The sequence below is a fragment of the Gymnogyps californianus genome, chromosome 9 (genome assembly GCF_018139145.2).
Source record: "Gymnogyps californianus isolate 813 chromosome 9, ASM1813914v2, whole genome shotgun sequence".
Taxonomy (NCBI): Eukaryota; Metazoa; Chordata; class Aves; order Accipitriformes; family Cathartidae; genus Gymnogyps; species Gymnogyps californianus.
The window spans coordinates 22,511,152-22,767,097 of NC_059479.1; the positions used below are offsets into that span (position 1 = coordinate 22,511,152).

The 255,946-nt window shown below is 40.1% G+C and overlaps 7 protein-coding genes and 1 long non-coding RNA gene across 12 annotated transcripts in view; 3 read left to right on the forward strand and 5 right to left on the reverse strand.

Annotated features, from left to right (window-relative positions):
* The window catches only part of LOC127019588 (ubiquitin carboxyl-terminal hydrolase 12-like), a 32,506-nt gene extending 8,535 nt beyond the window's left edge, over positions 1–23,971 (reverse strand). The window contains exons 1-7 of one of the 2 annotated variants that reach the window (XM_050901712.1): positions 23,914–23,971; positions 9,646–9,726; positions 5,177–5,390; positions 3,974–4,200; positions 2,677–2,753; positions 1,663–1,746; positions 811–1,008 (exon numbers count right to left, since the gene is read on the reverse strand). In XM_050901712.1, the coding sequence (XP_050757669.1) occupies positions 811–1,008; positions 1,663–1,746; positions 2,677–2,753; positions 3,974–4,200; positions 5,177–5,390; positions 9,646–9,726; positions 23,914–23,961 (929 nt within the window). In that variant the 5' untranslated portion in view covers positions 23,962–23,971. Of the gene's footprint in view, positions 1–810; positions 1,009–1,662; positions 1,747–2,676; positions 2,754–3,973; positions 4,201–5,176; positions 5,391–9,645; positions 9,727–22,263; positions 22,359–23,913 lie in introns of those variants that run through there. The other variant, XM_050901713.1, reaches the window with a different exon arrangement.
* Positions 23,972–30,185: 6,214 nt separating this feature from the next.
* Positions 30,186–41,095, forward strand: LOC127019591 (ras-like protein family member 11A-like). 2 transcript variants are annotated; one of them, XM_050901717.1, is made up of 5 exons: positions 30,186–30,440; positions 31,874–31,930; positions 34,335–34,405; positions 36,938–36,974; positions 38,416–41,095. In XM_050901717.1, exons 1-5 carry the CDS (start codon positions 30,296–30,298, stop codon positions 38,853–38,855), a joined length of 750 nt encoding a protein of 249 aa, XP_050757674.1. In that variant the 5' UTR covers positions 30,186–30,295; the 3' UTR covers positions 38,856–41,095. The 2 variants fall into 2 exon arrangements, with proteins under 2 accessions (XP_050757674.1, XP_050757673.1); XM_050901716.1 differs by lacking the exon at positions 36,938–36,974 and having other exon boundaries at positions 34,335–34,417; positions 38,388–41,095.
* A 36,338-nt stretch (positions 41,096–77,433) lies between these two features.
* LOC127019771 (ligand of Numb protein X 2-like) lies at positions 77,434–110,917 on the forward strand. Of its 2 annotated transcripts, none has more exons than XM_050901982.1 (10): positions 77,434–77,611; positions 90,492–90,957; positions 93,555–93,781; positions 95,210–95,406; positions 96,755–97,123; positions 99,454–99,630; positions 100,720–100,894; positions 101,065–101,275; positions 106,152–106,310; positions 107,521–110,917. In XM_050901982.1, the coding sequence occupies exons 2-10, from the start codon at positions 90,557–90,559 to the stop codon at positions 107,654–107,656; spliced, it is 2,052 nt and encodes a 683-aa protein (XP_050757939.1). In that variant the 5' UTR covers positions 77,434–77,611; positions 90,492–90,556; the 3' UTR covers positions 107,657–110,917. The 2 variants fall into 2 exon arrangements, with proteins under 2 accessions (XP_050757939.1, XP_050757940.1); XM_050901983.1 differs by lacking the exon at positions 77,434–77,611 and adding an exon at positions 78,026–78,176.
* Positions 110,918–112,971: 2,054 nt separating this feature from the next.
* LOC127019711 (pre-mRNA 3'-end-processing factor FIP1-like) lies at positions 112,972–141,316 on the reverse strand. Its single transcript, XM_050901888.1, has 16 exons — positions 141,223–141,316; positions 140,232–140,271; positions 137,305–137,389; positions 135,900–136,006; positions 134,761–134,819; positions 133,590–133,700; positions 130,826–130,956; positions 129,925–130,049; positions 127,717–127,822; positions 126,077–126,275; positions 124,074–124,100; positions 121,482–121,539; positions 120,856–120,911; positions 119,260–119,458; positions 117,101–117,259; positions 112,972–114,273 (listed from the first exon to the last, which is right to left on the reverse strand). Exons 1-16 carry the CDS (start codon positions 141,314–141,316, stop codon positions 114,141–114,143), a joined length of 1,689 nt encoding a protein of 562 aa, XP_050757845.1. The 3' UTR covers positions 112,972–114,140.
* Positions 141,317–149,482: 8,166 nt separating this feature from the next.
* On the reverse strand, positions 149,483–168,730 carry CHIC1 (cysteine rich hydrophobic domain 1). The gene is made up of 6 exons (XM_050901971.1): positions 168,561–168,730; positions 161,235–161,289; positions 154,249–154,404; positions 151,401–151,457; positions 151,109–151,168; positions 149,483–150,297 (listed from the first exon to the last, which is right to left on the reverse strand). Exons 1-6 carry the CDS (start codon positions 168,728–168,730, stop codon positions 150,247–150,249), a joined length of 549 nt encoding a protein of 182 aa, XP_050757928.1. The 3' UTR covers positions 149,483–150,246.
* Positions 168,731–170,015: 1,285 nt separating this feature from the next.
* Positions 170,016–209,663, forward strand: LOC127019656 (uncharacterized). 2 transcript variants are annotated; one of them, XR_007766958.1, is made up of 3 exons: positions 170,016–170,133; positions 197,430–197,520; positions 209,608–209,663. It is a non-coding gene; the product is annotated as an uncharacterized LOC127019656 (long non-coding RNA). The 2 variants fall into 2 exon arrangements; XR_007766957.1 differs by lacking the exon at positions 209,608–209,663 and adding an exon at positions 197,911–198,097.
* Positions 180,458–188,910, reverse strand: LOC127019655 (homeobox protein CDX-4-like). The gene is made up of 3 exons (XM_050901815.1): positions 188,481–188,910; positions 183,295–183,440; positions 180,458–180,664 (listed from the first exon to the last, which is right to left on the reverse strand). Exons 1-3 carry the CDS (start codon positions 188,908–188,910, stop codon positions 180,458–180,460), a joined length of 783 nt encoding a protein of 260 aa, XP_050757772.1.
* Positions 198,275–212,901, reverse strand: LOC127019654 (homeobox protein CDX-1-like). Its single transcript, XM_050901814.1, has 3 exons — positions 212,469–212,901; positions 202,319–202,464; positions 198,275–198,529 (listed from the first exon to the last, which is right to left on the reverse strand). The coding sequence occupies exons 1-3, from the start codon at positions 212,899–212,901 to the stop codon at positions 198,275–198,277; spliced, it is 834 nt and encodes a 277-aa protein (XP_050757771.1).
* Positions 212,902–255,946: the final 43,045 nt, after the last annotated feature.

Sequence of the window (255,946 nt, forward strand, 5' to 3'; positions counted from 1 at the left end):
AAATCACCTAGAATTATATGTAGTTTATTTGTACTAATTCTATGCAATATTAGTGTGTTGATTATATTGTCTTGCTCCTCAAAAAGATGTTTCAAAATATTTGTGTGCTGTAATAACTTACTACTTTAAAGCTCACACTTCCAGAAGGCAGTTACATTTTTTTTTTTGCCTTTCATGACTGCTTTTTTCCTAAAAGTGCTTAAAAACTTTTCCTCTTTGCTTTTAAAAACAGAATTAAAGCCACTACAACAACAACAAAAAAATTAATAAAGAGAATAAGGGTATTTTTAAAAATCAGCAGTACACAGTTTATTCCACATGGTGGCACTAGCTTCTAAAAAAACTTCAATGGTTTAGCAAGTAGCAACATGAGAACTGTAACTTAATTCTATTTTACTAAGTATTTTTCCAAGATTTGTTTTTACTTCATTTAGCTTTCCTGGAAAGTAGGGTTGAGGGTGGTGGGTTTTTGTTGTTTTTGGTTTTTTAAAGACTGCTCTTACTTTGCTACAGCTCAAAGAAACTACTTGTTTCAATTGCCACCATATTTGAAAGCTGATGAAAGAGCAAACGTTAGACTGTGTACTCAGAAAGCAAAATTTAAAACAGTAAAAAAGCAGTAAAAAAAGACTGAAACACTTTTAAAAAAACAAACAAACAAACAACTTTCAGACAACTAGCTCTGATGCCGCTTAGCAGGCTCCCATGTTCTCAGCCACTGTACTGTTATAAAACGGCATATGGATGACAAACTCCTTTTAAATTTCAAGGAAAGGCGTATAAGGTCCAGAAAGCACAAAACCAACATACCTGCCACAGTGAACAACTACAGCCACAAGGTCATACATTCTGTCAGGATTTGTAGCATCTCCTGAAGTGTTAAAGAGCCGAAGCTCCAAGGGAAAGACTACACGGTAGGAGAGTTTGGTGTATCGATGCAGCTGGTCCATGTATTTGAACCTTTTTAAGTGCAGAGCGAGAATCATGGGCAACTTTTTCACTCTCATTCTGAACCACAAAAATACGTTAAACAAAGAACAAGGTATTAGCAGATCACCTAAAACAAAGGTTTGTTCAAGAACAGTTTCAATGTGAAGCTTCTTAAAAGGCATCTAAAATGTTGATGAAGACTTTCAAAAGGCTGCTTTTCTCATGCATATTCCAGTGAGAATAGGCAATATTTATTCTGAAAGATTAACTACACAACTGACATTTGAACGCAGGACACCTGTCTGTTGAAAACATTAATTTTTCATCACATCAATGGGAAGAAAGAGATGGAATAAATCTGTCTTGCTGCTCTGGCTGTGACCAAGTATGAGGTGAGAAACAAGATTTTTGCATATAGTATTCATAGTGAAAGCAGATGGGATGGTTTTCAGTGGCTTTAAGCTGATTAATGCTAACAGGGGAAAATGCGAATGTCTGGAAGCACCAGATATAAGCTCTTCTGGGAGGAAATCAAAATTAATCTCTTCATTTCTCTCTGATAAGATTGCCACAAAGTCACTTGGTCTCTCCACTTTTCCTTACTCCCTTCCCCACCAAATACAGACCTAAACAGTCTTACGTTTTCTTTTTACTGAATTCACACGGTGTACTTTTCCAAGAGCTGCCCATTCTAAGAGAACATTTACATTAGCCTGAATATTTGAACCTTACCTCTTCTGTGCTTCCTGTTTACTGCGGCACTGCTCACAATAGTATTTATATTCACTGCATAGAGTTTCAGTATTACTAAATCCTCTGTGGAAATGAAAGAAAAGTCATAAGCAGGGATATTCAGTCAGGCCATCCAGTTAAAAGTTACTGCTAATAATGCTGAAAAAACCCAAAGTACACACAGAAGATGAAATTCCTCTTATTCATATCGCTTATACCTCCCAAACACATTGCAGGTGTACTTGTCCCAGTCTTGGGATGTAGTATCAATGTTCAGCTGGAAAAATGTGGAAATTACGCCCTTAAGTATTAACCACATACTTTCTGGGCAGGAGTCAAACGTGCTAAGTAATAAACAGCAATAAGGTGATTGTGTTTTGTTTCCAGAGGTAGCCACTCCATGTTTTCTTTGGTGGCAGACATTAAATGTTAAGACCTACAGCCATTAGCCATTGACTCGCCAAAGTCTGGATTATCTTTCAGCTCCTAGCAATTATACATCCATTATCAGCTATTAAAAAGCCAGATGCTATATTCAACTTGCAGTATCCTAGCAGCTGATAAGCCTTGGATCTAGCAGTCAAATACACAGAGCAAATTTCTATCAGCAAAAAAAAAAAAAAAAAAATCTGACCACAAACATCAGGTCCAGACAACTGAAATGCAGTAACAATATTAAAATAAACAAGAATTTATTATGAAACCAAACATACCGTGTTTAGTTTTGATAAAACCTAACTATACAATGTAACAAATTAAAAACCCCATAAAAGCAAGTGAAAATCAATCTTATGTACCACTAAGACATCATCGTACTCATTAACTACTAAAAAGCACTAAGAAACTAGCAGCTTCAAAAACCCACGATAAAGATAAAATGAACAGCACTCTGAACAAAACATATTTTACCATAAGTCAAAGCCTACAACTGTTGCACAACAGAGCAACTAATCTAGGCTCTTTCCTTCTGACCAAGGGCAGGTATTTTTTCCATTCCCAAATATTTTCATTTACCTTAGACAGTGTGTAATTGATGTATTTTGTTCCACATCAACCGATAGATCCAGAAAGTCCTCATCTTTGCTACTAACCTTGAAAAAAATAAGAAATATTTCATAACAGTTTAGAACTGGTAGATTTCTTTTAACCATTTCTGGAATGGTGCAATGTCCTCATTGCAAGTAGAGAGCTTCGTGATAAAAAAATAAATATACACACACACAGAGGCCCTTTCTTGAGGTAAACTAAAACTGAAGAAATAATCTGATGTGTTGTTAGAATCCAGAGAGGAATAACACCACAACAGCAAAAACCAAAACCCAGAAAAAAACCCACAAAAAAACCAAACCCAAAAACCTTTCTCGCAAAACATCTCTCCCCCTTAAGACTTCAAGACACATCTGCTTACTTCACTGGCAAAATCAAGTTTTTAACCACTCAGAGCTCTCAGAGCTGGAGAAGCTTTAACCGTATTCCTCTCTGCTTTGTAGACTGATACAGCTTTCTGCTGCATTTCAGAGTTTAACAGTAAACACTTATAGGAAACGCAGAAACAGGCAGATGGGTTTTCAATTAAATGGGTTAGCAGTTAGGAAAAACATCTTTCCATTTGTGGAACAGTCACATTTAATTTCAAAATTCTTGAGACAGAATCTTATTAATGTCATTTTTAGAGCTTCTATTCACCACATAGCCATAATTTTAGATTTAAAATGCCAAGAACAGTCATGTCAGTTGTAATCACTTCTCTTGTTTTCTCTCCCCATCTGGGTTTTCATTTTTTTTAGAAATATTAAATCAGACATAGCACATGACTAACTACAAATTCCTGGTCTGAAGGTGGTGTGGTTCTTCTAATTCTAGACTTTGTGACACTTCTTTTGCTCTCAAACAGTGGCTATGGACCAGGACCAAGAAGCACAGATTTCTAGTTCAAGATATTCAGTTAATCCCAGAGTTAAATAAAAAGTGAGCAACTCTCATGTAGAAACACAACATAAACTATCAATCACTGACACAGGAAATAACATGAAGACAAAAAGGCAGCTTATATCAGCCAGGTGCAGACTGCCTTGATGGAAACAGGGAGGAGAAACAGAAAAAACACTACGCTTTTTCTGAGAAACATACCTTAATGAGTATTGGTTTGAACATAGAGGTGATACAGTCATAAAATAGGCTATGCTCCATATTTTAATAGAGAGAGTGCAATTTCATCTATCCTAATAAATGAAAAAGCGTGCTTAGTATTAGGGAAAATGATCCAGAACCTGTGAAAAATCTAAGAGGTTTTGTTTTGTTTTAAACGTACAGCCTCACAGTTAAGACATCTGGTTTCATTGGTTAGTGTTCCTTGGAAGATTTCATGGACCCACGTCAGATCAGTCTTGTCTCCTTCTTCACTCTCAATGCTGCCGTTCTGGAGTTTGCCATTCTGCTTCTCCTGCTTTTTCTCTTCTTGTAGTAAGTCAGCAATAGTGTTAAGTAGGTAGTTTAGGAATTCATGTGCATCCTGCTGCATATAATTATCAAATAATTCTGGAAAGGAAGAGATCAGGGAGAATGAAAAAATACAGACACTTCATAATATCAAGTTACTATGTTTTCAGCAATTAGTGCGTGCCCTTCCCCCTTCACTACCCTATTATACAATTGTGGGTTACACTGTTAAGAGTCTTTGAAGAATTGTACTTTGTTGTTCTCACAACGGATGTTAGGTTACCCTCAACTATTCCTCAGGGTGCAAGAAACAGGCAGTTGAAAAATAACATAAAGGAAACTTAGTTTGGGCATTTCTTGGAACTGAAGAAAACCATGATTGGTTTTGGGGGGGTTTTTTGATGGTTTTTTTTTTTTGGGGAGGGAGAGAAATAAAGAAATTCAGATGTGTTGCCTTGGGCCATTAGTTCATTAAGTCCAGCATCAAGGGGGAAAAATCCCCTACTATAAGTTTGTTATATTTTCAAGTTCAAGTAGAGATGATAAATCAACATACAGAACTTTTCCTCACAAAGTAGCCCTGGGAAATAACCACTAGTTTTCACCATAAGGAATTTATCCTGCCGCAAATGTAAGAAAGTGGGCTAAGAGTGGTTAAGTCTCCTTAGAGAGTTCAACTTTGACCAACTCCATGAGGTCTGTTTAGCCCATGACAATTTCTAGCAACGACCCGAAGTGTGCTGACTTGCAGCAAACCTCTACAGAACATGATGCCAATGTGGAATAATAACTGGATTACTGAGACTTAGGCACATGCTCCGTACTTGGTCTAAGCAAGCACAGAACAAAGATATCTAGATAATCCTCTTACAACACAGCACAGTTCTGATATAATCTCTGTTCCTATGCTACAGCGGCGGTGAAATTCACACCACAAGCAGGAGTTCAAAAATCTTCCAGAAATCTGTTAAAACTTGACAATTTGGACTCACTTAAAAAGGAAGTTGCGTTTACGTTTTATATGCTTAAATCTCCAATGCTTAAATCTGCATAAAAATTTCATTTATTCATTTACCATTTTCTTTCCTCAATCGGGAAATAAATTTCTTGGGTGGGATGACTCCCACCTTCTTCTTTTGTGTAGCAATACTGTTGAAGAGATCAGAGAGGCATGTCAGGAGGCTTTCCTTCTTTCGAGGCTGCACTTTGTATGCCAAAACTTTTTCCCGAAATGGACGACAAAAATAAAGTGCCTGTAAGACTGAGTTGCAGTAGCAGGTATTGCCGAACTGGTTAAAACAGAACAAAAGGAAAACAAACGTTTTCATATTAGGTCTGTTAAAAAGTAATAACAAGAAGAGGTTGCTCATTAAGAATGTCACATACTGAAAACGGAAAAGTCGTCTGTCAGAGTTCATTTACTGGGGAAATACTAGTAGGCATGGTGTAAAAGACTCATCCTTGTATCATCACAGCTGGTAACAGCAAGAAAAGGAAGAGAAGACAACAGTCACAGTGATACTGGGCACCAAAAAAAAAGCAGGAAACCACTGACAAAAAAAAAATCCAATTGAAGGCTCATCACAAAATCAAAACTTCTGGAGACACAGCATGCTACTAATCCTGACAGGCGAGATCCTGCTGATACTGATGTGGAGGGGTGCCAATGATACAGCAGAACAGAGGGACAAGAGACAGCATCCATCAGCATCACTGTGTCTCAACTGTATTATAGTAACAAGAGCTTAATGCATGAACTCATATGTTAGATTTGCCTGTGTCACATACACAAAGTACTTTTTAGAGATAGTTAGCAAGGTACATGTTAAATATTTCCTGTTTATAATGAAATATTATGAGAAGCACATGATGCAGGCAAATTCAAAGAGCAGCTGTTTTACATCTCCATATCTGAAGGCAGTGTCATTTTAGAGAAAGGAGGACAGCAATAACAACTTCCAGAGGCAGTGTTCCACATTGCTTAACAAGAAGAAACACTCAGACCGCTGAGATATTACCATATCATCCACAAGAAGTACACCATGGTTGAGTTGTTTCTTCGCAATTTATTGTGCAACCCTATTGTACAATGTTGTTGCTTCAAAAAAGTGAAACAAATTCTGGGTTTGCCTGTCCCCAGACATTCTGGTAATGAGATTCTGCATCTCAAGAGCATTGAGAGCAAAATATTTTAAATAAGCAAAACGAGCATACAAATCTGACTACAGAACACAGATTATTTTATTATTACTATTTTATTATTATTTATTATTATTATTTATTTTCTTAAGTGGTACTCAGATAATATGGCCGCTACTGTTCACCAAAATTTGGTGTGATTACTGTAGCAGAATGGTTTCAAGTTAATTTTCTGTTTCAGTTGGCAAACTGATTATTAACAGTTTAATTCATACAGCTAAAAAGGTTACAGCAGTAGTTACACTGACATTAATTTATACCATATGCAAACAACACAGAACAACAGTTAAAACTTACTGACATGAGGAAAACAACTATGCAAGCTAAATACATGAATTAGGATAGAACCTAACTCATATGCTTGTTAGTGACCTAGGAAAACAAATAAGTATCATGCTAACTAAATTTGCATACAAGACAAAATAGGCAAGAGAACTACCAAAAGTCTGATTAAATATTATTGTTTTCAGATGAGTTATCTAATGTATTTGTCTAGAATAATCCCAGAAAATTGACAGAAGAAACTAGCAATTAACCATCTTTAAAAAAAAAAAAAAAAAAAAAAAAAAAAAGGAAGGTCATGGTGCATTTTAAGTCAAAAAAGTTTACAAAGCAAGTAGTTAATGAGATTTCAGGACTGTATTCATGGAGAAATCATGCCAAAAAGCATGAAGTCAACTGGTTATACACGTCCTGCTTTGATGCTACCCACACAGAGAGAAATTATTAGAACCAAACTAAATGGAAGAGTTAAAGGAGTTAAAGAATTAAAATTCCATCCAAATAGCTTTAAAAATTCCTGACAGTAAGATACAAGATGTTTTGCAGTAGTCAAAGTGATATGGTGAAAAATTCACTTTATGGCATGCTTTAGGTTTTAAAAATGTCCTTCTAAATAGTATTTCAACTGTCTTTGTTTGCTACTACCTTTACATAAAGTAACGTGGAAGAACTTTTATCCCTGAAATCAATATCTTGCATGTTAGCATTTTAGATATTTTACTGCATGCTAAGTACTTTATAAAAAGACCATGTGATGCATTTTATTTCAGCAATTCTGACTTTTTTTCACGTTAGAACCAAATCCTTCCTTGAGCAATTCAGGGCCTTGGGAAACTTCTGAATATCTCAATTATTGATCTACACTTCTCTGTATTACAGAGAGTTCTCCACAAATAAACGGTATTACATAGCAGTGTCACACTTTTAAACTGCAATCGGTTTGTGTTTAGAAGTACAAAGTAGTCAGATCTTTCCAATCATGACCTTAACTTTGCTAGAAATTCTGCCTGAGAAAAAAGAGGACTCTAACTATTTGTCTTCAACAGAACCCCAAAAACCAGGTTGGCAAGGCAGTTCTCAATGGGCTGATGAATATTTCCAAACCTGGAGCTACATGCACAGATCAAATACACAAATAGTGTATAAAGTCTAATGTGACCTAAAACACAAATGAAAAACAGGTACAAACGCGTAGGTTTTAAAATCTTTTTGTCATGGTTTCTCTGGTATAAATAAATATTTTAAATAGATGCCAAAACACAGGGTTTTTTGCTTAAAACTGACTGTACTTAGAGTCAACACTACCTAACTTCAAAAGAACTTGTAAAATTTTACACTTTCAACGTAAAAATAAAGTTTGCAGGCTTATTTTAAGATAGAAGCTTCTTAAAATGAAAACTGAGATTAAATTCTGGAATGAAAACATTGTTCCATCGCTCTTGCACTTCAGTTCAACATCACATGTAATCTATTCTAACAGGCTGTCAGAAGGAGCAGTCAGACCCTTCTCCCATATACTCTGCAGCAGCTTTAGCAATAGTTTGACCGCAGGCAAGCTGGTTCAGCTCACTGATCCAAAGAGAAAATAACTATTTAAAAAAAAAAAAAAATTAAAGCCTCCATTGTCCACAGGTTCAACACCTGATTCTATTTGCAGTGCAACCACACATTTACTAGTATTGATGCTGAAGCCATGAAACTGCCCTCTTTAAAGTGCTCCAATCAACTTCAAATCATGAAGGAACTAGAAATAACTTAGGAAAAAGCTCTGCAGAACAACAGCATGAAAACGATCATCCTAAAGAAATTGGTTGCAAGGAATAAAGCACAATATTAGTCATATTTTGTCCTTCAAAACAGAGAATGGATGTGGTTATAATAATTCTGGTTATTTTTAGAATGCTATTTTTCCTCTTCACACTATTCATCGCTCTGCTATTTATGTTACACTTGGAGATGCCTTCCGTTTTTCTCATTATGGTGCAAACCTCAGCAGCTTTGGAATGGCCATTAACACCATACTTAAGGAATATAACGCAATGTGTTTAGATAGTTTGGTGTCTGAGAACACAAACTGCTAGAAACCCACACAGAAGTCAATTAAATGAGTTTGTAACGAGCTGCAACAAATAACACTTTAGTAGCTATTTTAACCTTATTTGGCATGTCAAAAGATAGATCATCTTTCAGTTTTCAACGAAATGTACCTAGATGACCAGCAAACAGAAGTATATTTATGTTTCTAGTGGGTTTTGCCAAAATTGTATTTTCACATCTTAAATATGCCACAGAACCACTGTTTCTATTAACTAACTTCCTATATTTATTGGTAAAAGATGTCACAGGCGCAACAGCTGCCTTTCTCCTCCAGAAGCACTGGCAAGTTCAACGTCAATGCTCTGTTCTCTCCAGTTAATTTAGGTAGACAATTCTTATTGCCCAACAGATCCCAGTCAAGTCAGATCTATACAAACTGACAGATACAAAAAAGTACGTCTTTTTAGAAAGATTCACTGTTACACAAGGCTGTCAAAAAATAAAAAAGGAGTATTACTACATGTAAGAAAATTATCAACCAAGTCAATGTCATTCATCTCCTGGCTACTTCCTCGCATGGAAGAACCTCCACTAATCCCACAAGTATTATGTTTTTAGAAAAGTAACAAATTTTCATGTTAAAACCTCAAGGCTCCCATACACTGCAGCATCAGTCTAAAATCACATCTCTCTTTTTCTAAAAGAGCGTATCAACAATGTACACACTTTATTAGTTAATGTCCTTTCCAGCTAAATATAAAATCTTACAATTAGAAACATACCTGAGTAGGAAGGTTTCTCTCAAAGACTTTATAATAAATATACTTATTTTTCTGTATTTAAGATGAAATTTATATCTTGATTAATAACAAGGCATAGCGCCATATTGCAGGATGTGGTGTCTATGCAGAGTCCCACTTTAAGTTAGAAGTGCTCACAGATCAAGTTCTAACAGAGAATCCTGTTAAATTCAAAATTAGGATATGAATTAAAAAACAGCATTTCAACCATAGAAAATTCACTTACATTGACCAAGCCAAAATAATGCTCATTCACAGGGAACTGTTCAGGACCAATCTCTTTCTCCAAAGCAGAGGCATTGGCGCCCTACAAAGAAACAGTATGTTTATGTTAGAGAAAAAAAACACTTACTAAAAAAAAAAAAAAAATCCAACAGAATTCATACTACTCCTATAAAAACAAAGAAGCTAAGAAAATAAGTTACTTCCATTGAGAATTAGCATCTCGTGTTTCCTATGTTCTTCAAAATGAAATCAATATGATGCTTTATTATTATAAAAGGTACCATGGTTTAACTTAAAAACTCAACTTCATCAGCCAGAATTAGAGCTATCTGATCTAACAGAAGGTTTTTTTGCATTTGAATTTATTTGAAAGTTAACAACAAGAAATTTGTTCTCACTTAAGACTTCAGGTTAGTCACAGTGACCTAGAAACACCAATTTAAGTTTAGCCAAGAATGCATTGTAAAAATAAAGAAACTTATAACACACAGAGAACTTCTAAACCTAGAGGACAGAAACCATACAGGCTACAAATCCCATGAAAGAAAAAATGGTTTTTCGTGATGTGGACTGCACAAAAGGTTTGATGTGGCTGTTTATTACTTGCATCTCGTATAAAGAGTTCTTGGAAAAAAAAATCTTGCCTTCACTGACACTTTACATTAGAAATACTATCATTTTCTAACTTTATTTCTGTAAAGTACCATGGACAAGTGAAACATGATTGAAAAAAACAAAAAGAATGGAAAGAAGAATTTTATCAGACATTCCTCAAACTCAGATCACCTAAAAGTGCTTTGCCTTTGCTACCCTTAAGGACAATGTATTAAACTTACAGTGCATTTTGATACATCCTTGAGTCTCCAGCAATATAATGAGGATAGAACTTACTATTTTAGATACAACTGAAAAATATCACTACACATCCATATGGTCTTACTTGTCACATAAAACAAGAATTAAAGCATACCAACATTCTAGTTTCAATTTTAACTTTGTCCACTTCAAATTCCAAGTGGTTTATACATCTCTTTCCATTTTTTCCCCTTCTTTTAATCCACCAATACCTTATAGCTGAGCTCCCACTTATCATTTGGTACCTTCCTTCATACGACTCCATTTTGTTCTCTAGTGTTTCTTGCTGATCTTCCAACAGTCCTTAGTTGCATCTGTGCTGTTACCTAAGGAGTTATCATCATTCAATGCAGAATCCAAGCACTTTGGATTCTTTACTTCTGTTTTAAATATCCAAGTCACTCCACCTTCTGCAAACCATAAAGAGAAATCCTTCTGCACAGGTGAGCCATCTTAAAACACCTCAGAAAAGCACTAAACAAACAAAACTTACAGTCCAGCAAAATTCAATTCATTTATTTCCCTGAAGCTAGTAATGTTTTTTAATCGCTGAGCACCTATTTCAATCATTTCCCTTAGCATTCTGCTATTAATATAAACCACAGACAAGCAGAGACTGTATAGACAGTTCCATCTGGATTGTCTTTAACAAAGAAATAACTAAAAATTTTCTAAGAAACAGGAAAGAAACCAAGAAATAATCTAGTTTAACAGGAGGAATGGAAACTCTGTAGTTGGATCTCCCACATCAGATTTACAGTGAATTACATATATCAAAAAAGACAGAAAACGAGGAAGGCTCAAAATTGGGTACTATAAAAAAACACAAAAACATTCACTAGGTGCTGACAGATTTACAAGCAAGACTCTTCGCAAGCAGCAATTACACAGAAATTTTTTGAGGCATCAGTGCCAGTTCAAGCAGCTCCTCTCATTTGTTTCCCTACATCCATTCCCTGCTTCCAAGCACCTCTTTTCCCTCCACTATCTCTCCCCAAAAACCCCAAACCAAACCTAGACATAATAGCTATCTGCAAGGAAGAACTGCTAATATAGCTCTCTCCAAATGCTACTTCAGCTCTTCACTTACATTGTTCTGATCAACACTGACTTTGGGTAATAGCGTAATAGGAGATTATAACGCACATGCTATGTAAACGCACAAAAAGAGGTGATGCTGGTTTTGAAAAATTTTCGGTCTTGAAATCAGAACTGACTGCTAAGTGAGGTTCCTTTACTCTTACATTCTGCATGTTTCAAGATTAAGGAAGGGATACGTATAAAATCTGCAAGCTTGTGAAGTTCAGATAAGTTTCTCTGAACAGTCTTCTCACCTCCTCCACATCTCCACTATTGTGTTAGAGAAACACTGGAGAAACAGACAACATAAGCAGGTACCACAACTTACAGAACTAGTGAAACTAGACAACCCGAATACTCCAGTCTGTAAAGCAACATATGGAATAAATATCCAAACAAAGAAATAAAAGCATAAGAATTGTAACTTTTAATAAAACTATGCTATAAAGCATTTAATAACCTACCATAAACCAGTGTTGCAATTCAACTAAACCACCAACCTGTATTCCACATGTATCTACCCATTTAATCTAACAGGTTACATGCGCCTGTTTTTTCAAGTGCTTCCTTGTATCTGCTGCCCAAACTTTGTACATTTGGGTAAGTTAACTGCAGGGGCAGATGAAAAATTAAGGTTTCCTTAATAAATTAAATGCTAAAGTTAAAGTCAATCAGCCACAGAAGCTAAATTAACCTAACGTTTAGTTGCAATGTTTCTGAAGTTTCGTGTCAGAGAACATTTTAAATTAGCATACCAAAATCATAAAAACCAAAACAGGACTCAAAGTAATTGTGGGAGGAATCAAAATCACAAACTAGTCATAAATAGTTCTGAAGATGCAAACTTGCAAATTAACTAATACGTAACACACTGAAGCAACTCTAGCAAACGCACATGCCTAGAATACCACGATAAAATAACTACACTGCAAACAGCATAGAGTAATTTATCATGGGAGTCAACGTCCAGGAGAACAACACTACACAAGGCAACAAGTATGTAGGGAAAAAAAAGCACTTTATGGTGACAGCACAAATTGGCCTTGGTCATGTTTCAGGATGGAAATACATGACACATTTCTGAGTAAGGCTGCATAACTGGAGTCAAAGTTCAGCTACTCACAATCCGTGATCTTTGCAACTAAATTTGCAAATAGCAAATTAACCAACTGGAGATGAAATCTATTGCAGCATGAACCGTGTCTTGCTGTAATGAAGCCTAAAAAGCAGCTTTGTTTTCAGACTGATAGGCGTTATACACATTTTCCAAACCCCACTAAGAGATTTTTCCATCTGGATAAATACTTCTGCCTCAGATCACATAAATATTTGCTCTTAAGAAACAATACACACTTCATAATTTTGAAAACACAGAATTCACATTTCTCATCTAGAAATAAAATCTAACCAAAGTGGTAAGTGTCCCAAGTATGAAAAATGTATATTTGATTATTTGGGGAATCAAGAGAGATGCATCTCTTCTGGGGTGCCACAGACAAACTGTTCTGCATCTTACAGTACTTTACACATCTAAAAACATAAGAAAATCAATACTGTTTTGCTAAACTATGACACACATTTTCGAAGCAATAAAAAACTACAAGACAAAAATCACTAACACATACCAATTGAGTTTGCTTGGCATATAAAAGCTAAGTAAATAATGTACACTAAAGTACAGCTAAATATTAAGCTTAACGCATGAGATTAGAATTGTCTTCTCATTGCTAGTGCAAGACAAATAAATACATCTTATAAAAACCCCAGAAGTGCATCCTTGAGACTTCTAGGAGGCCCAAGAAAATGCCCTCAAGGAACTGCTCTGCTACTCTGGTTCAGGAAGAGATGATAGAACTTTCTGTACGCAGCTCTGTAAGCAGGAACAAAACACAAATTTATAGTCAACACATAATTACCCAATGAGGAAAACATCCCCCTAGTTTAACTGAAGTGGTAACACTGTTTTACTTATATAATTAGACTCTCAGAGAGATGCGAATTTAACACTTCCATATTGGTGGGGGAGGTGACAACTAAAGTTTCAGCAACTTGTAATCAGGATTTGTAATTTTCTAGAAATTACTGTGACTTAAAATGTTGTCTCAGAGGTTGGTCGCACTTTTCAAGAGCTCCCCTATTCTGTTCACACCCCCACTAGCAGAACTGACTTTGAATCTAGAGAGCGAGCAAGCTTAGCTCAGTGGGTTTCTGCAATTCCGGCACTATTAGCCAAACAGAAAAATGGAAAGCTGCCTGGCCCATCTGAACTATCACCATTTCAGCAGTTCAGAATAATAGATACAGCTAACAATGGCCAAGACAACCTCAACAGACCAACAATAAAATATTCTCTGTCATAGCTGCAGTAATTTTACTTTATGCATATTAGCTAATTAAAAAAGGGACCTATCCAAGAACATTTGTGCTCACTGATTTCCATCAGAAAAGACAAAGAACACCCTTAAAAAAAAAATCCCACATACTGAATTTTAAAGTGTCAAACAAAAGCACAGGGAATTGTTAATATTTAAGTTTTCCTCCATTTTTCATACCAACTCAGCGAGGGACATCACACCAACATTAGATATGTATGAGATATAAGGAAGACAGGATTGATTGAGTAAAACTAATATTTACCCAAAGAACACCAAAAGGTCTCTAAGGCAGGTTTTGTTGAGTTTGGTAAAGCAAAAAGGATGTGAAAAGACCTGTTTCAAAAACTCTTACCTGAGGTAGCTGTCTAACCAAGTCATCACAGATGAAGTGATCCCACAGTATGGCTGGAATTTTAACTGAATAACCCATCAAAACCAGAACAGAGATCTATCAAGTCTTCCAACTTGTAGGCTGTGAGTCCTTTTTGCTCAGTAAGAGAAGTCTTAAAGATTTATTTCCAGCTCAATACACCATGCAAGTGGAAAAAACAGTAGTAGACTTCTATTTCTTAGCCAGCTTACACTGCTAACTCATTGCATCACCAAAGCGAGGTAAGAAAGAAGTATGCTTAGGCATTACGGTCTCTTATAACCTCTACAAACAGTCTGCGACTATTCCCGCAAAGAAAATGCGTATTTTGCCCAGTCTAGATTGCATTGATTTCAGAAACTGGAAATGTATCAACAGTTTCCAGGGGCTTAAATACCTCTATGCCTTCAAACTTATTTGAATTTGTAATTATTCCTACAGACAAATGGCTTATAGATTGCATTCACTTATCTGACAAGAATCATAAGAAGAAATTATTGTTGGAAGATGAAGAAAAGTTATCACTTTTCTATTCACTATACATAAGTAGCTTTACGGTAGAAATTATAATAAGGCCCAGGGCTGAAGAGTTCTTCTGCAGCTATGGATGAACAGAAGAACAGCTGGGAGTGATTAATAACAGCTACATAGCTCAGAACATGAACTACGGTCAACTGATGAGAGAAATCCACATGTCCGGCATCCACACAGTTCTTGCTTCAAGTTATAACTTTTTCCCTTTTTGGTAATATGAATTTTTACTAAGTTCCAGTGAAATCCTAATCCTCCGCAAAACTTGGCTGAGAATAAGTGGACTATTATTACAGACTAACCAACGTTACCAGTCAAAATTTTTTATCCTGAACTAACACTTTCACACTTTGAAGGAATTCACACTTCCATTTATAAGTATCTACTTTTTGCTGCTATGAAGGTAATTGCAGACGTGGGAACGGTTATAAAAGCAATGTCGTACTATCTTGATCAGCATGCAAGCAGACCTTATAAGCATGAAGCAGCTGCTGCTATAGCTTCAGTAAGAAAAGGATCAAAATTAGCACAACATTGGGTCAGTATCCTTGCTGTTATTCAGAGCTCTTGTCCAAAAATAATCAGGTCAATGCTGTACTGCTGCTTGAGCAAACAGTGAGCAGAGAGGCACTGAAGCCACAAAATGAGGGGAAAAAAAAAAACCACAAAGCAGACGACGGGAAAGGGTTACGAGTGGGAAGATCCCACTGTCCTCTCTGCAACAGCCTTGAGATTTGGGATGGGGAAGCAGAGTAGTTTATGGCATTTACCGTTGCTAAGCTGCCGTTCTATCGAGGATTAAGACAGCACACGAGGAGGGCTCAGGCAGCCGTCCTGCGTGTTTTGGAGGGTGCTGGTTTCACAGCTGCTTTGACTGAATGGTGGAGTGTCTCACATTAGCACAATCCACTAGCTATTAGCAATTGGGTGTATTTTCTAAACTGTACAGGTGGATGTGTGACACATTTATGGGATAGGCTGGAACAGAGAAAGTAGTACAGTAAGAAAACAAGAAACTATGGCGAAAGAAGAGGGATAGTAAGTGAAGATACAAAAAAATAAGCATTAAAATAGTCATTAAAGGTGGCTACAGTGCAAGCAGCATTTCTGACATGCTCTAACTATACAGTGTTTTGAAATTACGAAGGAAAATCCATGCAACAGCAGATTGTCAATGGATTTATAACCATTCTATAACCATTCATTACTAGCTCAACATAATGAGACAAAATACTAAAGATTTGTCTGGTTTCTTAGAAGGATATGGAAATTTAGAGATACCTAAACAGACAGTACACTTGTCAAACAAATGCTACTAGAGTTTTTTAAATGCTAACAAGCATGACGCAGTTGCTTAAAGTACAAGAAAAGGAAGAAACTAGAACCATGAAGTTGTTCTCATCTTTCAAAAAACACAACCACAAACTTGCAGTTTGTTTCTTTTTTTAATACTAATGATCCTGACAAAAATCTACAAGAAGTCTGAGTAAGTCATTGCTGTGCTTATTTTGGGGTGCTCTGCCACTTTAGATGCTACATTTACAGTTCATTTGTAGACAGCAGGAGATTTTCAGAAGAGAACTCTTAAAATCTGTATATGTACTACTGCTCCCGAAGTTCCAGAAAAATTCCTATCTGTACATTGTATAATGTTTAAACTGTAGTTTCGTATGCTTGCCTATACACTTCAGCTGCTTTAGCCCTATCTAAAATACACACAAGACTAATCTCATCACCAGATTACTTTTAACGACCTAGAGAGAATCAGTTAATTTAGAACACTCTCCATACAGTCCATGGAAATCTGAAGACACAGCCTTTCTTCAAGGATAAATTACTATTTTTTTAGCTCAGTGCAAAGTATTAATTTCCACATTATATGCTTTTTACACAAGCCTTTTATCCTTCTCCCATCGCAATTAATATCATTCAGTTCAAATGAAGTAATTAAAGCATTGCAACTTCGGATATCTCTAAACTTTTATTACAGCTGCATGCACACTCAGAAGCTGTGTAGCATGGCTGGTATAAGAGCCTGTTGAAATAAAAATCCCTTATGATACACTAGCTTGGGCTCAACACCATACTAACTCAGCTTTTGGATTGGAACCAGCTTATTCCCACTGAGCACACTGCATGCACTTGCCTGCAAAAGACACTTCCCTTAAAGAAAGGCGAAAAAGATATCTAAGGAGATATTTCAGTGTCCAGAACATATCTGGTACACAAGTCTTGCTGAAGTCTCTAATTATTCATTTGACTCTTCCTTTTTAACAAATTAGAGTATAATAAGATTTAGCATTTGAAAAAAGCTGGGAAGCAGCTTTCAAGTTGTGTGGAAAGGCTCCAAGGGACACCATCATGCAGCCCTCAAGATTAGAAAAGCTGGTTAAATATACTGCATGACTGAAGAGTGATTTTTAAAGAGCGAACAAAGAAACCAAAACAAAAAAAAAAAGGGGGAAAAAAAGAACAAGTAGGCCAAACCAGAGCTACTTAAAACCTTTCAGGAAAGAAATCTGAATGAGATGATGCATTTCATAAAGTCTGCCTGCACTTACTTTGCTGTATTAGCTGTGATAATAGTTCCAGCTTCAGGACTATTAAAATTACCGTGTGGGGGAGTGCAGAAACGAGCAGAACTGGGGTTGTATTTCTGAAAGTTTACAGAACATACTGTCATGATTTTCTAAACACAGAATTAGATGTTGCTTCCACATCTTTTAGAACTCCTTGGTTGTGTAGCACTGAAGTCAGATAAAAAGAGTTGTCAGCCCAGCTATCACTCACTATGATTTAGGGTTTGAAATTATCCCTTTTCATGCACCTAGGAAGGCTGCTGTTCTAGGCATAACAAATTATGGTAAATTGAACTTTGGATTCCAGCACTTAGCGTGCTTATGCAGGCAAAACAAACTGATACTCTTGAAAGGAGCAGGTATAACAGTGTCACAGACTTTCCAAGACTCCACGCTTCCAAATACTGCACAATCTTCTTAATCTGCACAGTCGTTCAGTGCACACAGGAGAGGCTGGCTTTACCCACTCTTCAATAGGGATTAAAGCTTACACAGCACTCTGGCTAATGCCAATATCATGGAGACCACAGTGAAACTAGAAAATGCTGTATTTCAAAATAAGTTTACTACTGTGAAGTGTTTAAAACCTGAAGAGTGTTTTTAAATAAATTAATACAGAATGCTTTGTAAACTGTTTCACGTAAATGTTTATTCAATTAGGAGCTGGTCTTGCAAGGTCCACAGGATCTATGGCTCACAAAGGTAAAGCAAGTCATACACACTTGTGAAATTCTGTAATTTTATGCTCTTTAAAATTAGATAGTAAAGCTAGGCTCCAGTAAAAAGAACATATGGAAAGGATGCTGGATTAAGGGTAGGAAGTACAGAAACTACTGCTTAGAGTCTCAACCTTTGTAATGTGGTACTGTAAGCAACCTATTTCCCCCTTCTTAGCCACTGTCTCCGAGATTACCAAAGCGTTCACAGCTAGTTCATCCACCTGAGAAGATCTCCACAAGAATTCTCCTGACCTTGGGTTTCTCTCAAATTTCTCTCCAATTTGAGTCATTTGAGAGTGATGACTCTCACACACACATAAGAGCAGATGTCTTGCTAGTACACCTCTCAGATATTTTACAGCTTTTTTGGCCCTCTAAAAGAACACACGCAAACAGATCTACAGGTGTACTCAAGGCCCAGTGTTTACCAGTATTGTTCTTTTGTGAGTTGGCAATAAGATTTTATCATGACCTTCACACATCAAACAGTGGAGGAACAATACTGTAAAAATTGAGGAAGCGGATGCTGATGGAAGGCAAAACAAACACTACAGATTTATGAACAGGTTGTAACTCCAGACATTACACATGTACAGGTTAAACAGGCATAGAGGTATGGCAGTAAAATTCAGACACGGGGCCCATCAATGGATCTGAATGTGTATATATTGAGAACTCAATGCACAAGAGGTTAAGTGGATAAATCATAGAATCACAGAATGGTTTGGGTTGGAAGGGACCTTTAAAGGTCATCTAGTCCAACCCTCCTGCCACGAGCAGGGACAGCTTCAACTAGATCAGGTTGCTCAGAGCCACGTCCAACCTGACCTTGAAGGTTTCCAGGGATGGGGCATCTACCACCTCTCTGGGCAACCTGTGCCAGGGTTTCGCCACCCTCAGCGTAAAAAATTTCTTCCTTATATCTAGTCTAAATCTCCCCTCTTTTAGTTTAAAACCACTACCCCTTGCCCTGTCACAACAGGCCCTACTAAAAAGTTTGTCCCCATCTTTCTTATAAGCCCCCTTTAAGTATTCACTAGGAAAGGAGCTGAAAATATAAAATATGACATAAGAAACAAAACATAATGATCTACAGTGCAGCCCTTTATTTTGGCAACAAGTCTAGGAATCTCCCAAATTGACATTTGCAAGAGCAAACACTGAAAGCCATTTATTTTTTAATAGGAACAAGATACTAAGTGATGTGCATATAAACAGAGACTAATTCAATGTATTAAAAGCATTTGCTCTAAATCCTGATTAAAGAACAAAACAAGAAAGATTCAATAATATAGAGCACCTCTTGAACTATCTACACTCTGTTATTTTAACATCTTTGCCCAGGTATTCCTACCTCATTTTTAAATTGTAACAGCTCTGTAGTAGAGGTCCTCTAGTATAATCAATATCTAGTTTCAACTGATGAACCATATACTGCCCATAGTTTCCTCAGTACTCCATGGCACAACACAGTTAGGATCTCTCACTTTTCCCAGGGACAGTGAAGTCATGAAATCTTAAAGTTTATAGACAATCTCGGATCAAAACAGACACCAGAACAGCAGAAAAACTCATCCATGTGGTAGTTCAGGACTCCTGTAAAATCCTAAAAATCATTCAAAGGAAACCTGTGTACTATCCACCTGAGCTGGTTGTTAACTGCAGGCCGGCTGTCTGCTTTGCATAGGCTTACATCTCCAAACTGCTACAAGTCCAAAATCTGGAGAATGCATCAATAACCACGCAGCACACCCACACTATTAAACTGGAGCACAAACAGCACGCGGAAAAACCTTGCACGAAGTAACCTACTAACTGGTTTGCAAAGGGTTACCCGTGATTTTTTCCCCTAAAACAAAGCAGGTTATTCTCAAGCTGGGTTTTAAGTGCAACGATGAATATTTGTTTCCTTCAGCTTAACAAGTCAATCAAGAAGCAGAGCACTGCTGGAAACAGAAGTCTGCTTAGCTAGCTCTACTTTTATCCTCCCTTCTTTCCACTTCCCAGCTACAAATGCTATTTCTCTGATAAAGCTAAAACAAAGTTCTACAAATACAGGTGAAACAGCAGTAAGGCAAACATTATACATCAGTGACATGAAAGCCCTGCTTGAACTGAATAGTGTAAATTATTCAGGTGGCAAATGGAAATGTATTACTTACAAATGATTCAGTCATCTCTTCTCTAGCACTGAAGTTAATAATTATATCCACACTGTACTGATTCAGAGGAGTAGAATAAGACTACCACCAATTTGTATACTGGATTGGAGTTCTTCAGGCATGTCTTACTGGTTTAGCAAACAATTAGACATGAATCTAGAGGAAGTGTCCCTAATTAGCCTACCAAGAAACACCAATATTTCTGCTAACAGTTTACTACAGACTTTTCCCAAAATCAGCTGTCAGAGAGGAAAAGATTAGATCTATGCTTCACACCTTGCTCCATTCTAGTGTTCTGTTTTGCTTCTCCAAGCAAAAAAAAAAAAAAAAGTTATTGTCAATGGCAACAAAAAACCCCTGACTCCTGACTCAAAAACTCAGTTCTACAAGTGACTGACTCAGCCCCTCAGAGCGCAGCAGGAATACCCTGGATTAGATGATGCAGTCAGACCCGTGGAAATTCAGCCCTCCTCGCTCTCTCTGCTCAGTCAAGAGAGGATTCGCATCTGTCCATGACCATGCGTATGCCACAGAACTACAAAGATATCACTTTTAAGTATTTTTGAAACAGGAGCTATGCGGTTTTCATGAAGGGTAACAGAATGCTTCAATAGTGCTTTCTATTTCCCTCTCCCAGTTAATTTTGCAGTTGTTTGCAAAAAGAAAACAAAAACTCCTAGCATCCATGGTAAAGATAAGGGCTGGGAAACAAGATTAAGTCAAAGGGACACAGCAGAGAACCAGAGCTCTAGTTGGTAGCTCTTGGCTACGGATGTGTCTTGCCATATGGTGTCACCAGCCTTACCAAGCAATGAATCATATTCGAATGAGCAAGTATTTTCCTATGAGTTTCCAGTCTTCGCAATGCTATAGGTGCCACATGAATGTTATGCAATCGCTGAAAAAGGGACGGTGCTCACGTAAAGGAAATGCAATGATCATGAGGCACAGAAGAGATGATCCCCAGTACAAAACCCGGAAGTTATTTTAGGGAGGGGGATATGATTAAAGTTATAACTACACTACTGTCTAGTAATGAGATTGGGCATTGGATTTAATTTTTAAAGAGATATTGCAGAAGAGTGAATGTCTGAGACGGAGAGTCAGAAACACCAGTCCCTGTCATGCTGATGACTGAGGGGTCTGAGAATGTCATAAACCTGTGTTTCAGCTTTCCAGCCTGAAGCACAGATGATGACTAGAAGTGCTGGTAAAAACTGCATATTTTACTAAAAAGATGTAAAGTACTGTACAATCACTACATATTAGCATAATGTCGAAGAAAGTAGTTTCCCAAAGGGACTTTGTTAATGTAATTAAATGTTTCTATAAAGGCGGCTTAGGTTTTTCATGTTCGCATTAAGACAAAGCAAACAGTATTTTTACTTACTAGACATTAATTGAAGTAGATGTAAATAAACTGATGCAATTTTAAAATATAGCACCCAGACCTTAATTTTCCTGGGCTAGCTGAAGAAAAAAATAGTGACATCGACAGTAAGTTTAGCCAAGTTATATATGCACCTAAAACACTGATGCTGAAAAATTCCATAGCATTTGATTAAACAGCTATGTAAGACATTTGGAAGCAAGTTTCATACAATTATTTAGTGCTAGCAGCACTGCTCAACATTTTCTGCAGAGAAATGAAACAGTAAGTTCGCCACTTGAAACAAAAACAGTAAGGAGAACCTGCTTCCCCAAAGCTGCAATATTGTAAAGTCTCCTCTTGGAAAAAAAACACAGCACTTCAGAAGGGACATTAGTAGGCTACAAGTATCTGCTTAGCTTTCTTCTACCATCCCAACCAAAATCAAGGTAAGCCCAGGAGCAAAAATGAATCCAAGAGTGAGTATGTATAGCCAAAGTCTCTAAAAACAAATCACAAACACTGGAATGGCTGTACTCAGGTTTGGCTACATACTCATAGGAAAATGCATTGCCTTACATTTGCCCTCTTAATCTGAGGCTCAGTCAGCTGATCTCAGGAATGCATCCAAAATATTATATGGGATTGAGTCCATCACTTGCCTCTGGGGTGCAGAACTCCACAACGAAGTCATGATTCAGCCACCTCTCATGACCTTAATTTCACCTGTGTTTGTGATGGGCAATTAAAAATACAAATTATGTTGAGATTAGTGAAGCATGAAGTTCTGGGAAGTCTTCTGCAATACTTAAAACTTTAAGATCAGGTATCCATTGCCACAAATTTAAAAAAAAAAAAAAATTGATCTCTTTTGTTAAGAGCATTACTATGAAACTCCAAACACTCAGCTCTGTACAGCACCACTGTGTTTCGGTTCAACTGGATCTCAAATTAATCAAAACCGGTAGCCAGTACCTACATGGAAAAGAAACAGAAAAACCCTGCACCCTTTACACACATGTGAAATCAGTCTCAGCAAGTTGGTATGCAAGAGCCCCTTGACACTGCAGCCTACTCTCTGGTTTGCTACTGTGTCAAATGAGATCTAAAACTGAAGTTTGACCACTTGGAGCAATTATGATGAGGGACTATGAAAAATAAAATACTAAAATTGAATACCCTCAGCCTGATTCTAAGCTGGATTTTGGCAATTCAAACCCCTGTTATAGTTTATACGGATTAAACTCCTTACAGTAAGAATCTTTGTGAAATGTTTAGATGGCATATCATTGACAAGATGCAATATTTTATCATGAGTCAGCTGCGTTTTAGTGCTAGACAAACCACTTGCTGGCCTCTATTTACACAGCAATGTAACATCATTAAAAATTCTGCATAATCATGCAATTATCAGTCTCACTCTTCCTAGATTTTCATTGGCAATACGGATGATACCCTGTTACATGCATTCATGTGAAATGATTACAGAGCTTTTATAAACTAGTGTAACAACCTTTAAATTGAGCTTAGTTATCACAACAAATGACTGTGATCTGAGCCAGAAAAAGAATTAGTGTTCAATAATTCCCCTAGTTTCTCTCTCTCTGAAAGAAAGCATCCACCTGCCCTAAACGTATTTCTGCAAACAGGCCGGCAGCTGACACACCCACTAGCAGCGAGCGAGTTCTCATTTCTGCAAAGAGCTCTGTGCTCCCCCCGCCACCTTTCCCCACCCGGGATTAGGGCCTAAGAACTCCAAAACCGTCAAAACAGCAGCTCTGAGCAGCCAGGCTGGCACTCCCCGCTCAGCCTGGCTCCAGCTCCTACCACTTCGCTGGCCCCTTCCCTGGCACAGCCCCTCCCGCAGCGGGCCCCCCCCCCGGCGCCTCACCCGGCTCCCAGCGCCGCCGCGGCCCCCTCCGAGGCCGCCTCGCTCCCGGCTGCGGCCCGGCCGTGCCTTCCCGGAGGGGTGCGGGCAGCGGGGAGCCCCGCCACCTCCCACAGACACCCCCCACACACACACCCGGACAGGCGGCGGTGCCTCCCATAAAATCTGGGTTTTTTTAATTACTTTTACTAATTCTTATTGGGCGGGGCCCTCCTCAGCCCCTCAGCGCGGGGCCGGGGCCGCTCCCGCCGCCGGGGCCGCCAGCTGGGCCCCTCGCCGGCCGCCCCCGCCGCCCCCCCGGGGCCCCGGCACGGCGGCGCCCGGCTGGCCGCGGCTCTCACCATGGTACAGATGGAGGCGAGTCTCCGGACCGTCATCAGTATTTCCATCCGCCCGACGCGGCCCCGCGCCCCGCGGCCGCCCCCGCTGCCGCCGGCGCCATGTTGGGACGCAGCCGCCCAACTGACAGCGGCAGCCGGAGCCGCAGGTGGCGCAACCGCCAAATGGGGCCGGGCGCCGGCGGTGCGGCGCCCAAACGGCGCCGGCTGCGAGTCGCGCCGCGCCCCGAGGGGTTCCTCCGCCTTTCCGTCCCCCTCTTCGCAGCCCTCCTCCTTCCCCGCTCATCTCTCCTCGACCCCGGCTGGTCGGACCCTGCGAGGTCCCCTCGCTCCAGGGGCCGGGAGGGCGGTGTGTTGCAGGCCGACGTGGCGTCGTCCCGGCAAGGCCTCCCTCAGGGTCACCGCAGGGCTGGGCTGCGGCTTCCCCCTGTGCTGAAACGGGGCCGGGGAGGCCCTGGTCCGTGCAGCCGTGGGGATGGCGAGGGGGCGAAACGTGCTTCAGTTCCCGCGGCCCAGGGAGGTAGATGGAGGTCCCGGTGGGATGGGCGCTGCGTGTGTCACCGGCGAAACTGGCGGAAGGAAGGCGCCATCCCCACAGGGACGGAGCTGGGGAGCTGGGAGAGGTCGCCAAACCCCCAGCGAGGGAAACCACGGCCACCCCGGAGCACCGAAATGCACCGAAATGCCTCAAAGGTGCGTGCTGAAACTCCGCGTTTCCCGAGACTCCTTTCAGTGGTTGTGAGCACCCACAAACGGGTTTTTACGACGATGCCCGGTGCGATGATGGAGTTGGACAGTGGTTTTGCACCAAGTAATCCTTTGCTGTTCTGCACCACGTGTCCCTGTTTCAGCAAAATGACAAAAAGGGCTCTGTCAGAGCACAGTGCTACGAATGACAACAGCGTCTATTGTAAACCCAGGAGGAAAAGGAGTGAAAAATGTTGCTGAGTCGCCATATAGCACTTCACGCAGTGCATACCAAAAGCAAATACATATCAGAGGAAAACATCCCTCGTGAAGCCAGGGACGTGTAGAAATGTTTGTCATCTGGCTGATTAAGATCTGCAGAATTGTGTCAAACCTGGAAGGAGCCTGGCTCATATTTCATATGAACTATAAGTTGAGCGCTGTTGAAGAGTGCTGATGAAGGTGGCTGGAAGCCCTCTGTTCATGCTGTGCATGAAGCACAGCGTCAGCAGTGACAGGACTGTTTCCACACGCCGCTCCTTACTCCAGCCCTGACCTTGTGGGAATATCTGCGGGGAAGGGAGGACGGTTCAGTTTCCAAAGCACAAACTTTTTTATGAGGCCAAGATGTTTCCATTCTATTTGAGTTGCTCGCCTGCAGCGATGTTCTCTTACACACATTGTACTTTCCACGTCATCTACTACAGGGTCCCGAAGGAGAGTATTTGGCAACCTAAAAAAAAAAAAAATAAAATCCTTGTAAAATATGCTACAAGTGAAAAAGGACGCGTGCTCCTTACACAGTTTCCATGAACGGCAAGGCAACAAAATTAGGGACAGGAAATACAGAAATAGTGGAACCTGTACAGCGTTGAACCAAATTGAACTATATATTTAAATGATCGCCTCCCTTACATCCCAAAATAGAATCAAATATGATTTATCACAGCTGTCGCAATAGCGTCTGGGGACACTTCCTTCCCCTTTGGCCTCAGGATCAGAACAGCTTTGTGCTGGGTACAATTACGGTGCTAAAATGGCAGTCTTGTCCCCAGACAACATCTTCTGAGGTTACTGCTGAAGCACACGGCCGAATTTTTAACGCATTTTACCCATGATCAGGCTCCGCGCAAGGTGAAATCCCAAGCACAAAGAGAAAGGCTGGTTCCTCGCGCACATCACATTCAGTTCTGTTCCTTTCTTATCTCCTGCGAAGATGCTTTTTATTTGCCTTTCCCAACTATGAGGGTATTTAGTTACTGGGAGGAAAAAGGTGGTTAAAACACTACTTCTGTTTAGTGCAGTGTGAGAACCGGCCTTTGGGCCCCAAGTTTGCAACCGAGAACAAAGAGAGTCAGACAAAGCTGCAAAGATCAATCTGTTGTTGTTTGAAACACATTCAGGAGCGGGGGACGTGTACGCGAGCCGCCAGCTACAAGTTTTATCACAGCATCTGCCAAAGCAACCGGCATTTCCCCAGCACCACATTTAGCATTTCTGCTCAGAAATGAGCCGTGCTTCTCCAGCCATGTCGCCGTAACGTCAATATAATGTACAAAAACATCTGAGATATACTGGAGGCAAATGTAACCCTTACAAATAGACTTTTAGAAGAAAGATCATTTTTGCCAGGGCTAGGCAGAAGGGGAAAGAGTGACAACAGTCGCCATTTCCCCAGCATGCTGGGATCTTAGCAAGCTCGCTCTGGCTCCGCTCATCTGTTACTCCTTTTGTAAAATGTATGAGGAATAATTATATCCAGTTTTAAAAGCAATTTGACATCCTCATATGAAAAGCACTATGGTAATGGCAAATATTTTTATTTTTAGAATGCTTCATCTCTGAAGATGTGTAGGCGTGCCAACAACAATAAAAATAGAAAATCTTATAAAAACCATAGCCAAAAGCAACATAGACCAATAAATAAATCTGTAAAAAAATTGGTGTGGAAACAACATAATCTCTGTGCAACATGCAAAGGCACATACCTTTGCACAGAGCAACCCAAGGAGCGGTTAGTGAAATCTCCAGAATCATCCAAATGCTTTCAAAGTTGCTCTGAGTTTTGCAAACATTCTCCCTCTAATTTAAGCTATTGTTTTTCCAAGAGAATTTGAATTTAAAACATGGTTTTCTTAGCTAAATATAAGTCCATTGTGCACAAACAATGAAAATCTCTTTTAAAAACAATTCTTATTCTACATGCCAAGGGTTATACAATCTCAAATAATGTGAATCCTTCTGCATGGTTTCACTCAGTGAAAAGACTATTCTGACAATCTAGAAAATCAGATAAGGATCAGATTTGAAAACCTCTGGCTTTGACTCCATATCTTACTTGAATTCTTTCAGAATTAGAGCCTAAAAGTTATTATTTGGGGGGGGGGGGAGCTTGAGAATAGATTTAAAACTTTTGGAGAATATGCTGCTTTTTTATTATTACTAAAAACCATTATCTCTGGACAGAGAGTTCTGCACACAGTGGAAACAAGCTTTGGTTAGAAGTACAAGAAGCCTGGGCTAGTGCATAAGAAATTTAGATTGAACCATATTAGCAAAGGAACTAGAAATCGATTGGTCTGCTTCCAAGATGCAGTCTAAAACTGCTTTCACATTTGTTTTAAGCGACCAGAAGCCATCACAGCTGCCAAAAGAAGCAGTTCAACATTTCCTCCACCACTGGTCTTTCATTCCTGCCCCCACGCATCTCCTCTCTTGTGTCAGCACCAGCATCCGGACAAGCACATGGTAAACAGCTTTTCCAGTCTCTCCCCGTACAGCAGCTGCTCCGTGCCCATGGTCATTTTCGGTGCCCTGCTCTGTGCCTTCGCAGCCCCCACTATGTTTTTGAGATGCAGAGACCTGCATGCCGTACTGGCGATGGGGATGCTCCGAGGGTTTACGTAAGCAGCAAAATGCCACCCTATGTCTCCTTCTCCGTTCCCCTCCCGAGGACACCCGACATTTCGTTGGCTTTTTTTGCTGCTGTTGCACACTGAGCTGATGAATGTGAACTGCCAGTGATGACTCTAAGGTCTCTTTCCTAATTTATGAGTGCCACGTCCAAGTTCAGCATCATTTAAGCATAGTTTATATTCTTTTTCTCTAGATGCATTACCTTACATTTATCTAGACTAAAGCTCACCCGCCGACTTTATGTGCACTCACTCGCTTTTGTGAGATCCTTCTGGAGTTCCTCAGCACTGGCACAACATTTGGTTACCCAAAAGGATTTTAACTTTTGTTTCTGTTCATTGTGTTGCTTCTCTTTTGGAGCAAGCCAGCAGATCTGTATTCTTCTAGGAATGTCTTTGCTCATATAGAATATTCTCCATGATCTTGCTTAACTTATCTGGCTTTTTTTCCTGGGCTGAAACTCTTCTGGCCACCTAGAAGCTGATAGATATATTACTGTTTGTTTTTATAGGAGGACTATTGTGATGAATACTTTTATATTACTCACTAACATATGCTTTTAATAGCAAATGGTAACAAAGGTTCCAACATCCTACACTTAGAGAGGCAGACAGTTACATACTGCTGCTAGCTAATCCCCAAATTTATAATGTGTCCAGCTCAATAACACATTTCAAAGTGCCCCGTTAATTGACCACAAGATTTTGAGGATTTTCCTACTCCTCCTCTCATTTTGCCTGTTCTTACAAAATTTGTGTGAGATTAAAGCACCCTGGTAATGAAATTTCCTGGAAAAGATTTTTCAGTGTTTGGGTGTTTGCAAAAATCTGGAAGCAAATTTACACTGGAAGATTTGAAAACCATTCACATAGGAGCCATGTCCCAAAAGACACATGATCTGGCGGCTCCCTCGCAGTACCATGAGCTGGGTAGCCCTCCAGACGTTTTGTTCCACCTCTTCATCAGCTGACTGTCATGATGGTCAAAGTAATAACACTTGGTGCTTACACAGCAACTCTGCACAAATACTGCTTCAGAAATAGTTTTTAGAGGGGAAACAGAGCCTTAGAAAAGTGACACATCCATAAATCTTCTGAATCTCGTGCTTATTTCACTGGGCTGCTGTGCACCAAAGCTGGATTTTTCTAAAGCCAGTTCACACTCAGCACATCCTCTGTGATGCTGGCGTGGAAATTGAGATCATTTGACAACCTGGCCCCCAGTGCTTTGGAAAGGGGTAGTAATCTAGAGACTTGACCTGATTTCCCATCCTCTTGTGCTAGCTCGCAACCGTACCCCTGGCCTGTAAAACCTGCTGGGAAGAACTCATGTGTATGCTGTGATGGAAAGCAGTGGCGTGAAAGCAGCTGGGCAGAAAAAGTCTTTTTGGTGGCTGCAGCCCCTACATACTGAGCCATGCCTACCTTCTGCCTGCTAGGAGCGTACAGAAGACAGAAAAAATCTGCATCCTCAGGTCTCCATGATCTGTGGGTGGATTAGCTTGCGGTGCTGCTTTCTGTTAATATCCACGTCTCCCACAGAGCACACGTCTCAGAAGTATGCTGCCTGCACCAGGCTCGCCTCTTGCCACTGCTGCCTAAAGCTGCTTCTGCCCCTTGCAGACCTCTTTCGAGAAGTATTTCAAAGATGAATGCTCTAACTATATTTTCTGTAGTTTAATTTACATCTGGTTTATATTATTTGCAGTTTTGCTTTATCTGGGTCATTCCCTCCCCACTGTTCTTCCCTTTTTCTTCCCTCCCCATTATCCTTGATAACTGAGAGTTGATTGCAGCTAGTGTACGGTTACATGCTGTCATCCCAACAGACCTTGCAGCCGCCAGCTGTCTTAAAACTACACTGAGGTTTCCTATAGAAGTCATTCTTTCTTCATTCCCTCTGTCTGGCTCGCCCCACTGAAGGATACCGAGTCCTTCTTCAGCCTTCCCAAGTCTGTCGCCTGCCCTAAATTCACTTTTCCATGTTTGGAGAAACTGCAGTGTCCCAACCCAATGCTAACCCACATTCCAGCGGGCCATTAAGACTAACAACAAGTATAAACCAGCAGATCAAATGTATCCTGGAGGATACATATGTGAGCTAGTATTTCGGAATAACCCACAGCTGCCTGAAAACTGTGGGGGGGGAAAAAATGCGTTTGTTTTCTTGAAGAGGAGTGTCCCATCAGCTTCGGCACTCTCAGGGGGCCCAACTGCAGGACACAATAGGACAGGGAGAACAACAGAGCATGGCCTTGGAGCCAATTGAAAATGCAAAGAAACTAGACAGGCAGAACGGGATTATTCAAAGTGGAATTAGAGCAGAGCATGGGGGTGACTGTATCTCGCTGAAAACGCTACCGTGATGACTGTAAAACAGAAGAATCTCGTTTTAGCAAAGAGCCAAGGGATAGCACATAAAACAGGCAGTGGGGAGAGATAAAGCGGTGAGCGAGCGAGGGAGGGAGCATGGTTGATGGAGGCACAGCTCGGTGCCCGGCTGGAGGAATGTCATGGTTTCACTTGTGATTGGCTGGGGAATGGAGGAGTCAGTTTTCACGGGGGCTGATCAAAAAGTTCCTTTTTGCTTTCCAAAGTTGCTGTCTGAGCCGAGGCATCGGGAAGAGGAGGCCAGTCGCTCTAACATTCTCAGGAAAGCTACTTAAATGAAATGAGAAGGCTTCTCGATCCAAGGATATACAGCCAAGAACAGACGCCGAGAAGCTGTTTTCCTTCTTTTCTCCCCCAACTCCTACTGGAGTTGAACAGCTCTCATTTCTGGCATGCGTCTCATCTCTCAGGATACTATGTCACAGTATTCTACTAACTTTCTCTTGCTCCCCATACCAGAGTATCCTGTACTAGACTGCGTGCCCAACAAAATCATCAAGCTCGTGGTACTGGGTGGCAGTAGCGTTGGCAAGACAGGTAAGTCCACAGCTGTAGTTCCGTGCTTTTTCTTGCTGCTGTACTCATGAGCTCATTTTCAGCTCAGATAGACCCCAGGCTGTGAAAACTCTTAACTGTTGCAGCTTGAACATTTTAAGTTACTTTTTTTTTTTTTTTGAAAATGCAGTGAATAATTTGTGAGGCAGATTTGCTGTAGGTCTGTGTGAGCCGCCAACGTGAGGTGGCAGTTAAGAGGAGAGGGCACTGTGTTGGGAGCTCCGTACTCACAAATGATTCTACCTGGTCTTCTGCAAATTATTTAACCGTGTCTAAATTTCCACGCCCCAAAAATGGGACTAGTGGGTTTTATTCTCCTGTTGTAAATGTTTTATGCTCTGCAGACAAATAACAGCGTACAAGATGTGTCTTCCTGTATTATTCTCCAAAGGAGAGAAGAAAAGAGGGTAAAGCGAGCATTATTGCTTTTGAATATATGGTTCATAATTTCAGAAATTATTAAGGCCAGATCTGTTTTACTACATCTGAGGTTCCACAGGACTCAGTAAAATGTTTGATTGTTTTGGATTTGAAGCAGCCACATTTTCATATTATTTTTAAGTAGTTTGTCGAAGATAGCTGCGCAGACAATTTCATTTAAGGGTACTAAAGTGGTGACCCAGTATCCACTGTGAGAAAAATTATTGTTTTAAATGAAATCTATGATAGAGTTGTTTGCAGAATAAACCCTTTTATTTAGCTGTTAACTAAGTGGTTTTGCAAATGATTAGGAATCTGCTGAGATGAAAGCACTACAGGAATATAAGTTACTGTTGCCATGATGGGATTTTAAGTGTTTGAAAGTGATCAAGAAAAAGGAAAATGTTCTAACCCAACAGCGTAAGAAAGCACTGCAGGTTAAGGTGAATAAGGCAGCCCGGGGCGCTGCAGCATGACCCATGTGTGTGCAGAGCACATGCAGTTTGTTTGCTGGATGTGATTAGATATCACTAATGGGTTTAATGAGGAGGACTGAGGATTTTTGAGGCTGGGAAGAAGCGTTACATCCATCAGCCTCACTTCTTATATGACACAGAGGTCTTAAATGTGGTATTGGGATTAGTTTCAGTTTACTGGCTTGTTACTCTTTTTCTGAATTATTTCAAACCAAAGGTCAGATTGTTATACCTGCAATCACAACAAACCAACCTCCATATCCTACACTGAGTAGCCACACTGAATCTAAGGAGTAATTTCCAATACAAGTTGCGAAAAACTCTGCATTAGGTATCACAGCCTGGCCCCAGATCTTTTTCTGTGAGTGTTGAGAGAAGCATTTGCAGAATAATATGTAAGCAATTCAACGATTAACTTGGTTTCATGTTATACTAACTCTTCGAGTAAGATATTATATGTTTTCTGCAAAGATCGATTTTGGTTCACATTAAAGACTTATATTTTTTTCATTGTTTAAGCCCTGGTTGTGCGCTTTCTCACGAAGAGATTTATTGGAGACTATGAAGCCAATACTGGTGAGTCTGCTTTCTATTGCAGTACTGCAGATAGCTTGAAAAGAAATCTACTCTATTTTGTGACTGGTGCATATTACAGGAAAGCCAAGCAGTGTTAGATGTCCATAAGGTGCATATTTTCAGTTAATAGCCTCAAGCTATGAAAGCAATAAATCAAAGACTCGTTATTTATGATCCTTTTAGCTATTTTTCTTCCAACTTGATGGAAAAGGATCAGAGTAAAAGGTTTGCTTGGGGACATACCTATACTAAAATGCAGACTCAGGGAACAACTTGCATATCGACTAAACCGCAGAAACCCAATGCTGCTCTTTCTGCAACCCCAGAGAAGCCAGAGGAATTCCAAAGTGCGTAAAAGGCAGTTCAGAACTTTTTCTGTGTACTCCCTTTTTTCAGTGGCTTTTATGACAAGGGAGACTTCCAAATTTAAGTCTTCTTTCCATAAGATAAGCAAAGTGACCATGCAAACTGCTTCTGCTGCATTTCTTGTTTAATCCTGACACCTCAGAGGATGTGTTCATGTGAACTGTTTAATTCACAGCCTCTGTTCCAAGAAAGTGCCAACTGTATTGGCCAGTGTTGTAGAAAGGATCTACGTACACTGTGCTCATACCTGCTACGTAGGCCACACGTAGGCCATCTCACAGTTTTTGGGTGCAGGAGGACAGGATTCAAAGCAGTGATTGCTTCACTTTGGAGATGCATGCTGAATTTAGAATGATGAGTTAGGAAAGGAGATGGCAGTACAAGACACCTTTGATCTCTGCCTGTCTGATGAAATACAATCTGAAAGCTCCTCCTTACAGCTCCCTCTCACTGACCCTAAGTAACCTTGATGGTTGGCTGCACTATTTCTCTTTCTTTTCCTTCATCTCTTCTTTGGGAGACTGTGCATCAAGTTAGACTTCCGAGTTTTGCAATGGATTGCTGCCAGAGACATTGCTGAGAACCACATGCTTTTCTCATTAAGCTACCAGCCCAACAGCCATGCTGTAGAAGAAATAAATATGCCAGAAATAAGAAACAGGTGGCAGTGTATTTGTGATCATTCAACCATGCTTCTCCTTCAGTTGGGTATAAGGCAGAGCACAGTCAGTGTCTGGAAGTACCTGCTCTTTTTCCTGCAATGCATTACAGAGTAGGAATAATATGGTTTCTGGTCTTGGTTCAGGGCTGCAGTATCTTCCCATAAAACAGTACTATCTTTTCAGCTTAAAATCTGATCCGTTTAAAAAAAAAAAAAATCCCAGAAGGGCTAGATCACCTCACAGAGTCAGTATTAAAACATAATATGATAATGTTGGATTCAGATGCAGCAAACTTTGCCATACTAAATTTCCTTATATTATAAATGTTTCTATGAGCTCAGACTCTTTTCCTCTGGAATAAAACCACCTGTTTCCTTGAACCAAAGATGATTTTCAGAAGTGATGGCATTATTGTCACTAACTGACCTCCCTGTTAATCTGAATTCCTTACTCTCCAATAGATGGGATCTCTCTACGTTTGAGATGAAGTACATTGTTTTAGATGCAGCAGTGACAATTGTACTTGGACAAGACTGAAAGGCTGCACACAACAGCTGTGGATATAGCATTTCTTCGTATATCCATGTGACTTGTATTTAGTTCTAAAGAAAAATGATGATGGCATCAGTCTCTGAAGCTGTCCTTATCACAACCACGGATAGTTCGTAAGATCAAAACTTAAGTTTTTGTTGTCACTTAACCCGCACTCCAGTAACGAAATAAAGTTCAAGCCCAGAATAGTGATGGTTTTATTAGAGCCGGATCAGTCCCAGATGGTTTGAACTAGCACTTGGCCCTGAATATGTGTCATTCAGATTAACCAGATGTCAGATTCAGTTTCCAGTCTTTGGGGATTTCAACCAAACTCTGACTGCTAAGGTCATGCAAATCCCAAAGAGCATTTGGGTGATTTGTATACAGTCACTTACTCTGTGTCCAAAACTAGAATACTTTCCTTTTTAAAAAACTTTCAGAAAAATGCAATAGGAAACAGCTTGCTCCTTTTACAGACAACACCTGGATATCTTGGTTTGAGATTAAAAATATATGCAGTCCACATTTTAAAAAGTTAACAATATGGATTGAAAACCTGAATGGGATTTATGTGCCCACTGACTATTTGGTTCAATACAAAGTGCCACCTTTCCCAGATACCATCCTAGGTATACATTCAAAACATCCGACCACATAGCAAATACAAAACCACTTTACTTAAGTAAACAGCCACACGATGACTCTGGTGCCATTCACTTTTCTATAAGCAGCTACGTATCATAAGCCTCAAAGATCTGGATTTCAACAGTTCCATTTTGCGTTTATGTACTCTTTCTTCTTTGTTACAGTCACTGACTCCAATGATCTTACTTTTCTACCAGGTGCTTTGTATTCAAGAAAGTTCACCATAGATGGGGAACAGATCTCTCTACAGGTGCAGGATACTCCCTTTGTTTCATTGGAGGTAAAATATCTGCTCAGTGCATTGGTACTTTACAACACAGTTATTGTCTCGTGTTTGTTGCCAGCACTTCCATCTGTAAGTAACTCCACGTATCAGCAGAAAAATACCTGGGCTCAAACCCAAATGAAGACTAATGGGGGTACCTTAAGCCCCACCAAAATGAGCCCTTGAAGAGGTTAAATCAGGCTCCTTTAAGAGTAAGTCAAAATTAAAACAAATCTATTTCAAACACATTACTGCATCCCAAGCCTAAATAGCAGTAAAATCATAATCTGGCTCGCTCCTGCCAACCCCTTGATTGTTTTATTTCCTGTAAAGTGGTTTCTGTCCCTGCATGGCGGAAAACTCACCTGCCTAGAGGCCCAGCTGGCTCAGCTTAGACCTTTCTAGACACCCAGAATCTCTCTTCTCTGGAAAGGTGTTTCTTTCCAAGGGGAGAGGCCTCACAGCAGTTCTCATTTCCAACTAGGGTGCTTTTCAGTGGTTTCCTTACTTTTTTAAAATTTATTGTATTCATTCCTTATTTTTAAGGTGTTAGCATTTATCTACACCTCTCTTTCTCTCAGTGGTTTAGATATTCTAGATTAATATTTGACCTGGAACCTGTTTCTAGAAATATTTTTCCAAGCAGGGTTTAAGATTAAGATGTCTTTTTTGAAGATCTGCTTCACATGCAGAACAAGAGGATGAAAATAGTGTCAAAGCAGCAGGAAATGTAATGAAATTTGTTTTTATCTGAATGGTGGAAATCTCATGAGAGTAATAATTCCTATAGAATAGCTGAGATTTCATGATAAAATTAGGTATCCTCTTGTCACCATCAAACCTAAACTTCTAGGTTTGGCCTTATCCTCAGTCTAAGCTCAGACTTGGCCAAATATATGTCTGGATGGGAACACCACCTTCTCTCACCCTCTTTCAGGCTAGCCCTGGACAGCTTTATATAACTTGTTTTGTCTGCACGGACCCATGTGTGCATGGGTTCATTTCTGTGCTGTAGAACTGTTCCATCCTGAGTTTACAGAACAGGATAAGCAAAGCTCCCACAGCCTCAGCTTCCATTTCCATTTTCTCTGATGACTGGGAGTAGATTGAAGCGGAAAGCTTTGACAAAGTTCCACACTCTCTGCTGCTGCTGGGGGTGCGCAGAGCAGAGGAGAGGACCCCTCATTTACTCTGGACACTAAAAAGCAGACAAAAGCTGCTATGGAAGTCCTCCAAATATTCAAGTGGGACTTAATAGTACAAAGGCCTTCTGCCAGCTTGCTTAGAGAGGACCTGCAAAGAGAAGCTGTGGGTGGTGATTAGGCACAATTGGGACTGCCTGATAAACACTTAACAAAGGGAATCCCCTCTCTGTTCTATCCCATGGAGAAAGGAGGGAGTGAAAGAATTTAATTCCCTCTCTCACACCAGATATATGTTTATTTTCTGGTTTCCTTGTTTTAATTAAGACTGTGCCCTATAGTTCTGTGACTGTAGCCAGAGCTCCACAAAATTTAGTAATGCCAACAGCTGAGGTTTCTTAGTCAGAAATGATTTCAATTTAGCTAGGAAGGAGTTTCATTTTCTTTGACCCAGTCAAAGGTCTGCACTGTTTCAACAGTTCCCACAGACAAACTTATTTTAGCCTTTATCTCTGTTTGCATCCAATGATGTATCTGACATAATTTGAAGGGACTATTCCTGAACAGGACTTGTTAAGACTGAGAATAGGTTGGATTTTCTGTTAAAATCCTTAAGGAAGAGACTTTCTTGCACTCTGCAGGCTGAGTACAGTGTTTTGGGAGGAAGTCATGTGGAATCACTCAGGATTCTAGCCGCACCGGAAATGTTAATGTTTAAGAGAGAAACAGAAGCAAACAGATAACTGGTTTTGTTAGGTGATTCATTGCTGCTTGGTCTATACATGGCAAATGACTGTGTGTTTCAAAATTCATTCTGGAGCAGAGATTTCCATTTAAAAAGTAGCCCATTAGCCTTTGATTTTCCTGAATAAAGCATTCCATTGGGGATTATCCATCCATCTCACTACTGGGTGGGCCTAGCTGGAGTAACTGAGAATTTCTGCTCATTAGGGCTCTCTGAATGTACATCTTCTCCAAAAACATTTTCAAACGCTTGCCAGAGCAATTAGTTCTTTTTCCCCATGAAAGGAGTTTGCTGGTGAAAAGAGGCTAGCAGGACATGAAGGGTGGCTAATTATCTACAGACTGGCTACAACCCAGACACCAACAGTGCAAATTGCCCTTCTTCCCACAGTCTGCCCTGTCCTGGCTTGAGTTCACACTCATTAACCTTTTAAACAAGGCTGCTAGTGAGGATCCCTCTTCCTTCCATGTGCAGCTCTGTTGGGTTTTTGGGTTTGAGGATTTTGGGGAGAGAGAGGCATGATAAGAGCATCTGTTAAACAATTTCATTGCTAACAGGATTTAGCATTACTGTGAGCTGGCAAGGGCAAAGAACTACTAGGTATGATGAACCAGTGTCTCTATTGGCAATACTGAAATATTTACAAAGGGCAGTTCGTTAACGGAACTCCTGTTGAAAGTTGTAAGCCTAATTTATACTTTGAGCCTTCAGAAATTCTGCTTCCTTCTTCTCACAGAAGAGCCTTGTCGGTAGTCCTTTTTCTACTGTCTGATCTACCATAAAAGAACCGATCAGTTTTACTCATTCTTTTCTACTTGTGCTTCCTGAAGTTAGGCTTTATAATTCATATTTAAGTGTCTAAATAAAGATAATCTGTTTTGGGAGATTGCTGAGCACACGCAAATTCTGTTAAAATTAATGTGAATGGCAGATATATATTCTATAGGTAAATAGATAACAGAACATATGTTCTAATAGTCTTACTGAAGTTGATGAAGATTTCTTGAATAGAATTTAGCAATAATAATAAAAGTTTGGGGTCTGTATTCATGATGTTGAACTCCCCCTAAAATACACAAAAGCCTCTAATTCCTACCAACTTCATCAAGAGCGGAATACTGAATATGCTTAGTGCCTTGTTGGATATGAAAGAAACAACAAAGTTCCAGAAAGCCTGTAATATTGACAGGAATGTCAGTTCTTACAAACCAAGCATACTGGCAATAACTGCAGCAGTGATCTCCCTATCTGGTTGGGTTACACACCAGCACGGATAACAGGGTAGAGGATTAGCTGAAAATAGCTTCATCTTGAAAAGTGAGCTGATCTCTTTTCAAGCCCCACAGTGTTGTATTGTTTTATATTCCCAATGCTGGTGATTGTTATGGCTGTCTGAGTAGGAGTGGTGATGGACTGAACAAACGTGTGACCAGCAAAACTGTAATATAAACCCATTGCTGCTCTACAAATGAGCAATGAGATTTCACCTCATTTTCAGTTCCAGTAATTGGTTACTTGTAACAAATTGCTTTTTCGAAGTAACTTTGCCTTTGACTATCTGGAGACCTACATGGCAGAAAAACCTGTCAGGCTTCACCAAACAGAGTTAGTGAGAACCCCCATCCAGGGAGACATTGAATACAGAATTGGAAAAAGCCTTAAAAAAACACGTTGGGGGACAACCACTCACTTGCAGTAGTGTGACTAGCCTGCTGAATTTTATAATGCTCTTACCGTGCCCATCACAATTTTATCCACAATAAAAGCGCGGGTTTCTGTCACACTGGTTTAGTACAATAGAATACAGAACAAACTTTTCAAAATCAGTATTTTGGCTGTTCTCTTATTTTCAACCAATTTGCTCTGACCCGTCTCCACTCCACATTACTGCTTACCTGTAATATGTTACTGACACAGCGGATATTTCTCCTGTCCCTGGTACATTGCCCGGCAGTCAGAGAGGTTTCTGCCTATACATTGAGAAACAGCCACACATTAAAACAAAGCTCCGAGTAGCTAACAGTGCTGTATGACTGTTTGCTCTGTCTGCTCCCTATTCTCATTTTTCTAATCTCACACCTCTTGGTTTTGACGGCAGGATGACACTGACAGCATATGCTGCCAAGAGCAGATAAACCGTTCAATCTACTGGGCAGATGGCTTCGTTTTTGTTTACTCCATCACAGACTATGAGAGCTACCGAGTCATCCGTCCCCTGCACCAGCACATCCGTAAGATTCACCCGAATGCTAACATTCCCCTGCTTCTGATGGCGAACAAAGGAGACCTCCTGCGAGCCAGGCAGGTGTCCTCCAAAGAAGGACTCCAGCTGGCCAGTGAACTGGGAGGTACTTACTATGAAGTCTCAGCCCGGGAGAACTGTGAGGGAGTGCATGAAGCCTTCCAGCAGCTTTGCCAGGAGGTCAGCAGGATGATTGGGAGCTGCAACGGAGAGAAACGAAGAGGCCTCCACCTCGTCCGACCCAAGTCTCCAAATATGCAGGACTTAAAGAGACGCTTGAAACAGGCTCTGACTTCCAAAGGGAAATCTGCCACTACACTTTGATGTAGCTGACAGAAATTTTTTTCCACGGCCCTGAAAAAAAGGCAAGAAAATAAGCTGGTAATAAGGGGCATCGCTGAAATTCAGCAATCAGGTTGTGTGAGAGGCTCTTTCATTTTGTCTTTACATCTTCCTTAAAAATCCCATGCTCATTCAGCAACGGAACTTACAGAATTTGCTCTTTGGGGCAAGAATTTAGAAACTGTGATTTAAAAAATAGATTTTCCCAAATTATTTCCTTTTTGAAAGGGACACAGTCAAATAGTTTAGGCTTAAAATGTGTATTTTATTAATAAAAATAATTAAATCATACTTTTAAGAGAAGTGACTTCTCTTGGGAATGATTGTATTCCCAAACATAGGCAATAAGCTACAGCAAGACACGAGGAGAGTGATGTGAGCTATACTGAGCAAGCAAAATTTACCAGATTTGCTTAGTCACAAGACTGGAAAATAAAGGCAAAAAGTAAATGAAGAGCATAAATAGTGAAAAGTAGTAACTGAAAGCTTTTAAATTGCAGTTTAGAAAGTGTTCCTAGCAACTTGGGGAGAGATTTGTTCATATGCAAGCTTTAGCCTTACAGTGTCTTTTTAAAGGGAGATTTTTAAAAAATCACTATTTTTTCAGATTATTTTTCTTTAAACGCATATTGACTGTTTCTGAAAGTGATTATATGGGCAAAATACATACTTGTAGCAGCATTTTGTAGTCAGTTTCTCAATGGCATACTTCTCATTTTTCTGCAGGTTTCCTACATGGCAATGAGAGAGGGACAAATAGAGCAGTGTGGTTTAAAACTTGCAAAAAAATGGACTGTTTTAATCAAGAGCAAGGAGGTGACCTAAAACTATTTAACTTTTTTTTTCCCAAACTATTTAGATTTCAAGTTCAAGATGCTGTTTTAAAGAAACAAGGCCTTCACATTAAGTATATTTAATTCATTAGATCTTTTTTTTAAAGAAGAAAAGGTTTTATGATGCCTGAAATTTCTGGCTTTGGGAATTCATCATTCTGTTATTTGCCTTAAGACCAGACTTTACTCAATACCTCACAATGCATCCAAATCACCAGTCTATCAATACATATTTCACTGGCAGCATCTCACTGCATTGTGTCTCAGCATGTACAAAGGGATTTGAAGCTGTATCCTGTGAGCTGGCCTGTTTTATGGTAGCGTTAACAACAACATGAAGCATCCATCATTCTGTTCTCAACGAGAGTGGAAAGAAACTGGGTTGGACCATGTAAAAGTCATGATGCAACAATCTTTTCTTTAAACAAACCACATGAGCAATTCACAGGACCATGAAATGAAGTAAAGCTCAATGATTTACACTCAGGAACACAGAAGGGAAAACCCTAGTTTGATGGATATAGAAAAATACTCCCAGCTGCAGTTTCAGCTGGCAATACTGAGCTAAATCAACCTTTTACTCATTATGAGCAGCAAAAATGTAAATTGAGGCTGATGAGTATTTATATAGCTCAGGGCTTGAAAATGCATTTTATACTTTTCTTGTCCCTGTATTAGACAACTCTAGTCATGATTTTCCTTATCACCTGGATTTGCTCTACCTACAGCTCACTTTCTGCTTTATTTATTGTTTTCCACAGCTGGTCATATGAGAATGTCTTGTGTTCTGATTAATTTAAAATTCTTTTATTCACACAAAAGAACTGCACCTTTTTTTAAAACTAGTTTCAAGTGATAGTAGGAGGGGAAAAGGAAAGTTAGATCATCCAAACAGGGACTCAAACAACATCAGAGGATTTCTACTTTAGTTTATGGTTAATTAACAATTTGATGTTTGAGCAGTGTCATTATTCATTGCAGGCACTTTGGTATGGCATTTATTAGCACAAAATTTCAATATTTTAAATTACTAATAGCATAGCTCAAATATCGAATCTAAAGATTCAATAATATGAAATAGAGCAACCAGTTTGCGAGACACACAAACTGAAAATTGTTTACATTGGAAAAATGATCACCAATTTGGAATAGCAATTAAATATTTTACCATCCCAGTACTGTATAACAAGGGCTAAATTTGCTGAAGACAATTTGCTGACAACATTTGTTTTCATAAGAGCCTAAAAGAATTAGGTGCTCTAGCTTGTTAAATTTGTTTGTAACTTACTCTTTGAGCTCTAATCCTTTCTTATTTGGGAAGAAAGTTCAACAAATGTCAAATCTGTCAATGTTTTATTTTCAATAGTAATTAATAAAAACATGCAAGGTCTTTCCTGAGTAGCGTATAAAATGGTTCCTTTACGTCTCATGTCTTTAAATGTTCCTTGTTTATACTAGACTCAAAATATTTTTTTTCCCTTCTTATAACCTAATACTTCCTGCTTTGGAAGTATACACAAGTATTCCTACATTTGTACTCCTACATAAGTAAGTATTCCCACATTCCTGCAGCACTGGTGGGGAAAAAAATGTCTACATTTTAGCTAAGGCCAAAAAATATTGAAACATTTAAGTCTTCTCCTAAATACTAACATGTGGCAAACATTTATTCTGCTACAGAAACTTGAGTATAGTATTTCCTTTGTTCATTGACCAGCAATACAAATCCTGTAATAGCTTTGATACTGGTTTTAAGCCAGGACATACCATCTACGGAAGACAATAGAGCTCAGCATTTTTATTAGCAGTGCAGTACTTAAGCACCAGAACACAGCACCGTACCACTGAAGCTAAGCAAGGCTGAGGAAGGAGAATGGTAGCATGAAAAGCAGGGAGAAGAAAACGCTATAGAATTAAGTGCCTAAAAATAACCATGTAAAATATCAAAGATTAGTCATGTAGAACCTGATCCTGAATTAGAATCTTCAGGCTGCCAGGGAAAAACATGTATTCTACTGAAGGTTTAAAATTAAGCCTCTAGACAAAAGGTACTTGACATAAAGTCAAGAGAGGAAAGGAAAAAAAGATTTGAGAGTGGGGTGTTTTTTTGGATATCAAGGCAAATTCTCTTCTCAGTTATATTGGTTAAGTCCAGGTTAACTCCATTGGAAGCAATACCAACAGCTACAAGCTGTAGAATTAACTTTTTTTTTTTTTTTTTTTTCCCCCCATCCCTCTTCATTCTTCTGAGCAGTTTAAATCTTGTGCACCATCTGTTTTTCAAGATGGTTTACAGCTGGGTTTACTTGGGCACAAAGCAGTTGAGTGATTTGCCCCAAGGTTACACAGCTGAGCAAGTACTTGAGAGGAACTCAAAAACTGTATCCTTTGTAATTAATTCCCAAATCTTTACAACAACTACCAGACCATACCACCTCCCTCAAGGTATGCACAAAGCACAGCGAGTTGTATTACACAAGAATGTAATTAAAAGTTGGAAAAAGTTACTTAAATTACAAGCTATGTTAGGAACTGACTGAGCAAAGTATTACTGACATGCTGGCACCGTGCACAATTATAGCAGTACCAAGATTGGCTTATGAGTTATTGAAGATACTTGTAAATGGTTATTTTCTGCAGTATTTCTGTCAGTTGCATTTCTCACACATTTCCAGTGGTTCCCCATGGGAATACAGTGTGACTTGGGAGACGGGAAAATCAGGCTCCATTTTTAACTTTTCCTGTGACTTGATGATCTTGGCCAGATCTCTTAATCAAAGTTACTGTGTCCGTAAGTAAGAGGCACACATATTTGCCATGCACTTTAGCATCCACAGGAGAGAATCACCAACGAGAAATAAAGGAATTGCCCGCATTTGCAGTAGGGATGGCTTAAATCTTAACATCTGAATTCAGATCTTGATTCCAGATTCTTTAAACTCAGGGTTGTTTGGATCCCACATTTACACTTGAAACATAGGAATGAAAGGGAAAATTCAGATCTTGATTTCAAGGAACAGCTCAGACAAATATTTGTATCCAGGGTACCTGGCTACTCACAGGAGTTATGTCAGGTGTACAAATGAAGAGGAAAGAGTAACTTCCTGAGACATCGAAAGAAACTTAGTCTGTACCAGAAAACGGTTGTCTAATTGTTTTACAAGGCAAACTGGAAGGCTGCCAGCTTATTGGTACTGCTGGATTTCTTCTGCCCACTGGCAAGCTAGAAGACTTTGGGTCAAAATCACACTGACTCCGCTAGAGCTGCAGCTATGTTTGCAGAGCCAGCACATGACCCTGAAGCAGCAGAACATAATGACATATTTGCTAGTATTTAGTTGTTCATGTATTTTCAGAGTTCATAAGAGCTGTCCCTGTCTCCTTTGGAGCTAGCACAGGAAAGCCATGCAATTAAAAGTTTAAAAATATCTCCAGTTTCAGTCTAAAAATGTCAAAAGCAGGGACAATGGTGCTAGAAAAGATGATCCAATCTACTACCTCTGGAGACAAAGCAAGACTCTTCCTTCAATAATTTTTCACTGCTGTTCTCACTGGCTCTGCCCTTCCTTGTCCCTCTCCATTCATGCCTTTGTTCTTGTTTAATCTAGCAAGCAAAAAATTCTGCAATTGTTCTTCCTTAGGCTTAGAAATATATTTTTTGCTGTTTAGTTTAAAATTTATTTCCAAATATTTTAACTCCCAACATGGTTTATAGCAAAAGAAGAGGGTCTACTTAGCCTTTTGACCTTATTTACCTAAAGCATTTTAAAGCACATCTAAATGAAGTCAGTACAACTCTGTATTTAGACAAACCTTTGAATTCATGCCATTTCTCCCCAAGTGCTCTCACTGGCTTAGCCCAATATTTCCTTCCCTTATTTTGTGCTTACAGTGTTGAGCTCATTTGTGTTGCATAGTCATTGCTTACTTAAACCTGCTTCGTTCTTGTAAAGTTTTGCTGCTCTTCTCCGAAATCTCTTTGGTTTAATCAAGCAAGTTCTCTTCTCTAAGCAGCTGTGCAAGTGGTAGATGAGCTCAGAACAGCTGGTGATTTTCTGCTCTGTCAGATTTTTGCCCATTATTGAAGATTTTGGAATAAACAGGAGCATGGAGAGCGATGCAGCAAACCCAGTTCTAGTCTCCTTTCGTCTGTCAACCCCCTTTGGTGACAATAATTTTATCCATCACGAAGTGGACAAGTTTATCCTAAATGATAGTGTTTCAGCACGGGTTCCTACAGATGGAAAAAACACCAAATATGAAGCCGAGAGATGAGTTGATAGGCTCTGTAAACCCTAGGATCCAATTCATTCAGGAGCTGTCATACCAATCTTCTTTTCTTTAGAAGATACATTTTTTACATTTTCCTTTTTATCCAAATGGGTTTCAAGACACAGCCTCTGGATCTCGTCACACAGACACTTACTGTCTCCTCTGTGGCAGGTCAAGGGGAAGCTGTACATTTTCTAAATATGATGGGTGAAAGTATGCATGCCTTGTGCTGTTATTATGGATGATTGTGGAGACTGTTCCTAAGGATAATGTTTTTCTTCTTTCTGGGCAATAATGCAGAACACTAGCAATCAGTAACTGGTCATTTTGAAAAGTTATTAATTTTGTTTGCTGAATCTAGAGACACACTGTACCTTCTCTGCTGGTTAGAAAGCTCACCAGATAAGCAGGGGTTGGGCTTTTTCTGATGTAGGCTTTGAACTCTCACAAAGAGAGTTGAATTATGTCACTTTTTGACTGTGATCCAGGTTTCCAGATGCTTGCAGGAGCCACCACTCTTCACAGTGTTCTGCATTCTATTTCACTTCAAAACTCTCAATATTTTCCTGTGCCATGATGAAAAAGCGAAACAACTTTGGAATATCACGCTGAAGTGCAACAGCCTATTCTCTTGCCTCCCTATTTTTGATGAAGAGCATGGGTGTCTGAGCTGGTTTTACATTTGCTGGGGACTAGAACTCATACTCATGCTCTACAAGCAAAGGTGTTTATTATTTCAAATGAACAAGACTCTTCATTATTTAACTAGCAGAACAAGGTATACTGTCATACACCTCAGCAGTTCTGTGACTGTCAGTAAAGAGCAGTGGGATAGGGGAATGAAAGAGAGGCATCAAATCTTTAAATTATGCTCCTGTGTGCATTTGATTTTTGGTAAGAGAGACTGACTCTCCCTCAAGCACTGGGAGAGGTAATAGGCTGGTGGCAGTGCTGAATATAGAGAAAGCGGTGATGGCAATTCTGGCTCAACAGTCTGTGCTCCAATCCCTCCATTTGGCGATGGCGGGGGAGGTCAACATTTGTGAGAAGAACCTCTCAAGTGCACAAAAAGGGGTTACTGGGAAACCACGGGTTCTCTGAGGCAGAACCAAAATGATGTTTCTGTGAACTACACATGTGGAGGTGCTCTGCTGAAATGGAAAACCAGAATCCAGGCCTTGGAGAGCCATTAGCATTTCCCATCTACATCCTTTCAGAGCAGTGGTGAAAACCCCACGTCTTCATCACATTCCAGCCCACGTAGTTACATTACACCTATGTCAAAGTCACTTCTCCTAAAGGACTACAGTAGTATTGCTGGTCTCAGTGTAGATACTGGTACAGCTCCAGCAATGAACGGAGGGTTTGAGTTGCCATTCTTATCCACCCTTTTAACTGCCAAGACCACCTATGAAGTCCAGAGTCCAAGAGCTAGTACCAAATACCAAATATATCTGACTTGTGTTCATCAGTCTGTGCTGAAGAGCAGTAACTGGCTCTCAGGAGAGCCATAATCTGCCAAAAGAGCAGCTTTTAAAACCCAGAACACATATTTGTGTCAGGACTGTGAAATGATACATTTTGTATGTAAGTGCTATTCTGCTAGCATTATTTATTAGGCAGGTTTAAAGAAAGCAAGAAGTCTTGTTTCTAAATCCTGAGTGCTAATCATTGAGATTCCTCATTTTATCTATTTTTGTATTTTTAATTTTAGCCATTTGCACTTATGAACCTCGCACTGGGGAATGAAGCAAAACAAATGGAGCCAAAGGTTCATCTCTTTGTATGTTTGGCAATGCACATTTTCCCCACACTGCAAATATATCTCAACACTAAAAGAACCAAGAATCATGAATAAGGCTGAGAGAATACGTTCTGTTTGCAAAGACCAGACACCCCTCAATCCCTGTGCTGTGGCTACTGGTAAGAGCCACTGGTAAGACACAAATATATATCTAAAAATCATCAGTGCTCACCACCTATTTACACATGGTTTGCAAGGAGCTTTAAAACCAAGGCTTCACAGGATGAGGGGAGAAGGCTGTCAAAGGGTTAAATGTTTCCTGCCTTTAATCTAGAATCACGTAATTTGGAATGAATGTTTCAGCTCAAACTGTTTCCTCACTCTGACAGTTTCATGGTGTGAGGTCAAAGTGTGGGAGAGATGGGGAGAAAAGAGGGGGAGCAGGGAGTGGTGAGCTAGTAAACCCAGAGAACCACGCAGACACCCAGAGAAATAAAAAGGATGCTTTCTCAAGCAGCTTCAGCCCATCTGGAAGGGCTCTGGTGGAGCCATAGGCAAAGTGTGTATGACTTTAAGGACTTCCTGCTCCGGGCTGCCTCTGCTTCTCCCATGTGTGCGTGCTTCTGCTCTGGGCACAGTTCCCACGCTACATTGCAAAATGTGCCTTGAGTTTCTCACAGTATCTCTGCCCAGACACAAACTGCAGCTTCAGTCCTTCCTGCACCCTGCAAATTCAGGAGGTGGGACTCCTTTGGGGGTACTGCTTGCTAGATTTATTTTTCCTGCCTGTGTGGATCTTCTCCTGTGCTACCAGATCTGTTTCGTACACCAAAGGGCTCTACTCAATGTGGCAAACTTCAATTTAAAAACTGATCAGATTTCAAATTAATTTGATTTTTCAGACCAACCTGATCTCAGATCATTTCTTACACAAAGAGAGACTAGCCTGGTTTGATTTCATATGCAGGCCTTCCTACAAGGACAAAGTAATCACTCATTCATGACTATCACAATGTCAAAATATATTTCTGCAGATCAGTGCATCGCATATTTGCCTGTTTCCCTTGTAGTTTTGCCACGGGCAAAAGTTTCCCTGTGGGAATTTTTACTTATTTAATTTCTGGCCAATTAACATAAACTGCTAATCACTGATACTGGGATTGAGAAAAAAAGAAAACATAAACAATTACACAAACACTTAAGTAAACACATTTTGTTACCCCTCCCCCTTAAGCCAAACACAACAGTCTCGACCTCCCTGTTCTCACCCTGCCTTACACTCAGTCCACTCCAATTCCTTGCTTCTCTTTCTTAAACACATCTGAGCAAGGGCACCGCGTGCTCCTTTGACGGGCTGATGTTTTGACATGCAATGGGGTGTTGCGTGGGTGTCAGAGCTGCCCGTGACAGGCACATGGCACTTCATGGTCATCTCCCCCATGGGTCACCTCTGCAGCCCCTGGCGTGCACTAACGGGGTGCTTACACATCAATGCAGTAAACCCTACAATTTATGCCCAATACACTCCTCCCAGGTAGCAAAGATAAGGACACCCCCCTCCCCAAACGATGGCAGTAACACAAAGAGATTTGGTAGATCAGCCTATTGCTGAGAATAGTAAATTCTGCATCTTCCCACCAAATGATAACAAACGTCTGAAGGGAATCAGCTGACAAATCCTCTTGCTCAACAGCACTCGCCCCTAAGCTGCATGAAAAAAACAAACTCCTTTCATGGCAGGAAATCCTCAGGCCAGTTTGTCACCAGGATTCAGAAAGATTTAAATAACAGAGCTGCTAACAGTAGATTTTGACTGGTGAATGATACAGCCAGAAAAGCTGGTCAGCGAGCATTTCTGTGGGCTGACAGGTACAAATCCTATTTCAAGGCTATCAGGCAAACATGGGTTCTAATGCTTTCAGGATAAAGATGCAGGCTCCTCCAAGGAGGAGGACTCTAGAATTCTTTTTAAGAGTTCTACAAGAAAATAATTTCCTATGATTTAGGAAAAGGTCAAACTCCTGCCCACAGCTCCAAACATTTTATTTCTAAAATGGGCCACATGAAAATTCCCTAGGTCAGACCTACCAGTTTTCAGCATGCACTTTCAGCCTTCAAACTGAACTGAAAGATCCTAATTTAAGTTTCTTTTTAAATGCTACTATGTGTATTTTGGAACATCCTTTGTGGGACACTACCAGTTCCTCTGGTCCCATATCTTCACAGTCCCTGTCTCTTGGGCATGTTTTCCTGCTAGTGCAAAACATAATGTAATCTAAGGGACCAAGAACACTGCAGGGTGTTGCTCAGGTTGTCCCACCCCTAGGCTTCAGTTCCAATACAATTAAAATGATACTTCCTTCCTTTGTAAAGTGTTTTGAGATCTATTGATTAAAATTCCTGTGTGTAAACCAGGTGTCATACTGTTTTCAATATTCTATTGCTGCTCCCTTGTGTGGAGAAGAGCTGATGGTTTGCTATTAATAGAGCAGGAAGTGGGGATTAAACTTTGCTCTCTAATTACAAACAAAAGCTACAAGAGCTCTGTAGCTTCTGGGTAAACCTAGGAATGAACAACTGTTTCTTAGGAAAGTGAATCCCAGAAGTAGAAACCCAGATTGATGTCTCACAGGGACCTGAATTAAAACAAGGTCAGGCTTGGCAGCCTGCCTGCTCTTCACCTTGTGAATATTCTCCAAGGGACAGATCTGGAACATAACTGTTTTGACACAGGGTTTCCTGTTGCCAATGCTCTGTGCAGGCTCTACATCAAGCAGCTGGGATTTTTTTTTTGTATGTGCTTAAGCCACATTTTCAAGTGGTGTAAATTGCCATAGCACCATGAGAGTCTTGTGGATCAAAAGAAATCCAGCTGTCAGTTTTTATTAGCTGAGGATTCAACCCAGCCTAAAAATCACCCACAGCAAAAACCATTTCTGAGGCTCTAAGGTTGTTTCACATATGCAGACAAAGCAGGGCAGCCATCTTTTCAAAGCCCAGGTTACCTCTGCAATTGCAGAGAAAGCTTTGCAGAGGTAGCCTTTGTGTCTACTGGTTGTCTCCATTAAGTCACATGGAAAAAGTTTTGAGAGTTGTGTAAACAAAAGCTCTGCATGTTTAGTGGCCCTCTGATTTGCTTTAAAATCCTCAGGCATATTTTGCATTCACTTTCCAGGAATAGCCCAGTGAGAGTCATCCTGGCACAAGAGATCCTAGCGACTAGGATTGATATCTTTAGGATATCAGTTACCCTGTTGTGCAGCATCAGACTACTATGATGCATGTGGGAGTCCTGATCCACCTGTGGGCTACTGGACTATCATAAAACAAATATGATATTACAGCAACAACCAAATAGATTATTTATAGATGCACCAGTACCTTCTAGCACGGTATGGAAGGTCATGAGCTACCACTGGCCATGCCGGCACATCCAGATAGCACAGCAATTGCCTCCGCAGCCATGCCAGACCCCGACCTGAAAGCAGCATAGCTCTGTTAGCACAAAGCTGCATTCTAGCTAATAATCCCTGCTTAACTGCAAAAATGTAGCACTATGCTAACACAGCCCTGCTGCTTCCAGTTTTGGAGCTGGTTTGGTCGGCATTAACTGAGGACTCACTGCCCCACACTCTATTGTGTGATGTGGACATGCCCTTCGAGTTATACAGCTGGGTATTTGTTCTGGAAATGCTCGTACGCTCACCCACTCCGCACAGAAACAATGCAATGTGATTTTTTTCTAAGTGGTCATAATTAACAAAGCACAACGCATATAATCCTACAGCACTGCTCAACATCATTGGAGAAATACACAGAAAAATAATTACCTCCCCACTGCTTTTGAATAGCACAAAAAAGTAAATAATCTTACCACAAGAATTCAGTGAGCAAAACAAAGCCTAAATTCATCAGCAGTATCATCTCCCTGCCTTTAAAGTTCAGGCAATGTCTAATAAATGCTCTATGGTATGAGCAGCCTTTACAATTGCTGCACACTTGCTGTGCTGTGAATTGGAGATGTGACAGACACAGTGTTCTGTAAACATCTAAGCTCACCAAAGCATGTTCATTTATTATAACATCAGCGGTGGCAGTAGCTGTGCCACTGTGATGCATGCCCAGAAATCCAGGTCTAAGGAAGAGCTATCACATAAAAATAAACAGGACTCTCTTGTCCAGTTACTTAGGAGGGCATAAAAGTAATTAAAGAGATACTGAGGAAACCAGTCATGGAAAATTTAGGTCATACTATTTAAATTCAGTTTTATGGTTATGTTCCTTCTTTAGTGTGTTTCCCTCCCTATGCTTTACTGTTGTTTCTAATGATGATGGCAGCTACATAAGCATCAAGATCTTTGAGTGCTCTTCTGACTATCAATGCCCAATTTACCTTTCAATGTTCCAGTAAGTCCAGATGCCCCAATAAAGATATCATCATTACCTGTAAAGTAAGGAGCAGGAAATAAAATGAACTATAAGGAGCCACTCAGCCTAGGTCCATTATGTGAGTTTTATGAAGTCCAAAAATTTTAACAACAAAGCATAAATTTAGTACCAGCATATTTCGAGCAAATATAGAGCAAAAAAAGAGCCTTGCCACTGTAAACCTGTTTTTCTATTACTAGTACTTCTGTATGCATGAAATTTTTCATTTGATTTCAGTGGATCAGCTTGCTGAATAACTTTTTTGCCTTGAAATTCTAGCCTCTTTTAAGGAATATACTTTAACCTCAATTCTAAGAAGCAGGGAAAAGGAGCTTGAACATTGTCTAGCCCTATAGCTGTCGTTCCCAGATCACTGATGGTTTACGAGGCCATGATAAAAGACCTGCAGTTGCCCTGCGGAACCACATTGTCTTTTTCAAATTTTCAACTGAAAATGCCAGGCAGGTGCATGGCAATCTGCAGTCATTTCTTTATGGCTGACAGCGCTCTATAGCCCCACAAGTCTGGGAACTGGTAGTCTGGGCCAGATTAGGTTTTAAAGGAAGGATAACAGCAAGTTATTTTTGCATGCTACTAAGCCAGTTAATACATTATATAATAAATGATTATTCTCAGTTCTTCATTTGTACCTCATTTTTTTAGCATTCTCTCTACATACTCTATGGAGACAGTTATGTGTCATTGAAAATTCAGTTTTATATTGTACCACTTTTGAGTGACAGAAGGGCTGTGTGGAGGGGTATGCTTTATACCAGACTTCAGGGCCAACATTTTCCACTACCGAAGTCCCAAACTATGTGCTTTAGCTGCCCCCACTCAGGCATCTGAATAAGCATCTGGGGATTTAATGAAAGAGGATGGGTGTTCACCAGATGTCCACGGACATATAATTGATCTAGGCTATATGGACATCAGTGTAGAATTTGGCAAAATATCAGCTGGGAAATTAGTAGTTAAACCACAGAAAACAATCCTTGGTATAAGTATTTCGCTGTAGATAGAAAACTATTTAAAAGAGAAATGATAACAGAACGGACCGAAAAGGATTGGACTGGCATGGGCCAAATACAAGAATTTCTGAAGAATCAGACTTGCAACCAATCTTGTTAAATATTTTTATGAATGACCCTGGCACAAACTGTCAGAACATGAGAGTAAAGCTTGCTGATGATGTAACTGGGAGGCACCATCAATATACAGGAGGATCAGAGTGCCCTACAGGAAGAATGGCATTCCTCTTGGGAATTGAATCATAGTAATAGGATGCAAGAGCAAACATCTAGGGACCGAGAACAAGAATTTCTCCTCTAATCAGTCAGAAGAAACACAGGAAGAGAAAGGCTGAACTATGTTACAGTAGCATGTATGGATATCAATGTGTTGCAGCTATGAAACAGGAAATGTGATCTGAGGATGTGTCGGGCAAAATAATTACAGCAAAGGCTGGGCGTATGAGTGGCACTGTACACGGCTGCCTGAGACCTTCCCCTGAGTAGTGCACACAGCCCTGGTCACCCATATTCATTTTAGGACGGGTGCAGGCAGAGGAATTACTGAGGGTAGGAAATTTGTCTTATCAGAGGAGGCTGAAGCTGTGATTATATTTTAATCTCTCTGACCTCCAAAGATCCTGGAGCAGGCTACAAATGTGTTTTTATGTCCACTTGGCATAGCACATTGCACACGGAAATATTAGCTGAGATGCGATCGGATGTTTGGTGATAGGGCTACATACACAGTTCCTGTGCCTCTGCTGGAGCCTCCGTCTTCTTGTTCTTGCCCCCCAGGCTGGTTCTCTCCATCGTGCTGACACAAACATTCCTGCAGTCACCTGGGAACCGGGGAACAGAGTCAGAAAACTGATCCACCCAAAGAACAATGCGGCAACAATAAAAAGGTCATTTTTCAAAATCAAGTCTCTAGACAGTCAAATACATCTGGACTTCTTTGAAATCTGAGATTTGCTCAGCCAATGGTGACTTGGGCATCTTGGCAAAATTGCATTTTCGTTGTAGAGGCAGGCCTTCACAAAGGTGCCTTATTTGGGCTCGTGGAAAGTATACTGAGAAGAGACAAAGTTACTCACTACACACCCATTAGAGCGGTGAAGACAAATTTATTAGCTAAGGAACAACATTGAGCAGGAATTACTGAAGAAAGTGGCCATGAATTCCCAGTAGGCTGGGAATTAGAAGCTGGTTTCTATCCATGGGAGCAGGTGAAGTTCTGGAATAGCCTTCCAGTGGGGAACAAACACTTTAGCTAGTTTTAAGAGGAGGTTTGCCCCTTAGGGACTGTACAAGACAGCTTTGCAACAGTTGGAAGTGTCCAAGGAGGTCCCTTCCAGTGACCTGGCACATACCGAGCCAAAAGTTAAGTACCCTCCTTCAACAATCTTTGTCACAGAATACAGTAAAATGCGTGGCAAAGCATACCACATTTCTCTACACAAATAAAAAATCTTGGCCATTTCCCTCCACTTTGTACCTTTGCAATACAGTGCAAATTTCACCACTATTGTTTATCAGCACTTTTCGCTCAAATATCTCAAGACAGATCAACCACACAATGTGCAAGACAGGAGAACAAGGCTTGAGAGGCTTATTTTCTTCTTGGAAGGAACAAGTCCTAAAGTAAGTGGGAGAAGGGCACATCCTAATCTTTTATGCTGAACTGTTGCACCGCATTCATTCCCATAGCATTCTTCACTTTAATATTAAAGGTTTCCATCCTAGGCAGATTGACTGCAAGGGTTTTAAATACACAGAAAAGAGGAGCTGGCCACTATGGCTAAAAAGAAATGGTTGTAATAAGGATGACTGATCCTAAACAGAGAAAAATTCAACTCAAAATGATAGGTGAGGATTTTCTTCTGCACCACCCTGAAACTGCAGCATGAAGTTGGGATGATGCAGAGGTTTCCTTTAGTGCACGCCTATCCACGAAGCATGGCCATGGCCTGTGTGCATGCCACAAATGCTGGGGCCCCAATGAATTCCCACTGTCCGCAAACCTGCGATGACACCTACTGGTAACCAATCAAAGATGTTCCTGCTTACAAACTGAGCCTGCTTGCTTCCAAACTTGAAAGAGATTTTATTTTTATATCCCAGCTTTCCATCACCAAGGTTCACCATAGTGGTTTTGTACATCCTAGTGCAGGAAGCGGGGCTCTGTTTAGCCTGGCTTATTTGCAGACCACTTATTTACCATTTCTGTCTTCTGTTCTGAGCTGAATAACCCATGCTGGAATACGTCAGTGTGTGTGCCTAATGTGTGTGGGCATTGGGACCTCATTACTCCTCTCACCTCAGGCGAGGTGAATCAGCTGTGTATGGCATGGACTTTTCATGGACCACTCCTATACTTCCAAACTAACAGTTCTGTTATCCTACAGGACAGGAGTTGCCCTTAAACTGCAGTCCTCGGCACCCAGCACCTAATTAACTGCTCTCTGAAGGCCTTGGAAGGTGACCCTCTTTATCTGCAGTTGTCAGCAATAACATCTAGAAGATCACCCATGAACTGGTGAAATGAAGCAAGCATAACTTCAAATAGTCTCACTGCAGACATCAAGGGAAACCAACAGTATTTGATAAAAGTCTTGTTTTAGAACCAAACATTGGAAAGTTTCAGAGCCAGTGATAGTACATTTCCTTCAAAAACCTTTGTTTCCTCACCTTAAAATGAAGACTTTGACAAAATATATCCACCAAATCTGTGGAGGACTGATGGTACACTAAGCATTTCACAAACCAAAGGAAGGCAGGAGACGTGACCGAACTGTGAGAAGTCTCAATCCTCAGCGCAGAGTTAGCATTTGGCTTTCTAATTTTGAAGAAATAACATGGAAAGAAAGGGAGGAGTGGGGAGCGAGAAACTGCATATGTTCTGAAAGCTGGATGGGTTTTAATATGTATTCTGTCAGTCCGCTGGAACACCGTAGAATGATTAATGCTTGTACAGGGTGCCATAAATTACAGAAAAAATACAAGCAAAGTAATTAGACTCAGGAATCCCACATGAGATTTTCTTACTGAATTCCTCGGCTTTGTCCCAAATTTTAAATTGTCTCCTTTGTCTTTTTCTAACATATTTCTGGGTGCCACTACAGCCATGCATAAATAATGGAAGTTCCCTAAATTATTTCTAAGACTGTAAGAGTTGATTAAAATTATTCATTTGCATTAACGAAAATCCACAGTGAGAATGTTCTGTATTTGTAAATAGGTAAAGAGTTGGACAGACAGATTATCTGTTGGCATCCCTGAAGAGTACACAGCCTAGATGAATCTCATTAACTTTGGATATCTACAGAGTAGACATAAATATCCGAAGGTTAGTTTTCCAACTTCTCTCTACAACTAAGAGAAACGAGTACTTGAAGGGCACACTTTGTCTCATCCTAGACATCTGGAAATATCTCTGCCAGAGTGAGATGAATTGTGCCTCAGAGAAGAACCTATTTTTCCCTTATATGGAGACACCATATATATCAACCTTACACAATACATATAAAAACCTTGTATAAAAGATCCTATAAGGAGCGTCTGGACAACTACCTGGTGTGGCAAATACCTGGCAAATATCTAGTGTGGAGAGATGAACTCTCTCCCCTCATGTTAAGAGAGAGACGTTCTTCCAACAGCCTTTGCTGTACATAGCATGAACTTCTACTGTAAAGGCATAATGTGAGGCCTTGTTAATTCCTTTTATGAAGGGATTGCAATTTTTTTATTACATTTTCAACTGAAGTATGTATTGCATTTTGATATCTTATGATCACGTTAGCCCACATATTTTAAGGCTTACCTTTACCTCTTTGATTAACACAAATGGGACAAATAACACCCATAACAACGGATTGTCCAAGACTGGGCACCCAAAGCCCCCAGTGTCTCTTACAGTGGCACAAAACCGCTCAGCCAAGGGCGTACCAATGAGTTGCTGCAGTGGCAGCACCAGTGCCTGATGAGGGGTACAACTACTGGAGCCCATTTTGTTTACATCCTATTTGTCTTTTTTTTCCTATCAAATCACCCCGTGGTCAAGGGTCTCTTTTGTTTGAGACATCAGGAGCAAAGTCAGCTGCAGGTGTAACTTCCTACAGCCGTTCCTACAAGTTTTCCCTTGCATTAAGCATAGTGCTTCTGGGAGCTATACAACTACAGTCACTGAGGGGCAATTCCTACCCAGCGTAGAAAGCCATCACAGATTGCAGAACATCATTTGAGCCCTTCATTTGGGCATAAGTAGCATTTTGCTCATCCAAAACTTTCTATGGTAAAATAACATGTAGAACACGCTATCTTTTTATGTGTCTCCAGGAAACAATTTAGCTTCCAAATGGACTGGTTTGTCCATGGTTGTAGCAGGCAGAGAGCTAATATAGTATTTACTTAATTTGGCAAAATTTGAAATCTTCCTTTAATTAGAGCTAAATACAGTCAGTTCTTGAAATTCATTTATTTATACTACTCGGCGTCCCCCCTGATATAATCAAATGAGAACTCTGCCTGCAAATATGTTTTTCCTCCTGCATTTAGAGCTCATGGCATTCCACAACACTTTGAGGCCAAAGTCTGTGACTTAAGAGAACCAGTTCTTTGGCAGGAGTCACTTCTTGTGAAAATATTTTTGGCCCAGAATGACAAGGCTTATGTAGCTCCCCACAGTTCCCTATCGCTAAAATACCACAAGCTATTATGGAATGAAAAGGAGTCACAAGGCTAAGCCAATGTCCTCTGGATCACCGAAAATCCGAGAAGCTGATCCAATTTAAGTCTGTCCTAAGAAAAGATGGATTTCTTTTTTCCCCCAAATCACATTATCATTAAAACTTGTCTAGCCACATAAGATGACAGCATCTTGAAGGGTGAAAGAATAAAGCTACCTGTTACCTCACCTGCATGAATTGCCAGAATTCAAATGCTTGTTTTCACAGCAACAGTTAGCTTGAAAATGAGCAGCCACCATCAAAAAACACTCAAGATACACAGCGTGATTTGATTAGCTGTACACAAAGACTGGATTAGCAGCCGATGAGCTATTACAACTTGAGCTGCTGCATCCCCACTGTGTGTAGCACTTGAGCTTGAATCCCCCTCTCCAATAGCCTAGCTGGTGCAAGCTTAAAGGACCAACTAATTTGGACTACAGCTTAATATGGGGACAGGGCATGTGTTAGTATTACAGCCAGCTCAGGTACCTGCACAAAGCCACTACTGTCACTTCAGAGATCGCTGGATAAACGTGAATGAAAACAGAGTATGACAGGGAGCTAGCTGTGTCAGGGGGCTGAAAAGATAATGGGTTTAGTCCTAATGTCACTGCAATAAGAGCTGAAGATCTTGAAAAGTTTTTCCCAGAGATCTACTAGACGTGAATTTAGTGTTCTCAGGGTTTAGGAGACAAAATATCCTTCACACAAAACTCATCAGGACAAATGCTGTCAAAGAGTGAAAGCACCTGGGTGAGGGAAAAACTCAGTTCTTTATAAAACTACTGCAGAGGTATTTCTCTTTGGATCAGTTCCTGAAGCACATAAGTAGAGGGATGCCCAGTCACCATGCCTGCGCATGACTGGGATAAGCAGATGCTAATATCTCATGAATTTATGCATGGTACCAGCAGTCTCACACATACACAAAGGCTGCAGGGAAAATGAGTATATTTCTTATTGCATAATGCCCTGGAATGTGCAGACACCTCCAAAGAAACTCTATGAAAAGTCTTATTAGAGGCAATACAGCAAAGCATCCTGAGGCACACTACAAAAACAAACAAGGAAAGGCTGGGAGCTGATTCAGGAGAACCGGACATTACTTGGCAAAAGCCAGTACTTCACATAGCACAACACGTGTCTCCAACCCTTTTCAGGTATTTTTTCCCCTCGAGCCCCAAACCTGAGCATTATTCTTTTGCTTTGTTGTAGACAGAAGGATGGTGTCTCTGGATGCTGCCATATACAAAGATACGCAGTTTCTGGACTTTCTCAGTGTGCAAGACTTGACACAGAAAAACCTAACATGCAAAAGTTCCCTTTCCTCCACCTTTTATCATTATTTATACCTCTATAAAGGAAGGCAAAACAAATGAAATTCCACCAATACAGCATTGTGGCATTTTACAGCCTTTTAGCGATGTAAGTAGCAACAGAAAGTTTTGGAAAACAGAGAATCAAAGCTGCTGGATGCCAATATGCAATTAATCTGTTTTCATTTGCTACTTCAGGTTTTATTAATATAACAGAAGAAGAATCAGGGGACCAGAGCTGAATCAAACACTTCACACCAAGAAGATTCAGAATTTTTTTTTAATATCTTGTTATTTTCGAGCATACAATAGAAACCAAATGTCTCCATCAGGATTAGGCCATAAGCCACCCACAAAAAATAAGCATTGCCAAATATAAACTGTCCCAATTCTTTTTTTTCTGTCAGCAAACAAAACACCATCAGCTTGTTTACACAGAACAGTAACCAGCTTTGCAATTAAGTAAGGCAAAAATTCAACAACTGATTTGCATTATTTTCCATGCAAATGGAGCATTTATCAAGCCAGCAGAAAGGTAGGAACAGCCAATTCTCTCCAAGGAACAACGCACAGCAGGTTAAATTGCATTGCTTGTTGATATATAAAGAGGAACCACAATAAAAGAGCAACGCAGTATGAAGGGCCAACCATTTCCATTTTACTCTGAGAAGCTATTAGTATGAATTAGAAACTGTTAGTCACTGCAATGTGTGGGTGCAGGTCACAGAGAATAATCAAGATCACTTTCAGAGACAGCTTTTCTAAATCCATAAACAAATTTATTAAAAAGTTAGCTCCTTACCCAACGCTGGAACTACAGTGCAAAGAATAACCGCTTTGTATGTAATTGACCCTGATCCCACCCCTGGGCAAGGCACAGTGACTTCTTCTCTTTTTAAGCTGCTACCTGCTGAAGCCAGGGTTCGTCTTGATCCCTGCCTCAGAACGCATCAAGCACAGTGTTGGTGTTCAGATAATAGAGAATGATGGTTAAAATCCCAGAAAACTACTATAAATATGGGGGGAAACCATTTGGTGTCAGGACAACCGGGTACTCTGTCAAAGGTAGATCAGCCAATATGGGAAATGACAGCTCAGGGTCAAAGTCTCTTTACTTTTGAACATTTCCAAATGTGATGCATTAGGACTTAGCTTATTATGGAGAGATTTAAACTGCAGGCTAAGATCTAAGCACAGTTTTACATTTGGACCAAACTGTTGGATTAGAAGTGTTTCAATTATTTCTAGTCATCCTTTCATAAAGCCTCAGTTCTGTGGGTATTTGTTCTGCGTATTTTGATGTGGAATCATGACCAATTTAAGGTTATGACACATAGCTAGGCTTTGTGGATCTGCATATTAAGGGCATATTGCTACTGTTTGGAGAAATGCTTGTTCACCCAATTAAAAAAAATCCAACATTAAGTAAATCAACATGGTGTTAAGAAAATATCAGTTTCAAAAGATGAGATCATGTAACCTTAACTTTTCTGTCTGTTATTTACAGTGGGTAGGCAGAATTCTTGCAGTTGTGCTTTTCAACAACCTTCATATATTTAGTCAGAAATCTTTGTTTCTGGAATCTTTCTGTGTTGTCATGGAAATTATCACCATGTCCCTAAGACTAGGATAACAATTTTATGACAAATAACAGGAGATAGGGAAGGAGAATATTTTGGCATAGGACAATACTTACAAGGAAAAAAATTCACACAACATTTTTGCACCCTTAAAAGGCATCCAATTAAAGATTACTCTCTAATCTCTGCCCATTCTTTATAACTAGGCAAGTACAAAATCTAGCAATCTGCAGAAGGTATTTTTTTGCAGGGTTCAATATAGAGCAGCCCATGCAGTCCAGGGAAGATTGGCCAGGCCACCTCAGGCTGCTTCCAACCATTCGTCCTAAGCATCATACACCAAAGTCTAAGAACCAAGCATACCAGAACATAAAGATCTCATTAAGATTTTAATATCTGAATCTTGCAGACTATGTCTGTCATAGACACCCTGTGCAATCACCAGGTCTCTAAACCTTTATAAAATTGTTCCTACATGAAAATCATCTGAATGGTACCCAACATAGAGTTTTAACAACAGGGAAAACTCTTACTACATAAGGAAAGGGATGTGGAAACTGATTTTAGCAGAGGAGAGAAAGATGCTTTCCCCGCTATTGCTGTACTATAAACTTTGCAGAGGTGTCCAAGGCATCTGGCAAGCAAAGAAGAAAGATCTTCTAGACGGCAAAGACCTGTTGTTCCGGGCTGTATTCTAGGCCATATATGCTGCCCTGCTAGCTCTAAAGAGCCAAATGCAGCAGGATTCATTAAAGTGGCATTTTCTCAAGGAGGGTGATTCCCCTTCTATGAAGGAACCATGTTCACATGCAACTTCCAAAGCAGAGGGATTTGGCCAGGCATGAAAATTTTTGTCTTGCCACAGTAAGCTAGATAAATAGATCATTTGGGCTGAGAATAGCTTTCAGGGGATCATTTTGAATTGCCAAATCTACAGCAGGTTTCTGCTACTCCACAGATCAGGCAAGCTCCAGAAGTCAGAGCACAAAGAGAGCTGAAAGCTAGCTTTGCCTTTACCAGGCCTATCAGATATGAAAACCAAAACGTTGATCACGATAAGATTAAAGCCCAGATACTAAACAATCTATCTCTTTCTAAAACTTCAACCCTGCCACCTTACATGGTTACCTGGACTCACTGACTAGAATACTAAAGAATGCAAAATTTCTGCTATTTTCCATTTAGGGCATAACTGATTGATCTATAAAGAAAATTAGCAGTCCTGCAGCTGTCTAGAAAACAAAAATACCTAAGATGATTTATATAAACAGAATTGATATTTCTGATATTTTTAAAGTGAAAAACAAACAGGAAAAATGAAACTTAGAAAAATGTCCAGAATTTTTTTCTTCTTTTTTTTTTTTTTTTTGCTTCAGAGACATTGTTGATTATTTTGGTTTTCAGAGTATTTTTTAAAATCCTTTTAAACTTTTTTTTATTTTGCAGATAGCACAACACAGCAGTACATGGAATCAAGTAAAGGTATTTCAACCTTTTGCCGGTAGGATATAGCCAGAGCACAACTTTTTGTTATGTGCACTGGAACAGGCTGCCCGGGGAAGTGGTGGAGTCACCATCCCTGGAGGTATTTAAAAGACGTGCAGATGTGGCACTTAGGGACATGGTTTAGTGGTGGACTTGGCAGTGTCACGTTTATGGTTGGACTCGATGATCTTAAGGGTCTTTTCCAACCTAAATTATTCTATGATTGTATGTCTGAGTTGATTTTAGTCCAGTTCTTGGAAAACCTACAAACAGACTTGGTGAATGAGATCGTGGATAAAAAAAAGCTCTTAGTAATGAATTGAAAATATTTTATTGTTGTTTTTTCTAAGATTGATATTCAAAACTAACTACTTCAAGAATTTGGAGTTTCAAAATTTGATTTTCCTTGCTACTCTCTAATTAGCAAAAGCACTTCTTTCATGTATAAAAGGAAATATTTTTCACATTAAAAGAGATTTGGCAAAGTGAGATAGTCCTAAAATAAAACACAAACAATCCCAGGTGCTTTGAGTTTCTCCTTTCAACACGATTTAATGTGTTCGAGTGGCAATTTCAACCATTTACCAGTAGAGGGCAGACGCTGACAATAATTTGAGGATACAGCCCTAAAGCCACAGCAAGCTTTTGGTTAACTAAAGTGCTAAACCTGAGAAAAGGAGTAGGATGCATTTTAAAACCATCACTTACTAACGTGTAAGTATGATAACAGCTCTCCAAACGGCAATCATTGCAGCTGACATAAAAGAAGGAAGCTCACTGCTGAGGGACGAAACCTCCTACTTGAAAAACAAAACAAATCCCTTATTTTCTTCCTGTCGGATAGTAACTAATTTCAGTCCAATTATTTATTTCAAAAGAATAAAGAAACTTCCGTGTCTGAAAACCACACAGAAAAGTGGTTCAACACAAAACACCCTAGCCCTGGTAATGGTGCCAGCTCCAAAGAAGCTGCACCATTGGGGTTAGGGCGGCTTTGAAGATTCGAATGGCTGGTTAAAGGCCTGCACAGAAGGACCAGGGAAAGACAAACAAGCCTCAAAGGCACAGCACACCCCCCCAGACCTGATAGCATCCTTTAGCCACTTCAAAAGAGCTCAGGTCTGTTTGATATTCACTTTTGCTCCTTGAATTTGGAAACATGTAAACAGAGAGCTGGGCCAGCAGCCTTGAGCTGAATGCAGGATCCGCAGAGGGAAGTGGGAGGGGTCCGTGGCACAGCTGGCCTGGCCTGGCTGTTGTCAAACGGGAAGGCCTATCTGCTGCTGGCCCCTCTAGATCAAACAAAAGATACAGCCCCTTTGAGAATATAGGACTATATACATTTGGGAACTTCCTGGCCTGGCACAAGGTTACTGTATAGGATTTCATGCCAGACCTCCTTTGCTAGCTGTCGGGATTTTGTTGCAATTCTTGAGAGTTGTCCAGCTTCTCTTGAATGACCCCACTCCTGGAATTTGCTGTGCATGTATACAGTCCTCAGCCTTTGTAATAAGGAGTACACTTTAAAAAGCCGAAGAAGAAAAACCAAAAACTGTAACCCTAAAGGATGCAAATCCAGGAAGAAAGCAAAAATAACCCAGTGTTTATTGTTTTTAGGTTAGTGAGAATTTTATGAACCATCTCATAGCTGGGTGCCTGACTCATGATACTTAAAAGCTTGAGGATGTCAAACCCATAATTATTTACTACTGGAAAATCAAAAGAGAAATACCAATCTTCATAAACCTCAAGCTTCAGAACATAAGCCAATCTCTGCTTGCACCAAGAGCCTCTTTTTGAAGTAGGTTATTTTAGAAAGGCTCTTTATGGAAATTCCGCTGAAACACCCTGTCCTGACGTCTGCTGGAGATGGCAAACAAGAGTAAATGAGCCACCGGTCAGATGGGTTAGCAGTTCCTCGAGCAGTAAGGTGCCTGCCGACCAAAATACGTGGTCAGCAAAACATGTGAACAATTCCTCAACAGGCTCACTGAAGCCACCCGTGTCAATCCTGTGGTGTCACCACTTTTGGTGCTACTCTGTTAGAAAATAAGGGGGGAAAAAAGCTTTGCCTGAGCTTCTGTGAGTTGATATTTCTCCCCAGAGCCCTTCACCAAGAGAAATTTCTCATCATGCCACTGACTCTCTCGCCGCAGCCCTCACTCAGACTGCCAAGCCTGCCTTTAAAGTACCTTTTTACAGGTCCCACAGAACTTTTGCAACAGTTCGTGCTCTGCAAAACAAATTCCTGTTGCCCTCCCGCCTTTGCTCTGCTCTGCTCTCCAATCAGATCCCACCTCCTTCCTTCTCGCTTAAAATTGGGGTCACTTTGCCCATTTCCTGATACTGACATTGCAGAGCAGGGCTTGTAAATCCCATCACTGCTACCAAAAGGCTCCAGGGACGAAAAACCTAAGGAAAAAGCATCTTTGGTTAGTGAAGCTTTTCCCTTCCCCAAATTTTTGAAATTCAGGTGGGATGAGCTTCCAGGCTCATCTCTGAATGCAGTCACTTGTGCAAACAGGGCTCTACTGGAAAGCAAAGGAGAAGGACAGAAACAAGAGATCTAAAGGCTCCTGGTCTGTATGCTCTCAGGCTTCTTCCCTTTGGTTTACCAGAGTGCCTTACATTAAAAGGAATCTCGCAGTTTAAAGGTCGTGTCAGTCTGCAGCTGGCTATGAAAGGCTCGCCATGAAAATACTTCAACAGTGAGTGAGTGACTGGGTGGAGATGGCCTATGCACAGCCCCTCTGCAGCTATTGTTTGGCATTTTGTCTGAATAGGTTTGGAAGGCTCTTCCATGAAGAGCTGATCTTTTCTCCTCCTCAGCTACTTACTTCTCCCACTTTCATGTTTTGTACTTCAGAGCTGTGCTGCTTTGCTAGCCAGGGTCAGCACAAGGTCATGACTTGTGACATGAGGTTAATGTAGTTGTTAAGTAACAACATGAGTCTTTTCAATAGCATGAATATTCCACCCCACCCTCTCCCAGACACACACACACGCTTTCTGTCTCCCGGCTGAAGCCTCAGTTGAATACTTGTTTAATGTAAGGGCGATCATGCGAGTCTTTTGGACAATATGCAATGCAGTTATACATATTTCAATTACCACATACCCAGCAAAATAAGCTATTTAATATGTAGCATCGAAAGATTTCCAGTCACTTTAAAAAGTTGGGCAAATACTGTGACTGCCTTTTGATAGCTGGAAATGAACGATAAATGACTGTACTGTTGACACTACATTGTGAACAAGAACAGAAAAGTGCAGGTTGATCCAAATCTCTAAATTTGCTGAAAATCTGCAGTATTCATTTACTCTAAGGGGGGCTGCATATGCTTAGGGAACAGCTTCGGTGATCTGGATGAGACTTTTGGAGATGGAGATGTGAATATCATGGAACTGTATTTCAAGTTTGCAAATTTTTGCCGTCAAAGTACTTTGATGTGAGGGTTGTCTTTGGGAGGATGAGAAGGAAGAGGGAGATGAAATAAGGTTTTAGACAGTGTCAAGCCAAGATGCTCCAAATTTTTTTTCTACCCTCTTCTGACAAACCGCTAACAAATGCATTATTGGACCAATACCTTAACAGATATTTCCCATTTCTATTTTCTGTACTTCAGATGGACGTACTCCATGTAGTCTGTAATTGTCCAACATAAATGACAGCAGGATACTGGATCAGATATTAGCATCATAATATGGTACAAGGCCCCTGTTTGATAACCACATGCAAGTGTGAAAGGGCCAATAGTTAGGGCTGAAGAAGAGAAAGCCAACCAACTGTCTGCTTTGCTAATGACACAGCTTTGTCTGTGTCTCCGAATTCTGAAAGGGGTCTCAGAATAGCTATTTACCTACCTCCCTTAATCTGATGGGAACCTTTTGATCTCAGCTGGATTTGACCACTCAGTTTACAAAGTACAATTAAAGACAGATAAAGCCTCTTGAAAACAAATCATTCAAATCAGAAGACCCTAGAAAAGAAGCTCAATGATCTTAAGTCAAAAACCTGCAACTTTAATGACTAAGATTTTGAATCCAAGATCACCCCTGAAAGAAGAAAAGGACTGAGGCAAGCTATACTTGATATCTGGCTCTAAATATGAATCAGAGCAGCAAGGCAAAGCAAACGAAACAGTACAACTTCCCTCCAAGAAAGAGAAACGAAAATCCAAATCTATTAGTTTAACAGACTTCTCTATCTGCAATAATCACACAGCTGCAGACTTGCAAACTCTTACTACTGTGTCGGATTTGTAAACCACCAGGTACTTCACAGCTACATTTCACAGTTTGACAGAGCTATCAGGAAAAGAAAGCAGATCTCATTTCTCCAGAAAAGTAGATGTCAAAGCATTTTGAAATGGTTATTATTGCCAGAATTGGGAATGCAATGCAATTTTGGGCTGCAGCATAAGTTGCAAAGCTATGGCTTAGCGTTCATAGCCAATACTAACCAGTAGAAACACAGACATTCGGAACTGAATTCCTCTTTGATGCAAGTCCCTCTGGAGGGTGCTGTACTCAAGAACTGCTGTCTCATAAGGTGACACATCCAAGCAGGGCCATGCTAGTCATCAGAGATCCCCCAGGTGTCAAGGACAGGACAGGAAATCAAGCTGTGTTGTTTTTCCTCTTCAGTTCAGTTGTTACCCAATTGATGGGTGCAGTGATGAAGCTATGGAATGAACCCCAAAGGACCGGCACCTATCAAGCACTGCCTTGCTTTTGTTTCAGACCTCCAAAGCACTATTTAAGATAAACACAGAAAATAAATACATTAATTTACTATTTTGTGTACAGCCTAAAATGTTATTTCAGAATCTCTTCTGTGTTACTTGCTCAGTCATAGTTTTATTGTTCTAGATGGGTCTGATGTTTTACGGAAACCAGAGGTACCAGGTTTTGCTTCAGACAATTGTCACCAAAGTAGCTTTAAAAGCAACTGTCATGGTTTTATGTGGGTTTCCATGAACTTACAACAGCTGTCCAGTTATAAAGCAGCCTACAAAACATCTGTGAGAGGCCCCAGAGAAGGCAGTTGGTTCCTATATGCCACAGATGCCACAGACAGCAGGCGAGTTAAACACAGCAGGACAATTAGGGGCCCGAGGGAACTTGGGCTTTTCTTTCCTAAAGATGTAGTGAACTGTTTATGAGAGGGAATGGTCAGAACCAGATATGGGGCAAACTACAGTCAGCATAATCTCTGTCTCCTTCTCCCTTGTTCTGCAGGGGATTTCTAATCTTGACTTGCAGCTACCCCTTTCTTCCAGCTATGCTAACTTTCCTTTGTATTCAAAACTCACCAAAGGGCTCAGATCCCAGGGTCTCCTCTCTGGATTCCAGCTAAGAGTGACTAAACAGGGCCTGGATCCACCAGCCAAATATTACCTCTAGCCCATGACAATTTTTTCTTCCCAGTCTTTTCTCCAGAAGACCGATTCTTCTTTGCTATTTACTTTCTTGGTAGAAAATAAGACAATGCTCACCCTTCCCCCCCCCTTATATTTCTGTTGCCAGATTCTTCCTCAAGACTCTCACTGTTGATCTGTGATCCCTGCAAACTATCAACATTGCATGTAACATGCACGCTATCAAGTGTATCAATGATAATATGTTTTGTCCAAGTGCTGATTGTTGGGGAAAATATTTATGTCAAGGATCTAAACACCAAGCAGGGAAAGAAATTACTTACAATGACCTATCTGCAGCACACTATGATGAAAAAAAAATAAAATTTAGGTAGAACAGTAGAACTTACTAAAGTACAAAAATGCCTCCGAAGGGACATCTGTCCCTAACAGTGTTCTGTGTCTGAACACTGATGTTATTTTGAATGGCATGTTTCATAATGTAGTAAGACGTCACCAAACTTTTGCACTAATGCAATAAAATACTTTTTTTTATAATGAGGAGAAATTAAGAAAGAAAATAGCTTTTCATCGTGAATAATTTAAGTAAAGACAAAATATTGTTACTGAAATAAATTTCCAAAATTAATATATGGAGATAAGGATAACTGGGTAAGGTACTATGCATTAATACAACCAGACTAAAGAGCTATAGGACAGAGCCTAGTACAAAACCATGCCAGCAGAGGGTACTCATACTTTGAACATCCCGGCGCCGGTGTGCACTGTAATGCTCCTGAGGGCTGGAGGGACAGCACTGGATGACAGTCGGGGACCTTCAAGAATAAGCAAAGTACTGAAGTGAATGAAAGAATGCCTATAGCTGCTTACCACTCTCCTGTCACTGAAGAGCTTCATTAGGAGCAGCTGTGAGTAATGTAGCAAGAAAAAGAACGTAAATCAAACTTTGAAAATGTTGCCAAAGACAATGATTTATAGGTTGTTTCCAAAAAGCTGCTCTTTAACCCTCAGCCTTCTAGGACAAGCAGAAGGTCATAACTATTACAATACAGCTAGATTGATGAAACTATCATAAATGTATTTGTTACGCTTCTGTAGCTAAAATGTTACAGCTAAGGGAATACAAGTCCAAGTGTAAGTAATATAGTGTATACGTGCTCATACCAATACAGGATTGGAAAACAAACAACAGAATATAAGCATGCTTTACCTGTGTATGTTTGTCTGCATTAATTGATATGAAAAAAACCCACAAATCTCTTTGCTGAAGCAGTGACACCACTATGAAACCTGGGTTTTGAGCAGGGCTCATTCTCCACGAGACTCTAGCTTCCACCACAAGGGTATATGCTGAACTAGGAGCAGCCAGGATATTCAGCAAAAAGACAGCCCAAAAAGACAGCCATTCCTCAGGGAAACGGGGAATGAAGCACTGAGATTTTTTTATTATAAAGGCAGGTTGAGAGCAGAGAGCAATAAGAAAAGTTCATGCTTCAACTATCACATAATCTATACCTTTAAGACCAACTGGGACTTTAGCTGCCATATTTAGAGTAATCTCATCTTAATTTCTTGTAGTCTGGCCACACATGGTAAGAGTTTGAGGACTCTTTTTCTAACTTAGCTTGGTGTCATATAAGGACAGGTATCTAACCTGCTCCTTAACGTACTACCCAGACTTACTTGCAATGTTGTTTTAGTCAAGCAGAGAACATACCTGTTGCAGAGGTACCGCTGTATTGAACAATTTAGCAAATTCTAATTTAAAAGTAACAGAACTTTGTTGAACATCCAGTACTGGGAAGAAGAGCAGGGAAGTATATTAGTATCAGCATTTTTGTTTGTGCATCGGCAACTAACCATAATTAATACAGCTCTCCTTTTTTAAATTTTATTATTATCTTATTTGAACCAAAATACTACTTGGATTCCTCTTCCCCACCTTTGTTTTTACTTTGGATTGCAAAAACATGATAGATATAGACTGCTCTGTGCTAAGATACATGGAAGCAACATCTTGACACCAAGAATCCCCAGAAAAAGAAGTTTCCTTATAATGTATTTACAAGATAGCCTTTTAAGAAGTGAGATATCATAACCAATATCTAGTAATACAAAATTACTGAGTATGAAGTTGCCTTTTACCTTGTTTTGAACCCTAAGCACCAAATTAACTGCTACTGTCATGTCAGTACTGCAACTTAGAGGCATATCATAAATAAATATAGCATGCCTGTCTTTGACTTGGGGCCTTATCTGGTCAACTCTTCAAAAAATTCCACACATAAGCCTTCCTCTCCGCAGCAGCAAATTAAATGATTCAGGAAGCCTTCCTTTTTGTAGAAAGCAAGACGACTGCTGGACCAATTTTCACAATTATCAAAACAATAAAGAAATATACAAGCTGATGTAATTAAGAAAAAACAGCCCCTTGAGTTCTATTAAACACAGACTTTCTTTGTAGTGCTATAGTGACTAAACTTCTACATGCCTCAGTTTCTAAATCGGTAATATGAATTGTAAACTGGGAGACTGGCGGGAGGCAAATCTGCAAATCAATATCTGCAAACTGCTTTTTGATGATTAGGTGAAAAGAAATTAAGAAGGACCAAGTATTATGAGTAAAGAAGGCAAACTTGCTAGTGGACTCATCAGCAGAGGGGAACTTCCATGGAAGATGAGGAATGTAGTTAGACCAGAAATCAAAAGATGTCATGTGAGCTACAAAACCGAAAGAAAAGCATCTTCAACCACAGGAGAGAATTGCTGTATCCATGAGATGGAGCAGCCAGTTGAAAATTTTGTTTCTGGTAATTCATTTTTTGAGATATATTTCAGGCCTACAGTTGAAGAAATTCTTCTTAACTAGCTAAACCCTGGTATACAGATAAATAACTTGGATGTCCCTCACTCAAGCAGGGATGCAGCATTTATGGTTTGGGCTTTTTTTTTTTTTTTTTTTTAATATACAAGGATCATTACTTTGACCATTGAATCTTCTGAAAAATGTAAAAAGGAGAGTACTAGAAGTGAGTGCTGATTTCTGGTCTTGATAGTTGAATAGATGTAATATCAATTCCCTTCATGTCAGAAAACACACTAGGATATATACCAGACAATATTCTCAGAGCAGCTGGTTCTTAAATACATCTTCTCTGAGAAAGACCAACAGTGTAGCTATTGCATTTCTTACAAATTCAGAGCAGGGCTCCAGATTTCAAACAAAAATGAATGTTAAAGTGGGCTATGACCAAAAGAGCAGTTTTAATTTGAGTATAAGGTATGTACTTCAATTAATATTATATCATAGATCTGTGTTCCATTTCACCTGATGTCTCTTGAGTTTTTATTAAAATGATTATTAAAGGTATTTCTTGAGCACAGGCAGCAAGATTTGTCTTACTGTATGCACTAAGGAATCTAATTCAGGAGAGAAGGACTGATATCATCAGTTGGCATGGAGCAGCCTCCTTTCAGAGTTAGGTCCATTATAGGAACATGGTGGTCAAAACACAAATGAAAGCTCTTCCAGTGAAGGTCTTTTTAAAATATCTGACTGCAGTCACAGACATATTCTATTTCTTAAAGTAACTGCTTCATATCAAAGTCAGATTCCTTTATTTTTCTGGTAAAAATATTTTTACCTCTTTCAGTATTTTGAAGCTCATACAAGTATGGATAACTGAGCTGAAGGGAGTCATGCCTTACCCAAAACTCTTTTATTAAGTTCAGACTGTAGAGTCTTAACTTGAGCCAAGCAAATTATTCACAGTAAAAAAACCCTGACTTAGTAGCGCTTTTGCTAACATTCTATGGAAGATGTATTTTCTTATGTTAACTCACCACTGGAATGTATTTAACCAGGTCCTTCTTCCTAAGTCATGCATAGCTTAAATTCAAGGCAGGCTGCTAAAACTGGTCAGAACAGTCTCTCAGGGCTGCTTACATTGTTTGACAAGATGAGCCTATAAAATACCAGTCAATATTCTTGTGTACAGAAACACAAAAAAGTTGGTTTCCGCAGATGATGACTTGAGTGTTCAGGAAGAGAACTGGCTGGAAGAGAACTGGTATTGGAATATTCTGTGTCAAATGAAGGTATTTTTTTTTACTGAACTTACCACCATCTCCTGCATCAGAATTCAGCTTAATGGGGAAGCACAACAGAGGACTTTCATTGCTGCAAAGATTCATAATTCTGGTCAAGAAACTTGTGTACTACACCCATGAAAACTCTCAGAAAATCTGAGGTATCTGGTCCAGAAATTAAGGTGGCAACTCTGCAGAATTACATTTCTCCAGAAAAGAGCCTAAAGTTCATTTTACAGAAGCATGTAGGACTTAACAACTGGGTCTGCCAAAAACAAGCCTGGTAACAGTTCCAAGTTGTGGCAGAATTATTTTAAAAAATAAAGTATTCCTAGGAAAGGTTTATTCTATTTTCACAGCTGTATTATTGTTGTGACACTTTAGATTTCTATTCTAGAGTTCACCTAAAAAATAAGAAGTGATCTACAAGTACAAAGACTATGGAAAGCTCTATAGTCGGGGTTGTGGTGTCCTTTCCAAGCTAGCATCCGGGACACAACCACCGAAATTGTGTGTGCTGACCATAAGCTCTCCTTCTCACATTATCTCCAGTGGCACTGCAACAAGCAGAAGAAAACAGCTAGAGTTGCAGGTCCCCTGGGATGGTCTGCAGAGTTCCTAACTGTCAGCTAAAAAAATGTAACCTCATGATTTGGATATGGAGTAGCTTGGCCTAGGAATGTGAGAAATAACTCATACCAGATGCCACAATGGCATTTTCAGAAAAGCCCCATTAATGGTATAATTGTACTTTAAGCAGCTATATTGCTTATTTCTCTGATCTCTTTCTCAGTGCTGTGGCAGAATGAATTCTTGTGGATTAGCTTGTTAATAGGTAATCCTATTTAGTGGGTATCTTTGCTGCAAGGCAGTCTTGGCTTCCCACCCATTCAGTTAGGAATGTTTATATTTAGCTATTTTCTGGAAACAGAGCTCCAGCTGCAGCACATAGCAATTACTTTGGATGGATCTTGTTTTTCCTCAGGACATGTCTTTTTCTTGGTGTAGACTGAACAGTCTCACTAGAAATATGTCACTTTGCCTGAACAGAGTTTTGAAGAACAAGTATGTTTAACTAGTATGAGTCCAGATCTGTGTTAGATCTTGATGAGACTTGCAGCCATCCCACATTCTTCTTTTCATTCCTTTTGGGTGTATATTGCTGTTATTAAAAATTGATTGTTGTAAATACCAAAGGTATTCTAGGGCAATTTTAGTAACTAAAAGCTCCAGGGAGAAAAGAAATTCCAAGGTGTCTCAGTACATTTTGCCTAACATCCTGATGTTGAGATGCGTCTTCACTCTCTTGTAGGGTGGTGCTATATACTATTAAACAGATGGACACTGAGTCTCGTCTTCCATTCCAGAAGTGGGTGCAAATCAGGCAACAATGCAGTAACCCCTATGGAGATATTTTCTACATACGTATTTAAATTGCTTTGGCACCTGCTGTGCTGAACGGCTTGCAGCAAGCTGTTGGTAGAGAACTGATGAATGTAACCTGCCAGTTTTTATGAGTTTTAGGATCTTCATTTTTATTCTTTAACATTCTTTGCATAGCTGCAAAGTACATCAAAGTACACTGTCCCACTGATGATGGCTAGTTTGACATGTAGGACTTGATGCAGTAATTTCTTGAATCCAGGTGTAGGTTGCATCTGTACGGCTGGGTGAAATACAACCAAAAATAGACACTTTGAAAGATACTGCTCTTGAAAAATATTTGAAAGATGTTGTGGTGGCATGAACCAAGGGACCTCTGGTTTAGTTTTCCAAATGTAGATGTCTTCCTAGCAAAGAACATTGTATGGCCAAGCAGAATACAAACAGCCTTTGTCCTAGAAGTACCCTTGCTGAAGCAGACAGCATACCTCGTAAGACTGGAAGGGTGCTGGCCCTATGGTTATCCAAAGAATACCCACTAGCAGACAATTCAAAATGAAAGGTGATTAAAATCCCCAAATTCATACCTACCGAGTATTTTACACTTATACTGGAGAAATAAAGGTGCTCTGCCTATGACCTTGAAAAAATTAATGAACAAGACCTGAATGTACTCCAGAAATACCACACTATGCTCTACATTCCATAACCCAGACATACTCATTGCTGCTGCTACTAAATGCTTGTGGCAAGGAGTTTATGTACACTAGGAGTAGTGCTGCAGACTTCCTGTGACTCCTGCTTCTCCAGGAAGACTGCAGCAAGCTGCCACAGTCTCACTTGGGACTTTAAGGGGAAGAGTTTCCTGTTAGGGACAGGATAATACCCCTTGACATACGCAGCCTTTTCCTCTGACCCAGCTGTCCAAGAAGCAGTGTTCATAAACACAGACGGCAGAAAGTAAGCATTTGTTTTTAAACAGTTAACAGAACAAAAGTGGCTAGAGGTCAAATTCTAAACCCTGCAGAAACACATTATTTAGTTAATACTCTATATCAGAGAGCAGCAGTACCGCCCAGGCACAAAATTATACAGATAATATTCCTGAATTGGATCAAGTCTACTTAGTATCTGTTATCAGTTTTAACTAAGAGAACAGTGTTGCAATTACAGACTATAAAGTAAACTGAACATCATACTTGCTTTATAAAAATAATTGCTAGAAACTTTATGGTACCTTATCTCTTTTCTTCAAGAAGTTAATAAGGGAGGGGAGTCAAGGCGTTTGGACTCAGCATCACAAAAGATCAAATCCAATCCTGTAAAATAATAACGGAAAATTCAGTGGGACCTGAAATTGGCCTAATGAAATGTTATTTTATCTATTGCTACAATATCTTTCTTGATAGGTGTTATATTTCTGAAGTCTCATTTAAAGTACTGCAACAGAAGCATTGTGTTAAAAAGAAATCTGTGTTGGTTACAAAGCAGCTGCAATGTTTCAACAGTATCATTTAAAAATTATGAAATAGCCATCAATATTATTCGCAACAGCAAATCAGGAAAGTGATTTGCTTCATGTACCTTTTTTTTTCTTATATTATCATATCTGCTCCACTGTAAAAAGCCAGATGGATTATTCCCCTCCTAAGAAAAGCCAGATGCCCTCTTTATATCTCCCAACACACACTTTTCTATAAGCAGAGAATCAATCTGTTTACTTCTAATGAAAACATTCTACAGATCCATCAAATAAAGTACTCCAACATTGTTAATAACTGACCACTGTTAATAAAACACCACAAGGAAAGATAATGTAAATTAGTCCTAAGTCATTACTAACACATACAAGATTCTTACGCTATATTTCTCAGTATTCTGTTTGCTCCCATTTATAAATTTCAAACACTGGGACTCTGACTACTTCCTCTAAATATGCAGTATGCAATGCATATGTAGCAATAATCTGTAGCAAACATAACAAAATACTGCAAAAGGAACAAAAGTACTATAGAATCTGGCAGAATGAATCCAAACAATGTGCTTAGGGCCTTGGATTTACCAGAATCCACTGTGTCTTCATGCACGCGTACTTCCATTGCTCTGCTTTCCACAAAAGGGAGATTCCAGGCCATTTAATCATAAATTCCTGGGATGACTCTCTCTCCTTGTTTGTGGGATTTGTTTTTTAATTGTGTTTACATTCTTGTGTGTGGGTTGGGAATTTAGGTTTGTTTGTGATGAAACATCAAAGTTGAGTCCCAAATTAATACTGTGCAGTCATATATTCTTTGCACCTTCCCACAAGAGGACGATAGAAACACACACAGTTACCAAGTTTTATGCAACATTAATGGGATTAAACTAATCTGTAAACCTTTGTGTGATGTAATTTTGCTTCCCCATTCAATTTTCCTACTGTTATTTTCCCTACCATTTGCTTATTGATTTTTCTATTTTCTTTTTCAGATTTAAAAAAAAAGCTTTCTAAATCTGCATGTGAAATAAAAAATATTAATATTCTGCAAACATGCAAGTATATTTAGTTGATACATCTAATTCTGTTTGTCAGAAAGTGGCACTTTAATCCTGACATATGCATTGCACAGGTATGTGGCCCATAATCTTTCTCCACATTGCATCACAGCGGTTACTGTACCAATTACACCATCACACGCAGGAAATTATCAGCAGTTAGAACAGACAAAAGCTTGAACTGAGATTGCTCTCTTTTTTCATAGGGAGTCTTCTCGGTTATCAAAAGCTACACAACTAATTTAGCAGAACTGCTAGTAAATAAAAAAATCCTCGAGTTCTGCAGAAGAACTTGGTGTTTCAAAATCAATAGAGAGTGAACACCAACAGATTGTGGGGTTTGCAAGAGGTGCCAGTGAAAAGACAGCAGACTGAGATTCTCATCAACATAAGGTTAACCAAAGTTATAATTTGAGTGTTACCCGAGAAACTATTTCTCTCCCAAATGTTGCGATGTTTTTCAGGCAAAATGTTTACATCTGAAACTGCATGAGCTGCTGTTCAGATTTACACAACACATTAACTGCTAGCACAACAACGCAGTGGAGCAATCCATTTACACTTTGCAGACTGAATATTCAACTGTTGTTTGGGATCCTTCTTCACCAGGATCAATTTCATATTTAGCCACTTTGCTCTTCTAACTGCTTGCTTCTGTACTAGTAGGGAAGAATATCATCCATCCATAACCTCTGAATTACAAACTAGATTGCGGAATTGATCTATCTGGCTTAAAAAACCAATATGCATCTATTTTAAATATGGTTGGGTTTTTTTAAATAAAATACTTCTATAGAGATTTTCACCTGATTTATTTTTCAGACGGATCAGCATCCTGATCTGGTGCACAGTTCAGCCACACAGAGAGCTGCAGACACAGCTAAGGGTTGGTGTGCTGTGTTGCAAGGGCAGGAACAAGGAGCAGGTAGGAACCAGTAATACAGCAAAGGCTTCATGTCATCAAGCCACAGCCTTATTTACGATGTGGCTGCTTTTGCCTGGACTAGGAAAGAAATTAATTTCAGTTCCTTACATTTGTGTTAGCTCTGCGAAAGAGACCTGTATCCTCCGTGAGTCCATTTAGTAATCATGACTCAGTGTGATTCCTTTATTGCAAAGCCAAACCAAAATTCCAGCACACTTATACAATAAACTTTCACCATATCTTAATTATATATGGGCGCACTGTCCACTCAGAAAAACAGGTCATCGTACATGATAAAAATCTCCAGCGAGTGCTAACTAGACAGAATTCCTAATTTTAAAGATTTGCATCCATCTGAAATTTCCCTGGGGTTTGTCTTCCTAATACCCCAAGTTCACCCACACATTTCCTGTCCTCACCAACTGAGCTGCAGGCTGCACAAAGGATAGATTGGTTCTGTGCTAAGATCTAAACCTCTCCCCTCAAGAGTACTCCAGCTTTACAGAGCTTAGCTTAAGCCTCTGCCTGTTTTCACGCAAGCCAGTGTTCAATATAAATGAATTCTGGCTTAATGAGTACAGGCTCTGGCGTGAGGTTGGCTGACAGTGCAGACACAGCCTGATGTCTCTGCACCAGGCTCTAGCGCTCGTGTCTGAGCTGGCAATGCACTTCCAGCCGTTACACAGCTCCGGCCTGCCGCTGACTGCGGTGCCTTCCCCAAACAAGAGCTTAATTGCACAGTCTCAGACCAGTCAAACACTGTATTGCTAAAATACTTTTTTGTTCAGAACAGTCTGAAGATGTGATGCTGTCCATCCTTCTCAGCCGTCTCAGCCTTGGTGCTTCAGAGGAAATCCTATCAAACTATTAATTTAGTCTAACCAAAACCGATGGTTTTGCAAATCTAGATCACAGTTCTCAGCCAAGCCCTACAAAAATACTTTACACTTCATGTCCTGTGGTAACATGGATCTTGCTGAGCAAAGATGTGTTGCTGGCGTGCCTCGGTTGCATTAGATTTCCAACAATGATCTTAACATAAAGAAGAAAGGGCCTTGTTGCGTTTTTGGTATATGGTGCATCTCCTACGGTCTCACCTTTGCAACACAAAGATCTTCTCACACACTAACAAGCATAGCTCACAGCCCCCTCATTGAAAGACTTCAACAGACAAAAACAGGGAACAGAAGGATTTAGTGAGGTAGCAAAGAATCAAAAAGATTACATAGGAAATTTAACACAGGATGGGTAAATTGAGCCAAATCAGTCCATGTCTGAAATAAAAGATGATCTCTTCTCTCTGTACCAACATTTCTTGAATAGTCTTACTTGAATAACACAGGTCCCTAGCCCTACTAAAGCAGAAAAGGTGTTTTCAGGGCATTGAAAGCACTTACTCCTCTCTCCATTTGGGTCTACTTCAGCAACTATGGGACATGCCTAAATGATCAAATTTAGGTGTGTCCTAGTTCCACCTGCACTGCATATTACCTATGTTAATGTACAAAAGTTTCCTTCCTAATAGATCCTCCTCTAAAACCATGGTTTAATGTTCTACTTTTTTTCTTTATTGGCAGAAATGTCATCTTCTTTATTATTTCATGACCCTCTTGACTGCAGTATTTCCAAGGCTGTGTGATGAACTAGAGAAAGAAATTATAACCCAGAAAATACCATGGGTTGGAATTTTAGGAGTTGATTTCAGGGGGTTTTTTTGGCCTGAAACAGTTCTAGTTCACTGTGTGGACCCAAATGTGATCTGGCACAAAGAAAGGCACGATACACATCCAGGAAAGTCTCTTCCTTTGGGAGGAATTCTCAGCTTGGACATAGTGCTAACATAGCTTGACAACTTTTAGACCCCACCTGGTTTGGCATTTTGCTGGTTTGAAGTATGAGAGTTACAGGGAGCTGCCTAAATACGAACACTGGAAGCTGGCCCTATTTACAGTTTATAGTAACAGCACAGAAATTAGCACTCTGTTGTCTCCAGTGCCATCCCTTCCCTGGCTCTTACCAGCCACAAAGCAGCACGAAGCACCCCACGGCCCCACAGCACCAGGGCTTCCTCCCACGGCACGACAGCTGCTCAGCGGCTGGCAGCAGGCTCCCTAATTTCCTAGACTTTTACAATTTGCCTTGCCAACAAATTAAATGCAAGCGCAAGCCGAGTACTTCTGAATTGTCAGTATTTCTGTTTATCGCCCAGAAGAGCGGGCAGAATGTAAATGCAAAAAATAATTTCCCCTCAAAGTCTGTGGTTTTTTTCAGCCAGCTGAACTACAATTTGCTCCTTGCACTCAGAACAGCATCAGGTTTTGCTCTTTATTCTATTTTACAGGGGGTTTTTTTGGTAAGGCAGAGGCCTAAGGACACTGGTAGAAGAGGAAACAGCCCCAGGGGTGAGCAGAATCACCTCAGAAGCAGAGACGTCCCTAAACGAGAGGAGAGACCGTTCCCCACAGGGCCGAGGGACCCGCGACGAGCGGCCGAGGTCTTTCCCAGAGGTGAGCCCCCAGCACCTGTCCTCCGCTGCTCCTTCACCTGCACACCGCGACCCAGACGGCGGGGAAGAGCCGCCGCGGACACCCGCCATTCTGAGACTGACCCGGCGAGTGCTCCGCCAGCCTCGGGGGCGGGCAGAGCCTGAGGGGAGCGGGAGGCGCCGGCGCAGGCGCCCGAGGACAAGAACGTGCCCCGCGACGCCGCGGCGCCCTCTGGCGGGGCGGGAGCAGGGCTGCTGGGGGTGTGGGCGGCCCGGGCCGGCCCGAGAGGGAGGAGGGGAGCGCGGTGGTGATGAGGGGAGGGCAGGGCTGAGCCGAGCCGTGCCGGGCGAGCGACACCTGGGCGGCTGCGCTGCCTCCTCCTCCTCTCACGTAGGTTTCGACTTTCTTCCCCGCCCGGAAACTTGGTGGAGGAGCCGCGCTTGCCGCTGTCGCAGGCCGGGTTGGCGCTGGGCTTCCCTCGCCTCCTCCCTCCCCTTCCCGGGGGCGAGCGAGCTCCCTTTCCCGCTCCCGGCGCCTACAGGTGAGCGGTAAGGGGGGGGGGGGGGGGGGGGGGGGTGCGTGAGGGGCGCGGGGTTCCCGCCGTGGCTGTGGCGTCCGCCGCCGGGCTGAGGGGCGGGAGGCCGCGGGGGGTCGCGGATCAGCTGTGGAAGCGGCTGAGGGCGGCAGCTCCTGGCCCGGCGTCTAGTTCTCTCAGCTGAGGGTTTCTCAGTCATGCCCGAGCGAGGCGGGAGAGCAAATGTAGGTCTTTTGTCATTACACAGGGTAGTAAGTACGACTAGGGCTGGGCAGTGCAGGTGAAGGCTGACTGCCTGCCCCAAGGGCTTAACTCTTCAAAGGTCGGTCTTGCAGACAAGCAGTCCTCGGGCCTGTGCAGGACACCCCAAACTCAGTGTTTTGGCCGCTTGCGTGGGTCGGAGGGAGGCTGTAGGGCAAAATTTCTTTGCTAAGAGATGGAGAGGTACTAAGTTGGCAAGTTTCTGGTGCTGTGCTGGTAATTAATGCAGAAAAAGCCTATAAATAGAAGCTGAGATAACAGGCAAAGGAGAGCAATGTGACCATGTGGACATTTTGGAAATGCCTTAAAGGTAAGAAATACAGGTGATGTTAAATATAAGGTAATGCTCTGGAGAGGTTTGTAAGAGGCTTGGAAAGAAATGTTTAAGGAATACTATATAACTGGAATGCTTTTTATTTAATTTAGAAGTTTTTCATGAGGGGTTTAAAGCAGGGTGAGGCTGTGCGCTGCTAAAGGGACGATCCCACTCTGCTTCACTGCTTGGTTGTGTGCACTTGACATCTCTCTGCTTCTGACATTAGCCTTGTTATCTGATGGAAAACGAACAGAACAGGCAGCAGCCAGCTGATGCCAGCATAGGAGGTGGCAGGGACAGTGGGACTGCCCCTTTCGGTGGCAGTGCAGGCTTAGTTAGCTTTAAGCCATGCTTGAAACAGCACTTTCAATTCCTTGAGTGATTTTTTTGGTCCTACTTTATCTTGGTAAAGTAAGGAACGCAAAATGAGTATTTCGCTGTTGCTTACCAAACCAAAAAGGGTCATATTTTCACTTTCTGCTCCAGTTTTTTAGCCAAGGTGAAAGGACCAGAACCGTATAAAGGCTCCATAGGAAACACTATTCCAGCTCAAGTGCAGATAATAAGTGTTAGAGGAGGTCTCTGCTGTGCAAAGGGTATGTTGGGGCAGGGTCACAGCATACAAGCCTGTGGAGAAAATAGGCAGCCCAGGGAAGTTTCTATCACTGTCACATGGCCCCAGACACGGTCTAATCGTTTAGCCTCTGGAGATTCCAGAGCAGCCCAAGGTTTGGATGGCATGGTGTAGTATAAAGAACTGTAGTTATCCTCCCGCAGCAATGCCAGTTGTGTGCTGTGCCTTTGAGGGACGGTGCTGACGTTTGTCCTTGATGCTTGAAGGCCAGAGCTCTTTTGGCAGTTCTCCAGCAAAGAGAAAGCAGATTGTGCACATGGCTCCTTCAAAACAAAACTTAGTTCTCTTAAGTTACACACTCAAACTCTTCTTTTACAATGTGACTAAGCAGATGTAGCGTGTCTGCTGCTGAAAGGGGCTAGGGCAGCGGTAATATTTATTCCCTCCCCCAAAGGCATTTGCTCCCTGAACCGGCTCATGAAGTCAGAACAGCACCAGTGCTTGTGCAGGGAAAAACAAAGGGGTCATATGGCTGAGGATGGAGCAGAGAAATTATAAAGAGGAGGCCAAGCTTTTATGGGGTTCACTAGCTGTTGGAAAACTCAGCTGTGCTGTAAATCCACACCTTCATTCACCTTATTTATGTGTCTGCTCTAGTATGCAAGCTTGATGTATATGTAACTCATTTAAATAACAGAGATGCACTAGCATAAAACCCCAATGAAATGAAATGGAGAGAAGGACCTGTGGTGTGCAGCAAAAAGGAACCTCATCTGTTGAAAGACAAACTTCTTTTAAAGTTTCTAACCAAATGAATAGTGAGGGAAGTGAGCAAGAGTTAAGAAACAAACCCAACCATATGGCCTGGGGAATGGGAGCTGTAAAAGGTGGAAGAAACAGCTCCACAAGGGACCTGGCAGCTAAATGAACTCCAAAAAGCCCCCATGAGGTTCGAAGATACCTGATGAAACAGGTTGAGGATTATTCTGAATAACATTAGTGCTACCTGAATGGCGATTCCAGTAACTTCAATTAGAAATCATAATTAATGGTTTCGTAAACCATGGTAGTGCTGTACTTCCCTAAGTATGGTTTCTAGATGAATTTACACACATTTATGAGATTGTAGACTCTTAGACTTAATAGTATAATAAGAATAAATAACTGCAGAATAAAATATCTGTAGTTCACGAATCACCCTCTGCTGTATTTTGTTACTCTTCCTTGTGCATTGCCATATATTTCTTGTTTTCTGCATTAAAAAAAAAAAATCCTGCTGCAACTGCTATATTGATTTCACTTTGAAAATTAAGCTGCATCATTTCATTCTAATCATGTATATCTTGCCAGAGTAGTTGCAGCTGTTGTCTTACTCACAGGCCTGAGTATGTTTTGCTGGTTTAATACAAAACCCTCTTGTTTGGCTTTTCCTTCTCAGCTTACTTTAGTGGTGCTGTTCATACAGTTGTTAGGAATTGTATTTGACAATCCCTCGTCAGTTTATGTTCCCTGATTTATAACACACAAAATGTTGCTCTTGGCTTAGAAATTTCTTGACATGAGTTGAGTTTGAAAATATGAAAATATCTGGCAATTTTTTTGATACTCTGGATAAGAAATTGCCCATGAGCCAGTATCTCACGAACCATCTAAAGTGTTAGAGGGGATTTAGATGAACATGAGTAGTAGGAATTACTGTGCTGGTCCAGGAAAAAGCACTCAAGGCTGGAAGGAGGGAAATGGAATAAAGCTGGAGGAATTTGGAGAGACAATCAGCAGCTTACAGGTGAAGGCTGGTTTTATGTGTATATAGTGGTCCCCTGAGTTTAGAGGGTCTCTGTGCAAATTTTGTTTGAAGACTGTAGTGTTCCTTATTTGGAATATTCTGGAAGGGAAGTACTGGAAGGGATTATGTATTTAAAAAAAGTGTTGTCTCGCTTTGTCTACCCTTTGCCTGGGCCTTAACCCATGCAAGTTTTGTAAACAGCTGCAGCAGACTCTCTCTTTAAAAGCTGATTTTCTGACAGTTAAAAAGGGGTTGAGATAAAACTTGACCTGCTCCTCTGAGACTTCAAGGGGCTCACCTGTGACATCAGTTGTGTTGCAGTTGTTGAAAGTCCAGTAAATCACGATCAGCCCTATTTGTAAAGTTCTCAGACTTATTAACCTCCCACCTCTAGACTAATAAATAACAGATAAAGTCTTCTCACCTAGTAAGTGCTATTGCAGGTCTCTAAATAGAAAATAAATAAATAAATAAAGCAGTCCCTGCCCTGGGAACCTTAGATCTGAGGATATCCTCTTTTACATGATCTCAATTGGTAGTGAACAAAAATTGCTGTGTGATTATTTCAAGTAGGATACATAAAAATAAACATAATGGGTCTTCTGGGCCTTTTTGTACTCAGGATTAAAAAAAAAGTTCCCTGTGAAATTAACACCTGGGGCTACTTGGCTACTTTACTAGCAATCTCAACAGGCTGAAAACTGAACAGAGAAAGGAGATTGCCGCCCCATTCCTACCTATAGCACGACTTAAGGTCGTTCACGGGTGGCTAAGGAAGAATGTGGTTGCTGTATTGATGTGTGGATACTGGAAGGACTTTGGTCTGTTGTTCCAGGTCTTTTAACTGGTGAGATGGCCACACCCATTTTAAAATTATTTTTAGAACAAGGGTAAATATAACAGAATTATCAATTTACATATACTGTAACTATGTGCCCAATAAGGTAAGATAACAATGGTTCTTAAAGACCCATTTCTGATACCAGCTTGGACACAGCTTTAAATCAGGATAAGATTTTTAAAAAACCCAAACAAATAAAAAAATGCCTCTTGCAGTTTTGTTTCCCCCTAGCTGTGACGGTTAAGTCTAAATAAAGTCATCAAGATACACCAGGAGAAATTGTATGATGAAGAGGCATCTTAAATTACATGTGCAACTGTACTTAAGCTCATGAACCTGAAATACAAATGTCCTAAGCAGCAGAATGTGTCTCAAGTCTTTTAAAAATGAGCCATAATACTGTTCTGTAAATCTCTAAGTGAATGTAATTCTTAATCCAGAGATTTTTTTTTTTAATTTTTTTTTTTTTTTTTTACTTCTATTGTAGTGCTTATTTACTTACGAGCTGCCATCTGTGATGAAGGGCATTTCAGCTACTGGTTGCAGCAGTAGCAGCTCTGCCTGCCCACAGGCACTGGCGGGAGTTTAAGCGAACTTCAAACTTAGCTGCACGCCACCCTGAGGAGCCACAGTTTGAGAAGACATGGTCAGGGGAATTAGGTGTTGCTTTTTTTGTTTAAATGAAGATAACTTGTTTTCTTTCCCCTTTACCATGATCTGATGGTGAGATGGAATGTAAAGGGGAATTACAGACTTAATTATCTTTTAATTCAGCTTTTTTAGTTAGTGGGAACAGGCTTGGGCTAGAAGGTACTTCGCACTGGTTTCGATAAAATGCCCTCTTATCCCATGAAAGGAAGTCTGGGGTATTGTATACCGAGCAGGGTGATATGCCCTGCTGTTGGTGATGGCATCAAGCACAGGCTGGGGCAGTCTGGAGCCGTTGAGAAAAAAAGAGCCAGGACTGGGGGAAATTTGATGGTCCCTCTAGAATAGTGCTCTCAGCCATGCTGCATGTTTGTCACTGATCTTTGGTTTTATTTTGCGGCATTTAGATTCCAAGTGCCTATTGATATAAAGGGATGCTGTCATAGGTTGTGCCAAACTCTTTAACTTAAAACGGAGCACCATAAAAAAAAAAAAAAGTGCTACTGTAACCGAGACAAGAATTTGACTTGATATGGATAATGAAAAGTTCTGTGCTACTTTACCCTGCAGTAAAGCCCTAATCTGATGTTTCTGGTGTTAACAACTGTAACTATCTGTCTGTTAATAGGAAATATTTCATCACCAGGTGCAAAACTGCTTTCATGCTGCTGGATTGCTTATGGTAAAGTTATGTAGAAAACAATATTTGCAAAAGTGTTGTCTTTTTTTAACTAACCTAGAAAATAAATTATTTCATGCTTAAGGTTGAGAATAGCTAAGATTAGTTTCTTTAAACTGAAACTAATTTCATTTAATTTTAAAGTAACACTCTATCGAGTGTGATAGAGATTAAAGCTTTGTAGGACTTTCTCACAAGACAGGCCAGGCTTAGAGCTGTAGAAATACCATATGTCTCCCAAAAGCAACAGTCTCTCTCTTCCCTCCTCCCCCCCTTCTCACATTACTTTTAAATATATATGATGATGACTGCCTTGGTAAGGAGATTCAAACAGTGACTTTTAAAAACATGTAGTTATATAATGCAGCCTGCTTCTTCCCTTGTATGCTTCAGAAATTCTGTGATAAGAAAGCATCTGCTTTTTTCTGACCTATGTTACAAATACAACACCCAGATCACAAATGGACAGTGATGTACAGGATTTCTTTCATCAGGCTACTGCAAGAGTAATAGCTATCAGGGCTGGCTGGTTATGAAGGCTTCCACCCAAGACAAGCCTCTGCACATAACATGCTTATTTCAGATTCTGTAAACCATGGCGCTATTTTCTTTCTATAAACAAGGAATTTACAGGTAGACACACAGACAACGATGTGGTAAGAGCATCTGGTATTCGTATATAGCCAATAGACACATGATCCTTACCTCCTGTCCTCAAAAGCAAACCCAACTCTTTGGAAAGTAAGTGTGCTACCAGATATTTAGATGAACCTAAATCTTAAGATCAAATCTCCTAATCCCTCTTTGTTTTGGTTTTGGGCTTTTTGCTTTAATTGCAAGAGAAGCTTTGGTTATTAATTACAGATTAGGTACTTTATCCTTAAATTATAGCATTGGATTCCTTCTTTCTTTGTCTATAGAAAACTTCTCCCACAAACATCAAACTGATTTTTAGGGATGGAATTACAGATAGCTGCCAAATTCAAAATGTAGGTGAGTGCGGAGGTAGGGGGATTTAATTTCCTAGAGAGAGATGATTAGATACAATAGAAAAAAATAAAGAACACACAAAGAAAATCCATGCGTGCTGCCAGTGGTGAAACTTCCATAGGAGGCTTTGGGTCAAATTCTGCAAAGAAGCAAACTGATTTAAGTGAGTGGTACAAGAGAAGAATTCCTGTGAGCATAAAATGAGTAACTTGCAAGTTTGTGTGGAAGACGGTGTAGAAAGGATGGTGGATATAGCGGAAGCATCTAGCAAAGGTGAGAAAGCAGGAAGAAATATAAATAAAACAGCTTTTTCTGCAGCACTTGTCTTCGCTTCTATTTGATGGCATTTAGTTTATCCATTTATCAGAGCAATGTGTTAAAATAGTCACTGTTTAATCTCCTTGGAAGAAAACTGTGGGTGGAAAACATTTTACACCACTACTTAATTCCTTAAGAAGAAGGGAGGAGAGAGGAAATTTATTGGTTCCTGTTACCCAGATAATATTAATTGAACAGTAACACCAGAATCTCCTGCTCTGTAGAAAGAATTGGGATTAACTGTTGAAATCACATTTGTGTAGTCCCGCTACTTTAGCTTGCTGGGTCCCTGGTGAGACAGTTACTGTTCTGTGGTGTCATTAACTGAGCTGAGAAGCAAATGTTAAGAGCATATGGTAGTGAAAGAAATGAATTTTAAGCGCCAACTTCTTAATTTTTCATGTCAGCTTTTCTTCCTCCTAAAATTAGGTGTGTGTTTGCAATTTAAGCTGTTGATTGCTAGTAAGATTTTTAAAATAAGTAATACAAAGCTAAGAGATCTTTTCTTATGTTGAACTTTCCAATATATTAACAAAACAGTTTAAAAAAAAAAAAATCTATCTTGAAGTGCATTATGTTTAAAATGGAAATCCAGGTACCATGCTGGAGAGCTGATATTGCAAAAGTTGCTCAGGAGAAAACTCCTTGGGATAGTCTTGCTCTAGTCAAGCAAGCCTTTTAGCATATCTCTCAGAATAGGGTTTCCTGGAATAATAAGTCTTTTCTAGTCTAACAGGATAATGATTCTGATGATAATTAATGAAAATACAGTTGGTTTTCTGGTTGAGAAAACAGATACTTGCTCAGAAGTTCAAGCAGATTAAATACAATATTGCCCAATGAGCACAGAAACACCAGGGAGTTAGAATACGACTTATTTTCAGATTTACGGTTAAAGAATGGGCATAAATGATGGGAACAATGAAAACTTTTAAAATTGTTGATCTTCCTTTATATTGAGTACAGTAAAGCAGCTTTGATTTAGAGTTTCTCAATCAAAGTGTTCATATACGTGCTGAGCAGTTACTCTTGGAGGTGGCTTATTAGAAACCCTTTGGCTTGAGGGCAAGGTTAATCAGTGAAAGGGTTGCTGCTTATTTAACTGTATAAACTTACCATTTACAGAAGCTTTGACTTCCTACTTTTACATTCAGTGGCCTGATCTTAGCCATATCAGAAAATAACAAAGAAAGATAATAGGACATTATATCACCACCTGAAACTATTCTTGGGTTCGGTATTGTGGTTTTTGTAAAAGTTGACCTACTTTAAGTATTGCGTATAAAAATCCTCTGATATTTCAAGGCTATTTTCTGTGCCACTACTGTAAACTAAGGATGGTTTACTCATGGTTGTGAAACACTGCAGCAGCACACTGGAAGTGTTCAGTCAGGACAGTAGTGCATTTCATATAAAAACTGTCCCATTTCACATATGTGAAATCCTCGTTCAAAGTAGTGCTGAAATTCAGCAAAAAAACCCTGTTACAGAACACTCTTACAACGTACTTCTCTGTCTCTAGAATGAAAAAAAAATTGCCATTCTGTGAAACACAAAACTTCTTAACTGAGTGAAAACTGCAGACAGTTTAGCAAAAGTTCTGCCAGTTTTTCTTGTGGTTTATTGCTAGAGCACTGGGTTTGCTATGTTAGAATCCATCTTGAACTTGCTTTTGTGTAAGCAGATGGTTTTTGGGTTGGTGCCCTGCTGGTGTGTGCTCTCAGTCATCTTAATCCAGAATGGGCTGGCTTTGTTTTGTCCACCCTAAAAAAATTAATTAATTGTTTAGCCTTTAGTTGGAATGTTGCATTTCCAGTCTCCCAGGGAAATGTAGTTATAAATATAATAACTGGCATAATTATTGCAGTGAACTATTACATAGCAGTATATGTGGGGCACGCGCCCTGCAATCTTAAAGCCAACTTTTATATTGGGGTTTTCAATAACACAGTCTATATCAACATATAAGTGCTAACCTACAGGTGCCTAAAAGCATAAAGCCGTTCTATCTCCAAAATATTTTCCATAGTACAAGTAGTTTTTTAATATTAAGAACTAGTTATTTGACAGATTTTTTTTTTTAAATTATTTTTTAACTAAAGCAGTATGAGACATTACTCTAGTCATCCTAACTGTTAGGAAAAATTTTACACTTCTGTTTTGTGTCCTTACTGCAGACTAGCTGCATGTTTCTTTATTTTGCAATATGGAATGTGCTCTGGCTCACTCACCATACTTGTGGTTTTATAGATCAGTTAGTTAATAGAAACAGTCTTGATTTTCTTTTTTTGTTGTTGTTTGGTTGGTTGTTTTTTGTGTGGCAGTGGGTTTTTTTGTTTTTTGTTTTTTTCCCCAGGAGCTTCCTGTGTGGTCTTAGGTAGGTCACTTGAGATCATATTCAGAGACATACTGAAGTGTTAAATTCCCATGAGTTGATGCCTCTGTAGGTCTGTATTTTAGCCGCTCCTGATGTCATTTCTCAGTCTTTAAATGGGAACAGCAACAATGTTATACCTCAAAGAGTTGTCATTAAGGTAAATATGTTCATGACTGAAAGTGACTTGTATCAAATGCTGGAATTGTATGAGCAGACAGGCCTGGACTGAATTGTGCCATAATTTGTGCTCCACGCTAACAATGGCAAAGTGAAATGCCTTAAAAACAAGGAGCAAGAGTCACGTTCAGAAATGCTGAGGCTTCAAATGCTAAGATTGGAAGCAGGGATGTTGCTCTTGGGGTAGCCAGGTACCACAGCCACAGTTCCTCTTCAGTCACTATGTAGCGCAAGTGGAGGAACGACGTTGGAAAGATTTCTTAGGTAATTATGCTTTTTTAAAAAGATTTTTTAAAAAAAGCTGTCGAAGTAATTCATCAGTTCTGTTTACAAGTCCAGGGTGCTTTGGAGAACTGAACAGAGTTTGTCCATCAGGAATGGTGCTGAGTGGTTCGCTGCCGGTGTGGTTCTTGGCATACTCCCTACTAGAGCTATTAACAGTGTTGTAGACGTGCAGAGGGGGTGTATATCTGAGGCTCTGTGCCCTAGCAGAGTTAAAACAAGAATAGGCAATGTGCTAATATTGTCAGGAATAGTCTTGCTTTGGCAGGGAAATAGATTAGACAACCTGATAAGTCTTCCTTTAAAAAAAAAAAAAGTGTTCTTTAAGTCAGTGTTACAGTACCAGAAATCCTACTTTTAAAAAAAAAAAAAAAGCCAACAGTGATTTTTTAAAAAAATGCAGTAAAGGCGATCCCAAAGAAATATTTTCTCTAGCCCACACAGGGTAAGAAACGGGGAAATATAAAGAAATTTCTGCTGGTTTATTTCCTTCAATTCTTTGTCATGTATAGGAATGGGGTGTATTACTTTCTAAATAAGTCAGGCTCCAGAGGCATTCCTTGCATTATACTTTTAGAATAGCAGAGTCTATTAGAGCAGCAACATATGTATCTGTCAGGCTTTAACATTTTCATGTAGTCAATAAGTAGTAACTTGGGATCAAGCTAGATCCTCATTTTATGATTCCCTCATATTATGTGCATTGTGTGTAAGCTGAAATACATGTGAGGCCAAGGGAGAGATCCCAGTACTACAGAGAAAGGCAGGAGCAGGGAACGTGCCACTGAAGGTGGCATTGTCGGAAGGAAGCTGGAGAGGGGGAATGGTATAATAAAAAGAGCAACACAAGAACGAAGGGGGTTGTTGGGGTTGGTCTGACCTTCAGAGGTTAGAACGAGTAAGTGAAATTTGATGGAAACTGCAAAAGATTGAGTATATATCAAACTTCACCTCTGAAGCTAGAATCCTAGGGACTCTAGACGAACTCTCTTGAAACTGGTCTATTTAAGCTGAGGGGAACCATGCCTCTTATGTTGAAACAGTGCATTTTTCTAGACACTCAAAATCTGTCTTGTTCTGCTGAAGTAGTCGTCTTTGCTGAATAAGATGTTAGCAATTTTCCTCTTACAGAACATCTGCTTTCTGACTGAATCACTGAACAAGCGGCAGGCTTGTTTGAGCCTGCTGTCCTCCCTGTGCTGCTCACTAACTCCTGCCTTGCCGAAGGGTGTGGGCTGGGTTTCATCACGGAGGTGTCAGGCTTAGGTTCCCTGATGTCTGCAGGAGTGTCCTCCTTATTGAAAGGACAGTGGTGTAAAAGTAAAATTTACTTTGGCACTTTTGAATGAAATCTTCACACCTTGTTTTCGAGGATCTAGAATTGAGAGAGCAGAACAGCTTAGAGTTACAGGGAATTAAAAAGCAGCAAGATTGTGGTGATGCTTTTATCTTCCATGAGTTTTGAAATGACTCATAAATGGGATTCATCTTGTATAACCTTTAAACACAGAAAGCAGAGAATGAATTTGGTAAATAATCTGAAAAATCCCCATATAAAAGTAGTTTATCAGCAAAATTACCGTGGGGTTTGTTTTCGCTGAGAAAGTAGATTTGTTTAATCACCTGCCAAAGTTTTATGCAAATACTACAACCCGAAGCACAAGTATTTCTTATTGGTAGATGTTTGCCTTGGAAGCTTGGTGTTTCGTTAACTGCTGGTGCTGAGCTGATTGATTAGAATTGGTAGGTGACGTTAAGTGATTGTCTGATGCTGAAATGTTTCCTTTTTGCTTGTAAGATAATTCAAGATCAAATGAAGACTTTTTGTAAGGCAAACAGTAGGGATGCCTGTTTCAGATGGAGGTAAGTACCAAAGAACAGGGATATTTCTAAGAGAGTAGGGCAAGGATACATCTGCTCTGGTTTGCTTGTGTGCTGTCTGTGAACTGTGCTTTCTCTTTTGGGGAGCACCGAGTCAGTCATGCAAGAGTTAAGGAGTAACTGCAAACAGAAGAGCTAGGTCTGTACATCCAGCCTAAGTGCTTTCCTCAAGGGGAAGATGCTTTCTGGCACTGCAGCAGCAGCAGGAGAAGCAAACAACTCATGCCATGTACCCACCTGGAACCGTGACAGTAATGTTTTAATCTTTTGAAGTGAACAAGTTGCTATGGCTAGGTAAAAATTTGCCTGTAAAATGGCTTGATTCTCTTGGTGATACGTTATCCCTTTAATTAAATAGCTGACTTACGCTTGACAATTAATTGGAGTGATGTATGATTTTTATTAGAAACCCATGACTAATTTTTTCTTGCCGTTCTTGCTATCTTATTGTTCTTTCCTCCCCTCCTCCAAAGTTGCTGCTGCGTGCCAGCCGTGTCCTCCAGGCACTGGTGCAGACCAGTGTTTACTCTTGCTTAGGCTTTTACCTGTTCCAGATAAAGCAATTGTTTTCAGATATTTTCCATGTCATCTTTCAGAAATTTTCCATTTCATCACAGTTCTGCAATTTTTTGTTTTAAAAGACTCCAGGATTTTTTTACATAAACTTAAAAAAAAAAAAAACCAACCCAGGACTCCCCAAAAAAACTCACCACCACCACACCACCAACAAAACCCCCCACGGTGTAATACAGAATGTTACCTTCACCTAGTACCACATTTCCTACTTCATTAAAATAACTGCCAGGTTAAAAATCCTTCCTGCAATAGTCTCTGTGCCTGTAGAGTAATCTGCTAGCAAACTCAAGTTAATTTTATATTTAATTACAATAGGCAAGATTCAAAATGGATGTGACTGGAGACATCTCTATTAAAATCAGTAGAGCGGCAGCTACAAAGAACTCAGTTTGCCCCTTATCTAATTCTCCCTAACTGTAAGAAGCTGAAGCTCAAGCCTTTCTGTAACGTTACAACAAACTGTGATGTGGACAACTCTTTACGTTTTTTCCACTTAGGAAGCTTTAGTCTTTTAATAGGAAATTTGTTTCTATGGGTGAACTTAGGCATGGATGAGTGGGGAACAATGGATTGTTTGTTAAAACGAACTTTTTTGAAGGGAGTGGGCTTAAAAGGAAGGAAATGTGGTTTAGATTTCAGTTTCTTTTGAAATTTCTTCCTCTTCTTTTTCCTCATCCCCCTCTCAAAACACAAAACAAAAATCCAAACAACTAGAAGTCCCCAAACTGATGTTTCACCATACGTATCTTTAAAATATTTGGTGTAATCTGGAAAGCCAGAGAGAAAAATTGACAGTTTAAAAATCACTATCTTGATTATCCTTTCTTTCCCTTCCCTTTCCTCTCTGGGTTGTTCTTCCTCAAGAACACACAGCTTTTGTCTCAGCTTTTCTAGTTCATATGTTTGGCAGGGTTTTCTCTAGTCTGTGTCACTGGTGTGTGTAAAGTAACCTAAGCTTCAATTTATCCATGTGCTTAAACGTTTTGCTGCATGAGGTCCTTGCATTCTCTGATCCCTGGGTTGATCATTCACAGGGTCGCTCTGGAAGGAAGAACCCTAAGGGAGGTAGGTGGGGGTGAAGATAGCAGGGGGAACTTAAGGCAGGAATACAATTTAATTTTTAATTGGTTAGATCTAGAGCAGACAGTTGGCTGGAAATCTCTCTTTCTCTCCCTTTCAGTGGAGGTCCTCTGTCGGACAGCTACTACGTGACAAGTTTCCTTGCTGCTGGGCCAAGAGTGCCTGATGCTGGCTATCATGGCTGATCCCGTAGCAGAAGAACAGGCGTCCCAAGTTAGTGAACTGTGCTGCGAATGTGGTCAGTTCCACCTCTTGCTGGACAATCATCTTTACAACTTCCAGGATGAAGTGGACGATGAACTCATCTGCCATATCTGCCTTCAGCCTCTGCTCCAACCTATGGACACCCCTTGCGGACATACGTACTGTTTCAAGTGCCTTGAAAACTTCATGCAGGAGTATAACTTTTGTCCTATGGATCGGAAAAAGCTCTCTTTCCAGCAGTGCCACAAGTCCAGCCTTCTAGTACGAAACCTGTTGGATAAGCTGATTGTCTTCTGTCCTTTCAAGGCAGAGTGTCAGCAGAGAATGCAGCGGTGTGAACTAGAAGCTCATCTGCAGAACAGGTGCATTCCCATTTACATTATATTATTGCTCCTTGTGTAATGCCATCCATCTGTTGTGCTTCTGACCAGAAAGATCCATTCTCAGAACAGTTCTTAAACTGGGGCAAGATGGGACACCAGAGATGAGAGTGTGAGGCCGGAGAGGCGGGTGGATGAAGACAGTGTAATTGTGCGTGTGTGTGTTAGGGAGGCCGGCTCACGTGTGCTACGGAGGCCAAGGGTGAGGTGCTTGCCTGCTTGCATGTAAGTTGTCTGCAGACACAAAACCTATCAAATGTATATAAATCTGTGTGTCCTGATCTGGGCCACCTGACCCTGAAAATTATTATAAACATGCTTATTCTTGTTTCACTTGCGCAGAGAAGAAAGACAGGCACAAAGTCAACACTCTGGAAGCAAGGGATCGTGCAGTGTTGCCAGTTTAATTGGTCCAATTAAGATGTGCAATACATAAGTCTTTGATCCAAATAATGTAAGTCCCTCCAAGCTGCACATTAAGCAGTTGCTGAATCACCTACTTATAATTCCATTATCTTCTCTCTTTCTTTTGCTCAGAAAGAGAAGCAAATGAAAAATACTTTATATTTCTTTTTTCCCACTTGTGCAGAGGAAGGGAGACTATTTTTTTCTGCGCTTGTCAGCAGAGATGTGTTTTGGTGCTTCCACTGCCGGTTGAGCTGGTGGCAGGCAGAATATAGTGGCTTTAAAAGAAGTGCAGGTGATAAAGAGCTCTTGCCATGGTGCTTGAAGAACACTTGTTCCTGCCTAGTTAATGATTGCAGGAAAGGGAGCTAAGTACAAGCCCTACTGCAGGCGGAAGCAGACCTTCATTGGCAGTGTGTATTTTGTCAGTGGGCAATTAGAAATGCAACAGGCTTGTTTCCCTTCAGCTATGTTGTAGCTTTTTGTGGCAATGACATGTTTTAAAAATAGGTCAACCAGTGTGCGGGGAACAGTTACGCTTAGGATACCTTTGCAGTTCCAGCCAAGGACGTATCCTTGCGGTTCTTCCTCGTCGGTACCCATGAGTTGAGAGCTGTGTTAGAACCAGGGGAAGTGATGGAAGATGCTCGTGTGCCCCTTTCCCTCAATCAGTGAAAGCTTATAATCTCCTTTTTCTTGAACTAACTCTTTGTACTGCTTGCTTGTTATCAGGCAGGGCTGAATGCTTAGACTGCAGGGACAGGGCTGCCCAGCTGTGCAGCTATTGTGTAGCTGGGGCCATGGCCCATACCAGGGCTGGGCCTTCCTCTCTGCTCTGTAAATCTACCCTGGTATCACTCCCTTTGGCACAGGAGTTGAACACAGAAGAGGGAGGCACCCTTAAATGTTTATGTTAGAGACCTGTCTGGAAACTGTATCATTCTCTTCTACCTTTCATAGTTCTTTGTGTCTTCCTTGGGGAGGGTGTGTTCTAAAAATCGTGGCTATTTCACCTGGGCTGCAAGCATAGTTAGACTGAAAAATGGAGAAAAAAAACAAAAAAAGAGAAAAAAATTACACTGGGATGTGGGTGTTCCTGTTTTTTAGTTTTAAGTGAGATTAACTGATAGCAGGAGACTTAAGGAAATGGGGGATTTCTCTGCCCTTTGCAAAATGAATTTGTTTCTCGACATCTTAAGAGGGACGTGTGCAGAAGTGGCTCAATCAGCTTCTGTCTTTAAGTTTCAGGGTCATCTTACTGCTTGGAGAATAAATGACCAGGAATAAACCAGAGGAAGTAATGCCATGATGAGACTTGTTTAGCCAGAATGTAAATAGTCGAGTTTAATTTGAAAAGTGACTCTGGTAAACACCCAATACTATTCATGTCTCTGAAAGTGATGCTTTTGCATTCATCACCCTCCTCACCTGCCACCTTTTTTATAAGTGCTCTTGATAAAAGAGCTTGTTTTTCCTCACTCATTTTTGCTGAGATAGGCTGGCTGTGGTGTAGCTGCATACAGAGCGCATTTTGTTGAATGTAGAATTACTTCTTGAACTTCTGTGTGGGGAGCAGTCAGCGGGATTATAAACTCTAAATTGCTCCCATTCAAGTAGAGCCATCACCTGCGTGGACAGGAGGTGGAGTACCGTCTGAGGGTCAGGTCTCATTCAGCAAAAAAAAATAAGCAAGGTTCCTCGCTTGCTGCTCTTGCATGTTACTGGTTTGTTAAAAACAAAGCCCAATTCAAGGCTGAGCTTGAAACTTGAGCCACTTTGTTTGCATAAAGATACAGTTCATAGTCATCTCTAAAAGGTCAGAGCTAAGTATTTGCTTATATTTTAAGAAGTATTGTTTTCTTCACCAAGTGTTTGCCAGGTAAATATTTAGCAAGGGAGACTCCCGTTCCTTATTACATTCTCCTTTTTTAAATAATTTGCTTAATAATTTTGAAAGTAGTAAAATAACAAGCCTGCTCTTAAGCTGATACTAGTACAAGTAGAAGTTGAAAGTCAAATGGGAATAAATTTTAGCATCTGTGATACAAGCTTTGCAGCTGATGAGATCTTGAACATGCTTCTTCACATACCTTTGTCAGTCAGAGCTTGCATGTGCTGGGTTAACCATGCAGGCAGAGACTAGCCACTTACAGTCACTGACAATCTCTCTCTAGGTGTCCTGGTTTCAAGAAATACAAATCTGAACTACAGCGGAAAAAGAATCCCATTTCCAAAGGGAAGGAAGATCCTCCTACCAAGGTGGAAACAAACACACCCAAGGATCCAGAGGTACCAAGTGGAGGTTCGTCACTTGTGGCAGAAAGCTCTGCAGCTGCTGTGGTATCACTAGGGACTGCAGAGCCTGGACTGGTTAATCCAGCTTTTGAGGAGACTGAAGAAGGTGAGAGTTTGATACAGAAATGTAATTATGTAATTACCTTTTATAATACAAAAATGAGGTGATTATCTCAGACAATTCAATTTTTAAAGTGTCCCCAACGTTCTTAGGTATCCTCAATGCTATTCAGCCATTAGCAGCCATCGGAGTAATCTTTCTTCAGCTTGTCCTTGAGCAGAAGGGAGATGCATTCATGTGCATCAGGTGTGGCAGAATCTGCTCGCAAGCACAAAACTGTACAAAACAATTCAGAGAATCTCTGTTAGACTGCAGTGAATATTTGCAGTATTCTTTGCAGAAACAGAGGCAATGCCTGTCAATGGGAACATGCAGCACTTAAAGCACTTGCAGAAGCCAAATAATTAGTAATTAGGAAATGTTCCAGCTTCTTCTTAATCTTGTTAAGAAAGTTAAATATACAGTCGGTTTCCTGGAGTGGTCAGTACCTCCCTAATGGTGGGCAGCAAGTGTGTTTTATAGCATAACTTAGTTTTTGAATTAATAGTCAGTTATGGAACCCTTGCAGATAAAAGTAACCATCTCCACTTCAGTATAGAACTGCTTGTCTCAACCCCCGTTAGAAGGCAGCAGCGTGGAAATCTCTGTGCCTTGTTTCAAAGTTAGTCTCAGTTTCCAAGTGTGCAGACACTGGAGCTGGCAACTGCTGTGCCTGTGCCAGAGTTAATATACAGGTCAGTTCACTTCTCTGTTGGCTTTTTCCTGAAGTACACTTGGGGCAGGCTTTGCATCTCTTGTGTGACAACTGCAGTTCACCCTGACAGGCAGTGCGCTTGGCTTCATTAGAGTGTTGGGCCTGCCTAAATGTTGCAGTGCTGGTAGATTTAATACGACTTGCTAACAACAACTTTCATCTTCAAAGTGTCTGAGAAGCATTGCTTAGTCTTCAGTATGCTGTAAATAGGTAAACATTACTCCTGTTTTACAGGGGGGATGGGAAAAGAAGAGGAAAGGAAATTAGAGGAGGGAAGTTGCAGTGAGCTGCCTGTGGTAAAGTCACCAGAATGGCAGACCAGTAATTACAGCTCAGTAGTCCCCTTTTCTAATGGGCATCATGGAATTTGGCATTTGTTATGTGTGTGCTTCTAGTATGCTGGCTGTCACGGCAGAAAAATAAATTTCTAAATGGTAAGTGAAACATACTGACTGCCCTTTAATAAAATTCAAGAAATAATAATGAAAGAGTTTACATTTGCCATAAGCTAGGAGAATATAGGAAACATTCTGGAGAAACTGTAAAGAAACGGGCGCTTTTTAAGTTTTTAATCTGACCTGTTGTTCCCTCTCCTGATAGCTGCTTTCCCTCCAGATGCTACTTTGGACACAACCTGCCAGTGTTACAAATCTTGTGGTGCTATGTGAAGGAAAATACTATTAATGTGTTTGTTTTTTCTCTTCAATTTCCACAATCAGACCTTCCTCAGAGAACTAGTCTTGTGGCTGAAACGACCACAATTGAAATTCACCGAGAAGATCCAGAGGAAGAGCTGGGGATGAGGATAGTTGGGGGTAAAGACACCCCACTAGGAAACATCGTTGTTCAGGAAGTCTTGCGGGATTCTGTCATTGCTGCAGATGGCAGAATAGCACCTGGGGACCATATTCTTGAGGTATGTAAGACCCCACTGGTAGTCCCATTGCTTCTCTTGACTTGAGATGAGGGCTGGGGGAGGAGAGCTGCCTAGAAAAACTGGGAAATCTCTACAGCGGAGGGTTTAAAAGCACTGATCAGACTTGTGTGTCAGTAGCATTGTGTATCTGCTGGGGCTGAGAAGCAGACTTTTGAGGTTCTTTCCAGTCATACTCATATTTACTTTGCATATTTGATAGCTTTTTGAAATTTAGACCATTTTGGACAAATTGAAAAGATTTCTACCCGACAAATTTCACCCAGTAGCACCATTTCTCTCCAAAGGACTGTGCTCCAGTTAGGAAGTCTTATAATTGCTTGCTCTACTATGTTGCCTAAGCTGCATATTCCCAATGGGCAGGTCCAAAGTTTAAGACCTTATGACTTCAAGTAAGCATCAGATATGTAATGTGAGTAATAAAGAGCACCAACCTCATACCGTGCTGACCCACAGCCAGATTTAGTTTCCAGATCAATCACGCCGTATAGCAGTGGGCTAATCAAGGCGACAGAAGCTTGTGTGCAGCAGTAAAGCCTACACGCAGCGAGAACTGTTAGCACCTCCCGGCTGTGGCTGCCCAATCATTTGACAAGCCGTAAAGACCTAATTATCCTGTTGGACTGTGGACTTCAGGACAGACTGGCAGCCCCACATGCACAAGTGGCCGATACAATCTCCGAGTTGGTTTCTTAGATAGACCAATAGAGTAACTTCTGTTTTATCCAGTTGAATTTTACATGTCTCAGTCTTGACTGGGATGTAAATAGGGCAGGTCCCCACACTTAGTAGCCTTATTAACATCATAAAAGAAGACTGCACAGGGTCTTATGTGACAACAGGCAGAGCGAAAAGTAGCTTCTCAGAGTTACCTTGGTAAAAGCATGATTAGACTGATGATTCCAGAACCTTGTAGACTATGGACCACTCCTCAACTTAAAAGTGAGGATGGGTAGTCTCCAATTTGAGTCTTTGCCTCCAAGCGTGTATTGAATGCTGGAAGTTAAGGGAAAGCAGTTCCACATTGCCATGGGATGGATGAAATGATTTAATATTTTGCAGTTTCAGATTTGTTAGTTATGTGAGTTGTCCTGTCTTGTCCCTGTCCTCAGTTATTCACCATTAATTATGGTCTAATTTCATCTGCTTTCTTCTGCATTCTTTTTTAGAAAACTCTGCTCTGTAATGTGCATCAGAAGCAGCTGCTTCAGTCACAGCATTGCACAGGGAGTTGTACATCCTGTCTCCAACTTTGTGATGTTCTGCGCTGCGGACAGTGCCTAAATTATGTAGGTTCTGATTAGTGACTCTGGTTTGTTTGTCTTTCTAGGTGAATGGCGTCAACATCAGTAGTGTGACTCACTGCCAAGCTGTCTCCTTCCTGCGCCACCCAGGTCCTGTTCTCCACCTCATGGTCCTGCAGGAGAAGGGTTTTTCCAATAAGACTGCACAGCAGGATTCCACTTCTGCTACAAATCGGGAAGTGATCCACGTCACCTTGATAAAAAGAGACCGATCCGAACCCTTGGGAATCAAACTGATCAGGAAGACAGATGAGGCAGGGATTTTTATTCTAGATCTGTTAGAGGGAGGTTTGGCAGCCAAAAATGGAAAGCTGAGTCGGAATGACAGAGTCCTGTCAATAAATGGCCAGGATTTGAGGCAAGGAACACCTGAGGCTGCTGCGCAGATAATCCAGGTAATTTATGACATGGTGAGGTTGTATGGCTAATGACTCTGCAGCTGTCTGCGTTGATGGCAGGGCTCCTGTTCTGACCCAAGGGCTAACAGAGCACACTAGAGCAAACAGCATTCCCTGAAATATCTCTTTGGCAAAGTGACTTCCCTGCGGATGTGTGGGAAGCACCGCTTCCAAATGAAGATAAACATGAAGAGTGGGAATCCATCGTGAGTCATCTCTGACAAGTCTGAAGCGAGGCAGTTGCTCATGGCACTTTAGTTCAGCTAAGGGAATTGGATTTCCTTTGTGGTGTGCTGTTTGGAGCCTTTCTTGCAGAGTGAATATTTGTATGCACTGTGTAGATGCATGCAGCAGAGACAAGGAGAGATTAGGACAGTCTCTCGTGCTTCAAACAGTCAAACTGAAGGTGTTTGTTGGGAGATGTGATAGGCTGGCAGCACAGAACAGAACCCTTTTGACTGATTTGAAGCGCGCTCTCCCCATTTTACCTGTATTTGGGAAGGGAGTCTAGAAAATATGAGGCACCTTAGGCTAAAAACATTCTAAAGTACTAAATGGGTAGAAGAGAGGTGGTCTTTCCCTGCACAATAGGAGTGTGCTCCTGTTGCAGCATGCCAAATGTTTTGGTGAAAGGAGTGGGCAAGGAATTTTGGTTAAATTTGGTTGCTATGTGTGTAGCAGATATCATGTAGATCAGTTTAAATTCTTTATCTCCCTAGGCAATGACCTCCAGTTTCTGTTTTTATCTAAAGATCCTGACACAATACATCTCATCACATACCGTTTATATCCCAGAAAGGATCTGAGGTCAGCAGTGAGGGAGAGCCAGTTCTCTTCCTGGTAATCAGCAGAGGAGTGCAGTGGCATGGGAGAAAAGAAGAGAAAGAGCAGAGTTCCAGTACTGAGATCTTTTGTTATGTTATATATGTGATTCCATTCTATGGTCTCTTAGAATTTTGTTTGCATCCCACAAGTGCTGCTGTATTTCTGTTGTAACGTGCAAACACAACTCCCATACGGGAAACTCTTTCTTGATCCCACTGAAATCAGTAACCAAGGTCTCAGAACCGGCTTCATTAGGTTTGGGGATTGAATTTCTTTTGAAGTGAGATTTGTGTAAAACTGTGACAGTCTTCCAAATATTATCTGTTCTGAGGGCTAATTCAAATTCTTGGTTAAATGTAATTTTAATTTTGATTGCAAACCATTTGCAGAAAAGAGTCCTTCTACCTTTATTGTAAAATACCATTTACAGGTGTATACATATGCACAGCCATACATACTGTACATAGTCTGGTACTCTTGGTTGAAGGGGAGGGCAAATTCCCATCTTAGGACGTGTTGTTTACAATATATTTTATGAAGACAAGGATGTGTGCCAACTTGTCTGGAAAAAAATTGCTCTATCTGAAGTGACTTTGGAGGCAAGAGGCTTTTAAATTCTGTTTCAGAAAACAAAACTCTCCTGTACTAGTTCAAAAAGAAAAAAAAACCCAAACAATTGATGCAGTCCCTCTTCCAAGGCCAGGGAATTCACTGCTGCCAGGATGCTGTGGCACCAGGGAAACAGGGTCCCTTGTCAAGAAGTGAGAGTGGCAACCGTAGTTCTCTCATCCATTGCAGGAAATGCCCCAAGTAAGCACATACGCCTTACCCCAGTGGAGTCCTTCACAATAAGGTTTTGTCAAATTATCTGAAAGAACAAATCAAATTAGAAGAGCAGTAACAATAGTGAATACTTTCCCTGTAGTTCTGCCAAGGCCAGACATACAGCTGGTTAAGTGTTTAGTTGGCAGCAGTCTTAGACAAAAGGTCATGTCTTCAGGTACTCTGGGAAAAAAATGGGTGGGAGATGTTGAACAATAGACGTGGTACATAAGTTGGGAGGGAAAGAGCTTTAACAAGTTTCTTCAGAATAAGAAAAAAGCATCCAGTACTTGTATCACAGTCATCCAGCGTGTGGACCAGTCAGCGTTCGAGCTCTGTTCATTTTGTATCACAACACAATATGCTATTGGTTATTTGTACTGAAGTGGAGGAATTAATCATCCCTTTCCACTTTCTCGTTTGGCATTTGTGGGGGAGGGAGGCATGAGTGAAGCCTGCCTCTACTCCCGTTCCTTCTGACTAACATTTGCTAATTCCTTTTTTCTTTTCACCGTAGGATTCTGTGGCTTTTCACAAAAAACATTGCATCACGTTTCAGACCCTTTGTAGAAACCGATGCCAACCCTTCTCTCTCCCCAAGAAAATGACAGGGGCCACCCCTAATTTCTAATTTATTTTTCTGTCTCTTTTATTTACACTCTTTCTGTTTCTCCTGGCAGACCACTGAATCAAGAGTGAACTTTGTCATCTTGAGGCAGCCAGGCGTACAGCTGTCGGACCCAGTAGAAGATGGCAGCACATCAAATAGCAGCAGCAGCAGCAATGGAGGAAGCCCGGTGCACCATCGGAGACGACTAGACCAGAATCACTATAGACGAAAATCTAACTACCAGAAGGTAAGTTTTGTAAATAACGGCAAAAGCGCTGGTTATTCTTGGTCTAGCAGATCTATTATGTTTGCTCTGTGATGGCAATTTATCATGTAAGACTGATCAGTATCTCCCTTTCTTCTTGAGCTATTGAAAAGCAGCAGATTTGTGGCTTTTGGTACTGGAGAACCGTACATTTGTCATCTACTGGGAAACACAGTTTTTAGGGAAAAACGTGTCAAAATTTCTTCCAATGTCTCTAATGTTGATGCAGAACCAGTGTTTAATGCTTTCGTGTCTGGAAAGGGCAATGGGAAATTTACCATCCATGAGACGCTTGGGACTTGCTTCTTGAAGCAAGCACACCACGTTCAGGGTGTTGCACGATGACACTAAGTTATGCTTCTGGTTGGGAGCTAGAGGGCTTTATGGTACAGAAGTAGAAACTACACAAATTACACTGTAGTGCTCCTGTGACTTCAGTCTTGCATCTCTCATCCGTTTGCATATTATAAGAAACAGCATGAGCAAGCAGAGAATCGCCAGTCTGTTGTACCAAGAGATATTTGCTCTATGTTTAGAACTTCCATTTGAGTGAGAACTTGCTACAACTGCTTAGGCTTCTGTGTTGAAATGTCTCTGGAGTTTAGTAAGTAGCTGTCATAAATGGCTGGAGTGTGGTTCCTTGATTTAAATCCTAGAATATCATTTATGTATTGTTTCTACAGCATATGCTATAATGTGTGCTTTCACTGCAACCTAAACATTTAGTAATAGTCAGAGAGAGGTTGATTGCTTCATATGAGTGGCCTTGAAATGAGTTCATAGCTTGTTCCTCAGTGCAAAATTGTTCTCCTCAGAGTGAGCATCTCTACAGCAAATGAATGTGGGATCATTAGGATAGCAGTGCCTCAGTCGTGGTGGTATCACTTTGGAAACACAGGGTAGTATTTCTACCCAGAGCAAGTATGTGAGAAGCTGACTTTGCCATCCAGCAACATTGCTGAAATGTTCTGGATTAAAGATACCAGATGTTCTGTTGTTTTCTTCCAGATCTGGGCTTCTCATGTTAATTGCATTAATGAAGCTGCATTTTGTACTGTCATTCCTTTGTAGGATTTACCTCAGGGATACGTAAGTCATGAAAAGACAGTTGCGATAAAAAAGGAACCAAAGGAATCTTTAGGAATAACAATTGGAGGCGGAAGGGATAACAAAAACAAGCTCCCTATATATGTAACGAGTGTGCAGCCTATCGGATGCCTCTTCAGGGATGGCAGAATCAAGCGAGGTAAGGAGGCTCTCAGACCCTTCATCCTTTAGGAACTGTTCTTTTTTTCAGTGAAAGTTGGACTTGGGCACTAAAGTGAGGCTGGAAACAGGGTTCCACATGAGACCTTGAGGCAGAAATGGGCTTCATAGCAAACGGTCTGTAATAATCCTATCTTATTTAATCAACAGGAGATGTACTTTTGAGCATAAATGGCATTGATTTGACTCATCTGAACTACTATGAAGCTGTCTCAGCACTGAAATCTAATGCAGCTTCCCACTCAGTCGTACTGAAAGCCTTGGAAATCCTTTCATTGAACTCGACAGAGCCATCTCTGGACATCAAGGAGCAAGGATTCAGCTGGTCTCCCCTCTGGATCACATGGCTCGGATTGCCTAGGTACGTTTGTTCAGTGACTGTATAGAGATCTGTTCAATCACAGAGTTGACGTTCGCTCAAACACTAGAAATTAATTGCTTTGTTGGTTGACTTGGAAGCATTACTGGTATTCTCATTTAGCTCTAAGGCAGTGGAAAGCCTTATTGGTCAATGAGATCACAGTATAATGAATGCATAAGAAACTTCCACTGCTTTTTATGGTGTGACGCATCGTTCCCCCAGTTCTGTTGGACAGTAACCATGTTTCAGAAGTTGCTGAAAACCCTTTTTTCTAAGAGAACTAACACAGAATATGAGAAGTATAGATTCTGGTATTTGAGGCACTGAGTTGACATATAGTCAATGTAGATGTAGTGCCTGCTAAAATATCATTAACTGAAATCACTCTGTGGCTCTTTCGGGATCGCGTAACAGAAGCCAACGGATACCTGTGCTGTTTTATAGTTTCTAATCTGATCATCTCAGTTAGGGGCAGGCATTCTTTCAGTCTAATTCTTTTTGGCTGTCGTAATTGTGTCATCTTTAGCATGAAGCAGAAATGATTCTGAATAGTTGAGTTTTCCTGCTGCAAAGCTTTGGACCATAGACTTAGCACAGATTTTAGCAGCAACATGGTAAGTTCCAGATGACAGGGTTGGGGCTTTGAAAGCTTGAATTTCTATCTCCTTCCTGGAGAGGTGAACCTCTGGTTTGCTCACTTTTGCAGTTTCATCAAAATACATTCAGCTGTGAAAGGCAGAGTCTGCTGTCATTCCAGCTGACTGGAGGAGGATCGTGCAGGAGATGCACGTGGAACAGTAAAGCCAAACCCTTCTGTGGGAAGCCTGGATTATTTACAGCCTTGTTTCTTGAGGCACCTGAAAGAAGAAATACTAACAAAGCCTCTGTTATGTTACCCTTGTGTTACTTAGCAGCCTGTAAATGCTAAACAAAACAGCCCAAGGAAGGTAGCTTTTGTGTCTCGAGCGACAGTAACTTGGCTTGTGCTCAGCACCGTCCTACCAGTTTCCTCTGCTCTCCCAGGGAATCAGCCTGTCGGTTCTGTGCAGGCCTAGTATGAACTAGCCCTGAGCTGCACCTGGATAGCCCAAACCTGAGTGCAAACCCTCAGATCCTGGCTGGTCTTTGTTCCTCATGGGTGCTCCTGCAGTGAAATATAGCAAGGCAAAACCTGGCTGTACTTTTTCCCCGATTCCTTTTCCAGTTTATTTCGATGTCTGGTGGCTTGCAGCTTCACCACGCTTTCTGCTACAGGGACTGGAGTCCACTCTTTACTCATTGGTCACCCGCCTTCATTTCAAGAGTATACTGACATTACCTGCCATTTAATGCACTGCTTGAAATTCTTTTGCTGCTGGTATTAATGTTGGCCCCCCTTCATTTGACTGTTACTGTACCGTGCTACTGAAGCAAGGAGCAATGATTTCAGATGCCCTTTCTGCTCTTCAGTCTTTCTTTCTTACTCTGACCTGAATTCAGGCATCTGAATTTGTCTGCTGTTCTTCTGTGGGTGTGAGGGTGGTTAGGAGGCACAAAGCAAGGTTATTTCATTTCAGGATCTGGCAAAATCTTCTTTCTTGTTTCTAGTAATAAAAATGGCTGTAATTCTTGTGCTTTCTCACTCATTTTCCCATCTGCTCACAGTAAGACCTGGTAGCAACTAGCTGGTCATCCATAGAATGAATAATTTCCCTAAAGCCACTGAAAATCTGCCTTTCAGCTAAGCAAGGAATTTATACTTGACATTGTGGCTGGCACAATCAGATTATTTTTAATTATTGCTTGAGAATCCGTAAACTGAAATGGCACCCTTCTTTGTCACCTGGAAATGTTCAGGGTGCCTCTACGCTAGCATTTTAGTTTGGCTCAGGAATATGCAGTTGAAGCGAGGATCCCACTTGTCCTCACTTGCTGTATTTTGGCTCACATTGCGGGGAGGTCTCGACCCGCACAACCTGGGTTCCTTTTGAATGGGACTAAACCCGAAGTGCTGCAGAGGAATGCCCATTGCACTCTGGCACGAACAGACCCTGTGTGTACCACACTAACACCAGATTAGAGAAAATCCCCTGAAATGTACCAAAACCAGACCTTGTGTCCTCAGCACCAGTTATTTCACTTGGATCTGTCCCTTTTGGGCTGCCCTGCTGAATTAGGCATAGCCTTGGTATGCTAAAACATTTTGTAGTACAATGTGAAAATTTAAAGCTTATTGCCAATAGCATGTGCGATTTTGGTTTTGTTCAGCTTTTTTTTTTTTTTCCCAGTTACTACTCTGGTCCAGCAGAAATATCCTTTCCTCCTTAGAGGAAACCCATGCATTTCTTTCTAGTTTGAAGCCGAACTTTATGCTGAAAGACTGGAGTCGAAGTTAGCGCTCAAGGCTAGGGAAGTGTATTCAGTCGTTGCAACACTTGAGCCCACAGTGTTTAATTCTAGCCTTGATTCTTGTATCTGTGGTTTTCTGTTTGTGTCAAATACTGTCTGTCATCTCGGCACACTTGCTGATGTGCTGTTTCTGAAATGTGGAGCCCCTGTAGCCCATCCTGCAGAACTTGGGTTATCTGCCAGGCCACTGTTGCGGAAGCATTTTAGGAGAGAGATGACAGCCCTGGTCCTGTGCCTTTCTTGGGACCCTGGGTAACAGAGGGAATAACACGAGCATCTTGGTCGCATTCTTCCTAAAACACTGTGCTCCTAAGGCTACTTTCACACCACAGCACTTGGTGTGTAAGCTTGGAGCATCTTCCACTTCTGACCATGGCCAGAGCTGCACACTTCCAATGAAAATACAAACAGTGTAGTAATATTTTTCTGTCTAACCTCAGGCAACTAGTATTGGCAGTACTGAACCAGGTGACTGGTATATTTCTTGGATTTTTTGTCTTGTAACACAACTGTGGGTAGCTCTACTCTCCTTGTAAACTTACTCTTTCTCCGTTCTTTGCTTTGTTATTAATGGTGGCAGTGAGTGTTCCAAGTTAATTGTATGCTACTACTTATTGCAACTGAATGTTTATCATCATCACTGTGTACGTCACAGAAGACAGCACAGGAACTTTACTTGATTTCTTCATAGTATTATGTCAAATCAATACCAGCTACTGATAGTATAAAATACCATCTCAAAATGCTGGTTTGGAGGGGGTGTGTGTCCTAATTCATTGCACACTGAATACTAAAGATACTAGAAATACCAAGTTTATAGATTGATTTATCTTTTCTCTGTAAAAGCTTTGACTCTTGAAAACGGTAACCGTGCACAGTGTGGCTTATGGATAATTCTCAGGGGGTGGAAAAGCAGTTTTCCTCCTGCCTTCTTCCTTGAGGTGTAGCTGAAGCCGGTCTCCATGAAGTCTGAGCTCTTTCTGCAACAACTGTTAGGTGCTCCCTGCCATGGCCCCACTGGAGCGGCACACTCCGCAAACTCTGAAAGGGATGCAGAACTGCAAACTCAGCAGGGTGTTTGTCAGAATAAAACTTGCACCTTTACTTTCTGTAAAGTCCAAAATTCTTTTCCCACAGACATTTTCCATTATAGTAAATTAATGTTTCTCTTCCTAAAAACCCTTTTTCATATGGAAAACTGATTTCTACCGAACAGCCTTTTCCAACCCTTGGAGAATGTGTCTAATGTCTTTATTTATGTTCCATGCTGATGTAGTGCTTACCGCTCTTGCTCTCTGGGCTATTTATTTGCACTAGCTGCCACATACATTTCTCATAGCTGTGTTTTTACACTTGTGTGGTACCAGTAGAAGAATGCCATGGAGGCATCAGTAAGCTAGAGCTCGGTCTTCCAGCATTTATGTGTGAAGAACTCATACAAAAGTAAATTACAGTTTGAAAGTAGATAATTGGATCTTTCTCCCAGTGAGAAGTTAAGTGAGAAGGCTTTTGAAATCTGAAACTCAGCTGCAAACTGCTCAAGCAAAGCCCTTGAGGCAAAACCGTTTATTAGGAAAAGTTTAGCTGCTGGAATACCTCAGTGGGGTGATCAGCGGCAGTTTCACACAGAGTAGCTCTGGCAGCGCCTCGATGCCAGAATGTAACCTGACTGCGAGCCAGAGTACACGAGATGCTTGCCTGCGCTCCTGCCACACCTTTTCAGACGCCTCGCAAAGGCTTTGCATGTCTTTGTGCTACAAACTCAAGGAGCAAGTGCTGTTAGCACTTATATCGCATTCTCCAAGGCAGCCCTAGCATTGTAGCATACCCCAGGCTTACCGAGAAGACATACCTCAGTGGCTGGCATTCAAAAACAGTGGCCTGTAATCTCTCTCCGAGGCATCCAATATCTTAACTGTACACAGCAATCCTGGGTGTAGGTCCTGCAGGAAAGACCTTTCATATTCTGATTTGGTAGTTAGTAGAAGAAAGGCTGCCATACCTCATGTGTTTGCTTTCCATCAGTGACACACAGCTGCTGAATGCCTTCATTGTACCAAGTGTGTGGTATACAGATGGAATAAAAAAAGCTTGATTCTCATTAATTGCATGGGTGTAACTGCTGTTCATGATTATTTGGTTTTGTCACTAGTACTGTGCATGTTCATTAGTAGAATTCATGAAGTTACTCATGAATCTTTCAGGTCACAAACCCCTTTAGAGAATGGTAATTTTCTGTTAACTCTTAAACCAGCACTGACAATACTAAGAAAAGATTTCTGAAGGACTGGCATCTTCAGATTTGAGAATTATCCCTGTAACATGCCTTGCACAGGGGTTGCCTCAAATCCTTCAAAAAAGAAAATAAATATGAGGCTGTTACATAGCTGCACTTTCCACAAGGGAAAACATGAATTTCTGGTCAGGCAGTTTTCCTTAAAACACACTCGTAAGCTTTCTCTGTTTTTGACCGTGCCTGTCTTCACAGCTACCTCCACTGCTGTCAAGATATTGTCCTTAGTAAAGGTAACCTGGAAAGCTGGGGCTTCAGCATTGTTGGAGGCTTTGAGGAAAGCAAAGGAAACCAGCCATTCTTCATCAAAACCATAGTGCCTGGGACTCCTGCCTTCCGAGACAGGAAACTGAAGTATGTATGAGCTACCCTGCGGGTCTCTGGTGTTTGTATCAGAAATTTGTGTCAGCATGCACTGTTTTACTGAGGGGCTTTTACCCTTTTAACTAGCTGAGCTAACAGCTAATGACTTCTTAGACACTCATTTGTGCAGTTAATACTGTTACCAAAGTTGTAACAAACTAAGTCCTATATTAATGAGTGTTTCGGTTTCTCTGCAAAGGTGTAACTAAAAGGAATTAAGTTATGTTTTAAAAGGCTGTAAAAGTTTTAATTGTGTAATTAGATAAAAGTAGAAAGCAGATATTTGAGATGAATCTTGGAGGTTCCAGAGTATAAAATCTCCTGGACTAAGAAAAGTATCCCAATGGAAGCAACAAAAGCTCTCCTGTGCAGGAAACGTAAATCGAGCTTTGCTGACCTGTTAGTTGATAATCACAGCAAGTGGAGGAGCGAATAGTGGAGCCGGAGGACCCCACAGAACTCTTACAGTGTTATCTCTGGGAACCAACAGAGCTGGCTTCTCAGCAAGCATGCAGCAGGCTGCAAGTGCAGGACTGTAAAAAAAATAGAAGTGAGGCTGCTGTCTTGCAAGGGACAGTTTTGGGGTTGGGAGCTGGGTTTTGCTCCCCTGAAAACAGTGTGAAAGACCAGAGGTGGGTCAGAGCCTTGGTGGGAGGACTAGGGTCAGCTGGGTTCCTGTTTGAGCGCTAGGACAGCAATGCGCTTTCCCCGTTAGACACAGACATGCTTCAGCACCTCACATCATCACAGCTGAACGGTACAACCACGCAGAAGATAGCTTGGTGTGCCGTAGAGTTGGGCAGATCAAGCAGGACTCTCAAACCTCTATTGTATTGAGCTACAACGTGACAGCGTGCTTCAGCCTCGTTGAGCACTTCACCTCGGTGACTGCTAGTCGAGCAGCTGTAGGAGTGACCTTGGCGATGAGTGTGTTTATCAGCAGAGATTTGTTTTCTATAACTTTTCCCTCTGCTGACTGGCCAGCTGGTCACGCTCCTGGTGACCTTCACTGCTGTCACTCACGTACCAGCAGTGTCCTCCTTTTCCCTTGCCCTCTTCGACTCTGAAGTGAAAAAGTTGCTTCAACAAGGAGTTGATGATCTTGGCTCAGGGTGGGCTAGATGACTTTGGGCGTCCTAGGGTGCAGTGTTAACAATAATTAATTAACTCCTGACCAGCATGTTTCCTGTCTTCTGATTAGGTGTGGAGATGAAATAGTGGCGGTAAATGGAGTGCCAGCGATAGGAATGAGCAACTCGGAACTAATCCCAATGCTGAAGGAGCAAAGGAACAAAGTCACGCTTACTGTGGTGTCCTGGCCGGGAAGCCTCGTGTGAAAGCTCAAATAAAACACACAACAGTTTCAGGTATCGGATATCAGCTGGCCATCACACAAAGCTAAACGTGTGCCAGATAAGCCAAGGGAATGCTGAACTCTTGCTACACAACGAATTGCCATGGAAGACTTTTAGCTTCCTTTTTGCAGAAAACACTTCTTTACTGTGCTGAGGTTATCAACAGATCTGGTTGTTGGATTCAAAGTGATGGTTCATCCGAACAGTTGTAGATTCCTGGGCTCATTAAAGCTCTTCAGGATTGGTGTTGCAGAGAAAGCTCTTTTTCCAGTGTTTCTCTACAAATTGCCTTTGAGGTGCTCTCCTCAATTTTAGAGCTCTGCTTTCCATTTAATATTTTGAACAGGTTAAAACAGGCATGACTGTCTTGATTTCTCCTGCTAGTTTAATACAGTTCTGCTACTGATCTTTGACTGCTATTCTTGGACATGGAGTCATTTTATACGTGCTTTTAAAAGCCACTGTAAAACTCTAAGGATGGGGACCCAATTAAGCAGCTCTGATAGCCCCCAGTCTTGATATTTTTAGTTACTGCAACCTAATGAATGTGTTTATACATTAAAAAAATTGTAATTCTCATAGCTGACAGCTGAAGAGCTGCTAGGTTAGCATGGTGGAGCTGTGTTGACCTGTATGAAGGTCCTATCACCAGGTAGCTGTCATGAATCCTGATTAGAATCCTGCTGAATATGCCAATTTGTTGCGAATCCTGATTTAGGATCCTGCTGACTACACCGATTTGTCGCAAATGGGCGATTTAGACTGCTTAAAGAACCGCTGTCAAAGGTATCGACAAAAGTGGTTTCATTAAAATATGATGTTGTAAGAGTGCGACTTTAACAAAGTCTGATGGCAAGGTTCACTCTTACTTATCGCACAAAGGATAGAACAATGATTCAGTTACCAAGACACAAATCAGAGTTACCATAATACAAAGTTATGTGCGATGTTGGTTGTTTACCAAAGATACGCTGTTGGTTAAAGGTGTCTCAGCCTCGAGGAGCAACCTTGAGAGGTGTCCCAGCTCTAGGGGAGATCACCGCCACGCAGCCAGCTGCTTAGCAGGGAGAGCTCAAAGACGGCTCACTGAGGCTGTCGTATTTATGGAATAAAGTGATTGGCTCACAGTCAAATTCCATGCGAGGGAAGGAGGTATGCATGAGGCTCCTTGTACCCACAACTTTGTTCCTTGATAAATGAGTTGTGGAAAAGCCACCTGCTATTCATGTGTTGATCACATGATCGGTGTTCCATGCTCATATGCATCGATGCTCACTGTGTCACTGCTCCTTTGTGGGTTTTCAAGGAACAGATTGGAACCAGAGAAGTTCTTGGCCTGGTTACAGCTTAGGCCTTTACCTCCTTTGGAGCCCGTACCATCTACCGCTAGTTTGGTTAAGGAGTCAAGTGCATCCATCACAGTAGCCAGAGATAAGGAATTTGTTTAATTTTCATCCCCTTCCTCAGCTTGTTTTCCCTGGTTTTATGACTTGATAAAATGACCGGCTTTTCCCACAGAAGGTAGATGATAAAGTAAACAAACAAACAGGCTTGTTACAAGAAACCTCTGTCCCAGGATGCTGTCTTATTTTTATCAGTTTCCCAGTGATGAGATGCAGAGTTAAGGCAGGGGGGAGGAGGACGTACCCCACACAGCACCTGTACTGTCAGGCATGTGCGATGAGCTCCTGCAGTTCTGTTCCTGTCCCTCTTGCAGCTGGAGCAAACCATCAGCTCACAGGATCAGGGTCAGCTCAGAGGGTCGTTGGCTGCCTCGGCCAACATGTATGAAAATAAGCTGTATGAAATAAGCTACCTCCGGAAGGACAGTGTGCCCAGTTTGGCTTCAGTTCAAATCCACTGTAGAGTTAAAATTTAGAATAAAAGACTTGAAGCCAAGGCAGGTTGGTTTGACCTATGACACACCTTGCTCGGTTCCTACCTGCAAACTCCACATGAAGCAATTCTCTCCTTTTTCAGAAGGTTGTTAATCAGCAGTAGAAACGACAGATCTTTCTCAAACCAGGTTGCACTGAGAGAGATCTTTCCTCTTACGCTGCTTCTGCTGTACCTTTTATGGGGCCAGCTCAGATTATAAGAATCAAAGGAGTTTCTCTCACCTGTAAAATGCTACCTAGAACGAATGTTTAATTCCTTGTTGTAGTAAACTGCAGGTAGAGTGCCCATCATTGTCTTAAGCAGTGCTTTTCTTAGGGCTGGCTACTTCATAATTAGCTACTACTGCAGAGTAGAATTGTTCCTTGCTAGATGACTTAGTTGTTTACATAGAGAGTGACTTCACTTCCTTTGGCTGTTAGCTTAAGGCAGTATATAGCAGGGCCTGTTATCAGAGCCTATTATACAGAAATAGCTTAGGATCCAATCGTCACAAAAGCTTCCCTGGCACACGGTGTGGCCTCTTCGTTTGGCTGATAAATACCCCTGTGGACTTTGACAGCAGAAACAGCGCATGGCCAGCTGGGCTCTGGGGCTTTTTTTCCCTCCTGTTGTTCCTGCTGAATAATAATTCAAGAGTCAGAAAGGTGCCTGTGGAAAACTAGTCACTCGACCTCTGTCTGACACAAAGGAACAGAAAAACCTGAAGCAATTTTTGTCTCTTTCCAATCAATATGCAGAATCTGTGCCTGGTATGGAACAGTAAATATTTATGTAGATAGAGAGCGAGCGATTCCTACTGAGTAGTACCAAATGTCCCTTGTATAAAGTCCAGTAGGAAGAAGCCACACAGCTGGTGGTCAGACAGTTTAAGTGAAGAGGATGCTGCAGAAGGCAGCATGATTTTTACTATTACTCCATCTCGTTTCAAGGTGCCTTCAACTTCACCAAAATGTCCTAGTAATTTAAGTATTGTTTCCAAGATCAGCTTGTTAATAGATGTTGAATTTGTTTTGATGGATGCCTTTATAAATTATTGTAATATTACTGAAAAACATGTATTACAGGTGTGTTCTTAACCTTTTTCCAGTGTATCAGCTAACACCCCCAGAATAGGCCACCTCAACAACAGACACCTCTCCAAGAAGCTGACCTTGTGAGGCAGGAAATAGCGTAATTGTCTTCTGCTTCTCCCAGGAAAGGAGCTGGCCTATCCCAAAATATACTATGGCTGTGACTGGGAAAAACCCTGAACAAAAGTAAACCCCACATACCCTTCCCCTCCTGTCTGCGAGGCTGGCTGCAGCCCACTCGTGCCTGTGGGGCTCAGAATTGACTAGACTGAAAAGCTAAGCCAGGGAATAAATAAAGCTTTATTTAATGAGGCTTAACTCCCTGATTCGGCGTGCTGCACAGCTCAGCAACTAAGAGGCAACGCTGGGGCTGCCGCTGTTGCTCCCAGAGGAACTGCATGTCCAGGCTGGGGGCTGGGTTAGCTTTTGTTGTGATTTCTACTACTTGCAGTGCAGGCAGCACAAAACATCCCTGACTGGAATGGCAGCGTCCGATGGTCTCGGAGAAAGACATCATTACCATTAACTATACGCTGCCCAAATGTAATGAAGTTAGCCTCTCTCCTCCATTTCATACTGTCAGGAGCTGAACGACCTGCCCGAGGTTCCCCAAGCTGCCTCACGCCTTCTCTCCACATGAAGCTGGCTGCCACTTGCGTAATAAGACTTGTGCAAGTGCTCATCTCCGGCTGCGAAGTTCAGCCTCCCAGCGGTACTCGGCACCTGGGGCATTCCGCACTCAGCAATGCCCAGGCCCGCTTCTCACCCCCAGCTTTGGTCCAGTGCAGGTACTGACGCCACCAGCCCAAGAACTGGCCTCTTTCCTGAGAATTAGTAGGGTCACCATTCAGTCTCCCCAGGGAACACGACCACGAAACCTGCAGTACTTACCTGATGCAAGTAAAGATTATTTCCAAAGCCCCACCTTTAGACTTCTCTAATACATTAAAGGCAAACATTTCACCTCTATTTATTTCATTAAAATAAAACCATTTCAAACTATTTCCCTTAAATTCACAGCCTGCTAACATCAGTGAAGGACTTGGGTCCATCTGTAAAAACATTCCAAAAACACAAGAGGAAGCTGCAGCACTGACTCGTCAATACATGATTCTCCGTCCCCTCTCCCACACCACCATCAGTACGCCCAGGTGCAGAGGGCTGCGAACTGGATGTGATCCCCATTAGTTATGCCTAGTTACAGGTTGAGTAGCTTCTGTCACCTCCACAAAGAGAGCAAGAGACTAGGGGAGCGGCTGTACGATAGCTCTGTCCACCCACGGAGAGGCACCGCACACGCTGCAGCACGCAAAAATGGAAGAAACGCTACTGACTGGGGGCCAAACCCTAGACTTACCTTAGCGTAAAACTCTATTGCCAGCATTTTCCCCTCATTCAAGACCAGCAAAAACCCGCTCAGACTGCTCTGGGGGGCACTGCCTGGCCTTTCCGGTGGTGCTAGCTGCCCTAACAATTTCAGAGTTCATGTTCTGGGAAAAAAAACCAAACAAACCCCAACCAGATTTCATAATGACAGAATACAGGCTCTTTACGGAGGCGCAGGCCGGGATGCTTGGCCCGCTCCCATGTGACACTCCCACGTCGTGCAAGTGAGCCTGCGCTCTGGAAGCGGAGGGTGGGCACATTTGTCCTTGCGCTGCAGACAAGTGTGTTTCCAGGGGGCACACACCAACCGCTCTTGAATCCTTCTCACCAGTTTCGACTTCTCCTCCGCCCACGCCATGCCACAACTGGATGAAAGCAACTTCAGCCCAAGTTCCTGAAAGCTATCGGGCAATCGCAGCTGACACCCACCACCCTGACCCCAGGAGAAGCGTGCCAGGAGGTTTCCCCTCGCTCCACCCGCTCAGTGCCAGGAGCTGGGATTCCTGCAGCTCGCCTCTCAGCGAGGCACCGCTGCCCTCGTCTGATGCCCAAACAGGCGACCGATGAGCGATGCCGTATTCCTAAATCGTGGTGTTCTACCCGAATTCCGACATGGCTGCAGAGGGAGGAATACTTTGAAGCCTGATTCCAGGCCCTGCTCTTTAACTCTGGTTCAGTGCACACACATTTCCCATGATCTCAAAGCACATTTAAAAAGCTACATTAAAAACTAAAAACAAACAAACAAAACCACTCTTTTTTTCTTCCCCTCCCAGGTTTTGCAGTTAATAACTCATCAAATGCACTGTCGTAGCATATAAACCGTTATCATAGTGCTATACTGGCTCAAGTCTCTAAGGTTGTAAGCTTCACATGACACTCAGATTTGCAAGATTACAATACAAAAAAAAAAAAAAAGTAACATTTCAGAACCATATTATTTTAGGGCAAAGATTTAAGACAGTTTTAAATAACAAGTCAAAGTAGTGGAAGATACTTAAAAATGAGACACTTGCGGACTCACACAAACAGAAGTGCAGTATCCTAAGTACTAGACATACCAAAAACCCTCACGATTATTTCCCCTGTTCTTCCCACCCGGAAACATCTCTGTTGCCACCCTCCCCAGCCAATACTAAGCCCAAACAAACTTTGGAATTTGACTGAATTTATTTTGAGATCTAGGGGGAAGGAATGCATTGCACGGGAGTGTTGGTGATAACCAAACAGAAATAAGCCAACCCCATGAGGGCAAACTGCTAGATGGGACTTCATGTTCTCTACTGCGCTAGATTATTCAGCTGAACTCTTAGTAAAAAAAGTTAGTCAAAACTAATTAAAGAGAAACTCATGCTCTTACTATGGGTCTTCTGTTGATTTCCCACTTATAGGTGTAATCTGTGATAGAACTATTTTTGCAATGGATAGAAAAAAAAAAAGCTAGGTTTGGAGTCTTTGCACACCCTGTGTAAACACACGTGACAGCTTCTCAAAGCCGTCAGACCAAAGCAGGATCTTGTGACCTACCAGTAAAAGCAGTTCCTCCTCACACGCTGCCCGGCTGGCCACAGAGAAATCAGAAGATATTTTTGTAGCTATAAAGAAATTTATTTGAGGATGAGACTTTTCACTACTAGAAGCCAGACTCTAAGCTGGCTCTCAGGAGCTAAATCACACTTTTCTTTGGACAATAAATTTCAAGTCGCACTTACTGTCCTATTTTTCAAAAAGGAATGATGATGACAAAAATAAACAAAAACTATTACCTAAATGCGTTAGTTTCAGCTGAAGCCATCTTCCATCAGAAACCATAGGATCTGATACAACAAAGTTCTCCCTAAGGATGTTTATGAGTAGAGTAGCTCAGTGCTTTGTATACTAGTACTGCTGTATTTTGTCTTGTATCAAAAAAAAAAAAAAAAGAAAGTTTAACTGCATGTGCAGCCTCAGCTCTCCAACCACCGCCACACGCTTCACTGCTCACCCAGAGTCAGCCTCTCTTCCCTTGGAAAGAAAAAAAAAATAAATCAAACCCCCAAAACAAAACATCACCAATGCCACGCTGGTTCAAAAGGAGTAAGTTCCTCCTGAGGGCTGACGGTGAGCCTGGGTTACTCCTTGGCGTCCTGCTCCTCTCCCTCCTGGGCACCGTCTTCACTGGCCTCCTTCTCCTCTTTGCTCCGCTTGTTCTTTTTGTGCTTGTGACGCCGATGACTCTCCCCCTCCTCGCTCTCGTGTTGCTTGCTGCGGTGGGGAAGAAAGGCGAGAAGAAAATTACGTCAGAGCCCGCATCACCACAGCTCTGCCGCACAAGAGACCCAAACGCACCGACTCTACGGCACGCAGCTCTGATCTAGGATAAACAGGAGACAGATCAGAAGCGCTGAGGGCATCACAGTGCCACCGAAAGGCTTCGTCGTGTTTACGTGGGACGATCTGATAGCACACGCGGCTGAACCAAGGGCAGGTTATGCAAACTGCTGGAGGTGGTTGCTTTCCCCCCACACGCTGCATCAGCACACGGTCTAGGCAGGAACCATACCAGACAGACACCATACCAGACAGACTGCTGTCAGAATAATTTTTGGATAGTTTTTATAAGCAACATCTCTGTGTCCTTCCCACTCCTAAGGGAGCTCTAACGATTCTGACACATCTCAAGCTTCAATGTGAAGCACTGAGGCTGCTGAGAGAAAGAAGAGTCCCAAATCTGAGAGGCGTTTGAAACTTTCACTCCTCTGAACATCTTGGGGAAATCCCTGGACTAGAGGCAAGAAAGGGATCAGCGTAGCTAGAGAAACGTGGATTTCCTCATGGGAGGCAGATCCTGTTTCTACTTCTGCTTACGCATAAATGACCTGGCACTTCACTAGCTTTGTGCTTGAAAATTCCTCTATCTCCTCCCCCAGAATTGTTTTCCAGATGCAGCTGGATAGCTGTGGACGTTTATGCAGGATTTCTGTGATGTGGGAGAAATCCCAGCCAGAAGTAACTCTTGACTAGGTTGCGCGTGCCTCCGAGCCCTGCACCGCTGACCACAGCCAGCTGCACTGCGTACGCACAGCGTGCCTGACACAACCCACACCCCCCGAGACCAGCCTCCGGCGCTCTCCCATCCGGGAAAGTGGGAGCTCTGGTTTTGCCCACTCTGGTTCTCGGCCCCTCCTGGGAGGAGATTTTCTGCTGCTTCTCAAACATGCAATTATTTCTCCTCACAGTTTTGAAAACCAAGTGAGCTCTCTAGAGCTGACCGTGGTGGGAAGGTGGCGGAATTAAAACACAGCAGAGAGTACAGGAAAAAGCAGATAAATTTATCACGGGGAGACGTACGGTCACACAGTACAGACACACAGCTCCATGAGTGGGGACAGAGTCAGGTGTAGAGACAAATTCTTACCACAGCTGGAATACCAGTTTAGCAGCAGAGACACCTAACTGGCTGAACCACTGAAGCCCTGGCTGAAAAGCTCCCGGCTTTGAGTAATTTTCTCACTTGTTTAATAAATAGTTTCACAGTCATTAAAATGGGAAGGAAAAAAAAAAAAAAAAAAGAGGAAAAAAAAAAGCTGCTGCCTCTCCTCAACGCATCTTCAGCCACCTTGTGGACGGCGAAATGGCAGTGGTTTAGGCTTGAACAATGTGACTGTCCTTTAATATTTAAACGAGCGTCAGCGATTTCCTTCAGACTGGTCAATTTGCAGTAAACTGGAAACTATGCAACCCTTTCATCTTCCTGCAAAGGCCTTCAACAGGCTCCTATCTCAAAGCGCCTCAAGCAGGGACTCTGATACGCACTCGAAGCGGCCTTAAGCAAAAAGTGTTCCTCCATTTGCTTTAGCTAACAAACACTTCCCATCCTACCACTTTGAGCAAGACAGAGAGCATCTGCGTCTGGCTTAAGGAGCAGAGGAGAAGTCACCTCATTCCCACCTCGTGCAGTAGCCCAGCTCTGTAAATCGAGCTCTCGAGCAGATTCTGACACTGCTCTGGTGAATTCCATCCTGTTCATGCAGTCAGGTATCGAACATTAGATTTCAATTCTGAGTAGAGGAAGCTGAGAAATAACCCTTAAAGCTACTGGCTTGTTAGTCTGGTACCAACTCAGCTTCCATTTGTTTCATATTCCTTTTTGATTACGGTCCTGGCCTTTCTTCCCATCGCTTTGTTTCCAACCCTTCTTGAAAATTTATTCAAGTCATCTCCTTAATGATGAGAACAGCCTTTTACCTCCAGTCACTATGTAGGAGTTCTTCTGATACCAATTTCAAAATAAGGGTAATTACCTACAGAGCTGACATGAATTTTATCTAAAAGAAGGAAGTAAGTTGAAGCACCAAAAAAGAGGAGCAAGTCTGCTCATCATTACCAGGAGGTAAACTGACACAAAACCGAGCATTGCCTCAGACCAGACCTGTTATTTGCTAGAAGAATGCTCTCACAGGAAGATCATCTGTAGCAAATACATTTTCTCCAGAAAAGGTGGGATTTTAGGACATCCTGCTCTGCTCCAGAAGTGTTTCACCTTTGTCCAGATCATCATCAACCTCGCTATCAGAAGCGCTGGGCACAGAGCTCTGATCATGCAGTGCTCAGCCTCCTGCTCCAAGAGGAAATTTCAGATTACAGGCTGAAGAAAGCTCTTCTCTTCTGCACAAGAACACACAATACTGAAAGCTGATGCTTCTGTTCCGGTTTTTCATTTTACTTTGTGTGTACTTTCTTAACAGTGGGAGCTATGCTGTTCTGACGTGACGCTTAGCACAGGTTAACCTCTCCTTTGTCGATCAGCGCTGCAATTTTGTTGGCAGTGATTCGACATCCTGCCAGCTGCCTTACTGAGAACTTACAAACACCAAGGACTCCTCTCCCTATTACAGACAGTTCTGCCTCCTGCCCAGGTACCTACCCGAGAGCGCCTTCTCTGCCTGGGCGTCACGTCTCGGGACGTTAGCAGGTCACAGGAAGCCAGTATGACCCAGGGGGACAGTTCACTCTGAGAACACCAAGCTTCTTGTCTGCAGCTAAGGTGTGTTCCCATCAACAGCCCAGTTCGACCCTAGACAGCTCTTACCGTCTTGAAGACTTATGCTTGCTGCTCTCCTCTTTGTCTCTGTGCCTGCGCTCTCGGTGACGATCCTCTCGCTCCCTGCTGCGATCTCGACTCCGGCGGTAGTCACGCTCAAAGTCGTAGCTGCGCTCTCGGCTGTAGTAGCGGTATCGTTCATCATCACTTAAGAAGAGAAAGGAGAAGTGAGGCAGAGGAACACACCACTTGTGGACCTGAAGGTCAGGAGCCATGTTTACAGGACTGTAGAACCCCGTCCTCACCAACAAAATCTGTCGCCTCTTACTCTATCAACAGCCTGAGGGATTCGTGATGCTCCTGAAAAAACCTGTAACAATAAGCTGCTGCTGCTTATTGAACCCAAGCTGCAACCCAATCCCAGTTTCTAACCACAGTGAAATAACTTTCTCCATTTGCCTATTACATAGCTCATAAGCCCAGACAGTTGAATACCGTAGCTTTCTCCTGGCCTCTCAAGGCAAAGGGTTTACAAAGTTTGTTCTCTGGATTTGCCAAGGGACTACCTTAGCAGCAGGCATGTGGCCAATGTCTCGGGGCTTTTGCCCTCACAATCCTTCAGGAATATATCCAAGACATCCAGCTACCTCGTTCAAAAACAATGGAAACGTGCTCCTCTTACCATTCCGCCTCCCCTGGTGCTGGATTTTACCTCACAACACTACTGTCCCAGATAACCTGTAATTCTTTTGTGTGAGTCAGACGAAGGGACTGTTTTCTTCCCCATGAGGTCAAAAACTCAAATTGTGAGTATAGCTGACCTGGTCTTTCTGCCTATGCCTCACTATCTGCTCAAGGCACCTCATTCAATCCACATACAGGAGTGGGCATGATGTACCCCAAATTCAGACACATCCCACACTCCCCTCTACATCTCATAGTCCTTATTCAACTTCTGAAAGCCAAAATCTAAACGGTTAACAAGTCCCACTGTGGGAAACAATATTTAGACTCTGAAAGAAAGGAAGTCTGAAACATCGTCCTAGCACTCATGGAAACAAGCTAGACAAATACATGTCCAATATCAATCATCTGGGAGTGCTCCAAAGGACTCCACTGAGCACGGCTACTTGCTCTGCTTTGGCAAGCACGATCTTAGAGGTCAGCATGCTCGAAAGCACCCAGAAATGCTAGCAATGTGCTCAGGAGCGCTGATCGCAGGGCTTGGCTGCAGCATGAACCTGCTCAGGAAGTGTGGGAGTCTGAGCTCTTCAAACTGTAGCGAGTTTGTCTTCTGTTCTGTTCCTCCCCCTTCCACCCACAGTGCCCACAAGCTTGTAAGGGGGGAAAAAAAAAAAGGGAAGAAAAAAAAAAAAAGAAAAAGCTTAGGAAAACGTTGCCCTGTTTGCTCACCCCCCCGGCCGGGAAGTTCCCCGGCAAGCAGCACCCCCCTGCCAGGAATACACATTCTGATCATGTTTTGAATGACTATTGGTATTTCTGAGCCTGAAGCCTGCAAAACACTGATGCTGCCTGTGACAGAACAAAAAAGTGATGGGTTTAGAAAGAGTCTTCGCAGCCTAGCCTTCACTTTAGCTCTCTAGATCAACGCTGGGAGGCTGAAAGCCTCCTTGCCCAAGTGCTCCCAGCACTGCTGTCGCTTGAGATCACATCAGTTCCCACCAAGGTGGTTGTCTCCAGCACTGCTGGCAGAAACGCCTGGTTAAGGATTTACATTTGACGGCTGACTCCTGGTGAATGGCACTCCTTGCCCCGAAAGCCTCTCTAGGAGAGCTGAGCAAAGCACGGGTGGTTTTTCCTTTGATCTGACAGTTGCATTGGAGAAGACAAGAAGCAGCAGCTTCTCTGGCCAATGTTTCACACTGAGCTGTGAAATACCTAATAAACAGAGAGGGGCTATTTCATTTACTGGCCTCACATTACAGGTGGGAGAGCAAGTGTAACTGGTTCTGCTGCATTTAAACAAAAAAAAAGCCCCAGACACAGGAAATCAGCCAGTGACATTGGCTCCTAGTTCGTCCTCTAGTTATTGATCCAAAGCATCTCTTCCCCAGACATTTCAGAAAATTAAACTGCTATCACCTATAATCCCATCCCTCGACCAAACACCTTCTTGCGCTCCAGGGCAAGGCCAGAGCTCCCTACTGGGTAGCTGTGAGCCGAAGCTGCCAAAACCCAGCACTCACTTGTTGTATTCACTAGTGGTCGGAGTGCGGTCTCTGTCTCTCTCCCTTTCCCTTTCCCGCTCACGCTCCCTCTCCCTCTCGCGCCTCGAGCCTGAGTACTCCCAATGGCTGCTGCTGGAGCTGCTTGTGCCTTTGTCCACCGTCGTCACCCAGGGCGTGTGGGACGTGGAGATGGGCGGGTAGCTGATGAAACCTGAATCTGCAGCGAGAGAGCAGAATCCTTGTTCATCTGAAGCATTAACAGCATCCTCTCTGTCCCTCCCTTCCCGAAGTCACCCTCTGGAGGTACAGCTGAATCCAAGGAGACAACAATGGCCCAGCTCCCTCCTGTCCTCACTCTCCCTTTCTACTTTCTTAGCAGTTTGCTAAGAACATGTGAACACCTCTTCCCCGAGGTGCAAGCAAGACCAGATTTTTACAGACGTCGCTGCAAAGTCTCCCCAGCCCCTTACACAGCACGTTAATGCAAGGGCTATGCACTCCCCCAGCTCTTGCTCTCTATAGGTCCCGCTATATAGGCCATGCTATAAGGTCTCCACCGAGAAAAGTTTCAATCCATCCCTCCCAGATGTCCTGGCTCAGAGGGCAAAGGTGCCTGGAATGCTGAGGCACCCCTCTCCCGCTGCTGAGCCGGCTGAGTTTAGTTAGGCCTACCTAGGCTCTTGGCCACCCTTACAAGGTCTCACTTCTCACCAGGTACCTTCTCGCCTAAGGTGGCACCTGGGGAGGGCCAAGGCCACCAGCTGGTAATGAAGGATGCCACCTGATGAGCCCAGAGCCACCAGCACTTCCCCATCCAGACGCTGGCCTGCCGGGGCCTGCTCAGCTGGACCAGCGAGGTCGTATCCCAAAGCAGCACCAGCTGCTGAGAAGCTGCACGTATGACAGCACTTGGGGCTCCCTCACGCTGCCCACTCCTCCAACCACCTCCTGCAGAGGAGACAGCGCGGTGCTGCCTCTGATTCTGTCTGCTCAGCACAGCGAGGAGGTGCTACTCCAAGTGCCGGTCACTAAGAAAACGGGAGAGGACGCGGGCATTGCTGGCAGGGCTGCAACAGGGAAGGAAATTGGCTGAAATTCTGGCACTGCCTCTTCCATTACAAAACAAAAAGGAGACAGATGCCTGCCTGTGCCTGTAGGCAAGGAAGGTGATGAAGTTGGGGAGGAGGGCATTCAAAAGCTCAGGGAGGAGAAGCAAAGCTGATGGTTGTGCTTGTCCCTGGGGGTGGGCGAAAAGGAAGAGAATGAAAGTGAGTGAGCAAGCAAGTGTGTGTGCAGACAAGCACAGGAACGCGTTGCTGAGGCACATGGGGAAGCTTCTCTGCTGCTGGGTATTTGCGTTGAAAACGGTGATCTGAGGCTTAGCACCCAACTACAAAAATGCATTCACCATTGCTGCAAAACCCTGAGCCTTCCAAACACCTTATGGTGCAGTCAAACTCAGCATGTGCGTCTAGTGACTGGGGCAGTTTGGGGCACAAGCAAGACCCTGAAGTTAAAGCAAGCGTGATGTCCATCAGCTGAAGGAAAGCCTAAACTACCAAATACCAGAGAATAGAGAGATAAGCAGTTTGACTGTTTATCTTCAGTGCTCACCTGCAGAGTTGTAGCCAAATGGAGGAGGCTGCCTGTTATTGTAGCTGGCTGGCTGGCTTTGGAGAGAGAGAGAAAAGGATGCAAGTTACTAACATCAGTGACCCCTTGCACGTATGTCTGTGCTGCAAGTTTACCCAATTTTTCTGAAGGTCTGTCAAGATCCTCATGGGAAACCCGTGGTTTCAGTCAATCTCTTTCACTTTGCACTGCAAACTGTCAGAAACGCGTACAGGCGCGGTTGCTTTGCCACAGCTTCTGAAACTGCTGTAACTCAATTGCTTTCCCTGCTTTATCCCTCCCTTCTGTAAATCAGGCAGGCTTCCTGGGAAATAACCAGTGCTTACACAGTACCTGGAGAATCTTTATAGAAAACATCTGGAGTAACATAACATGCTATCAACTACTCCGCACTAGACCTAAGCACACACCTAGATTTTATTGACTCCTTCCTGTGTCATGAATATGACAAATGAAGGTAAATGCACAGAGGATTCCCTACGGGCTCTGCTCTCGCTTCCCTCCCCAAGCCCAGACCAGACTAAGAATTACCCTGATTTTAGACCTATCCTCCAGCTTCCTCACTACGGAGGAGCTGTTCCGATGGCTCAGCCCAGGTGTGGTCTTACCCATCCAAGGTTGGAATGAGGAGAGCTGGTGGTGGTGCCAGAGGCGGCGGGAACAACCCTAGACACAGAAGCGTAAGTCATCACAAAGATGTCACAGCTTGCCATGAGGGAACAAGACTTCCTTGCTGTTTACAGTTAAAAGCAGTTAAAGCATCTTTTTACTCTAAACAAGGCCCTGTTTGAAATGGAATAATCTTCCTTCAGGGTTGTATCTCCTACCAAAATTAAAACCCTACAGCTATGTTAGCTCTGTAGGGGCATGGAAAGAAAAATAAAGGAAGAACTACCTTCTGTTTTGGCTTATTCATCTTAAACATAAGATTCATTAAGGAGTAAACATTAACCCTTACAGTCCTGTGGAAGACAGAAAAGTCTTGGTCTTGGGATGCAGACACGCTGCAACTACAGCAAAGGTTTTATTGCTCCATTGATTAAAATGAGTAACTTTGTCTCTTACAAAGCACATAACAGAATTCACCTGGTTTTGTTTGTTTTTAAAGAAAGCCAATTTTCTGAGCATGTATACATTTAAAAATCACGAGAAGACATCGCACCAACGATGCAGAGAGAGTTGTCTGAAAGGTCTGACACTTTAAAAATGAGCCCAACGTCAAACACATGAAGAGTTATTATACAAAATCACAAGGCAGTATCTTCAAGAAAGCAGAATTAAGCAGACGTTTATGAAGGCCACTTCCAGAAGTGACATAAGCCTCGGAAGCCAAAGTCCTCAACCTTGACCAATCTGAAAGTGAGAAGGATATGCTGCCTGCTCCTATGGGAACTTCTTAAACTTGCATCCATAACTATAAGCACCCATTATTTCTATAGGCAGTTACCAATGCCAACAAGAACAGGCTAACCACCCGCTGGCTTGACTTTGCATAAAAATTTCTCTGTTTATCATTAAACAAAACAACAAAAAAAGGAGCAAACTGTACTGATACAAAGGATAGGAGTCATCTGACTAACTGCAGTCATTTACATTGAAGCTAGCAGCTCCAGGTTCCTTTTCAAGTCAATGGAGATCGAGCCGGCATAGTCAATGAAATCATGGGACGATTCATCACCTCTTACTGTGAACACCTAAAATGGGTCAGGAGAACCCCTCCCTAGAAGCGCCTCACTGCAAAAAGCGGTAGCCTGAAGTCTCCAGCTCAGCTAGGGGAGATCTGTGCTGCAAACAAGTTGAGGGACACGTCTCACTCTTAGATGCTTTTCCCACCCCCCTTTCCTAAGATCTTCCAATAAAATGCAGTGCCTAGAGCATTTCAATCACCCCTGCTCACCAAGAGCAAGTACTTCAAAGTACTACTGTTATAAACACCTAACTAATGGTGGTGGATCATCATCATTATCATAATTAGCAGGTATTCTCCCTCATCTCCCTTTCCAACCCAGTGACCTGAAGTGGAAGTTCTTTGCAACAGCCTGGTCATTTCGTCCGCCTTGCTCCTCCCAAACAACTTTAATCTAAATGCACTTGACTAGCAACCGAGCACTGCAATGTCTACAATCAAGACCAGTTTGCATCCAGTTTCACTACAATATAGTTCTTCTAAATCCAAGCTTACTATGAGCAGGTTCCTTCTAGTACAACAATGACAACCAGCTCTGCAATATTATTGTACATTGACAGGAGTACGAAAAGTGACGTTTTAACAAACACAGGAACTTTCTCAGTCTGAGGGACAGCCCAGCTAGTGCAGGTTTTCCATATTTCCATTTGGGAAGCTCAGGGCAGAGCACAAATACAAAAGCACGGACACAAAAGCTGTGAATCAAGTCCAACGTGTCTGACACATAGTGAGGACGAGCACATCAAGTCCAAAGTGCTTTGGGTGCAGACCTTTTGCAAGCACATGAATCAAGTACGCAGTGTAACACAGAGGCAGTGGCCTGACCGCATGTACGCGGTCACCATCAGCCTTGGATTTTCAGATGTACGCCACCCAGGCAGAACTATCGCTCCAAATGGTCTGCTACACAAACAGCTGAATTTGTTTTCCCTGGACTAGGCAAAATTTCCAGTAGGAAAAAAAAAAAAAAAAAATTACAGCTAGAGGAAACCCAGCTTTATAGTAGCTCTGAATCAGTGGGGTTCTTAATTTATGCACGAGACTGGCTGTTACATTTTGTAATTAGTATTCACCATCTCTACTGCACACGAGGGAGCAAAGGCTTCTGATGGAAATGGCATTTGTTCTGCTCAGTCTCACACTCCAAATTCCTATACAAAGCACCAATTTGTCACTCAAACTTTTGCTGTGCCAATGCCATAACAAAAACTAAACCGTTTCAAATCTAACGAAGTGGCTTCTGCCACCTGAAGTTCTCCACTTCACTTTCTAGATTGGTCTTCAGAGACAAAACAAGACAGTATTAAGAAGCTCTACAGATTATTATTTAGGTCCAGAATATAAGATAAGCAGCTGGAGTTCAACGCTGCACTGGAGTTTATTAGACTTAAATTAACCGTGCTCTAGAATGGGTCTTGGTGTCATCCTATCTCGTGTTGCTTAATCCAAATGCTCAGATAGGGCCATCTGTGTTCAGAATCACTCCTGTTATTAAAAGCAAGTTAACACTTACCTGGAATAGGACCGGGTGGTGGCAGACCTATGGAAATAAACAAGCAAGCAAAACAAGTGAGGACGACAGGTAAAGCATGTCATCTCTGTACCTCAACCGAAACGTAAAAGCACACTTTTGAATAAGTTTCACCTATTTGAGCAAACAGACCAGCAGAAAAATTGGTGCTATTAAGCAGTACCTAGCCTACAAACTGTATCGTTTGCCCAAATGATGATCTCTTTACCTTCGTATTATAATTTTAAGTGTTGCTGCTCTCTTACACTGGAGAATTCCTTTTTCCAAGAGTCACACACGAACAATTGATTTGGCCTTCAGAACAACTGAAGGAGCTGGAGAGGAGAACCTGCTGCAGATGCCAGTGTGTCATTCTGCTTGTTTGTTGTTGATTGTTTTTTTAAACTTTAAAAAAAAGAAAAATGCCAATCGTAACTGCATAGTGAAATCAGACACCCTGGTCAACAACCAAAAGAACGAATGAACAATTTATCTTGATTTTGCCAATCATTTTAATGAAAGGCAGTAGGAAAAGCTACCATGGTCCACCAGTGAGTACTGCAGTAATAATCCTCAGATACAAGCCCTGACTGTATTTTTTGTTCTGTATCTTCTGCATGTGGAGGCAGTGCAAAATAAAGGAGTTACTGCATAATGTGCTCCTGGTGACTCCTCAGAAGTCTGGCTGCTGCCTACAGGACCAGGGAAAGCCCAGAGCACGGCCTTCGCTTCAACCTCAATGCACTATTTAAGCCAGAAGCAACAGGGGCACAGACATGACTCACGTTGGATCAGAAGATGCGCAGGCTTAGTAGGAATCGAAGACAGAAAAATGTGTCTTAGGCCGTGGCCGGTACATCTGTAAACTTGCACTGAAAAGGGTCAACAGAAAAACGACCCTATGTCCCCTGGTAAATGCACGAGTACCTATATTTGGCCTTTTCAGTTGCAAAGTTCTTTGTTCTCTCCACCAGTATCCCCATATTTTGCCTGCTGCCCAGAAAGAATACTACTGGCCTCCGTGTTGCAGATGCATTAAGAAACTTTGTGGAAACGGAGTTATTACACGCACAGAAGAGGCAGTGAAACTGTTTGTAACATGGTGCTCAAGACACCAAAGGAGAAAAAAATTAGAAATTTTACCTCCGCTGTTTCAGGACTCAGTCTGTAACTGCAGAGGCAACGGGCATTCCTGCAGACATAGGACTTATCTCGACAGTGTCTTCTCAAGTGCCCAGTGCTCTTAGCACAATACCAACCCAACTGGTTATTGATAAGAGCACACAAACTTGCCAATGCTGAGGACTGACCACACCCAATAGGCTAGAAACCCATGGTAAAGACCTCATTCATATTATTTATATTTTGCTTTTAAAATGAAGCACTGCTCTAATGTCTGCACTGAACACTAGACTCTTCTAGGAGCAGCAAGAATCATCCTTCAGTGGCAGTTGGTACAATAACATGCACAGAAACAAACACAGAAAGATACAAATCTTGGTATTTCAAGGCATAAACCAACTAAGAACTGACCTGGATTAGGAGGAAAGTTGTTTGTTAGAGCTGCTGTTGCAGAATTGCCAATGCCAGCATCACCCTCGAAACGTTTGGAATCACTCATAGCCAGACAGGATCCTGAACTAAACAGCCTGCTGATCTGACACAGGAGAGCAATTCCTATGTTCTTAGCTTCCTCCACAGATAAACAGGAGCCCATTTCTTTACATTTATCAATACAACAAATTGGTAGCACCCAAAGGCTCCCTCACGCAAACAAAGCCTAGAGTTTTTTTTCAAGGAACAGCTGCCATTTTTCAAGTATTCAAGGGCAAATGTTAAATAGGCTGATGGAGACACTGAACAAAGACTGGCCAGGTCTAAGGACCTGCTACCTGATTGCTCGACCGTCCCATAGCATTTAACGATTAAACCTTTGATTTGCTCCAAGCCTGGGACATCCTAACTTGCAGCCTCAGACTGCCACGTATTGCTGCGTGAACACATACCTGGAGGATGCAGGGGAGGTGGAACAGAAGTAACTGGTGGAGGAGGGTGGAGGAAGTGTGGTGGAGGCGGCCCAGCGAGCGGGGGAGGCGGTGGGCCTGCTGGTGGTGCAAACGGCTGTTGCTGAGGTGGCTGTTGGGGCTGTGATGGCTGCTGGGGCTGCTGTGGGGGTTGTGGCTTACTTCCGTGGTCTCCAAGGACCTTAGAAGGCAGAGGAACGAGAAGAGAGCATTTTAATCTCTTTGCTCCTGCAGCTAGGACCTCACTGTGCTGCCATAAAGGGAGCATATCACCAAAAGAGGCAGCACTGTGGTACCTGGGAAGATCAGGCTGTGCTATACCCAGGGGCTAACATCTTTTGGGGAGGAAGGAAGGTTGATCAAAGCAATCAATATGCTTAGCGAGGTATCTTCTCTTACGCAGAACAGCAGCGAGACTAGATTCTAGCTGTATACACCACTGTGCAAGACAGCTGACATTTCCGTGTTATGAACAACGTTTGTTCACGGGAACTGCCACTGATACAGGCTCCAGATTAAAAGCTGCCATATTTCAGGGTGACACAGTAGTGCTTTTTTTTTTTTTTTAAACCCAATTTATCTTTCCTGAGGGCAGCAAGAGGCCAAATTCTGCTCTAGATTGTGCTCACATAGGTCAAAGGAAGACTGGATTCACATCTGTGTGACAAAAGCAGGTCACGTACCCACTATTGCTGAAGGAATGATCAATACGTAGAGATACCAGAATGACCTGGAAATACAGGTATCAATGCTTGTAAGTGGGAGGAACAACAACTATTTCCCAGCAAATTCTTTCTCTTAGGCAAACTCTTTTTTGGGCCATTGTTGGCAAAATTTGGAAAACTGACCACTAAAAAAAAATAAACAGACCACAAAAACACATGTAAAAACAAAACCAGGATTTGTGTCTAGACAGGGGAAAGGTTCCATATTTGGGTTTTTTTGGTGAGTTAGGAGTGGTTGGTGGGAGGAAGGTGGTTAAGAGTTCTCAGCAGATGGTCCTCAAACCCTACATGTAGCACCTTCCTACCTAGAAGTCAACCAGAACATTATGGTCATACACTGGACATGCAAGATCAGAAAAGAGTCCAGTTTTAAACCCCAGCCTTTTATTTCTTATAAGGGATAAGATCCAGTAACACAGGCCCACCCTAAGTATGAAGCGTAGGCTGCATCTAGTGATGCTTAGACTAAATATTATTTCAAAGTAAAAAGAAACACAAGCCCCAAGTAGAAGTCCTTCACTGCAGAACTGGAGATTCCAACCCAGGAGTGGAGGGGAAGGGAATAATCCACCTAAGAGCCTCCCAGCTACGCACTCCGAGGAATACTTTGGGAGAGCTGATGAGAAAAGGAACTTGGGCCTTACCATTCAGATGGGAAGGCTAGTCTTTAACGGACAATCCCTAGCTCCTAGCAAGATAAAGCTTTTAATACAGAAGTTAATTCAACCTGCAGAAGGTAACGATACATGCATACGCCTTGACAAGGTTGATATACTACCTACGGCTTTGCAGATAAAAACTGTGACATGAGAGGTCAGGAATGCACAGACATTTGCTCAGGGTTCACTAGAAGTGTAATAAAATCAGAAATTTGTCAAGACGGCGCACAACATTTACCTGAATTGGGTTTTCCTCAGAGGCATGCTTATCACGACGTCTTCCTTCTACTCTCCTAATTGTGCCTGCCTGGCCACCGATCACATCAATTGTCCCACCCAGCTTCCTGGTACAAAGCACATGCATCTTTTTAGGCTCAAAGACATTAGAAGGAGCAATTTTCCCCACTATTAGACAGACTTCTCTCATACATTCTTTGCCACCTGGCAAAAATCTCTAGAGGCAGCGCTCGAATCGGACAAGAGGTGAATGAGAAGTCATTTTTCACTTTTGAACAATTTGAGCTCTGCCGGCAGGGGTGAGTTAGGTCTCTCTGAACACCCAGAAACATGATCCAAAGAATCACCACATACGGGTGTAATAACATGGGTCGCACACTCTGGTTCAAAGCTGAAATCCTTTACTCACTCTCCAGATGCGAATAATCATTCCCAGATCAGGCTCAGAGAAAGTGGAGAATATTTATCAGGAGAAGCCTTTAATGTTATCAGCCTAGATTTTTCCTGCTTTCTGTCCAATATTCCAAGTGTTGCTGATACCACTGAAGTTATTTACAAATTGGATTCTCAGACACTTTCTAGCCCACCTCCCTGGGGTCTACTCTGTTTCTATTAAAGTCAAAAGTTTTGCCACTGCCTTCAATGAAACAAAGGCTAGATCCTTGGGGGGGAGGAAAAAAAAAGATATTAATGTAGCCAAGAAACACTGCTGTCTATGCACCAGTGGAAATCAGTCACAGAACCTACAATTTTCCATGTTCTTTTATCTCCATTCTCAGGTCACTCTTAGGGGAAGAACATTTTTATAGGAGCTTGTTGTAAGGTCATCACAAGTAAAGGTTTGTGAGAGAGAGAAGCACCTGCAACTGAAGTTTAAGAATCTCTCATCCTACATTCATGCAACAATTGATTTGTGTAAGTATGGCCTTAGACATGTTTTCCTGCAGTTAGGACAGAAAAACGTCAGCGCTTTTCCAGGTTAGACTGCAGAATTTTCTATCTCAGCAGGAAATTTAGACAAAGTGGATATAAAAATGCTGGCTAGGTGGTGAGATAAAGTTTTCTCACTGAAATCTGCTCACTTTGTTTAAGGAAAAAAAACAACCCAAACAACTCATTGCTAAGCCCATGGTTTTGATGCTGCTGCCGTGTACGAAGATACTCCTTCTGGTCTGCTGCAGGAACAGAATCTTGTGTGTCAGTACTTTCAAAACCAGACTGCAAGTTAAAATGGACAAAAATGCTGTAGTTACAATAGCATCAGCTTGTTTTGCAATGGTGTAGATTTTTGAAAATCTTACGAGATATGCATAACAGTTGGAAACAAACCTGATTGATTTGATGGCACTATGAAGGGGGACAGAAATGCCACGAAAGTGCTTAAATGCAAACAGACTAAGTAGAGCTTTAAAGCTTACACTTGAAGCATACAGTTGGTTCTCTCTCAGACAAAGTGGAAAGTTGGAATGCAAGACTGATTTCTGCAAGACAGGTGTGCAAAAGATGTCATGGGAACAAAGCAATGTGAGTAAAGCAATAGGAACACCCAGATCCCAAAGCTCTGGCTCGTCTGGTTTCACATCGCTTTGTTTTTCTGAAGCTTTTGATAAAAACCCATCAACCTCATGAGGTCAAAGTGGTCTTCCCAGCAGAGGCTGCCAATCAAAATGACTCAATTGCTTTGCTTTGTCCAGCCTTGTGGATCCTCTCTCTCATTGGAAAAAATAACTAATTAGCATGCACCAAGCAGCGTAGCACACAGGTTCAGAAACCAATAGCTCCTCTTATCAGCTGCCAAACATGTAATCCACTTCCACTTAAGGAGGCAAAGATTAACATCGTGGGAGTAAGAAGAAGCCAAGTAAGCACAAGCAGCCAGCAACGTAAGCCCTCAAAGCTGAGGTATTTGCCTTGTTTTTTCTACTCCAAGAGATGTGTCCCTTCAGCTGGGATATAAGTTTCCCTCCCTGTGCGGCACTATACTGAGGATATCACCAAGGAGAGGTAAATGGGTAGGCAGGGGTTGCACAACCCTCAGGAGAGCGCTGCTGAAGACGATAGTTAACGAGTGACCACAGTAGCTTCCTGTAAAGTTTAAAAGCTTCTTGTGTTTCAGGCTTGAGGAGATTCAGATACGGCCCAGGTGGATCCCAGCTACCCCTATGAAGAACACAGCGCACCCAAGCTTTATGTCTGCATCATCTCTTACCTATTCGGAGGAGGCCCAGCCTTCATGCGTCCTCCCACCAGAGCCAAGAAGTCTGTTTTGAATTCTGTTTTGATGATGTTGTTTTCCACTTCTTTTTCAGCATTTCCTGTTCTTCCTTGCTGAACCTATGGAAGGCAATATATAACACACAGCTTTAACGTCCTTACTTTCAACTGAAGGTAGCATCAGGGATTAACCCTCAGCAAAGGAAAAGCACTCCCTTGAGGACTGGTCACAGGGCTCTTGCAAACAAGCCTCCTATTCTTCAGTCAAGGCAGCAAACGTTTCTGTAAACTAGCTGGCTATTCCAGCCTCAGCCTGCTGGCTACTGTCCCCGTTAGAAGTCCCAAAGTGTAATAATCTCACATCCTGCTTCATGTAGTCCTTAAGTAAAAACTGGAAATAGTAATACTTGCTGTACTGACTCTTTGGCTGAAGTTCTGACTAACAGCTGTTGGTCACCTGATGGGCTTCTGCGAAGGCTGATGGCCAAAGCGGTCTCCAAACACAAAAGGCAGCCACACAACTGCAACAGTCAACGGCAACAAGCAAAACAGCCATGGATGCCCAGCTCCCCTCTCTACACCTCTCACATCCACAGGATCTTCCAACCAGACACCCCTATAGCTGGGTAGCCTCAAAGTCAACTGGAAATTCACTCAAGTCTTGCTACTGTAGTGGTACAAACCTGCCAGGCAGCTGGAACTGTTTATTCTACAGAGAAAAGATTTTTAGCAGAGAGATTTAATCTTTAAAGATACATTTTTATATTTCTCATCACTGAAAGGAAGACAGAAGTTAGGTACTAAGGTATCTTCTGCGCTTATACTCTCATCTCTGTGATTACAAAACCAAGTCCCAGTTTTATTGTAGCCATATGCAGGAGTAACATGTCACCTACCGTGATCTTATTTTCAGTGCTGATGGGAGGAGCAGGATCCAGTCCAAGCTGAAGCCGTCGCTGCTTTTCACAATAAGCTTTCCATGTTTCTTCATTGAATCCGTAATTAAAGTAATCAGAAAGATCAGCACCTGACAAAGGGCGCAGAAGTTAACACAGGGATTCTAGCAGACTTGCATTCTCAAATTGTCCTTTAACTGCTTAAATGAAGAGTTAAGAAAACAAAAATCTTCTAGAGAGCACAGCTTACTCTCCATTTCATTCTGTCAGAAAGCTGCCACAGCGGAGATGGCTGCATCCTTTGGTGGGAGGGGGACTACAGCCTGAACAGCAGTGGGACCATTTGGGACACAGAATACAGCACGTATACAGGCTATTAAAAGAGATGCTTGCAACCACTTATTCACTAACTGGATTTTTTCAGACTGGTTTCTTGCAATTGTCCAAATGAGTTGAGTGCTGCGGAGAGCACAGGAATGATGGTTCCAGCTACCACCACCAAAGTGGGATGGTGCCACAGAACCTTTTTCTTGGCAGAGCTAAGCCAACACGTTGCGCTCCTGACCATCACTGCCTTTGCCGTTTTGAGAAGAGATTCTGGGATTCACTCATTTCGTGAAACAGGGCTAAAGTGGAAGTTTTTTATTGATGCGTGTCAGACTACACAAGTAATTACAGTTCAGTCACAATCCTAACTATAGCCTTGTTATCTTACTTGACAGTCTTCTGTGAAATGTGCCAATTCAGCATGAGCACTTCTGAATAAGAGAGGCGGCCACAAACTGCTTGCCAAGAAAACGTAGGTGCAGAGGGACAAACATAGCTGCAACTAACTCTGTAAGGCATACCTCACAACAGGAAGCGTGACAAAGCATCTCCTAGCCCTGCTGAGGTGTCCCTCAAACATCCCCCTCGCAAAGGTATTCCTAGACAGACCAATTCTAAAACAAGGAGCTGATACATAAGGGCTGAGCAAACCACTTTGACCATGCTGAGCTTGGATCTGTACAGCGAGGTTTAAGTTTATCTTCCAGGTAGGCTGCTCTTCCTGTTGTACCACCCAAATATGCAAATTTCACCAACACAGACTCAGCAACATGACATTTACATATCTATTTTATCAGTCTATATTTCAGCCCTCTTGTCAGTTCTTCCACACTGTATTTCTTCTTCCTCTCCCTCACTTAAAGAGATACCAACCTGCTGAACAATTAACAGTAAAGGACATAAACCTGAAAGGCTGTTGAGTAACAAGCTACTTGCCATCTAAAATAAACTTACAGGCCACACCTCTGCAGACATCTTCCCTCATTCGTACTTCAACACTGTTTTAAGGTTAGCTGGCTTCTTTTTGGTCCAGGGATGTCAGCATGACCACAATGATTTCCAGGTTTTATCTCTGAACTTGACTTCATTGTTTTCTTCTAACTTATTTTCTTCCTAGCCCCCTCTTTCTCACTTCACAATCAATGGGAAATCCCCTGCAGAAAAAAGGCTGTGTTTTCTATTATGTCTGTACTAGCTACTATTCATCGCAGAGTGCTTTAGTGCTGGTTTGATACCATGACACGTCAATGTAGTTATTAGCACTATTGTGTACTCTGATGCCCTTCATTTCAGGTGGGCAAGAGATACCAAAACCACACCACAGACAACATTATAAAAGCACTACTTAATTAGCATAGCAGTATTTCTGAAAGATAAATAAAGTACAGGGGCTGGCGGGGAGAAGAATTATTTCTGAGAAGAGGCAAGTGGATTTTTTGCTTCAGTTAACATTTCATCATAGCACGTTTTATAAGAGTAGCACAGCAAAAATATGGATCTCTTTGGTTCCTTCATCTACTTTTGTATCAAATTCAGATGAAAACCAGAAGTTTATTTGTAGCGTCCCACAGCTGTCATGCAAGAGTCACTTCCGAGTAGAAATCTCCCTAGTACTAATCAGGAAGACAAAAGAGACCACGTACATATTAAAAACTGCTGTGCAAAGTACTATTTGGACACAGTCTAGATAATATTGTCCAGAAGAAATAAGTGGGGACTGCTCACCCACAGTTATGCACCTGGGGGCAGAATCTAGCAAAGAATTAGGCAATGCAGCTTTTCTAAAAGAAAAATCCTAGCCTTTCTTGTCAGAGTAGACAGTGTTTTCCTTCCTTTTATTCAATTGTTTGCAGCAGGAGAATTCAACACAAAAAGATGGCTTTCCTATCACGACATGTGCTGACGTGGTAATTCCCACCATCGCTGCCCTCTGCAAGGGGTACTCTGCTGCAGAAGCGTGGACATCCCCAGGACCCAAATGAGAAGGGTGCATGGGGAGGACTCTGAGCTTGGCCATGGTGAGACAGAATAAGCAAGCTGCTACACATGAAGAGGAGACCACACATCATCAACAGCCAAATCTTGATCCTACTCAATTGACTTTACGGCCAACAAACGTTATCGCATTGATATCAGTGCAATATTTTCTGGAACTAGGGAATTAGTAAAATAGAACATTAAAAAAAAAAAATAGTTGTTCCCTTTAGGGAAGTTAAATTAATAGAGTAAATGCAATCCAATTTTAGGTAGAAGCATGGCTTGATCAATCAGTAAATGTCACTGATTGTCTAGACAGGCATCAGAGGCTCAGCAATACGCATTGTTCCGACTTCCCTGTTCCCTGGCAGCAATAAATGGACAGAAATTACATGTGAAATTAAAGAGAGACAACTAAAACTGCAGAAAATATTTACCACAAGAAACTGTGAGGCCTCACCTGGTTTCCTCCACGGTTTGTCTTCAAATGAATCTAAATCCACTTCTATAACAGGCAATCCATTTATATTCCCTGCGGCATCTAAGTCAATACCTTTGGGCTGCAACTTGGCTTTGGAGAGAGAGAAACCGTTACTACTTTTAATGTAATGCCTTTAATCCACTAATTTGCTGAGCAAATTACTCCAGTCAAAAATAAAGCGCTACTGTGAACTCATTGCTGGCTTTATAGCATGTAGGTAACCACAATCAACTTTTTAAATAAAAATTACTTCAGTCATTCTATAAATAAATAGCCAGGGTATACAGCACTTGCAGCTGAACAGCAGAGAAGCAAATTCAACCCAGATTGGTACTACAGACAAATGGAGTAAATTATTAGAGCATGCATGAAATTTATCCCAAATGAAAAAAATTTATTTTTCTCCCTAGGCAAAATACTTATTTTTCCCTCCCAAGATACACACATTTTCTCATAACAAGAGACTTTTTCAGGATCAGTCTTAAGTGGACCGTGTACTAACCAAGATCAGCAAAAATCTGTCGGGTACAGAATCTTCAAGGGGAATTCATTCTTATTTTCTCAATCAGAAGATAAGTCATTTGCATAAAGAAATTAATGGAAGGAAGTGTATGCAGCCCATGAAAGGACAGTCTCACATATGAGGAAGGACAGAATCCAAGTCTCAATATACAGTATAAACTAAACTGAATGGTGGGGCAAATTTCACCTGCAGAAATATGCATAACTGAGACTCAAGGCCAGAGTTTGTTTCTTCTACTATCTTACACTGCAAGTAGCTCAGTATACTGATCATAGAGTTAAAGTTCTTCTCCAGGCAATTTAGAATGTTTGGCCCCAGTGCAACAATACAGTTGAGAAATATTCTAGTTTTTTACTATAAAAGTAGTAATCAATGTATTTTTTTTCTAGTTTAAACAGCATTATAATCAGCTTGTTCAGCGATGGGTAATTAAATCATTCCATTGCACCCTGAACCCTCAGACTGTCCTAGGGACGCTTATCTTTAGGAAACGCAGTTACTATTCCTAGTTTAAAGAAGATGCACTAATTTTATATCCTTCCAAACAGAGACCAAGATTTGCAGCTGCTCCAGCTGTCAGATAAGTGAAATATTGCAAAAGGTGAAGGACAAAAATAACAGCAATACCTGAAGCAGATGCTCCATAGCCTCTACCCGTTTTTAAGTTTAGATTCATAGGAGTTCCCCTATATGGAAAAGAATCACTACATTGGTATTTGAACAAATTACTTGGTTGAAGATTTTCATGCAAAATATATTCAAGCCCTGACATCCTTCAGAAGATGCTTAGTTCAACTTGGGTTTATTCATGCCTCTCTACCATTTTTAGTACTAAGTCTCAACACCTTAAAAGTGAGATTTGTTTGCCACATAAGTTTCTCTAACCCTACAGAAACCCAGCAAACATACTTAGTGACCAACAACAGAACACAAGAGGATTGTCTTGAATACGAAGGGAAAGGTTATTTCAAAGAGTGGTAGTTGCCATGCCGCCCAGGAACGTACTTAGTATTTAAATGGAACTGAACCACGTGGAAGTCATAGCTGCACACAGGTCACAGAATGAGGAGAGAAAGGTAGAAGAAGCAGATTTCGAAAAGGATGTCTGCAAAATCTAGTGAGCTGCTAATGGATGGAGCATTGCTACTCAGAGTAATCCATCAGACTGAAACCACCTCTACAACAAGAGAAGGAAGTTATCCATAAAGTGGAAAAATTAGAATGTGCTGCAAAGCACACGTAAGTCATTTCCTTAAGAGGAAGGCTGCTAGCAGCAAGCAAAAATGCTGTCTTATTATTTCTATTCAATGCAAATTAGGTAGAATTTTAAGTCAGTGACATAATTTCCTGGTTTGCAAATCCAGCCTCACCATTTCTGAATCATGAAAAGTCAGACAGCTGAAAATTAGTAAATTCACAGCTTACGCCAATTCTTATCAATACAGATTTTGGTTCTTGAAGTTCTCACAGATGATGAGTTAAATGTAACTTCCCACCTTTGGTTTTGCCTGATGAAGCATAGTAATTATTTGGTTAATTTTCCAACAGCAGACCCATGAATTATCATTCCTATTTTGTAGATGGATTCTCCAACAAGCAATTGCAGGACAGAGCTGCCCATCAGCTTCTAATCCCGTTGCGGTGTTCTAGCCATTACTCCCATGTCTCCCAGAAGACAGATCAGCTCTCATCCCCACTTTTAATCCCAATCAATGCGCCAGAGCTACCTCAGATCAAAAATCGACACCATAATCAGCAATACATACATGTACGATGGTGCTCCCGTTTTAATATTGCCAATAGTAACTTTCACGTCATCATCATCACTGTCGCTATCGCTGTCATCTTCATCATCTTCGCCACTTGGAAGTGCCTAGCAACAATAAAAGCACAGAGGAGCTCATTAATACATAAAACTGATAAATTCCCCAGGACAGTAAGCCAAATCTTACAAAGCTTGTATGATGAAGGACTATTAGAAAGAATGATTCTGATATAAAGACATAACTTTCTACTGCACTGCAAGGCTATACAAAGTTGTCTCTGGAGGCAAAAAACACGGAAGTAATCAGCTTTCAACATAAATGGACAGGTGCCCACAAAGAAACTGCTACGTCCTTTGAGGAAGTGAACCTACAGGAGACTCTGGATAAGATTCTGAAGGTGGGGAAGTTTACCTTGGTTCTAAGAATTTCATCATGGCCCACAGTTCCTCTCCCCTACTCTTTTTTAAAGAGCTAGGGCTTTTCTGACACATGTCCTTCACAGGTCCATGGTGAAAGTATACAATCACAAATAAAAATCACCAAAATGCATTCGCCAGGCTTCACCTAAGAACCTTGGAGCAAACATTCTCTCACCACAACTTTTGTGGTAGGAAGCTGCTGAGGAGCTCAGCTTGGCTTATTTAGCACATCAGTCCCCAAGTCACTTAACTTTACATAAGAACTTTACAGCTGCCGATTCGACTCCAGTGCACCACCACTGCTGGGGCACAAAAGCAAAGGAAGTCTTCCAGATATCCAGCAGTGCAGTTTTGCAAGACGCATGAGCTGAATTAACACCTCACCACCTCAAAAGGGTATGACGAAAGTGTTCCTAACCCTCCCTCCTTTTCCATGGCACACGGGTTTGTCAGAACTCTGTGTGAGCCATCTTGACGTACCACAGTGGCAGAAAATAAACCCATCAAAAAGACTAGAGGAAGAGGGGTGGAGAAGCAAGCCTCCTCCTACTCTTTCAGCACTGAGCCACTAGATTGCGTTCTAAGAGGTCTGAGCCTGAATCAAAACTGATTCCCAGCACTTTGGGCTTTCTATCCCAGTGTTTCCCATATTTTACTGACACTCAAGAAGTCATACTAAATATTGAGCTGGAGGTAACATCATGTTCTACTTTTCCTGCCACACTGTAGCATCAGAGGCCCTCATCTGCCTCTTCAGTGGGCATAAGCAATACTTAGATCACGGTTCACTACCCCACTACACAAGGTAGGCTGAGAATAGAAGCCAGTTGCCTTAGTTAGCATTGGGAATTGACTATCAGTACGCTCCTACAGTACAAATGTAACATATTAGGCAGTACCAGCATCTTTACACGTACATCTTTTTATCCATGAGTATTGAGAAGCACAAAAATAACTATGTCTACCATTTGCAGTGGAACACATACATGTTGCGACATCTCTCGGTCTTCATTGCTGACAGGCCGGTTCTCCTGAGGAGCATCTTGCAAAGGATGAGAAGATTCTGCATGTCTAGTAAATGTGACAGATAAAAGAAAGTGGACAAGCCCAATCTAGAGGTTCACCTATAAACATTTCTAAAGCATTCATCCAGGTAACTTTCATATAATGGCTTTATTCATGTAGTGTGTTTATTCTGCTGGCAGTTAGCTCAACTATATGACAAAAAATTAATCATCCTTGCTTGGCTTTGCTTTTGTTGGAAAGGATCAGTTTAGCACTTCCAAAGAGCACCTGGCAAACAGCATGGCTGCCTAGTCAAACACCACTCAAAGGCTAATATGTAAGTGGCAGCTGTAATAGCTTTCAGCTTTGGTTCAGCACAATCACAACTGATAGGAATAAGACCATAAGCAAAACTTCACCTTGTCCTTAAGGATGCTAATAATTATACATATATTTAGTAAGCAGCAAGGGCATCCGTCTCATAAAAATTAAGGGAAAAGTGATTTTAGTGTTTCTACAAATAGCTTACATTAATGAGTTAAAATTCAAAGAAGAAAAGACAGATAATTATCCACCCAATCTTCTCATTCATTACAAATTAGTCCTAATGCAACAACAGTCAGGTTCAGATTTACCTCCAATTTGTACAAATGCTAACATTGTTTATTGCATTAGCCAAGCAAGAAAGTCAAATTGGCATACATATGCTAGAAAAGAGTATGCTAAGTGTTGCAAAACTAAAATACAAAGAGAGACCATTTTTCTCTAATGTCATAGGTAAAACCTAGTAGAACTTCAAAATAATTCCGGCTTTTCAAAAGAGACAATTAGAACAGCCCAGGCAACCCAATTCTCCACCAGTACTTTGCGGAGATGTTGCTATTTAAAACCCCACTTCGGATAATAAACATACACAAGATTATCTTCAAAAAGAAACATACGTAACACCTAACAGAATCCAAACACTGGTCAGATTAAAGCCATTTCAGAGGCAGCAGGAAAGGAGACACCAAACAAGTAAGCCAAAAGATCACACTAATGCAACTCAGAAAGCAGTTACTGAGCATAAAAAAAGAACAAACGAACAAGAACGATTTGAGCAGTTACTGAAGCTCCCATATTAGAAAAGCCCCATATACAAAGAAATTCAACAATCAAGCCAAGATCAAAAAGAAGGGATGAAGGTTCAGCAGCTAACCAAGGAAGCACAGGTCCCATTTTCGCCAAGTTCCTGAGGTGACAGCTGAAGACACTTTAAGTTATAAAAAGGAGCCAAGACGTCTAAGGGAAAATCAGCCTCTAGAAGTATTTCGAAGTTGCAGACATAGGCTATTACATAAGGACCAAAAGATGTACCACTGGAGAAAATCTCACAGATGGCTCCAAAACGTTTTGCATTTTGTTTGCCAAATCCAAGCAACTCTTAACGTTGACCTCACCCCCAGAATTTTCTTTAAGAATCCAAGATGACTGAATTAAGGAAGAGTGACAAGTATTACCTTCAGCTTCAAGTCACATGAAGTATCTGTGGGTGTGCATTAAAATTTATGAATTGGAGTTCAAATAAACATTTGTTAAGTAACAGTCTTTCCCTAACCTGTTTCCTTCCCAGGAATGAACAATCTGACAGGTCCACAGCCATCATCCGCACGCAAAAAAATGTTGCAGCTATTTAATTTCCCCAGAACGTCACCATAACCCTGTGCATTGCTGACGTAACAGCATCCTGCACAGACTGCTGGTATTTAATGCATCCTTTAGGCTAAGGAATGTTAACGGACACTGCATCCCACACTATACTGATTTCTGCTTCATGGGTAGAGACAAATACTCTAGACAAGCCAGCAATGTATCCCTGGAGCTGCAGCCGTCGACAACATAGCAAACAAAGAGTCATTTTTCTTAAACCACCCCACAGCTCTTCATTTAGGAAGATTCTCATTGGGGAACAAAGAAAAGGAAAAAAAAAAAGAAAACAAAAAAAACCAAAAAGAGGAAAAAAAAAAGAAAAAAAAGGAGAGCTAGCATGACTATTAATACTTTTCCTTCACGCATCTTGCGGTTATGGGAGACAGTTGCTGGAAATTCAGATCTCTAATCCTGCTTGTACAGTAAAATTACATTCAGATAAAAGTGGCAAGGAACAATAGATTTATGCAAGTCAGCAGAAAATTTCTATCTAAACTAAAAGTTGCTCCTTCTCGCAAAGCTCATTTGATGTTTTTAGGTAACAATTTACCAAGTGCGCCTAAAACTTGTTTTTGAACAAGTTTTCATATTCCCTAAGCACAGGATACTTACTACGTATACTAAGTAGGACGGTATCCGTAACAATCTCAGAAATTCCAGATACTGAATTCACAGTGACCTTAAAGGACAATAAATATCAAACTGAACTTTTGAAGGTGCTGAGCACACAGAAGTCCAGTGAAGATCAAGTCTTCTGAAAACCACGTTACACTTAAAAATGGCAAACAGATAATATTTCTGCTGAGAGAAAACTCCGCTGGTGCAAAACACACTGCTACAAATATAGGGGAGTCATGATCAAGGACAGACAATACCTTCCATACACAGAAAGCAAAACTGATCATGGAGTTGTCCCCAACGCTTTTATCTGAAAGTCCCACCCAAACCACATACTTCATACATCTCATAAAATTTGTTGATTTGATCACGTCAAAATTTTAACCGAGGCTCAACGTTTTTAGCTTTTCCAGGCTAAAGCACAGGCCACAGTTTTACCAATGCCAGACCAGCACAAAGGCCAATCCTTAAGGCACCGTTTTTCCCAGGTAATTAACCTGGAAAACAGATCAGAACAGGCATTCATGAAGTTATGCTTAACATGGCTTGATCTTCTTTGCAGCATATATTGTTACAATGAATAAACAGTCTCTGGACTCACCCAGAAATTGGTCCATCTTCTTGCTTACCAGTGGTGTCATCTGCAAAAACAATAATAATAATAATAAAAAATTATTCAAGTGAAAGAAAAAAAAGCTAACTTTAAGCACAAAATGCATCACAGCTACAGAAATACCTAGTAGTGCCAAGGCACTATAACCCCAATGTTCTCTTTCCAACAAAGTTCAACTAGAAATGGAGCAAAAAAACCCCAACCAACAAACAAAACCTATCTGCAGAAGTGAAGTCTCACACCACTGACACAGAACAAAATTCAAAATACATATCCAAAGTCTCAGGGCAGGAGGAGTAAAGGCAAACATCACGTAAGGAACTGAACTCAGCTGTAAAGGTCTTTATATAGACTTTTAACATGCCAGGGAAGAAAAAACATAGAAGCATTCAGTTGGAAAGTCTATGAGGAGGACAAAGACGTTTACATAAAGTCCTACACTTTTTCCTAGCTACACACACGCACCAGTCCCCCGTTAGCCCAGGGGTTCACCTGCATCAATCAGGTTAATAAGATTTGGATGATTAGGAAACTGAAATTGTAACAAAGCATCACGTTAACCTCTTTGCATCACGGTGTTATTGTTAAAAGGACAATACCCCCCCCCCCCCCCCCCCAAAAAAAAAAACCCAACAACCAGCAGCTAAAGCGCCTGCCCCCGAGCGGGAAGCTCGGTGGGGGAGCTGCCGGCCCCCTCCTTAACGCATCCCCGCTGCCCCAGCGGAGCCGCCCGCCCTGGGCTGCGGGCAGAGGCGTGACGCCCCGCCGGGAGCCGGGCAGCGCCGGCGGGTGACACCACCGGGCCCCCGCACACCGGGGGCAGGTGGGGACAGCCCCCTCCCGCCCTCAGCCCGGGGGCGGCCCGTAAGGCGGGGTCGGGGGAAGATGCCGGGGGGCGGCCGGGTGCTTTGCGTTGCCCCCCGCCGCCCCCCGGCCCGGGGCGAGGCCTGGCTGCGCGGCCGGGGGCGGTGGTACCTACCCCCGTAGAGCCAGTGCTCCTCGTCCTCCTCCGCCTCCAGCGGCGCCGCGCCCGGCACGGCGCCAGCCGCCGGCGGCTCCAGCTCGGTGGCCATGGCCGCCGCGTCGCGCGGCTGAGGGGAGCGGGGCGCCCCGAGCTGCCCGCCCTCCCCCGCGCCCGCAGCAGGAGGAGGAGGAGGAGGAAGAGGAGGCGGCGGCGGAGGAGAAGCGGAGGCGGCGGCCGCCGGGGCCCCGCTAGGCTCCCGCCGGGGCCTGAGGCGAGGCGCGCATCCGTTGCGGTCGGCACGGAGCGGGGAGGTCCGCAGCCGCCGGGCCGCGCCGAGGACGCCTCGCTAACGCGCCGCCATTGCTCTTTCTTTGGCTCCCGCGGGCGGGGAGGGGGGGGGGGGGGAGGGAGGCGCGGAGGAGGGCGAGACCCCCCGGCGTGGGAGCCGAGGCCGCCGCCGGGCCTTAGCGCCGCCCGCTCCGCCGTTACAAAAGGCGCCGGGCCCTGGGCAATAGCCGCGGCGCAGGACGGGCCAGCCGGGGCGCATGCGCGGCGCCAGAGCGCATGCGTCGAGGAGAGCGGCGGCGCCTGAGGCGGGCGGGAAGGGCGGGAGCGGGGCCCGGCGGCCTCGGCCCGCACCGGGCGGCAGCGGCCTTCCCTCAGCCCGCGCTTCGCAGGAGGGGGGCCGCCCGCGGTGCCGCACCCCCGGCGGGCAGAGCGGGGCAGCGGGGGTGGTTACGCTGGTCGCTGCCCCGCAGCCACACCTGGCGCTTGCCAGCGGGACAAGCAGGTTTCCATTTCCCAGTCAGACTCGAGCCTCGAACCGCACTGGGTTTCGCTAACAACCGAATCAGCCTTTCATCTTTACATCGTAAATCTCACCGACAAGATCTGGTGCGGTGCTCTGCAGCCGCAGCCCTCGCAGGGCTCAGCACACATACACCACAGGCTCGGTTTCACAACTGCTTCCCAAGCAGAGCCACGCACCTGCATTTTACAGCGGCTCTGTCCGGCAACATAGATGTCACGTTTAGACTTTTCTAAAATACCAAAATTTTCTTCAGCCTTTCACACTGGGTCTGGCAAGACTGCGACTCCAGAGAGTTTCAGCTACTGAAATTAGCTCAATGTGGAGAGGGGAAGAGCACAAACAGCCATTGTGGCTCTTGTGCGTGAAGCTCACGGGCCTCCCGCGAGGAGCTCCCCAAAGGGCTCAAGGAGTCCAGCACAACTTCCAAAGAGGCTTTGGGAAGCGACTGGAGGCAAATAATGCTGCCATTTGTCTTCATTTCACAAGTCCTAACAGCTGCTCTGCCAATACAGCAGCATTCACTAAACAGTTGGTGACACTATGAACAAGTTCAGTACTTTTTGGGTGGGATTTACACGACCCATTTCTGGCTCTGCAGCTTGTAAGTGAATTTCACATTTTACACCCTGAAGATGGAGCGCCTGATGCTTATTCTTCTGCAATTCAAAGCCATCTGGTAGCTTCTGCTTTAGAGTAGCTGTACCAGTTAGTATCACCCTCTCGAGTTTCGAAGCTCTTAATTCCATCAGTAGTACTACACGGAAACTTACAGCAACGTGATTTTCAGCACTACTCGATGCTACCGAAAATTCTAAAGAATCATAAAGCAAGTTACCTTTTCCATGCACTGAACAATGACAAAAAATACTGTATCAAAAAGTTACCTCAGAAGCGTCTCTTCTCTTTGTGATTCAAATGTGGCTAGGATCCATTCCTCCTCGTTGTCCCCTGCTTTCTGCTATAGGTGGAAGGAAATGCTGAACAAATGCTCACCGTAGCAATTAGAATAGGAATTAGACAACTGTTCCACAGGACCCCCAAAGTACACTGAGAGTCGAGCCCCGAGATCCCCTGGTTATAGGCTACCAATGGTTTCAGATTAACTCCCATGTGAAAAATTGCCACTCACACAAAGACACTCAGCAGTGGCCAACAACTCTTGCTGCCTATTAGCAGATTTTACAATAGGGTTTTTTTCCACCACCCCTGATGGTCCCCAAACAACACTTGAACCTTACAAACACTTGAAAATGATCTAATAAAACCCAATAGAAATTAAATTAGATTTGAAAGGAACTTATTTGTACTTTGATGGAAACAGCAGTTAGGATAACTGGCGGCTTAGTTTTCAATTTACAACTTCACACTTCAGAATCTAGCTCAGATTAAGATGCGGACTGACCCTCTGTGGCTACGGATTTCACCATCCAATGGACTGTCATTTTAAGGTCAAAATACATTCATCTTTGATGAAGGATGAAACGTTCAGGTATGTAGGAACTAGTGTTCATGAGCTGCCCTGCGCTGCTGAGCTGTACCATATCGCTGTGGTTTCTCCTAGCCATTCCCATTATTATTTGGGCACTCTGAACCATTTTATGCACTCAACGTTAGGGCTATTGTTTGCAGAAAGTCCTAATAGACCATATTCTGCAAGTCATATGGCTTCAAAGCATCTCAAATTGGGGACCCATCACAACCACGACGCACGTTAGTGCATTGTCTACAATACTGCCAAAATGAGAACTCCTTTTTATTTTTGTTGCCCTATTCAGACACTTCATTGTCATCGACGTCCAAGGATATCCCTGTAGACATTGTCCGGAGAACCAGTAATTTTCAATTACTCATTTAGGCTTGCACATCACATAATTTACACTAAATACAGATCAGTCATTACCTTTTGTTTAAGATATGCCTTTTAATTTAATTTTAAATTCTTTTTAGTCTGAGAGCTACTGTAATTCCTCCTCCCAATTTATTACAATTTTGGATATCGCATGTGACCCAGAGTGTTCTTAAAAAGTGTTTTTTTCTAGCAGAAATCTCAGGTTGTATTTGTTATCGGTGAACTTAAGATAAAAAAATCTATTTCCTGCAGAAATTTACTGTTCAAAAGAACGCTACTATGGATCATACAGTTTATATAAAAGAATGTGAAATAAAATGTGAATATATTAAAAGGATAATCCTCTAAACAGATCCAGTGATTACAGAAAATTCAGTAGTTTAGCCTAGACCCAAATCTGCCCACATGTTTACAAAATAAACAAACAGATGTAAATCAACAAAGTCCAAATAGGTTAAATCTACAACAAGGAAATGACTGGTTCAGTCAGATGGAGAAATAACAGAAAAATTTAAATCAAGTAAGGGACTAAGTAAAAGGGCTTTTAGAAAATTACAAGCAGAATTCAGGCATCAATCTTGGAACTAATCTTTTTAGTAAAAACATTTTTGTTAACTTTGCAGATGGAATCAGTCAGTGACAAAGATTTTTTTACAGGAGGAATGGGAGTGCATATACAGGAAGAGCTGGAGGATTGGGAGGACCACTGTAATACAAATATTGAGAAATTCAACAGTACAAAGTGTCAAAGGATGAGTCTGGACTGATGGGACTAGTAATGAGAGTGTCTGTTGGGAGCTCGTACAAACTAGAAGTGACTGAAGAGAAAAAGTCCCAAATTTATCACAGAATGGCTATGAATCAGAAATACAATACAGCCATTAAGGAGACAAATGTGATCCTTTAAATTTAATGGATCACATTATTTTCACAGAAGAGAGGGAATTATCTACATGGAAATACCTAGTGCCTTAGCCATGAGCCATTATCTGGAACATCTGATTGTTTCTGGTCACCCCTATTCAAGGAAAATTAATTCAAACTGGAGTAAATGCAAGCAAGTGCAAGTAGGATGATCAGAAATAGAGAACTTTGCTTTTGAGAGGAGACTAACATTTCATTTTGTCTGGCAAATGAAGACTAAAGGGTTTAAAAGTCTCTATAAGCTTAACTAGAAAAATAAACAGCTGGAACACTTCAACTATTTATGCTGAAGAACAATACTGATGTGACAGACGTATAGCATTATAAATACACTGGCACAGACATTACAGTAAGCTTCGCTACCAAACAGTTCTAAAACTGCCTTCCAATAGTAGAAGTCAGGGCCAAATCCCACATATTCTTAAAATGGACCATTGCTAGTAGTCTAGGCAATTACATCTCATAAACCCTAACAGGGGATTAACTTCCTGACTCAGCCCCATGTTCCTATATTTGGCCTAACACCACAGTAACATTCTCTAAATTTCTCAAACAATATTCAGTAACAGTGCCATGCTTAAACAGCATGTCAACCCAGATGCTCCTGTATTTGTCCAAAACAACTGAGGACACCAACTTTCAACAAAAACATTGCACATGCCCATTTCAGGAATGCAGTATTTTTCCCTCAGGGATGAGCCAAAGGCTTTAATTTTAAGTCCTGCTTTCACAGCTACAAAGCTAGCCTGTTAACACACACAAAAGGCTGCATTGTCCTACGTTCACAATCCTCTATATAAGCCAATGATTTATTTCACTAATACACACTATCCATGCTCAGGTTAGGCTCCCTTTGAGGTGCAACTACGATAGCATAGGAGAAAACCCTTTGCTTTTTGGAGAGGAACACTGCAGCAAGAGACTCCTACAGGAAGTCCTTACAACAGAGGGTCTGTAAGCCAACCAACCAAATTATCTGGAAGACTAAATGTGATGATCATTCTGCAGTTTTCTTTTTTGGAAAGCCTTCCTAAGCTTTCCAAGTCTTGTTCTTTAAATCAGCCAAACCATACCTGAAGTCCCAGTACAAGCACCTGATCTGGCCATATCAGAAGTGTGTCTCATTTAAAGAAAACTCACCACGATTGCCATTCCATTTGCAGCTGATCAGCACATTGCTACAGGGAGAGACGCAAAAGATTTTTCTTCTCCATAAACACACTGCACTATTCAAACGTTTATCATCTTTAAATTTAATTAAAGAAAAATGTCTCAAAGTGATTAAGCATGTCTGACTTCCAGCTTCTTTTAATGGCACAAGCCAGTGCAGTAAATTGTAGAAAGCGAGCTCAGTTAGGATTTTATTTTGATTAAAAAAAAAAAAAAAAAAGAGAGAAAACTTGAGAAAACTCTCAAGATGTGAGGTCCTATTAAAAAAGTGGCTGTTCACTTGTAAACAGAATAAAAATGTTAAGAACACAAAGTTTCATACAGCTTAAACAAAACCACTTTTCTTAAGCAGTACAAGTAATGTTACAACATCATAAGAACACCAAAAGCAGAAAACAAAAAAATGGCAGAAGAATCACATAACATTACTTACTAAAATGATAAATTATTTACATTGAATATTAATAGCTTGACATTTTTATTGCTCCAATGGTAGTGTGTTGACAAGCAAATGTAGTAAACTGTCATAGTGGAACAATAATAAACATATATTTATGTTTTTGCATATGGAGTTTTGTACCTATGAAGGAAAGCATAGGAACTTTTTTTTTCATTTACCAAGACCACACCAGATTTAGCAAAAATGTTTTCTGTTTTAAAGTCACCCATCTATAAGTGAATCCACGCTTCCTAGACTTGTCTGTGCATGTCTTGGAGCACTTTTTTTTTTTTCTCCCTCCTATGGTGCAACAACTTCACCGATGCGGGTGGGGAATCAGTAGGTAAGAGCTTTGATGCTCTGCCAGTATTCTTTAATACTTCAATACTCCTTAGATAGAAAACTTACTAGATACAAACCCAAATACTTCCTAGATAAAAACTAGAAAGGAAAGTTAGTGTCAACATGTTAATATGAAAAACTAAACATTGATTTGGTAGACAGTAGCTGCTTTTAAAAATCTGCTGCAAACTCACACTACTGATAGTTACTAGTTCCCTTTTCTCCTTACTCTCTGCACAATGTTTTCTCTTTTGTTGGAACCAGTCAAGGCACTTTCTTTAGCGCTTGCACTACACTTTGCTAACATTAATCTGTTATATTGCTACAAATTTTTTCTCCAATTAACAAGTATCCTCCATAAATAGGTTTACCAATTCATGCTGACTTCTCATTGTCAAAAATGAGATTTTTCAGTCTCGTGAGATACAATTACCCCTGAATGTTTTTATATTAAAGCAAAGGATAGCCCAGGCAAAAAAGAACCTGTGGGCAGAACAGAAGTGCACAGAGTTCAGAGCAGTACTTACAGCTGCCTTCATCTTTACATGAGCTATGGAACCTGCGTCTTTCAGATGCAAATATAATACTGCGTGCTGGTTTTGCATTTTAATGCAAATTTATCTACTTATTAAAACATGGCGCTTACTGTAAATGGCAGTTTTGGCTCTCACACTCTCTACTAGTTGCTTTATGGCCACATATTTAAATGTCTATTAAAACACAAAAAGAAGAGACCCTTTCATGGTTTGAAGGCTATACAATTAACAATTAAGGAAAAAGTAAAATATATAGAATTTACATACTTTAAATGTAAACTTTAAAAACTAATATTCTGTGCCTAAGTGCCTCGCGGTGCCCGGGAGAGACCCAGGGGCAGACAACCTGCTGCGGGCAGAGCAGCCAGTGGCACTGGACGCGGCCAGGCCCACGGGAAGGGGACAAAGGGGTGAGGGGGGGAAAGCAAAGCTGCCACCTTGTTCTGCCTTGGATCTCTGGTCATACAGCAGCACGGGCTGGCCAGGGAGCAGCCCAGAGGGACTGGGGGCTGCTGTAGCTCAGGGTATTCGCTCAGCTTGGCACAGCACTTCACAGAAACACGACAAATCAGGTTGAGAAATTTTGAACTGAATGCGACGAAGTCAGCACAGACTGAAGAGGATTTCTTTTAGCAGCAAGACTGAAGACTGCTCAGCATTCACCGCTGGCAATTCCTAGAACTCTCATTCGGCTTGCCTGTTCTCTCAGTTGAAAAAGAACATTTTGAAAATACAGTCACATAAAGAAGAAAATAAGAACCTGCTAAGATTTCTTGAGTTTTTTTATGCAACAAAAAGAAAATTACTAAAAGTTTTGGCATAACAGTAAGAAACTTCCATTGTTCTGTTAATTAAGCTAAGCTCCCTTCATTTACTCCAGAAACTTATTTGGAAGGGAAATACATAGAATTGGGTGTGCTGTTTCAGTTTTGGTTTACACTGCATTTTTCTGCCATTAAGTATTTTCTCTGCTTCCAGTTAACATTCATCCAAAAAAAAAAAAAAAAATTGGAGAGAATACTTGCTTGGTTCTGTGATTGGAATCTGAGTTTCAAGGTGTAGCTAACGTTAAATTCAGACAACACAGTAGTTTTTTATTCATTGTGTTACAAATGCAATTACACAGCTAGTTGTCACCAATCTACCAGTCAAATGAAACCTCTGCACTAAGTATACAGATTTCAGAATCTGAAGCATCAGTCTGTGATTGGAAACTACTGCAAGCGCTGGAGTCTGACACTCCTCAGCTGTACAGTAAGAATAGCACGAAATTTGATTCGAAGTAACAACTTGCATAAAACTGGCTTTCTGTAAACACTGCGTACAAGAAATCTGGCCTACTACAGTTATTAGAATGCAATAGTTTTACAAATACTATATTTTAATACAATATTGCATACTGAAAAGATGCAAATACATTCAGAGGAAATCCCAAGTCACCCTGAAACGAAAAAGCAACTGGGGATGATGTTGCAAGGAGTCAAGTTGCTGCAAAGAAATGCCTGGAGACTTACAATGATACTCATCACAACTTGCAGATACTCAGTCATCTGCTGTTTCTTCTCTGGTTTCTTATTTCTAGTTAGGAAAGGGAGGGAACCTGCATCAATTTTCATTTGCTTACTGTTATCAAGTGGTCTTGCTTAGGCCAGCCATTACAGGAAGTTTTTCTACGATTACTTCCCTTCTTGAGATCAGGCAAACAGGGAAGAATCCAAAAATACTTGTGAATACCACAAGGCATTTGTGGCTCTTCAGACTGTGCCTGAATGCCAAAAACATATGCACGAACCCTTTCAACTGATCCGCTTCCTCCCATCAGCATATTTCAAAACACTACTCTGATTTACATAAAATTTATTTCCACCGGAAAGGATGCCGTGTCACTTAACTGCTAAAATGCTGAAGTACTATCACGCTACAAAAATAACAGAAGTGTTACTTCAGCTTTGATTTGGCTGTTCCAAATTTTTCTCCTTAGTAATGAAGGTCTCCAATTATGAAACATTTTTTCCCTTACTTAAAAACAAAACAAAACTTGACATCCATACATTCCTAACTTAAAAAGAGGCTTTAGGGTATTTTGCTAATAGCAGCCGCCATCTACCCCACAAATGCAACTTTTTCAAAGGTGAACAGTATTTAAGCTTCCTATTTCAGGTGTTACAAACACCACCTGAAATAGTTTAAAAAAAAAAGACAGAAATGCTATGCATTTTTCATCCATTTACTAAACAAAGTGCAACTGAGCCCTACACATCTGATAGTATGTACAAACTCATTATGGCTTTACCATAAAAACAGCATGTGAATGGGTCTATACAAATTGGAGGGATACTAGCAAATGTAATGAATAAAACAATGTCGGACTGTTGGCAATAGAATAAGAGCTATAATACATTCTGTAAACCTTGGCATACCACACTTTACATTATGCAAAGAGTAAATATTTACAAATCCATAGTGGGTAAAATAATTAACCCCCTAATGTAAATGATGATTTTGCAAAGTGCAGGACAAAACCAGTGCTGTTGATTGCAAGTCCTATGCAAGCAAGTTATACTAAAATCATTACTACTAGACGCTTACCTGGACATTTCTACTGAGGGTTTATAGGATTGCAACTATGACACGGCATTAGGATGCATGTTTGAGGACAGCAAATATAGAAATTAATAAGGCAGCATGCTCAGAACAAGTTTAAGCAGCACTGATGTTAGATCCCTAGTGGCAACTATATCTGTTATTGTTAATGTTAAAAATTCAGAGTGCAACATAGAAGCCTCTTTTAACAAAAAGATGTGCAAATTGTTCTCCTCTTAACAAAAGAAAGTAACATAGCAAGGAAGATATTCTACTGAAGAACATTTTTAAGTCACAGCAAAGTAGACCATCTTCTTTCCAAAATCATCTACAAGGCACTAAGGGTAGAAAATGACAGGTAACATGAAAGACCAAATGCTGTTCCTCAGTCAGGTCGAAATATGGGATATTTTGGTAAGAACTCTATTAATATTACCTGTTGAAGAAGGGAAAAAGACAAGAACAGAACACAGTAACCAAAAAATCCAAACCTTCAGCACAATTTCCATGCAACATTAGCTAGTACATAAGCCTAAACATATCTGAGATACTCTGTAAGGAGGGAATGTCTCCCAGAATAACAAAGCAGAGATTTCAGTCATTTTGAAATACAGGGCTTCTGGACGCTTGACTTTTTTGGGGTGACTTTCTCTTTTCTTCAAGCCTACACAATCTTCACGGCTACACATGAAAGTGGATGGGGAAGTAGTAGGACCACAGAAATATTTCAAATTCTGCTTTCCTAAATGGACTGTCTGTCTTGGTTAAAACTTTATGAAATTCAGAGCTAGTAAAAAAGAAAAAAAAGAAAAAATCCAGAAAAAAACCACACTACTATAAAAATGCAATATTTCTGCACAAAGAACCTGAATCAAAGTAATTAGGAATACCAATGGAAAAGGTGGATAAGTGTTAAAGAACTATGGCCTGGTGTGGGAATCACACCAATGCACAAAGTCCCAGCGGGTCTCCCTCATTACAAATTACAGACCAAAAAAAGTGTACCTGCAGTGCAAACGTAGAATTGTTATGAAGAGAAAACATGTTTAGTGGTGACAATTTCTAAGTCTCAATATATGCCATGGCTGCTCTTGTTAGAAGTGGCCTTCACGGGTGTATGCCAAACATGACTACACGTTTTTCTGAGAGATCTTTTTCGGATAGGTGACAGTCTAGTAAGTTAAGGATTTTCTCTATAAAATCATAGGTATGTTGAATACCAAATAAGTAACAGAAGTAATACTTACATATTCCATCATATTGCTAGTTTCGCATTTCCTTTTACTCAGCTTCCAGTGCAAACCAAGCTAAGAAAATAATTATCAAAGGATTAATGCATACCACAGCATTGTTTTCATGAGTAACATAACAAGCATTAGCAATATCAAATTTTTAGGATCTGTAACACTTCAGACACAGATTTAAGATCACTATGAAGTATGGAATTATAACAGGACTGTAAAATTCCTACATGCCAATTATGCAAACAAACTTACTGTTCTTAAAGCTGAAAAAAACAAGCATTCTAACTTTTCTTACCTTATGATATAGTCTGTTATTTTCCCATTCTAATAACTTCTGAATTGATCTTCTAGTCTAAAAAGTAAGTCAAAACTGTATTAGAAGTGGTTCAGTAGCCAGCCTCATCCAGAAGAGCCTTACTATTGCATTTCTGGCTTAAGATAAATTTAAGTTAAGTTAGTTTTATAAAAGTAGAACCAAGCAAAAGAGAAATTATAAGTGGAAGTCCTACCACTTCAACTCCCCACTCTTCAACATCAGAACTCCTTCAGAAAAAAAAGAAAACACCCACGGTCTTTTGTTAACTTAGGACTGCAACTTGCCCAGAATTCATTTACTTAGTAAGAGATCCTTTTGAATTTAGTATTTTTACCTACCATAGCCAAGCCAACAAAACAGAATCTCCCACATTCTCTTGGCCAAATACTGCACTCACTACAGGTAGTCTACTGACAACACATAATTTACATACCTGTAATTTCCAGATTTTAGTAGTGTAATTGTTATCTGAATCCTGAAAAAAATCTCAACACCACAGAACTCCAGCTTACAACAAACAGTGCCTGTATTTTCAACTCTTGGATACAAAAGTGCATATGACCCTCATGTTCTGCTCCTTCCACAAGTGTGGGAGAGGAGAAGATTTGTGGAGTTTCAGTGATTTTTAAGGTCACAAAAAGACCACTGTGATGATCTACTCTAGTTCCTGCGTGGTATGCCACAGAATTCCATCCACCAATTTCTTTGCTAGAGCTAATAATGGTAGGTGAGCTACACCATCTCATTAAAAAAAAAGATACAAAGCTATCCAATCCTGAGTCAAACACTTAATGGTGGAGAATCCACCACCACTTTGTAAGTTTTTCCAGTGACAAAGCTATCCTTGGAATTAAAAGTATGTGTTGTTTCCCGTTTCAGCTGTCTTGGTTTAATTTTCCAGCCTTTGGATCTCATAATGCTTTTTGTTGCTAGATGAGTGTATGGGGACTGGAGTTAATTTTCTTTACAGCAGCTCGTACGGTGCTGTGTTTTAGATCTATGACTAAAATAGCGTTGATACCACATCAATGTTTTAGCTATTGCTGAACAGCGTTGACCAAAGGGATATTCCATGCCATGCAACGTCATGCTCAGCAATAAAACTGGGGGCTATTCTTTCCAAAGTAGCCCGCTGCCCGGAGACAGGCTGCGCATTGGTCTGCTGGTGGGAGATGGCGAGTGATTTGCCTTTGCATCACTTGGGTTTTCTTCCCTTTTTCTCCTTCACTTATTAAACTGTCTATCTCAACACATGACGACTTCTTACTTCTGCTCTTCCGATTCTCTCCCCCATCCTGCTTGGGGATAGGGGTTTGTGAGTAAGCAAGTGGCTGGTGGGTGCTTAGTTGCTGGCCAGCTTCAACCCACCACGAGAGAAAATTCAGAACCATCTTATACTTGTGATTGTTAGAGTGATCAAATTGCTCTAATATACACACCCCCACACCCCCACGGAAGTAACATGATCTTCCCTACTCCTACTTAGTACGTATTATTTGTACCCTTGAGAATTACATTAACACTACAACATCACATGGGCATTTATTTAGATTTTCACTAGCACGAGAATATTAAATATGGTTTTAAAACTGCAAATATTCCGTCTGTATATCTCAAGCATATTCCTCTGCAATAAGAACACTTGTAAAGGCAGTTAAAATGAGCTAAATCAAGTCCTGTAACTTTTTAGTGATATAGGCTTCAGCAAGCAGTTCAACAAGTTAACATATATTCAACAAGTTGCCTCCAGTGCATGCCATTTTTTTTAAACTAAAAACTCAATGCCAGTCAACGCAACTGTTTTTTTCTTCAGCAAGTTGGAAAGTTTAGCAAAACACTTGTGGTTTATTTTCTCTGAAAATCAATGCCTATTCCTTGTTTTTGCTTTCAGTTTGTTTTATTAACGATCATAAACTCTCAAAAGCCAGAAGTATTACTTTTTAATAAATTTTTACTTGAGATCTTTTCCTATAATTAAATTGACAAGTGTGAGAGTTTTTTTTCCTAGTGCACCTACGTACTATTTACATTTCTGGATAATTAGATTTTTATGGCTACAAGTCTTACAAACTATGTAGCTGCAAAGAATATTATTACACTATATCTACTTACGTATTTGCTAAACATTTACTGCTGTGATAAATCAATTCTAAATGTAAATCACAGAGGTAATTAGGATCGCGTTTACTTGATATTGCTAAAGCACTTTTCAGAATTATTACTTTGGACCTGATTACAAGAACTGTCAACTTTCTGTTGAAAATAAACAAACACACACAAAGGGAAGTCTTTAAACTTCCCAAATAGAAAATAAATTTGTTCTTAAAAGAAATAGCCCAGTAAAATATGTCAAATAAACCACAGCTCAGAAATGTCATGGTAACTATTACATACAAAAAAGTGATTTTTAATTTAAAAAAATATTTATTCTGGGGTGTAGGGGAGTGTGTGTGAAAAGGAAAAGTGATTTTCACTCCAGTTCAGGCAGTCTTTTAAGGTCAGTATCCAGTTCTGCACTCATTTAATTCAATTCTTAGACCTTTAGAAATCCCAGAAATTTAGGTTATCATATACTCCATCCTGTTCTTCGAACTGAGATGGGATTAGCTATTCCTAAGACTATTAATTCAATTGGTAATTTGGTATCATTTACTTCATTAACAAACATATTTTTTCTATTTTCTAAGGAATGGAAAATGGAATAACCTTTTGAATGCAAGTGAGACAAAAAAAGGGTTTTGAAATGAGGATGATACTATTAAACATTATTTAATATTATCAGTAATTGCAAAATAAATAGAGTAAGAAGAACGAAACATGTACTTACTCTTTTGTTAAGACAGACTACAGGCCACAGGCTACAGCCCAGTGTGCAGCAGCAGCACAGACAGCCACAAAGCAGCCATTTTACATTGACAGGGAGATTCTTTCTTAAACAGGCATTCACACGACTGATGCTGGTCTTGAATTCTTCTGGGGCAACCTGCAATAGAAGTGCTGAACTTCAGTGGAAAGCCATTACAGGTGTATTTTCTCAATAATTGCCTCTACAGGTTAAAATGTTAATGAAACATAATACCATTACGCAATATGACCTCATCTTCTAAAACACTGGTCACCCAGTGACCATGAAAAGTCACTTTCCTGTAACGAATTCACTTATGGTGCATGCTTTGCAAAAACTTGCATTAAAAAGCTAAACATCGCTTAGATGAACAGCCTCATCCTTATTTATTGCACCATTAATAAATCAATTGTCCTGATAACATAGGGGCCCCAAACAAAACTAGAAGTGGGACACAGTTGTACAACACATGCACTTGCTACGCTGACCAAAAAAAAAAGGAAGAACGACAGATATCTGGTTTCCAAGGGAATGTGGGGCAGCTTTGTAGTAAAAAACACTTGTGTGCCACACAGAAAAAAGGATAATATTGTCCAAATTAATTTCATATCAGTGCAAGTCTACACTGTGCCTGGGTGAAGGTGGACCTCTGTCCACAAATAAATTCCTGAAGTGGTCCATAACGACATGAGGCCACAACTTCACTTGTGGCTGCTTCCTAAAATAGGGAAGCCTGGAGAGACATATACTGGATTATAGTCAAGGCAAAGAAATGCATCTTGTACAGGGTTATGAATAAAGCCTAGCTGTTGAAAAGCAACTTATTTAAATTAAGGAATATTCAGCAGAGCTTACTCAAAATAATGTTTTCTATATATTGCCACTGCAGAGTCACAGCGGAAAACCACATTTTCTATCAGAAATAAGCTCCTTTCTCTGATAGCAGCATGTTTCTTACAAAAGAGTGAGAGCACTTACCTATTTACAGACCCCAAATCCCTCATCTCTCTACAGAATCTAAATAACTTCTATCTGACAAGTCAAATATGGATTCGTGGTATTGACTCCAAGATAGCACTCTTAACTGTAACACAATCCAGCATGTGAACGCACGAAGCGGAATAATCAGAACCAACTTCAATAGACTTGGCCAGTCAGGCACAACAACTCAAAAAAAATAATCTGTCCTACCTACTTGCCGTGTTGAAGAAAAAAACCCCCTAGAATTAGTCTGTATACAAAGCTGTGCAACTACTACATAATCCTTCCAAGCAAGCAAGCCCAACTCTGTTCATTTGATTCTGCAAACAAGGGCAACAACAGCAGCAGCATTAATTTAATGACAAAGACTCCTTTCACCAAAGGAGCAAAACTATGGGACAGGAAACGGAGAGGACCTGATTCTGCTACCTCCGCCTATTCACAAGGGCTAAATTCATTAAAACATTGCAGGAAAGGGAGTAAATAAATACAACATCTGTTTCCTGGCCATTCAGATCACCGTGCAGTATAGAGTCAGAGGTCATCTGGGTTTGTACACAAGCCAGGCCTACAGTTAGTAATATAAGAACATAATTTAACATTGTGATTATTTTATAGCAGGAATTAGTAAGTACACAGAAAGTATTTCTTTTGCAATTATACAGCCGCCCCCCCCCCCCCCCCCCCCCCCCCCCCCCCCAATTGAATAGACTGTCTTATAATTCTTTTTACGTATACAAATGGAGCAAGTAAAAAAATTTTCTTTAGACTGACTGGAACATCAACAATTAAATATACTTTACAATAGACACCTTAGTTTGAAAAAAAAAAAAAAGGAAAGAAAATAACAAAAAGAAACAGAGATCCCACACATTGGGACATTTTCAATGAACAGGGAAAAAAAAAAAAAAAAATCACATTGTAATGTGGAAAACTAGCCTGTACTTGCATATATCTGAAACAGAAGATTTTACAGATCTCTTTGCCAATGCTGGCTCTTGTATTTAGGATATAACAAATATCAGATGCACGTGAGCGAGACCATTTCATCTTCAATGTGGGAGAATGTTTTGTCGTAAAGTACAACTGGGTTGGTTGTATGCAGTACGAGTAACATTGTACAGCTTCTGCAGTCAGACATGCTTCAAAGTAAATTGAGATTATGTGCATTAACAAATTAGTATTCTCAACTCTTAAGGAAGTTTACACGTTCCTAACATTTAGATATACACAAATGGCACTTTCTTTGAGAAGTCTTTTGAAATTTGTACATGTATCATCCTATCTATCTGAAAGATAAAAATAAGTAGTTTTTTTTCTTGACCCCATTAGTACTTTTGCAATGAATTCCACTAAGAAAAGAGAATGTTTCCTTTTCAGTTAGACACAAAGTTTACTGGACCTTGACAACAACACACCCCAACCCCAAAATACAGCTGTACAAACCTACCAAAGACAATGGAATCGCACAGTCCAGAATTTAGTTTAACATGAAGAAACCTTATCACCGGTGATAATATCCAACATGAAAAGAAGTCAACCAGATTCTTGGATCACAGCTGGCAGAAAAATTTGGGACCTAATAAGAAAGCACTGGGATGGTGAGATTCCCTATTTCTGTGCTACTTTTAAGGGAGTCACTGTTCACATCAGGTTAACAGTTTGATGCTACTTTATAAGAACAACGTTGAAGTACTCTCCTTCCTGTAGAGCACAGCACTGCAAATGGCTAAACTAGAAACCAACTTTGGATGCCACCAAGAAACAGAGAAAATTTCTATTTCAGAAATTTTGGTATGACGTTTACCTTAATATAGTATTATGAAAGCACCACTACTACCTGCTAATGCACCGAATACTTTCATGTAAAGGTGAATCTCTTAGCTGCAACATAAGATAAAATTACTTAAGATGGTTTTGGCTAACCCAAACTACTGGATATATTTCTCCCTTTAGGAAATGTAATCACAATAAATATTTCTGTCAGTCAATGACACATCTTCATTTGAAACTAAAGGAACCAGTGACCAAGATAGGCCTCATTCTGTGATAAACAGAAGCAAAACACAGCTTTGTTGCTCTCAGTTTACAGCTCAGTAACAGTTAAGCATTGTTACACAGTGACAAAGAATGAAATATCTGTAAATAAAATAACTGTTCTAATTAAATAATAAAATGGTATCCAAATGAAACAGTCACCAAAGAATTTTGTTGATTTTCTGGCATAATTTTAAATCTTGCCTTTCTTGCAGGTACAGATATTGAAAGGTCAATATGAAATGACTAACGTATTTCAAACAAACAGAATTAACAGCGCCTCCTGCACAAAGAAAGCTCCCTAAGAAAGTCTAGTTTTGAGTAATTTTGGAAAGTCTCTTGGAGAGTTTCTGTCTGGGTCGTGAAAAGAATGAGATAAGTACATAGCTCCTGGCTGTGCAATACACCTTGTAAAGAGACATTAGTTCCTTTAGGTCTTTAAGGGAGGGGAAAAAAAAACCCCAAAACATAAAAGGAAAGGAGGGGGTGTCATAATATTTTACAACAGGATGCAAGAGAATCTACAAACACAGGAAGAGAGCAAGTAAAGCCCAGCAGGCCTGATCTTTCTCCTTCAATCATCATGATCACAAACCCTATCAATCACATGTTGCAATGGGATCACAATACCAAGACCACATTTTATGGCTTACATTTCCCTGCATTGCACAGTAATCTCTGTATAGGACCCTTACTGTTTTAAGATCAGGGCAGGAAACTCTACTTTCTTCCTTAAGGTTCACTGCCTCCATCATCTTCTTGTCACCTGGAGCAGTGTGTGCTATTGCGCCATATATCATGAAGAGTATTTTGTTAAAAGCTTTTAAATGCTTGTTTTAAAAGAATTAATAAACCTATAAAACTGTAGCACACAGAATTTAAATTTAGCCAGAATTTAAATTTAGGCCAAAGTCCAATCACCTTATTAAAAGTTAAATATTGCCTCTGTATAAGTGTGGTCAAATCTTTTCTTAAAACATTCTGTTGACAAGAATGCACTGTTTGAAAGCCTAGCTCAGTATTTATAAATGAGCTGAAGCTTGCATCTCATCCTGCAAGATAAATATTAAGTCAATCTAGCTGAATTAGCTAGGCCCAACACCCGACCTACCTGATATTTTCCTTTCCTTTATTGTTTTATTGTCTACGTTTTATCCTCAAATATACACATTGACCTCTCTCAAAAAAGCAACAAACATGTCTCAACTAAATGTTTAAGATGTAATTACATGCATCTTAGCTCTAGGCTAATTTACAGTAACTACCCAGACTCTCTAAAACCTGGGAGACGAGCAGGTAGGGGAGATGGGTGAAGAAGGAGGGGTATTTCAGATTTTTAAAAAAGAAAACTAGCAGAAGGTTTACTATCATCATCATGTAGATGGGCAAACTGAGGGTCAGGAAGCTTAACTAAATTCCTAAGACTACACAGTGGCATAAATCCAAAAAGTTAGTGCTTCTGGGAGAAAGGTGTAGCTAGATAGTTTTATATATTTAGGATTTTTATTGTGCATTGGATAGATTGTCATCCTGTGTTTAAAAACAGAGATCTTCATCTGCATTTATTAAAAAGAAAAACAATACCATAGAGAAATCTTTCAACCCCACCTAATGGCTTCATCTTTTACACTCCATTAGCAGGTGGGATATATTATTAATATCAATTCACAGTGGACAACAAAGCCATTAAACTTAATGTTACACAGACATTCTGAATAAAGTATGACATTGCCTTATACTAGCTGTGTACTAATGCAAGTTCACAGTAAACATTTTAATCACAAATTGTTAATATAAACAGTCACTACGGTATTCATAAATCGTGATTTTATAAAAAGTAAAAATTTGTATTTTAAGAACAGTAAAAGATCTTAAAGTGGTGTATCAATTGACTATAAGGACTTGTTATTGTGAATTACTTATCAGAGTATTTGAAGAAAACCTTCTTACTGGAAAAAACTGACTGAGTTTTCATTTTCAATAGGGATAAAGGTGATTGACTGCCACAACCAGAAGCAGCAGCAGATTATTTATTTCTTGCAATTCATGAAAGTATTAAAAACCAAAAAACCCACAACTGTGGTTTTTAATGTCTTTCATGGCAGCATGTGGCAGGCAGTAAGAAAAATGTGTTTACTATCTCATTTGATTGGTGTTTTCCCCTCGCAAAAGGGAATTAATTTATTTTCAAGGTCTTCTTACTCAGAAAGCCCCTCAAATCCACATATGAGAAAAAGATAACAGGATATCACGATTCTCAACAGAAGAAGCATACCTATATACAGCAAATCCCTGCTCATGTGATTTATGTTGTCACTGATTAGATCTATAGAACAAGACGGTAAATGCCAAGTAGAACTTCCTCTTTCCTCTCTTCGCTAAATTAAGGCCAAGCCGTCAACTGAACTTTAAATTAGACTTTTGTTCACTGTCTATTTAACAAGAGGAGGACAATCAAGTGGAAAATGTGACAGGCATTGATGCTCGTATTAAAGAGTGTAGGTTTGGGAGGTTGGGTTTGTTTTGGTTTTTTAATACACACAAACATATTTTACAGAGACAGAAAGAGATGACATTATATAATCAAATTAAGTTTTAACATTTCCTGCTAGATATTTTCCATAGGCTTATTTGTAACAAACTACAACTTGACTAAAAGAACATAAAATTTGTTATTTCCAGAAAGTATTCTGTGGCTTTTCAGTGATCAGAAAGAGCTTCGCAGAAAAGAATAAACCTTAGACATGCAAGGTAGTGAAATGCAAATGGTGTTATCACCAGCCCTCACATTAGACACTATGGAATCAGTAAGACTTTTCCTTTTGAGCTCAGTGAGATTCTGAAGCAAGGCCAGACTTCCCAGGCTGTCTTTTAACAACCAAAAACTCCAAATAGCAACCTGCTTTTCAATTGTACTGCTGGACAAATTCAACACAAGTATTTGATTCATTATACTCTGGGGTGAAAACGAAGGAGAAAAACCTCAGATGGATTTGGCAGAACCAGGAGACGCCATCCAGCTGCATTTTAGTATATTGTTAATATGACTCAACAGCTACTGCAAGAGGCTGCAGAGGTAGTGTAGCTGTATGGTATGACATTACAGAAAGTAGTAAGAGCCAAATAAACTTTTTCTTCACAAATTCTGGAAAAGATACACAAAGGGGATATAAAATGAAGCAAAAGAAAAGCAGGGGCGAGTGAAACAGCAGAAAGAAAAAAATCCAAGAGAAAAAGAATTCAAAATTTAAAAGTCTAAAAAAATTATACAATTATGAAAAGAATTTAAAACCATAACCAAGAATTTTGTTACAAGACTTCATTAATAGCTACAAATGAATACTTATTAAACTTGCATTTAGTAAGATGACAGGACTCCAGAGAAAGCAAGAGACTTGTCACCACTAATTTTCAGAACTAAACAATTATTATATTTCTGAAAAGGTACTAAAAATCTACTTAATTTGTAGATTTAACACTATAATGTTTCGTTCCTTAAAGCTTCAGATAAAATAGATTCTCTTCCAGGGATCTAAATATAAACTCAAGGCTTGACGGACATATTAAAAAGAGAGGTCTAGTATTTGAAATAATATAATTCACACGGGAGGTAGCACAAACTCCAGATATCTATAAAGCAAGGTTAAGTGAGTCTTGCTTTCACATAGATTGCCTGCATGAAAACAGTATGATGCCATGTTGAGCTTTTCTGTGTTTAGAACGTCAATAATGGTAGCAATCACTGCAAATCATTTTTTCTTGTTTCAAAGCACACTGTAGGGACTGGTCATCAACCAGCTAGTTCACACAGGACAGAATTAATTCAACAGTCTTCAGTGCAGTGCTGGCCGGCACTGCACTGTGGATTCACAAGCGCGTATTTGTAACACAGAAACCACTGGATGCACTGGATCTTTCCATTTAAAAGAACAGTTTAATCTCACACTTACCTTCCCTGTCAGAACAGAAGGAAATTCTGTATCAAACTTGTTGCTCAAGCCAAACCTTGAAAACAAAAGAGACAAACAAAATATATTCCACCTAACTTATTTTGTTTCCCTTAATAAAAAAAGTAATAGACTTTGTACTTTAAAAGAAAACTATTAATTTCTTTTGCCCTTACATTTACATTATTTCATGAGCTTTCAATCTAAGTTTATATAAGGTCTTGTGTATCATTCATAAGGTCATTTACAAGACAGAGAAATACAGCTTCTTGCCTTACTTCAATACCTTCAAGTTGCTAAAAGCACAAAAATTCTTTTACGATTGGATGACAGTAAGTTTCGGTCTTTGCCTTCTCTAAGGAAAAAAACCTCCAGCTATTAAATTCCAGTTTTACTAGGTTCAATAATCCCTTTACTGCTATTTTTCTTACTCATGCAATTTATTCACATGCAACAGATAAAGCTGGTTATAAGGAACCCATTCATCATCATCTTAGAAATTTATTACCATATAGTTTTAAAAAATTGCTTTGGGCTGAGTTAAACTATCTCATGCAAAACATGTAAGAGCCTACACAAAGAACAGTTTTAAAACAATTACGAACTTCTAGAAAATTAAGTCTTAGGTATCACTGTGACTATTCTTCATTAAAGTGTTCTTGGTTTTGAGGAAGAGGTAGATCTTCATTATAACCAGTGAAACCTACAGGGAGCTAGACTTTGCTTGTGAACCTGTGTTACCACTAGCTCCAAAACTACTGAACCAACTGAAATTTCCAAAAAGCTAGTGTTGTAGATCAGCAGGATACTGAGAGTGCAGGCTGATTTGACTTTTTTATTTTATTTAAAGCATGTAAGTAGGCAAGAAGTTAACTAAGCTCTGATGCTAAACCTGCTAGCTTCTGCAGAACAAGAACTCTGATCTTCCATCCCCTCTACCTTAACTGAAATCTTTAACCTTTGCAATTCAGTAATTTAACAAAATGCAACAGCAGCTGGCCTCTCAGCTACCACCTTTACGTCTAAACAGAGTTTAATGTTATGTTTGTAAAGTTAAATATACTGTACATCAAGTTCACTGTCCGCTCTGCTAAACTATCTCCTTGTTCAAAGGATTTTTGTTCAAAAAAAAAAGAAAAAACCCAAAAGGATCACAGCCAAAAAGAGGAGCACAAATACATTTGGTATTGTAATATTCATTGTAGAAACAAACCTTCTGGAGAAAGAGTATTTGCTTTGAGTCTGACACCTGAAGTACTCCTTACTGGTCACTTGTACAAATACTAGTATTGCTGAAATGTCATCAGTCCCCTATCATTACATAATACATACATACTCATGTGCACAATGCAATAATTCAGATATCCAGACTTGGCAATGTAACTTGTTTAGAAGTATAAAAAAATGTAAACTAAACCTTAAAGAAGAGAGAAGCATAATAAAAGAACTTGTGCTGTCTTTAGAAATCCAGCAAGCTAATTAAAATGTTTGTCAACAATACTGGTGAAGTCCAATCAAGTTCTTCAATGGCTAATTTAAGTCAGAGCCTTGACTCTTGTAAAGAGCAGCATATTGGAGCACTAGTTGTGTAAAACATTAAAAAAACCTCCAAAGAGTAGATCTGAATCGAAATGTTTCTCAACCTTTGTCTCTTAAGCTATTCTAAGCACTATAACCAATTGCCACCTATTTGTGTTTGTTTCATTCAACATCTTTTCACTGAAAAGTTTCTAGAAGTGAATGTGAGTGAACTGAACATCAGCACAGCATGGGCTACTGCATATACAAGTGAACTGGAAAGCCAAGGTGTTAAATTAGTGCTACAAAAACAAACAGTGAAAACAATAAGATTTTAGGCAAGCACAAAGGTTACTAATAGAAGCACATTTCCATTCTCTGTGAATGTCATCTGGCAAGTCAGGCTCCGCATTTTCTAGTTTTTCTTTTTAAACGGAAGTCTTTCAAGTTTTGTTATACTACATATTTATTTTTAAGGAAGCTTGAAGAGCAATGAGGTAGTCTTTTCAGTCTTTAAAAAAAAAAATCCAGAAAAGAATAACGATATGAAGCATGTACATCAGCTTGTTTTGAGGAATATGGACTTTTCTGTGTATCAGCAACAAAACTACCTGAAATCATCACAAAGTTGTAGCAATCAGACAACATAATAAATGAACTACTCGAAAGTTCAGGTAATACTGCAGAATTATTTACTCTACCCGTATAACAGACTAATTCCACTAAATCATGCCAAAAGTCCACCTAGCCCAGAACACTGACTCTTACAGCGGCCAGCAGCAGATGCCTAGGAAACAGCAAAAGAAGAAAAGATGGGAAGAAAAAAAAAAAAAAGGGCAAAAAAAAAAAAAAAAAAAGGCAAACGTACTAGCATTTCCCCAGAATACTCTTCTGACCTTCAACAATTTGCAGTTCAAAAACTTCCTACGCCATAGGTAGTGTCTTTTATCTCATTGGTCACATATACTCATTAAAATTCCCACTGCACCACCAATTTCCATAAAGAATAACATAAATTAGTGCTTTCTGATTTAGATCTATTAAGAATACAAGACCACAATATATTTTATTACATTAAATTTGAAGGCTGATAATGTCATGAAACATATTTAAAACCCAAAAGTTGTATCAGTTGCCAAAACATTCCATTCAGTTATAACGTATCCAAGAAACCTCAGTTACAGAAATGCATCTCTCTTACACTGACACCTGCAAATGGCTAAAAGAATATAAAAGGTTTTGACTATACTGAAAACAGGACTATGCGACATTATAATACTACATTTAGTCAGCATCACTGATGGCCTTTAGCACAGTTTTACTAAAGTGTCTCTGCAAGTTTTACAGACTATCCTTGTGATTATTTACCACATAGTTCAGAAACATTAAATTCCTATTAGATGGGGTGGGGGGAAGGAGTGGAATTCAAGAACCAAATTAAAAAATATTTGCTTTTTAGAAATGTTAAAGCAGAATGTTATATAGTTCTACAGCTTTGCAAGCAACTTTGTAGAAGTACTGAAGTGTTATTAGAATATTTAATATAAAAAAGTTAAGACCTAAAGTCTTGATTGAGAGATAAGTAACTTCATTAGACCTTCTACAACAGACTAATCATCTAGCGTGATTTGGCCTATGAAGTCTTCTAAAATTCAGTATATTTAAAAATAGCTATAAAATAAATTCCAGTACCTGTCCTTTAAATCATTTAAGATATCAGTCGGTGGTGACTTATTTCTGGGCTAGTTCTCTGGCTCCTCAGTGAAAGAGGCCCAAAGTCTAACATTTTGAAATTCAGGTAAGTCACCCATATACTTAGGTTGCAATTTTCTCGCTGGATGACAAGTATCTCTAAAAGCAAGCCACTGTTTCCTATAGGCAACAACACTGGAGTAGAACTAGGATGACCTAACTTTCTAGTTCTTCTGTCTCTCTTTCCCTGTTTTAATGTATGGCATCAGACAAGTCCCATCATCTCATCTTCCCCCATTTGTAAAGTGGGGAGAATGCAACTTCTCATAGGGAGCTGTAATAAGATATATTCGTAAATCCCTCAAATTAAAGACTGAAACGAACACCCTGAATCATCTGTTGCAAACCCCACTTGCAACAGGTATCACATTATAAAACTCTTCCCATTAGTTTACAAAACATAAGGAAGTAAGGTTTCCTGTCCCCAGAACTGAAACAGGAGGATTTTGGGAAACACTTTCTCATATCTAGAACAGACATATTTACAGGTGCTTTACCTTTTTTTTTTCTTTTGACTTAAATAGCGCTTCATTCTCATTTATCCCACTACTGTATTTATAGATAGTGATCAGTCTTACTAGACTACACAAGCTAAACTCGTTTAGTCAGCTCTCGTACAATAGGCTCTCCAACCTCCTTTCAGCGTGGCTCCTTTCCCCACACCTAATCCAGGTTACGTTTCACCTATCTTGAACAGACGAACTCAGATCCTACATGCTGTTCTTTATGAGGTATCATCTAAGCTTTGTCCAGCATTAGAGAATAAAGATGACATTCATCAAGAGCCCTGAGCTGAAATCTCCTTGAACATTTAACATTTCTCTTCCTAGTCTAGGACCTTTTCCTATGAAGCCAACAGAACCACTGAAGAGCATCCTTATCCATGGATGATGTTTTGGAACACTAAGGTTTTGATAACTAGTGGAAGGCTGATGTCATTTGCTATTTTAAATATGTGGAATCTGCTATTTTAAATATGCGGAAGATGGAGTAATATCAGACAATAATCAAATGTCATCTTATCACAACTAGAGAGCACCTGGCTCTTCCCTGCCTTCCCTAATTGATGACAATATGCTTTTCATTAGCACCTGGATTGTGGATCCCTGGGGCACTCCTACAGAAAATATAACGGAATAACAAAGTTAACTTGTATCCAAAACTAGGAAGTTTGCAGACTTAAGCAGGAATCACAAGCTGCGTACTACGGGCAAAAATATGCTTAATGGCTATTTCATTACCTCATTATTATCCATCCACATGAACTTAATGATATGGAAAAATTACATCAAATAAAAACTTATAACCAAGTTACAGTTTGTTTACTGCTCTGGTTTTGAAAGTTATTGCTGTTGCTTTGGTAGGCATATGACTCAGTCTTCACTAAACATGTTTATGCTGAGATACTTGGATACACCAAACAGAGTCACACTGACTATGCAAGAAACAGTGAACAATGGGTCTATAACTCATTAAAATGGAATTTCAGAAGCAAAGAAAAGGCATTTACTAGGTTCTAGAAATTTCTCTGTGCTAAAATTCAAAAGCTTTGTGAAAACAATAAATATGATAGTTAATTTTTTCAAAGTAAGAATCTTCTAGAATGAGAGAGCGTTGAACAAGATGAGCATAAATTTTGCTAACCACTTTCACATACATTCTCTCTCTCTCCGAGTAAAATAAAGCAATTACACTTCACATGATCACTCTTACCATGCACAGGGGTAAAAGGGTTAGCAAAACAGTCAGTGGAAAAAGCAAGATCCTGCTAAAAACCCTCAGACAATTCTTGAAATTTATATTTAGTACCGTTGGATACTGCAGTAGAACTCTGTTAGGGTCAGCAGCTCACTGACAAGGTCATAAGAATAAAAACTCTCATGCAAGAAACTAATACATAGTTTGAATTTACTAACTTGGGAGTTTTATAAGAGGACTGTACATGAAAAGCTGGACCAGAAGATGACCCTGGAATTAGAGAATTATCCCTTCTCTATACAGCAAAAGTATCCAAGAAGGCCAGTGTCAGATGAGGAACAGAAGGCATCTGAAACAAAAATCCAAGGAAAACAATGGCTTTTTAAAAATAACTGTTTTTCTTTTCTCTCTCTTTTTTTTTTTTAATAGTGTCTGACTTGTCAGTACAGAAATTTTTATCAGCAATGTTCCAGACAGGTTCAGAAAACAAACACAAGTTTTACTCGATGACGTATCTCACTTCAGTAACTAGAGCAGGCTGCTTCTGAAGCCAATTGATTTCAAAAGCAGCGGCATCTGTGTAATCAAAAAGTGACAGAATTTCAGAGCTGATACATACTAACCAGAAACTCTTTAGGAAGCAAAATATTTCCATTTAATAAGGAGGTTAGGATTACATGCTACACTGTCCAGGGTTTAGTTGCATTTTATTGATAATATCCACTAGCTGTTTTTATTAATATAAGCAGATTTAAAAATACATCATGAACTGATAAAAGCTGCCTTCTACCATTCAGGTAAGTATACTTGTTACAGGAAGAAAGCTGGGAGGAGTGGAAGAAAGGGAAAATAAGGTGGATGGGAATTCGGTTCAGGTAGTTACAACGGCATGTATGCTAGCTCATGATTTCCGCATCACTTACAAGTACTTTTGACGTAGACACCACTAGTTGACAGAGTTCTTGGGAGATGCTCCTGCCCATCCCCAAAAGATGCTGGAGCCAAGAAGGAACTTTAAGGCACATCACTAATACACAAAAAGCATCACAGCAGACAAAGCAAATACGTGTGTAACATTTTTTCCACTTTAGTGCTTAAAACCAGATAACTAACAAGATGGGTATGTGGTATTCTGATCATTTTGCTTGTGTTACATCCCTCCTTTAGTCAGGCCACATGCTATCTGGGGTCAAGACAGAAAGAAATTCCATCAACACAAGCAAGTACACTGCGGTGCAGCAGAGCAACTATCCACTGGCACTAGCTCAATGCAAACCTGATTTAGACTTACATGATGGACACAGTATCAAATCCAACATTAGTTCTCTTAAGATGAGAGAGCCTTCCCCACCCAGTGTTTTTGCTGCAGATAGCTAGATCACACTGCACCTATTTACAGAGAGAAATGTGCATTCTTTTATGCAATATAAAGAAAGATCCAAAGCAACACAAGCTTGATGGATCTCTGCAATACAAAAATTTCAATACCTCCCTCTCTGCTGTGAAAAGGAATGTAACAACCAACAACTTGTTATGGATGTACTTTGTTATATTAATTCCTCTGCTTGCAGGAGTAGGAATACTAAGAAGATCCCTGTGAGTAAACATTACGTACAAGGTCACACAGTTTGCTCACCTTCTGTTGCAACTGTTTAAATCAGTAGCAAACATTCTGGCTCATGTTGCGTTCTAATGATAAAAACACTTAACCTAAACCAAACTCACAACTAAGTTTGGAGTAGGTAAACTACAACACAGCCATGTGCCTCCTCTGCAGTGCAGTGTGGGGGCTCCATGGCTCAGCTGAGACAGAGAAGGGTCATAGTGAAATTGTTTGAACAGACTGCTCATCCTCGCATCGGGTGGCGTTTACTTTTTATCTAACGGATTGTCTGGAAAACGAAGTACACCCAGGACTGTCAGGGCTGATTAGCTGCTGCTTCTGCACCGAACAGCCAACTGAACTTCAGTTGTTCATTCATGACTTTGGGTTGCCTCGAGCTACTGGAAAATACGAAGTTTCCCGTTTTAACACGTTAAAAGCAAAACTCCTCTCACAAAATAGGTGGCGGGGGGAGGCGGAAAGGGAGCAGGGCTGCAGACCACGGTAGCACGGGCAGCCCGCGTCCGCGGGGGAGGGGAGGCTCGGGGCAAAAAGGGATGGGGCACAGTCCTCCTCATGTCCCTACCCCGTCCCGGCACCGCCAGCGGGCAACCATGCCCCCGGCAGCACGGTGCCGCCGGCAGGACGGTGCTCCCGCCCGGCCGGTGCTCCCGCCCGGCCGCCGCCTCCACCGCCCCCGCCCCGCCACACCGGCCTGTCACGCTGCCTCGTACCCGCCGCCAGCCCCCACTCCTTACACGGTGATGTGCCCGGCGCCCCGTACCGCTACGGGATCCGGCGCATCGCGGGGCCGGGGCAGCTCCTGGCTCCGCACCACAGGCTCGGACTCCTCCTCCTCCTCCTCCTCCTCCTCCTCCAGCTCATAGATAGTGTCGAAGTCCGCCATATTGGGGAGTAGTACGCTCATCTCAACCCCTCCCCCCGCGCGGCCTCGCCGCGCGCCTGCGCACTGCGCGCCGGGGGGCGGAGCCCCGTGCGCCAGCGGCGGCGGCGGGAGGCCGGCGCGCAAGCGCAGTGAATCCTGAGGCGGCGTGTGCGCGCTCGCGTGCGCGCGCGTATGCTCTGTGGGAGCGTTGAGGGGGGCGCGCGCGCCGCCGCGGGGGCGGGGGCAGTTCCTCAGCCTCGCCCCGCGGGGCGGAGGGGGAGCACCGGGCTGCTTTCACGCCCGCCGGCGGCGGGAGCGCCTGCTGAGGGGACGTGGGTGTCCCCTGCAGCTGCCGCGGTCTCTCGGGAGGCGGTGCCCGCGGGGGCGGACGGGGGAGGAGTTGCGGCCGGCCGCATTGACAGGAGGCCGAGGCCGCTACCGCCGCGCCTCAGGTGCGCGCGTCCCTTCCCGCCGCACCGCTCCCGGGGCGGGGGTCACGAGCCGGCGCGAGGGGGCTGCTGAGGGAAGGAGGGGGCTTCCCGCCCGCCTGTCGGCGTGGCAGGTGGTACGCCTCTCGGTTTTACCCCTTTTCCAGGTGTATTTCTGTGGCGTTTTTAATAAAAACAGCCAGGTAACTACCTTCCCCTTGTCAGTTCTCGTTTTGAGCCGCCTGCTTGCCTCGGTTTTACTCGGGCTACTCACTGGGGTGGTGGGGTTGTGGGCAGGGAGCTGCGCGGAGGCCGAGGTGAAGGAAGAAGCGATGATTTTAACGACGAGGCCAGTGGTGGTTGAATTTTCCTGAGGAATTAGATGATTGTCTGCGGTTTGTGGGTTTGGAAATAGAGTTGAGTCCTGTGCAGGGTAATGGGGTGGTGAGAGGGAGGAAAATCCATGTAGGAGTCCCAAAATTGGGGAAGAAAAATAGAATAGTTTAGAGCAGAGGAATGCCCCCCACGCTAAGTGTAATAATTATTGAGGTAAGTTTAAGCACTAGTCACCTACTGCCAATGAAAGGTGAGCCAAAAAAGTATTGGTGTTCTTAATGGCAGTACAAGAATCAGAAATAAAATTCTGAGAGGGTTTTTGGGTGTTTTTTTCGTTTGTTTGGGGTTTTTTGTTTTATTATTAGTGTAGCTGCTATAAAGTGATGTGTTTGGTCTGGGGTGTGGCCAAATCTGAATTCCTGAGCCACAGTTACTGTAAGGAAGGGAGCTCACCTCCTCCTAAAAGAATGGGTCTCCATCCCTGTCTGCTATTCTTAGGAAAAGACTTCCCTCATAAATCATCTTTGGTGTTTTTCAGGACTTTCTAGACTGCAGCAAAATGCAGGTGACTTGATTGTGAACATTTTTGCTGCTTCCGAAAGCAAAATTGTATGAGCTACAGTTTTATCAGTGCCACGTACTCTTACTTCAGCACGTTATCCATCTTATGTGGAGTTGCAGGTAATTCACTTCAATGAGTTGAGAAAAAAATCATAACTAAGGAACAAGATGTTGTTATAAAATGAAATTAAAATATATGTTCTCCCATTTTTGTCAAAATAATTTTTTCTTGTTTAGTGATGAATATTGTTGATAAATTGCAGAGAAAGTAAGTCTGGGACAGAATATATCTCACTGACATTGACCAAATATTAAAAAGATGTCCTATTTAGAAACATGTCAAAAAAGTGAAAATAGTTCTATAATTGAGGATCTAATATTTTTTCCACTCATCTTCATTTGTATATACATGATTGCCATTTATAACCCATGGAAAGAAAGTCTTTTGAAACCACTGAAAGTTATATATGGGGCTACTAATAAGGTACTGGCCTTTATTTTACTCTCAGTTAAATTCAGGATGTCTGCTTTAACTGATGTGCAAGTCAAAACGATAAAAGTTATCAGACCTGAGAACACTTTAAGAAATGGTAAGTCTGATGCAGTGCATTGACATTACAGGCTTTAATATTGAGTTGAGATTATCATAGTTATTGGCAGCTCTGGTGAACCTGTCCATGAGAAAAGTAATTATCTTTAAAATATAACTGCAGGGGATGTAACCTGCTGTCCTTTTGGCCAGCGTTTCCTATGAAAAAGAGCTAAACGCAAGGTCTTGGTTTTAAGGCTATGTGCTGTTGCTGAGCAGAAGTCAGACAGCTCTGGGACTATTTCAGAGCAATCCGTGGAACATGTTCTTAGTTTATTATGGAAGCGTTTTCCAGCACTGTCCCTGCAGAATGCTGAATAAAATAGTGAAAACTTAATTGCTTTATCTTCTTCAGAGTGCTACAACACTTCTTGTTTTCTTAAAGCTTTGTATGACCACTGATTTTTATAAACCTTGCAGTAATGTTTCTATTTCTTAGAATATTTTAAGCTGACAAGTGAAGAGTTTTTACAGGTGCTTCCCTACTCAAAGGAATAATTTGAATAGAGCGCCACAGGTAGGGTTTCTAACTCTTGCCAAGATAGATATGAAATGTGTTGTCTTAAATAATTAGATTAAGGCATGTTTGTAAAGATATTTGGTATCTTCTTCTGTGTTTAACTGTCGATGTCTGTACTTCTTGATTATCATCATTATTTCATCTGGACCGTGGCTTTGCAATACTCCTATTAATGGAATTGTGAGTACGTCAGTAGCAAGGATTTCTTGGCATTGAAAGCAATAGCGAAGATTTCTTGACCACTTGTAACAGCATCTCTGTAACCTTATGAATTGAGAGATCCTGTCCCTGTCTGCTAAAGGTGGTTTTGTGTGTGTGTTTTTATAAAACTGACACTGGTGGCGATTCCATTGATATAAAGTATTTGTATTTCAGAGTAGTTTTCCATAAAAATGTCTCAACTGCTGAAACTAAGCTGTTTTGAGATGAAGGATAGCTTAATGACCAGTTAAATGACAGAAGACAAAAGATGGTGATAAAGACAGCCCTCACAACAGGGAAGGATTACTAATGAAGTCCAACAGCCGTAAATGCTGTTCAACATAATTATAAATTATTTGGAATAAAAGAGTGGCAAAGTTTGCCACTGAGATGTCTCGCTGTCTTTTGGCAAAACTGGCTCCATGCTGCACAGAGCTAGGGAGGGTGAGGGAGTTAACCCTGTTTCAGCCTTGTCTGACAATTTATGCATATTGCTCTGCGTAACACTTAGCTACATAAGGGAGAAAGGTAAACCATGAGAACAGACAGTTACAGGTGGCTAAGGAACAGTCCACAGCCTGCTTATGTGAATAAATGAGAGCAAAAGAGGCAATTTGTGAGGGTTGTAGTGTGGGATTTCACATGGTCACGACACTGTGCCCAACTGGCATGATCCAGCTTTCACTGGGATAAGCGCTTCTGCACTGGCTCGGGATGTGGATCAAGCCCTTTAAGAAGATTTGTGCTAGATTTTTTTAGAGCGCTTAGGGTCCCCCTTGGATGCTATAAAGCCAAGCCTGCTTCCTGTTCCTTGCACATGTTCAGTTTTGTTCAAATAAAAACCTGTTGAAAATTTTAGAAGGATGAAACAAAATGAGAGACAAGCAGTATGTGTACTATAAAGTGAAATAAAGAAACCATGTACTTGTCTGCAAGGATTTACAACTTTAACATTAGATATGACAATGATGAGATGAAGGTGGTAGGGAAGGGTGTGGCGAACAGTGAGAGATCCAGCAGCAGTATCATGCATATTTAATTGAAAAGCCTACATTTTAATGCAACTTGTGTTCTAATTTATTAAATAAGCTAATGTTACAGACATTTAAATGGACATTGTGACGGAAGTGCGCATTTGGTAGAATTAAGGCATGAATTCTGTTAGGTGCTCAAATGGGGTAAAATAATTTGCTGAATTGAAGTGTAAAATGAGGAAGTGTAGAGTTTTAGCATAATATACTGCATGACCTCTTTATAATGAGTGTGAGGTATTAGCAAACCAAGAAAGGAAGTCTCTTTAATTGGAAAAGATTCTTTGCTGTACTAGCTTCATATTTAACGTCTTATGCTTTTTAATTAATAGGTTGAAGTCAAAGTTCAGCTGAAGTTTCAGTAGACTTTTTTTTTTTTTTTTTGGTGGGTTCTCTCCTAGCAGGAATGATGACTATCTGGGTAAAAATAGACCATTTTAGCAAAACACCTTTTGTAGCCAATATCTGTATTTGAGAAATGCCTGCTTAGTATTGAGTTTCAGATGTAAATACTATAGGGAATTTTTTCGGTATGATTTATCAAACTTTATGGTTTCACAGGAAGAAGTATTTAGATGTGTCATTTTCAATATTTTTTTAGGATGCTGTTTATTAGATGAAATGATTATGTCATGAAAACTGAATGATCTGTGGAGAGATGATGGTCTCTAGCAATGTTTATCCACCCAAATCACTTCCTTTCTTGGAATAAAAAGTGTTCTTATATAGAGCATGAAACATGAAAAGAGTGCTGGAAAGATAGGAGTTAAAACAAAGCACAGTATTAAATAAAAGCACTATTGAGAGAACATGGAAAGTGAATGCTAATGTGGGCCTGAGAGATACTGAGTCTTCTTCCAATATATTTTTTTCTTTCTTTGCTCCATATAAATCTCCACCACACAGTCATTATTCAAAAGCAATAATATGCAACAAGAGATGTCATGTTGGCTGTCATAATTCACTCATTTCAGACACTTACGTGTTTCAACAAAGGAAGAAGTTGTTGGATAATAGGAATATACTCTTGGAGTTTGGAGAATGTATTTTAAGGCTGGTGGACAAACCAATATGTTTCTTGATCAGCATCAGCTCAAGAAGTTGAGGGGATTCAGAACTTCAGGGCCTCACTGGAGATGCGAATGCCTCAGTTTTGATAGAGCAGAAGTATTCTCTTTTTCAAAAAGAGTGAACAGAATAAACAGTATTAGGACCTCACCTGTAAGGTACCCCCTTCTTGAGTCAGTTTATACAAGCTGAGATTACTGGTTTCTTTTTGAGAGGGAGAGAGTTCAGAATACAAGCTCTTCAGAGTTTTTTGTTGGTGGTGGATGTTGGGTTTTTGGGGGGGGTGGTGGGGGTTAGCCTGGTTAGCTTGTTTCTTCAGTTCCTAATGTGAAAAGTTCTGGAAAGATTGAAATAAACTTGTAGAAGAAATCAATTGGTAGGATGTGGTGGTTAGTAATGAGGTGTCTCTTGGTACAAATTATTTCCATTGATGTAAAATCATTGTGTGATGTAAAAAGAGCAGTTTTCATAAGAACTGTTTCCACCTGTATGACACATGAGCAGCTTTGGAGAACTTACCTCAGTTGGAATCAGGATTAACTTGACACAGGAGCAAGTTAAGCTGCGGTAATGTCAGAACATTTGTGTTTATGCTTTGTAGTGTTTTGGCAAACGACCGCTTTCTTTCAGTGCTGCTTTCAAACCTGTTTCAGTTAAGCTTTCTGTTTTCTTGGCTGCCCTGCATGTGCTAGGCTGCTGGTGACTTATATTGCCTTCCAAATTGATTTTTGCACTTTCTCTCCTTCCAGGAGAGGAGGATGCAGTAAATAGTCCTATCTGAGCACAGAACTCACATCACATTTGAAGAATTTGCCATGGCAGTAGGCCGTAACTCTGTAGCAGAATGCACACAGAACTGCATGAAGACAAAGCTTGAAAATGGTCTGCAAGTGTATTAAATATAAAACTGGCAGTCTAGCTGTGCTCCAGCCATCCCTCTGTTGCAGGAGGGATATGATTCCATGACTTTCACTAATGCAATTGGGAGACCTGTGCTTCTGAACTGATAAAGTAATGCTCATGTTGATGAACTAGCTCTGCCGTAACTGGAAAGCTCTGCCCAGATCTCAATGAAAATGTTGTTAGCCATTTTGGAATTCCAAAACACTGCTGAAGTATTATTTTCCCACTAATACAAGCTCATTTCCCAAGTCGAGAAATGAATCTGACTGAAGTTACTCCATGAAAAACAGATAAGGGTTTAGTGGGGAGAAACCTTAAGAATCTGGACTGTTCCCTTTAATAGCATCTGATGCATAATGAAATTTGGGAGGCCTGCATGGCTGCATCGCTCAGGTTGCAATTGTGTCAAACACTAAAAATTCAAGACACTTTTGTGAGGTATGTGTCTGAATTTGTTTTCGTCCTTCTCATCCTCACTATGTTCTTGTTGCCTCTTAGTTCATCCATGCAGTGAGATGGGGAAGATGTGTTTGTTGCTGCTGTGGTTACTGTAGCCAGCCTCGTTAGATGCTGAGGTGTTTGGCTGTCAGAGCTACAGCTATCAGGTGGCAGCATGCCAAATGCATGCTGCTAAAATCATGCGTGTTCTTGCCAATGTCTTGAGGCAGGACTGTGCCTCATTCAGAGAAAGTTGCACTGGCTGCCTGGAAACTGGTATTGATAAGGGATTTCAGAGAGGAATCCTGCAACCTGTAGAAAACAACCATGTGAAATGTTGAGATTTTTACTGGCCTGCTGTTCTATATCCTGTCTCTTTTTGAGGTATCCATAGGCAGTGTTCTAAGTTTTCACTAATTTTAATGTTTCATATTTTATTTGCTCTACATTTGATATCTGGGGCAATAGGAAGAATATCAGGCTCTAGGGAGTTTCAGTTAATGGATCAAAGTATTAAGTTGATAAGAGTTCATAGGCATTTCAAACATTTTTAGGCTCAATTGCATGTGAGAAGCAGCAGCATATAATGGGTTTCAGATCCATGATTACAACTTGGCCATCTAGCATTCAGCCCTCTGTTGAGCCATTCACCTGCGATAGTGTTTTTCATTCTCAGATTATGAAACCTTTACCCAAACGGCACGATACCATATGCTGCAGGTAATTTCAGTAGGATCGTTAGTGTTTAGCGCATCCATGGAATAACAAAAATCATTCCTCCAATGCAAATAATATTTTTTTTTTAAATAATATTAACCACACATTTTAAGACTGTTTGATAAGTACCTGAGGCTTTTTTGAAATAACTCCCAAAATGCTAGCATTACCTGCTAGTTTCCTCTTTGGGAAATAAAAGCATAACTTTTGACTGGGAACTGTAACCAATGTATAGGTGATCCTGTTTAATGTTGTGGAATTTATTATGAGAAAAAGACCATGGTAATTTCTGTGGGTTTGGTTGTTGCATTTAGCAGAATTCTTTTCCCTTTCCAGGTGCATCCAGCATCTCATTGCAAGTTCACATTCTTTTGTTTAGAAATAGAAATGTGTAACTCATTAGGCAAATTTGGATATGTTCATTTGTTGAAGTAAGGCAAGTCAAGAGTGATGTGAGAGGTTTAATGAAACTACTTTTGTGATATTTTTATTTTATAATGTTTAGAAGGTTTCTGGCTTTGTGCAGGGGTATGCAGCTCTGTGCTTATACTGGAAATGCCTAATGTAGAGGTAGATCAATTTTCAAAAGTAATCTTAGTTTCAAGAGGTTGTCAAGTTTCCGATCCAGGTTTTTATTTGAGCTGTATTACTACTACAAGTGGCCAATTAGAGGTTTAAGTTATGCTCTCTTCTCTGTGAATTATGATTTTTTTAAAATATCTTATAATAAGGTCCTTTCCAATTTCTAGTCTAAACTATCTGTCATTACTGTAACTACAGATAAATCTGTAATTTTCTTTATTTTCTCCCACGGATCAATATTTAGAAGTTAGTTAATGAAGCCAAATCACTGTGCTGCTACATTGAGTCTCAGCACGAACAGTTTGTGGTAAAGTGCTCCTTCTTGATTAAGTATTTATAGATAGTGGGACTGAGAAAGGCAATTGTTCCCAAAGCTTTGGTACCTCTACAGTATTCTCATAAGAATAAAGATGATTCAGATAAATGTCAGAAGGGATTTGCTGGCTGCTGGAATTAGACAGTTCTGTGATGCAGAATTTTCTTTTGATATCAGCATGGTGTTAAAGTGGCTCACTACTTTGCAAACTCAAAATACCAATCAAACAGCTGAATTTAAAGTGTGATGGTTTTCTATTTACATAAAGTGAAAAAGACAGGAAACTGAGAGAGCTTGGGGAAGATACCCACTGGGTGAGAAGGATAGTGTTTGATTTATTATTATTTTAATTGCCTAATGGTGCTAAGGGAGAGTTTAATTAAAGTCCCTGGAGAAGTCTTCAAAGGAGGAAAGATAAATATTGGAAAATGTTATTTATAGCCTTTAGTGTTTCTTCTCACCCACATAAATACAAAAATTAAATACAAGGGCTGGGTCACATCTTCTGAAGCTTTTCCTTTACATAAGCAATGTAGAAGAGTTAAACACAGCTGCCCAGAAAATAATAGCGATATAGGGACTTTGTAATGGCTCTGTTGCCTCCACCCAACTGCATATCCTGATCCTTGTGTTCCCATGCTGATCTTGGCAGAACATGAATATAGGATGGACTCCTGTCAGGCTGTCATGTAGTCTTTAATGGGCCATTAAAGTGTGCCAGCATGTAGTTCTGAATTGTATTTTGATTTGGGATGATGTTTTCTGGCAAAAAAAAAATGGTGTAGCCTACAGTCAGATGCAATGTCCAAACCCTGTCAGAGACAGATTAAGAATTTTCTTCTTTCAGCTGCTTGCCATTTTCCCTTCTTTATGGTTTACCATCCTCCTGATCTGGTAATATGACTGCATATTTAATTGCTCTGTAATCAAGTTTACTAAAAATGATCCTGGTAGTCTAAAAGAATTTAATAATGTTTTTTTTCCTTAGATTATTTTGAGAAACAGCTGTGCCACTACACTTAGATTTAAAGGGACGTTATGGTCTAGATGGGAGGTGGTTATGCACAGTACAAGATAGGGGGAATAACTTCTTATTTGACTTAGCTGTAGCCAGAGAAGATAATCTGATACAGTTTTTAGGCTTAGGCATCATTATCTAGTGCATGAAAGAGACTGTCTCCCCCAAATATTTATTAATATATGCTTTGAATACATTTAAAATAGACCTGATGGGAAAAATTCAGGTTGAAGATCATGAAAAAGGAAAACACTTTTTATTGACAAGACTGATTTTAAACATGTCATAGGAGGTGCTTTGTATCCCATTCAAACTCCTATTTGACATCTAAAATAGTCTCATTTAAAATGTTTCCTTTATGAACAGTGGTTGTTCTGAAGTACAGTCAGTGCCTTCAGTGGCTCTTCTGCCCAGTTTGTCAGAACAGCGTGGTGTTTCCTGACTGTCTGGCAATTCAAAAAGATAGGCTGGAGCTTGTTTAGAAACTGCAAGATGATAATTTTGTATATGTTGAATATGAACCTGGTAAATAATCATGTAAGTTTTTCATTTCAATTTTGACATAAATTAGAAGGAAAGAGAAATTTTAAGTTAAGCCATGCATTTCTAGTATACAAATATAATGAATGGTGTGTTGTATGTTATAGCTCTTTACTTGCCATTCTTCCATGTTGATTTGAAAACTGATCACAGACAAAAAAATCTGGAAACTAGAAAAAAGTTTTCTCTCGCTCTCCATTTCTGTGTCACTGATAACCTTCACAAAAGCCATCACCTGCTCTTCCATAGAGGTAGGCCTCCTGATGATTTGAGATTTGGGTAGCAAGGTAAAGGTCCTTTTCCCTTTTTTCTTGTATGTCTAAAGTATTACGGCTTCTTTCTTCATGAGTTTCTTGGGAAATTATTTTATCTTCTACATCCTTCACGTATAAAAATATGACAAGGGTAGAGGGGCTGGCTGGTGGAACTGGGAAAACCTCCTCTCCTAAATCTGTTAGTCCTAATGTATGGATTTCTTTGAATGAAAAGCAGAGCAGCGTGTATGCGTCTCGCTGTCTGCTAGCATGTATACTTCTATTAATATAAACAGAAGTAGATCTCTTTGTGTGCATGTTCTGTCACACGCTGCTCTGTCTTCTAAAACGTCCATGCAATCACATAATACTAGTATCAGTGAGCAGTTTTAGAAGATCCTGAGTTACAGCCATGCAGATGTAGTCTTAATTTCTCATAGGGTTGAGTTTTATAAGTATTTATATAAACAAGATTTTCTGTTTACAGTTTGTTTGCATTAAGATATGCCCATTTATTTTAACCATATGAATAGGTGATTATTAGAAATATATTGGAGAACCACCCACAAAATGCTTACAAACAGTAAGATCTTATCCTGTGTTATGGATTTTCTTCCTAGTTTAGCTTGAGACACTTATGTCTACAATTATAGTTTAGTATTTATTTTTGAAGAGTGTTATTCTTGTACCTCCTAATAGAATTACTTTCATGGAGTTATTCTAACAGAGTTATTTTTAAATAATTGGGAAAGTGAGGCACATCTTCAAATTTATCTAATTTATTGAATACGATAATGAGTGCTTTGACAAGTTCTGTCCATGTTGTTCAGTGCATTATCAATGCTCGTTGACACTAAGAAAAGCAGAATTTGATCTGTTGTTTCTGAGACCAAGAGTTTGATGTTGTTGAAATAAGTGATGCATGACTCTTCATATGCCAGATAATGGTGTTTTCTGTTTGTTTTCTTCTGGTTTCCCTTTTTATTACCTTTGCTCCTGGTGACCTTTTCAGTAATATTAAATTTTTGCAATAGAGCGCTTACTTGTATGCTATCAAAAAGCTCATATTATGAAATTCCAACGAATAGTACTACTGAAGGGTTTGGGGATTTTTTTTAGTGCTTTGAGTTTTCTTTCTACTCCTTCCAGACTCATCAGTTGTCTTCAACATACCATTGCTGCCTTCTCACCTGCCAACATGGACCAATAATTAAAGCTAACCACACTGTGAGCATGTTTATCCTTAATTTGTGCTCTTTCAGGAGTGCACATGGAGCAAACACTTCTTTTGTTACATGCTTTCTGTGACTTTGTGAATGCTAAGCTGCTTGATAACAGCTTTGAAATACAGTGTCAGCTACATTGGGGTATTTCTTGCCTTTAGCCCAAAATAAGTGTCATGTATAAAATCAGTGGCTCAGGACTGCTACTATTTCACTTAAAGGGTTTAGAGACATTAAACAAATTCTTTATTTGCTTTTTGGTGGTTTGCTGGTAGTAACAGTTCTGTTTCCATTACATTTGTGCTCATATTTTTGAGCAATAATATGTGCATTCATTGAAGATTGAAGTAATACTTCTATCTTCCAAACTATTTGGCATTTGCTAATGTGCATGACAAATTGTTGCATTTCTTACAATTGAACAAATTTGGTATGATGTTATATGTCTGTAACTATTGCTTAGGACATTGGCATGCTTGAATACAATTACATAGGGCAAAGAAGATTTGTTTTATTTAATTAAATGCAATATGTTGGTATAGCAACATTGTTATGTTTCCTGAGTGTTTAAAAGTGTTTTAAATGTTTTTGTTGTTTTCAAAAAGTAGCATTCTTTTCAGTACATTTAAGTGTGAATATTTATTAACATCTACGGTTTACTCTAATTATATAAAGTGTTACAAACCAAATACACCCAGCATCTTATATTTTATGCAATAGTACTCTATTTTATAATCAGTTCACTTAGTTTTCTGTGTATATATATGATCAGACTAGAACTACGTTTACTTGAATCTTCAGTTGTGTCATTCTTTGTGTCAGTGTCTGAAGCAAATTACCTCCTACTCAAAGATTCTGAGTGATGAATCTTAGCAGCGCAAGTTCCCTGAGATTTCTGCAATAATTAAAATATTTTGGTAATAGTCCCAGATCCTGAAGACAGTTAAATGAGAATGATCCTTTGCAAAGTTGAGTTTTCAAGGGCAGGGGGCAGCGGGGAAATCCATTCTTGCTTTTTCTTTTTTCCTTTTTTTTCCCCTCTGTTCATTCTGAAACTATGACTTGATGAATGTCATTAGGCTGTAATCCATTTATTCCATGTGGTGGTGGGAACAGAGAACTAGATATTTCGTTTGGACTGAGTGAACCAGAGTCACTCTGAGCTGAGCCCCCGCTGCCATCAAACTGAGATATTTTCTTCTTGATCATTTTTCTTTCTTTTGCTCGGCGGTTCTGGAACCAGATTTTCACCTGCGGTGTTATAAATGGTATCTGATTAATTCAAAGTAGTGGTCAACTTTTTACAGTAATAATAGCAATGAAAATATAGATATATTTTAAAAAGTTATAAAAAACCAAAAACCCCCAAACAAAAAACCCCACAAAAACCCATAAACCCCCCCCCCCCAACCAAAAAACACAAAACAAAACACTGGATTTGTGCAGTGAAAAATTTTTTAGTTACTCTATATTAATTTTCTGCATCATAATCAATAGAAAATTACTTTCTTTTCTTAGACCTGCTGTAAAGTAAACTTGCTGTGTTACATTTAGGAACATAGAAGTCAACTTACTCATTTAGAGTCCACCTAGTTCATCATCTAAACTTTGACAGTGGCGTGTGTCATACTTTAGGAAGATGCAATTATGGAATAGTTTTGAAGATTTCTTTATCATCTATGTTACAGGTTAATTCAAATGCAAGTAGTGAGGGTTCTTCTTCATTTATGTTGCGAGTGATTTTTGTGTGTACATATATTCTTATGTATTTTAAAAGTTTTGAATTTTTTTGTTACTCGACTATATATTTATTTTACAGATACATATGTACTATGTCATGTGTATAAATAGATATATCAGCATTACTTAATGACAGTGAATTTCCCAGACTAATTGTGCATATCTGTTTGAAATCTACTTTTAGTTTAAGTATGTGTATTTTCTTTCCTTATGTGAAAGTGTGAATGAGTAGAAAACACCATTTGTGTTTTCTTTATAATTAATTTTTTGTCTTCTTTACGGTTTTTGTTATATCCTTTAAGGTGTGTTGAATACAATATGATGTAGAAAGTCGTACCATTGCTTTGTATTAAAAATCTCGTTATAATTTTCTAATCATTTTTTTATTACCTTACTGGTAATGACAGTAAGAAGCATTTAGCTTTGTCTGTCACAAGTCCTGTAGAAATGCAGATAGATTATGTTTTTTGTCTACATTATACTTGAAGGAAATTTACCAGTCAAAAATTGGATGGCTTTAAGAGCAACAGCTATGTAAAAGGAAACTGCTGATTTTATGCAGTATCACTGGTTACTCCAGGCGTGTCTGTGTTCTAAATCAGCCAGCTTGCATAACATTAAGGTGGAGGTTTTGAATCTTTCATAATTGCAGTTCTCTGAAAATTTTCCAATGCAGCTATATCCTACTGTATAACAAACTTTAGTCCATCAATGATAGACTTGGTTTTCGTAGTTACTTTCTGGGGCCACTTACAGTCTGCGGAGTGTAATCTGTGTACTAATTGGGTCTGGGATTGAACATCACTGCACTACAATGTGTTTATAAAAATCTGGTGCTTGATCCTAAAATACCATGGCTTATCTATACATCCTTACGCTTCCAGCCTCAATTGGTCCCTCTCTATTCTATGTTCTTGCACAGACTGAATGCAGAAGCAGAGGAGGCCACTGAAAGAGGAGAATATTTTAGAGAACTGAATGTGTATATTCAGAAAGAACAAAAGTTGGTAAAATTCTAAAAAGAAAGATCTCTTGTTTAAATTTACCTGGGGGCAATAAATCTGGTTGCTAAGGTATGAGATGCCTTATTCAGTATTGCCAAATCTTCCCTTATCCTCCAGCTGCAGCAGAACCATTGCAATTCTGTTGTATAAGGAGGGCTGGATTCAACAGTTACTGTATTTGCAGACTGCAGAGCTGTGCTTTGTAAGTGTGCTCTCCTACACAGTGATTTTTAGGAAATTCTTTATCCTGAATTCCTTTAGTCTTTGTATGAACACAGCTAAGATACCTGGGCCCCTGCTCAGGAGACTATCTTTATTCAGGACAGAGCTTAAATATATACTTGATATGAATGAATGCAGAGCTGCTTTCCAAAGAAGCAATGGATCTAAGTATGCACTTGAAAATTTCCTGAATGGATAGTCTTGGCTACATATATGTGTATAATAGGCATAAAAATTTGGCACCAAATTTTATAGCCTAAAGCATCCTGTATATAGTGGGTGTGAACTACTACTATAGGTGAAGTACCTGTGAATATAATAGCAAAAAGAAATCCTGACTTGAAAATCAAAGGCTGTAAAAACTCCTTAAAATGTGCCGCAATCTAACTGACTGAGGAAGAATGTGGCCTGTGGAAATAATGGTAATAAATCTGTAACAAAAAATACATAGATATCTCGTTTGATTGCTCTTTGAATGCTGACTTTTCATTTTCCTGGCTTACAGCTGAAATATATCCAATCTTTGGATTTTTTTCTGGCCACCATTTTGTGTGATTGCAAGAAGAAATAAAATGGTGAATATCATAACTATTGAGAACATAGCTAAGATAATGTGAAGCTGAACTGTTTAAATTCTAGCTGTCTAGCAAGGTGTTATGCACGTAAGAATAAGTACTTTTTCTAGTATGAAGGAATTCCTAATGTTACCCATAATTGGAGGTTTCTGTCAAATTGGCCTATTTATTAATTTGTATTTGTGTAGTGTATTCTCTCTATGTCAAATGTACTCAGAAACTGTATCATAGTTGCCTTTGCACTACTTTTGGATACAGAACGTGAATGCTGCTCATGTCCCTTGGCAGTAACAGTGTCTGGTGAATGGGTGCGTATGAATGATGGATAGTCTCTGTGTACCTGTCTTTCAGATAGTCCCAGGTTTGCTGCAAGTTCTGACTTTCTCCTGATTGTAATATATCTGTTGCAGTGAAATTCCTTCTCTAATTCTAGTCTCTGATGATCTGTGTAAACAACTCGGTACTTTTCTTTTGTTCTTGTTTTACCTGTTCAAGAAAGAAATATTATTAATATGTTGAATTTGATTTTCTATAGCATCTTTCTTTCAGACATCTCAAACATTTTACAGCCGTTAATTAAACTACAGAGTACTTGCATGAGATTGTTTTCTGTGTTACAGAGAAGGAATATGAGGTGCAGGGTGAATAAGTAAGTGAGTATTTGTTATCATAACTGTCTTTCCCTCTTTATCTCCCTCTCTCTGTAAACATACATTTAAATGTAAAGCTCTTAAGTGAAAAACACCCTGAAGCATCTTAAATAATTCATAGCAGTACATAATTGGTGCTGGCTATATTTGATCTCAAAGGGGTTTCATTTCAGTGCTCATTGAAGTGACTTCCGTGTATATGCGGGCATAAATACACAGGATTTCAAGACTGAAGTTCAGTCACAATTTGTTTAGTTGTAACGTGTCCTAATTCTTTGTTTGAGTTTTTAAAGATCACCTCTCTAACACAAAGAAATGTCCTACTAGAAATGCTTTCGCTTTCTTGTGTGGCCATAGGACATGCTTATAAGTTCAATAATAATTTGAATTTATTTTTTCAAAAAGGTCTAGTCTTGCAAGATGTTGAGTGCCTGTAGAGGTATTACTGGGGGTACTCTATGTGCTGAGCTTCCCTTTCGAGCTGAAGGCACTTGGCAATTTGTAAGACGAGGCAATAAAATACTTGTAAAAGGATTTCAGTATCATCCCCTCTCTAATGTATAAAAGAAATATTCTTAGATATATTGGATAAATACTGCTAAGAGAAGCATTACTTGATGTTTAGAAGATATCTCTCATTTCATAGACTTTTTTAAACAATTCTTCATGTAATAATAATACAGAGAGATCGCTTTTCAACTTATTTGTTCCCCTTTGCACTTTCAACAGCCAACTAGATAGTTTTCCTTTTTCTTCTGATCTTCCCAGGTTTTTTTTGATGTGAGTTTTCTGGGACAAACTGTAGGACAAAGACTCCTTTAAAGTGGTTCCCTAAAATCCATTGAGGTGTTAAGATGAAGCACACGCCACACAAAGGAGCGACAAGGAGATCTTATCAAGAACCCCTTTCACATTCAGAAACACAAGCCAATTGGTTTGGAATTTACAAGCTCTAAACAAATGTCAGACTCTTTCATCTTAGCAGAGGAAAAAAGGACAGAAATAGATGAAGGAATATTTTTTTTTCCCCAGTTCTCTTTAATTTTGGACCAACACTGAGGATAGACTGTGATATTTTTATCTGAAGACTAGAGGTAGACATAGCTTAAGACATTTTGATATACACATAATTAAGTATGTTTTCCAAAATCCTATGCCACTTTGACTTCTAGTGTACAAGGTTTCCTGCCTAAATTTGCAGGACTAAAACAATCATCAAACTAAGTTTACTTTTTTTCAAGGTACAAATTGTTGGCTTTGAAATATTTGCTCTAAGTGATAGTTATAATGTTAACAATAGTATAGATATTCAGGTTCCTTGTAAACTGAAGGCTTAGAAGGTAATCTTTGAAAACAAGTTAAAATTCAACAGGGTTATTCCGGCTTCACTATAATCAGCAAATATAACCATGATTTGAGGGGGTGGAGAAAAGGAGTAGTTTTCCCCATTCCCCTTGGTCATAAAATTCGCAGAGCATTTCTTCTGAAGACAATAAAGCTAGGAGAAGGCCTCTTTATTTGCTGTGAAAATCATCACCCTTTCCGGCAATATAACTCCTGAAGAAAAGAGGGAGAAGGAAGAGACAAGACTGCATATCAAAGCAAAGTGAAGTGTTAAAAGGGTCTGTTGCCTCAATATGACAGATAGGCCTCAAAACCTCAGACAATGTAGGCCAGTGGAAAATAGATGTCACAACTAGTTTACAAAGAAAAATAAATTAGCATTAGAGCAGAGGCCTGGCCTTTTTTTGCTGCTTTTCTATTTTGCTTTCTGGCTGGGTTTCTGCTGTGATGTAATCTAAATTACTTGTACATCACTGCTTGTTTAAACAAAGACATAAAATGTGTTGACTACAGTTAAAAAAAAGCTGAGGCTGATCTTGCAAAATATAAAAATAATGTTGTCCTCTTGTTTAGTCCCCTCAAAGTCCATTCTCTTTCTGAGAAGGGTCACTCCGAGATGAAGTTTCATATAAAGTTTTAAAAGATATAAAATCTGTTTTCTAGGCCCTTGTTTAGATACCTTCTTTTCAGTAAGTTTCATGCTTTGAAGGCTCACTCGCTGTCATAAAATACGTTTTACACTGTTAATTACACAGGTTTTAGAAATGAATTGGTCTGAAGTTCTGCTCTTACATAACTGAAGCTGATAGGGCATTTTGTCATTGATTTTTAGTAAAAACAGGATCAGACTGTAAGGAATTCTGTAGATGTTCTTTTTCTCATTTTGATAGCCTGTCTGGGAAGATATCTTTACCAAGCCTACTTTCGATGTTTGTTTTTAAAAATTTCTTATTGCCTCATATGTTTGCAATGTCTGTGTATTTGAAATTAAAAAAGGTGTGGTTCTGAATATACAGTTACGGTCTTTTAGTAAGAGGATGTATCATTTCAAATCAAATTTTATCTGTTGGAAGGACATAGTACTCCTGTCTTCATGATGTTGTTTAATCCTGAGAATTGACTTGGTCAGTTAAATTTTCATTTCACTTTTCCTGCAATTTAATTTTTTGTATAAAATGCTAAATACAAATATTGAATCAGAAGGTAGTATATTTAATAGAGTCTAAATAGAGGGGGAAAAATTCCCATTAACATCCCCTTCCCCAAAATAATTCCCATTGTTTTTAGGACAGTATTTCAGTAGGCTCCCTCATTTAATTAGATGTGTTTTGATTTCTGTTATTCCATGCTGCTCACATACATTGATGTGAGTACATGCCACTAGTGAAGTTAAGGGCATACACATATTTATGTATATAAATATATTTGTAAAGTTTAGGGCTGTAATTCTGAAATTTTAGAGCAATGGACTGTATTAAGCAGTGATAATATGGAGGGGGAGGAGGCAGTAGCTACTTTGATAGCATGAATAATATTATGGCAATAAGGAAAAACAGAGCAAGTCTGTTTCAGAGTGGTTATAATGGCATCGAGTAAATTTTCTTATGTTTTCTTCTAGGGAGAGCATTGATAAGTTAATATGTAGCTGTTACAAGCATAATTTGAGCCTTGTCATTATTTGTTTGAATTTCCTTTCATTTTTCACAACTTTTTATGTGTCGGTATTAAAATTTTGGGTTTTATGGTTAACGTTATTTTAAAAACACTAATGAAAAGCCAAATCTATTTGGTACTTTTCTTGTTTTGCAAAATACCACATTTGTGCTTTACTCTCCCAAACCCTTTTTTGAAGCTGGGTTGATGTCTTGAGCCCAATTCTGTGAAGTCCTGAGCTGTTTTTAACACTTCAAAAGACTGGGTCTAGGAATGTACAGCCTCAGGACATGTCTCTGTTGACAGGCCCTGTTTCACCTGTCCAGTATTGTTCATAAAGTATTTTGGCATGTGTGTAAATTCTGTGTAAGTGCTTTTCAGACTGGAGATGAATTTAAGTGCATAACTGCTTTTCTGAATTGCATATATATTTTATGAAGTTGAGCAAGTGTGAGAAACTGTTCAGGGCCTTCCTTGTCTATGCAATAAGAGTAAAACTAGGATTTAGATTTTTAAGTCTGTTTTATTCTTTAAGAAGGCTAACACATTTAAAATTCAGTGACAACATGACAGAGACAGGGTTGCCTCATTTGACATTCAGTAGTCTCAGTTGAATTTGGTCTACACTGAAGTCTTGCATCACTTCTACACCTGGAAATCTCCAGTGATGTTAATGAAGTTACTGCTGATTTACATGAGTATATGTAAGGGGGAAAAAAACAGACTGTAAATCTGCCTGGCTTTGAAGACCTTTGTAGAGGCTCCAAGTGGAAGGATGGCATTGTGATATCTTAATGTTCACTAGGCATTTTATATTTAGTAACAGTGGGAAAACAGTGTGTATCTGCTTTATAACTGAGGAACAATTACCAGACTAATTTTGCTCTGGAGTAATAACCATTTGAAGGAGGACTGTGTCTCAAGCAGCAGTACTGATTTTCTGTGTCTTCTAAGATTGCTCCAATTGTAATTGCTCTTCTTTCTTTAGAGCATTTTCTTTGATGCTCTCTAACACACACTTACTACTTTTAACCTTAACAATAGTTTTAGCAAACCTTGCTACACCCAATTTACACCTTGGGAATATACACCGAAAGGTTCATCTGGCATTCAGCTTGTGACAAAAACAGGCGCATCAACGAGTGACACTTGCAAGAAAGTGATATTTTAATTGTGTAATTGTGGCAAGCTGCAAAATTCTGATACGTGAGAAAAATATGTAAAACCGATTTGAAACTAAATGAAAACAAAGCTTAACTGATGAGCTATGTGGTCTGCAAAGAAAATATTCTACGCTGATCATTTGAGTCAGATTACTTCTCTAGGAATATTTCTTCTCACCTAATAAATCTAGTTAGAAAAATAAAAGACACAGGAACAACAGCAGAAAATTGCATAATCACTACAGTTGGATCAGAGCACATAATTTTCTTTAAAACTATTAAAGTCTGTAAAGATTTAAGAAGATCAACCTGATTTGATATTGATATTTACCTTGCGGCACAAAATAATTATGTAGTATTTTTGCCTGTAACTGTTAAATGTTGCTGCATTCATTGTTTCATAACATTCTCAAGAGTATAACGTTTTTCATCCAAAATGCTTTACAGAATGTTAGAACAAAGATCCCTGGGCTTGAGTGAGATGCAGCCATATCTAAACACAACAGCCATTCCACTATAGTAACCCCATAAAGCCTTTATGGGACGAAAGTGAAACTAGTGCAAATTTAGTTAAAACTGCATTAAACAGCATTTATTTGTTAAATAAATGTCATAAATGACCCACCAACCTATGTGCTTCAACTAAAGTTAATTATTTATAAGATCAGTGGTAGCAGAAGATGCTTTCTCAGGTTGAAAGTTGAATATACACTTACCAGTAGTGTTAGCTTGCACCGTTTTCTTCATCCATTCGTAAGAGCTGTGCCTTTGGCTGTTGGGAGAGATTTGCTGTGTATTACTTGTATCTACAGGAGGTAACCCCCCAGATCCAGCAGGATGGAGGGAGCTGTAATCAGCAGAACTGTAGGAGACCTGTCCAGGAGACGAGCCGTTGATCTGTGCAGCAGCAACTGTGCTGGAAGGTCCTGGGCCGTAAGCGTTCCAGTCCTCCCTCTGTGGGCCATAGTGAGATCCCCAGGTTCCCGCAGGCTGTCCATGGGTGTCCAGAGTTGGCACATGATGATATCCCATGTAATCTGAATAGGGTGGAGCAGACACAAAGTTTTGCACTGGCAGGTGGTTGTTACCCCTTGCAGATCCTGGATACATGCTGGTTTCTTTATCCAAGAGAGAGCTCACATACATGATTATCACAGATTGTAAATACGTTGTCACAACATCTTGTTCTTCCGTATTTTCTTTCGCTGCTTAAAAATAATTGTGTTTGGTTTTCTCTAATAATGCCACTCCGCTTGGAATCTTCTACTTCATCCTCTTTTATTATCAACTGTGTTACCAGGTGCTGGTGGTAATGGTTTACCAAGATCTTGTCTGACGTCAGCCTAACTGCCTGCCTCATAATTACATTTACATTCAAATGAAGGGCTGACCAACCCCACCTTTCTGCTAGTTCTGGTGCTTTCTCTTTTAGAGAACTTTTATCTATCCTATTACCCTTCCCTGATATTCAACGGCAATTCCAGTACTGTAAGATGATGCAACGGTTGCTTGTATTTGTAACTTAGTAAATAGACCTTTTTTTAAGAAAAGATAGTGGTGACTATAATAGCAATGTTTGGTGTTCAAATGATTCTTGTCTGAAACCTTTATTTTGTGATGTGTTATCAATCAACAAGTAAATCTGGTACTCAATTTCTCAGATACTCAAAAAAACTCATTTTTACTTCTGAAATTAAGAGACACAATCAATTTGAATAATTGCAAGTCAATAACTTCAGAATACAGAGCATCTTGTAAACAGCATGTCTTGAATATAACTGTCTCGAATTCTCCCCTCATTATTGATGTTTGTAAGTGGTTTTCCAGCATGGGAGAAATTAAGGCTCTAACTGTAATGCACATGTTCACACTCTCCCCATACAGAGTGATTTAAAGAGATCCCTTCATCTGGTGGCCATTGCAAACTGATAAATTTTAAAAAGCAGACAATAAATCTTCCTAACAGAGATGGTGCCAGAAGTACAAAGAAAATGACTGTAAAAAGTAGTGAAAAAAGTCTTTCATTAGGCCCAGTAATATTGTTGGCTTCTGTTTCAAACTGAAGACAACCTTTATCTGCCTGAAAGGCTGGGTTCCTTCCTCTGAAACTGCTGTATAGTAGTCTGGTTTCAGTGGTGGCAGCTTAGGTAAGTGAAATCAGCAGGGAGAAACATCTGGGTTATCAAGTTAGTGGATCAGAACTGCCTTGATGTTTTTCTGTAAAGCGCCTGACACATGGGTACTCTATAGGTCAATGTAAGTGTTCCCACTGAGAAAAAAATATTCTGAAGGTGGTTTTATATGTCATTACTAAGAGCTTGATATTCACATGGGAGAACTAAACCATACCTTATGACTTGAGAATTGCCTCTATATGGTTTTCTAGCTACAATTTGTAGAGTGAATTTGATATATTTTTATCTTGGATGGATTTGTTTGCAATGAGCTATTTGTCAAGGGGTATGCTTGCAAAAGAGGTGCAAATTACAATGAGTTGTTTCCCTTTACAAAGGTGTGGTTTTTCATTCAGTATCCTTTGTATTTTGACACTACTCGTATTCACACATCCCTTCTAATTCCAGCACTAAAGGATTCTAAGTGTGTACTTAAAGACAGGAAAGATATTCCTCTTCTCTTTTTTTTTTTTTTTTTTTTGAGGAAAGAATTTTTACTGAGAAGTGTAGCAAAATCTTTATAATTCATTTTGCTATATTTACAGGTTTCTTTATTAATCCTTGGGATCCTGAGAATGTTGAGGAAAGTTGCATCATGGGATAGGACATGGAAAAAGTAAGGCCTTCTGTAATTGGTGTACCCTTATAAAAATAGACATTAAAAAAAATGGGAAGACACTCTTGTTCCCTTCATCTTGAAAGAAAAGGAACTGTAACACAATTTTTGAGCCCACAGATTTTTTTAGTACTGATGTGTACTAAAAAGAACAAAGAACTCCACTGAGCATCATCCAAATTAAACAAGATGTTTCCTATACTGGAAGTATCCTTGGAATCTTTGGCCTATTTGTGAGCATTATGCCAGCAGTTAAATTCCAATATATTGCTAAATGTTATGCAGAGCTGTCAGTCATAGGCAGATCCATAGGAGGGTGAAGTTTTGTCTCCATTGACTGTATCTGAAATTCATTGACATAGTACAAATGAACATTGGTTGCTCATAGATTTCAGATCAGACACGTTATTTGACTTCTAAGCACACCATTTTCACATCTCAGTGAATGACATTTAATTTCATAGAATGCATTAGATGATAGTAACGTTTTTAATCCCTGGTCTTCCTCTTTCTTTATGGGATGCCTCTGCACATACCCCCCACAATTTCAGTATCACTTAATCCTATTTTTTGTATCTCAGAGCTTTATCCTTTATTCTCTGTTCTTCTTTTATCTTTTGTTTATGCTCCTCCTTTCCCTTTCTTGTTTAGCCTGTTCCATTATCTGAATTTTCTTTAGATCTATTTCGATTCTTTCCAGAACGTAATTAGATCAAGATACGCTGATGGCAAATTGCTACACCGATTTGATATCGGGTAACAATAGTAAGCTCTGAATAAGGCATTTTGTTTAAAAAGATTTACATAGCAGGATAAGATTGCTGGGTAGGACTGCAGATTTTTAACACTGAAGTGAGAATAAGATAACTAAAATGGCAACATTTAAATGATCTTCTGCACCCTGACTCTTACGCCTCCCATTTTGTATAACAGAACCATGGGGATGTATTGAAAAGGAACCATACCTTTGCGTGTAGTCTAGTAGTTTGAGGCTACGAAAATTTGGGGTTGATGTTTTTTTGAGCGCTAATTGACTGTTACTCTTGGGAAGGCACACTCAGATTAATTTCTTGGCTATGCACGTGTCCTTCCTGCTCAGATCCAGCATGTCAGTAGCTTCAGAGCCACAGAACCACTGCATCTTCAGTCTATAGCAGTAACTTACACTTTAGTTCCAGGAACGCTTTTAGTGGGCATTGCTGTCAGGAAAAAAACAAAGTAAACTGCCCTTGCCTTGTCTGTATTTGCACTGTGAGGGGATGGCAATGAGTTGCTGGTGGTAGAGGAAGAGCTAGTGTGCGGCCTATGCCTGTGTAAAGTGCTTGTGGAACGGTCGTGTTACCGTGGGCCCTCTCCTGACTTTCTGGGGTGGTGGGAAAGCAAAAGCAGTTCTGAGGTAGTGGGCTAGACATCCAGAAATCTCATCCATATGGCAGTTTGTATTTATACCATTTTCTGCAATGGGTGATAAAGACAGAACCAGAAAGATCTGTGTGGTATTGGCAGCAAGAGTGCTATGCTCTTTGGCATACTTCAGAGAGATGGATTGCCAGAATAACTGAACTCCAACGTTATAATTTTCCAATTTTTTTCCTCCACCTGTTAATATGCTATGTGTAATTTATCTACTTAGCCAGTGTCCACAGGAGTTGCCTCAGTGTTTGCTGAAGTGAAGTTGTATGTGTGTAAAATTAAATGTACTTTGACATCTTTGGGGAAGAAAATTTTCTAGTTTTCTAACAAGTGGTTGATGAAAATCTAGCAATAACAACAAGCATGGTGATAACCATTGGAACTATTGAAGTTTGTTTGTACAGGCAATGTAGATGGTATACTATGGTATATGTGCTGTTCTAAAGACCATTTCCAAACCGGGTAATAATAATATAATCACAAACGTGCAATTAAATTTTTTAATGACAGCTATTACAACTGCAATTTCAGGGACTACTGGTAGATTAAAACTGGCCTGTAAAACAATAACTTATATTAAAGGTGTTTATACCTGTGATAGGATACCTTTTGTTAGGAACTCTTACTCATAAAGGTACTCTTCCTTTTATATGGAGATAAGAAGAAACAAATCTGTCCACCTTTGAAGCTTGAAAATTATATGAAATCTATCTGGGGTTTTGTTTCTGAGGTGAAAAAAGCAGGTGAGCTTAGCGTGTCCCATTCTAGCTAAGGTGATAGGAATAGATGTTTGTTTTCTTGCCTCCAGATGACCATTCTAATAACACATCAGTAACATCAGGCTTAGGAATGCTTCTTGCCCGTACCTTTAGAACTGCATGCTTGGAATTTCAATGGAATGGCTAGCTAAGGACTTTGTTAGTGAACTATGTATTGCTGATAGTTTTAATGCAGTATTTCAGAGGTGTTATTGACCCTTTACTCAAGCTGGGCTTTGCCTGCACACCCAGTCCTCCTAAAATTAATAGTCAGCTGTATAAATCTTGAGGAAATGTCAGTCAGTACGTGGCATGCTGTCAACTGAGGCCAGTTCTGTTGGACAAGAATCCGACTAGTCATGAAGGAAGGCAGATAGTTTTAAAATTTTAAAACAGACAGCTAAAGAGACTGCTCTTGCTTTCACTGAAGCTTCTACAAACACAAAGCTGCTGAAAATTTTATTTACCCTTCTTAATCGAGCTGGTTTAACATGCGACACCCTAGTTAGGTCTCATTTTCAGGACTTGAAATGCAAGCACATGCCAAATTGTATCTCCGTATTGACAGGTGTGGCACAGTCTAGAGAGCTGAAGGAGCAATGGTAGCTGAACTATTTTCGCTTGCTACACTGAGCTCTTCTGGGGAAAAGAAAAAGGGATATATCACAAGTTTCAGTTCTGTACTGTGTGTCTCTCATCCCTAATGTGCATTTCGTTTTCATAAGAGACCAACAGTAGAAATGAAAATGTCAGTTGTCCGTGAAGCCTTCCTCAATGGTTTCATTTTTAATTCCATGCTCTGAAATTTTGGTTGTTAACAAATCCTTTTGAAAAATGACAAAAAGTGACTTGTTGGGAGCATGGTGATTGTATTTACCCTTCTATCTATTACACTATTGTTTTTCTAACTGCTGCTAACAATGACTTATCTTTCATTTCTTAATGTTAACTTTTGCATTTTATTAAAAGTAGCGACAATATGTTTCATATATGATCTGCGTCAGTGTTGTATTTGCCAGGAAAGAATGGTCTGGAGCTAAAGGAGGGTCTTACTATTCTGAAATTTAAATAATTTAAATTCTGCTACAAAATCAATACTGACAGTAATAAGAATATGTCTTACTGCTCAACAAGCAGACTTAATATGGCAGGAGTTACAGAGTCTGCATGTGAACTCCAGGTTAAATTGATTCTTTTTAGCAGAACCATAAAAATGAACAGCAAATCCTCTATTGATATTTATTTGGTTTCCTTCCTGAGTCATGTAGTGTAGGGCTCCCACTTGCTGTAACTAATTCATACTGACCAGAGTATAGCTAGATGGGATTATTGGGTGCTCACTATTGAGTCCTTGAGACGTTCTTTGGTGTGGTCTCTCTTCTATGAGGTAACAAAAGAATTGATTGCCTTTACTGTTTGCCATTCTTGCCATACGCATGGTTTATATTCCTGGTAGACTGGCATTTCTGTTGCACAAATTTAACTCTCTTTTGTACTCCCAGATAAGAGAGATTGTTGTCTATATAAAGTCTGTCCTGCCTTAGGGTGACTGTATTTTAACGTGGCTTAGAAGACCAAGAACATGCAGGGTGTATCTTAACTAAACCTCTCCATTTATTGTGATACCTCTTAGAACAGAGTTTGTTACAAAATGTACAAGAAAGTATTTGTGCTCTTTGAGTATGAAAACAGCTGACAAACATTTTCATCATAAAACCTGTGCCTATTCCTTTACCTAGTGAGGTTTGCACAATATTGTGTCCAACTAGTAACATCCAGTGCCATTCCAAAATGTGACTGGCTGTGTAAGTCATGTGCAGGGATGTGCCATTTCAGCGTACACTCTGGGTGTAAAAGCTTGGGTTAGAGTAAGCCTGTACCGTACCAGCAAACCGAATAAGGGTGCTAAAGTAGGAGTATGCTTTTCAATTTTTATGGTAACATCCAGAATGAATATATTGTTGAATCTGCTCCTTGGGTAGAAGGTAGCACATACGTGATGCTCTCATATGTATGTTAATGATTGCATAACGCCTAAGCAATTGCAGATGCTGCATATTTGAAGTTTTTTGTTTTAGAAATGTCATTTTGAGTTGTATGTCTTGCTTAGTTGCATGAAGTTTTTGTAGAAGGTCCTGTTTGCTATGCTCTTCTTGATCTTTTTGTACCATATAGATCACAACTCTTGCTGGGTAACGAGGTTTAAAGGTTAGTGAATTCCTCTGAAAATTGGATATACCTCGATCGTTCTTTTAATCACAATTAGGATTAAGGGCTTAGATATTCTTGTGATGTAGTCTAAGGTATGCTTTTCTTCTTCAAGGCACTTTGCTAACAACCAATCAATCTTCACAGCAACTCTGCTTTAGTGTCCCTCGTTTTTAGATGTGATAAAAGTGATAGGTTGTATGATATATCCAAAGTCAGGAAGAAAGTAAGTATTATTCTGAGGACTGGCACCAGTATTTCATGACTCACAATGTTGGACCAAAGTAATGTCAGTTGATTTGGCTCCAATTTTATGTGTCTCTTATTTTTAATTATACACAATACAGCATCTAAGCAACAGCACTACAGAAGCTTCTTAGAGAAAAGTAGCTTTCTTTTGGTTTTGGTGGGCAACTGTTTAAAGGATTAAAGCACATTGAAAATATTTAGTTGAATAGATTGCTAGTAAGTTTTACAAAAAAACTGAACTACTTAAAACAACCACTGGCATGACTAGAAGGTTAATAATCTCTAAGGTATTGCCCTGGTTTATAGATACTGCTTTTGGAGCAATAAATTTTAACCTTTGAACATGTGCTTCTGCAAATAAAATCCAGCCTTATTTTGTGTACTTAACAACTTCTGATTGGAAACACATAGCAACCTATAGCAAGCATGCTTTCAGCAAACTGGAACAGAAATGAGGCAGATCTTCAAAGTGGTCACTTATCTTCCTCAATAACTCTTCTACATGTAAACAAGATAAAACAGGTCGTTTTGCCAGATCCCCTCTCTTTGAATGATGTTTAAATAATTTTAAAGAGAAAGAAGTTTTGTTCAGATATATTTCTTTTCTTAAAGTTCTTTCTTGAAGGACTTTTTTTTTTCCTTTTAAAAATTTTAATACAAAATTAAACTATGTCATGGAAATGTGATTAAAATAGGTGGCTATGAACTTGATCCTGCAAAACCCCGGGGCGAGGGTTCTGTGCACTTAACTAGAACTAGGTCCTAAATTATTGTATATCAGTACAAAAGACAAAGTTTCTCTCTGTATTCTTACCTTTTGAAAGTCTAAATCTGGAAATTTTTGTTGATTTTTCTCTAGTATGCAAGCATAATTCTGTTTAATTGGAGCCAACGTGAGGATGCTTTTCTTGTTGAACCTTTTTCAGTCTCTGTTAAGTTAAATGTGTGTGTGTGTATGAACTGTAGGTAAAATATCTCTAGCATTTCCCTCTGTAGACAGAATGGCTGTTCTGTGTATTTCCAATGGATTCCTCTTTTGGACACATCCAATGGATATCTCTTTTGGGAGACCATTGTTTTGGTTTGGTTGCCGTGCTGATCAATATGGATGGTAAATCACTTTTGTTCCCATGTGCTGTTTGTCATGTTCCGCTTTTCATGATATGTGGAAATCAGTAGGAGTCTTTCTGTTGCTGAACTTTGAATTGCAGTTTCTTCATCTCATTTGTATTACCTATGCAAAGCTTCAGACTGCTGTTGCCAGCAAATGGAGCAGCATTGTGAAAGGAAAGAGTGGGAATTTTACAATGTAGATATGTGTGTGTTTAAAGTTGGAATTTTACTCTTATTTAGTAAGAGTCCTTCTCGCAACCATAAAATGATAAATAAAATTAAGAAATAGTGAAAACTGCCAGCTCCCTGAACCATCCTGGTCTTACCATTCTCCTCTACTTTTTGTACACGTTTTTACCATCACCCTGCTTTTAAATTTGATATTAAAATTCAGTAACAGACTAATCATGAAAATCTGCATGTTGACTTGCTACAGTAGCTGATACCACATTGGAAAATGATTATGAAAAAACTCATTTATTTTAATGTTCTTTATATACAAAGTAATTTTACATTACCAACATTTTGATGACCTAATAGTACTATTTGTTATAATTAAGGAAAAAAACCAAAAATGTAGTGCCTAAATGTCTTAATGCTCCTAAGTCTGAATTGCAGCAGTGACAGAGATATTTAGGAGGACACCTTGATGAAAATCAGTGAGGATAGGCATCCTAAATTTCTAAATTGCTTTTGCCAATGAGGGTATAAATTCCCAAATCACTTGCATGCTTTAAAAATTTTCTCTTTAAAAACTTCCCAGACAAGTTATGCACATGCAATTGTTAGTCATCTTTGGAAGTAAGTATCCAGATTATTCTTAAGTACTGATTACCTACCAAATTCTGCTTAGTGTGGAAGGGATCAGCACTTCGGGAATTGAGACCCACTTAAAAAATGCCAAGAGCTTATATTTAAGTGAAATATTTGTTTGCTTTGTCTTCCATTAATTTGACTTCTCAAATTTTTTTTTTGTGTGTCACAATAGCTCTGAAAACTGGACCAAATTTAAAATTAGTTGAATACAATTATTGCATCTTTATCCATGGGCTATGCTGTCTCATGAAATGCAGTCGCTTTTCAAAATACCTACGCTTTTTAAAAGGATTTCCCCCCATTTGCTCTTTCTTTTAGGATACAAAATGAGTCTGACATGATTTTTCTTCTATCAAAAATGAACTTGGGCCAAGATTCACCATTCCAGAATGCTTTCAAAACACTTATGGTAAGATTGAAGAGTGCATGTTTATACCAGTGTATGGAGCATTGGAAATCATACCTGTCAAAACCAAAAAATTCCAAAAAGCTCATCCCTGACCTTTGCCCTTAACATGTAGTGAGTGCAATTGCCATGACCCAGGCTTTGCATCAACTGGGTCAAAACATGTAAGCCAGGTTTTCATTTACCAAGATCCATGTGTAAAGTCCCTGAAAGTGAGTTAGTACACGGAACCTGTGTGGAGATCAAAGGAGAAGGAATATTCTCTTTACCTAGGGGCAAGGGACAGACAGAGCACTTGTGTACAGCTGCCGTTACTGCCTCAGCAATGTTGTATTGCCTGTGGCCCATTTTGTGCCTTTTTCTTTTTTTTTTTTTTTTTTTTTCCGTCTGCAGTGTACTGTAACAAGTGGCCGTATCTGGTCCTCAGCTCTCCTCCCTCCCAGTGCCTACCCACCTGCTGCGTGGCTGGAGGGATGCTTGCCTTGTGGCACAGACTTGGCATGGCATCCTCTTGCAGAGGCTCCCTGCAACTAGGACTCCTGGCACACAGCAGTTCCATTGCCCTTGGGAACTTGCGCTATCCTGCAGACCTGGCAAGTGGCTCTTGGTTTACTGTACTTGAAGCTTATGAGCCCGAAACTGTGTCATGCTGGGGACTCCTGCAAAACAGCTACAGCTGTCCTCTCTCTTTCGTACTGTAGTGCTCCATGTACTGGTGACTTATAGTGTTCATTATGCAGTAGATCTTCAGGCAGCCTTACTGAGAGGCCACTACCTGCTGCAGGTTCCCATTGTGCTGCAAACCGTTCATGGGAAGCGGAGGTGGAGGAGGTGGGGGTGGGAATAAGGAACTGGGCATTTCTGAATGAGTCTGTTGGTCAGGAACTGGCATCGGGCTCACTGAGCCAGAGTCACTCTGCATAGAGCCAAGATTGCTGCCATCAAAATGAGTCATTTTCTTCTTCATTAATTTTCTTTCTTTGGCTCTGCGATTCTGGAACCAGATTTTCACCTGCAGAGGAGCAGAGGAAATTTTTTTTTCAGTTGCTAATAGACTGCAATGTGGTCCTTTATGTATATAGTCAAAGGTCATAGGTAAAATCAATTGCATGAGGACCAGTGAGAAAGGCAGTGGCAAACGGAGACAACAGAGCTGTTTGCTTGTTTTTCATACAGGTAATCTTTCCTATCTGGTAATAAAATATTTATTAATAGCTTGATAAAAAGAGTTTTTCAGTGATAGTTTTATTTTTAGGAGGTATTTCTTTATGGAATGAGCTTTGATGTTCTTTTTTTTTTTAGTTCAAAATCTAACAGAACAGAATCTCATGTGTCATAGTGATGGCGAAAAGAATCTGAGAGTTATCTTTATATTGAAAACTACATGCCCTAGTCAGAGCAAGTCAAAACCTGTCACTGGCCTATAAACTGAGGCACAAAAGCTTTCCTGTTTGGCTGCTGCACATTAATTAGTTAGCTCCAAGGTGTAAACCAATGGAAATACACTTCTGAGCAGAATTTCACCAGTGCACTACTCTTGGTACACAGCGTTACTTCAAAATATATGTATAAGCAGTGCCTTAATAGCTAAGTGCCTTTTATTGCATTCATAGATGGAGCCAGAATCTGCTGCTGCTTACCGCGCAGTCCACTGCTTTACACCATAGTCATTGCTCTATCACAGAAATGCAGTCATCTTTGGGAAGAAATGAAGCAACTATTGAAGAGTATATGGTTTTTGATTAGAACGGAACAAGTGAGAACATGAGATGAAGTTGATGAGTAATGGTCAATTGAAAATACAGCAGAACTTGTTCAGGTGTGAAAGGGTGAATGTTCTATGGCAACTGAAATGTCTTTGGACGTGAATCCCCAATGTTGGATTTAAAGCAGTGCACGCCAGCTATTTATCCTTGGAAGTGGCTCTGTGTTATGTCTAGTCAGTGTAGTAAGTCAAGCTACCTCATTAAGATATGTTGTGTTTTCTTGTTGGCGTTCAGACGGCAAAGGAAACACTTTTGTCACCATTTTCTATAACCCAAAGAAAAATCAGTGGTTTACTGAGAAATACTGATTTGTTTAGTTATCCTTTGCTAGAAGCTCGAAAGGGAGAGAGAATGATCATTAGAAAGGAGGTAAAACAGTAAGACGTGCTAACATCTGTGGCTACTAGGTTGTGTTTTAAAAGAAAATCACTGGTGAAGTCCCACAAAGCATCTTAAGGAGTCTCTGTGACAGTCTCGGTGTACTTATCCTTGAGGCATTGTTATTCCCATTTTACAATTGAAGAATTCAGACACACGCAAACCTTGTGGAAATTTGAACTAGGTCTCTTAAGTCCCAGGCTATCATCTGAGACATTTGGCAGTTCATTTTGTTGTCTTAGTTTTTGGAATATCATTTCAGTACCAAATTATGTTCCATTAAACCAGTCTCAAATACACTCAGATCTCTTGCATTCTGATTGTGCTGAGGTAATCTAGTTTCACCCGTGCGTTTGCCAAAATGCATGAAAAGATGAAACAGGCTAAAAACCAAACTAACATCTGTTTCAGAATTACCCTCTGGCTTCAGTGTTCTTACCTGCCTTTGAATTTAGGTTTTTGTTCTGGTTTGTTATTAAACTAGGGATGCAGATCTGCAGCAGTGATCCAGAGAGAATTTTAGTAGGCACTTCAAGGTCATATGCCAATTATCAAATAACTGCAAGTAAATGCAGACCTGTAATGTTAGACTAAAAGCTAACATGGTCAGCTGCATCTGACTTGTTCTTCACCTGTTGCCCTCCTTCCTTTCAGTTTTTTTTTTTTTCCCACTGTTCAGTTGTTGTGTGAGTAACTCTTCCCCTGAAGTCTAATTTTCTCTCTTTCTTGTCCTCGTCATCTCCTTTATTTCTGTATCCTTCCTATATTAGCAATGTTTCATTTTGCTTTTTTTTCTTCATTAGATATTACATCTTTCCTTCCTTGTTTAAACAATTGTTCTTTGTCCTTTTGTTTTGAGATATTCCTTGCAGTGTCCTGGATGGGATTTTGGCATAGCCAGGAAAAAAGCTTTTCCAGAAAATCATTTCAGGTTTTAGGCTGAGTGCAGTGGAACTTGGAACAGGACAGTGTGCGTTCAGTCATATTCATACGATGGGGTGGTTTAATTTGTATGAAAGGGTAGTAGTGGGAGTATAGATCAGGTATTTCTTTCTTAATCTTACATTTTCAGAAGTGACTTCATGCACTGGAATTAATTTTGTTCATGACATATATCGATGATGATGAAGAGCAAATATTGCAAAAACTGTTGCCATGCTTCCCCAATATATGTCAAAGAAATGTATCATGTCTTTTTTTGTATCACCACTTCCAATATACTAACAAAAAGGTTTATCAGGAATTATCACTGAACTAGGAAGTTTCAAGTAAATATTTTTGGTCATTTACAGAAGCAGGGTCATAATTTTTAAATTCAGCATAATGAAGTCAAATTATTAAGGTTTTAACAGCCAGCAAAAAGACACATAGTGTATTTTTTATACCTGGTTGAAATAATTTTAATTTTCAGTAATTAAATACTCGCATTCAGCAGCAGATTGAGAAATATTTGCAAAATGGGTATTTGCTTCTCAATTTCTGTACACTCTTTCAGTGTGTGCTGTGTAAGACAAGTTCGAGTTGGATGAACAGTGCTACAACTAGGTGGATTTTGGACTACCCCTGCTCAGTAAAGCCCATAAAACAATGGTGAATCAGGCATAATCTTCAATGAACGATACTGAATAATAACTGACCGAGAAAACAGTGCTGTGATGGTTTGCAAATGGAAAAGGCAGCAAATGAGCATATTGTGTCCTGAAATCTCTTCAGGGAGATCCTTCAGTAAAGCTTTTAATTTTCTGTTTCACTGCTCACTTCAGTGTACTGCGGCAAGAAGCTCCCAAGCAAAGTGGGACCGAACATATGCTCAGCCCATGTTGTGAGTATCTTTGTGGGAGATCTAGCTCAGCATCTTATCTTGGTTGTTTGCATCGGCCAGCTGAAGTGCTTGAGAGCCAGAGGCCACGTACCTGCTTTGCTTTGGTAGGGGGTGGCACAGGCGTTGCAATTGCATGATTGAAGAACGCGGCACAGAGTGGTTCCAGAGCAAATTGTATGTATCTTTTGACCAGAAAGGATTGTGTTTTGATTTATGTTGTGGGAATAGAAGTGGAATTTGGAGGGGGTGGGAGGAAATAGAGGCAGGAGAAAGGAGTAGCCAGTAGGTAGGAAGTCTTTAACAAAAGGTAGAAGGCAGCCAAAGAAACAAATACCTTCAAGTGTCCTGAACATACTTGAGCTCATCACTTCCATTCTCTGCTAAGACTAACCTTGTTGAAATTGGTTATAGAATTCCCATTGACTTCAGCAGAACCAGAACCTTCTGCTTTAGAAATTTTGGCAAAAATTTCTCCCTGCTACCACTACCCCAGTAAAACAGAGAGAAATCTGGGCGGGATTTTGTTGATATTTTTAAACTCTTGTTTCTCAGAACAGGACTGTATCTAAGACTGGTGTTTGCTTTTTCTGTGTTGTTGCACAGCTCCCAGATGAGAGCTGAAGTAGTGCTGATGGGATATTTAGAAATGAGGGCAAACAGGGCTGTCAGGCCATTCAGCTGGATAGTTTTGAGTTCCTACACTGCAAAGGGAACCCAGTCGCATTGTTTGGTTATTAGAGGCATTAGCATTTTTGTGTTCTTAACCAGTACGGTTATCTCCTCATCAGCAATAATAAATTCAAAGGAAATCCTGAATGGGTGATCCATACTCTACCTGTCTCTCGGAAAGTCTTAGGTTTGCAGCAAGTTCAGACTTCCTCCTGATTGTAATGTATCTGTTGTAATGAAATTCCTTCTCTAATTCTAATCTCTGATGATCTGTGTAAACCACTCGGTACTTCTCTCTTGTTCTTGTTTTACCTGTTTTGAAAGAAGAACACATTGCTTCAAGCTAGAATTTTTTAACTTTAGTAACACAAAATATCTGGCTTTACATTTGAAAATATGTTTGTGGGTATTTTAGGCCTGATTCTCTATGCACTTACCCAGAGTAACTCCCTTGACTTGGTCTTGATTTACAACACAAGAGGTTCATACCATCAGATTTTGGGTTTCTCCTTAGTAAATAGATGATAAACTGCTTCTCATATTCTTTATCACCCTTGTGTTATCATTTGGGAAAGGGAAGGCGTTGTTGTTAAGAACAAGGAGCCAGAAAACCTGGGTTCTGTTCCCAGCTCTGATGCAAGCTTCCTGCCTGGTGTTGAATTGCTCTTGTTTTTCTGTCCCTAAAGCTGATACACTGCTACCTGCTTCAGAGGGAAATTGTGAAGGTTATTTTACTGCATAGAAAATACTGAGAGCTTCCAAAGTTCCTCACTTCTTGTTGCTTGAAAAATTAATACAATATTGTGATTGTTACTGCAATTTGGAGGTTGTGTTTTTCCTTCAAGTCTGGCACAGACTATCAACGACTTGATAATAGCACAGGGAACAGTAACATAGATTTTCAGATGACAGTTAATAAAAAAGAGGAAAAAAAGCAATAATACTTTACAAAGGCCATTGAACAATGACAGAACTACAGCATCTGTTCTTTTGCAAGCAGCACTGCTGCATCCTTTCAGCTGTGGGTCCAGCTGACTGAAGCAGACATGGTTCAGCAGTATCCAGGTTGTTAAAAGGTAGTGGCAAATGACATGAGCCAGTGAACACAGATGCAAGGAGCTGAAATTTTATGGATTCCATACAGGATAATTTCTGAGGACAGAATGTGTTGGCAGTAGTGAAAGAGAATTGAGAATGGGAAAGGCTACTGATGCTTCCTTTCTCACTCACCTTTCCTCTGTCGTAATGTTCTTATTAGGCAATCAATATATCAGAGATGAACACCTGCTTAAAACCAAGGCCCCTGAACCCTAGCCTGAGGTCTTCCTAAATTTTTGAAAGATTGGATCGTTGTTGTGTTAAGACCAGTGTTACCATGCTCGCTAACCACAGTCTTACCATTTTTGTGCTTCCTTGTCTGTCTATATTTGTATGGACATTTCTTCAGATGTATATATTTAGACTGTAAATTGTCTGGGACAGGGAAAGTATTTTTAGTTGGTATTTTTTTGCAGTGTGTTTTACTGTGGTACTGTAGGTCGTGAATCTTTGTGTCCTTGGTGGTCACTATAGTAAAACAGCCCCCTTAGATTCAGGTTCTCTGAGATGGTGCGTAAAACTCGAGGCGTATTGTGGCTTGCAGTCTGTAACAGTCTGCTATTGCTGCAGATGTAGCTTAGCTTCATAAAACAGCTCATGTTTGCTTACAGGTCTTTTTCTGAAAAGATTGTGTGGATGCCTAACTCTTCAAAAAACAGGTTCCTCAAACTCATGATAATTGCACTCCTAATAAGAGCAGTTAATTTTGAATGGAGAGGACTGAAATAGATTTTCAGGCATTGAGTTGGTAAAATTTCAGTCTCCGAGTAGATCACCGTGGCACACCGCCCCATAGCAACCAGCTTCCCCCCTGCAGGAGAGAATAGCTGGGGGTTTCATGTAGCAGTGGTGTCAAAGGCCTGATTTCTTCCCAGCCCCTCCTTCCAGCTCCCTTTGCTTTTGAAGTTTAAGTAGCACCCAAAGATCAGAATTCAGGGTACAGAACTATAGCAGAATCTTGAAGTACTTTATCCCTTAATTCATTATTTGGTTTCATGGGTTAATGTTTTTTTCCCCCATCTGTGGAGGGAGACGTGTCTCTTTGTTTTAATAGCGGAACATATTTAAAGTTAACATTGCCTTCCACTTGCTGTATACGCTGTATGGTAGTGGCTTGAGAGCCATATCACTTTTTTCTCTTCCAGCATTTGACAGTCAGTACTTTTGCTACTTGTAAGAATTTTTGGCTCACCAAAGTATTGTGTGCATTAGAAGGTTCTTCAGGCTCTGATCCTTTTTGTACTGTTTGTATAGATCCTAGATAGAGAGTTGTTTAGCACTGGAAGTCCTGGTCAGTGCAATGCTGTAAACAAATATTGTTACACCTCTCGTTGTGGATAACAACTGGTTCGCCCTACGTGACAGGGTTTCTCTAGGACTCGTCCCAGGCTTCTAGAACAAGGTCTACATCAGAATTTGATCTTTCAGCTTCCATGCTCCATGGTGTTCAACCCTGGGAAAGCACTATGCATTAATAGTGAGTTTACAATGCTGTGGGCGTTTTCGAACTGTCTTGAGGCCATCAGCCTGTTTACTCGGAATATTTCAATAGGGAAAATAGGTGTGTGCGTGTTTGTGTTTGTTCCTTATGCTTATTTCTGCTCAGTCCATGCAGCCAAACCCACTTTGACTCAAATCTGTTAACTTCCCTGTGAAGGTTCTGCTGTGCTGTGCTTGGCTGGGGTAGATATATAGGACACTCTCATTTCAGGAGCACTTCTATCATTGCGAAACTATAGTGAAAGCAGAATTAGCCCAATTATGTTTACACTGATAATCAAGTGAAAAGTGCTGTTAATTTTACAACATTATGGTAAGAATTCTAGAGTCTCTTAAGAACAGCAGTTACTCAGTTCAGTCCACATAAATACTAGGACATTTGTTTTCATTCATTCGAAGTGTAAATTGTTTGTTTAACATATGGTCACCTGTGGTGCTTTAATGCCTCACTTGATATTTTCTAACTTTTGATCTCTCTAGCTGGTGGTTTGGTTAGGTTTTTTTGGTCTTTAAATGAGAATTTGGGGTCATTCTATGGGATAAAATGTTTAAAATGTTTCCATAGTCTCCTTTGTGGTGTTAAGACGGAGTACACAAAAGAACAACAAGGTGATCTTATCTTGAACTCTATTCTCATTCAGAAGCCATAGACAAATATCAAATGTTCTTCTATTCCCAAAACAACATGGTAAACTTCAAGATAAGCCTTCCTGTTTCTGGTTTTAAGTGCTTAAACTCTTATTATCTGAGTAGGAGAGGGTTGGGTTTTTTGCTTTTTAAACTGAAAAAGAAATAAAATGTATGTGGAAAACAGAACTTTCTCCCATAAAAATCTTTTATTTTCTTATGAGTAGCTTTCAGTTTACTTTTAGTAGGAATGATAATATCTGGTTTCTTTTTGAAGGAAGATTGGGAGTTATCACATCTAATTTCTTTCCTTAAAGTAAGTTAAAAGAATAATTTAAAAAGTAGAAAAGCAAAAGGAGAACATTTCCTTCCTAAAAGTCAACAACAATCTGAGAAAAATTCTCTATGATTTGTCACATAAATCTTGTCTTTAATAATATGATTTTTTGTGTAGAGTAATACCCTCTGTGAGAGACAACAGACAATGGGAGCTGAGATCTGCTGAGAGGATACTTTTAGTTCTGGCAGTCATCTTTTAGTCTGTTAGGCCTTCACCCAGACTCTCATTGATGTCAGTGAGAGTCTTCCTAATGTCTTTGTTGGATGCTGGGTTGGAATTAGTCTGCATATGGCATTTCCTTTCAAAGGCAAAGTACACTTTTCTTTTATTTGCCAAAGTTAACAAACAGCAGCCACAAAACCTATCGCTAAACAGTTTGGGACTTTAGGCTCTAAATTCTATCTGTTAGATGGAATAGATCCACTCTACTGCATTCTGAGCCAAATCTTGCAGACCTTCTACTGCTTTTATTTACTGTGATGCATTTTATTTCAAGGAGAAGTATTATTTGAGTAAAATTTGAGGTGGGACTAATGGATTCACCCCAGAGACAGCAGAAGGATATTCTTTACTTCTCAGACTTCTTTAGGAGATAATGGCAGAATTTAATGATGCAATGATAAAAATTAATATTTTAATCCAATTCTTTAGTCAAGTCATGCATATTTTACTCACTTAGGTGAGTGAAATTACCAACATTTAACTTTCTACAATCTTTTGTTAGTGACAGATTATCATTTTAATCAGCAATATAGCATCAGTTTTATTGGAAATGTGTTCTGTCATGGACAGTTATGCTATGGAATTGCAAGTGGTTGGAGATGATATCAGTAGTTGGGTGGAAGAAAAATGAAACAAAAGAGCTTTGAAGCAACTACCTTTGCAGTATGACTGCCTTTGTGTTGGGGGAGTGGATTTCCTGGTTTTAATGAGCTATTTAAGAACAGCAAGTTTTGTCAAAAACCTATTTTGCAAATAGTGACTATTGAAGAGTGCCTTTGGAGTAACAAGAAATAAGACATTTCAGACTTAGAAAACTTTTCATGAGATACAGTTTAACAATCCTGTTCTATCACACCCACCCTAGCAATTTTTGTGACTGGCCCAGTTTTGAGTTGGGGGAAGGGAACAGCTTTCCCATTGGTCATAAAATTCGCAGAGCATTTCTTCTGAAGACAATAAAGCTAGGAGAAGGCCTCTTTATTTGCTGTGAAAATCATCACCCTTTCCGGCAATATAACTCCTGAAGAAAAGAGGGAGAAGGAAGAGACAAGACTGCATATCAAAGCAAAGTGAAGTGTTAAAAGGGTCTGTTGCCTCAATATGACAGATAGGCCTCAAAACCTCAGACAATGTAGGCCAGGAAAAAAAAAAAAAAAGCCCACCATCGGACCTCACAACTAGTTTACAAAGCAAAATAAATTAGCATTAGAACTAGCCCTGGCCCCTTTTTCAGTGCCTCCTCTCTTAACTTTTCAGGAATATTCTTCATCTACTGAAATTGGCATCATTCATAAAATCCAGAAGCTACCTAATTTAGATAGAAGATGTCATAGTATGGAATAGTGTCGGATTACAGCATTGTAATCTGGATTCCATAGTTTAACATTGTTTCAGAGGAAGTTAATGTCTGTACTTGATGATTGGAAGTTAGCTTAAGTCAGCTTGAAATGTGAAACAGCTTTCTGGCCTGAAGATGTGCTCAGTTCAGATCTGCATCTTTATGTTACCATAGTATTAAGAGAGAGATGAGTGTTAGTTTTTGAGCTTATAAAGATACAGACCGTCGGAGATCAGGCCCCAGAGTTTTGTTTTGGGACGATCTCTAAATATTTATGCTCTTTAAAAGTGTCAGAAAAGAAGGGGGCAAATTCTCCCTAGTGTAATTTCACTGACTTAATTGAAGTTATGAAGCAAAAGTAATTTTAAATAAGTCTTGAACATGGACGTTGTGCTGCACATGATGTTCTGTAAAGTCAAATTAAAAAAATAAAACCTACACACTGCCGTTGTATTAGAAAATGTTACATGGATCCAATCCTGTACAATGTGTGTAATAATATTCCTGCCAGAAGTCTTGGTGCGATGAGTAGGACTATTCATTATTGCAAAGTTGGATGCATAAAGGTTTGTGAAACATGGTGAAATTCTATGTTTGTGTTTTCTGCTGGCTCTTGATCATTTGTTCTTGTTACACATGTTCAGATGACTCATGCTGAAAAGAACAGAATAGGATCATAGAATTGGAACCTTTCAACAGACTTGAAGACTTTTCCCTTCTGTTCTGTTGACTTCTATTTAAAATGCTAATGTTTTCAATTTTGAATACGTTCTGCTATTCTGTAATAAAGCTCATTGGCCAAATTCTGTCCTCCATTTTGCTAGTGAAAACTTTTCGATTCATCTTCATCATACAGAATTAATTGAATCCGAAGCAGAGTAATTTTTATCACCTTTAAACAATGATTGGACAGACCGCCCTGTATGGATTTTGTTTGGCAGAAGAATCCAACCAGCAGAAAATGTAGCTGGATTTCTAAGTGGCAAGATCAAGGGAAATCCCATTGCCAATGACTGTATAGACTAAAAAGCAAGTGATTAGCTGAAATTTTTTTGAAGTGTTGTATCTTCTTTAGGCATTCAGCATTTTGCAGGAATGGCTTCTTAAGAGGGTTGTTTCTCTTCCTTAGATTTGAAGGACTATAACTTCTTCCTTCAAAGACTAGATGCTGTACGTTTACAGTGCATTTGGTAATGATGCTATCGGCACCTGTCATTGTCATCATCAGAAAAACTGTCTTTATGTCTTCAGAGTAAATTTTTGTTGAACAAGAATGATAGGAGAGTTGTCATCTACAGGAAAAGTCTCTGCTCATAGTTTACCTCTGTTTCAAAACTTGTTCCCTCCCTGTTTTATGGTAACGTAAGTGCAGATCTTAAGATGTACTTTCAGCTTTGTGAGCAAGTTCTCATTGCTGCTGGAACTGGCTGGTAGTTAACTGTTCAAACTCATTGTTTTGGGCACAGTTTTACCACAGATGTATGTTGTTTTCTCATGAAGGCAAAAAGTAAAGTCATCTCCTATGTGAGTGATTGCATACCTCCATAAAAATATTGAAATCAACAGGAGGAGATTTGTAACTTGTTCTAAGGTGGTTTTATTCTACTTTCCATCAAAGAATTTGCCTGTAATTATGATTTGCGTGTGTGTGGAATTGCCACCTCAAATCTCTGGTTGTCGTGGCTTTGTTCTGTTCTCTGTTACAATTGCTAGTTGTCTTGGCTTTGCTTGCCCTTTCGAAGTGGGGGTTTAGGAGAGGGGACAGGAGCAGTGTAAGGGTTAGAGAAGGGTCTTTTTCAGTCGGTGTACTTGGTTGAAATACTAAGTAGTCAGTGTTTCCTCTCAAGTGTTATGAATCAAAACACATTTGATTTCTCATGTATCCTGAACACCCTCAAGAATGCAGTGACGAGGCATTGGATCCTACGTGCACTGCATTTAGGATCAAGTCCCAGTCCCTCCAGTTCCAAAGCTGCAGAGAAAGACATTCAGACATCCTTCAACCAGAGAGAGGGTGATGGATGAAAGCCTTAGTAGGTCTTTTCTGTGAGAAATGGATTCCAGTAACGCTAAACCAGGATGATAGTCTCGCATTAAAAACTGAGATCTTCCAGTGGTTTCAAGTAGCGTAACCTCATAAACTTCACTTAAGACCAGTTGAAGACATGGTTTTATATTGGATATTGTTTTTAAAGTTACAGAGGAAGACTTGAAATAATTTCTTCTTTTGTTCCAGGTTAGTTGTGTAGATAACAGAGTATCAAAAGACCTGTAGGGCATGAGGCAGTGGTAGAAATTTCAATAAAGGGTTTTGTTTGTCATCTGTCAGGTCATGAGGCCACAAAGCGCCAATAAGAGAAGCTACCCATGAAATCTCTGGAGATGGAAATGTCATTGATTCTGGGCCTTGTTTCTGTAGCTGTTACAAGTCAGACTACTCAATGTAAGTAAACCTTTGGAAAGAATCTCTCCTGATCTTAAAGGGATAAGATTACAGGAACACTTCTTGCACACTTTCAAGAATATCTTGCAAAAATCACTTGCTTTAATAATTATTGTTTCCACAGTGAAATAATATTATTATTGATAACTAGTATTTTGCAACAATTAATGAACAAATAGTAAAATTAATTTGTCTTATTAACTTCTGTTCTGATCACTTCAGGTAAGTCTGAGCCTCAGTTTTTCCATCTTTAAGAACAGTGGCTCACATCTATTTCACAGGGAATAAGGAAAGCTAATAAATAATAGGTGTGATTCCTTCACTCGTGCCTATACAAAACCTGTACTGAAATTCCTAAAGGTTTTGCAAAGAGACAGAAGGGTAATGCTCAGTGTATGCGTACAGCTTTAAGGATGTAAAAAGCAATGGATTCCATCTAACAAAATGCTGAGGATTTTGATCATGATCCAGCAAACAACATTGGTACTTGCAGTTAGCCTAGTCACACATTTGAAGTCACTTGCAACACTTGCACGCTCAGAACCAAACTCACTTAAGTGCATTGCTAGATCTGAGATTGCTGTTAGGGCAAATTTTTAAAAATTATTTTATTTTTTGGAAAATGAGGAAAAACAAAAGTGCCCTTGCTTTTACACAGAGAAAAGGGAGTGAATGAAGAAAAAGTAACCAACTTCAATGAAGAAGATCTATTGGCACTGAGCATTCCTGGCCTAGCAAAAAAAAATAAGAGGGGAAGAAGCAGCAGGAGAATTGCTTATCTGGATTTTTCCCTAAAGCACGACCCAGTACTTATTAAATGAATGGATAGGCTCCCACTAACTTCAGAGGGCCTTACACTGGCCTGTGGGCATTTGGGAGGGTATGCTCCTATGACATGCTAATGTCTTCAGTTCTTCTTGAGATGAAGATGCTCAATATCTTGTTGGACCATTCCAGAATGGAGAGACTCCCAACACCTCCTCTGAATGCTCTGACCCTTTCAGGCTTGAAATTTAGAAAGTTGGAAAGCCCTAAGCCTGCTTCTTAAGCAGGCAGTTAGAATGTGGTATTGTCTGTTTTATATATATATGTCTATCTCACAGTGTCCCCACTATAAAAGGGACAGCACAGACAGGTCGAATCAGGTCTTTCTCTCAGAGAAAGGTAGGTGAAGAAGAGATGAGAAGTAGTGGGTTTTTGAGCAAGTATTCTGCCGTCTCTAAATTGTATAGTTTGTGAGCAATTTCATTGCCCTTGTAAGGACTACTCAAAAGTAAGCTGTAAGTTTTTTCAAGACCGGCCCTCTTTTGTTTTTTCTTGGATAGTATTCAGTGAAGAACAAATATGATTTTAAAAATATGAACTCCCCACCCCGCCCCCCCCCGCTTCTTATTCACCCAGAGTAACAGCCTACTCTGATTGTCCTATTGATTTCTATGGACTCTCTAAACTAAAGTTGTCTTCAGCAGGAGTGAGGATGACTCGGTCTGTCCATATAAATTAGATGCATTATTTTAATACAGACAATTTTTCTATATAGTTGCTTTTGTTTTTCTAAAGTATGTTTTAAGTAATTACTTTTCCATCAGAGATTGATTCAGTACTTGCTTTGAAAACTATTATTTACAGACATGTGTGGAAAAGAGTTGGGGCGGGAGGAAGGGCTGAAAGGAAAGGAACCTTCCTGGGATGTAACATTGAAATACTGTGAGCATCTCTTTAGGGGAGGTATTGAGCATCCTTAATTTCTACTGATCTCAGTGCATGTCAAAGCTGCTCAGCACCTCGGAGGATCAAATACTTTTATATAGCGGATTGTGCCTCTGTTCTTTTCAGGCAGTTTTCCCTCTTTTTCTTTTACTTCTCCCCTTTCTTATTTCACAATTTTTTTTTCTATTCATACAAGGTACAGATTTTTGTTTTAGGGATGCTCAATATTTAGATTTTTTTCTATTGTTCCTCATCACAATCAAACAGAACCTTTTCCTCATGCTTCATGACTTATTTTTACTGGTCAAATACGATTGAAGAATTATTTTGTACTCCTCGACTATTGTGCATCAGAGACTGATCTGCCGCTGTATTAACTGATTGTGTTACCATGGATCTTTGTATTCCTGCATATTCTGAGAGCTACTACTGCAAAGTGAAGCAAGTGTTGCCTTATCATTCCTGTTTTTAAAGCATTGACTCGTTGTTTGATCTTGCAGATCTCATTTCATTTCAGTGTTCTGAGGTTTAGAGAGCTTGTTTCTAATACAAAGCCTTATTTCCAACCCCCCTCCTGTGTATATTTTACTTGAACTTTTCATATGTGCTCTAAAACTTGAGGAAAATAAGCTAAGTATAGGTGGTGGTGAAATACAATACTTTCATCATTATTTCTTTCTGAAGACATGCTGCTTCATTCTAATTTATAGGACTCCTATTAAAAGCAATTATTTGATATCACAAATTTTTCTAACGTATCTGAAGTGAAAATACGTCACTGTCAAAGGACATTGCTTTTCATTTGCCTCAGTATTAAAAGTCAAGAAAGACATATAAGAAATAGTCAGCTGATCAAAACCAGCATCCAATAATTGAACCAGTATTTAACTGCTAGCAAGCGAATCCTTCAGAGCAATTAGGATCTTTCTTTGTTAAGCTGTATGCTTCCCTCTAAACAGGGAAGCTGGCAAAAAAACCCCCAACAATGCAAAAAAAGTAAAACCTCTTCTCAGCATAAAACCTCAGTGCCCTCATACCTGTAGAAGTGGATTGCACCGTTTTCCTCATCCATTCGTAAGAGCTGTGCCTTTGGCTGTTGGGAGAGATTTGCTGTGTATTACTTGTATCTACAGGAGGTAACCCCCCAGATCCAGCAGGATGGAGGGAGCTGTAATCAGCAGAACTGTAGGAGACCTGTCCAGGAGACGAGCCATTGATCTGTGCAGCAGCAACCGTGCTGGAAGGTCCTGGGCCGTAAGCGTTCCAGTCCTCCCTCTGTGGGCCATAGTGAGATCCCCAGGTTCCCGCAGGCTGTCCATGGGTGTCCAGAGTTGGCACATGATGATATCCCATGTAATCTGAATAGGGTGGAGTAGACACAAAGTTTTGCACTGGCAGGTTGTTGCTGCTGCACCTTGCAGATCCTGGATACATGCTGGTTTCTTTATCCAAAAGATAACTCACATACATGATGTTCACAGCCTGGCTTTGTCTTGCTGGGACATCCTGCTCCTCACAGTGTTTGTTTGATCTCTCTTCCCCTCCTCTTTCTTTCTCTCTCTTTTCTAGCCCTGACTGGCTCTATAAATGACTCATGCTAGCCCTGATGTCCCTTTACTACACATGATTAACAATGGTTTTACCAGGTGCTGGTGGTAACAGTTTACTAAGGTCCTGCCTGATGTCACAGATAACTGCCTGCCCCAAAATTACATTTGCATTCAAATGAAGGGCTGACCATGCAGGCAACCCCACCTTGCTGCTAGTTCTAGTGCTTCCTTTCTCACAGATCCTTTATGTATTACCATCCTGGTTCTATACTTTTTGAATGTAGTTTGAAATCTCGTGGTCTTCAAGCAGAGTTGCATACATAGTTAACCAATAACTGTTCAGACAGTAGAAATAGTATTTTTTTTGAGCAATACGTGTCAGAATCTAACCTCAGACACTAGGTTACAGCTAGTTAAAGCCTGGTATCTGCTAGTCCGGTAGTTCTTTTGTTAGAATGTGCTATATTATTTTTTTAAACTGAAAACAAAGGACCAGTTGAGTCTTTAACTGTAGCTCTTGCATAGTTTCTCACATGAGCACTCTTCTTGACTTCAGCGCTTAGTCCATGTGGGAGAGCACTTAGAAACCACAGTAATCCTACTGATTTTAACATTACAAAGGATATACAAGAAGTCTCATAGTCATTTTGAGCATTTGTTCATACGAATAGTCTTGTTGATGTTAGCAAGCCTATTCATGAGCTGGCTGCTTGCCACAGTGATTGAAGTTTCTCTATTCTAACTTTCAATGTTAACAGAAAGAGAATCTGTTATTGAGAGAATGCAAAATTTGTCACTTTCCCTATGCTTATGTCTTGTTTGTGATATTGAAATGAGTGGTAGTTTTCCCTACAGGTTTTTCTGTTCTCATTGCTGTGCTTCTTCACAATAAGTAACACCTTTTCGTAGAAATATGGGAACAAATTCTAGCTTTTTAGCTCAAAAAAAGCAGTTTCCTAACTTTCAGGAGCAATCCTATGTTTGTGAGTAACAAATTCCTATGAGATTATCTATAACAAGGAGCAAGGAGAGAAAGTGTTGATTTCTTTTTTTTTTTTTAATGAGATAGATACCTTAGTATTGTCTCTTAATGAGAATTTACTCTGTTTTCATTCCTGTTCCTTTAATGACGTGATACTTAATTGCACCTTTATTAATGAACCAACTTGTTAAAAGTATTTTTTTTTCTTAAACAGGTGCAAAGTATAATGAGTTTTTTCTTTGTTCAGAGGTGTATTTTTTCTTTGAGAGTCTTTTGCACTTTAACACCATTTAAACTTACAGGTTCCTCCTTCTGGTTCTCAGGAGGAAAGAATCACTTCGCACACCTGACAACACGGTTGCTTCCTTTTGTGAGTGAATGGTGTCCTTAGGCTGTATTCACAAGATGCGTTGTGGCTGTAGTTGTGGAAAAACCTTTTTTGACTGTTAATTTCAGAGCTAGGTGGAGAAGCACAGGCCACCTTCTCTGAGTATTTGTTAAGATTTTCCTACTGTGCACTTGGGTAAAACTTGTGCTCTTTTACTTCTTGCTTCTTGTGAGTTTTTGGAGGATGACGTTTTGCCGACATAACTGTTGAAACGTATTTTAAAAGTCATTAGGTGCAGGGAAGTTGGCAGAAACTGTTTCTTCTGCTTGCATATGTGAGCTTATTCAGTTGCAATTTACACATCTGTGACAGCTGGCCATTCAAAATGACCAAGTATAGCTGCTGGTATAGACTCCTCAAATCTAGGGAAGTCAATAATCAGTACATCGTGTATCTGAACAGCTTAATTCTCCTATATCAGCAAAATAAATCATATTCATCTCATTACGAATTAGGTATTTCTAGACAGTCTGTGTCTGTAGTTACCAATGCAATGGGATTTAAAAGTAGTATGATCTATATATACCTTTTTTTTTTTTTTTTTTTTTTAATTAGAGTGTTTTACTCCCTTTCTCAATCATTTAGAGCAGTGTGGTTGCTTGGTAGCTCTCAAGTTCAGACTGTATTGCAATAGTTACAAAGAAAGATTCTTTACGGCTTTTTTGTTGTAACTTGATTTCAATTTCCTTTCCTCCTCTTCAAAACTGCTGAAGACTCATCCTTTTAAGCATTTCTATACCTCTCCTGAATGCAGGTGTACCAATAAATCAGCCAGAGGAAGAAGCAGCATTTGCTCGTTTACAGTAGCATTAGTTGTAGCCCTCCAGCTGTCTGCGAAATGTTCTAATTATGTTCATTCGACAAAACTTTTCCTGCAGGCCTTAGCTACCTAATATACCAACAGTACAAAACACTGCAGAAGGGCTGGCTCTCACTGCATAGTTTGGATCTTGATCTGCCGTTCTTCAGTGTTGAGGAATGCTGGATACACCAGACTATGGTCATGCATTCATTCTCTTATCCTACTGCAACATTGTTACTTGAGAAACATTTTGATCAGTTTTTTCATAATGGTATAATTTGGTTCATGAAGCTATTGAAAGTAGTCAAATAGTGTTTATTCATGTTTATTAGAAAAAAATTAGTAATTATGACATAAAAGTACCTTTTGATGCTTTCAACTAATATGTGTATGTATTGACATGGAAGGAGACTGTTTTCCTTCTTCCACACTGCTTAAAGTACTTTACAATATATGATTGTTAAACTGACAATGCTTTACTCCTCTGGCCACATGCTGTGACCAGTAAGCAGGAAACTGCTTCCTTTGGATTCCCAAGTACCCTAACTTGGTCTGATTTCAGCAAGCTGTATTTTGTTTTCGGTTAGTCCAAGTTTTTTTGATTTATATCATTTGAATCTAACCTATTAGTTGAACCACAGTCTTTAGACTTAGATGTTTTTTAACTGCCGGGGGTATGTGAGTAATCACATGCTAATATAGTTCATTTAAAACTAAACGTTTTCATAGGTTCTCAAACACGAAGTATAAAGGGATTTGGATTTGAGTTGCTTTTCGTACTTTCTAGCAAGAATATGTATTAGTAACAGGTGTCGTCTTGGGGAGATCAGTCTCCATGTGTATACTCAATCCTTTATAAATATGCCATTCTTCAGTCAAAGCTGCTTCTGGAAAAAAAATTCAGAAATTTCTCCAGTCAGTTGTTACATCTGTATAGTGTTTGTACACAGTACTATATGTGTACAGTATTTGGAGCTACTTATTTTGGTGAATAAAGCTTAAAGTCTGTTAGAATGCGCTAATACAGTGCATTCACATATGAAAAAAATCACAGTTCACTTCACACAGGCATTCAATAGGTAGCTAATGGCACATGAGATGCCCAACATTTTTGTGTACATTGATATTACATACAGCAAAGTTCAGAATTTGAAACTAAATTGTATATTTCAAACTGAGAGGAGTTTTGGTTCAGGATTTTAGCCCATTTTAAAGAAAATTGACAATATATTTTGAATTCTGCACTCTTCCTCTCCAACTTGGTGAAATTTAGAACTCGCATTTTACTTCTTATATTATTTTGCTAATACTCCTGCACTGTCAATTCTGAATTTCATTTTGCTGTTTTGAATAAAGCTCTCTGCAAACATTCTGGTTTAATGCATTATGCTTTGACGTGCCAGAATGATAGTGGCCGAGTAGAAGAGAGGTCCCCCAGAGCAGAAGCTTGGAGTAACAAAGCAGGAATCTGCCTCTCTTTCCTGAGTATGTTTTCCCTGTAACTACCTTTTGAAGGATATAGTAATCTCAGCCTTTACTACCCTTCTCATCTTTGCTTGACTGTAATGTAGCAAAGAAAAAGGGTAGATTCTGATCTAAATAGCTGACTTGAGTGACAACTGCCCTTGTATGACGCACTAGCAGTTTCACGGGCTAGAGGGGTATACTGGAGGCCTGGCACATTAGAAATGACATTGCATTGTCTTTGATTTTTATGAGCAAATATTATAGAGCAAATAATGGGTCTGATTTACAAAGGCTGAACAAAAAGCAGTAAATAGCATCCAAATTCGTAACATAGATTTTATTAAGCATATACAGTCTTTCATCATTATTTTGTGACTAGCAGCATTAAGGCTAAAAAAGCAATTAAGGTGGAATTAATTGCCTTGTAAATATTATTCTGCCTTCTTAATAGTACCTATTATGTGATAATAAATCCCAACCATTATCAATATGAAATGAGATTTCTCCAATGTGATTTGTGAAGAGACCAAATCCAAAATCTTGTAGATCTAACAAAAATAGTGACAATTCTGTGTTCTGGGCTCATGTTGAGAAGCCAAAAGATGAATGGAAATGAGAGGAAAGAACTTTATGGTTTTGAGATGACCCTAAAACACCTTCACCCTATGGGCCCTCTGAGATACATTTTTCCAGTTCTAAATTTGAATAGTTTCTATATTCTGAGGTTAGGAAGTAGCATCCACCATAGATACTGGTTGGGAAAACATCTCTTAAGGTGGTTTTACCAGATACTGCAGATGATGATGTGATGGCTGTGGTCAGAGACTGAGCAGGAATATTGGAATGCTCCAGTCCACTTTGATTGTTCCTATTCTGCTACATGAATGGGTCTCCAGGGCTTTCCTTTGTCATGTCATAAAGCCATAGATCTGCTAAGATTGTATCCTAAGGTTTCCATGCTGATCTGTCTCAGATTGTAACCACATCACTGTCCTGGGATGTAGGCCTTCTCCTACACATCCAGTTTCTTATCTACAGACTTACAGAACTGTACTAGCTCGTTTTAAGTTTTCTGAGCTTTTGTTTTTTCTCCTAAGAGTAGCAGCACTTAGTTTTGAAGGCATGTTACGTTCCAGTTCCAACACTGATTCTTTACTCCTGTGAAGCAATGGGGACAGCTAGTGGTCAGCTGGCTGAATGGCAAGGAGATGTTTCAAATAAATTTTTCAGTGGCTATGACCTTAGTCAGATTTCAAAGTTCTCGGTCTGTTCCATTCTATACGGAGAGTAGGAGTGCCTTCAGTGACGTGAATCGTATCTGTCACATGCCCAGATGCAGGAAGCAGCAAAGCTAGTGAAGAGTCCTGGCTTAGAATTTTGGTTATGTTGCAGGGATTTTTGCTATGCTATTTAATTAACTGTAACATCTCTCTTCTGAAACCTGAAGTAATACTATTATGGAATACGCCAGGCTTCTTAAAGTTAACTTTTACAAGTAATTTTCTATTTAACAGAGTGCTCAGAGGTCTAAAATGTTCTGCAATATCGAGCTGGAGTACTGAGCTGCTGCATGCAGCTTGGTCTGTGAGCGTACAGGGCTGGTCTCTGTTACTGATACGTTACCTTTCATGTAATCTAATATGGCATCTAGTCAGAATGCTGGTATTTCGCACCCGCTTCACACTAGTAGAAATGTCTTATGAGGTGATGACAGTGAAAAACAAAGAGCAGGACTAGTATTTTAATCTTGTATTCTTTAAGGAGTAGCTGTGTTTCTAATGTATTTTCTTTGTTAATCTGTATATATGCTCTTAAAAGAACAATACCAACTTCCAGGATGGCACTGCTTAGCTCTCTGTTGTGTATAGAGAGAACTGACCTATCTGAGTAGATAGTAAGATGTAGAAGTGAGGTAGAATGAACACTGAGGTAGATGATTCTCAGTGCCACTAGTTTGTTCAGTTACCTTGGGCTAACCAGAAAATGTGTGTTCCATATTAATCTGTAAAATAGAAGTAACACTCATGACCTGATGTGATATGATAGAATTTCATAAATGCCACAAAAGAGATCCTGTATGAGGAGTGCAAAACATGAATTCTTTCTTTAATCACTTGTGAATTGAATTAGCTAACACATGTTGACGTGTGTTTAGCCTTTAGGATGGCTAAAGTAAATGGCTGTCTCATAAGAACACTGAAAATGGTGCTAGTTCTGAAAAGAATATCTCTTTTCCTAACTGCTATTTTCAGGATGCTCTGTGCTTTGAATTTTTAACACCTTGCAATGTGCTGGATCTCCTTGGGCTGTGAGTCACGCCACTTACACGCAATGTGATTGAAAGTGGTGAAATTCTTGCAGCCTAACCTGATAATTCAGTACCAAACATAGGAATTAACCAAAGGGGTCTGCTCAATAAGCTTTCCAGAACAAAGTACAAACAGATCCAAAGTGCCTGTTCACTGCCTCAGTCTACTTGCACACTGCCATTGTTGGAGGACCTCAGCTCATCATTTGGCTGCCCACAGGAATAGGAGGGAAAACTTGACCCACAGACAAGAGCCCACTTTGGTCAGTTCATACCTGACATAGCAGCAGACCTGATGTGTAACAGAGGGTTTTCAGTCCCTGCCAAAAACCCCACAAACTGAGAGATGAATGCTTGGTATGAACTGAGTGGCCAGCTGAGTTAAATAAAATGTAATCTGGCATTCCAGTACTCTGTTCTTTGTGTTTGTGTATATGTGTTTAACACTATTCTGGTGGTGGAAACTTGCATGTCTGCAGCTCTTTTTGAAATTTAGAAGAAAACTGTGTTATTTTTTAATATATGGCAAAACTAAATTAGGGCTGCTAAACCCTGTCTGGTGAAATTCTTTTATCTTAGGTAATGGTTTGGAGAGCTCTATGAACACAGGTCTCTAGGAGCACATTCTGTTCTTTGCACCATAGGTACTATTAGGCAGTTAGCTGCTGATCACAGACTGTGTGTGGATTATTTTAATCTAATTCTTAGCTAGCATCAAGGATTTTTTTTTTTGGGGGGGTGTTGCTGCTGGAACTAGTTTTTCTTTTTTTTTTTTTTTTTTCTTCCCTCCTTTAGTAGGGAAAATATCCCTGGGTGTGACAGAGTGTCTCAGTATAGGTGACTGAGTGATCCACAGCTACATTTCATATTGCTCTATAGTCACTCAGGAATTAAAAATAGTCACAGAAATAGCCTCTCGTTAAAGTGATATTTTCCACTAGGTGGCACTTTCAAAACATAGCATAGACAAAGTCTACATGGCTGATTAAGTACTCCTATTAACTGCTATTCAAATTTGTAGTTAGTAATTGACCAAGCTAAAAAAGGATCAAGGTAGTGCTGCCTGCAGCAAGTTTCACAGCTCCTTTTAATACTAACATTGATTAAATCCCCACCCACAACTTGCTGTAAAAGAGAATTAGCTCAGAAATTATCCCCTTTCCAAATCCCTGCATCCAGCCTTCTCCACTGCCCCACCAATCCCCCCTCTCCCCAACAACCTAACTAATCTTTTCTCTCCCTGGAAATTAAATGTAATAGTGTTGTTTAAAAAAAAAAAGTTTTATTTTAAGTTGCCAGGTACAACCAAAATGAAGTACTGTTATATTTCCCCACTGGTAATAAACATGAGCAGACATCAAACATCATTGCTTTGTTCCATGCTTCTTCCTACCCAACTCACCAAGCTCCATTCCCATTGCTATTCAAGGCTCTACTCAGAGCGGTGCAGGAGGTTGGAGTATGCACAAATAAAACAGGCCAATAAGCAAGGACATAAGTGACAGTGGAAGTAAAGGGCAAAGAAATAGATGACTCGGAGAAAAATGGGAGTTGCAAAGGGAAAACTGCATAGGGACCTGAGTAGTATTAGTTTTTATATTTAGAGAAGAGTTGTTTGAACTCTTGTAATGTTTCATTTCTGGTTTTGGAGCACTTTACAAAAATGGGTCTACCTAGTGCCCTTTCTATACATGAGACAGGTGAGCAAAAAAATCACACAGTGTAGAACTGAGTTACACTAAAGCTTTGCTGTCCAGCTCTTGTCGTTTCCAGTGCTGTGGGAACTGCCCAGGAGCTCCAAGAAAAAAATTGAAGGAAACACAGGAATTCCTGCTCTGTTTTGAGGTGAGCGAGTTGTAGTCCATTCAGGATGGGATATAGGCAAGACCTAAGAATGAGAAGATCCTCAGTAAAGTTACATGATGTTCACTGCCCAAACTGAAAGCTATTGGGGAATGGATAGAGGCATTGAAAAGGCTTTAAACATACATGTCCGTTACAGAGTCGTATTGACTGATACGGGCTCAGTGGTCATCACACGTCAGTTTACTACCAATAAATATACCACTCACTGCTACCGATCATGCTTATTAGCCTAAATTTTTGAGTGTACAGCTGTTTGATGAGAGCAAAAACGATAAAGATACTGAACAACAGCTGAGGAAACCTAGATTCAGTTTTCAGCTCAGATCACCAAGTTCAGTTTTGCTGTTGGCACATTATTTAATCTATGTAATTTGTGGCAGTGTAGCGAATCTTGAACTGTTCAGGGATACGATGATGAAATCCTGTTCTTCACCATGAGTTATAAACAGAGAAGCTCAAGTCACTGAGAGAACTGAACTGTATTGCATCTCTTCCAATGGCTCTTGTTAAGGATGCAAGTAAGTTCTCAGCAGCTGAGATATAAGTGTTGTGGAGTATTAAGCTTGCACATGGTCTTCTGAGTGATTTATAGGGTTCAAAATTATTCAGCAAACTCAAAAAGAGCCTTTAAGCTATTTATGTTGACTGTGCTCTTTTGAGGGAAGCTACTCTAAGTAGTAGGCTTGCAATTAGCATCATTAAAAATTCATTATGAACCAGATGAGATTATTAAAAATAAATCAAATACTTTTGTTTCACTTGTACTGGTTAGCTGAATGTATTTCTGCAAATGCTGGTATAAACTCATGAGTTAGAAACATTCCAGTTTGGTGTTAAAAGCAAAACTTCCAATGTCACCCTGAAAGAAGCTCTGAAGTGTCTTTTGTGGGAGGTTTGTAACTATACAGCTGTTGCTTAAAGTGCACGGCATCTGCAACGTTGAAGCAAAAGATGAGTTTAAAAATAGAAATGTGTGGGCACTGAATCTGTTTATTTGGGAAGCTACCATACCTGTTACTGCCCAGTGAGTGACCTTTTTGATTGTAGCCTTAATGTGCCAAAGAATCTGTAGCTGGGAGGCTGTTACTCAGATTTGTACCTCAGAACTTGAGGCGAGTTACGCAAGCAAACAGATAATAGTGGCAAATGTTTTCTAAAAGGGAAAATGCATAAAAGGTGCTAAGTGGGAGTGGCTCTAGTTTTTATACAAGGACAAATGGCATGTGCAATTTACTGCTGCAAGATATTATTCAGAACAAAGGGCTTTGAAGGATTTGGATAAAGATGTGATAATTACATGAGTCATAGGAAATACAGTGTTTAAAGAATCTCAGTCCTTGTGCGTCAAGGTACAAATTGTCAGGGGTAGTTTTCCAGAATTGTGTAGTGTGTCATTTACTGAAGTTTTCTCTAAAGTATCTGAGTTTAAGTTCTGATTATTGAAAGACAGTATACTTGAATAAATGCATCATTGCATTCGTTTTGCATAGCAATCCTTGTTTCCACTATTACAGCTGTATAATAGTATTTCATACATTTTATATTCATGAAGATCAAAGTATTTTGCAGATATTTTCTATCTTTATACTTCTAGCAGCCGGATAAGTATTTTTGCTCAAATCTAATCTGTTACACTGTGACTTCTATGGCTGCTAAACCGAGCATGAGATAGTTTGGGGGTAGATGATTATCTGCATAGATACTTCTATGAACTATTTATAAATCACTTGGCATAATTATATGGAGTAAGGGCATCTTGAGAATAAAGAGTCATGGCTAACAATGTTTATTTGCATGTTTGCTGAGCTTAATATCCTACATACACTTTTCCTGAATATCTAGTTATTTACATAGCTGCCACTAGTGTAACATAGGATCATCTCACAGCCATTAACTAGGTTAGCCTCGTAATACTACTTGTAGGTACAAAAGTAATATTCGCTTTCTATAGATTGAGAAATGAGGCAGAGAGAATTCATCTGGCAAGAAGTCAACAGTACAGCAAGAACTTTAAGTACAACTGGAATGTATCTCTTAAAGCACAACCCAATGTCTTACTCCTGTGCCATTCCTTCTCCTCCTTTATACTTGTTAAATTATCACTGAGCATATGACCCAATGTGTATGATGTGTTGAAGCAGTGAAACTCTGATTATGAAGTCAGTGGCGATGTCAGAACTGGGAGAGGGAAAAAAAAGAGGCATGTCAGAACTCTTCCATTGTATCCCGACTTCGTTTTGCAAATAATCCTTTTGAAGAGACACACACACAGTCTTAGTGTATGGATTCTGGAAAAATAACTAAAGAATACCCTTTTCATAAAATTTTTTTGTTAATTACTCCTTGGATTGCAGAAGTGGTGAGTGTCCAAAAGATACAGGCAGTAAAATTAGAAGCAAATCTAAAGCGGTACAAATCTTCCTTCAGGCCTGTTCAGGTCTTTCAACACTTGAATGCAGAGCTGTGGAGAGGAAGGCAGTATTCCATTCGGCTCACTGGACTGAACTTGAAAGTTGATGAGAGAGTCTCAGCTGGCATAATTTACATGTAGAAATGCTAAATGAAGGTGAAAATTACATCAGTTTCTTCTCTTATTTCAATCTCTCTAGCTGTTGACTGACACCTGAGTTTAGGTTTTGGAAGATGCTGCTTGTGTATTAATGAGACAGCATAAAATAACTTTGTAGTAGGTTCTTTCTTTTCTAGTGTGTCTGTCTAAAGTAATTCTTCCCTGCCTCCAAAGGCTTTAAAATGAAATGTTACAACTCCAGCCAGGCAAGGTCCTGTGCCGAGTAAGGCAGAGATAGTTTTCAGTTTTGAAACCAGCACAATAGGGCTGTTGCCAATGTGGCAGGAGATCAGAAGGTACTGTGTGACTAAACAGTGCTTGATGTTGCTATGGCAGACATTTTGCAATAGCCATCAGTCATACAGAGGAAATCTCACAAATACAGAGTAAACAGGATTATTGTACCAGCACTGTTAGTTCTACACAGGCTTTAGGACTGAAAAAGTTATTGGAAGTGCCTGGCTGTCTTAGTTCTCTGGTTGTTCTTAACTGAGTCCTCCGAGCAGTGATCCATACATGGGGATCCATAAAGGGGTGGAATGAAAAATCCTGTTGGGGTTGGAGAGGAGGGATACAGTAGGGTTTAAAATGAAGGTGATGTTTAAAGGTGATTATCACTACACTAGCAAAGCTTTTCCAAAAACAAGCTTGGAGGCCCCAGTGAAGACCTCTGAGTATCCCACTAACTTATTTTCCACTCAGGTGCTTATTGTTCTTAGCTTTTGGTGATAATGACAGAAAGAGGAAAACACACGCAGGTAATTGCTGTATGGTTGCTATGCAAATACATAGATCCTTTCCCATATTTTTATAGTATAAGGCATCGGTAGTCTGCCTGCCAAAGAATATGTGCTATCTTTGGAGATTAAAAAAACCTTATCCACACAGGCAATAATTCTGTCAACTGATTTAGAGAACTGCTCAAGTAGTGCTGTAAGTCCAAGTATCTCTGACCCCTTGATGGATATGTAAAGGGTGGTATTTGTCTCCAAAGTGTTAAATGCACGCTGTGTTGGATCCAAGAGCTTCCAAAGAGCTTTTGAAGAAGGATTGTAAGTCTAATACGACATAAGTGTTAGCTTCATTTTTCATATGGGAAAATGGGGCACTCAGATTTGCCTATGGTCACGCTGTGACTCTGGAACAGATAGAAGAATTTTCCCAGGCGTTTTGACTCTGCTCTGTAGACTGGACTATATTTTTTCCTGTATCATTTGCTTTCTGCAATTTTTCAGATTTACACAATTCTCGAATGTTCACCCATCTCCCTCTGAGTCATGTCCTAGTTGTTCTCCTTAGAATTTCTCGGGACCCAGCTGTGAATATCACCCAGTAGCCTTATTTTGCATTTCTCAGAAAACTAGTGTATTGTAGCTAGAATAGTTTTAGTTGTATACAATATGTCAAAATGTCATTCTCATTCTTGTAGCAGCACACTGAATCTTCACAGCTAGTCAGACTGGACTAGGGAGCTACTTAATGCATGTTTGTGACTTAAATAGCCTGGATAGATTGATTCTGCGGCGCAGGTCATGCTTACAAAATTCTTTTTCCTTTCACATTCTAAATACCATGGAGTTCTTTATTTTTGTTATATCTCAGAATACAGGTAATAAAGAATAGCAGTGTTAGCATTCTTGTGTTCTCATCCTTTGCAAGCAATCTATGTGTTTTCAGTTACTGTAAAGATTTTGGGAGGGGATTCTGATTATTGAAAAAAAAATTGTGATTTTTTTTTTTTCCTGTGGGGATGAGTATTTCTTCTAGTCCCACATAAACCCTTGTACAAAGTGATTGCTCGGAACATTAGGACAAATGGATAATGATTATCCTAGCTTTGTGCTAAAATTCAGCTGGTCTCTTTGATTTAAATGTCTTTTTTTTTAAATTAGCTAAATTAAAGAAGCTCTTTCATTAACATCAAGGGTTCTGTCTTACATTCTTAATTCCCATGTTCTGATATACTAGGCATTCTTGAATTTTTAAGCTGCAAACCTAATATGATTCCAGCAACTTTTTAAACAGAGTGAGATATTAAGGTGCAGTCTTAGAAATTATAATGCATTGATTTAATTAAATATTAGAAGCTTCAATTCATAGGATTCTATAATAATGTTGATTGGTTCAATGACAATAATTCTTATCTTCTGTCTCTATATTTGCTATGTGAATATCCCTTCCTAACTGTCATGTCATGTCATGTCCCCTTTTTTTCACTTCAAGCTTTGGGAGTAGAGATTGCCTCCTGTTTTATATGGGTTTACTTGGTACTTAGCATTTGTGGACTCCTGAGTCTGACCAGGAACTTGGGAAACTGTTGTAATGTAATTTCCATTCTGAAAATGGAGATAAATTCTGATAGTTAAGTTCTGATGAGCCCAGCTGTGGCAGGTAAGATGTAGCTGGAGCTGCCTTCTGCCTACCTGCTCTATCCCGCTGAAGGAGATTTCTGCCTTCCTTGCAGTTAGCTGAATGGAACTGTGGGTGTACTGAAAAGGGAACAAACCAACCCATCCCCCTCAAATGGCATTAGGGAGCAGTAAGTTTATTTTCTTTCCTTTTCAGTTCAAAGTGCCTGAAGCAATGTACGGAGTGTGTTGTGGTTTGCCAGAGTGAGATTTTATGACCTAAAGCTGAGAGCGTGTGCTTCATGCTCTGTATGTGTCCTGAGTGCGTGGAGTGATCTGAAGGTGCAGCACCTGCTGGGGTAGTCATGGCAGACTTGTGCAGTGTGGAGGCAGCTCGACTTGACCTAGTCTCATCCCTACTGCCCACAGAAAGAAGATACTAGAGTGAACTGTCCTTAGAGCTGCATTAGGATGCATTTCAGGGTGACCAGATTGGTTCACTCTAAAGAAGCTTGGGATAAACTAACATCCGTAGAAGGTGGTGTATAATCAGGGTACAAAAACACAGGGTGAAGCAGGAAACAGTAAAAAGTAAATATCTGATGCTGTAGATGTATCCCTAAGGCTATCCTTATGTAGATGTATCTGTGTTGCAGATGTAGCACAGAATCTGCAAAAGACCTGCATTCCTCTAGAATGATAGCTGGAGGCTGAAGAGGGTACCCCACAGCGTCTGAGATGGCAGTTGTTCATGTTCAGGCCCATGTTCAGGCAGCTGGGTCTCACTCAGAAAGACATGAGCAAAACCTAACAATTTCATTTTTACTGTCATTATTTCATCCACCGTCTTGCTGTATATGGCTAATGTGGAAGTTGCTTTGACTATTAAAAGCATGGAAAAATACTACTGAAATAAAAATTAAGGACCCTGTGTAGGAGATGACTATACAGATGGCTATCTGGAGCAAGCCCACTTATATTTAGTGAAGATTCAAAAATTTTCTAGCTGATTTAGCAAAAGGACCCTCTGTTTGTTCTGCTCCTGCTAAAGAACAATACAATAGAGTCTAGTTCATGAATGGGGCTCATACGTGTTCCTGTCAAAGTGTTTTACTCCAAGTTTACAATATTGAAAGGGAGCTTTATACACAGTATGTAGGAACTTCCATGAAAAAATAACCATTTATATAATTACAATTATTTCTGTACTATTTATTCCTCAAGTATTGCTCTGACTGTAACTCCCAAGTGTTTTTTCCTGCCATATTTCCTTTTTTGACTAGAACTATTTCTTTATTTCTCTTAAGGTACAGGAAGGAGTACTTGAGGTCCCAGGCTCAGTATGTTCTTTCTTTTTTTTCTCAAAGCTTTCCAACAGGATATCCCATTTTCAAAACAAATACAACATTTTGTTTTTGGAAAACAGGAAGGGCAGGCCATGGAATGGATGGCAATAAAGGTTGTTGCTGAGATTTCCAAACTTGGATCTCAAATTTTAGCAGAAGGTGTGCAGAACAAAAACATGAACCTTCCTTTTTGAAGGTTTCTAAGGAAAAGAGATCCTAGCAGGAAATGTTAGATGGAATCTGTCTTCAGTCTTTTGTCTAAAGATGTATCTTGTCCACAAACAATGCCACTTTAAATAGAGACTAGCTTGTAAACATGAGGAGAATTCTTTTGTAAACTAGGTTTAGATATTAAGTCTGCTGATCAGTGCATGAATAAAAACTACAAGAAGTTTTTATTACACAACAAGCAGCCAGTGCATCTTATTCCTATGTTTGTGGTGTGGGGTTTGTTTTGTTTTGTTTTTTCTTCTGCTACAGTCATGGTGCAAAAATTTAACGAGCCAGAGCCATCTGCTGAAATACAGTTTTGCTCTGCAAATCAACAGGGAAAAATAGCAGCCTCTTCTTCAGAAGAGCTATTCCTTAAATGTGTTCAAAGTGATATCTTCTCATTTTAGTGACAAACTTTTTCTTTTTTAAAATTCCTTTTAGATTCATAGAGCCTGAGAAACAGCTCTTGAACTATCTGTGTTTTTTACAAATGAAGCTGTTAAGCATCCTGTTACACAGACAAATTTTGTCTTCAGTCATACCTGTGAGAAACCCTGTCAAGATTATGTATCTGGCCAGCTCCCATGCAAAACAGCCTGTTGCTCTGCAGGTTTCTCAGAGGAAGTTTGTGGTAGTGGTGGTGCTCAAATGTTAATGCTGATTTTGTTTAATGACATTTTAATAAAATCACTTTTCATAATACAGCAACAACTTTAACATTCAAAGCAACTGAAAATATCAGCCTTAGGTTAAGCCCTTGTTTGATTATATGTAATCGGTAGGAGTTTTTCTACGACGGAATACTAGATGTAGCATTACAGGGACATATTTTCAAAGTCTTTTATGAGATTTTAGAAATTCGTGCATTGTCAAATGTTACCAGTCTCATCAAATCAAATCAGAGACAAAGGATGACATTTGATAAGTTAGTTACTTTTTCATTAGCATAGATATATTATGCTTATGCTATACCTGCAGACTGAGTTGGAAACATGCTTCTCTCATAGTCTGCACAGAAATATATCTCAGTACAGCTATATGGATCTTGATATATCATCAGTTGCATACATTTAGGTGTTTTCTTGCCTTGCAGTAATGATAGTGTTTATCAGCAGCCTTGTTTCTCAGGAATTTATGGTGAGGATATTGCTACTTATCAGAGTGCTTCTGTTTGGGTTATCATTTGTAATCCCAAACCTCATCTTGTGAACAAATCTTGCATGTAAAAATTCTTAAAAGTTTACTACAACTAGGATTTTCTCCTATCTCATCCAAAAAGTTTAATTTTATAAAATCTAGGCTTAGATACTGCCTCTGCTGACTGATCCACTAATACAACCCCCCCTCCACACCCCACACCCCCTGAAACCAAATAAACAGGGTCTGGTATAGAAGTATCTTTGCAAGCCTGACTGTGATTACCCTTTTTTTTGTTTGTTTGTTTTTTGTTACTTTTAGATATATGTAGTTCTTACAGTACGTTTCAGGAAAAACTTGCCAGTCTTGCTTGCTGGACAGAATACAACACAAGTCCAGTATGGTGAGATCTTCCTTGCTCCAGAAATTGTTGGGAAGGAAACAGTAAAGATGCTTTGATAGGTTTAAGTAGTCCTGAGAAAGACTAATGAAGAACTGCAGCTTCAACTTCTGGATCAGTGTAATGAATATTGCTAATTATATTACTACTATTACTATTGTAAACAAGAAAAGAGTTGCATCTTTCTCCTGTTTGGAACTGCTGACTGATTTATGAACACATTAACTATAGGGGATGTAATTTGGTTTCAAGGCATGTCAAAGTGATATTCCAGATCCACTGAATGCATCTGATTTTGCCTAATGAGTAAGCGACAACAAAAAATGCTCCAGCTGGTGATCAATGCTGCTTTTTCAGCAAATGATCCTGTTGCTATGAGACAACAGGGAATCTCAGCTAGCTGCAGTGGCATGGTTTGATCCAAACCCAATACAGAAGGTTTGTTCTTGCCAGATGAGGCAGTCTAAGTGAGTTTGAGTATTTACAGGACCTGCTGAAGACTTGTTAATATCATATTTCTTCTACTGGGATGTCGCCAGAAATAGAAAGAAAGAGACTTATTTGTGATGTAGATTTACAAAGAATAATGGCAAATTAAGAATTGCCTTTAAAATGTGAAGGTTATGGCTGGGAGAGGATCCCTGAGGTTTTGCATATCCTGCATGCCTCATGGATCAGGGAAGAGAAACTTACGCACAAAGACCTGCAGGGCTGTACAAAGATCTAGTGAAACATCAAAGGGAGAGGCTTTTATTTATAAATTATTCTATAAAATGTCAGTACGCAATAGGAAGAGATAAAGGAGACGCTCTGTTTGCCTCCATTCGTAGGCATTAGGCCAGAGAATACTATAAGAGGTCTAGCAGCCTTTGAGCCCAGAGTACTCTTTGAATCTCTGATTAACACTAAATGCTTTGAAGATAATTATGAGAACAGCATCTATATTAAGCCACGATGTCTTTAAATGAGGAAGATGAGAATGTATGGTAGTTCTGTTAGTGTCAACAGAACTAAAGTATTTCTTCCTGCTATTTCCAGTTCCATCAATTGAAGGTCTAAGCAAACACTGTTTTGTGATAGGGTCTCTGAGCCTGTAATACAGAATTTCAGAACTGTTGCATCTTTATTCTAGAATAATCAGTGTGAGCTTCTTCATATGCTTCTTTGGCCGTGACTTTGTATGCTGAAATCATAAAATAATGTTGTGTGTAAATGTGATGAGATAGGTATTCTGCACAAACAGTTACTGAGTGGTATTCATGTCAAATGAAGATATTTTATAGCTTTGAAACACAACTTGAGTGCACAACCCAGGAAATAGCTCCCTTGTGCTTCTCTGTTTGTAGTCAAATTGAAATGCAAATATAGAAAAGCTTGACTGATTTAATCATTTGATTATTTTAAGCCTATATATCTATAGATTTTACAATATCAACAGAAATGCTATCGTAAATAAGCAAGCCTGTGACAAGGAGAGCTTTTTAAAAAGATGTGAATGTTGTCCTCTGTAGTATCTGTAGCCCAAACTCACCTGTACAGTGCAACTGCTCAGAAACAGACTGGGGGGGGAAAGAACTATTTCAAGATGTTCCTTTCTTATTTCAGCTTATACAAATGCTGCTTAGGGTATATGAGAGAGAAAATGAAACCTTTGCAGAGTGCTTTTTTGTTTGTTTTTTCTTTTTTCTTTCTACTCTGTCCTTTTTTCTTTCTTTTCTTTCAGGGATGGTGTAAATATTAGCAAAGAAAAAAAAGGCACATTATTTTGAACTGGTCTTCATTTGACATTAATTAGCAACATCTTAAACTCTAATGCCCTTTCGATAAAAACCCCTTCCATTCTGTGTCGTTAGGGGAGCTCGACAGTAGGAGGAAGAGAGAACAGAATTGCTTTTCTTGCACATTTGCTATATCATAGAGGAGATGGGAGCTATTTTTGCTCCCTTCTGGTGATACTGTAAAGAAACTAACAGAAGCAGAGTGGCTCTTGCAGGTCCCATATTCCAACACAGTATATAGAAAATACAGCTTCTAGCTCAGAGCTTAGTAATCCTTAAAAGGTTTGTCAAGAAAGCTATAGTCTACACCAAGCTACCAGTAGCCTACTGGAAATGCAGCTTATGAAAGAGCTATTTTTTTGGTATAATCTAAACCATTGCTTGAAATAGTTCTCCTGTACTAGCAAAAAATAATTTGCTATTTTATTTCAAGTCATGCTACGTTTGTGTGGGTTTTTTGGGGGGGTCACTCTCCTGACAATTAGGTAGTTCAGAAAAATTTTAAGTGTAAGTCTAAGCCTCAGAGATTCTTTTTGCAGCTCCTATGGGACTGCTGTTAAGATCAGGTCCTGATATGTAGCACCATGTGATGGGAGGGGGCATGCTAATTTCATGTTACTGCTTTGCAGTAACAGGGTGGGCAGTAAGAAACGTGTACAAGGAGATCTGGTACCTTTCCAGGTTAGAGGAAGGCTTGTTATCTGGTTTGAGTCATGACATCTTCCAAGTCAATAATGAGGGCTAGAGTTCAGAGCAGTGCTTGGGAAAGCTCGATTTAAAGGAGTAGCCAGCAAAGCCCAAGAAACGAGGTTGAGGGCTGGTGTTATCTGTAACAAATACTTGCCAAAGCAAGTTTCTTAGGTTGTATTTTCACATCATGAGAATGGTCCTTTAAAAAACATAATCAGACTGTTCTAAGCTCAGTAGGATTTCAACTTTAGCTGAGCTACTTGCTTTTCTCAGCTGAGTCACCTCCACATCCACCCCCTCCTTTTGCTGCAGCTAGAGGGCAGATGGTTGTTGCTGGAATTAGCCAGGCACTATACCACCTGCTGCAAGTTTCTGTATGTTCGTTATCTTTGCAGCCATCTTTTCACAAATGAGGGGGAGGAAGGGCTAGAGACTTCTTTCATGCTGTATCGCACTACGTAGTATCTCTGAGGAATGGGGTTCCCTCCCCTGGGCTCCGCAGGTACCATGCTTCACCCACTGAAGAATGCACCAGAAAGCAATTAACAATGCAAGAACAGAGGGCCACCTTTAACCCCATACCCGAACACGACAGAACTGAATTCCACAGTAGCATCAATGTAGTGGAAAATAAAAGTGCTCCAGACCACCAGGCATTGCTGTGACATCAGATCCCTTTGCAGTGTCACCTCTGTTACTACCCGGGTGGAACTGACAGTCATAGGCAGTTTTATGGGACTCATTGCTCCCCTTGTGTGGAAGCATGGTCTCCCATTCTTGTCATTAAGTGTCAAGAGTAGCCAGCAGGGATCCTGCTGATCATCAGAGAGACAGAAGTGGCAGCAATACTTCTCACATCTGGAAGTTTTATGCTTGGATAACACCATGTCATTTTAATCCTTATCCTACTAGATCCCCTCTGCTGGGAAATAAGGATATCTGAAATTGTCCTGCTGGGTAAATGAATGCAACAGTTTCTCCTGGTAGGTTTGGGACTGTATCACTCTGTTTTGTTCATGTTTACCAACTGTGTCTCCATAACCAAGTGGACTGGGAGTGTGTTCATTTTTAAAGGAGAACTTGTGGCTGTGGTGTGATCATTTGACTTGCAGGAGTAGTTTCTAGACACTTGTTTATAGAGCAAATATTAATCTAGCCTATTTTTTATGTACAGAGTACATAAAAATGTACTTCATACAGAGTTGTTTGCCACTCTTTACAGCAAGTTAACTTTTCTAATCTTCACGTGTTCTTTATCAATTAGGTTTTATTCCCATTTTTCAAGTAGTAGAAATTTAGTACAGAAAAGCTAATTGCCTCTTTCAGAGTTTAGGAATTACAGTCTTGCAGGCCTGCTCTGAGTGCACAAGATTTCATTGCCTGGTTACACAGCTAGATGGGAACAGTGCTAATTCTAGCTGAGGTTTCTTTGAAAGGAAAGTAGTAAGATGTTGCTGTTCCTTCCCTCTCTGATTTCATCTATACGGACGGTAGGTGTCTTAGCTGAAGGGGATTGCTATTTTATCAAAATGTAGAGACCTATCTTTAGGCAACTGCCATAATTATTCCAAAAACATATTGGAACTTTCTAATTGCAAGTTGTTAAGGAATAATGTACAAATCATGTTGTGACCAGTACCCCCTGCTCCCGACCCCTGGACTGAGCTCAGAAAAATAATAGTTAATCAGTATTATTATCATCATCTTCTGTTCCAATGACTTGTTAGTTTGGGACATGCAAAAAAGAATGAAACTGATTGCCTACCATCTGAATCTCTGTGGCAATTTCTTGGTAGTAAAATATCTTACTCTGTACTGATGGTGTGCAGAAATGCTTAGTAACACCTTACACTGACAGACAGCAGGAGACACAGCTTGTATTATATATTATAGCTTTTAATATTTTATCCAGTGCTCTTGTGCAACTGGAACTTTTACGTTTGTGGTTTGTGGCTTTGGAATTACAAATTACATGGCTTAAGCTTGCTGTAGATTGCCGAGAAGTGTTTGTAGCTTTTGTTGTATGGAGTACAGGTTCCGCTATACATTCATTATGTAATTATGGAGGTAATTGGCTACAATGATTCAAATGATGTTTCTCAATTGTACCTTTGTGTTTGTCTCCCTCAGCCTTTCCACAGAGGAACCAGCTTCTCTCACAGTGCTTAGCTGTTACAGTGAGAGGTTAACAAATTTGCAGTTGCAGCTCAAACAGTTGGCAGTTTCAGGTAGGGTCCCCAGTAATTCAGAGGGGTTTTTATAGTATTTGTCTGATAAAAGTGAATTTAAAAGCTGAGACAAGTTTGGGAGTCCCTGACTTCAGTGTTTTCTGCCTTAACATTAATTGATCTTTTACCTTTGATGTAGCTATCATAAGCATTTCTTTTTTGTATCTTAGAGTGGTGCTTACTGCACAGGCAGATGGTAACTTTCATTCCTTTTGCCAAAGAGCTTACAGTCTAATAGATAATGCAGCCAAAAAGTGGGAGGAAAAAAAAAAAAGGGAGAGAACATTATTTACCGAGTATCACTTATCAGGATATCAGTAGAGCTAGAACAGAAGCATCATCTAAGAGTTGGGTGGGAAGGACATCACCAGCTTGAGGGTATACAGAGAATGTGCCAGCCCAGGGCAGAACTCAGGCCTTCAAAGCTTTCAAATTAAATCCTCTTATATCTCCAAAGAAAATCAAAGGAAAAACAATCATTTGTTTAAGGTTAAGGATACTCAGCCTTTTCAATAGAAAATCGAATATAACCAGCCTCCCTTTGGAATAAGATGGACTGCTGAGTTTCTGACCTCTTGTGGTCAGTTATGACACTGTGGTATTTTTTTCTACGCGTGGAACTTGTTACCTTACTTAAATTTGAAGTCCTGAAGAGTAGATAACATAGGCTTTTATTTACCTATGTTCTGTCTCAAGAGGGAAGGTTATTCCTAAATGGTTATTGAGTGCTGTGAGCTGTTTTATCTGGCTTCCTTCCTCTGTTGCCTACCTGTGCCATAAACCTTGTAAAATACTGGTTCCACTCCTATAAATGCTTATACCTAACCTTCCTTTGGATTAAAAGGGTTTTTTCCCATCAGGACAGTAGATAATAGCCCCACTAAGTCCTCTAAGTTTGTATGTGATGAGATGGATGTTCATCCACATGAGGAATATTGTTTTATTCCCAGATAGTATGGGAGCATAGTTGCAGTCATCTTCTTTCTAGCAGAATAGATGTGGTCATGAAATATTTTCAGTTTCTAGAAGAACAAATTCTGGTCTCAATACAAGGAATCTTCTGTTTTACACAATCATCTGCACAGTCTGATATGTTCTTCATGTGGTCTGAACTTGGTGAACATAAGTAAGCACTGATCCCAAAGTGGTGTAATCAGGAGGAATCACTGAATCTGAAAACGGTCTTTAGACTGATGCTTGCCTACATCAGGCTGTCTTGGAGTTCAGGTGAAGAGAAATCAAACTGTAGAAAGGACTGTACCTGAACATTGGTTTCAAGTACAAGGTAAGTTTATTTGGAGATTTTATAAACGTACAACTAAAACTGAAGGTCTGGCTAGGTATTTTTTAATTCTACTTTTTTTGGATAACATTAGAGTTGAGATGATCTGTAGCAAAGAAACAATGATTAAGCAAAGTCCACTACTTATTTTGATGAATATCTTCTTTTTCTCTAGAGCAAGATGTTTTCTTCTTGCATACTGAAACACCTTCCCACTTTGCATCTGTTATTCTTAACACCAGTACTGTTGATTTAAAAAATAATGTAAAAGTAATCATAAAATTAAAAAAAAACCCTCAATTTTCAGATTTGAAATAATTCAAAATTCATGTTTTAAAATCTTTAAGTATTTGATTAAATCGATATAAAGTAATAAATAACATCCATGAAAAACAATTTTTCATGCAAAATTGTTCTGATCAATTCTGACTCTTCAGGACAAAAAGAAAAGTTGTGAAGTAGATGCTTCATGTTTGTTACCTTTTGGCACCATTACCCACCAAAGATCTGATGTAATTCCCCAGAATCATCTTCTCTCATACATCTCCTCTTAGAAAGCCTGCAAGGCTCTACAGAGAGAACAGCAAGAAACGGTGTAGTATAGCTGTGTGATATCTACTCAGCGTACAGATATGCTTTGACTATTCAGTGTAGGGATCTGTTCAGCTGAAATGATGGAGACAGAGATAAAGAGGGTCACGAAACAAGACCTGCAGGGGTTTTTTCCATTTAGGGAAGTGTTTTCTTAGGAGGCAATACCGTTTCCCTGCATTGCTCATAGGACTTGTTTCCTCTGCAGAACAGCCTCAGTATTCATCTGTTCACAGAGGTGGACAATGAGATACATCTTGGGTTGAACTCGGGAATGAGGCTCCAGAAAAGGCATTCAGTAGGAGCAGCAGAGGCGAACACTGTACCTAGTCTTAAATTAAAGCTTGATTAACTTGTTAACAGGATTGTACACAGGGGACTGCACTCAGTGAACCAATGATGTCCTTTTCAATCCTGTGTCCCCGAATCATGGAGCATGTGTCACCAGTAATTGCCAAGTGCTTACAGAGGGCACAAAAATGCTTGTAAAAATGAACTGGTGATGGCACACAGATTACATAATGACAATGTCCATGTCAGGGGCTGTAAAGACCTGTCACTCATGACTCTGCTGCTTCAAAGTCAGATGTCATAGCAGTATAACAGCGCTTAGAGAGGCTCTGGGAGAGAGGAAACGGGAATTGCCAAGAGCATTGTGCCTGAAGAATTCACAGTTTGTATCTTTACACAGTTTGATGAGGCCCAGACTCCCTTTTTGGGGGGTTTCCCCAGTAAGTTGGCTTTCTTCTCCCATGTGTAGTATTGAAAGTGAGGACCTGACTTCCCACAGCCACTCGCCACATTCACAAGGTGTTTCATTAGAAGTCTAGGAAGATGTTTTGAGAGGAGTGAATGGGGAAATTCTGGCTGTGCTGCAGCTACTTTCTGGCAGTGGAGCTGACCTAATGTGGCAGCAAAGCTGCTGAAAGGCTCCCAAGAGGAATACTGTGCCTTGAGGAACATCACAGTGGGTGTATGTCAGATTGTTATCTTCCGGCTGCAGGAGACATGCCGATGGCATATCATACACAGAAGAACACAAGAGAAATTTTCATACCTGATCTGTTCCCCAGTACTACAACGGTGCATAGGATCACTGCAATTGGGAACATATGAAAGCCTCTCTTGGTGCATCTGTGACTTACAGTAGATGTCATCTTCCAGATGCAGGTATACCTCCAGGATACAGATGTATAAGCCACAGACTCAGTGCTCATCTGTCCCAATAGACTGCTTGATCGAAAAGCGTGGTTCAGACAGTGATATTTAGTTAATTTTGATACCTGTGAAAGGAAATTAAGGCATTTAGGAAACAAAGGTAAAGTCCTCCAACAGGTATTGGGCCTTACTGAGTGCATATACTTTACAGTGCTGCAGAAGTGCCAGAGGCTTTCCAGGACTGGCATACTGCATTGCCTCATCCATTCAAAGCAATATGCAAATGCTAAAACTGTTAACACTTGACTCACAGCTTGTCCTCCACTTGACATTTAAATTGAAGATTAAGATCAGGAGAAGCAAATCAGAATACCTGTATTTAAAATCAGCTGACACTCTACTGGTACCACTTACAGATGGCTGAGTAACTATCAGCTGAGTAGAGAAGTCCGACCATCAAAATCTGTTTTGAACAGAGGTACGTAGAGGTACCTTCATTACGCATTTACTTATAGTCATATTCACAGTGGATCTGTGTGACATTACTATGGGTTATGAATGTTGACTGAGTTCTGTGACAGGAGAAAGGATTTACGTTTGTGAGGAATTACAGTAGCTCTGTGGAAGAAACTTCTTTACTACTTCCTTGGTAAAAAAACCCCAACCAACCAAAAAAAAAAAAAAACCCACCACAAAAAACACGCACACAAACCCAGCTAACTTCTGGGAACATGAAAGTACATCAGAGCACATTTTGAGTAAATTTTCTCTATTTTAGCTAGATATTAAGGAACAGGGAGAAAATAAGTTACAGATTTTCAAAATTACATTATTTTGCATTATTCAGCTTCTGGCTTGCTTCATTTTGTCAGCACGTATTTGTGGAGGGAGACAGCAAATTAAAATCACAGAACAGTGACATTAGACTGATTCTGTCCTCTGAAGCACATGGACAGCCTGAGACAAGCATACAGGAGGTGTCATTGGCTTGCCAGTGTTTTGGTTTGAACTCCTATCAATAAACAGCTCAGTAATTAAATTACAGTGGAGACTTCTGATATTTTTACTAGTTTTTTGGTTCATTGTTTATCCTGCATAAGTGCATGTCAGCTGACAGTTACAGTGTAGACTCCTGTTGTGTTCCCCTCTACCCTGATCGTCCAATCCATCTTCCCAGCATAATTTTGTTCCACATAATCTTCCTTTCATGCTTTGCTCTGCAGCACTCAAGTCATATTCCTTCTAAAGAGTTCTACTTCCATGTAGTTTGCCAACTCTAAGCCATCTTGGCCAACAAGCCTTTGTGCTTCTTCCAGTCTATAGCTATGCTGCTGCAGAGATGAGACAGCATACTAGACTTGAGACATTGTTTTCTTCTCAGGGAAGCTCTTTTTCATGTTCCGTGTTTCATAGTTTTTCTTGACCATTCAAAAGATAGAGCTGCTCTTCGTGCACAGCACAGAAAACAGCCACCTTCTTGCTTCTGTTCTGTGTTTGGCTTTAGTACATGAGGAGCCCCAGTGATTGATAGTGCAGAAGTCCGTGCATTCAAGTCCTTTGGTAAAACCATTTATTTCCTTTCTGCTCTTCAAAGTCTTAGTGTGGTTATTCCAGTTACTGAATTGTTTGGGCATTTCACTGTTCAGAACTCATTCACAGCCTGAACCATGCTTAAACACAGAATTCTGAGGAGGTCCCACTAAAGACAACCACAACTCTGAAAGTCACAACTGACGTCTGAGACAAAAAGAAAGGTGTTTTATTTCAGCATGTTCAATACATTTTTAAAGCAAACCCAAAATTTCATCTCTATTTTTAGCTGAAAAGCGTCAGCACTGCAAAATTCATGCCGCGTGTAACACCAGGTACATCTTCATTACAAGACTAAACCAGACAACTTAGATCTGGAGAAGTTTTTCTTATGGTGACTGACAAGTAGTATTTTTCAGTCAAGTCTGTACCTGCCTGCTTCCCTGAGCTGAATACATCGGGCAGATGGACATAATCATTGTATGAGAAACAGCAGATCTTTTGTGGGAAGCACAGGGCAAAAATACTGCTGGATGTATCTGTGCAACACAATAAAAGCTCAGAGCTAGTTTATTTTCCAGTGTTTACTTATTCCTAGTAAAATGAGTTGCTTAAGCTTATTTTGAACTAGGCCTAGTCAAATGCTGACCCTGCCGGCAAGAAATATGTTTCTCTATCAGCTACTTGAGCATTTTGAAGCTAATTTTGGTCACTAATTTATGCATCTCTATGCATAATGATATATACATAATGTCTTTTGGAGAAACATTTGTTAAGGCTGACAATAGTAACTGCCAGATATGTTGTAGGTGGAGTAGTTTGGAGTGTTTGCCATCCTTTCTAGGGAAAATAATTTATGGACTTCTCCAGACTAAGAACTTCATTAATGACCTTCATTTAGGAACTACATAGCAAGAACAGGAATACAACAGAGAACAGAATTCCCAAAGCACAAAATCCTAATGCATTGGCCCAGCCAGCAAATCGCCTTAGCAGAATGGGGTTTGCAGAGGTCTAGAACAGTGGTTACTCCTCTCAGTAGAAGAGTAAACAAAAACACTAGGCAGTACACTGGATCGTTTTAGAGGTGAGAGGACTGAATATTTGCATGACTTCTCTTTTTTATCTGCTTCCTGAAGGTATCTGATTAAATTCTGTCATTTCTTCCTCTCTTGCATCCTCAATTCTTACATTTCATTTAACAACCTTGCCACCGTCAAATTTGTGTCCATTGATCTAACACTCTCCCTTGTCTCTCCCCGCTTCCCTTTTAATTGCTACAGAATGCCATCATTTTTTTCCATATTAAAAGAATAAACCTTTCCTTTAGAGCAATTTACAGCCTGGTACCTGGATATTGCTTGTTTACTAGTACATTCGTTTGATAACTATTTTTCTTTTGCTTTGGCAGAATGTACAATCCTGGGTGGTTTTATAAGGTGGCCTGTCTGTTTCAGCAGGCAGGGGCCCTGCCTCGCCTCTGTTCTATCAGCTGCCTCCTGGTTGAGGCTAATCAGGCAGTACAAAAGCCAGCAGGCTGCTCTGATTGAGAGAGATGCCAGGAAAACTCTGAATCAAAGACTCTAGGAAACAAGTGATTACCCACAGTTGGCACTGCAGCAAGGCACAGACCTTACAAGACAGGTTAGGAGAAAAGGCTGTTTGTCATGAGGATCACTTGTTTACCTTTTTCAGTGTTTAAGAAAGAAATGAAGCACTGAGGTTAAAGGACTTAAAGTCAGCCTTTCCTGGGACAGAGGTCCTGGCAGCTGTACTCCCATGATGTGAAGACCTAGCCTCAAAACCACTAGCTTATTTTACACAGGCTGAACAGCCATCCATACTTTTGACTTAAGTCACTACTGAGCTGAGACCGCACTGCTCCGATGAAACAAATTGCTGGCCAAACAGCTGCCGAAGACAGTTAGGACTCCTGGATGAGGGAGGAAGAAATAAGGGGCTGCAGGCATTTTTTAAACTGCTGTTTCACTCTTCAGCTTGAAATCCTCTATCATTCCTCTATAGCTGAATGAGGAATGAAGTTGAACCAAGAGAACTGTTTACAAATACAAAATGAAGGGTGTGGAGGCAAAGTTCATCTGACTCTCAAACATACCATGTAGGTAAAATGCATCCACATGTGTGACCAAATGATGTTAACTTGAACTAAATATAGCGCTTCAGGAGCTGGCCTGCTGTACTAGTGATGCTGAATGAACAAAGGAAAAGATTGTAATATCTCCCAGGGTTATCTAAACTGCTGTGTCTAATTTTGGCCTCCCTAGGTTTCTGGAGGTTGCTGTTAGCAAAGGGCAGCAGCGCAGTGGTGGGTGGAGCAGTTCCCTTCTTGGCAGGTCAGCCAGAGAAGCCTGCTACAGTGCACGTCATCTCCCACCTGCCGTGCAGGTGAGCCAGCTGGATGCCGTGCAGGAGGAAATTCCTGCAACCTTTGCTAGAGAGAACCTTTAAATAACTTTCCCTTTGCCTGTTATGCCTTCAGTGTTTAGATGATGCAAGGACAAATCCTGCTGATCCTGAGGGGTCTTCAGGTGCCATTTGAAAATATCTCAGCAGTGTTAGCCCCAGATGACCTTTAACTTGCACAGCGCTGTGCAGTTGCTGAGTGGTAGGAGAAGTGAAGCTTCAACTATTCCAAATCTGGCCCTGCAAGGGAAATGTGGAACACAAAGTCTGCTTAGCCCTGAGAAGTTCATCTCTATGTCCTCTCATTTTCCTCCCTCCTACTTTGTGGAGGCAGGGAAAATGGGTGGGTGGGGAAAGGCAGAATTGTTAGAGCTGAAGAGAGAAGGGGGATGTGCCTAAAGGGGTAGGTACATACAGGTCTGTGTTGACACACTTTGAAGAGTTGTATCCATTGAACTGGTTTGATAGTAAATGTGATTTTGGTCTCAGAGCTGTCAACTTCATAAATTTTTATAATTGTTTCTTACTTCCAAAAGTTTCATCATCCAGATGAACAGATTCTCCCCTGTTGCTTTAAAGGGGAAGGCAAGGGCTGGCTTAGAATTGTCAAATAAGTGGATAAGTGGTGATTTCTGGTAATTTAAGATCCAAAATAGTTTCAGAAGTTCATAAAACAGTTTACCTTTTTTTTTTAGATGTTAAAAAACTTTAAAGAACTGTTGCCGATCTTGCCAAGTATTACAATGTGGTACTCTGCTAGGACTGTCAGAAAGTGAAAGACTACAAAAATAAGAATGACATAAAATAGTCTCCTCTAAAATCAGTTTTGTTTTTACATCATACATTGTGGTCAAAGACACAGGATTTAGGTATTAAAGTTGTATTGTTAATAAACAGGATTGTAATGAGTTAGCAGATGTCTTAAGTTTAAACTGGTGCAGTTCATTCCATGGATAAATATTTAAAAACACATTTTCCCTTACTTGAGGGAGTCTCGTCCCTTTTAGGAGACTGGAGTTGGAACAGTAGGAAGGTAGCACAGTTACAGTCACAAAGTTTCTTTATGTCCCAATACTGAACAAAAACACATTTCCAAACCTCAAAAGGCATTTGTGAATCAAGTTAATGTTCAAGCAGCTCTGTCATGTTCCTTTGGTCAGTGTTATTTGTAAAGCCTCTAATTTTCACGGGGCATCCCTTCATCCTGTGTTTCAAAATAAACCTTGTATGTGAGTAATCAGTGGGGCCAAACTAGAGTGATTTAAATCTCTATTTTGGTAGAAATTACCCCTGTGTCCTCTGCTTTAGTATCTCCTCGATCCTTTCGGGGTGTCTGCACTTGAGAAGATTGCTTTTGTCCTTCCATCTCTCTTTATAAGACTTGAATCCAAAACTCACAGAGTGCAATTCAGAGACTTGATAAACAATCATCCTTGCTTATCGGCTTAGCAACATGAGGCACAAACGAAGCACCCCAAATATGTTTTCATAGCCCAGCATGACTCAGTGCATTGCTAAAGTCTCTACTACGTCAGAGCCTCAAGCTAACCCATGGAAAACAAACTGTATCTTAGAAAGAGGTTCATTTCAGAAGCTGATAGAGTCTGGGAACATTCCAGAATTGGTTTAGTTTGCCTCTGGGAAGGCTTGAGTACCAGTAGCTAGGGAACAATTCAGTGACAGCAACAGCTTGTTTCTCAAAGATTTAACTCTGTATTTGTGGTGCTTGCAGGGATAAGGAAATAGCTTCTCTTGATCACTTTGAATAGATGTTTCATGAACACATAAATAGCTAATGTAAAAGGAATTTACAGGTGTTATCCAGAAACAATTCACTCTTACCGAGTCTGAAATAGTAAGCAAAAAGGCAACAAAGCCACTCTGTAGTTAAAAATACTGCAGGCAATGACGTGCCTCTTTGCACAGAAGATACTACATGTGATTGTACTGGCCAAGCACAAACATCCATATATCAACTTTTTGTGCCATGAGCTGGCATTGGCACATCAAAGTTAAGTTACCTTTTAAAATTACACCATTAACATTAGACTTCTGATTTATTCTCTCCTGTTCACATTCTTCAGCCTCAACGATACCTCTCATGAATCAGGCCTCTTTCTCTCCAGGATTCAAGGTACCACACCTGCTTAGGCCAGTAATACAGAGGGAACAAAACCAAGATAAATACACTGATAATCTGTTAGTATATGAAGGCTGGGGCCTTTTGAGAAGGCATTTAGGACTTAAACCTTGTAATTGTATAAGCAGGTGAAATAAACACTGTTGCTTGCTGTTTCCAAGAAGGAATTTGATCTGTTATCTGGCACTGCATCTTCTATTGAGGACCTTAAGCATATTCAGTGGAGAAGAGGACCTTTTTGATTCTTATTAAATTTTACCTTATATGGCAGCATTTATTTAATTTTGAACTATATGGTAGAGTCAGGACCCCTTTGCTTTTGCAAAGGACAGTCACTACTCTGAAGTGCTGATAAATAAAAGGATATGTGGACAGAAGGGGACAGTACAGCTAAGTGATGCTAGTCAAGTCAATTAGTTTAAGCGTTCTGGGATCATAGGTGGAAATTGATACCGCAAATGTAAGTTTTTCTCCCTGTTATAAGACCATTCTTTCTTTGTGGATATAGCCAAGAAGAGAACAGTACCTGTACCCAGTATATAATAACTGCTTTTGCGCCTTGCTGAATCTGAAGTAAAAGTGATCCAAACAAAGAACTGGTAGGCTGTTAAATCTGCCAGGTCACTTAAAATGTACATCTTTTTAACTGGGGAAGTAATTCAGATCATTAAGGGGAGTAATAGTAAAAAACCTCCAGATAAAGCAACTTTTCTCAGGGACACACTTATCTTGAAATAGGGAAGCTGTAGAATTGGATGAATTATATCATTCACAAAGACCTTGTTGAACTCAGTGCCTGGAAACATTCACGAATTACGCGAGTGACCTATTTTGATTTCACCAGAGGATGAAGTAGCTGCCTAGTCAGTCACCTTTGTACAGAAGTTGTCCTGATTAACAGGCATGACAACGGGGGCAGCTGGAACTACTGCTAAACTTACTGCATACTAGTGGAACTTCTTTTTCAATGGCAGCATTTGCATTTCAATGAGGAAGTGAGACACGCTGAAGTGCAGCAGTGGTTCCAAAGTACAAAGACAGCATTAATCACTGAAAAGAGAAAACAGCAATGCCCACCCAATTCTACAGCTACATCTGGAATATTCAACTGTAAGAGATATGCCATCTTGTTACTTGAACTGTAATCCGTAGATCCTTGAAATACAACTCAATTCCTGTACAAGAGACCTTGCCTTCCTCCTTAAGCAACAAAATTTTAAGCCGCCCTTCTTAATTTTGTTAAGTGTTAAATGACAGGAGGCCAGTTTCAGACAGAAGATCTTCAGGCTCAAAGCTTTCATGAAACTAATTTGTTCAGAGCCACAGAGAGTTTAAGCACAGGCAATCATCCTCCACTTTCACCAACAGGCACTGATATAGTCTGAGGTATTTTGATGAAAGAAGTGATTTCTTCTTATTTTCATCCCTGCTTTGTTGAAAGAATGTAATTATTCTAATACCAGTTACAAATTGTAGAGAAAAAACAAACCAACGAAAAACCTTAAAAATATTTTTAAAGTTACTCAGTACTGAAAGATACAGTGGACTATCTTATTTTTTCATTTTTGCTAGCCAGTGCATATAACTTGAATTCTCACAGCCAAGTTGCAATTTTTCATGAGCTACCAAGGTACCAAAAAATGCTTTGTGGACTGGTTTGTATGCATTTGTAAATGCATTTCTGCTCTTTACCAAAAGAGATCAGAATCAGTGTTTTCAGATTCTGTATAGCGAAGTTAAACAAGAATTTTTGTGATCTTAACTATTGGGAGTGAGATTATATCAAGTCCTGGAAGGGCACAGCATGAAGCAGTGACAAACACGGATGTCCCAATTAGGGAATGGGTTGCAACATGGCTAGAAGGCAATATTTTCCCAGTGAGGCAACTTAAAAAAATGATCCAGATTATTTTTAAAAAATAAATAAGCAGTGATCAAGTAATCAAACAGTGACCATTTAAACTATATACCAGAGCATTTCCATGTTTAGTATCTGACACGTAAGGTCTGCAGAAGCACTAGTGTCTTTTGGTCTGTTTATTCACGTGCCTTAACCATGTGGAGATCACTTGACTTGAAACTGCCAGAAGAGTGTCAGCATCAAAGTATTAAAGCACTCATGCCACACATGCTATACTGCCTTTGCGCATACTTAAACTCTTTGACTTCTCCCTTAGGAACAGATGATGTGTAATAAAATTGCATACTGTCGTGGTTTAACCCCAGCCAGCAGCTAAGCACCACGCAGCTGCTCCCTCGCTCCTCCCCAGCTCCCAGTGGGATGGGGAGGAGAATCGGGAAAAAAGGTGTAACTCATGCATTGAGATAAGAATGGTTTAATAACTAAAGTAAAATATAATACTAACAATAATAATAATGAAATAATATAATAATAGTAATGAAAAGGAATATAACAAAAAGAGAAGAGATAAAAAAAAGAAAAAAACCCAGCGATGCACTATGCAGTTGCTCACACCTGCTGACCGATCCCCAAGCAGCAATCCACCCCTCCTGGCCAATGTTTATATACATTCCTGGCCCTCCATGCCCATTTATATACTGAGCATGACGTTCTATGGTATGGAATATCCCTTTGGCTAGTTCGGATCAGCTGTCCTGGCTATGCTCCCTCCCAACTTTTTGTATACCTGCTTGCTGGCAGAGCATGGGAAACTGAAAAATCCTTAGAATAAGCGCTACTTAGCAACAACTAAAACATCAGTGTGTTACCGACATTATTCTCACACTAAATCCAAAACACAGCACTGTACCAGCTACTAAGAAGAAAACTAACTCTATCCCAGCCGAAACCAGGACACATATTTAGAGATGAAAGGCTAACCAGTGATTTATTTAACAGTCTAGATAGTACAATGAACCCAACTGGTTTTTTACCTCTAAGAACTTGGCTCAGATGTGACTCCACATCACACTAATATAAAAGTTACTCTAAGGTGATCGTGGCAGCTTTTCCAAGTAGATTAGGGGTAGACTTGACAAGCGTTCTCTAGTTTGTGCTCAAGAAAGCTAAATGACAAAGCCAGGAATATTTTCACCTAGACAGATTAAAGTATTTTCGAACTCTAAGGGGGGGGGGCCGCAAAGGGAAGAGGGCTGACATGGCACCTGTCCATTTCCCATGACTTAGGACATGTGCCCTTAACACTAAGTCCACGTTCTCCAACAGTTTTAAAGACTCTTTCTAATGGCTTCTGGTACTTCATATAAATCTTATATTTGAAGAGCATAAAATCTGGGATCTACTATGGAAGTAGAAGTAGTACGCTCAATACTAAAACAGCACCTGCCACCTGGATGCTGCAGGTGTATGCACTATAAGGTTTGGATGGAAATTACAGTGTTCAGTTCTATGCCAAAGTAAAAACTGTGCTCAGTCAGCAGGCAGGCATGTCTGAAGGAACACAGGCTAAAAACTATAGCGTTCAGATCTAAACCCAGAGGAAATCAGATAGCATCAGCTTTCATGTATTCAGTGGGGCTTCATGTAATTAACTGTTCCAGAAAGGAATGAAAAAAACTGATTGTTTGCAGAAGTAATTTAACACATCTTAGACTGCATGGCTTGTCCCAGAGATTAAAAGAAAGTTCTGCACCTTCAGTAAAGAGTCACTCCAGCAGATAGCTTTAACATTCAAAGTCAGGAATGGATGAGGCTACAATACACATTGTCCTCTCTAGAGGAAGTTAATTTCTAGCCTCTGAGGCCCATTATAGCTCAAAATTCCAGATGGCCCGTATTTATCTTGGTCAACTTCAGTTTCTCTGCTTTGCTCAAAGTCTATTTTAAGTCATTCCATCTTTGAGGAAAAATTTCCTCTGGAGTTTCACAGAGATTAGACCCAATGAACTTCCATTCGAACAACTCTACCTGTTGCATGAGTGGATTCCCTAGGATTTTAAAATCTTGTAACTTATTACAAGGACACAAAATACAAAGAGGTATCATACGTACTACCAGTGCAGGTCTTATCTAAGCTAGATGATGATGACTGGAGAAAATGCTAGAATAATAGTTAAAAGAAAGCAACAGCTGTTCCGTAAAGAGAGGCACTGATTATTAGCCATATTCTTCAGGCCATTTTAGTTTAATTACATTTCATTTTACTGGCTAACACTTTGATGAAGTAAATTTAGAGACTTCTTTATGTTTTTTCAGAAACCCTAGAACTCAATTAACAGGCTTTGTCAAGACTTGGACTTCAAAGTCCTAGACAGAGTAGTTTAGAAACTTAAATAAAGCAGTCCATTGTAAACTATAGAAAGCTGCAGTTTCCACCTGAACTTTAACTCAGCCAGTTTAGCAGGTGTTAGGACGTAATTTTCATTACTTTGACTATGCTTGTATTAAACTGTATTAGTTAGTTTAAGTTAAGAATGTACTTTTAAATCCCATCCCAGAACACAAAAATAAAATGTTGTACATCAGTTTTCTGCAATTCAGAAGGCAATTTTGAAAAAACCCAAACCCCAACAAACTTAAGTCCCCTGTGAATTTAGGGCCTCAAAAATTATTTATTTGTCATTTCAGGTAAATTTTTGCATTCAGCCCATTTTGGACCTCACAGTTTACAGCGGCGATGCAGCTCCAACAGCTATGTCATGAACTTACATTTCTCTTTGAAGCTGCAGATTTCTTTTATTTTGACCTAATGTTTTAAAATTAACTAGTAAAAATTATTTCCTCAATTATTACAGATTGAGGTAGGTCCCAGATCACAGTGACCTGGTTTTCATAAAATACAATCACTGTTTTGAGAGTTAGGCATTTTAGAATACTTTATGACAAAAACCAGACTCCCAAACATAAAGATCTTCCGAATTAAAAAATTATTTCCTACAAGCTCAAACCTTTCCTTCCTCTCTGCCCCTCCATAGGGAAGTCCTAGAGGTTAACAAAAGTTCAGGGATGAGGTTGCCTTTTAAAATTTTTTGTCCATAGTAACGTAAGCACCTGCAGTCTTGAAGAAGGACATTTAGTCATAGATAGAAAGGAATTATTAAAGTTACTGACCTGGGTAATACAACATTTTGTTACACTCAGAACACTACACCCACAGGCTAGTTCTGTAGAAGAAAGGCAAAGCAAGGCCCCTGACCCTGAGGAAACTGGGCTAGTGGCTTTTCCTCCTCTTAAAGCCATCTTACCGGAGCATGCTCATAAAGGAAGGGAGCTGGACTTTCTAATGGATTCAGCAAAAAATGGCAAAAAAGGTATTTCTAAACCTATAATTTCATTCCTACTTGTTTTCACAAAAGTTTTAAAAGAAACAGGCACAAAGCTTCTTCAGCAATTAAATCTCTGGTGTCAGTTTGCCTGTGCTGTGGGAGGAGCAGGCTATAAAGCTTCCGTACCAGGTGGGTGGAATTTGTGTGAGTGAGGGCTAAGGAACAGAAAGGATAGAGCTCAAGCTTGGGCTGCTTCATATCAGGCTAAAATTCTTAATTCTACCTTTCTTTCTTTTTTTAAATTTTATTTTTACTTTTTCCATTTAGAAATAAGTAACCTTGAATAGATCAGTACTAGTAAGGGAAGTAGAATGGATAATCTGTTAGGCTTCTTGTCTTTCTCTGATTTCTCAACTTTTTTTCTTTGCTTATTTAAAACATTTCTGTCTATCAAGAAGGGCTATCATCTGTCAGCTCTTTCTTTTGAACTGCCAGACACTAATCTCAAGTCTGGATCACACTGACTCATGGAGAGAGATAAAATTATCACCTTTGAATCACTTGACTGAACAGTGACCTACTGGAATAGGAATACAGCTTTAAAAGGGTGCTGAAGTACCAGTTGTTAAGAAGACTACATGGGGTGATGCAAACAGCATACGTTAAATTAAATGTGCAAATCTAGCCCCAACATTTGGACAGTAGTTGTTCTGGTGGGTACGAGACATTCCTGTGTGTTTGTTCAGGCTGAACAAAGGACCTGGAAGCCTATTATCAAAAATGCTTCTGTGCTTTTTATTTTGCTTTTTTTGGCCCATGCGATGCTTCCATAAACTGTACCAGTTTGCAGTACTCTGTCTGCCATCTCAAAATAGCGAGTCCTGTGTCTGAAGCTCCGTGCTCTGAAGCTCTCCTCCTTTTGTCTTCAAGTGAGAGCTCTGCCAGGGATGCAGAAATACTTTCACTTCACTAATTTCACCATTAGATGTCTCTGACCGATCATCATTACTCCAGCCAGTCCTGCCTCCGTAGTGCAGGCAGCACTGCCTCATACCTGCATTCAGTGTCCTGATGGCAGCTGTAGAAAACTTCTGGGAGGTTAGGTGGGGCTTTGGAGAGGTGACCAAGACAAAGGATTGCTGATTTCCTTCCTTGCTGTACAGGTGGGAAGATAAGGAGGAGTTCAGGAAAGCAGCAAACTTGTTTGCCAGTCCCAAATGTTACCAAAATATTATCCTAGGTGTATAGCATTTTGTCCTCTGTTTAATAAATGCTTCTTTGCTTAATGCTAATAGGTGTTTGTCTACTTAATGCCCTGAACATAGGAAGTGCTAAGTGTGATTATTTTTAAAACAGTACCCAACCACCTTTTGAGTATGAGTTTGAGTATGCATGGATTAATTTTACTGCATATAGTGATTGCCCTGAGTACAGGAAGAAGCAGCCCTTGCTTATCAGGGAGAGAAAAAAAAAAGGGGTTCTGGGCAGGATTACAGATTACATTTTGCAGAGATTTGCTTTGTTATCTGGAGATGGGAGCTAATGCAGGGCTGCTTCTTCTGTGCCTCATGCCTCTGGGGGAGACATCACTGTGGTGTTGGGGGATGAGGCCTCTGGTTATTCTTGCTGTTTGCTAGTTGAAGGCTGCTGGATGCCATTCTGGATGACACTACATGCAACGGACTTTTGAGAAAATGAGATATTCCCTTTAAACATGTAATTGCATGAACATTTACCTCTCATTGTTGAGACTGTGGCTTGTAAAAATTACTTAAGCCCTAACAGAGTCCTGTGAGGTAAATACTGTTATTCCAGTGGCAGATTTTGGAATACAGCTTCACATCCCTGAATTGCATTCATTGTCTTCTCACTGAAACAAATCTGGTTTAACTGTTTATACGCATGTTATGAATCTGTCTGCATTTGTTTCTGTAATCATCTATTAGCTGTGTAGTGGTATACATATTAATAACAAGCCATTGGTTACAGGTCAGCATTCATTTCAATAATGACATCAGTTATTTTCTAGAGGGCTAACAGAGTGAGTGACAATTTTGACAAATTTTTATTCTATGAGCAAACACAGAGAACAAGTTCAAATTCAACTTTTTAAATGAAAGAAAATGGGAGGAAATATCTATTAAAAAGAGTTAACATTAATGCACATTCTGAGTGAATGTTGCCCTTATGGTAATGTTGCTGTTTGCCTTTGTAATCAGGACTATTTTTATATAACCCACCTCATTTTTTTTGCTCTTTGGATTTTCAAATATTGTTCTCACTGTTTAAATTTGTATGTATGAGACCATGTATATGGCTACATACATAGTAATGTAGAATAAAGGGTAGAAGGATTTGCTGTGCAGAAGATAAGAGATTTGCTATTATTCATCTGTTAAAATAAGATGATAAAATAGTCCTAAAGAAGGCAAATTCATTTTATTCCATATGCCTTTGTGCCATTCACCTTGGGGAAAATGAAATAGAATGCTCTTGTGATTATAAAAATAGCAGAGAAGTAGGATTACTGTGATAGAAGTTAAACTTATGCCACTGTAACTTGAACCTATTCTTTTCCTTTTTCATCTAATATTTCTAATTTACAGTCCAAGTCGGCTATAAATACTTGGAATTGTTTATCAGTGAAGTCATCACCAGAATGGCCACCTCATGGAATTAGTTCCTAATGAGATTATTAGGGCTATGTTTATTTTGTGGGCTCTGAATAGCCGACATAAACTTAGACATTGTTATTTTGCTGTCAAGATTGTGTCTGAAGCTCATTTTCTTTTCCAAGACTTTAAATCTAATATAGCAGAGCTCCCAGAAAGGAACAGGACTATTTGTGTTGTAGAAATCTTCATTATGCACTGGGAAAAATTGATCTTGACCAAGTTGCCAGCCAGCTGCATGCTTTATACTAATCAGACAAATAAAATACAACACAAAAATCGAGAAGGGAAGTGGATTTTCTCTTTTTTGATGTATTTTCATAGAGCCTTGTTTTAAAGGTGCTGATTTTACCTAGAAGAATAACTTACTTCACCAGTGAGGTGAAGTCTTCCATCAATGAACAGGGTTATGCAAGAATTGTGCATTATGATGAAGATAAAGTGAAGCACAGTAGTGTTTGAAAAAATCTCACAATGACACTATTCAGCAGTTTAGATGAGGAAGTGATGAAAGATTCTGTCTCCATGTAAAATCACAAGGGAAATTTTGCAAAAGCAGTGTATAATTATGCAAGTAGCAATTTTCAGTGCCATTTCTCTTTAATACATTTGACTTGTCTGTGGAATTTTTTTAAATGCAGTTGATCAGAACACTATTTAGGCGTAATCTGAAAGATTGTATACGCTCAGCGCTCTGTTATATCACAACGGGACATTGCAGGCTAGGTGGAACATAGGCATTGCCATGCTGTATGAGACCTCTGGGTCTCAATTCCATTAAAGTGTCTCTGATCGATCAGAACTAGGTACCTCAGAAAACCATGCAAGAAATCCTTTGAACCACAGAATTGTAATTGACCAGAGAGGTTGTTTTATCAAATCAACCACTGTCTGTGATTATGTTCTAGAGATTGAATATTTAGTTATCTTTTATCTTTATCCTTACTAATACAATAGTTCTTGATTCCTAAGAAAATTTGGCCCTCGATATTGTTGAGAGACGTTGAGTTCTGCAGGCTTCTGTATGAAGCGATTACCTTTTCTCAGAGCTAAACTTACTTTGTGCTGCTCCAGTGAATTGTAGAAGAGCAAGTAAAGATTGATACTAGTTCTTTTACATACTTCCTACCCTGTTCCTATCTCATACACCTCCTTAAACCATGCAGTGTACTTCAATAAAATGTGCTGGTAAAGAACCATCCTTCAGAATTTCCTGTGCTAATTTTTGGAGCATGCTGTTTCAGAAGTATTTCAGTTCCTATCAGCACTGTTACGTGCTGGGCAATAGCAGGTGTATGGTATCATCCCTACAACTGGGTTGAGCTTTAACCAGGATTGATTTGGTCCATCAGGTGTTAATTTGTTTTGCAGAGCATTTCCTTAGTCAGATGTCTTTGAAGGAGGTCTCACCGACAATGCAGGATAAGCAGAGGTTTTTGCCTAACCAAAAATTCCCTTGAATATTTTATTCTGTTTTGAGGTGTGAAAGCTCTTTGAACTTGAACTTTTTCTCAGTAGAGCTGAATTATTGGAGAATCAAATTCACATCAACAAAAAGCCATAGATGACTTTTGTTCCAGTTTTTCCAGGATCTGTTCCATTTACCTTGGCCTTGGGTATATAAAGAGCAAAGTTAAAGGAAGTCCTCAGAATAGTGTGATTATCAAGTAATTTATTCAAGATGAGATTACATCTCTTTCCAGATATGGGTTAATGTTCATACTGGTGTAACGCCACATCCTCCAGTGAGGTTTATATTTGTGTAAAATGAGCACCTTGTTTTCAAAGGCATGCTGTTTCTACCACTTGTTGATCGGTTTTGTATCATTTTGTGTTATTGTTTCCTTTAAGAATGAACTTGGGAATAATTATTGCCTTTACTAGTAGCCTTTTTTTTTTTTTTTAAAAAGCATTTAGTTTGATTGTTGTGATACTAATAGGCAGGAAAAGGAGATACAACAAGAGATAACGTGTTCATATTTATAAAATCTTTAGACAAGCTTGAGTTCTCTAATTAATCACAGGAAGACTATATAGCTGCTGAATAAATTAGCAGAAAAAATAAAAACTGTAGTTGATTAGAATGCCTGAAACCAGGTAATATGTTGTTGGTCTTGCAAAAAGTGTTCACATTGAACAAATGGTCAGGAAAACCTAAAATGAAGGTCTGATTCCTTTTTGTTTGTGTGAGCATACTATCAAGTTGAGTTACACTGTGATTTACAGTGATGTAAGAGGAAATCAGGTCTACACTTTTTGCAAACTTCAGACAGTCCATTAACTCTATTTTAGCTCAGTAAATTTGTTCTATTTAATGGTATTTTAAGTCAGTTTTAGAAATAGAAAAAAACCAGGGAATCACTCTTTAATGAAGGTAGTATGAGAATTTTTGGAGACTGAATTACCATACTATGCGTGCTACGTTAACAGACGAGTATCTGAAAAGCACCCACGTTCCCATTTGTGGTATAGAGATTTGTTGAATGACATTTATTGACCTCTTCCTCAAAATGCTGTGTACAAGACATTGTAGATATGGCAATTTCCTTAACGGCTTCTTGTCCCCTGGAAAAAAATTAAAACTTGAAACCCATCAAGAAGATGATTTGTAGTGCAGTTCCTGAGGATCAGTACATTGCAGTTATATCACACACAATTGTGGTAGTTACTGCATCAAGTGTTCCTGGAAAGCTGCCAAAATTAATACTCAGCTTCTCGGAAGCACTAACAAAATGGCTACTATAGTCAAATCTCTCAAGATACTGCCACCTTTGCTGGCCTTTGCATGCAGAAAACAACTTTTACTAGGCAAATCCCTCATGAGGAAGCCCCAGTTTCTAGGAGAGGCGTGCAAATATTGAAAGAGCAGGACTGTCTGTCTGGATTTGCCCACCTGTATTTTGAGAGCAAATCTGAGCTGTACACTAGAGAAACATTCCTGATTTGGAACCAAGCCCTAGAAATGCCACAGAGTAGATGATATTAAAATGGCTTTGTGAAGCTGAGTCTTTTACTATGTAGATGAGATTTTCTCATCACAGTGTAGCTCTTCCATTTGTATGCTTGATTTCAACAGAAGGGAAGAAAGAAGTGAATCGCAGAAACATACTGTCATTAGAGGTGGGATACATATCGTCAAGGATGCATATCATCATTCCCTGTGCTCTACTTCTTCCATGATCAAAGAGGTGGTCTCCAGTTTTAAGAACTGTTAGTGAAGTGACTTTGAGGCAGCGTGCTTAAGGAATTGTGTATATCTCTGTGCGGTAACAGGGAAAATGCAGTGCATAATGCTGGACTTCCGAAAATGCACTTTCAGTGTTACAGATCAGTGGGACCGGGAATGTATCTGGATTATTACATGCTTTACGGATACTTCCCAGATACTGTACGGAGTGGAGCACACACAGTTGCTTCTGAGAAAGTTGTTTCTTCACAATCAGTATGTATAGGTAAGGAACTCTTAGTTCTCATTTCACAATGAATGTTTTTGAAGTCACTTGTTACGTGAGAACACAGGGTGCCATCTTATACCCAGCTGCTGCTACATTTAGTACCCAGCATTTTGTAGTACCAGAGGTTTCAGAGAAAGGTGCAAGAAGTTGCAGAGAGGATGAAAATGTAACAAGCACCTTTTGGGAAAGTTTCTCTCATGTATTCTGACTTTGAATCCCAAGGGGTTTCTATTTCTCCTCTAATATTGTATTTCTTTGACCCCTTCTAAATGTGGATATTCTAATTATCCACCCAAATGTTCAGTTCTCTTTTGGCTCTTACTGAATTCCTGCAGGTCACCAGCTCTGGCTCATAATTTCATGAGTCACTGCTGAATATGCACAAATGTTGGTAGTTAGGACAGTCTGACCCTTAGCTTCCAGCACAACAATGTTCCATTCAGTCTTTTAAGAGATTACTTCAAAGAAACCCTTTCTATTGGATATCATATGCAATTTTGTCATTATTTGAAATTATAAATGTATTTAGCTTTCAAAAGTGGTTTGGTGAGGCAGTGGCTTTACTTTTGGAGCAATGGAAATGCAATCCACAGAACAGGCTTGCTCCGTATGAACAGCAACAAGCGATGCATCTGTATCTCTCATTGCCCTGCCAGTTTTCCTTTCCCCAGAGGAGCTCCTGTAAAGCTGCTGGTGTAGCTAATGCAGAGCCATTACATTTCACAGGATCTGTGAAAAGGAGGGGTTGGCTTGAAATTACTCTTCAAACATGATCAGACTGTTCTGCTCAGGTGCGTAGTAAAAGTATTAATCTGTATTAGCATTAATGATATTATTAGTGATGGGATAGTAAGAAGCATATAATGTTATCTATATCATATAGGGCTATAGATAAGAGGAGGTAAACCTTGCTGAATGACCAGTTACACTCTTTCATAATTCATAGCTTCCCCTAGAAGCTTCTCACTTAATTTCAAAACATTTAGAACACTGATTAAGAGATGCTCTTGGTTATTTAGGGACACAGGTTTTTTGGACAGGTTTGGATCCTGTCCCCTGGTCAAAGGACTGTCTGACCTCAGACTGTTTAATTTCTCTTTCTTTTGTTTATGACAACCAATTCCCAAAGGCAAAGCCATTCTTTGTATTATTTTGCTGAGTAGTTCTGGGAGACACATAACCAAGCTGATATACCAGAAGTAGCTGTATATATTTAGTATATTGCTATAAGGTTTCAGTCAAATGGATTCACTTGCTGAGCAGCAATTGAAAGTGTTTCTAACCTGTGATCTTGTAGGTATTAGAAGTATGTGGAATGAAGGTGACAGTGAATCAGGTATTGCCCTTCAAGAGTAGTTTCAGTTAAGTCTTTGAAAACAATGTATTTTCCCAGTGCTTTTCAGACTGAAGCACTCTTCTCTACAAAATTCCTTATAGAAAAATGGGTAATTTGCCCTGTTCTGGAATGCAGCCTCTTTTAGAGTGCAATGTGGCTTGAATTACTAGATGGCAGTTGTTTGAGGAGAGCAGGTGAAGAAAATGGTTTTAACTAGAAATGCAGGAGGAGGGAAGGCAAAATAATCCCTTATGGTTTAATCCTGCAGGGGGCAAAAGGAAGTTCTTTGATGTCACTCAAGGCCTGCTTGCTCATTCGTAGATCTACAAGGCCAAGAGGGACCATTAGACCACGTAGACTGACTTGGTGTAGTACAGACCCTAGAATATGCAGGTGCAGTGATTTGCCGTGTGGAGTTAATTGGACAAGCTGGGCTTCAGACAAGAAATAGCCAGGACCCAAGATGAGTTACGATATTTAGGTAAGGAGTGTGCAAAGCAATGGCCCAAGGCAGGTCCTGTCACTGTTGTTCCTCAACAGAAGATTTGCTGTGCGAAGCTGAATACCCATCTTTCCTTCTGAGTCCCAGTCAGTGACAATGAATTTTGCTGAGAACACGCTGCCATTCTGTGTAGTTGCTGTGAATCTTGGTAAAAGCAAATGCCACC

What these genes read in the sequence shown, in the direction of transcription:
- LOC127019591 (XM_050901716.1), top strand. Translation starts at nt 30,296, where the DNA reads ATGCGTCTCATCTCTCAGGATACTATGTCACAGTATTCTACTAACTTT. An exon ending in AGACTATGAAGCCAATACTG is followed by an intron (nt 31,931 to 34,334) that starts GTGAGTCTGCTT and finishes CTTTTCTACCAG; the next exon opens with GTGCTTTGTATTCAAGAAAG. An exon ending in CTCCCTTTGTTTCATTGGAG is followed by an intron (nt 34,418 to 38,387) that starts GTAAAATATCTG and finishes TTTTGACGGCAG; the next exon opens with GATGACACTGACAGCATATG.
- LOC127019771 (XM_050901982.1), top strand. Translation starts at nt 90,557, where the DNA reads ATGCTGGCTATCATGGCTGATCCCGTAGCAGAAGAACAGGCGTCCCAA. An exon ending in GAAGCTCATCTGCAGAACAG is followed by an intron (nt 90,958 to 93,554) that starts GTGCATTCCCAT and finishes ATCTCTCTCTAG; the next exon opens with GTGTCCTGGTTTCAAGAAAT. An exon ending in TTTTGAGGAGACTGAAGAAG is followed by an intron (nt 93,782 to 95,209) that starts GTGAGAGTTTGA and finishes TTCCACAATCAG; the next exon opens with ACCTTCCTCAGAGAACTAGT.
- LOC127019711 (XM_050901888.1), bottom strand. Translation starts at nt 141,316, where the DNA reads ATGGCCACCGAGCTGGAGCCGCCGGCGGCTGGCGCCGTGCCGGGCGCG. An exon ending in GCTGGGCCTCCTCCGAATAG is followed by an intron (nt 127,823 to 129,924) that starts GTAAGAGATGAT and finishes GCTTTGTACCAG; the next exon opens with GAAGCTGGGTGGGACAATTG. An exon ending in CTGAGGAAAACCCAATTCAG is followed by an intron (nt 126,276 to 127,716) that starts GTAAATGTTGTG and finishes CTGCCTTCTAAG; the next exon opens with GTCCTTGGAGACCACGGAAG.
- CHIC1 (XM_050901971.1), bottom strand. Translation starts at nt 168,730, where the DNA reads ATGAGCGTACTACTCCCCAATATGGCGGACTTCGACACTATCTATGAG. An exon ending in GGCGCCGGGCACATCACCGT is followed by an intron (nt 161,290 to 168,560) that starts GTAAGGAGTGGG and finishes TTTGTTTTCAAG; the next exon opens with GTTTGGCTTGAGCAACAAGT. An exon ending in CTAGCAATATGATGGAATAT is followed by an intron (nt 150,298 to 151,108) that starts GTAAGTATTACT and finishes CTTCTTCAACAG; the next exon opens with GTAATATTAATAGAGTTCTT.
- LOC127019655 (XM_050901815.1), bottom strand. Translation starts at nt 188,910, where the DNA reads ATGTATGTGAGCTCTCTCTTGGATAAAGAAACCAGCATGTATCCAGGA. An exon ending in GGTGCAAGCTAACACTACTG is followed by an intron (nt 183,441 to 188,480) that starts GTAAGTGTATAT and finishes TTTCTTGAACAG; the next exon opens with GTAAAACAAGAACAAAAGAA. An exon ending in TGGGACTATCTGAAAGACAG is followed by an intron (nt 180,665 to 183,294) that starts GTACACAGAGAC and finishes ATAACACCGCAG; the next exon opens with GTGAAAATCTGGTTCCAGAA.
- LOC127019654 (XM_050901814.1), bottom strand. Translation starts at nt 212,901, where the DNA reads ATGTATGTGAGTTATCTTTTGGATAAAGAAACCAGCATGTATCCAGGA. An exon ending in GGTGCAATCCACTTCTACAG is followed by an intron (nt 202,465 to 212,468) that starts GTATGAGGGCAC and finishes CTTTCAAAACAG; the next exon opens with GTAAAACAAGAACAAGAGAG. An exon ending in TAAGACTTTCCGAGAGACAG is followed by an intron (nt 198,530 to 202,318) that starts GTAGAGTATGGA and finishes GCTCCTCTGCAG; the next exon opens with GTGAAAATCTGGTTCCAGAA.